At 36.3% G+C, this 288,358-nt stretch overlaps 1 protein-coding gene and 1 non-coding gene across 2 annotated transcripts; one reads left to right on the top strand and one right to left on the bottom strand.

The window, feature by feature from the left end:
* Positions 1-99,208: 99,208 nt before the first annotated feature.
* Positions 99,209-99,315, bottom strand: LOC131400616 (U6 spliceosomal RNA). The gene has a single exon (XR_009217383.1). It is a non-coding gene; the product is annotated as a U6 spliceosomal RNA (small nuclear RNA).
* Positions 99,316-118,267: 18,952 nt separating this feature from the next.
* SKAP2 (src kinase associated phosphoprotein 2) lies at positions 118,268-286,013 on the top strand. Its single transcript, XM_058527499.1, has 12 exons — positions 118,268-118,492; positions 127,967-128,072; positions 128,685-128,710; positions 136,752-136,859; positions 219,613-219,690; positions 220,733-220,816; positions 233,832-233,956; positions 234,828-234,891; positions 235,245-235,382; positions 266,567-266,644; positions 272,189-272,301; positions 285,912-286,013. The coding sequence occupies exons 1-12, from the start codon at positions 118,426-118,428 to the stop codon at positions 286,002-286,004; spliced, it is 1,080 nt and encodes a 359-aa protein (XP_058383482.1). The 5' UTR covers positions 118,268-118,425; the 3' UTR covers positions 286,005-286,013.
* Positions 286,014-288,358: the final 2,345 nt, after the last annotated feature.

The following is a 288,358-nucleotide window of genomic DNA, read 5'->3' as shown; positions in this document are numbered from 1 at the left end:
CAAAGAAACGGTGCATTTTGACAGAATAGGAGTTGGTCTAGCTTCATTGCATTTTGCTTCCTCTTAAAATAGCATCACTAGCAGCTGTTGTCCTTGACCTGATTTGGGCACTTGATAAGGCATTTGGGTCAGGTAGATGTGAGAGGACAAATTCGGTGAAAAAGCATGTTAATGAAATTAACTTGTGAGAGAGCAAAGGCATGGTCAAATAAAGTAGTTTACTTATTCAAGTCCTCTAAAAGGAAGAGTTAGGTTTCCAATAAATTCAAAGGTTAAGTTTATTTTTATTTAAGAAAATGACCAATCCCAGAGCCTATATACAATAATGAAGTAATATAATCTAAGGATGTAATATTAATAGCTTGCATTTATGTAGCTTTTTAACTACTGTTCAAAGTTTATTTTTCTTTTTACTTTCAAAGTAATATGCACTTATTATATAATATTTGGAAAGTACAAAATAATATAAAGAAGAAAAGATACTCATTTATCCTCTTACTCCCAAATAACCATTTTTAGTATTTTGGTGTACTTCCTTCTAATCAAATTTTTTGAGTAGATGTTTCTTTTTTGCATACTTGTCAAGTTATATGTACAGTTTTGGTACCTATTTTTTTCTTTTAATGCTACATCTTAAGGATCACATGTTGTTTGTTATTACATCATCTTTTGAAATAATTTTATGATTTAAAAATGGTGTATAATGTTTTATTGAGTCATTGTGCAGTAATATACTTAGCCATTCTCCTTTGTTGGATGTTTAAATTATTTCATATTTTTTATTATTATAAATAATATTTGAACAGCATTTAAAATATTATTCCATGTTTACAGGTTTTCCTTAGGATTGATGACTAGAAGTATAACTAGTGAATAAGAAAAAATGAACAAATTTAAGCTCTTGATAAATACTGTCAAATTGCTTTCAAAAAAATGTATAGTACTTTAAAAAAATACTTTCACATTATTATCTAATTTGATAGCATGACAAACTCCAATTAGGCAGGACAGATATTATTATGCCCATACGCTAGATGAGGAAATTGAGATACATAAAGTGTGAATGTCTTACCAAGACTCACTCACCTGATCAGCAACAGATTTAAATTAGGCACTCTGAGAAGTACAAAATGAATAAACTCAAAGTTGAGTTGAAGAGAGAGATATAGACACCAATAGCTATTGTGGGGGGAGAGGGAGAATCCCCCTCTGCCCTTTCCCTTAAGGTTCTTATGGCTGGCCAAATAATTAACAAGACAGGTTAGCAGGAGAAAATAATAGCAAGTTTAATAACATGTATACATGGGAGAAACCAGGGACCCTATGTTTCTCAACACAATAGCAGAAATTCTCATCCTAAATACCATCTTCAGCTAAAGACAAAGGAGGATGTTGGGGGTGGGGGGAGTCAGTTACAGGAGATTACCAGTAAAGCACAGTAAACAAGAGTAAGGTTATTATGTAGACTTAAGGCCTCATCTTCCACATTGATAAGTTTCTAGAAATGAGGTCATCCCCCCTCTTCCCAATACAGAGAGGGAGATACCTTTACAAATGGAGATTTCCCTTATAAATGTTTGTCTGGCAACTCCTTGCAGGGCCACCTAGAGAATGTGGCCAGAGAGACAGAATTTTTGATAAGATGGGCTTGTTGGTGCCTTTCCTATTGTAACATCTATTTTACATTACATTACAGCCATCAGATGGAAGATCTGTTCCAGGAAGGAGCCACCATGTCAAATTCTTTAGGCAGTTAGTGGGGGAGGTCAAATGTCCTTCAGAGAAAACAATCAAGGTAAAGAGATATATTTCAGGGTGGCCAAATTTTGATCTCCCATAGTCCCGCCTTTGAAACTAAAATTTTCAGTCCTTTTGAAACTTAAAGAAGTTTCATAGTCCAGAAGCTGAGTTGGTAGACTGCTCCATCTTACTGAACACATTTCTTAGTCCTGATAATAGATCAGTTTAATTAAGTTTATTTTAGAAGGTGGTGATGCAGGTGGGCTCTCAAGGTTAGGCTTTATATATTGTGGAAGCAAACAATCAAGTATTTAATAGAAGCATTTCTATGGAAACAAAAAAAAACAAGGTTAATGGTTGGAGCAAATTGTAAACCAGTTTCTGAGTTCAGAGGACAGCCAGTTAAGAAGATTTTTAGAAGTCAGCGTCAAAGCATCTTTTGCAGTTTAAAATGTCTCTGATGATGTCATCAGGTAATCTCTTAAATTTATATTAAGTCCATCGGCTTCAGTTTGTAAGGCTTCAGGATAAACGGCAGGTTCAGTTCTCAGCGATTCCAAATGAAAATGATGAGAAAAAATCAAAAACGTTAGTTTGGACATCTGTAGCCAGATATTTCAGGAGACTAGAAGAATTCAGGATCCAGTCCAGTCAACAGATATAAAACAAAAACCTCAAAAGACAATTAACAAAACTAGGATCTAATATCCACAAATGTATACTATAGTTTTTACTGAAATATAATTTTTCTCTCTAAAATCACCCTCATTTTTATCAAAGATAGCCAAATTAAAACTAACTAGTTTGCAAAATAAGTCTAGTTTTAATAAATTTGGCCCAATTATTTACATAAGTACAGCAAGAATAGCAACTGATCATATAGGCTCTTTTAAATCTGCTTTGCTGGAACTTTTCATAAGGAATCTCAGATTGAACTTAAAAGGCCTCTCAAGGCCAGGAAAGCCAAGCCAAGGATTTTGTCATCAGACTTCGCCTGTAATACCTACAGATTTGGGTGAATTCTTCTCTTTCGAGGTTCCCCCAAAATATTTCGAGGTTCCTTGTACCTGCCAGATAAGTGACATTCTTTACTTATCCTGGTAAGTGTTGTTTGGAACATAAGGTACCAGGCCAATATTTCCATGTGGCTTTATTCCATAAAGTCCAATCTTTATTTCTCAAAAGCTGTATGGTTATATCGCAAATATGATGTTCCAGTCACAACCTTGGTAATATAACCAGTGTTTCCAATTGTGTCCTGTTATAAGGAGAACAGATTCTTATTGAACTTATGCAAATAACTATATTGCCATGAAAACAACAATACTCACTTACTAAGAGTTTCCAAATTCTAGAGGTATCAGGTAGAGAGAAAAAGATAAATATTTCAATTTTGCTTACAAAAGTATCATTTACCAAATTGCTATAAGTCATAGCTAGCTCAGGAGAAAAGAACAAAGGTTTTCCTTAAATCTGAAAAAACAAAACATTAAAAAATCAGCAATATTTCAAATGAAAAATCATGAAAATTATAATCATCTTTATCAGTTCATTTAGTCCTGTGTAATCCATTCTTGATCCCAGTCTTTTTGTTAGCAGCTTCATGAAGTCATCAGTCTCTCCATCAGAGTTCTGTAATTTCTTACCAAGTTCAGGTTTATAATCAGAAAATTTGTCAGAAACCTGTACTCCAGAGTAAATGTTAGAGTCCTTTCCATGAACTTCTCTGAAGATGAAACATATTTTGTAAAAGCATTAGAGCAAAGATATGACTGTGAACAAGACCCCAAAATGGCAATTGGCAAAGAAATTTGGTTAATTTTGTGACATACAACACTTTAAATAATAATAACCAGAACCAGACTGATAACCAGGATGGATCAGAATTTCAGTAATGTTATACAATTTTAAAACACCTATATCAATAACATTCACCCACATAATACCACCTAAGCAGGCTTATCATCATTTGTCTGACAATGCTTCCCATGTAATTTAACATACTGAATAAGCCTAATAAGTTTAGTATCTTCCTCCTTATAGGAAGAGAGCAAATTTCTTTGAGAAGTTCCAGTCCCCTTTGAAAATTCTCAAAGAAAAAAAGTCAAAGAAAGACTTTATTTTAAGACATGAATTTTGGGGAGCTTGTCAAAAATATAAAAAGTCAAGGCAAATAGTCTAAAAAGCCTTAATAGAGAGACCTCAGTCTTTTGAATATAGGAAATTATTTTTAACGATTTTTTTTCTGTCTTTTAGGTAGACTTACTCAAAGGTAAAGAAAAATCTTTTATAACCTCTTTGTCAAGTTCAAGAAAATTATCCTTTTAAGAGAAAGAAGACCAAATTTTAATTTTGTACCAGCTTACTTTTGACATTAAAACTCATTTATTTAATTGGATTTAGTTTAATCCCAGCCAACTTGACCATGCATAAAACTCTTTTTCCAGAATTCCTCTTCCACAAACCTTCTATAACTTTTTTTTTTTTACACTCAGAATTTGTCCCATATCTTCCTTTCTTCCCTTCTGGTACTTTGGGACAAATTTACCTTTCTTAACTAACCAAGCAAAATATTTCCATTCTTTGTACCTTCTTTATACATCTTTCTTTCCTTGTACATAGACATATTTTTCTTAATTTTAGTAGCTTTAATCACATATACTAATTAGAAATTTTAACCCTTAGAAATCTTAATTTCTAAGTAAAAACTAAGTAAGCAATTATAAACTTTCTTTTTTACATTATTATCTTGTGGCTTGGAAAATTTATAAACATTTCATAATTTCTGGAAACATGTTTCTTTATAGTACAATCTTTTAATAAAACACGTTTACAATAGACCCAAAACACCTTTTAGTTTTCCTGTAATAAAAAAAAGCCAAAAGTAGACAAACCTATATTTAGCAATTAATGTTTAATATCTTATTTGGAGATGGTCTAGATACGCAATGAATTTTTATCATAAAATTTGGCAAAACTCTAAAGTTTTTTTTTTTTTTTTAAGATTTTATTTATTTTTATTTTTCCCCCCAAAGCCCCAGTGGATAGTTGTGTGTCGTAGCTGCACATCCTTCTAGTTGCTGTATGTGGGACTCGGCCTCAGGATGAACGGAGAAGTGGTGCCTCGATGCGCACCCGGGATCCGAACCCGGGCCACCAGCAGCGCAGCGCGCGCACTTAACCACCAAGCCACAGGGCCGGCCAAAACTCTAAAGTTTTAAGTCACCGAAAAGAGTTTGGAAGCTGTAACCACCATAATACATAATTATTGTTAAAAGCTTACCCAACACTCATCTTTTTCACATCTATTTAGTTACTTGTTCCCAATAATTATTTAGATTGCCTACAAGACTTCCTAAGACATTAGATAAAATTAGCCATCATTTAAGTTACCGTTTTTGTTAACCAGTTCTGTAATAGAAATAACAGTTTTTCTACAAATTTTCATGTAAATTTCATCACCTCTTGTACCTCTTAAACACAGTTTTCATTAGGACTTTTATCAGTAGGTCTTGGTCTTATAATTTTGGACAAGGGAAGCATTCCCAGTCAGACATTTTAAAACATACTCAGGCAAAGTTGATGTAACCTCTTTATATAAAATTAGCTCAAACATTCCAACCTTTATAATCTTATCAACATTTACACTTTTCCATGTTCTCAATTCAACTGTAACCTGAGTCAGGGTCTTATGGCTAGTCAAATTTTTATTTTTTTTTCTGGTCTTTTCTTAGGTACCAATTAAATAATTATGTGAGAGCTCTCAAAACATTTTTTTTTCTTTTTCCCCCCCAAGTTAGAAGTTTTCCCGATTCAAAGGATCCATCGTCTGGCCATTGACAAGTAAGATCTTCATTTGTATATTTATTCCAATGGTGACTGGATCCAATAAGCCTTTTTAAGGAAAGACCCAGAGGTAACTTTCCACGCTTAGAATACATCTTTACCATGGACACAAGAGGCATCCCTGATGAGGGCACAGATGATGTAGCCCCCAGGATCCACAAAATTCACTCCCAAAGATATTCAGAGAAAGTAAAGACCTTCATTGCACAGGCGGTAAGGATGGGGTAGTGAAAATGGTGTCTCCAGTCTCCCACAATAGTGTGGGATGCCTCCAGTGACAGACCCGCTAATCTGTGACACTGGGTAGGCACTACTGGAATGGGATTTTTCCAGCACTAACAAGCAACGAAGGCTAAGACAACAAAAGCCCTTATGTATTGGGCCCTTTATGACAAACTCCCCTGAGAGCTTGGCACAGCCAGACAAAGACAGTTCGGAACCCCAGTCTACTTGACTGGCCACCAAGGTGCACTCCGGTAAATGCACCTTCCGTATGGTGGAGACCAAGGAGAATATTCTCACTGGTCACAAAGGCAAGTTCTCAGGACACAGAATAAGACAGAAGGAAAAACCTCATCCAGTTTTTTTCTTATATGCACAATGACAGCTTTAGCCATGCCTTAGGTCTCTTGGAGCCAGAATAATCGGTCTTTTTGGCTTCCAAGATGCCCTTGGCAATGGCCTTCACTACATGTGCATATTAACCCACAGCAAAGTTTGTCTAAATAGGTGCCAGTCTGGTGAGACCCACAAACTCACCAGTCTGTGGGGCCAGCCCAGACAGCAGGCTTATAGGGCCCATGCCTGCGTCCTACCCTATGACATTTCCTTCTTATGACACATGACACAAAAGACAAAGACAAAAGAGAAAAACAGAGACTACTCTGGGAGGGAAAGGGATCAAGATCAAAACCAGGAGTACTCTACCAAATTTACCAGAGTCACTAAAAGCACAAGAAACTAGTTTCCCAAATATTTTCTCCTGCCAATTTAAATTTAGAAAGAGAAAAACATTCTCACCATTTGCTTCCACTGGACCCCACAGATAGAGATTCTGGGAGGCTGACATGGTAAGAAGTCTTACCTTTTGCTGGCTTTCGTCAGGCGTTCCCGTATCTCATCATCTACAGTAGTCCAGGGAGAAGGCAGTTCTTCCAGCCAGAGAAGGCAACTTGCCAGCCAGTGGGGATCCTGCCGGCTACGCCAAAACTGTGGGGGGAAGAGAGAGAATCCCCCTTTGCCCTTTCCCTTAAGGTTCTTATGGCTAGCCAAATAATTAACAAGACAGGTTAGCAGGAGAAAATAATAGCAAGTTTAATAACATGTATACATGGGAGAAACCAGGGACACTGCGTTTCTCAACACAATAGCAGAGATTCTCTTCTTAAATACCATCTTCAGCTAAAGACAAAGGAGGATGTTGGGGGTGGGGAGAGTCAGTTACAGGAGATTACAGTAAGGCACAGTAAACAAGAGTAAGATTATTATGCAGATTCAAGGCCTCACCTTCCACATTGATAAGTTTCTAGAAATGAGGTCATCCCCCCCACTTCCCAATACAGAGAGGGAGATACCTTTACAAATGGAGATTTCCCTTATAAATGTAAATGTTTGTCTGGCAGCTCCTTGCAGGGCCATCTAGAGAATGTGGCCAGAGAGACAGAATTTTTGATAAGATGGGCTTGTTGGTGCCTTTCCTATTGTAACATCTATTTTACATTATATTACAGCCATCAGATAGTAACTCCTTCCTGGAACAGATCTTCTATGTCAAATTCTTTAAGCAGTTAGTGGGGGAGGTCAAATGTCCATCAGAGAAAACAATCAAGGTAAAGAGATATATTTCAGGGTGGCCAAATTTTGATCTCCCACCCTATAAAACAAAGTGACCCGGGAGAAGCTGAAAAAGACGTCAGAAGAGCAATGAATGGGCGCCCAGAGTGTGCTCAGGTTTCTTCCAGCCACAGCCATGTGAAAATACCCTGGGGCGGTATTTATGGGTGGATAGGTGGGGCGGGGGTACCTCTGAGTCAGCTGTACAAGGCTGGAAAGGATTTTCACAAGGCACTGTGTGGAGAGAGAGTGGGAGGTGGAAGGATGAGGCAGGCTGTTCCGGATAGAGCAAGTGAATGGATGTGGGGAGACTGTAAGAGGTGATATTTGAAGAATAATTTTTAGGTAAATAAACAATGATTTTTGTGTTTGAAAAATATACTTTTCTTCTTCTTAGGCTCTATTGGAAGGATTTTGCTAAAAGTATTGTTTCATCCTATCCTGCTGTTGGCTTTTAGTAAAGCACAAAGCATTAGTTTGTGATGATACTTTTCTTTAAAAAGAAACATCCTGGGATAGTTTTCATCATTATTTTATTAGTTTATTAATTAATTCCTAAGCATGGTGCTAAAATACTGGGTTCATTTTGGGTACTGAATGACGAAACTCATATGTTTGAGTCACTTAAAGACTTTTCTTGAGGCAACTGAAAGGCAGACCATCACCAGTACAGCGTGTGCTCCCAGTAGCTCGTGGCCTAACAAGCGCTGTCAGGCAGCGGTGCACTTCAGCTGTTCGTTTTGCTGAAGGCAGATAATTTATGCTGCACCCCACAGCACAGATCGAGTACATAAAACCAGAGAGGAATGTTAATGGAAAATGTTACAAATTCTTAAAGTGACAGAGTTTTTAATATTTAACTGAGTAAATCATGTTGCAATATTATCAGATCAGGTGGAAATTTGAATGAAATGTAGATAAAAGAATTTTGTAAGAATGAATACAATATATTTGATTTAAAACAGAGGGCACGCAGTAGGCATTCAGGAATATTTATTGACTGAATAAATGAATGAGTATATTTATATTTTCTGGTGTGCTTAATATACATTTTTATTTTGGTATTACTGAATTTTACTGAACTGGCAAACTTTTACAATATGCACAATAATTATTGTAAGGTTGATAAAGCTTTAAGCAAGTGTGTTTTGTTTTATTTTTGTTAGCATTTATGAGATATTTGCCTTATTGCTTTTATGACTATGACTTGATTATAAAATACAATACATAAGTATGGGCAGAATATTAATCATAGCTCTCAGAGATAATTCAAATTTTTCAATTACTTCAGATAGATTTTCTGCTTAGTTTAGTTAAAGCACAATAATGAGAGTCAGACTGTATGGTGGACCAATATAAAAGTATTCTGATAGGAAGGTCAATGACTTCTTCCTAGGAAAGACGGATAAATTTTCTTAAAAGAGAAAGTTACTTCTGATGAGAGCAAGAACTGATTCCCAATAGACAGTATATTTTGCTTTTTCAGAGAAGTGGTTTTAAATGTAATTAACAAACAACTCTCTGATTCTATTTTTTGCAGTGAAGGAAACAATGATACTTAATTATGAAGCTAAAAGCTGTACTAAGACCTGTGTTGTCGGGTTTTATCCTCACTCCAACATTGTGAGGTAGGTACTATGGTTATCACCCTCATTTTACAAACGTGGAACAGAAGCAGAAAGCTTGTATGACTTGTCCATGGTCACAGAGCTAGTGAGGGGTGGAGCCGGAATCCAAGCCCAGCTCTGATTCTAGGTCACTGGGATCTGCTGCCTTTCTACACAGATGTTCAACCTGTTACCTAAAATAGCTCATAAAACAACAACACTTGAAACTTTTCTCGGTTGCCAGTGAGTATGCAAGGTCTGTTCTTGTGTTTGATGCTACAGGAAAGTTTTCACTTTCTTCCACTCTAACTTCCTGTTCTCTAGGCCTTAGGAACCGAAGTAAACTAGTAAACTCGCCTTTTGAAGCAATGCCATAATAGCCAGCATTCATTGGCTGCTTACTCTGTGCCAGCAACTTTCTAATTGCTTTATAAACATTATTTTATTTCCTCATCGCAGCATCCTGAGGAAGGTACTAATATTAGCACCTATTTTATAGGCAGGAAACAGAAACTTAGCACAGTTAAGCAACTTTGTTACCAAAGTTAAGCAACTCAAAATCACATAGGTTAAGTACATAAGCAGAGGAGTTGGGATTTGAACCCAGGTAGTTTGACTGACAATCAGCTTACTTAACTGCCTCGCTCTACTGCCTTCCTAAATCATAAGCAGAGGGCCTGTCTCTGAGCAGGTTCAGACAGCACTTCTCCCCTGTGAAGCATGCCTCCTGCTGACGTTCCCAGTACAAATGAGAAGGCTGCAAGAGTCAGACTCCCACAGGACATTGCTCTGAGCTCTATCAGGCCTCCACATGTTGGAATGTTCTATATAGATTTTTTGTTTTCTCATGGCTAGAACATTGACAACCTTCATGATTCCCCTGAGGGAGGACAAACTTTTTTTCTGACATGTGAGCCTCTCTCTGATTACAGATGGAGGGTGTGGATTGCATCTGTCTTGGGGCAGCTTCTCTCTCTCTCACTTACCAGCTGAAATGCCGCGAGCACTTCCCTGCTTCTTTCATTCTCCTACTATTTCCCACAGTTTTTTTTTTTTTTTTTTAAGGTAAAACATAGATCTTTCAGTTTCATGTCGCACCAGCTGTCTGGTTTGCCCCCCTTCACCTCCTACCACCAACTGGAGCAAATGGAAAGGATACATTTGCTGGAATGGGACTGACCCATGCGGCCTGCCCCTGTTGGCTCAGTGGGTACCCTCTGCAGGGGAGACAGTGTGAGTTTTTGTAATCTTGCTACTCTCCCTGGGAGGTCTTTTAAGGGCTGGGGACCTAGGGATGTTTTTCTATCAGGCCTTCTTTTTTTCTTTTTCACCTAGGCTTGATCTTGCCTTCCACTGTTAAATCAGATAACAACAATAACTAATACCTGCTATGGAACTTTACAGTTTACAAGCTTCTTTTATATTCGTTCTCTCATTTAACTCTTACAACCACCTGGTGGTAAGTATTATTCACACATTTAGGGATGAGAACACTGGCATAGAGAGGTTAAGTTGTTTTCCTAGGATCAGGAGGCCCAAGATCTTTGCCAGGGAATCCCCGGGCCTTTCTACTCTATGATGCTACAGTAGCTTGTAAGTAGCTTGATCACCAGGTTGAGTGGAACTCTGAGAGATGCTTTATACCGGAGAAACTCTTTGTAGAGGGGAGGGTTTTGGAATGTGGGGGTCGGCGCAGCACCCAGGCTCTAGCAGGTGTTCAATAAATTGTTGTTGAGCTGAGCCAGTCAGGCGTTGTCACTAACTCATAACATGCAGTGTACCCTCAGGCAACCCTTTTAACCTCCTTTGCCCTTTATCCTTTGTCTGCCCTGATGGTCTCAGACGGTTGTTCTGAGGATCAAATGAGGTAACATATAGCTTTACAGGGTGATATAGAAATGTAAGGAATTAACTTTTTGCCACTGTTTTTAATCTGAATTTCCCTGGCAAACACCATCCTTTCTATTTCCTTTATGAATATCTTTCTTTGGGGTCATCTCGTCTCAGAAACTCTGTGGGAGTATTTTAGTGACTGACTGCATCCGTTTATTAAAAAGAAAGGAGGAAGGAAAGGGGAGAAAAAAAGAACGAGGGTTGATGGGAAGGGTAAGTATTAGGCCAGAGAGGTAGCACTTTTAAAGAAAGCTAAACAGCAAAACAGTTGAAGAGCAGGCAAAATAGCAAACATTTACACAGTTCTTACTGTAAGCCAGGCGCTGTTCTATGTGCTTTTCCTTTATTAATTAATCCTCACAGTGACCTTATGAGGTGGACACTATTCTTATCCCCACTATCCAGATGAGGAAGCAAAGTTAAAAAGTAATAGGACCTTCACACTTCACCTTCTGCCTTTGGAATCAGAGGTCACGTGAAGGAGGCAGCACACAAGACGTCTTGTAGAAAACTGAAGAAAATGCTTAAGGAGAGAGCATTTGATCCTACTAGAATGGAGTTCCTCTTCAAAATACTTTTTGCTCACTTTTAAGACATAGATGCAAATCAATGAAGCCATAGGATTAGTAGATAGTATTTTGGAGGTCTTTTAGCCTGCAAAACCTATCCGAGCTTCTTTCACTGATGAACTTTTTAAAATTTTATTTTCTTTATTTCCTGACAAATTATTTTCTTTATTTCCTGACAAATCCAAACTACAGTGCCAATAGCCCAAGAATGAGAATTCCTTAGTATTTTCTTTCTTTCTTTTAGCTTCCTTGCACTAAATAAAGCTACTATTTCTTTCTTTTTAATTTAAATTTTTGAATAGGCAATATAACCACATAGTTCAAAAATAAATGAAAAAGTATAAGAAGATATATCATGAAAATTGTCCTTCCCACTCTCCTGTCTCTTACCATGCCTAGTTCCCACACACCCTTAACCCCAATAACCGGTGTTATTAGTTTTTAATGTCTCTTTTCAGAGTTTCGTTATAAATATAGAAGCAATTATGAACATTTTTCTCCTTTTTTAATGAAAAAGGTAATACTATTCTGTATATTCCTTTTTTACTTAATATACCTTGGAAATCTCTCCATGTTTTTTTTTAATAATGCATAGTAATTCATTTTATGGAGTACCATAATTCATTTAACCAGTCTATTGTTGATGGACATTTGAGTTGTTTCAGTCTTTTTAAAGCTGCCATTTTAAATGCCTTAGTGAGGGGATGTGGAGGGGCAAAGGTAAAACTAGGACAAGAAGCAAAATCTAGAAAATCTCCAGGTAAGAAGTTTGACCTGGGAGGCAGGAATAAAAAAGTTCTGGCTTTGCACTGTGATGAGCACATCTGGAGTGCCAGAGGCTTGCATTTTGCTACACCTGTCCTGTAGCTGGAGAAAGAAGGAAAACAGTTTATTCTTGCAAAGCTTCAACACACCTGAGCTTGGTTTGCTGCAGTCTCGGGGTGAGGACAGATTGACAGCTGTTGTATGAGCTGCCCAAAGGTAAACTCCTGCAATAAAGAAATTGATAGCATGGTAGATACAGGTGAGATAAGGACTATTATCCACAAAAAAATTTCTTTCAACAAGCTGCTACCAATTCTCATATATAACTTGCAATAGAAAAAAGAATAGTTCAACAGCTCTGTTCTTAAACCTTTAAGTAAGCTCTGACTCCTTATCAAAGAGCAGGAGAGAAGATTTATCTTTGTACCTTGGACACATGTCAAATAAAAAACTTTAGTAAAGGGTAAAGTATTTAAAATAGAAATGACATATCTTAAACATATAATATTTAGCAGTTTATTCCATACTTATTTTGATGACAAGATCAAGAAGCAGTTTAATCTTAGTCTTTCTAAGGTCAATAATCGTATATGTGGGATTTTATGTCCATGGTTTTCCTCTGTTAATAAATAAGGAATAGTTTATAAGCTGATATCACAGATTATCACCGTACTTAAAAAATTCAATATATCTAAAAATGCAAATGTATAATTTATGTCAGTGTTACACAAACACTGTTTTATGGATTGATAGTGAAATGGAAGATATTTTTAACGTATTATTGTGGGAAAGAATTTCCTGATTTGCATGGTTAAAGAAGAAAACTTAATATGACTACTGACGTTCAGATGTAAACTTGTGTTGTTTTCTTTTTCTTTCCTTTCTTCTTTCTTTTTTTTTTTTAGGTTTATTCTGTTTTGTTTTTAAAGAATCAGGTGAAAGGAGAGAGAAATGTCAAGGAAACACTGGTTTGAGTTTTATAAATATGGTCCTGAGTGAGGATGATAAGGCAGATACAAAAAAGGAGCTTAAGTATGACCGAGGCGTGCAATCACATTTCTCTAGCCTTGATTTTCCATAGAAGCCTTCCCAAAAGTACATTTTGTGGGTATAATTATTAGAAATAGCAAGGTTCCTTAACACTTAGAGTTAATTAAATTGTAAGGAGCTTATTGGGACCCATTTTGTGTTCTTTGTTACTTTGGGAAACTTTACTGAGGTTCGTTCAGCAAAAACATTTTTAAACTCTAAATAACTGTGAAATCCAAATAACTCTGAAGGAAAAGTAAATTGAGTAACTTGTTTTTTCCTCTATGAAGATTGATAGGGTGTAAAAATATTATTTAACCAGAGCAAGTTTTTTTCCTTTAAAAAATTTTGACCAATAACCTTGGAAAAGTTTTTTTTTTAATTCAGTTCAGTTTAATAGTTTTATACTTTTGAAAAATATTTTTTGAAGATGTGAAGGTGACCAATTTCAGAAAAATAACTGAATATCTTGCTTATTCTTGAACCAAAAGATTTTTAATCTATAAGGAAATAAATCAAGTTTTGTCTTCCTAAGCAATCCCTTTAGACACTGACTTATTACCCTCTTCCACAGGCTGATAGTACAGTTTCTCTGAAAATGTGAACCATATTAGGATCACTTCGGATCTTTAGGTATGATTATTGAAGTCATGTTAAAAAAAAAATAAAGCTGTTTTCTTTTAGACATACCAAATGAGATATTAATGAATAAAATGTTAAGATATCTGGGATTATCTTCAAAATAAATTAGTGATGAAAGGTAAATGGATGGGGATATAGATGAAACAAGACTGGTTCTGTGTTGATTATTTATTAAAGCTGGGTAATGAGTATGTGGGTAATTTTATACTATTCTCTCTAATTTTGTATGGTTTAAAATTTCCATTGCAAACACTTAAAACAAGAATCTCTTGTGGTCTTGTTAAAAATTCAGATTCCTGGGTTCCACCCCAGATCTCCTGAGTCAGAAACTCAAGGGTGAGACATAGAAAATGGAATTTTATGTAGTGTAGTTGTGCTCACTGGTTTGAAGACTGCTGGTAAAAAGTTACCTTGTGCACCCAATTCAGTGTATTCATGTCATCCTTGCACGCATTTCTTGTTTTTCACACGTCAGACTATTTCAGACCCCCTCTTTACCTGGTGAATTTCTATACCTTTATCCCACCTCACCGCCAAGCCTGTCTCCTACTCAGGAAGACTTGATTGTATTAGTAAGGAGGGTTAGGTGCTGTTCCTTCGTGGTTCCATGGTCTTCTATAATACAGTGGTATTATAATGCTGAACATACGTCATCGCGCTTAAACCTTGTCATAAGGCTCTATTTACCTGACCTCTTCTCTCTCCTGCACTAGACTATAGATTTCTATTGGGTAAGGATTGTGTTTTGTTCATGATTGTATCTCCACTGCTGTGCACTGCTCCTGGCATGTAGGAAACACTTACTGAATAAGTGTTTGGTGCACAACTGAATAAGTTCAGAAAATATCTTGGTACTGTTTTCTAACATGCCAGAGGGTCTTAGGAAGTGTTGTCGTCATTCTTTAAGGGAAAAAAAGAAAGCGTTCTGGATCTAGAAAGCACTCCTTGGCCGTAAAGACAGATCTTGAAAAAACAGTTCTTTAAAAGGAGGCTAAGACTGTACCAAGAATTTCTGTCTTGGGTACAATAATGTTGATAATCACTTTGCTTCTATGCTTAGCTTTTTTCATACACATTTATTGATTAACCATAATTACATTATATCTCTTGACCCCATTTTTCCCAACATTTTGTTATGAAAATTTTCAAACATACAAAAGAATCGAAAGAATAGTATACCCAGATATATATGGGTATAGTATACCCTAGATTCTACAATTAAAACAGGATGTTCCAAAAGTCTTAGTGCATTTTTAAGTTTCAATAATTTCAGAAGTATAAATGCTACAAACTTATAAAAATATCATTTAAATATTTATTTGATTTTATACTTATTTAATTTTGTGAATTTTAAATAATATTTTCATTTTGGCTTTTTGTTTTGCATCTTCAGAGGGATTGAAAGAAATTAAAAATTTATTAGTCCACAATCTCATCAACACTTGTTATTTTTGGATTTTTTTTTTTTTTGTGAGGAAGATCGGCCCTGAGCTAACATCTGCCAATCCTCCTCTTTTTGCTGAGGAAGACTGGCCCTGGGCTAACATCCATGCCTATCTTCCTCCACTTTATATGGGACGCCGCCACAGCATAGCCTGCCAAGCGGTGCGTCGGTGCGCGCCCGGGATCCGAACTGGCTAACCCTGGGCCACCGCACGCACTTAACCGCTTGCACCACCGGACCGGCCCTGGATTTTTTTTTTATTAATAGCCATCCTAATAGGTGTGAAGTGGTATCTCATTGTGTTTTTGATTTGTATTTCCCTAATGATTAATGATGTACAAAACTAAACAAGTTTAAAAATTTAAATAATTAAACTTTCAAATGATTTTTTAATAATTTTGTAGCAAGAAATTATTAAAGCTTAAAATTGCAGTAAGGACACTATCAACAGAGTGAAATGGCAACCCGTGGAATGGGAGAAAATATTTGCAAATCATATATCTGACCAGAATATATAAAGAACTCTTACAACTCGACCAAAAACAACCAAACAACCCGATTAAAAAATGGGCAAAGGACTTGAATAGAGATCTCTCCAAAGAAAATAACAAATGGCCAATAAATGCATGAGGAGAAGCTCAACATCATTAATCATTAGGGAAATACAAGTCAAAACCACAATGAGATACCACTTCACACCTATTATGATGGCTATTATTAAAAAAAAAAACCAAAAATAACAAGTGTTGATGAGGTTGTGGAGAAATTGGAACGCTTGTGCATTGCTGATGGGAATGTAAAATGGTGCAGCCACTATGGAAAACAGTGTAGCATTTCCAAAAAAAATTAAACATGAATTATCATATGATCCATCGATTCCACTTCTGAGTATATGTACCCAAAAGACGTGAAAGCAGGGACTTGGATAGCTACTTTTATACCCATGTTCACAGCAGTTATTCACAATAGCCAAAGTAGAAGCATCCCAAGTGTTCATTGAGGGATGAACAGATAAACAAAGTGTGGTGTATACATACAATGGAATATTATTCAGCTTTTAAAAAGGAAGGGAATTCTGACATATACTGACAAATACTGTCTGATTGCACTTATATGAGATATCTAGAGTTGTCAAATTCGTAGAGACAGAAAATAGAACATTGGTTACCAGGGGCTGGGGAGGGCGGTGCGGATTGAAGAGTTACTGTTTAATGGATACAAAATTCAGTTTGGGAAGAAGAAAAGAGTTCTAGAGATGAATGGTGGTTCTGGTTGCACACCAATGTGAATGCACTTAAATGGCACTGAGCTGTATACTTGAAAGTGGTTAAAATGGTAAATTTTGTGTTAAATAGTTTTACTACAATAAAAAAGTTCTGTTTTAGAAATGTTGAGCAAATATTTATAATTGAGTAAAGCAAATTCATCTGTTGAAATATTAATATTAAAAATGGAAAAAACTCAATTTTTAATGCAAATTAAAAGAGAAAAAGATGTTGCTTCCTCTTAAGGAAGACGTTGCAACAGAAATGAAATTGTCAAACAAATGAGTCAGACAACAGTTTGGTTTAATCTGTGACCATTTGCTGTGGTGAAATGAATATATAAAGAGAGTAATGGGAAAAAATTGCTGACTCTGGTAAATTTTTCCTATGTATTCCCATTAATTTATTCTTCTCTCTCTTTTTTTTTACTTTCCTTTTTATCAATTAGAATGTCTTCAGATATAAATAACTTGTCCATGGATTGCAAATAACATAGCACTTCCCCAAAGGCAGAATTTGTGATGAGAACATGAGATTTTTATGGGGTTCTTGTTAACTCGCTCCAATCAGGCTAAATAATAAACTCAATGTTGAATCCTTTCAGATAAAGCTAATTCAGTAAGGCCAAAACTAGCGATTTCATAATAATCTCAGTCTTATCTGCCCCTAACTCCAGGAAGCATACCCATGGTAGTCATGGCAATTTACACTAGGGAGCTAAATTGTCTCTTTTCTAAATGACCATATGCACAAATTGCCATGACTACCATGGGTATGCTTCCTGGAGTTAGGGGCAGATAAGACTGAGATTATTATGAAATCGCTAGTTTTGGCCTTACTGAATTAGCTTTATCTGAAAGGATTCAACATTGAGTTTATTATTTAGCCTGATTGGAGCGAGTTAACAAGAACCCCATAAAAATCTCATGAAAGTCTTAGTTTTAGTGTGCAATAACCACTACAATGATGATGAGGTGAAAGGAAAACAAATTTGGATATTATAAATATAAGGATTTATAATGTTTGAGCTTTTTATAAATTAAATGTCCAGAAGACCGGAACGTAAATCGTGTGTATAGATAGTCTTAACGCTGACTCCATCACAGAATAAACACTGCTTTAGAGATCACTGTCTTGTTTCCTTCAGCTTCAAAACAAATTGATAGAATGTGATAGGCTGTCTTCCTGCCACTGGCAGCGCAAGAAATACAGATATTTTATACTACTTTGGCCTCCGAAAAGAAAGAGAAAATACCAAAGGAATAATGGTTAACTCTGCCTTCAGATTTGAATATTGCCCTTTCTTGATCCATTTTTTACCAAGTCCCAATAACCCAGTTCAAAAAAAAAATCAGGCTTTTATGGAGAAGGGAGTGAAGAAAGGGAATTGGGTGAGAATTGTTTTAAAAAGGGGGGTAGGGGAAAGAAAGGGGAATATGTTTTCTTGCCTGTGAAAAACCATAGGTAACAAATTCATGTTGTACAAAGTTTTAATTTTTATTTCAAAAATGCTTTGAAATTAGCCTTTAATGTATATCTGTAAACTCAGATGTATTCCCCTTGTTTTTATGTGTCTCTGAGTTGATCTGCCACCTGCCTTGGGCCCAGGACACACCAAATTGCTTGGGTTATCATATGTCCAACACGCTTCCTTCTTGAATTAGGGAGGTAAGCCATTTTCCTGCCTCCCAGAGAAACATTTGTGATTTTGTTCACATCTTTTTCCCTGTGAATCACAACAAAAATTTGAACTCAAATGTCCTTTTAAGTGCAAAATAAGAAGTATGGCTGTTGTGACTCTGTACACTAACACACACAAAATACATACACACACATGTAATTTTTAAAAGACTCTCACTATTTAAAAACAAAATCTGAAATAATGTGTCCTTCTAAATTTTATTTGGAGTTACTAACTAAGACCTCTTTCCTTTATGGGCTGTGGTTCCCGAATGTGTTGAACCCTCCTTGGAGAGCACAGTGGAAAGCTCCTCTGAGTGTCACTTCTCCTGTTATTGATGTTGGTGGCAGAGCCTTCTAATTCTATCCCCTGCTGAGTCTTTAGAAACCTGGTAGATTGTTAACATGGTTAGCAGGAGTTCATGAACTCTGCTCTGTATAAATGCAAAATCCCAAGAACTTTGATATGGGATTGGCATTAAAAGATTTCTTTTCACATTTCTTAAAATATTTTAATAGTTTAAATTAAAAAAACACAAATTTATAGAAGTTTGTTGGGTTTTAACATTATAGTTTCTACTGTATAAATATTGCATTTTCAAACATAATATGCTTAGAGAATTGTTATAAAGCTCATTTTTTGGCAATATGCTTATAACACCCCCAGCCATTTAAAATCAAATGGTAAATGTTTTTCTATATGCTAATGGAACAATTTAGAGATATTTAGTTATTTACATAAAGAAAATTTATGGTAGCAATGCAGTAAAAATCAGTCATTTGGAAATGATTAGACCCTATCGTCGTTAAAGGGTGTATTTATTACTCACATAAAATTAAGGAAATATCTAAAGGAACAATCATTACATTAGATTTACAGTTAAGAAACCCAGTTGTATATGCTGCGGTTGTAAATCAAGTATGTTTTTCCAGAGGGTATTTGAGTATAGAGGCTAGAAAAATTTCCTGGCAGCCACTTTAACTTTTCTCTGCTTGTTGGAAATGAACTGAGTTAAATCAAGAAGAGAGAAAAGGAGATGGAGGTACATAAAGAGAGAGAGAGAGAGAAACTGGAGAAAGAAAAGCCAAAGTGAGTGGGAAGCTGAGTTTTTTATTTCTAGTGCAAATTTCCCACCAACTAGGTAGCGTTTACCTGTAGATTAATTTATTCAAGTGCTTTTTAAGTTACCTACTAAATACAGAGCACTGTGGAAAGGTTCTGTTTAGTCCCCAACTTTGTAAACAAGGAATAAGGTCTCTTTTTCTATGTGGGAAAAGTACACTGAATCATCAAAAAAGTGGTCATCTAGCCCTCTTTCCCTCCCTCTCTCCCTCTCTCTCCTACCCCCTCTTAATCCCTCTTCTAAGCTGAAGAATCATACTCTGATCTTGTTCTAGCTATGGACTGATATACAGGGCAGGACTACATGGGCCTGAAGAGCTCTCTCTGGGAAAGGGCAGCACTCGCTGGAGGGTCCCGGGGTTCGTTCTTTGTATGAAAAGCTGCTTCTCTCGACATCCATTAGCGTTTATTGAGTGTTTAGTGAACAGCTGGAGGCACCAAAAGGAACAAGGGCTGATGCCTCTCTTTCAGGAGCTCACAGTCTTGGTCTCATTTATATAAACCTGCACTTGCAGTGCATCTTGAAAAGTGCACTGATAGAGGACCAAGGATCCCATAGGTAAGATGTAAGGCAGTGAGGGAAAGCTTTACAGAAGAGAGAATGGGTTTAAAGATGTGTATTTGGAAGCTATCATTATTTAAGAGACAGGAGAAGCCATAGAAATAAATAAAATTGTTCAGATAGAGCTTCCTGAGTGAGAGCTCCAAGGAGTAAACTCTGGGGACTAATCAGGGAGGGTGCAGGGGGAGGAATAGAATGGATATGTGTCGGGACAGCCAAGTGGTTGAGGAGTTCCAAGGAGGGAGCAGTCAGCAGTGCTGCCCCCTGTAGGCAAACCGCCCACAAAGTGCTTTTCTCCAGGCTGCCCCCTGAAGGAGTGCTCTCTCCAAGGCTAGGAAGAGAGAGAAACTACCTCCCCTGGAGTAGATGTTTCCTTCTCTCTCCTCCTTCCTCTTACTCACTCTCTCTTATCTCTTTACTCTTTTTTTAAAAAAATTGTGGTAGCTTCCTGAAATGAATTTGGGGTTCCTTCCAGCGTCCCCCTCCAAAAAAAAAGCAATGCACAGTACTTGCATTGCTAATTCAAAACTAACAAACGCTGGAATTTGATTTACAGCTCATTTCACTTTGAGCACAGAATTTATTCTTCTCTATGGGTGCAGTTCAGACTTACTTCTCTGCTCTTGAAACTTGTTTTTAATAAAGCAGTTCCCCAGAGCCCAGGTCTCATTGTTGCATAGAATGGGATACATGGCCTGTACCAGGGCTCAGGCTGGACTGAAGTCTGTTCAGGGCCTTGGAGTCTCTGCCTGACTGCTGTGTCGTTGTTCAAGAGGGAATCCAACTATAACACTCCGATTAAAAGGAGCCAGGCATTCGTCTTTTCTAGGTCTCAGATTCTCTGAAATGTCCTGTTATGAACATTGCTCTTCATCAGATCAACAGGAAATTTAGTCTTTTGGGATTCAGAGAACCATGAAGGCCATCAGCCCTTGTGACTGAACATCCCGATTAATCTGGGGATTCGGAAATCTTTCTATCCAAGGTCATTGACTCATAGAAAGTGAGTAATGAAGTAAAGGGCCCAAAGTTCTAGCAGATATAAAAGGAAGTTAAAAAGAAGACATATAGAGGGCCGGCCCCGTGGCTTAGCGGTTAGGTGCGCACGCTCTGCTGCTGGTGGCCCGGGTTCGGGTCCCAGGCGCGCACCGACGCACCGCTTCTCCGGCCATGCTGAGGCCGCGTCCCACGTACAGCAACTAGGAGGATGTGCAGCTGTGACATACAACTATCTACTGGGGCTTTGGGGAAAAATAAATAAATAAATAAAATTATTTAAAAAAAAAGACATATAGACAAAAAGAAGGCAGAGAGGAAAGGTGCTAACACATTTTTAAGCACCCACATGAGCCAGACACCTGCCACGTGTTTTATATGATCTTATTCCATCCTCACAGCAACTCCATGAGATAAGTATCATTCTGTCCGCTTTACGGATACGGAAGCTGAAGTTTAGAGATATTAGGTGAATTATCAAAACCACACAATCAGGTCATGGTGGGCTGAGATTCAAACCCTGACAATGGTTCTAAAGCCCATGTTCTCACCAGCAAAAAAAGAAGGGACAAAAGGACTAAAAAATGAGAAAGATATAAAAATGGATAAGAAGGGAAGAGCAGGATTTTTGGCCTTCTCAGCTTATGTTCCCCGCAGCTCCAGTTGCAGGCTTTCAATCTTTCCCTTCCTTCTCGTCAGCTGTCGGAATCTTCCCTTGTGGTTGCCCAAGAATCCCCAACAATCTGCCTTGTATCTTCTCTTACTGGTTCAGGCTGGAATTTACCTTTGCCTACATGTCCTCATCCCTCTTTGTGCCTGCTGGTTCAGAGGATTGTGCACATGTCTGAAAGAGAATTCCCCCGGGAAGAGGCAGGGCATGCATCTTACCACAGGAACACACATTCCTGCTATTTGCACAGCTGTATTTGTTGCTCTTAATGGTAGAGAAGGGAGGCTCAAAAGACACTTGGTTTTAGAAAACTTTTCATGGTCTAGCTAGAAGAAATTAAACTAAGGGCCAGAGGTTTCCCATTGCTTTTTCTAGAGGCCAAGATTCTTTTCTTTTTGAATTCTCTCTTGTCAGTGAGGAAGCATTATAGCAACTACTATATAAATGTTACCATTTATTTTTGAGATTTGCCTGAGGGAAGTTTCTCCCTAAAGAAATTATTTTTCTCCTTTTCTAAAAAATATTTAAGTTCTCTTTCTAAATGGAGTATTTGTGACTTTTCTTTGACCAGAACTAGGTCATTGTATTCAGTGAGCACATCGCTCACCAGTGCTGAACCATCCTCTTCCTTCTGCCTCCCTCAACAACTCGGGGTCTGTTTTTCAATTTAAAGCAACTGTTCATCTTGCCATGAAGGAAAATATTGTGAGTCAGTACACTTTGGGCCAAGTCCAACCCTCAGATAATGAAGTCAGTAGTACTTACGCAAGAAGTAGTTTGCCCCATGATAGTAATAAATCTGTTATTTGTATGCCATAAACAGAAATGGCTAAATGTACTCCAAGGTCTTGCTTGAAATTAGTTAAATGGATTTCCCTATGTATCTATAACTAATTTAGTGAGTATTCATAGAACTATTTTTACTTAGATCCTAATTACTAGTAAGTAGGCTTTATTTAAGGACTGAAATAGAGAAGAGATATTTATTTGTAGTAAATGTAGGGCCTCATCAGCATTTCCTTGTGTTGCTTGAGCGTTTATGCCTTTTAGGGCAGAGGTGGTGATACCTTACCTTAGGTAACTCAAGGGACAGGCTGAGTGATTAATAACGAAAATGTTGGATTATTTAGTAAAGGGATGTTAGTGTTGCAATGACTAGAAAATTGTTGGTGTCTCATGAAATGTTACTGCAAAGGTTCTTTCAAGGTAGACGAACTGTTTATGTGCTGTCTCCAAACTAAATGGATCCCAAATCAAATTCTGTGAAGTATAAACCACATTAAAAAACCAAAAGTCCCTTTTCCTTTCCACAGGAATTACAATTTTGATCAAATCAATGCTGAACAATATTACTTTTTCTTTCTAGCTATGGTGTGTCTAGAAATGGTTTGTGACAGAAAGTCTTTTTATAGCTTTGCTTTCAACATACATTTACGTTTTAATGATGCATTCTCCACCAGTAAAAATGTAATTGTAGCACACAGAAAATCAACACATTTTAAGCTTTCCGAGTATATTTAAACTGTCAACAGCGTGCTGTCTGACATACAACATTACTTTCCTTCCGCCTTTAATGGCTAGGTTGTTTTCTAAAGACAGTCTAATGACACAAGACTCCTAAATCCTGTCGGACCATGTGAACTAAGAATGACCTGAGTGGATAGGGATGCTTTGCCCATCTGTCATTGATAGCCATATTGATCTGGAGATGGGGGCTGAGGGCACTGTGTACTGAGGGTATAGCATTTTACTGAGGTGATGATAACCATCACTGATAACTTTGTGATGGGCTTGATTTCTCATTGTGTCTTCCCCAGCCATGGAACCCTTGGGCAGTAAGTAACCTGGTTTTAAAAGTCCACTTCTAGGTCAAAAGGGTATATCAGTCCTCATACATTATTCTCCTAGGTCACCCTTTAGCATGTCTAAGTAAAGTACAAAAAAGAGCTTCTCTTTAAGTTTCAAAGCATCCAGGAAGTTATACCTACCACCTAGATTCATTAATTGTTAACATTTTGCCTTATTACCTTTATCTACTTATCTATCTGAACCATTTCAAATCAAGTTTCCGATAGCACAACAGTTTAACTGTAAATACTTCTACAAACAGTTCCTAAAAATAAGGAAATTTTCCTGCCTATTCACTATATCATTATTATACCTAAGAAAATTAACAATAATTCCCAAATATCATCTAATAACCTATCCATATTCAAATTTTCCCATTTTTCCCCCAAATGCCTATAGTGTTTTTTTCAAACAAGGATCCATTCACGGTTAATGTATTACATCTGATTGTTATGTCTCTTAAGTCAAAAGAACTCCTTTTTGATGTTCAAAAAGCAAGGCAAAAGTGAAGAGAGAAATACTGATCTCAGATTCTATTATAGGTAGAAATAGATAATTAAAGTGTTTTATTCACATACACTCTATCCTCTAAAGGCAAAGCAATTTAGATTCTAGCTGATGAAATTTTCACCAAGTCTAAATGTTGCAGTAAGGCCTCTATGAACACTCTTTTAGGAAAGAATGATTTTTCTTTTTGGGACAAGCCTCTTTTTCAATCTGTGCATGGTGACAAGAAGTTAAACTCTTAAAAGATTGCCTTAGGTTTTTAAAAATTTATTTTTGACAAATAAAAATTGTATACATTTAAGATATACAACATGATGTTTTGATATATGTGTACATTATGAAACGATGACCACAATCAAACTAATTAACATCTTTCACCTCCCATAGTTACCTTTTTTTGTGTGTGGTGAGAAGACTTGAGATCTACTCTCTTAGCAAATTTCAACTATACAATACATTATTATTAACTGTAGCCATCATGCTGTACCTTAGGTCTCCAGAATTTATTCAACTTATAAGTAATAGAGGTATTTATATATTCCTAAGTAGTCAAGGAAAATTGAATGGCCACTTTGGTGCAGTGAATACTTTACGAATATGGTGAAAAGTCATAGTTGTGAATGAGAGATCATCTCAAAAGGAGTATTTAGTTCTAAAAGTTGATACACAGTGAGTTTAGTCAGTGCATTTGGTGTTGCCTATAGTGGCAGCAGGCTCATTTGGATAATGTAGTAAGCAAGTGATAACAAGTATAGTAGAATTATTAGAACATGTGGTAATAAATGCAAATGTGATGAAATGCATTTTCTATATATGGGAATGACCTTTGTTTTTCACCTGTGGTCTCCCTGTGGTTTCATAAAGATGTTTCTCAGTAGATAACACTCTATGCTATTGTCTCATATATTAAAAAGAGCCCAGTAGAGTGCTGCATGTTTACACAGTGGATACTCTGTAAATGTTAATCGTTGATGATATACAAGCCTCCTTTCACCCTTTGTGATCTCTAGATCACAAAAGAAGGCAGTATGGGTGAAGAATTATATAATGTATAAAGAAAACTAACACTAAAGGGATCCAGGAAGATAATATAATTTTTCAATGGTACAGTAATCTGCATTGGAATTCGAAAATGTTTCCACTTATTAATACACTTTATTCAGCATATGTTTGTTATGAATTTTTGACGTGCCAGGCACTGTGTAGAAGTATTACATTAAAAAAAAAACCTTTCATTATGGAAAAATTCAAACATACACGAAAGTAGAGAGAATAGTATAATGGATTCCTATATACCCCTCACTCAGCTTTGCTTAATCATAGCATTTTGCCAATCTTGCTTCATCTATCCTTCCCACTATTTGGGAGGGGTGGTGGAGGAGTATTTTAAAGCAAGTCCCAGATGTCATGACATTTATATATAAATACTTCTTTTTGGGAAAAAAATTCTTTGTGAGCCTATGAGGTTTTATGAGGACTACAAAGTTTGGATTTCTAAAACATTTTGACTTGAGATAGATTAGTAACTTTAAAAGATTCAAACCCTATAGTTAATACTTGATCATGGACCAATATTCATTTAATAAAGATATTTGTTCCATAGCAAAGTTGAATAGTTTGGAAAAGCATTATATGTTATTTGAGGTATAAAATGGTGAAATGTTAATAATAAGCATTTTCATAGAACTCAGATTACAAAATACTCATCAATATATTGATTTAAATAATGTAGGTTATGGTTTTTATGAGGGCATTTGTGTGTTTATGTCTGTGTATGAAGAGAACAGCATTAAATTTAAAATATATATGTATACACACACATACACACATATGCAATGGGGAAGCAGTCTATATGTCTTTCAATCACACACTATTCTCTGTAAAGTCTAGGAATAATAGTAATGCAGAATTCCTACACAGTTTATCACTTTATGATGAACTTACGACCCAGAAGAAAAATCAAGTATGGTTTGACTGGAGGCAATCAGGAAAAGGCAAAGAAGCAGAGGCTCAAGCAGGGTTCAACTCAATTAGATGACTTTCAAGGGTGAAGGTAGAAGAGGAACAGAGGCACCAGGAGGGCCATTTGCTCACCATCTGATATGCTTCCACTGTGTCCTGGGACAGGCCCATGGACGGGTCCAGTGCACATCGTGCTTACGTGCAAAGGGTATTTCTGAGTTTGCATTGCTCCTTGAATTCTAGTCCCTCATTTTATAATAGAATCATATAATAGTATCAAGCAGAAAAGGGCCTGAGAAAATGTCTGGTCCAACTAACTCCCTTATTTTAAAAAAGAATGCTGAAGCCCAAGTTTCAGTGACTTGCAAGCCTGCAGAGTTAGGACTATAATCCAGGTTTCTTGTTTGCTAAACTAGTGATTTTTCTATTTCACCATGTAGCTTCTCCATATTGTTTCATATTCAGAGGTAGTTCAGTCTTAAGGCAAATGAGATAACCCTCTTGGGCCTCAAATATGTAAAGATTTTTCTAGAATAGCACTTCAAAGTGAGTAGAATGAACATTCCCCCTGGCCTAATGTGAGGGGCAGAACACTCCATAATTTCAAGGAAAGATGTAGTTCACTTGCAGGAGTAATGTCTTTACTTTATAAATGTGCATATAATTTCATACATTTTAGAGAGTCAGCCTGACTTTACTCTCAGAATGGTTTATACAACCTGCACTTGTGTGCAACACTAATTATTACATGGACCAAGCAATTTATAAGTGAATTTAGCTAATCAGAATGGTGGGACACACAGACACACACACAAAGGGGACAAGCTCTATAATGGAGATTTTTGTGTGTGTGTGAGGAAGATTAGCCCTGAGCTAACATCCATGCCAATCCTCCTCTTTTTGCTGAGGAAGACTGGCCCTGAGCTAACATCCGTGCCGATTTTCTTCCACTTTATGTGGGATGCCACCACAGCATGGCCTGACAAGTGGTGCGTCGGTGCTCACCTAGGATCCGAACCCAGGCCACCAGCAGCGGAGCGCGTGCACTTAAACACTACGCCATGGGGCTGGCCCCTATAATGGAGATATTAACTACAAGTAATTCTGTTTGCCTGGGAGAGTCAGGGAAGGGATTGCCATGAATGCCTGATGTTTTAGCTGTCTTTTTTTTTTTTTTTTGGTGAAGAAGATTGGCCCTGAGCTAACATCTGTGCCCATCTTCCTCTATTTTGTATATGGGACGCTGCTACAGCATGGCTTGATGAGCGGTGTGTGGGTCCATGCCTGAGATCTGAACCTGTGAACCCCAGGCCGCCAAAGTGGAGCATGCAAACTTAACCACTATGCCACCAGGCTGGCCCCTTAGCTGAGTCTTGAAAGAATTAATTTGACAGAGATACATGGGGAAGAGTGTTCCAGGGAGAGGAAACAGCATGTCAAAGGCATAGAGACATATTTTGTTCAGAAAAGAGGGAATCTTTTGACCCTAAGAATGTCAGTTGGTTTGGGGCACCCTTGGAGTTAGGGTTGTTCTAGATAGAGTTGTGTATGGCTATTACCAAGACTCCTCTTCCTCACCACATCAGCCTGCCTGCGTTCTTCCCCACACTCTCACTTGGCTCTCTCAAAGAGCAGATAGGGATCTTGAGCAACTCTTACTAACTTAGCCTCTTGACATCCCTTCCTCTCAATGTCAGCTGGATTCTCTTCAGATCCATCTTCACTGTCTCATCCCTTTGCACTCAATCTAGCTCAGTGGTTTTCAAGTATTTTGGGTAGGACATAGAAGTAGTCTAAGTAGAATTTTCTTAACAATTACTAAGAATTCTCAAAAAAAATGTGCTTGATAACATTATTACAGTTTTCAGTGTTCTTACAAGTTACCATATAGTGTAGTGGTTAAGAGCATTGGAATCAGACAGACTTTGGTTTGAAACTTGATTATGTTACTTACTAGATTTATAACCTTGTTTGGGAAACATTTAAAATCTATAAATCTGTTTCTTCAAGTAAAGCGTTCAGTTTGGTAGACCAGCGTATTGTAAATACTCTCTCTCTCAGAAAAGTGGCGTTGCTGGACTATTCTGATGGGGCCCAAGTGAGATACTGAAGAAAGAGAAAAACTGCACAACATGGTATTTATTTGTACTTGGGCTGTTCTGTGAATGTTTTCTGAAGACATTTTCTTGTGTCTTTTCTGATTTTCTGCTGAAGTGTAAGCAGTTCGAGATTACGGACTGTTTTTTTCTTCTGTTTGTTTTTCTCTCTCTATAGCAGTTAGGACCGGCTATACAAAGGTATGAGTCATATACATATTTTTGATTAGCTGATGTCCTGGACTTCCCAGGGCATCCTGAAGGTGACTCTGACCTTTGCTTTCCCCCTGGAGCCATCCTGGTCCAGATTTAATCCCATGGCAGCTGCTGCCTTAGAATTCAACTATGTGCAGGTCTTGAGGCCTGAGTACGACATTTGGATTTTTGTGTGTGTGTGTGTGTACATATACATGCGTGTATATATACACATACATAAATACATATATATACCATATATGTATGTATGTTTGTATATATACACACACACACTTAGAATTTCCTACCTATGTAGGATGAGTTCAGCATTGGTGTTAGGTTAGTGAGAAAATGCTGAAATGTTTGTCTTTTGCTGAAGCCTTGGAAGCAGGGCTTACCAATTAAAATGACAGTCATTTTTCTGTTAAGTAAAATATTTCAAAAGTTCCACATTTATGTTTCTTACTCTAATATTAAGTATCCCAAATCAAATATTTTCTCAAATTAAATAATCCCCTTTATTTCTACAGGGCTTTGAAATTTACAAATCTCTTTAATATCCATTATCTGGCATAGGCACTAAGTACATGCTGATGACGAATGAGTTCCATTGACTCCCAAAAACAGACCTATAAGGTAGACAGAACCAGTATTAATATTGAATATCATTATTCCCATTTCACACATGAGAAAAGCAAGAGCTATTGAGTTAAACCATCTTTCTCAGAGTCATACAACTAATAAATGGCATAGCCAGGACTCAGCTTAGGTCTTCTAATTTCCAAATCAGTGCACTTTCTGCTACTATCACTGATTACAGGAAAGACATTTTAAAAAACTCCAGTACTTAGAGAGAGAGCTTATTACTGCAATTAATTCTTCTGTTTTCATATCAGATAATTAGTGCTTCTAATTATGGCTTATTTGTATATCTCCTCTGTAGGATAATCTTTAGACTAAATTTAGTCTTAACTGTGAAGTGCTTCATGCTCCAAGAAATATTATAAGAGTGGAACACAGCTATTGATCAAATCCAATGCCTACAAAGCAACACATTCAATATGTATTAAATCTATTATCCAGATAGATTAGTATACATGCTATCTTCTTAACTAACATCTGTCTCTCATACTTCACTGAAATTACCAGTGAAACTATGACTAATAAAATTGGTTTGGAACTGAAATTCAATAAAAGCAAAGTTAATTACGTGTTTGTAAGAGAATAAGCATACAGTTAGATCAATATGCAAATTGTGACCTTCAATGGTCTTTTCTGTCTTCTTTTAAGCCCTTAGTCTTGCAAAGACTAATTTACTACCTAGAACTTCATTTTATGAAGCCACTAGGACTTAGATTATTAGATTTTTAATTGTTTACATATCAATGATAAGTATTTATACCCGTCTCAATCTCTATATCTTTTGGGGGAGCCCTGTTCTAACAGCAGAAACAGTGGCTGAGGCAAATAAATATGTTCAACTTCATGTTAACAAAAGAACAGACCAATTTAGAAAATTAAGTTCACGTCAACATTTTTTAGGCACCATTGTTTGACACCATGGTTGACACTGTGGGAAATACAAAGTTCAGTAAGACATTTTCTGGCCCTTGAAGCGTTTACAGTCTAGTGGAAGAGAGTCGGGTTCACAAATAACTAAAATACAACTTAGTATTTGTTTTTAAATAGAGACACTTGTTACAGGCTGCCTGCACCTCTCCTTCCCCACAAATTCATATGCTGAAGTCCCTAGTACATCAGAATGTGCCTGTATTTGGAGAGAGGGTCTTTAAAGAGGTAAATAAGTTAAAATGAGGTCATTAGGGTGGACCCTAATCCAATATGACTGGTGTCCTTACAGAAAGAGAGAGTTTAGACATAGACACACACAGAGGGAAGTCTCTGTGAAGACACAGGGAGAAGCCTGTAACGTGTTCCTACTATTTGCCAGGCATTATTCTAGTTACATCAATGTGTAAAACAGACAACAATCTTTGCCTTATGGAGCTTATATTCTACAGAGATGTCCATGAGAGATGGACAATAAACAGTAAACATAATAAATAAATTATGTAGTATATTAGAAGGTGATGAACACTACAGAAAAAACTAAAAGCAGAGTAGTTTAAGGAGGATAAGGAATGCACCTGGCGGATTGCAATTTTAAACTAGGATAGTCAAGGTAGTCCTCGATGAGTAGATAAAATTTTAACAAAGATAGGCAAAAGAAGTGAACGGTAAATCACACATATTCAAAAGAATTAGAAATGCTCGATAAACATAGGGAAAATGTTTAGCTGCAACAAAGCATCATTTATAATCTGGTGAACTGATAAATAAGTGTTAAAAATAATACCAGGGCTGGCCCCGTGGCTTGGCGGTTAAGTGCGTGAGCTCCACTAGTGGCAGCCTGGGTTCGGATCCCAGGCGCGCACCAACGCACTGCTTCTCTGGCTATGCTGAAGCCGCGTCCCACATACAGCAACTAGAAGGATGTGCAACTATGGCATGCAGCTATCTACTGGGGCTTTGGGGAAAAAAAAAAGGAGGAGGATTGGTAATAGATGTCAGCTCAGAGCCGGTCTTCCTCACCAAAAAGAGGAGCATTAGCACGGATGTTAGCTCAGGGCTGATCTTCCTCACACACACACAAAAGATAATAATAATAATGCCAAATATTGGCCATGGTGCAGGATAAAGAATTAATGGGAATATAAATTGGTATAACCACAAAAAAAAAGAGGAGAGAAATTAAAAGAGAAAACATATGAAGAAAAAGTTCCCTATATTAGATCATAATCAAAGCTGAACTTCAGATGGTTTAAAGATCTAAATATGAAGGGCAAAAATAAAAATGAAAAACATAAAAATTATAATATAAAAAATACTAATAAATATCATATGAACTAATGATAAAGATTTCTTAAATAAGATTCAAAGAGCACAAATCATACATTTAAGAGAAAATGGTGGATTAGACTCTATTCAACAAAGAATACCACAGACAACAATAATTGACTGGGAGAAGATAATTGTAACATCTAAAACCAATAATGGATTAATATTTAGGATTTATGGAGAATATTTACACATCAAGAAGAAAAACTTATAAATGGGCAAAGAATAATAAGCAATTCCCTGAAAAGAGAGTCGGAATGGCTGACAAATAAATGAAGAGATTCTTAAACTCACTAGTAACCAGAGAAATGCAAATTCCAGTAATAAGATACCAATTTATACAATTAGATTTACAAAAATTTCAAAGGAGGCAAGTACCAAGTGCTGGCAAAGCTATTAGAAGAAGTAGAGGCCTCATGCACTGCTGATAGGTGTTACCCAAAAACAATCTGGCAGTATCTATTTGCCCTATGGCCCAGTAATTCCATGTCAGACTACATGTTGCAGATGAATTCTTGCTCACAAAGTTCCACGAAGGGACAAATACATGGTTGTTCATTGCAGTGTACTTTAGATGGCAGAAAATGGAGGCTGAGTATCACTAGCAGAGAAATGGAGGTGTAAAATGTGGTGGATGTATAAAATAAAATACTATCCATCAGTTAGAACTAGATGTTCTACAATCACTATGACAAACTAGATGTACCTATAGCAACATGGATAGATGCCAAAGGCATTGTCCTGAGTGAAAAAAGTAAGAAATATCTACAGTACAGTATTATTTATGTAAATTAAAAGCACATTAACAAATAGAGACATAAACAAAAGTAATATAATGGAAAACAGAGAGATTTATTCTATCCAGTCATGCACTGCATAACAACATTTTGGTTAATGATGGACTGCATATACAATGGTGGTTCCATAAGATTAGTACCATATAGCCTAGGTGCGTAGTAGGCTATACCATCTAGGTTGTTGTAAGTACACTCTATGATGTTCACACAAGGACAAAAGATGCATTTCTCAGAACGTATTCCCATGGTTAAACAACACATGACTGTACTTGGTAAAGCTTCACTGAGGAGATGGCATTTGATCAGATCTTGTGTAGGATTTTCATCAAGGAAGTGGGAAGGCAACAAGAGCAAAGGCACAGAGGACACAGTGCAAGCATAATTGGGGATCAGTGAGCAGTACCCTCCATCATACTATCCAATCATATGGCGAAACAACATCTGGCCCTGCACCTTCATATTGTGACAATGAGTTAGTTGGCACAATGGATGGTAGATGTATTCCTGAGAGTCATTCTTATGTTGAGAATAGCTGGTAATAACTTACTTAAACGTGGAAGTGACTGCAAACCACATAAATATCTCACTAAGCCCAAACTAAAGGTATCACCACCTTAGCGTCCCCTTGGATCTCAAAATGTTTGTGGCCATTCTCAGACACCTCCATATGATAGGAAATGTGATAGGGAGATCAGAGTGGAAAAAGACAGTGGTCTTACCTTACTGAGAATAAGTATCTTTGCAAATTTTACAAAAACATGTGACCAAACACATTGCTAGAAGCTTAAGCTTCCTTCAGTTTATGGTAAGTTAACTTGTTTATGACCCTGCTGCTAACCTCCTTTCTATAAATTCACGAAGTGCATTTTCCGGAAGTACTCCTTAAACACCTGCTAATAGATTAGAGGAGATTTCCCAAATGTTTCTGAAGATCTTAGAGCACACTTGTAAACAAATCATCTGAGCTTGTAGGTGATATGCAGGAATAAAGCAGGTGGTGAACTCTTAGCTCTTTGTTTGCACTCAAGCTACTGCAAGGTTCAAATGAAACCAGGGTAGAAAACTATTTATATATGTATATTCTTATTAATAGTGTACTGCTTGAGAGAAAAAAGGGGGCTGTTTCTGCTATTTCTTTTGCATTTTGTTTGTTCTTAGGCAGTCTGAAAAGTTGAAATAGCTTGTTTAATTCCCAGATAGTTTGAGATTCTTTTTCTTGGCTCCCTTCCTTAGTTTAGGTTTCTGCATCATTTTCTTTTTAAACAAAGGAAAACTTACATTTTTAGGTTAAGATTCTAAGGTCATTTTTCTTTTAATGCCAATTATGTGATATGGAATAAAGAACTTCTGTCTTTAAGGCCGTTAACTAACTGAGACCCTTTGTGTGATGGAGAAATGTTGCATTTTGAAAGAAACAAATTATTTTGTGAACTTCCTGCTCACTGACCAAGACAGACTTCCCACTAGTGTCCATTTAGGCCCCTTTGGCTTGTAAGGTCCTTCTATACCCTTCTGTGTGTAGCCATCAAATGACTTATGCTGAGTGATCTGGGACAGTTACATTGAAAAGAAATTCATTAATTCCATGAACATTTAGTGAGCCCCTATTTGAGGTAGGTGCTGTAGTTAGTTTCTGAAATATGAATATGAAGAAGACACAGTCCCTGCCATCAAGAAACCCAGACTCTAATAAACATATAAACTCAGAATAGTAAGATAAATCCTGTTGAGGAGAAAAACACAAAGCATGTAATAACTTTCCTTGCCTGGTGGTGATAGGGAAGGCTTCACTGTGGTGGTATCATCGAAGCTGGGCCTGGAAGGGTCCGGGAGTCTGCAAAAAACAGTAGGTAAGACATTCTAGGTAGAAGGAATAACGTGTGCTAAGCCCCCTCTTTCTGGAAAAGTGCCCCAGAAAGTGAGAAATATGGGATGACAGGCATATGTGGTGTGTTTGAGAGAATAGCTGGAGATACAACCAGGAAGTTAGATTGAGGCCTATTATAACTAAGAATATTTGATTTTATTCTGTATGAAATAATGCAATGTGAAAGGCAGAGAAAATATAAACTTGAGGACTATTTTTAAAGATTTGTTTGCAGATCATCCATTAAGTTCTGATCCACAGAACTAAAATTTGGTCACTTAATGTAACCTTTGCATGATGCTTTTGGATTAAAATAAATCATTTCATTGCATATTTTCAGATTATCTGCAGTTATTACAGTGTGAAACATATTGACTATAGGCTTTACAAACCATTGATACAAAATACAACAAATAATTACAAGTATGGATTGTTACAGTAACAAGGAGCAAGCTGAGGTGTTTTGAAAAAGTAGTAAGATTTTTTTTTTAAGGCAAAAACCTCACCCCATGACTTAACTGAAGTTCTATATTAGAGGAAGTGCCATTTATTGATGGAAACAGTGAAATTACACTTTAGCTTAGACAAAGTAAAGGGTGTATTTTCTTTTAACCATAGACAAATACTTATAAGGAGGTACAAATTACCAGTCTGAGAATTTTTTAAACTTGCCCTCTTTTCTCCAAGGCCACATAGTGAATATACAACTTAGAGAATAATATGAATAAAAGATACTAAAGTAGTTCTTACTAAGTACTGTAAATGGTTATTAATTATCAGTAAGTGGAAAATAGACCAGAAGCCATTCTGTATTCGTGAAAACTCTGAAGGTTGTAAAACAAAAATGTCGCTGCTTTTTACTTATTAAAAGACGGTAAATAAACATTTACATTGAATCTCACATTATTCTAAGCCTATTAAAATAAACTTGCAAGAATTATAGTTGTCACTCTTTATCACTAGTCTTATTAGACATAAAAGTATTCATCTAAATAGTATTCACTGAGTGCTTATTTTGAGCCTACTTGGTGCTATGGAGGGTTCCTCAAAGTACACTCAAATGAAAAATTAATAGTGCAAGACACTAGAAAACAAGTCACAAGATGATCCATGATTATGTGCCAAAGGTGAGAGCAGACATAGGTGCTGGGTTCCGTAAGAAGATTCCTGAAGATGAGTGTTAATATTGTTTTATATAAATTACATATTTTACATATATGATATCATAAGGTATATGTCATTTTGTAATTTGTTTTTTGACTCAGCAGTATGTCTTAGAGATCTTTCCATGTTAGTGCATAAAAAAAATCTGTCATTCTAAAGTTGCATAGTACTTCCTGGTATGTATATACCAGAGTCTGTTTAGCCATCCTCCTATGGTGATTGGCATTTAGATCATTTCTAATATGTAAATGAACTTGAAAAGGTCTGGAGCATCCAGAGGGTTGATAAATTTTAGCTTTACCTGTTATGTTTAATTTTTTTAGCAAGGAGAATATGTTAATGTATAATTAAAAGTTAAACATTTTAATAACACTTATTTTGGGGCAACCATTTAACATTTGTCCCCACTCCTATCATCCCCATGGCATGCTGGCCTACCTGGGCTACCTCTGATATGTATAGCTGTTCACCCAGCTTGGACAGGTGTCTTAGCTTTCCACTGGGCACTGGTATCTGCTGGGGTTGGAACTGTCCCTAAATCCCAGTCCCTTTGGCTGAAGCTTTGTTTCCCTTGCCTCTTTGCTGTCAGCCTCTGTTGCCTCCAGCAAACAGAAGGTAATGTATATTTTAATTTTCACTGTAGCTGGTTTTCTGAAAAGCAAGTCTTGATTTAATCCTGTCATGTGGTTATTTAGATTGAGCTTTCTATTTCATCTCCTTTTTCAAAAAACTAAAAGGTAGTTCTTATTTTATAAATTTTAGTTTTCAACATAAATTTCATCTTTGATGGCTTTAATTTAGAAAAATTCGGCTTTTAAAGACTATTTAGTATAAGTCTATATTTAATAGCATACTAAGGAAAGAACGCTACTAACACTATAAACTCAACAATAGAGTTGCAATTAAATCTTTTGGGCTGGTTTCTTTTCACACCGTATTTTCAAAGTCATCTATTTTTCTGTGATGTAAAGATGTAAAGAAACTAAAAGTAGTCATTTCAAACCAATTAAGCACATATAAATGTTTCTGGGCTTGTCAGATTTTTCAGGAAAAAAACTGTATATCTATTGTAATCCTTGTTAAAAAGAAACAACAGCCAATTCCTTTCATCTCAACTTCACTTTAGTAAATTGAAATTAGCTAATAAAATTTGGAATATTTTTTCCAAGTGCAAGATAAAACGATTGGTCTCTATAAATGGGATTTTAGAACAATGCCATTTAAAAATTACCTTCAGAGTATTTCTAAAAACTCAATTCTATTTAACAGAATAAATATTTGTATATTCAGGCAGAAGTTTAGTGGAAAAATTTTTAAATTAAATACTTAAGAGAATAATCTCATCTGCTCTTTGCTGTTTTAAGAGTTGCTTTGGAAATGCCCAGGTCACCACACAGTGATGGACTATCATACACGTTGCTAAAGGTCAAGCCGTAGTAATCCTGACAGTTTACTCCAGAGATTTGCTTCCAAATATGATCTTTAAAAACTGTGTTTGGTGTCTTTTTTCCGTAATAAGAACAGATTGTGAAAGACTTTTGAGACTTGAAAAATATCCTTTCCAGTTTATGGTTGTGGGAGCTTGCTGGGAATGTTTGTAACTTGCACATTTCTTAGTAGGATGAATTTCAGCCTTGCCTTCTCATTGCTGTGTTTATAGATGAAATAAAGAGGCAGGTAGAAAGGAGGGTACATGCAATAACTAACCTAAATGAGAAATACATGGTCACTGAAATCTAAAAGGCAGGGAGGGTTCGATCTTTGGGCTCACCTATAATTTGTGCACCATAAATGTAGAAGAAAATCAGCAGGGACTTTTTAATGACAGTGCTGTCTATAACAGTATCATCAAGCAAGACATTGGCATAAATCATTGGCACTTTGCAAAGTGTCACTTCTGTCAACCTTCTAGTGATGTGATCTTTAGTCTTTCAAATCCATAGACTGGCATTTGGATCAGCTAAGCATCTTACATCCTGTCTTGCATATTAAAGCTGTTTTAGCCAATACTGAAATGCTGAAGTAATGCTTGTTCTAAATATTTGTAAGCAACTGACATAATAACCAAGCTTTGCTCTCAGTATAGCTTACAAAGTTTCCTGTTTGCAAATGCAAATGAGGCTGTTATTCATTTTAGGAAGTTTCTCAGGAAAAAAAGATAATGAAGAAGTGGTGATTTTTATATCACTTTAAAGGACTTTTATTAGTAAAGCTTTTATTTTAAGTTCAAATGTGACTTTACTATTGGTCTTAGTTTAATTTACAAAATAAACTGCTCGTTAAAGTGATTAATATGCAGTTGGATGAATTTTATAAAAACAATAATAATAACATTGATAAACATAATAAATTACTCTTGCCTACATGAAATAAAATTAATCCACATCTGTACATAATAAGATGGAAAATCTGTATGCTTTACTCTAATTTAATTTGAATAACTGCTTCTACTCAGCAGGACTGCTATTTGCATCTATGGAGCTCAAGTGCTGTAGAACTTGCATTGGTGTTTAGTGATTCTGAAGTTAAACTGAAAAATATCTTGAGTGCATAAAGCTTATTCATACCTCATTATTAAGTTTTCATCACTGACTACAGTGTTTCGAGAAGACTAAAGTTGGGTTAGTAGAGCTCCAGTCATACTAGATCTAGTTATGGTAGATCAGCATTATGGTTTGGGGTTGCAACACTGCTGTTAATTTCATTTTAAATTCTTTCAGACACAGTACTTATCACCTCAGGAAGATACCTTTGAAAATGTAAAACATACTCCCTGTCTTCTCGGAGGTTATGTTCTTTCCACCACCACCATTATTCCCCATTCTCTGGTGTAGCAACCCGGAATCTAATGGCTTTTCTAACCTGTATTGTGAATTTACAGTGTCCCAGTGTCTTTGGAACAATCAAATTCCCCTTTGTCCAGCTTCCCAGGATCCCAAGCAGAGCAGGGAAGGATCCTGTATGAAATTTTCGGAGTGGCTGCAGACAAGAGCAGTAGTCCAGGACCTGCTGTTTCAACCCAAACTAAAGGAGCTTCCAAACTTTTCCTAGATTCTCAGAGTATCGCTAAGACAGCCAGAATGCAGTTGACCCAGTAACACAAGACACAGAATGAGAGGCTGTGGCAGTCCCTGACATCCACTCAATTTCTAGGTGACTTTTGGTAATAGAAATACTCTTTAAGATGCTACAAGACTCTAGAAAGACAAGACATATTCTCAAAAGTTGCTAAATGTTTCTTTTGTTCTACCTGCTTATTTGTGGCATCTTTCCATTTGAGTCTTGGCTGCCTGCCTCCAAAGTGACTGAACATTAGCAGAAACTACAAAATATTGGCTCCTCTGTGATTTTTGTTTGTTTTCTTGGAACGTGTGGATTTATTTCTTTGTTAGAGAAAATCCTGGCTTTGCTCTAAAACAATCAAACCACTCTTTTCCAAAGCTGTTTGGCAGAACAGTTTTATTGGACCAGGCTCTATGCTCTTAGTTTTAGTTTCAACTCTTTCAGTGACTTTGTGCATAGTTAAAATGGAGGAAAGGGGAAGCAACAGAAAATAGGCTGTAAATAAAACAGATCTTTAGTGCTTCCCCCAGCTCTGTGACTGACGTTCTTTGAGATCTTATACAAACAGCTCTGTCTATTTCAACCTTCCAGTTATAAAATAGGAATGATGGTTTATGTTTACCAGGGAAGGTGCTTATAAAAAAAGTTTTAAAAATTCCAAGTAAAAAAACTTCAGGAATCTGCTGGTTTTGCCCATACCTAATTGTGCATCATAGTTTTAAAGAGGTGGCTTATTGTGTAGACCCGATTTCCCCAGATTCATCCCCAGCCTTTCCCTGCTTGGCCTGTATTACAGGAGGGCAGACTTCTGCAGGCTTCATTTCCCTGGCTTCTGAATGGCAGTGGGGGACTAAAGGGCAAGAGAAAGGAAGAAGCCATCATGTTTCTCTCTTTCGCTCTGCCTCAGGAAGCAACTCTCTTCAGCTGTGGTTCTAGCTTCTAAGAGGTGACACCCCTCCCCAGGCTCCAGTAACTGCCTCCTCTCTTGGCCTTCTGGGGTAGGTGGTGGTAGTGCAGTGGTTTCCTGCTTTTGCTTATCTCTGGCTGCCTCACCATCTCCAGTTTGCGTTTTAGCTCTTCTATCACTTGTGTTACCAATTTCTTCCATTTCAAGTACTCTTAGTGGCTTGTTTACCTGATTAAACTAATTCACACATCTGCGATATTAAGCATAATAATTTTACTGTATTCTTCCCCAAGAGAAGATAAGGAAGGAGACAAGATGCAAGAAGGGAAGGAAGGAAGGAAAGAAAGTAAGAAGAAAGGAAAGGGCTTCAGGATATTTCTGCTGCTTCTTAACACTTTCCCCTTGTCCCCTTGCTCTGTCTCCACCATAGTGTGGCCTGTTTGTGAGTAGTGTCATCTCAGGACTGGGACCAGGACTAAGATGTAAGTTGGCTGAAGGTGAGGGTGGAATGAGGAGGAGCTCAAGAATCACTTATAGAAGGATTCCAGGTGAACCCAGGTTACTCCGGAACTAGGAACCCTCTGACTTCCAATAAGATTCAGGATCTTCCCTGATGTTTCCATCCTCTTATTTCTTTTCCATCCCACTGCCCATTCACCCCTCCAAACTCCTCACTACCCCACTATATTTTTTAAATAAAGTTTTAATTTGAGAATAGTTTAGATTTGTAGAAAAATGGCAAAGATAGTACAGAGTTCCCTTATACTCCACACCCAGCTTCCATTATTATTAGCATCTTACATTAGTATGGTACATTTGCCACAATTAATAAATAGATATTGGTGGATTATTATTAACTAAAGTCCATACTTTATTCAGATTTACTTTGTTTTCCATTATATCCTTTTGCTGTTCCAGGATCCCATCCAAGATACCATATTACACTCAGTCGTGTCTCCTCCTTAGACTCCTCTTGGCTGTGACTGTTTTTCAGACTTTCCTTGTTTTTCTTTGTTTTTGCTGATCTTGATGGTTTTGAGGAGGACCGGTGAAGTTTTTTGTAGAATGTCCCTCAATTGGGATTTGTCTGATGTTTTTCTCATGATTAGATTGAGGGTATGTGTTTTGGGAAGAAGATCACAGAGGAAAAGTGCCATTCTCATCACATTATATCCAGGGTATATACTATCAACATGACTTGTCACTGTTGATGATAGCCTTTATTACCTGGCTGAGGTAGTGTTCATCGGGTTTCTCCACTGTAAAGTTACTCTCTTTTTTCCCCCTTTCCGTGCTGTATTCCCTGGAAGTAAGTCACTATGCATAGGCCACACTTAACGAGTGGGGAGTTATCCTTCTTTGAGGGTGGAGTATTTGCATAAATTATTGAGAATTCTTCTAATCAGGAGACCTGTCTATTCTCATTTGGTTGTTTAATCATTTGTTTGTTAGTATGGACTCGTGGATATTTATTTTATTTTTTGAGTTACAATGCAATACTACTGTATTTATTTTGTTGCTCAAATTGTTCCAGCTTTGGCTATTGGGGACTCTTGCAATTGGCTCCTGTGGCCCTTTGACATAGCCAATCATTGTGGGTTTTTTTGAGCACTTCCTTACTGTCTGGCACTATGAGGTGCTCCAGGCTCATCTTGTCGATTTCCTGACCCAGTCCTATAATCAGCCATTTCTCCAATGAGTCCTGGTTCCTTGTATTGGAGAATAGTATTAGAAACCAAGATCTGGGATCTAGGTGTGCTCGTTGCAACCTGGGTGTCCCCTCTCCCCTTTAATTCCATCTGTTAGCATAGTTAACCAATAATTCTTCAACGCAAGGATCCAAGTTCCTTTTGCATTCTTTACTCCTGAAGATAATTTGCATGGCAATAAAGCTCAGGATGAAAAAGTAGAAAAAATAGGTGTTCAGGTCTAGGTTGGGTCACTTTTGGAAATATCATAGATTAGGAGATTAGACCAATTGATCTTAAAAATCACATCTAGTGTCAAGGTTCTGTGATTCTTATTCTAATGGTTTGATATAGGATGACATTCCATTTGTTTTCCAGGTGGCCTGAGAAAAGTGTGATGGGAATGTGCATGGGGATGGGGAGTATACTAGTCTGGCTGGAGTAGAGAGTTTTTATAAGCAAGTGCTGAGAGGTATGGTTGGAAAAGAAGATTGGGACTGTGTATGGGGGGCCTGGCCTTGAATACCAGGCTACATTCGATAAACTGTGGTGACCATTTTGTTTAAGAAACCAGGTTTATATGTCTAATGTTTTGTAATATATATAAGAGAAAGATTATTCAGTGTGAGGTTGGCCATGCAGGGGCAGGGAAATATTAATGATTTGCCATGCACATTGTTGACTCCACTAGGGGTCATGGCTGGGGAGAACAATTCCCTTTCTGTTCCTTAGTCACTATATATTAATCATTCTCTTCATTATCTAGTGGACATAGATATTTGAGTAAATTATAGGAGCATTTTAAATGTACCGTATGAAATTAAGTCTGAAATGGACTGTACGGACTCATTTTCCTTCATAACTTTCTGTTCCTATTAGATTTCAAGCAATGCTAGGAAGCCCTAGAGGAAGTAGGAAAATGGCATATGTAACCCAATTGTCTCACTAGATGATTGTATGTGTACCTATAATCTCATTGTCTGAGGCTAGAAGATTATAGGAGAGTGAGAACAATTTTGAAGCCTTGGGCAGGAAATATTAATAGGTCTTAGTCTTCAAACTGGTATAATAAATATTGTCTTGCTTACTTTTCCTTCTGAGTTTGCGTTACTTATTAATTCTCCCATCCCCTTGTGCCCTGAACTTTGACATTTTCATATATATTTTTTTATTTTCATATGTATATATATTTTTCCCCCTTATGATTCATACTTCTGTATCTGAGTTTGAGTTAGGTGGTTAACCTATTTAATAGGGTAATCACTCTTTGAAAGGATCGTAATTCATAGAAAAGGCAGTTTACTTTGCCCCAAACCTCCACTGAATTGTTAATCTTAAAGAGGTAACTCTAATCCTCACTTTTTAAATTCTTTAATATTTTATGACCTGATCTCCTCTTCCTTTTCATAGCTCTGTAGTTAACTATTTTCATCTAACCCTTAATCTGAATATTTGTATTGATCATCTGCCAGTGGTAGTTGTTCAGATAACAGGGAGTCATTATATTCACTACGAAGACCAGGTCTTAGGTTTTTGATCCACTCCGTAATTCTTGCTTATTGAGATGTGGATACTTAGATGTTTTCTTCAATGCCATTTAGAGGACAAAAACATTTTAGTAAGGGTAGAACTCCCAAAGGTAAATCACCCATTATTTACCCTGTTTGTTGATATAGATGCATATTTTATGCAGTTTTTATTTAATAGTTATAACTACCCCCTTTTTTATAGGTAGGGAATAGGTGCCATTTAACAGGTCAGTTAGTGGGAGAATAGAGAACAGACAGACCGATTCTAAAATTTGCCAGCAATGACTGGACTTCCCTTCAGATGGTGGTTTCCCTTTGTCATTTTTATTATTGTTTCTACTAGCTCAACAAACTGTTGGGAAGATAGCATTTTAAATGGGTGTATGATATGGCTGGAGAGAACTGCGTTTTCATCACTTCCCACCTTCCTAAGCATCAAAATGTAAGTCTTTGCCAAATGCTAGTGGAAAGGAAGGAGCCATGCGGACATTCTCCGGCTGGCCTTGGACAATGCTGACAGCACACATCAGCCACTCAGCACTTTTCCAAGTAGCAGCTAATGCCCGGCTACTCAACTTTAACCTGGGAAAAGAGGGTCAACTCAAGAAAGAAAGCATGTCAAAGATTGTGCTGGTGGTCTGCTGAGGATGGTCGTCTTCTGAGATTTCCTTCAGCTCACTGTCAGCACCCTCTTTGGGGGTAGTAAAGTAAGTGCTTATCTGGCAAGGAATGAACTAGATTCATCACTGCAAGCTAAGGGAAAGAAAATAGTTTTTATCTCAGGGTATTGGAAGAAATCATAATAATTAACATTTTTGAGCATTTACTAAGTGTTAGACACTACGCTTAATGTCTTACATAGATTGTCTCATTTAATCCCTAAATAATCAGAGCTACACCTCATTTTTCTCCTAAGATTAGCTTCTTCCTTTAGTAGACATTTTGATTAAAACACCACTTATTTAAAATTACATCCTGTCTCTGACCTATGCTTTACAATAATTGTACTACATTATAAAATATTTTGTCTCTGACCTGAGTTCATTTAAGCTCAAATATGCCTTGTTTTTCTGCACAGCTCCTCTCATCCCATTGTTTATTACCATGAATTATGAAGATAGAAAATGCCTATCCCAGTCTCTGCCACTTGCACACTCAGAACTGTGTATGTGTGGTTGATAGGGCTTTAGAGCTACAAATACGAGAGAGTCCAGCTCACATCCACAGCCTCATCATTAGTCCAGACATCCCAACTTAGTGTGGTAGGCTGAATAATTATCCCCACGTAAGTCTGTGCCCTAACCCCTGTGACTGTTACCTTATATGACAAAAGGGACTTTGTAGATGTGATTAAATTAAGGATTTTGAGATGAGATCATCCTGGATTATCAGTGTGGGCCCGATGTAATCACAACGGTACTTAGGAGAGTTGCAGGGGAGAGAGAGAGAGGGGGGTGCAGGGGGTTGGGGAAAAGGCCATGTGGTGATGACAGAAGCAGAAGTTGGAGTGATGAGCTTTGAAGATGGAGGAAGGGGTCACAAGCCAAGGAATACAGGTGGCCACTAGAAGCTGAAAATCAAGGCAACAGATTCCCCCTCAGAGTCTCCAGAAGGAACCAGCTCTGCTGACACCTTGACTTTAGCCCAGTGAAACTGGTTTAAGATTTATGACCTCCAGACCTATAAGAGAATAAATTTGTGTTGTTTTAACCCACGGAATTTGTGGTAATTTGTTACAGCTGTAGGAAACTAATATAGCTAGATAGTGTAGAATTTAAGTCTTGTGAGACAACAATTATATGGAGCAACTGCAGAAATTGATGTGCACGCAGTGCAAAGCACAGGACATCACAATTCTGAGTTCTCCAGAACAGATGTTGCTGGATAGCACTCCACCATAGGACCTCTTGTCCTCATCCTCCCTCACGGCTGCTGGCATGTGTCAGTCCTCATGAATGCATGCACACAGGAACAAAATAGCTTCTCTCTGGGTGATTAGTTAGTCTTCATTCTCAGAACAAAAATCATTCTAGGTTGTTTCCAAGGGAGGTCTTAGGGAGAAAAAATACCTCAGATTTAATCTCAACAGCTCTTAGAGCCAGCTTTGTCTTCACTGGTGGTGTGCCGAGGGATTCATTCAAAATAGAGAGCGGGGATGCCTAGGGTAAGCAGAAAGGAAGATCTATTTGTTTTGTCCTTTGTTATCTTAGGAGAGTAAAAGTAATTAATTTTCTTGTTCTTTGGTGCATTTTTATGTGTGAAACTGCAGAGTGCTTGATATTTAATACTATTTGGAATCGTTGCCATCAGGAGCTGCATAATAGGCTGTGGTAAATTCTCTGGTTAATCAGAGAAGAATCCCAGCCATTGTGGTACAAGGAGAGTGATAATCTTAATTAGGGGCCTGCCCGGTGGCGCAGGCGGTTATGTGCACGCACTCCGCTGCAGCGGGGCATCCCATATAAAGTGGAGGAAGATGGGCATGGATGTTAGCCCAGGGCCAGTCTTCCTCAGCAAAAAGAGGAGGATTGGCAAATGTTAGCTCAGGGCCGATCTTCCTCACACACACACAAAAATAATAAAATAAAATAAAATAAAATAAATAATCTTAATTAGAAGTAGCATCTCAAGAAATACATTAAAATGATAGAGGAAAAAGAGGAATTTTAGTGGAGTATTAACTACCAAATTTTAAGGGACATTTTATTACTAACATCAACTTTGATAGGCAGTTAGGAAATGGTTATTAAAATATCCATATGATTGAGAGTAGCTCTATATCAACAATTGATTTTCAAAGAATATAATAGATTAAAATTCGGTTAATGCTGAAGCTACATTGTACATAATTTATTCGAACTCCAGTGATTCAGATCTTGTATAGGGTTATATTATGCACTTAAAATATCACTGAACTGCAGAGCTGCGGAGAAAAAAGGATCTTTCTTTACATTTCTGCCGCTCACTGCCACTAGTAGCAAATTTAGTGCCTTATTTGGCCCTGAAGAATTCAAAATGGTGAAAAATATTTCCTTATCATCACTGTTATAAATTTAAATCGATGTAGTTACCCCTTTCCTCAGAGAAGAGTACATATGGGTTATAGCAAATTCCAAAAGAAAAGAGTAATTGGAGTAAAATTATTAGCCTTTTCAGAATCTGTGTATGACTTCTCTCCTCCCCTCCATCTTCCACGGAGGGCTAAAATAGTGACATTGAGCTAAGGAAACACACTTGTAAATTTTCAGTAGCATCTTAATTTGAAATTGCACTTTGAGAAGACTAACATTCACACTGCTTTTAAAGAATGTTCTGTGTCTATACGTACTCAATTAAAATGCCTGTATTTAGGCCAAATCACTTCATTGTGGTTATATTCCTGGAAGGGCTCTCATTTCCCTGACTGGCATTTCCAGGAATAATGTTACAGCTCTGGCCAATCAGAGAAAAATGAACAGAAATAATAAAAGTATTTCTACTAATTGCAATAAACAGTTAAAGGAAACATAAGGAAAGTAAATGACAAATGTTCACGCAGAAAGTGAGCTGCTAAATGAGTTCCTTTTGGACAGTTATTCTTCCTAAAAGCACAATTTAGTATCATTCAGTCACCAATCATTTAGTCATTAAGTGTTGGAAACTGAAAATCTGTAGGCATGAAATTGCACTGATTCAATCTCTTCAGGAAATATAAAATGAGAAATGTTAGAATAAGCAGTATATATTATATACAGGAAATATTAGAAAGTAAACTATCTAGGCAAAATTCTCTGTCACTTTTTATTATCTCCTGAATGGAATTAAATATTTCTGAGCATACTATTCAAAACAAAACAAAACAAGACTTGCATTTTAAAAAATTTTCTTTATGCTTTTTTTCTTTGGTAGTATTAATTTTTGAGATAACTTGATCTGGAGATAAAATATGGTAGAGCCATCATTATTACTGAATATTTTAAGGAGGAATATGGTCAATTTCTGTGAAAATCCTGCCAATTCTGAAGCTTGTGTGTATGGAGAATGTCATCCATTTCTAGGATCACTCTGGGGGGTATAGACTGTATGTGAACATCAGAGTCATTATAAAGTGTGAGTATTTTTGAGAGATGTTCGCGTAACCATCCTCTATAATAATTTTCATCTTTTATCATACAAACGAGGTTTTAAAAAATGGTTATTTAGAAAATCAAAGTGAATTTTGATTATTTTTGTAAATTATTAATTCAATTTTATTTTATAGAAATACAATAATAATATATAAAATAATATATTAATAAACGCATAAACTATAGAATGTCCTTGAACTTGTGATCTCCAATGCTGAAATAGCCGGTCTCTTTATTGAGTTGATTTAGAGATGTCTTTTCAGATGCTATCATTGGTGATTGAGTCATTCTGTAGTAAGACAGACAGATTTTAAAATGTGATTTAGAGCTCTTTCAGCTCATTGCTAATTTTAGGGATTAAATATACAGTAGTCTAATTTTACATATTATTTTTCAACGGTATTGGGATGATCAAAGTAAAGGCTGTTACTGAAAATTTCTTTGGAGACTTGAGTGATTTAAAATAATGTACCTACAATACCAGGTTTCTCACTTAGTTTGCCTCGGTTAGGATCCTCCAGGCAGGCTCTACATCCATCTTTCAGAGAAAAGATGTTGATGTTTTTATATGCCCTTTTAGCTTTGGCTAACAACTACACTTATATTTTAAGTGAACTGATGAGAAAAAATATTGTTCATGTTCACCGTTGAGTTTTAAGAAAACTTAAAATTAACATTATAGTTTTTCCCTCTGTGAAAACAAACCCCTGAGATTTCACCCTCAGGCTTTGACAGTGAACCATTAACAAGGGTTTGAAGAATGCTCTTACCACCATTTCCCCAGGAGAACTTTGTAAGCTTTGCATCTAAATGCAAACAGAAATTTTAAGGCTTTTTGATCTTGAGGATTTGATGAAATCTCCAAATCTCTAAACCAAATTTAAGGATTATGGGCTACAACAAGTACACATATGAAAGCATGACAAATTAACAGTAAATATGTAGTATTGATCCCAAACAGGAATATGATGGATTTATTTCTTATGACGACATTCTAGTCTGAGTCACTGAAAAAATAAATGTCACTAGGATGGGTGGGAGTGGGAGGAAGATGGCAAAAGTCTGTCTATTGACCTTATTCATATTCATTTATATGCAAAAGAAGGAACACAGCTCACTCAAAGTCTTCTTTTACTTTAATCCTTTTTCTTTCTTTCTTCTTTTTTTTTTAAAAACTTGTTCTAAGCAGAGTGAAATTCAATTCTGATCAGACCTGGGTCACCAGGGAGTTGATATCCCAAAGGCCTTTTTGTTTCCCTTGTGTCAAGATCTGAGTGAGCTGGTACTTAGCTGTGGGAGTACAGGAAGCCTCTTGCTAAGCAGGACAATGACTAGGGCTTGTGGAATTACCATAGCTCCACACAGTAATTGTCATTCTGAGAGGTGATCTTTGCAATCCCTCTCCCACTTGGTAGCAGTGGTAGCAAGTTGACCTGGTCATTCTAGGTTCAAGTGTCATTGATTGGCTGATGATGGACAAGGCAAGACATGAATCTACTTGACATTTCACTCCACAAGCATCTTGGACGTATTATCCAAATCAGTCTTTCTTTTTTCTTTACTTTGCTCACAGTTTAGCAACAGTAGCATGCAGGGACATAGCACCTTGTTTGCATCTGGTAGCAACTCTAGGAAACAAAAAAAGATTTCCCACAATCTGATGTAGACATTTCACATTCCACAACTGTTAGAGAAGTTGATTGAACCATAACAGGTGCTAAAATGATCAGAAATGGATGCAGTTGTCTCTAAAGAAGAGGAACAGAAAATGAACCCGATCCTGTTTCTTTTATACTAGGGACTATTGTTGCTTTCTTTCCTTGCATATTTTAAATACTGAGGAAAATGAAACTTAGTGAAATGATAGTTTCTCTTTGGAGTTCCCCATGGAATTTACACAAATCAGCATATGTGAAACTTGAGAAACTTCTTTGATTTCAATATAAAAACCTTGTACAAAGGAGCATATTTTGTTTATATGCTGGATGCATACATTTGTTACCTTCTATAAGCCTTGATGTCTACACTGAAGCGAAGACTTCGCTGGGCTCAGTGGTAGATAATAAAAATGACTAAAAATGTGGAAAATGAGATTTGTAAGGAGATGATAAGGCAATTAAGAATAATATTTGGGAAGAGGCCAGAAGCATAAACAGAGGGAAATTCTTGGTGAGATGGTAATCACACTCTTTGGCTTGGGCCTATAGGAGATGTCTATGAAACTGGAGAGACTTTGATCTCAAGTTCTGTACCCACTCTTCTGCATGACATGATTGATAACACTCACAGAGCAAAATAGATAGGATTCACGTATATATTTTTTAAATCTGCCCATCTGCACATGTATCTTCAATTTTCAAAAATGTACATATATTGGGGCTGGCCCCATGGCCTAGTAGTTAAGTTTGGCATCCTCCCCTTCCACGGCCTGGGTTCAGTTCCTGGGCACGGACCTACACCACTCATCAGCAGCCATGCTGTGGCGGTGACCCACACACAAAGTAGAGGAGGATTGACACAGATGTTAGCTCAGGGCAAATCTTCCTCAAGTAAAAAAAAGGGAAAATTAGCAACAGATGTTAGCTCAGGGCAAATCTTCCTCAGCAAAAAAAAAAAAAAGTACATATAAAGTCTTGAAATGTTGATTTACATTGTAAATAGTTTCTAAAAGAAAATTTCTTATAAATTTTTAAAAATACCATCTACAGTATTCAACAGGGTATAATTCCACATGGTATCAGATTGGAGAAAGGTCACAAGACAAAAAAACTTTCAACATAGACGTTCTCAGTTGAGAGTTGTTTTTGGTTTAATTTTCTTTTTTTTTTTTTTGTTAGACTGGCGCTGAGCTAACATCTATTGCCAATCCTCCTCCTTTTTTTTTTTTTCCCCAAAGCTCCAGTAGATAGTTGTATGTCATAGTTGCACATCCTTCTAGTTGCTTAATTTTCTTTTTAAACTTGGCTAAGACCATAGTTCAAAACTTTTTATCTTAAATAGGCATTCCCCCAAATTCCACCAATGTAATGCTGAAAACTTATAGAGAAGTCTATTATAAATATTAAAATTAGAAAATAGAGGTAGACAGATACCTAAGTTAGCAGTCAAAATTGAACACATAATAGTTTATGACTAAATAATAAGCCTCATGTTAATGCATTGTATATAGGATGAGGTTTATCACTTAAATGTCACTCTATGGATTTAATCCACTCTTTTTTTTTTTTTTTTTTTGTGAGATCAGCCCTGTGCTAACATCTGCCAATCTTTCTCTCTCTTTTTTTTTTTTTTGCTGAGGAAGACTGACCCTGGGCTAATATCCATGCCCATCTTCCTCTACTTTATATGGGACGCCACCACAGCATGGCTTGCCAAGCAGTGCATCAGTGCGGGCCAGGATCCGAACCGGCGAACCCTGGGGCTGCCGCAGCGGAGTGCACGCACTTAACTGCTTGCGCCAACCGGGCCGGCCCCTTTAATCCACTCTTAATCCATTCCAGTCATTTACTCTGACTGGGGAAGAACTTTTCTCTGGGGAAGGAACTTCTCATGCCAGCTTCCTTTGATACTGGCAGGACTGAATCACTCAGGAGTTTGAGGCCTTTGGCTCTCTATTGTATAGATGAAGACATGAAAATACCTAAGAAATACTCAGGTTATCGCCCAGAAATTGCAAAGGTATAATTAGGCAAGGGAGCAGAATAAAAATACCACTCACCTACAAGTCTTAATTTTTAGCATATAGAGAATGTCTGATGAGACTCTGTAATTCAAGAAACCCAGTGAATAAAGAGTGAATTGACAGCGATATAAACAAAAATAGGTTACAAATTATTAGTAAGTAACAGTTTTTGAGCAATAGCGTATTATGGTTGATTGTGTTACTTTTCCCAGTAACTTCTATTGTAAGTGAATGTCTTCCTGTAAGCAGAAGTGCTGTATGTCAGATCCTAGTTTAAGACACATCATATGTTTCTAACAGCTCTTGCTCTTTTCCCTTTGCCATGAGAATGAGATGACCCAGGGTGTGTACCAGAGAGGCGCCACCGCCTCAACCTTGGAATGAAGATCAGTGGGCCAAAACAACAAGCAATCTGCAGCTCACATGAAAAATGAGCAAGAAACCATCTTTTTTCTTGTAAGTCCTGAGATTTTTTGGAGTTGCTTGTTATTGCTGAATAATATAGTAAAAGCTGACTGGTATACTTATCAAAAATAAAATGTTTTAAATGTTTAAGTAAAGTTCCTTTGTAATCTTCAGTACTCATTCATTCATAAATTTTATTGAGTACCTTCTGTGTTCCAGGTACTTGCTCGGTCCAGGAAATACAATATCTCATGAAGCTTCCAGTGGGGAAGCTTTCAGTGGGGGAGAGAGACAAGAGATAAGAAAAAAAGCACACAATTAAAATAATTGTGTGGAAGGCTCTGTGTCTTCCAACTGGTCAACTTCCAGCTTGACCAGTGCCTAAAAGATAATAATAGCATTCTGAGATATTGTGCTGTAAGTCACGTCAGGAGTTAGACGTGAGTTTAATTCATCAGAAGTGCATGGGATTGCACTGCCTTCCTAAAATAGAGCAGAATCTAAAAAGCTTCTTTTCATTTGGTTATAGCATGCTGGGCATAGGAATGTAGAAGGAATAATGGTGGCAAGTATACAAACCAGAGTAAAGGGTAGTTTTACTTTTTCTCTCTGAGCAATACCCCAACCAGCCTCCCTGCTAGCCATTTCCTAGTTAGAAATTTCTTGTCCTCCCCAAAGTACTCTGGAGATAGGCCTCTCACAGTTGAAAATTGTATCCGTGAGAAAATACTTACAGAGTGTCAACTCTACCCAAAGGTCCCATACCAACGTGGACCTACACTTTCAGGGGTCGGCTCTGAACTTGTTTTAGAGGAATGGGCCACTATTTACTGGTATTCTGCTGGATATTAATAATTAAATCGTGTCACACAAATGCTTCCAATGGAATCATGTTTATCCTGTATCTGGACCGAAGCTGGAGAGCTGCCCTGATGTCTAGCCTGATTTCCAAATCCTAGGTTCTTCTTATGTTCACACCGACACGGATCAGTGGGGATGCAGAAGACTCTCACAGCCATCTGTCCAGGCAGAGAGTTACACAGGAAAAGCAATTAAGTTCATTTCATTTCAGATGACTTCTCCCCAGGCGCTATCCCCCACCCTTTTCTTCCCCCTAAGGCAAAAGGTGCAGGAAAACAATTCTTGACTTGGTGTCTTTAAACTCTAAATTCTGCATTTCTGTGATTCCTAACTCGACAAGTACATTTAGAAATCAAAACTCAAAGCCGGGTTGGGAAGACAGCCAGTTCTTTGCCCATTGCACCTGGTTCCTTAAAAGATAATTTATATATGAGGCAAAGAAGGCATTGGGAGTATTTTCTCTAAAAGGAGAAAAATGCTTTTATCTTTTACAGACATAATCTATAGACAGCAGCAGACAATTTATATGTATAATTCTCCAATTTGATGTAGTAGTTAAACTATTTTATCTGGCTTTTGCAGTACAGTGATAGAAAACACACTCCTGTATAACTCCCATATAACAACATAAAGCAGAAATAGAAAATAGATAGATAAAATTGCATAATGCTCTCATGATGGTGATTCGAGTAGCAATTGTTACTTTCATTTAGAACAGGGAGAGTGCCTGTAGAAACAGCCATTCCAGTCTAATTAGGGATGCAGGTAAATACTCCTAGGCATTCTGATTTTTCAGTTATTTTCTAAGTGAATTCAAGGCAGAATTTTAAAATACAGTTAGTATTAAACTAAATAGCAATTTTTTTTCTCTTTAGAGGGTGGATGAAAAGGGGAATAGTTTGTAAGCCATTTCCTTGGCTAAAATGCTAGTTGCCACAAACTAATCATCATTTGGATGAAGAGTGTTTTAACTGAAAAACAGAGAATACCAAAGTAAGCGTCTCAGGGAATAAAATTGCGAATTAAGTCAGCTTTAAATTGGTTGTCAAATATCAGTATAAATCCTCAAATAAAAGCCCTGTGTACAATTCATACAAAATCTAGGACATTTAAAAAAATATGTGGCAGTTTTGAGTGACTTTGAAAGATAATACTGAAAAACAAATTTAGGATGTACTGAATGTCTAATTACTAGCAATATTTTCATTGTTTTATTTATTTATAATTGTATCATTGTGTTCATTTTACATTTGTTTGTATTTTTTAGCTGGAATCCAGAAGTACTTAGTACATGCCCTTCTTTGGAAGACCTATTTAATAAGATACCTTATTTTTACATTAACTATCTTTTATGTTTCATAATATAAACACCATTCCATTATATCTTATAAGTAGTTTTATGTGATCAAGTGAAGTGGTTAGTATTTAGATAAGTTCTCAGTAGTAATGATCTAAACAGAGTAGAACAGTGTAAAGGAATTTTGAGTACTTTGAAAATAATCAGTTCTTAAAAATCTCTTCACTTTTACTTACTTACCCTATGTTGGTAAGTAAAATAAGATCTTTATTTCTTAAACAGTTTAAAATTCTCAAATCAGGTGTGTTCATAAACATTATTTGAAAAACTTACCTGGTAAAGCATGCCAAACAATCAGAAATTTATGTGAGAAATTTTATTTTTTGGGGTTATATATCAAATTTAGTTTTTATTTTAATCAAGGTTGTTTATGCACATAATTTAAAAAATTAAAAAGTTCTGCAAACCTTATTTTGATAAACAGCAGGTCTGTGCTTCCCTTTCCCTCACCATAACCCCATTTCTCAATTACTGGAGGAAACCACTTTTAACTCTTTTGGCTGTTTCTCGTGGTATTTACCTCTATGTCACTCAATATGCTTAGACTGATACTTTTTGACTTTTTATTTTTAGGCACTATCTATGGATGTCCCCCTTTGGAAAATAAGAATTTATCTTTCTTTCACTCTGTTGCCACCAGTATTCTCATTTCCGCCTGATATATTTCTTTCTAGTTTCCCCATTTCCTCTTGTAATTGTATTGTAATTTTGTTCAATATTCAGTGCTTTCATTATTATAACTACATAAATGCTATTCATGCTGAACCACGTAGTATACTATAATAATTTTTCTTCCTGTACCACTATGTTAAAAAATAATTTATTTTAATAATGCTCTTGTTTTTCATTTGTTTAATTTTCTGTGTACTTATAACCAATTTATCCCTCAATCTTTCCCAAGTCGTACAAATCTCCTTTCAGTACATTCAAACATTTCAGCAAGTATATTTTTTGGGCCATTTGCTGTGCTTGGTGGATAGTAGCTATTATTCTAGGATCTTCCTTCAGGGCAAGGCAAACTTTTTCTGTAAAGGGCCAAATAATAAGTATTTTGGGTTTTTCAGGCCTTATGGTCTTGGGTGTATTTACTCAACTTTGCTATTATAGCACAAAAGCAGCCATAGATAATACATGAATAAGTATGATAGTGTTCCAATAAAACTTTATTTACAGAACCAAAGTTTGAATTTCATATAATTTTCATGTGTCATGAAATATTCTTCTTTTGTTTTTTAAAAACACTTAAAAATGTAACAATCATTCTCGCGTCTTGGGCCATATTAAGATATGTGTCAGGATGGATTTGGCCTACGGGCTATAGCTATAGCTATACATAGCTGATCCTTGTTTCAGGGAATTCCTTTTGCTTCTCTTTTGTGTTGGATCCCCTGGTTTCCTGGATTTTATGTCTTTCTTTTTCCTATTTCACATTCTTATTTTGATAGATCACATCTTCTAACAGCTTCCTGAGAAAGTTTTGAGATCTTGAATTACCAAAATCCATTATTCTACCCTCACGTTTAATTGTCTAAAATTTAAAATTTTGAAGGCATTTCTCCCTTGTCTGCTAGCTTCCATTATTGTTACTGAGAAGTCTAATACCATTCTGATTCTTCATCTTGCGTGTATGTGTGTGTGTCTTTTTTTAATCTGAAATCTTTTAAAATCTTTTCTTTGTGCTAAGGCTCTAAAATTTCATATTGATATTTTTTATAAAAGTATGGGTCTATTTTTATCCATTATGCCAGCTACTCCATGGATCTTTATATTCTGGAAACTCGTGTCTTCTAGTGCTGAGAACTTTCTTGAATTTCTTCAATGATTTCCTCTAATCTCTTCTTGGAACTTTTTTTTTTTTTAATTTTTTTTAAATTTTATTTTATTTATTTTTTTTGTGAGGAAGATCAGCCCTGAGCTAACATCCACACGAATCTTCCTCTTTTTTCTGGGGAAGACTGGCCCTAGGCTAACATCTGTGCCCATCTTCCTCCACTTTATATGGGACGCCACCACAGCATGGCCTTAGCGGTACATTGGTGCACGCCCGGGATCCGAACCCCAGGCCACCAGCAGCGGAGCGCGCACACTTAACAGCTACGCCATGGGGCCGGCCCCTGTCTTCTTGGAACTTTTGCTAGCAGATTTTGGACTTCCTGGATTGATCCTCCTCAATTTTTCATCTTTTCTCACTTTTTAAAAATGTGTTCGTCTTTTATCTCTGTTTTCTTGGAGATGATTGCAACTCCTCTGTGGATTTTGATTTTTAATTTTCAAAATCTCTTTATCATTCTCTGATTTTTAAAAAAAATCATCCTATTCTTCTTTCATGGATGTAAAAACTTCTCATATCTTTCTGAGGTGTGATAAGAGAAGATACTTGTTTGTGTTTTGGAAGTTTTCTTCTCTATGCATAATCTCTGTTTTCTCCAACTTGCTTTTTGCTCTTTGTTTGTTTTGGTAGTTGACTTTCATGCTAGAAATTTTTTCATATGTCTTGGCTATCTGTTGGTGATTAAGAATGGTGAGATTAGAAAGCTGATTGGAAGCTCTGAGCACGTGAGTAGAGCTTGTGGACATCGAGCTTTACTATAGGTTGATATCTATGGGCTGTTTGTAGGGGAATACCCCAGAATCAGAATCTTTAGGTTTGTTATCTTGGGCTGGTCATATTCCCCCAAAAAGAATCATACAGGGGCTGGCCTGTGATATAGCCATTAAGTTTGGCACGCTCTACTTCGGTGGCCCAGGGTTCATGGGTTTGGATCCCAGGTGTGGACTTACACCACTCATCAAACCATGCTGTGGCGGTGACCCACGTACATAATAGGGAAAGATTGCCACAGAGGTTAGCTCAAGGCCAGTCTTCCTCAAGCGGAAAGAGGAGGATTGGCAACAGATGTTAGCTCAGGGCCAATCTTCCTCATGGGAAAAAAAAAAAGAATCATACAATTCCTTCTTATTTTTTTTTTTTGAGGAAGATTGGCCCTAAGCTATCATCTGTTGTATCTTCCTCTTTTTTTCTTTTTCTCCCCAAAGCCCCAGTAGATAGTTGTATGTCATAGTTGTACATCCTTCTAGTTGCTACACGTGGGATGCTGCCTCAGCATGGCTTGATGGGCAGTGCGTAGGTCCGTGCCCAGGACCTGAACTGGCGAACCCCAGGCCACTGAAGCAGAGTGCGTGAACCCAACCACTATGCCAGCAGGCCAGCCCCCCAATTCCTTCTTAGAAGATATAAATCTGGCTGCCAAATTCTAAGAGTAGAATAGGGCAAGAGGGCTAGGATTTTAAAGTTCTACCTATAAACTTTTATGTAATCTCCCTATTTTTAGTATGATACTTCTATTTCATTTGTGCCTGGATTCCTCCAGGCCAGAGTCCTTCTATTTTATCCTCTCCAGAGAATAAACCTCCTGTCTTCTGCTGAGACTGGGAAGGGGCAGTTGTCCAGCTGCACAGAACTGAGGAAGGAATAGCTCTACATTCCCTTCTTCACTTCCATAGTAATTAGTGATGTTAATTCCTGGGCCTTTTGGTGGTTCTTAGAAGCAAATTAGGTTGCTTCTTAGCTATCTCCACTGCCAGTTTAGGATTTAGCTTTTTGGAGTCTTACTGCTTGTTTATCTGCTTTCTAGCTTCCAAAATTTTGTGACTTCATCCCTTTTCTCATTTTTGTTTTCCTTATGGGTTTTAAAAACTCTCTGCCATCATTAGTGGATTTGGGGAGTGGAGATAAATGAAAATATTCAATTTGTTATTTTAAACTGGACCAATTTTATGTGAGAATTTCTCCCCTTATGAAAATATATTAACTTCTTTATATATTTTAGTCATATATCATTTGGTTTATAAATATATCTCCATGTGAGGGATAGGGTGTGAAGAAATAGGTTAATTCTCAAGGGGGTAATAGTGAGTGGTTGCGTATACTTCTGACAGGTGTCTGGAGTTATGTGTCCTAAGTTTTTACATATTTTATTTATTCATTTATTTTTGGTGAGGAAGATCGGCCCTGAGCTGATATCTGTTGCCAATCTTCCTCTTTTTGCTTGAGGAAGATTGTCCCTGAGCTAATGTCTGTGCAAATCTTCCTCTATTTTTTGTATGTGGGACACTGCCACAGCATGGCTTGATGAGCCGTGTGTAGGTCAGCGTCCGGGATCTGAATCCATGGACTCCGGGCCACCGTAGCGGAGTGTGCGAACTTAACCACTACGCCACTGGGCCAGCCCTCAGTTTTTTCTTATTTTAAATGTATAAGAGTGTAAATCTATAGGAATTGTTTTAAAGTACATTATTTATTATTATGTTGTTATGAAGATAGTCTGTATTCATTTGTACTAGGTTTAGCTGGTCTTGACAAAAACCCTCCAATAACAGTGGCTTAAATAATATATGAATGTATTTCTTTCTTATATAAATGAAGTCCAGAGGTAAGCAGACTAGGATTTGTAAGGAGACCCAAGATCAACAGGAACCCAGATCCTTCTCTATTGTTTCTCCATCATCATCCATATGTGGCTTCCTCCTTATGGTCCAAGATGGCGGCTTGAACTCCAGTCATCATGTTCTCATATTAGCCAGCAAATAGAAGGAAGGGTGAAGAAGGGCACATCCCTTCTCTTTAAGGACACTTTCCAGAAATTGCATACATTCTTTCTACATATATCCCATTGACCAGAAACTAGTTATATGGCTATATCTATTTGCAATGGAGTCTGGAAAATGTAACCTTTATTGTAGATAGCCCAATAAAAAATTTTATGTTCTATTACAAGGAAGAAGGGAGGAATGAATACTGGGAGATAACTAGCAGCTTCCACCAAAATATCTAAGATCTTGTATGTAGGAACTAGGCCTAATAAGGGCATATGGTCCCTGGAAGTAGAATGCACGAAACAGAAAGAGGAGAAACAAAGAGGAAGAAAGTAATGTTTGAGGAGGAGTTGAAGAGGGCCTCTAGAAAAGGGAGTGAAGGAAACTGTGATGTGATGAAGCAGCCCTAGACACAAGACACGTCTGGAGACAAGGTGCTACTCTTGGTCCTATAATTAATTCTGCTCTTTTAGGCAAGTCACTTACCTCTTTGTGTCTTATTTCTTTATCAATATATATGTTGAAGACCATCTAGTAGTGAATGCAAAGACAGGAATGCCCTGGGAGGTAGTGCCATATCCTCAGGTTTACTCTGCAGCTTTAAGATCTGTGGAATCTAGTTAAATTTAAGAGCATGGGCTAAATTCTCAGTATTGTAAACATGACTTCTTGTTTTGACTTAGCTTATAATTAGCTTGATAATCTTGGGAAAATTCTTTAACTATTCTCTGCCTCACTTTGCTAATCCACGACATGGGCTGTTAGTCTAGACTCACAGTTCCCAAGCTGTGTGCTTAGGTGCCTTGCAGTGCTGTAGTGGGGGGTTGCGGGATATCTTAAATTTTCAAGGGAAATACGGTGATATGTGACATCTTTCAGAGACCAGGCTTGAGATAGTTCACACATTAGCTCATGCTACATTTCTTTTGATGTCATGTATTCGTAAAGCTGGGTTTCTGTCCATTGCTGTGATAAAAAGCAAGTACTATGTGAAAATCAGGGTAGAATAGGAAAAGAGGGTGGTGGTGTCCAGTTTGATTCCAAGGTTTGAGATGTGCAGGGCTGAACAGGCACATACAGCTCATTAGGAAGTAATTATGGTTGTTTAAGAATTGAATAAAAATACAATTTTCTTTTAATTTGTGCATTTAACAAAACAGCTACTAAGTTGTTAGGACATAAATACTTATTAAGTGTTTGGGTCTAACTACTTAATAACTAGGGCTGTTACTTATTTCTTTTGGCCTAGAGGTACCATGAAAAAAATTACTAAGACACTCATAATGCTATGTACCAGAAAAATTTGGGCATCTCTGGACTAGATAATCTTTGAGATATTCTCAAATTGTCTGATTCTATGACAACTTCCAGCCCTAGAACCATCCCTAGCATATGGTTAATAGGTTGATGTCCTGGGACCTAATGTTGTAGGGATGAGAAAGCTAGCGGTGACTCAGAGAAATAGGCAGGGCTGCCATATACTCCTAAAAGTAAGGACAGCCTGTTCTAACTACTCTCACACAGGACTGCATGGGAAGTCTGTCTCCAGAGCACTCTTGGCTCACACTTCATATTATCTTAGCGGAGTACGTGCTCTAAAGATTTTCCTTCCCCTTTTCAAATTTAGATTTAGTTTGCTGGCTCTTAAGGATATCTACCTCTTGCTGAGGGAGCTGCCTTGCTGGGTCATGCAATAGATTCTCAGCCAAGGAGCTGAGCAGAGGTTTCTTTCTGGCAAGCTAATCTGGAACTTGGAATACGTTTTTCATAAGGAACAATGTTATTAATATTTGATATAGTTTAACAGTCCAATTTTCAGCATTTATCAAATGTGTAAGAATATATATGTGACATTCAGATTTTTGGCAATCTGTAGATAAAACACCCAAGTGACTGACTGAAATATTTTCTTGGAAATACTTGGTAAACAAACTATTGTATCATCAGAAGCTTTCTTACAGCACCTTTCCTAAACTCTGTTAACTTTATAAAAGTGGATAAACACCCCAGAGCAAACAACCAACCAAACTCTGGGAAAATCAAACAAGACTGACTAGAAAAAGGAAATTTTGTTTATGTCAAGAAAGCTTTGAATGGTTTAATGAAAATGCTAACAATAATGAGTTGCTAAGTTGCTGCAAGTTTAAGAAGCATTCCTTTGAATTAGTTTCGCAATCATGCAGAAACTCATCCTGAATGTAGAAGCTGTTCTCTTGTATACAGCAGTTTAATCAAAGAAGAAACAAGGAAATTAAGTGTCATTCTCCAGATTATCCAAACAGCGCCCAGCATATTTGGATGTTGCAACCTAAGGAGACACAAATGCTGGGCAAATGCTTTCCACATGACCATCCTGCTGGTTTTGATTCTGGATTGGAATTTTAGGTGTTATAAATGAAGCATTTTTTCTCACCTGAATCAATGTGGCTAAGAGTAATTTTTATTATACACAAATAGAGTTCAGATGATGTTTCTCACTTATAACTATGTTAGTTTTTTCTTGATGTTTGTGTTTTTCTGATACTTATTGTCAACCTGATATTTTCTTATGCTAAAGAGAATTACATGAAAGTTTAATTGATATATCTGCAAATATCTTGTTACATGTGTAACATGTTTATATACCCTATATTGAAAAAACAATTTTTTTAGGAGAAATATATTACAGTGAAAATACAAAGCACTAAATTTAAAAGATCAGATGTTTATGGTCCACTACATACTAGCTATGATCTTTGTCAAGTCATTTAACTTCTCTGTGCCTTAGTTTCCTCATCCGCAAAGCATTAAAAATTGGCTGTGTATAGTACATATGCCATCTACTGGGTCTCAAAATTTCACATTCCTAGTACTCAGGGATTCAATATGAAGCCAGATATTCATGATATTCATATATTTTACTCCCTGGGTGTGTGCTTTCTCAACACCTTTCTTCTTAGTTTATTTTTCTAGAAATTTCTTGCTTAGATTTAAAATGAGATTTAAAGTGCTACCAGTTATATAAAGGCCATATACAGGCATGATGGGGTTGAAGAAGGTGAAATGTGTGACTAGGGGTAGCAATCCTTCTGAACATGTCCCCCACACTGCCTTGCCACACTCATTGGTATGCCTTTAATTACAAGACTGAGTTTTTCAGAATTGCAGAAGAAATTACTTGCTCAGCAAGTTGCATGGGTAAAATGTTCCTGATGCTGCCACCCCTGCCTCCCCACCCCTCCCCCTTATGTTTCTAACCGCCTGTCACTACTGACCTTAGTAATAACCTCATATCCTTGACAGTTTGGCAACATGTAAGAACTAATGTTTTGGGAGGAAATCAGTGGATTCCAAAGCCTGAAAAATTTCTAGACGTAGTATAAGCTGGAATAAGTTGCATAGAGCTACTAGGTTTGAAAGAGAGTGCTGCAGAATAAGGAGCAAAATCTACCCTAATCCTGGCGGGAGTACTGCAGAACCCAGAAAAATATGGGTCTCAGTTTCCAACAAAGCAATAAACATGTATAAGGAAAGTTATGACTATCACCCAAGCATGCCTTACACTAAAGGAAAACATAGTGATACCTGCTGAAACTAAAAGTAATGTTTAAAAAACAGCTCCTTCTTTACAAATATTATGAATTGGATTCCGCCAGTATCTGTAAAAACTTGGATTACACATCCCAAGAGCCCTAAACATGAAAGCTTCAGCTATCTTGAGATTAATCAAGATCACACCATCAAATGTCCAGTCTTCTGCTGTGTATGCTTTTTCAGTGATTTGCTTTCTTGGCTTACCCACTGGGTTTTGCCTGTTTTTCCTCATTCTCTGCTGTGTCTTTAGACAGTGCCGTCTCTGACAGCAGGCTGGGTAAATCATCAATTGCATGCTGATGAGCTGGTTTGCCTTCTTTTGCCAGATTAAATCAGGACAGCCTTCAAGTTTGGAAAAGGAGACTGTGGTCTGTGCCATTACTTCTGACCTTTCCTTCCTTTTCTTTTATCTGGGACTTTTCCACTCCCAAACTCTCTTCTGTTATGTCCTCGATTTAGGATACTTTCTTTCCTTCATCTTTTCTGCCAGGAACATAACTGTTTCATTGTCCTACCAATTTGTTTTCTTGCTTGTTTTTACTGATTTTACTTTGTGTTCCTTTTTATAAATAAGTACACAGCCATATGAAAATTTTAAGGGAGTTCAAAAGTAAAGTAGAAAGTCTGTTCATTGACATTCTGAGCCAAGAAACAATATTTGCAAATTTAATTTTCATACAGGATTGTAATAAGGAAAAAAAGACCTATATACCAGTATTACCCAAAGTTGTATTGAAAAACACATTCCAGAACCTTTGATATGCTGCCATGCATTGTAAATCTATAAGAAGAGGATATTTATTGTATGCTGCATTTCTCAAACTTATTAGATGAGGAATTCTTGTTTACAAAGGATTTTCAATGAAGTAGTGTTCCTAGGAACACACTCGTGGAAATGTTGTCATATTCCATTTTCTTACAACTTATTTTGTAATTCAACTTTATATGTAATTTGATAACTAATCATAATTTCAAAGAATCACAGACTTGATATCTTATTAACAGTGATCTTTGTGGGGAAAGTTTGGCCTGAGAGTGGATAAGGATTTATTGTAATTTGAATGTGTTAAAAAATTTCAACGTCCTAGGAATCTTTAAATATTTATTTAGATAGGAAACCTTTTTGCTTCAATTTTATTTTCATGTTTACTTTGATAGAAAGTATAGAAAGAGATGTGGCTAGAGTTCAGGGTTTTTTTCCTAATGTTATTTATTTACTATTTTATGTACAATAGGATGAAGTAGCTGAAGCCTTGGATATAAATACTGAATTTTACCTGCCAATATGAGTCTTCTGATTTGTCAATACTTCAGAACATTGCTCTCGGGGCTCAGCACGTCCTATTAGCATACAAGCAAGCCTCCTTTCTCTCCCAAAATATGTTCTGTACCATGGCTATGCCCCAGTCAAGGCCCCAGTCATCAACTTTAAGCCCACAAGGTCACTTGGTCATCTTGTGATTACAACAGCAGCTTTACTGCTTGTAATTGTCCTACAGCTGTGGCAGGTCAATGGAAAAATGTTCTTTAAACACCATAAGTGTCTGATTGTGCAATACCTAAATGAGTGTCGTTGATTATTCACACTGCTGGCTGGTCAAAGCTGGGGAAGTAATTAGGGCTTTTTGTGTGGATTATCCACTGAGAAAAGGTCAAATAACTACAAACAGTGCCAGCAGAGAAGAGCCACCAAGGACCACAGCATCCGTGATCAGTTAAGAAATGCTAAAGCAGGACTTAATAATGATGTGCTTATGCCGGGTTCTACAGAATGTGATCATTCTGTCATAGAAATCCAATGAAGCATGAATGATGGCTACTTTTTCCCTGGAAGCTCTGCTTCAGGTCCCTGATGCCCATCAAACAGGTTTGTCAGGGAAACTAGACTGAGAAGAATTTAAAAACCAGGGCCTTTTCCCCTTCTCCTTTCTTTAAATCAAGAATAAAGGATGTCAGCTAGCAACCATTCTTTTCATCTCCCCTTTTGAAACATCATAGAAATGTTGTTTTTCATATTTTTTGGTAAAATATTCCATCAAGTTGTCTGAGTTATGGGGACTTGAAACCATTCATTTGCTAATTTAAATTAGGATCTTGGAAAAAATCCTTTGAGCCACAGTTCTATTTATAGTAATATGATGCTGAAAACATGTTTCAGTTTGCTGAGGGGTCTTTCATATTTTCCAAGCTTTAAGATAGTTCTTCTAAATCCACTTAGTTATACTTGGGACTAGCCTTCATCCTCAATAAGACCTGAAATTCTAAGGTTATGTCTTCATTATTTTAGTTTAAATTATTCATTTCTATTAAACTGAAGATATTCTGGGAAAGCCAATAATTTAGCCATTTTTCACCCAGTATAAATAAAGCATCTGAAAGTCAGGTTTGAGAAGGCATTAGGAAAATATCAGAAAGTAAAGTAAGTGGTTGGGGGTACCCCAAACAAAACATTCTTGGGTTACTTCCTAAGTCTGTTTGGAGTTGTATTAGCATAGTGGGGAAAAATACTGGGTAGTAATTAAGAACACCAACCTTGTGAGGGTTCAGATCCTGGTTCTACAACTTATTCTGTGATATTGGGCAAATCACTTAAACATTCTGAGCCTAGTAGGGGGTGGACAGAATTAAAAAAAAACAGTCTTTTATCAGAAGCCAGTGAAATAGCAGGTGGGAGATGAACTAGCCAAGAAAACAGGAATTCTGAAAACCACCCTGTCCTTGTAGAATGCAGACCTGCCAGGGTCTCCTAGGAAATAGCAGTAGTGACCAATGATCCTCACGTGGGGACAGCCTCTTGGGCCAAACTGCTGGATTTGGCATTGGGTTCTTTGGTCTCCCCTGCCTATCTTTATCCCACTTCTTTAAAGTTTGAGCTCCCACAATCTGTGAGATGGAGGTCATGTTTGATTATGGCTTAAAGATGATCCACTTTCTAAAACCAGACAGAACAGCCTTCAAAACCTAGTGGTGGAATTTCAGTCAGTGTAACAAACCAAAAGGAAGGTATTTTGGAGCAGACCCTCCTAACTGATTTCCCCAGTTGATCTCTCTCTGTTTCCACTCTTGGTCCTTGTCCCAGATTGGAAGCCTCCTGAATTGACAGAGAGAGGAACTGTAATGGGAATGAAATGAGATAATATACTGTGAAGTGCCTGCACAGTGCTTGGCATTCAGCAAAGCTCAACAATAGATATGTAGATGCCAGAACCCTAGGAGAGGCAGGAAAATTGCTGTTAAAATATTAACGTATTTCTGTTTCTGAAGTATTATTTTAAAAATTCTGCAAGTTCTGAATGATAGAGTTGTGAGAGTTTTCTGTTATTCTGTACTAATTCCCTTTCATTGATCAATTAAACAAGAGATTATCTTGTTTTCCTCTTTTGGACTGAGGATTAATTGTTGAAAAGCAAAGATGGAGTATATAGTGGCTCTGAAAGTTAGAATATCCAAGGAACATTGCAGTGACACTTATTTATATTTTGTAAGAAAGGAATTTTCACTGTTCAGCAATAAGGGGGGAAAAATGGAAGCAATATGGTTTAAATGATGAGAAAGTAAAAAATCCCTAATTCAGATTGCCATTATCTTTAAGAATATATTAAAGGTCAAATGAAAAAAATATTTTGTTTTAGTTCATAGACAAGATGAAAAATTTTGTATTTCTTATTCGTGTTACTGTAATTTATAAGGAGAAGGCTGTCCTAGGCAAAGCCAAGGCAGAGGCAGCAGTTCTGGGGGGCAGAGTTTGTTTCTGACTTTATTGGGCCGTGGTAGTGGAAACTTGGTAATGTGATTTTCTGTTGCCTTTATACCTGTTACTGTTTCTGTGGGCTGATGGAGCAGGTGAGTGCCTGGGGGCAGCAGTGACAGAGTGATTGAGTAGTGAGAAGACCACTGGGGGAGGAAGCAGAAGACCCAAGTTTTCGTCTCAGCCTCATTTTATATTAGTTTTCTAGCCCTTAAGACATTGTAAGGGAAAAGGTTTTTTTTCTTGTTGTTTTAATGTAACAGCTTTGTTGAGATATAATTTACATACCATAAAATTCATCCTTTTAAAGTGTACAGTTAGTGGTGTTTATTCACAGAGTTGTGCAACTATCACCAGTATCTAGTCTTAGAACATTTTCGTCACCCTAAAAAGAAACCTTGTACCCATTAGCAGACGTTCTCCATTCCTTCTCCCTCCACCCCCTGACAACCACTAATTTATTTTTCATCTTGATGGATTTTCCTATTCTGAACATCTCATATGAATGGAATCATGCAAGCTGTATTCTTTTGTGTCAGACTTTTTTCACTTAGCATAATGTTTTCAGGGTTCATCTATGTTGCAGTATTATGTATCAGTACTTCACTCCTTTTTACCCCTAATCTTTTTTATTTTGGTAAAATACACATAACATAAAATTTACCATCTTAACCATTTTTAAATGTACATTTCACTGGTATTAAGTACATTCGTATTGTGCAACCATCACCACCATCCATCTCCAAAACATTTTTCATCTTGCAAAACTGAAACTCTATACCCATTAAACAATAACTTCCTTGCCTCTTGCAGACAGCATACAGTTCGATCATGTTTTTAAAAAATCTGTTCTGTTGATCTCTGTCTTTTGATTGGATAGTTTAATCTATTTACATTTAAAGAAATTACTGATATGGAGGAACGTCTGTCATTTTGCTATTTGTTTTCTTATGTGCCTTATAGCTTTTCTATCACTCATTTCCTGTATTACTGCCTTCTTTTGTATTTAGTTGATTTTCTATAGTGAGATGTTTAAATTTCTTTCTCATTTCCTTTTGTATATATTCTTTAGTATTTTCTTGTGGCTACCATGGGGATTACATTTAACATCCTAAATTTATAACACTCTAATTTGAATTTATACCAGCTTAACTTCAATAACATGCAAAAACTCTGCTCCTTTAACAAGTCAATCCCTACCTCTGTCAGTTCTTGATGTCATAAAATTACATCTTTATACATTGTGTGGCCAAAAACATGAACTAGTAGATTTTTTAACGCATTAGTCTCCTAAATTATGTAGAAAACAAAAAATGGAGTTACACATCATGGTTACAGTAATACTACATTTTATAATTGCCCATGTGTTTACCTTTACTGAGATCTTTATTTTTTCATACAGCTTTGAGTTAGTGTCTTTTCAATTCAACCAACAGGACTCTCTTTAGCATTTCTTGCAGGGTAGATCTAGTGGTAACAAACTTCCTCATCCTTTGTTTATCTGGGAATGTCTTAATTTCTCCCTCACTTTTGAAGGACAGTTTTGCCAGATATAGGATTCTTCGTTGACAGTTTTTTCTTTTAGCACTTTGAATATATTAGCTTACTGCTTTCTGGCCTCCAAAGTTTCTGATGAGACATCTGCTGATAATCTTACTGAGGATCCCTTGTATGTGATGAGTTGCTTCTCTCGCTACTTTCAAAATTCTCTCTTTGTCTTTTGACAGTCTGATTATAATTTGTCTCAATGTGGGTTTCTTTGAATTCATCCTACTTGGCTTTATTGAGCTTCTCGTTTATATTCATGTCTTTCATCAAATTTGGGACATTTTTGGCCATTATTTTTTCAAGTATTCTCTCTGCCTCTTTCTCTTTCTCTTCTCCTTCTGGGACTCCCACAATATGTGTATTGCTCTGCTTGATGGTCTACCACAGGTCCCTTAGGCTCTGTTCACTTTTCTTTAATCTTTTTTCTTTCTGTTCCTCAGATTTTATAATTCCCATTGCCCTATCTTGAAGTTTGCTGATTTTTCTGCCTACTCAAATCTGCCTTTGAATCCGTCTAGTGAATTTTTCATTTCAATTATCGTACACTTCAGCTCCAAAATTTCTTTTTAGGTTTTCTACATCTTTATTGATATTTCCATTTTGTTCCTATGTCATTTTCTTGATTTTCTCCATGTCTTCCTTTAGTTCTTTGAGCATCTTTAAGACGGTTATTTTAAAGTCTTTGTCTAGCAGCTCCACCATCAAGTCTTTTTTCAGGGACAGTTTCTGCTGGTTTACTTTCTTCCTTTGAATGGGCCATACTTTCTTGTTTCTTTGTATGCCTTGTGATTTTTTTGTTGAAAACTGGACATTTACATCTAATAATGTGGTAACTCTGGAAATTAGGTTCTCTCCCACCCCCAGGGTTTGCTTTTATTTTTGATTGTCGTAGGCTGTCTCTGTGTCTGAGGTGTAAACTTAAGGTGTTCTGAGGTCTTTTCTGAACCTATGCCTTCCCCTGGGCATGCGTGGCGATTTTCTAATTTCCCCTGTAATATGCAGTTGCTTTTGAATGTCCTACTCTTCAATATTTGGTTCCCAAAAGGAGAAAAAGAGAAAAATTAAGGGGGTGAAAAAGGCACTGGCCTTTTAAATCTCCCCGAAAGTCAGTTCAGCCAGAGGGTGAGGGGCTTGCAACAGTGGGGGGAGGTGCAACAACAATGGTCACCACCTCTTTGTCTGTACCTCTGTGATCAGAAGCAGCAATTAGTGATCAGAGTACAAATCCCGGATATTTAGAGGACAGAGTCCTTTTTGCCAATTCTGAATCCTACAAGCTGTGGGCAAGCTACTGCAGTAACATATGCATAGCTGTCTGCCACCAGGCTGAGAGGTGGTGGATGGGTAGCTACTACTGTGCTAAGAGCTGAAATTGACTGGAATTAACTGCAATTTACCATCCAAATAATTCCAGTTTTCCCCTGGAAGTTGCTTGCTTTCAGTAGACTCCAGTGTTCTAAAATAGGTACATCAGACAGATTGTGCCTTGTAGTTGTTGTCTAGGTGGTGAGACAGATTTCTGGTGTTTCTTCCATCCTTCCAGAATCCTCCTTCCTTCCTTTTTATTGCTGAATAACATTCTATTTATGAGTATATCATATTTTGTTTATCCATTCATCAGTTGATGGACATTTGCATTGTTTTCCACATTTTGGCAATTATGAATAATGCTGCTAAAAACATTTGTGTAAAGTTTGCATGGACATATGTTTTCATTTCTCTTTAGTATATATCTAGGAGTGGAGTGGCTGGATCATATGGTAAGTCTATATTTAACATTTTGAGGAACTGCCAAACCATTGTCCAAAAACCATTTTACATTCCCATCAACAATGTTTGAGGGTTCCAATTTCTCCACTTCCTCATCAACACTTGTTATTTTTGGTCCTTTTGATTATGGTGATCCTAGTCGGTGTGAAGTGCTATCTTATTGTGGTCTTGATTTGCATTTTCTTGATAGCTAATGATGTAGATCATCTTTTTATGTGGCCTACTTTTTGGCTATTTGGAGAAATGAAAGGGACAAGGTTTATTTTCAGTGTTCTTTTGTTTTTTGAGGCCTTGTGCTCTTTTATGATATTATAATCTCTCTAAAGTCTTGTTTATCAGGTGAATTTTAGGAAGGCTTGGCTGAGAGCTCGGTGTCCTGAGACCTCACCTGCACTGCTAGTGGGGAAAATGAAGGAAGGTGGAATTAGGAGGCTGGTGTTGAGGGGATGTCCAGTAGTCCATATTGTGTCATTTAAAGAGGTAAGGAAACTATAAATGGGCCTAGGTGAATGTTAGTATCCAAAGGCTCTCTGATATGGTGATTAAGGCACAGTAGCAGAAATCTCTAGCTAGAGACAGTTCTCAGAGTCATGCATTCATGCAACAAATATTTGCGAAGCAGTTGCTCTGAACCAACTAGAATCTGTTTTATGTGCTAAGGATAGCTCAGCAAAATAGCAGTAAATTCCCTTGCTTCACATCATGTAGGTTCTAGTGGGGGATCAATCCAGTTTAGAACAGAAATTCAGTCCGTGGGGATGAGACCGATGAAGGCTGGGCAGTGGAACAGCCTGAGATTTGAATGGAACTCTTGTTCCAACATGGGATTCAGACATTACATCAGAAAACTGCAGCAGAGGCCTCATCACAAGGGGAAAAAAACTCCACACTAGGATGAAGGACCAGAGGGCCATAATGTGGGCATGTGAATTTTTACTTTGCTTTAGCCAGCAAGACTAATTCCACAACCCAGCAGCTTAGGGACTGGGCCTCTTGCTACTGGGTCATGATTGGTTCAGGAATGCAGTGCTGCTGAGTAGATAGCAGGAGGTCATTAGTGCCTGTAGCAGGGCTAGACTTAGCAGGGAAAGAAAATGACACCTCTCCTCTAACACAAGGATTCCCTCCCTCAGAGTCTCTGCAGTACTTTTTATGGGGATGATATACCTGGTAAGTGGCAGAATTGTGAACCTTCAGGGAGAGAATATACGTAAAAGCACTCTAAAATATTGTGAAACAGCATCCATTTGTAAGGCACTAAAATAACGGTGATGATTATTGTTTTTGGCAACTGATGTCTGAGAGGGCATCAGGTTAGGGTGGTGGCAGGTGACACAGAAGAGAAGAGACCATAGACACACAAGTGGCTCATCCCACTCCTGCTTGAAGAACCCAAATAGTTGCAAAATTTCAGCATACTTTTGGCATCACAAATGTGGTTCTGGCAAAAACGATGGAATGGTGTCCCTTTATGTCTCTTTGAAGCTAAATGCTGCAGAGGGAGAGATGAGAAGCAAGTAGGTAAGAGATCATTTAGTTTTTACCTTTCTGTTTAACCTGTGTTTTCAATTTATAATCCAGTTGATGCAAAATTTTTATTATAGGACATGATAGTTTTATATTACAGCAGCAGATCAACAGACTGGTTTCTTCTGGTTGATTATTAAAATAAAAAAATCTTTGTTTGAATAAAGCCAAGTAGGAAAAATGGCTTGAGTCCCATCTCTCAGGTGGTTCAGGCAGAGGTAAGAAATAAGCAGACAAGGCACTGTATTGGAATGCATTTGACTGTAAGAAATAGAAAAACCATCCTCAGAGGCCTAAACAAATGACATTTCATATTTCGTACACAACAGGAAGTCTGGAGGTAGGCAGTTGCCTGTGTTGATCTAATGATTTCAGGGCCAACATCTTTGTCATTTTCCTGGCCAGAATATAGCTGCTGTGGCTCTGGCCACCACATCCATGTTCAGGACAAAAAAAGGGAGGACAGGTGGAGACTTTCTCCATGTGAAGTCTTGTCTTTTTATTTAGGAAAAGAGCCTTCCCTAGGGGACTTACCCTGTGTCTCATTGGCCAGGATTGGGTCATGTGCCCGCACTTTGGCCAATCCCTAAAGAAAGGGAAGGAGATTACTATGATTGATTTAGACCAATTTCAGCTCATTCCTTGTGGCTGAGGTAGGGGCCTAACCTCCCTGAAATCAAAGGATCTCTGCCAACAACAGGAACACAGGTTGGAGTTTTGTCACCAGAGAAGAAGGAAACAGCTGTAGCTTAGACAAGTGTCTGGCCCATGTGCCAATGGATCCAAAAGTGGCTGCACACCCAGATTGAGAATGAGGGGACTCATGGAAACTTAGTGCAATAAGATCCACAGAACTTTGCCACATTAAACTAGAAGGATGTCCTTGGCTAATCTTGTGCTTTAGTGCTTCAGTCCTATATGGTTCTTTTTCTTTCACTGTTAGAGATAAAGAATTCTTCAGCAAGTACAAATTCACTGCCTTGGGTGGTCTCCTACCTCTTTTTTCATTCTTTCTCTCTGCTCCATAAGGACCTAAGGAAAAAAAAAATAGGTAACATCTGTCAGGCTCTTATTGTGTGCCAGGCATGTGCTGAGCACTTTATATTCTTTATCCCATTTAATCCTCCTAAAAGCCCTTTGAAGTAGGTACTATTAGCGTTATCCTTATTTTATAGTTGTGAAACTATAAGTTGACCTTCCTAGCCTGGGGCCAAAAATACCCAGAAACTGTGGACTGCACCAATTCCCAGCCCACCATTTTGTTCTTCCATTTCCAATAACTCAAATTCTGTGTCTGTCATTTTTACGTTTCTCATAGTGTCCTGGAGAAGGCTACTATGTATGTGTAAACTGACCAGAGTCACATAGCTAGTAAGTGGCAAGGCCAAGTTTTGACTGCAGAGTCTATGATCTGAAGAAATTCCTTTAGCTATCTAATTTCTCCAGATAGAAGGTAAGTAAAATAGAGACTGAGAGGGCTGCCCTAAATATCCAGTATTCGGTGTTAATCCTTATAGACAGCATATGTATATTTAACAAGAGCTTTCTGAAGACATAATGCCCCAACTTAATGCTAATGGGAGAGTCTTCATATCCCATGGAATGCTTGTGGGACAACTGTCTGGGGGACAAGTAGGTTCTTGTGACTTTCTCCAATAACAGCCACATTAGCTCTCAACAAAATGTTGATAATATGGGTAATCATTCATTTTCTAAATATCTTCTTTGTCTGAAGCCTTTGAATTTATCAGAACATTGCCTCTAGAGAGGAATCAGGACCTGGGAATCTCATGTTAGATTGAAAACTCTGCCTCGTACAAGTAGCATAAAATGAAACACACCTATTTGAATGTTATTTTTTGCCCTCATTTTGTTTCTTGGATACTTTTGTTGAAGCTGAAAAGCTTTTTCTGAAAAGTAAGTGACCTTGAAAAAAACTGACTTTACTCTACAGATGTTTTCAAGTTATAGCGGTCAGATGGACATACCTGATTAATATTTTTTTCACACCCAATTCTCTGCTGTTTATTTTAACTTGTGTAACTTGCTTGCATTAGCTTGTACTGGCTCTAACTGCCAGTAGAGCATTCTGTAGTAATTTTTTTTTATGACGGCCTTCATACAAACATCATTCATGGCATGGTTTGAGCCAAGTTAGTACATTGAAAACTAAAAGGACTGTTGTTTATTTAAGATTGAACTGGAAGAAGACTGCAGGGCACTGCCCTTCCAATGCCAAGCAAGGAACCAATCTAAACACTCAGTCATCGTCATATATAAACATCATTAATGAGTGCTCTCGTTATGCATAAAGAATATGGAAGAATTCTTTTTTCTTTTTCCTTTTTCACAGAATCTAAAAGCACAAGAGGTTTTGCCAGATCAAATATGGTCTTGTTTTTGCTGGCTTATTGATTTAGGAATAAACGAATAACCAGTTTTGTTTAGAGGGAATTTCTTAGCAAATAACCTGTTTTTTTGGAGGGAATTACTTAGCATTTTACCTTTGTTGAAGTACCATTCTTATTCCATCATGTTCAAGTACTGTGATCACTTTTTGTTAATGAGCGGATTGGGGTTGGGTGGGGTGAGGGACAGGACTGAGCAGTGTATCAGAGGGTATATGTTTGCCTTTTCTATACAATCTCAAATTAGACCCTTGTTCACAGATTAATCTTCTTTATGGAGGAAATACATTTGAGTTCCCAAATATATTTAAGCAACTTTTGTTCTGTATGCAAAGTATAGCACATAACTTAGAATAAAAATTTGCATTTTGCATGCTTATACATCCAAGTATGCAAAGACTCTTTCAATAGCTGACAGAACAAACAATAAATGCCTTTGTCAAAGGGTTACCTATTGGAGCTTGGCTATTAAAAGAACTGTGTTATTACTGCCAAGGATCTGAACTGGCCTAGACATGTTACACTAGTTATGAGTCATCTTAGTGATAATGATTTACAGCAGAAATTCATAATTATACATAATGTAAAGAGTTTTAATTTAAAGATTTTTTTCCTCCAAATGTTCTCAAATGTAATAAATTGGTCTACAACATAACCAATATTATTTTGTTGTTGTTAGTGCTGTCCAATCTATTCTGACTGTCAGTGACCCTGTGTACAGCAGAGGGAACCCTGCTTGGTCTTTCTTGCACCATTTTCTCGCCTTCCAGCTCTGTATCAGACAATGCTCCACTGCTGTTCACAGGGTTTTCATGGCCCATTTTTTTGAAAGTGGATGGCCAGGTCTTTTTTTCCTAGTCTGTCTAGTCTGGAAGCTCCACTGAAATCTGTCCACCACGGGTGACCCTGCTGGTATTTGACATACTGGTGGCATAGCTTTCAGCATCAGAGCAACACTCAACTGCCACAGTATGACAACCAACAAACAGGTGGTGTGGTTCCCTGACCAGGAAACGAACCTGGGTCGCGGAGGTGAGAGCACTGAATCTTAACCACTAGACCACCAGGGCTAGAGAATCAATATTATTAGAGAGGTATTAAAAGAGGAGACACAATGTATATATTCTTTCACAGGAAGCTAGCCACTCAAAGAGTAAAATATACTCACGTTTTAATCAGCCGCTTGATGATTGCTGGTTAGGATGTTTACTTCTGGAGAGAGGCTTCCAGTAATCTCTGGTAGAACAGAGACCCATTAAACTGGAAGCATTTAAATCATAGGTTAAAACTCCTGCATTCTCTGAAACTGTGCTAAAATTGGATTGTGGCGATGATTGTACAACTCTATAAATATATTAAAAACCACCAAATCGCACATTTTAAGTGGGTGAGTTGTTTGTTATGTTAATTGTATCTCAATAGATCTGTTTAAAAATCCTCCTTCATTTTCACAAAATGGAAGTCACTACTTTTTTATTGGTGCCCCGTATTCTCTTTTTCTCCTCAGATCTGTTTATTAATTTTGCTGCTGTGCAACATTGTAATTTTGTACTGACTGGTTTCACCTGGGAAGTTGATAATGTGCTAATTAGCTATTTTGGACATATATCTTTCTCTTCATCATTTCTTAGTATTTAAAACAATGTGCTTAATTCTTTTATTTCCTCAGTTCACATTCATTAGTATTGAGTTACTTTAAAATAATGTTCTAGTGCAGTGGTTCTCAACTGAGGGGGAGCACATTTGGCAATATCTGAAGATATTTTTGATTGTCACAGTTTGTGTGTGGGGGTATTACTGGCATCAGGTAGGTATATGTCAGGGATACTGCTAAACATCCTACAATGCACAGAATAGCTTCCCACAACAAAGAATTACTTGGCCCAAAATGTAAATAGTGCTGGGGTTGAGAAACCCTCCTGTAGGGAAGCTGGTTGATATGCAGTGAACCTGTATTATTTGTCCTGTGGATAAACTGAGACCTAATTCTGAACTCTGTCGTGAAGTAGCTTAGTTATCCAGAAAACTAAGCTCCCTGTCCTAATTTGACAACAGCTTATATATTGGGGTCACAGCTGACATCTCCACTAGTAAGTAAAAATGTTAACAAGTGAATGGATTGATTCTCTCCTATTAACCCAGCCATATACCTTCTTGCTTATAGAGACAGAAATGTCTCTTTGTACCCCACTGTTTCATTCTCTCGTTTTAGATATCCCCTACATTTGTAAAATACTTTAAAAAGAACTCTAATATCTATTATCTCATCTTACCCACACAATTATCCTGTGGGACAAACACGATGGAAATGATTCCTCTTTCTAGCATTAGGAAATTGAGAAGCAGAGAGGTGGTGACTTTCAAGACCATGTTTCAGGTTATTAATAAAGTTGGCACTAGAGCCCAAGCATCCTTTCCACAGAGTCACCATAGGCAATATTAGTAATTAAGGGCTTGGGCTTTGATTTCATACAGAGCTAGAGTTTTTATTAATTTCTGGCTCTTTTAGCTGTGTGACCTAGGGTGAGTTAAATAACCTCTCTAAGGCTCATGTTTCCTTCTTGGCAAAATGGGGAATTTTCTTACAATAGGCTTTCTTACTAGGACTGTTCTCACAGGATTGTTGTGAGGAAAGAAAGAAATAATACATGTAAAACAACTAGTGCCTCACCCATCGTAAATGTTCAATAGAAGTTTGCAGTTATGGGCCAGCCCTGTGGCTTAGCGGTTAAGTGCACGCGTTCCGCTACTGGTGGCCCGGGTTCGGATCCCCAGCGCGCACTGATGCACTGCTTCTCCAGGCATGCTGAGGCCGCGTCCCACATACAGCAACTAGAAGGATGTGCAACTATGACATACAACTATCTACTGGGGCTTTGGGGAAAAAAAGGAGGAGGATTGGCCATAGATGTTACTCAGAGCCAGTCTTCCTCAGCAAAAAGGAGGATTAGCATGGATGTTAGCTCAGGGCTGATCTTCCTCACACACACACACACACACACACACACACAAGTTTGCAGTTATTATCGTTCTCTTCTTTCTGAATTAAGACAGAAATGCCCTTACTATATCTGGCTGTTAAATACTGTCAAGTCAGTAATTGTTTAAAGGCCTTAGTTTTGTTAACTTTAAAATAAGGGGATTGGATTAAATTATTTGAGCTTCCATTTTAGCCCCAAAACTCCATGATTCTTTATTGCTCAGTGACCAAGAGAAGACATATTTTAAAAATAACATAACGTTGTTTTGGGTTTTTTAATCATAGTGGCTATTGCTGAGGAGACAGAGGAATTTTCTTAGTTGTATTACTACTGCTCTTACTATTAATGTTTTAAGGTAATGGTCACTTTCAGGCCATATATGGACTCTATTTTCAGCCACTTCCTATCCCATTATGTACAGAAAGAACACTTAAGTCACTCATTCAAAAAATGAATGAAAAGTAGCAAATATGAAAACCCTCTCAGAATCATGAGACATATTATGGAGCAATATCTGTCTCTGTTTCATGTCCAACAGTTTCCTTGTGGGAACCCAAATGAGAGAAAAGAGAATATGTTTCTACCAAACATCTTCAAAGGTCATTATTGGGCTATTTTGGATACTCTTTCTTAGTTAAGCTCTATTCATAATATTTTAGGAATTATTTAACAAAAAAGTGATAAATAAATGAAAAGCAATAGGATATATTGGAGTATATGAGGAAGCCATTTGGTTTAAAACTAATTTGGCCTGACCTTGTTTTTCCAAAAGAGCCTGATGTGGCCTGTTGAGCACGCATTGTACATCTGCTTTAAATATTTACTATGTCCCAAAGACATAGTAAATATCTTTAGGGGCATCGTTCTTTAAGGATAAGCATCTCTTCCTGGAAACTAAGGATTGATTACTGCACCTTGTGACCACTGACCTACTGACCATCAACCTGCTGTGCCAGCTAAGCAACTCATGACAGTAGTAAAAAAGATATTCCTGTCATATGCGATGTATGCTCTTTGTCCCAAGACAGTATATAACCACTCTGTACACCCCACTTCTTTGGTGCCCTTCCTTCCTTGGGGAAGGAAGGCCCCGGGCTATGGCCTCAAACCTGGCTCATAATAAACTCACCTCAATTTTGATTTATAGATTAATTATGGATTGTTTCTGTTGACAAAAGAATGCCCCCACTTAGCAAAATATGGATTGGACATATTGGAAAGATTATCTCTCACCTAGTGCTAGAGAGAGTACAGGACATATGTGTGGAGGACATATCCTTCTCTTCTTAAAGCTATTTCCCAAGAGAAGGGAACTCTCATACACTGCTGGTGGGAGTGCAAACTGGTGCAGCCACTATGGAAAACAGTATGGAGATTCCTCAAAAAATTAAGAATAGAACTACCTTACGATCCAGCTATTCGACTGCTGGATATTTATCCGAAGAATATGAAAACACCAATGTGTAAAGATACATGCATTCCTATGTTCATTGCAGCATTATTCACAGTAGCCAAGACTTGGAAGCATCCCAGATACCCATCAAGGGACGAATGGATAAAGAAGATGGGTTGTAATTAGTATTTGGGTGGTGAACATGATGTTATCTATGCAGAAATAGAAGTATAATGATGTACACCTGAAATTTATACAATGTTATAAACCAATGTTACTGCAATAAACAAAAAATTAAAAAAAAAAAGATGTGGTATATATACACAATGGAATACTACTTAGCCATAAGAAACGATGAAATCCAGTCGTTTGTGACAACATGGATGGAACTTGGGAGTATTATGCTAAGTGAAACAGAGGGAGAAAGTCAAATACCGTATGATCTCACTCATAAGTAGAAGATAAAAACAGCAACAAACAATCACATAGAGACAGAGTCTGGATTGTGGTTACCAGAGGGGAAAAGGAGGGGGGGTGGCGACAGGGATGATTAGGCACATATGTGTGGTGATGGATTGTAATTAGTCTTTGGGTGGTGAACATGATGTAATGTATACAGAAATTGAAATACAATGATGTCCACTTGAAATTTATATAATGTTATAAACCAATGTTACTGCAATATAAAAAAAGCTATTTTTCTCTGTTTTGTCCACTCTGACCGCTGCCCAAGCCCCGTTACCCCACCCCCACCAGTTCCATACTCTCCCTCTCTGTTTGGCCCCCTCCTTTTGGGCCAGTTTCCCCCTAATCCCCAAGATGCTAAATATCGTTTGCTGCCTTCTCCTCCCTTGAACTCTTTGCAGTCGGCTTTCTTCCCCATAGTGAAACTTAAGGGTATCTCACTCTTCACGGCCGCAATATCTCTATTTTATGAGAAGTCAGCCAGAAGTTTGATGTGGTTTAAAGTTTTCGGACCTCCTTCCAGCTTTGATCTTTACTATGGGTAATGTTTTTTGAGCATGTATGTCAAATTAATTCTCACAACAATAACCATAGGAGATTGTTAGAGTTGTAATTCCCATCTTAGTCCTGGGGAAACTGAGATCTAGAGGGATCATATAACTCTCCGAAGGCCACACAGCTAAGAAGTATCAGAGCTAAGATCTAAGCCGAGAAGTCTGATGGAGTCCATGCTCCTAACTTTTACATTGTACTAAGTACTTGAATACAGTTTCTCATTAAATTGTTAATACTACTCTATACTATTAATATTGATACTACTGATCAGTTTCCTTTTCTGTAAAATGAGGCTATGATACCAGTAACCCCATGTTGCCTCAGTACTTCATCATGTCTGCATTATAACATGTTAGAAGGATCTACATGGCTTACATCTTACTTTTTAACTAGAAAGTAAGCTTGCTGAGAATGTGTCTTATTCGTCTTAGTGTGTGCCCTAGTACAGAGTAAGATGCCTGGCACCTAGATGGCATTCATGAAATATTTGAGGAATGAATGAGTACATACCCTCCTTCACATGGCAAGTGAGACAGTGCATGTGACAGTGCCATGCAAATTAATTGTTCTACAAATGTGATATATGGTTAGTAATAATCACCTGTTTGACTCTGCTTACTAGGAGGTAAGAGGTTCTCCTTTTCCTGGTGACCATTTTTACAGCCGTTTCTTGAATCATTGCCCTTGCCTGTGCTGCCCAGCCAAAGACAGACCCTTTCCTGAATATTTCCAGGGAAAGAGATGATCGCTTTGTCTTGAAAATCTACACCCTATTTAAAAGGCATAGCTAATCTAATTTTTAAACATCTTAAGCCTCCCAGTTGTAAATACCAGTGACAGTAGGTCTTTATCTATAGAATAAGCATGCTGAATAAAGTGCAAGTGTATTTGTAGAGAGCTGGAAGAGCCTCGGGTGACAGGCAAGTAGATCAGAACAAAGTGTTGGTAGTGAGTCCCCCGAGGCCTTAAGAAGAGTGCAGAGAATCAATTGATCTACAGAGCACTAATCCCTCTTGAAAGTGTGAGCATCCTGGATTTTATTTATTTAAGATTGATACAATTGAGTTATATTTTTGAGAATCTAATGGAAGAGAATCACATCGTCTTTCAGAAAAGCAATCCTCTCAGCTGCACTGGCCAAGCTCCATCAGTTAATCCTTTTGACCAATGAAGTAGTTGGTATATTATTGTAAACTTTCTGGAGGCAGTTTGTCCATTATTAGGCCCGAACTTGAAATAGTTGGAGAAAGAAAGGAAAATTCAACGGCTCCTCTTGCATCAAAATAATATAACTGAGTCTCATTTTAATAAAACCCGAGAGCACAGTATCACCTAGCAAGTAACAGGTATTCAATAAATGCTCTTTGAATAAATGGATGAAAATCTAAATTTGTGAAATAGATCAATAAAGATGTGATCATTTACACTCCCAGAAGATTTATCTGCTCGTTTGCTTTAGAGTGTTGACTTTAAATATGGATCTTTTAAGCTAGTATTAAGGAATGAGAAGGTGAGATTTTTCTTTTGAAGTTACTTAGTCCTTTTTCCCGTCTACAGGGACATTGCTACCACCTCAGTGGCTTATCACTTTCCCTATCATATGTATGATGAAAGAGAGGGCTTCCAGTTCCTTCATTTTCATAAGTACCAATATCTAATTTTTTAAAAGTAAAAACCTGCTGGACCACCATGATATATAGATTTGAAATGTGCTGTAATGTATTATGACTTAGCATACATAGCTTTCCCCCCAACATCTGTATCCTGATTTGTAGTCTAATAAACCTTCCTGCTGCAGATGGCATGTGCATAGTTGTTCTGAGGTGTAATACATCAACACAGCATTTCTAAACACAGAGCAATAATGTATTCAATTAAAGGAGGAAATAAAACATCGAACCATTTCTTATAATAAATCTTTTACTAAGCTTCCCACATCACATGTTTGCTGAGGAAATAATACATGTCATTCAGACTAAGGGTTATTGTAGACTGCTTAGGGAAACATGAAATTCTGGAGGTTTCAGCAGTCCTGTGAAATCCTGAAACATGGAAAGTGTACAAATTAGAAAAGGATGTAATATGTGACTAATGATACCTCCTGGGATACCTTTGGAACCCATATTTACTGTTATGATCACTAGATTCATTTAAGCTATAGGAGTTGAAAAGCAATACCCTAGTAAGTGAAAAACATCTCTGGGTTCATTAGATGTGGTTGTAATTTAAGCTCTAAAGGCTTTTTTCCTCACTGTCATTCTTCATATTTCTGGAAATGTGGTACTTGAGCTCCTAATAAAAGTGGTCTACATCATGACCATATAATCTACAGTTCCTGGAAAGCACATTTACACCTCCACATCTGTAGCTAAAGCCGAGACTGAACAGAAACTTAATTCACCCCAGATGTCGCTCAAAAGAAAGTTCTGGAGAAAGACTGCTGTTCTTAGAATTTTCTAGCCACTGAATGTGTCTCAGGCAATGGTATAAATATGCAGCCCAGGTCCTCCAAGCCCAAATGTTGAAAACTCTTTTCATATACTATGCCAAGTGCAAAATTAACTGAATCTCACAAAGTAAATCCCCCATCCTACTCCTCCTTTTGTGGAGGGAAACAACAGCTCTTTTAACATTATTTAGACAGATGATTCCAGGTCTTTTTGTCTGAAGCATCTTAACATGAAATTTTACTCTTCTGGCTTGGTAAGACATCATTCCATAATGTTTTGAAGAAGCTTACATGACAGTTTCTTTGAAAAAAATGTATATGACTTGGGCTGCTAATCACCAGAATTTGGTGGCTCAATAGAATCAGGCAATCCATTTCTATCTAGTGATACCGTTCCTTTGCAATAATACTCTTCTTCCTTACCTTTGGGCTTCCCTGGCCAGTTCTTCTGTTCCTCAGTGATGGACTAGTTGGTATGAAATCAGTTCCCTCCCGTTCCCAGGTAATGTGCTTGACTGGAACAGCTTTATGGCTGAAAAAAGATCAATGCATAAACCATAGGGTTCTCCACAATGTGCAGAAATCAAGTTAGACAAGACTTCAGTCCCACTCTAAACTATTTAGAGCTTTTAGTTCTGCCTCTTAAACTCATGTATTTCTTGGTGCCTTGCTAAAGTCACCTTCTTTCCACATGAGGCCCACCAGGAGTGTGGGTTGGTGAGTCTGCACGATTTCCCAGGAGGCCCCGCTGATGCTGCAGCTTCTTAGTTGTGGTTCAGGGAAGGCCACTGCAGGCACATTGTGCCTTATGAATATTGGAGCTTTCTCTAGAGGAAAATCATTTGCTGCTATGTCAGGTCAGATATAGAAGCCTGATTACCTGGGCTCAGTTGGTGTAACTGCTCATAAAAATTACTATTTAATAAGGATATCTTCAGGATTTATTAAGAGAACAATGTAAAAATGGCCATGTGAAAAATAGTTTTGCACCTTTGCAAAACTGCTGTTAAAGACATTGTTCATTGAATATTTAATAATTAATCGGAGATTCATCCACCTGACAAATTCCTCTTAAAATGTGTCTCCTGAAAACCTGGTATGTGTTCCTCTACTAAACGTTGAGACCTATATAACCCATTGAATTCTCTGTTTTGCTTTGGTCACAAAGATTAGAGCTAAATTTCATGCTTAATTGTACTGATAATTTTATTCTAGTTTTCTGATATACATCTTCTTTCCCCTTCCTCTTTGGTGGTTTGTGAAATGATATTGGTCTCTGAACGCCTGAACTGGTATGCAAAAGTGTGTGTTGTGTGTGTATGTATAACTCACTTAAATTTTTTTGGAGAAAGAGCCCAAAGTTTTCATCAGATTCTTAAAGGGATGCATGCAGTATCCAGAAAAAGTTGAGAACCATAGTACAATATGGTGTTTTAGATCTTTGATCTCACCTTTAACTGTTCTAACAAATATATTTCAATTATAAACGATCTAAATCCTTTTTTGGGGGAGAGGGGAGGAAAAGCTAGATGGCAGTAAAAACTATATAAACATAAATACAATAGCACATTTTGTTGGCAGCCTGTTAGTAGGCATGATGTCAGAGGCCAATTTTTTTTGTTTGTCTGTGTTTTTCAGAAACAGTGCGCTGAAAAGAATAACCCTAGATGGCATACATCTGTATGAAAATGTAATCTGGTGTCTTTTCTCTTCTTCTTTTTCTACTATCTTGAAAAAACCCAACTATCTAGATGGGTCTATCTATAAAGCCCCCTATGTAAAGGGTCCCCTAAATACTGTAGGGAGATAACAATATACATAGAAAATTCCTTCACCATGTGAAATTGGTACATATTGACCTTGGGACTGGAAAACTCCACTGTGTTGTACATATTAATGAAAGATTTTTAAGACAACCCCACAGGAGCTAGCTTGCTAATTTGGAAACTATATAAGTCCAATAAAATGACAACTTATTCAGAGAAAAGCCTTGATGAGAAAAAAATCTCAGGAGATCAAACAGTAACACCAAACCATCGGAGGAACAGATATATTTCCCCCTAGAACAAAATATCTTCCATTCTGATTTTTCTAAAATGATTTTTCTAAAATAATTTTTTATGAACATATTGTGAATTACACAGGACACCAACCCTGCTGCTTTGGGAGCAAAAAGACAGAGCTGACAGATGTAGTTATTTGCCAGAAACAACCATGTGAATTTATAAATATTTTACAAGTGCAGCTTTCAGAAGAGTGACTTTTACTGCCATATTAATGCAACTTGCAAATTTATAGTCTGGGTATTTGTGGGTTATGAATGTCCAGTATTCGAGGCTAATGCCAAGAACATGGTTTATGTTTTAAAATTCTTTTTTTTCCTGAACACAGACTTCTTGGCTGTTAAGGTCTGTGTTATAATTCAGCTGCACATGAGGTGCAGAGCTACATAATACATCAGTTCCCACTCCCAATGGCTGGACTCATAAATATACTCATTATAACATACTCCATGTGACAGAATGACACACAAAGCATAAAAATATCTCTAAAGAATAGACAATTAGTAATAATAGAAGCAATAGTGGCACGATTCCACACCTCTGGACAGACCCATAATATGTGACCAAAAATTATAATTATGTGCCATAATATAAAAAAAACTGGAATCATATGTTTTGGGAAATAATATTTTAGTATATATTAGATCAACATACTTATGTGTTGTCGCATGCATTGAAAGGTACACTACTGAAAAGACATTAGTTACTCCACTCATCTTTCAGCAGCAGGATCACGGAAGAAGGAGCATCACTGCAACTCTTTCTCTGTAAATTTCTAAGTTGCTTTTCCCAGTGATCGTGCCCAAGGTGAAACAGCCTTTCTGGTGTTCCACTCTGGAGAAAGAGGAGCAGATTTCTCTGGGCTTGAGCAAACAAGGCCTGGAATGAAATCCTAAAGTGAGCAGCCTTTGGTCACATGTCAGAGCGTCCTCCTCTTTCAAGATGCTATGACCTAGACAGAATCGTTCATTGATGAAAGTCAGCACAATTGCCTGACCTTTCTGCCTTCCGCTAAGTAGCTCTATTATCTTGAACATGTCACTTCTCTTCTCGGGCTCTCATCTCCTCTTCTGTAAAACATTCAAGTTGTACTATATGATTGCAAAACCCTTTCCAGTTATGATTATTTTTTTCTAATGCATGTGTGCCAATATATGTAGATATTGATAAACAATATATTATAATTTGCAGTATTAATTGTTTATAAGGTGCACACTTTTCTTTCCCTAGAAACCTCAGGTGGCAAAATGCTTCACTGTTTCACACCCTTGTGTCCACCATCTCTTGCCCTGTATTAAAACTGTATATTATCCGTAAAAGAGTTAATTGGAAGTCTAACCTTAAATAATGGAGAATCTTATGTTCTTACAAAAATTTGTAATTAGTGAGTAAAGCTCCTCTGAATTATCAAAGCTAAATAAATGAATGAATGAATGAGTGAATGAGTGAATGAATAAATAAATAACAGACAGACAATCCCTGTTTATTCCAAGGCTTAATCCTACTGAGGCCCCCAACCTGATTAATCATGCAGCAGGCAGCAAACTGCCCCTTACTAGCTGACCTTACACATTTCAATGAAATGGACTACAGCCTGTAAAAAATGACACAAACCCCAAATCTCATGAAGTAATTATATTAGAAAATACTTTGTTAACAGGTTTTAAAGACAACCTTAGCCTTAAGAATAAGTTCCTGTCAAGAGCAAATCCTCTTTCTTTTATTTGCTTCTAACCTAAGGGATAGAAGTAGTCAAATGCTTGTTATGGTTACCCAGGAAAAATTCAGCTTTAAAATTGATTGAATCAGTTTCCTATATCTTATTATCTTAGCCATAGCAATTAAAAAAAAAACCAAATAGAATGATAGCAGTCCATGATCTGGACGGTCTCATATGTCCCTTGTTTGTTTGATTGTTTTCCTTTTCCCTTTATCTCTATCCTGACATTTCCTTTCTGTTCTCCAGTGAAGGTAAAAACCTAAAAGGAAAATAATTAGCTATTCATACTCTTTTAACACAGCCACATGTTCACATGATAAATGGAACATGACCATACAATACAACTAAAATGACATCCTTATTGCAGGCTCAATTTACTTAATTTTGTGTCTTCCAACTAATAAGACAAGGGTCACTCATTCTGCAAAATTAATGACTGATATAAATTTAGAATTAAAAAAGCACAAGGAAAATATTTCTTAACCTGGTGTATGGCCAACCTGTGGAATTTACTACCCTGGGAGGCCATAGATTTAGTTAATGGATGAATTAGAAAGGGCTAGATAATTTTATGACCAGTCATAATACTGTAGTTATGAATACTAAGATAAAGGTAATAGAATCTCATGCTTCAGGGCGCAAGCTGATCATCTTAGGAGCTTTGCAGTTCTCTTATTTCCTTATGATGCTCTGAGCAAGTGGTTCAATTGATATTGAAGTTTTACCTCTTTTTGGAAGTATTCACTATTGCTGTGAACAGGATGCCACATTTAGGTCACATTGTTTTTTGTTTTTGTTTTTTTGAGCAATGAAAACCACAAGTGTCCGCTAATACAATACCAAAGAACAATACAACAACAAAGAATTTATTCTTTCATTCAATGGATATTTATTGAGGGCCTACCATGATCCTGTCACTCTTTTGGGTGTTTGGGGTACAATGAGAAAAACAGACAAATCCCTGCTTTCAAGAAACTTACATTCTAGTGGGGACAGAGAGATAATAAGCCATCAAGTAAGTAAGTTGTAAGGTACATCAGAGGGTTTTAAGTATGCAGAAAAATAAAGCAGGGAAGGGAAATAGGAAACAGTTTACAATTTAAAAAGGGTGATCAGGAAGGGCATCATCAAAAGGTGACGTTTGAGGCTTGGAAATGCGTGGAAGAAGAGTGTTCCAGACACACAGAAGAGCAGGTAGAAAGGTCCTGAGGCCTGTTGAAAGTTATCTATTAATTAAAATATATTCTTGATTGATTGGAAGACTCAGGGGAATAAGATAATCTGATTAATTTTTTGTTGTTGTTGTTTAAAATGCTACAACCCGTTTTATTCCTACCCTTCTTGCTGAAGAAAATTTTTCTAAAAATGTGAGATAATTTTCCTGCCTTTGGACATACAGAACAATGCTCACAGCTTAATGATCTACTTGCCTTAGATTGGGGATGAAAATTCCCATTGTCCATTACTGTAGCTTGTAAAACTATTGATGCATGAAGGGAATCTGTATAGATTCCCAGATGGACTCTGGTTTTTACTTTAAAAATCAAATTCTGGGGGCCAGCTTGGTGGCATAGTGGTTAAGTTCGTGCACTCCACTGTGGCAGCCCAGGGTTCGCAGGTTCAGATCCTGGGCGTGGACCTATACACTGCTCATCAAGCCATGCTGTGGTGGCACCCCACATACAAAATAGAGGAAGATTGGCACAGATGTTAGCTCAGGGCCAATCTTCCTCACGAAAAAAAAATCAAATTCTGGATGTCAACTAATATTGTCTTTTGTTTTCCCCTCCTTTACTTTGTCTTTGCACTTTTCCCTTTACTTTACTCTTTCTATTTTCTTTTAGAAACTTTATGTGAAATCTTGCTCAGGTTTACACGTTCCTTTATCTTTTCTGCTGTTGCTGCAGTTTTCCTAAAGAACAAACTTCTGTAGGAAGAACCTCTTTTATCCACTGAATTTTTCTGGGTAAAAATCATACCCAAACTTAGTGGATTAGACAACATCTGCTATTTCTCATAGTCCTCTTGGGATTGGGAGATTCTTCGGCTCTGGACTGGCTTGGCCAAGCTGGATGTGTTCTAGGATAGCCTCCCTCACATGACTGGGGGTTGCTCTGTCTGCGGGGATGATAGCCATGTCTCTCTCATCATCCAGCAGGCTGGCCTAGGCTCCTGCACATGGTAGCAGAAAGATTGCAAGCAGCAACAGAGGGCAAGCCCCAGTGTACAAGCACTTTTTAAGCCTCTATTTATATCGTGCCTGCCAATGGGCTATTGGCTAAAGCAAGTCTCATGGTTAAGCTCAGGTATGAGGGGCAGAGAGACAGATTCCACCTCCTGATGAGCTGAGCTGTAAAGTCATATGGCAAAAGGGCTTGTGTTCCGGGATGGGAGGACTATGTGGCCATTTTGTACAGTTTACCAATCTGCCTCCTGGCCACAAATCATTCACATTTCTTCTATTTGTAAAATATACTCACTCATATCACAAGACATCCCCTCCCCCTGCCCATAATTTTATCCTAAGGTATCAGGATCTTGTGATATGCAACTGGTCTAGCTGTGGATGAGGCTCCCTGAGTGCAGCTTCTCAGGTGCAGTTCCTCTTGAAGTTATCTAGCCTCACACTCTACATCAAATAGTGAGACAGGGACAGGGTGACTGCAACAAATATTCCCATTTGAAGAAGGAAAGAATGGGAGGCAGTTACATAGCAATTCTGAAGTTTAGCCTGGCATGTGTTGCTAGGTTCCCTTCGCTCAAGAAGCAGATAACATTTCTTGATTAGGTCCCAGTTCTTCTTCCTAGCATTGACTCCCTGGCTCATTGTCCTTTGAGGGTCTTCTCAGAGGAAAGGGGTTTATTGCCCTCTGGGGTCTTACTCCCCTTTTGAGACATTCTTCCCTTTTGATTAAAAAAGTAGCTCATATTTGTAGCTGTGTTGCTTCCTAAGCCTGCTTCTTTCGTGTGGAAAATTGGGGGCCAGAGAAATCTTTTCACTTCGAATTCTTTCTGTTTTAGTCCAAGCTGGCTGGGATTCTATTAATACAACTCTCTTAAAAACTTGTGGGCTTCTTATGAATCTAATGTGGGCTACTCTATGCCCTAAAGCCACATCAGCAACTTTCTCAAGAAGGCCACTTTCAATTTTGGGTTGCACAAGCTGCTGCGCAACCTTGACACCCTCAAGAGTCTAGGCACTACCTTTCACTGCTCAGTGGTTTAACAAAGGGCGTATCAGCCACCATCTTGATCTGGATCTTTACCCTGAAGTCAGCTCTTACTTTGAGAATCTTTTTTTTTTTTCTTTTTTAATTTTTTGTTTATTGCAGTAACATTGGTTTATAACATTGTATAAATTTCAGGTGTACATCATTATACTTCTATTTCTGCATAGATTACATCATTTTAATGGCTAGAGAGACCAGAGAGATGAAATAGTTTTATTTTCCGAGCTCTGAAGTCTTGGCTTCTTTATATTGCCTATAAATTCTGCAGGAAAACTGCACAGTTCTCTCTTTAGGTCATCTCTTTTTTTTTTATACTTTATCATATGCAATTAAAAAACCAACAAACTAGTCCTTCAACATTTTGCCTGGAAATCTCCTTAGCCAGATCTACAAATTCATTAGATAAATTTTCTGTCTTCCAAATTATCATAGACAACAGTTTTCCATTGTTTCACTATGATATTACACAGATTGCCATTTTTCTAGCGTGCTGTAGCAGCTTCTTCACCAATTTTCTAGCCTCTGCTAACAATTTATTCACCATTTTCCCAATTTAGGCTAACAGTTTTCTTGCCACTTTTCTAGTCTCTGTCTACCACCTTGTCCCAAAGCTAATGCTATATATTTTAGGTTGCTGCTAGAGCAGCACTTCAGCACTAGTACCACTTTCTATATCAGTTAGCCTTTGTTACATAACAAACTGCCCAAAGCTTTGTGGATAAAAACAGAAATATCTAGGGGCCATCCCGGTGGCATAGTGGTTAAGTTTGCACACTCCTCTTCGGCAGCCCGGGGTTTGCAGGTTCAGATCCCAGGTGTGGACTTATGCAGCACTCATCAGGCCATGCTGTGGTGGTATCCCACAAACAAAATGGAGGAAGATGGGCACAGATGTTAGCTCAGAGCCAATCTCCCTGAGCAAAAAGAGGGAGGCAACAGATGTTAGCTCAGGGCCAATCTTCTTGAGCAAAAAGAGGAAGATTGACAACAGATGCTAGCTCAGGGCCAATTTTCCTCACCAAAAAAAAAAAAAAGTAACAATATCTATATTTATCACAGTTTTGTGGGATGGTTGGCTGTTTTTCTCATCAAAACTGGCTCAGCTAAGGTGAGATGGTCTAGGATGGCTCTATGCATGTCCAGTAGCTGCTCTGTCTGCTAGAGTGATAGCCACATGTCTGTCATCACCAGTAGGCTAGCCCAGGCTCATCCTCCTGAAACACAGTCATAGTGCACAGGGGTGCACATATAGGTGTGGAAAGAATTTGTGGGCCACATTTTGCAGTCTATCACATTCCTTCTCTTTTCACTTCAATTTCTCTGATCTTTATTCCAGTACTGAGAGGACTTGGCTTTGTTAGCAGCTTGGTTGGTTGCCTTACCAAGCATTGGCTTTTTTATTATGCTACCTGATCAAGAGTGCATGAAGATTTACTAAAACTACACATTTGGCACAATAGCTGTTTGATACTTAATTGAACTATGTTTCTTTGGATCTTCTTGACAAGTTTAACTCTTCCCAGTTTCTATTTGAGAATTTCATACTTGAAAATGTTCAGTTATTCCCCACTATTGGGGATGTAGTTGATTAAAACTGTCATACTGGGGGGGGCATGGTTTATGACTCATGAGCTTTTATACCCCTTTCTTCATCATTAGAGAACTGACGTTTTCCATGAAAATTACCTTGCCTTTAAGAAGATGAATATTGAATACAATTATGAATTTGTTTGAAGAATTGAATATTATACTGGTAGGTTATATGAAACTTTTTTTTTTTTTTTAATATTCTGTTTTTTTGTGCATCAGGATTAGTGATTCCAAAGGAGGAGGGAGTTTGAGAGAGATCAGATTTGGGAGTGAACAATGGAATTATGTTTTGAGGAAAGCATCTACTTAAGGCTTCTGCATTCTTAAATTCATCAAAGGAGTCATTTATTTCTCTCATAAATCTGCAATGACAGTACAGTTGCACGTAATGGTTTGTAATTTCCTTTGGTCAGCAAGGAGAAAAATGAAAGAAGTAAACAAGCACATGAACCTGGTAATGTCTACCCAATATTGCTTAATAGCCCCTGAGATAGCAAACCTAAATGATCTTGCTTGCTGAAAACCATGGTAATATTTGAGAGGATGAGTTTCCAGTCATAAACAGAACACAAATAATGAGATGATTTCTTCTGCTCTACATAACCTGAAATGTTACCCACAATTTCCTGCAACTGGTGAGCCTTCTGCATTTACACAGATCTATAATAGACTACTCAGTGTATTTCTATTCTTAGCCCATTTCCTATTCTAAATGCATAAAAACTTAACATGTTTATAGACCAAAAGCTTAAGCCAAAATTTTGGCTTTGTTTTACTGAACTCTCAAATTCACATCTTGTCCTTTCAACATAATTTTTCTATCTTCCTCCCTCAAAACCGAAGAGCTTGTGTTAGAATAAACAAATAAACTTTACTTAAAAGTGTCTGTTTTAAACCAAGATGCATTTCTATATACATGTTATTAAGAGCGATATGTAAAAAAATCAACTTAACTACCTGAAGGAATTATTTTGTGACGTGGTTATGGGACTAAAGTATGACAAACACACTATCATCTGAAGGGTAAACTCTTTACTCATCTTCTCTGAGAAGTTTATAGCTAGTAAGAGGTTTTTTAACTTCATATCAAGTCCATCAATACTACCATCATTACCTGAATGTTTGATGAGTTTGCTCTGGAATATTTAAATTGCCTCCTAACTGATCTTTCTTACTTCACTCTTTGACTACCACCATTTAATTCATGGCTGTCAGAGTAACTTTCCTTAAGCTGTCATTCACTAGTTTAGAAACATTAACCATTTCTTCATAGCCCAAAGAATAAAACCCAAATTCCCTAGTTGGCATTTAAGGCTTTCTATTAGCAAGTATCACATCTATTTTCCACCTTCATCTTAATACAATAATCTCAGAAAAGAGGTTAACTTTTCTTAACTTGAAGAAAAAGCACTTCATATACCATAAGGAAAAAATTGTCTCTTATTTTAAGTAGACAGAGACATCAGGTTTTTAATGGATCTGAGGATTATGCATCATTTTAATCTGGAAAGCCTAGCGCTGCTCTGGGCTTACTCTGCAATTTGGTTTCAACAAATTTTTATTGAGTCCTTTATGTGCCAGACATTTGCACATAACATTGTCTTGTGATCCTCAAAACAATCTTGTTGGGTATTACCACAGGCAGTTTTCAGACAAAGAAGTTGAGCTCAGAAAAGGTAAAAAAAAACTGCCCAAAGCTTCGTGACTGGTCAGAGTGGAGCCAGAATTTGAATAGCATTTTCCTGAACCCATAATCTGTATTCTTTCCCCTTTACCACAGCTCTAGCAGAAGTCCATCCTAGCGCTGTTTTGGTCCATCCCAGAACTTTCCTGTAGTTTTTTTAGGTGACCTCTACACCAGGATGACTTTTGGAGGTGACAGCATGATAAATGAACTTTTGAGAGTTAGAGCGTTGCAAAGATTTACTCTCATATAAGCTAGGCTCTGAACTGCTCTTTCTCTTTGAGTCAGAACTACATGTTGCATGATGGCAAAAAGGTGTTTTCTTCTTGATACTATGTTTTTTTCTGGGTATTTAAAGTGTGACGTGATGATGAAGATTAACTTGCAGTAATACTGAACATAGAGCACTTTACAAGGTCAAAATTCGCAGCCTTTAATGCATTCAATGGTGTTGCCAATGATGGCAAAAGCAGAAATGAACCACAGGCGTGTATTTCTTGGTATCATAGTTTAGCTCAAGTGAAGGATTTCTAAGATATTTGAGAGATTTTATTGTGTTTTGAGTCTACAGGTATAATCGCAATAGCCCTTGAAGGCTTTGGTTAATTGTAAAGGATCCTTCTTTCTGCTACCTTACAAATGGTCATATCTTAAACGATAAATATTTTGTGAAGAGCTTTGTGAAAATAGAGAATGCTTGATCATAGAAATATTGAACAGTAATAAGAAACACATAGGCACTTTAGGTGCATTGCAAAAATATTTAACTTTCTGATGCCACATTTCAAGTATATTTAATTTCTAGACTCCTAGACTGTGATTGGGTTTGAATATAGCATTTCCAAGCCAAAAAAAATTTTTAGAAGGAAACTCATTTTAATCCATATATCCCCCAAAATGTTTCTTCTGTATATTTTGGATATATCTCTTTCAAGAACTGAAAGGATCTGACATTTTATACTGCTTGCAAGCCAACAAGTTAGTCTCCCACAGTTTCACAGGTGCTGGCAGAAGACACAATACTCCTGGATCAGAAACCAAGGATAGTTTATTACTCACAGTAATAGCAGTAGCCAGAGTACAGTAGTGCCCCCTTATCCACAGCAGATATGTTCCAAGACCCTGAATGGATGCCTGAAACCACAGAAAGCACCATACCCTATATATACTATGTTTTTTCCTATACATACATACCTATGATAAATATTAATTTATAAATTAGGCACAGGTAAAGATTAATAACAATAACTAATAATCAAATAGAACAATTATAACAATATACTGTAATAAAAGTTACCATAGATCTTAGCAACCTCAGCAATTTTTTTTCTTTCCTTATTAAGTCGAGAACTTTCACTTTTTCCCTTAAAGGAAGGATTTTACAGCTTCTCTTTGGCATATTTGAATTGCCACCATCACTACTCTTGTATCGTGGGGCCATTATTAAGTAAAATAAGGGTTGCTTGAACACAATCACTGTGATACCGCAACAGTCAATCTGATAACTGAGAGGGCTACTAAGTGACTAAAGGGCAGGTAGTGTATACAGGGTGGATACGCTGGACAAATCATAGTATATGATTTACGTCCCAGGCAGGATGGAGCTGGATGGTGCAAGATTTCATCACGCTACTCAGAATGGTGTACAATTAAAAACACGAATTGTTTATTTCTAGAATTTTCCATTTGACATTTTTGGACTGTGCTTGACAGCAGGTAACTAAAACTGTAGAAAGTGAAACCACAGATAAGGGGGGACTACTGTATTGGCGTTTGTGCCAGTTTCCCGAGCCTCAACTCCTGCTGGGCAGTGTGAAGAGGATCAGGTGATTCCCATACATGCAATGGGGAGTATTGTAGGTGAGGAACCCATATTGTTTACAATGGGCAGTAAGCATGTCTGCCTTTTCCTCCAGAAGGAGACATTATCTCTATCTTCCAGGACTGAAAGCACACCTGCACTTTGCTCCAGAGCAAGATGTTATCTATATCCGCCATGGCTGTTCACTACACGTACATCCTAGAAAAGCTAGTTCAGAACAAAGACAGTCAGTGCTTCTGCTTGTAAAGCCTGCAGAAATGTGAGACACCCATGGAGAATTGTCTCCCAATACTCAATTTCTGGAGTCTCAAGAAACTTTAGGGCATACTACCAGCTTGACACATTGCGTAGAAATGGAAGTTATGCCCTGTGATTTGAAGGGGTCCTGTCTCTCAAATTAACTACATATAATTGATTATTTTACCATTGTAACTTCACTCCTTTGACTCAAGCTTTAGGTCTATAAATGAGCCCTTTATTTAATTGCAAACACTGCTGGAAGTAGTTCCATTTTATCCCTCCCTACTTTAGTAAATAGAGCCTGGGCATTATAGGGGAAGAATATTCCCGGGTTTGGAATTAGAGAGATGTGATCGTGAGGCCTGTTCTGCCACTGACTACACTGGCCCTGAGTTTCTCTATTAAATATTAGGAAGTAGAAAACAATGGAGAAATGCTATAAAAATTCTGAGAGAAAATGCTTATTAAACTAAAATTCTATATCTGTCTAAACATGAGGGTAAATGTGTTTTCACATATGTGATGTCTCAACAGAGTTACTGCGCCTCTACCCCTTTTCAAAAAGGATATGCTCAATGAAAACGAATAAGTAAAATAAGAAAGAGGAAGGCATGAATAAAAAAGATAAAGGATCTAACACAGGAGGGAGGCAAAGGGAAGCCCTACAATGGTAGGTATCCAGCAGCCTAGAAAACAATTAGTCCAGATTATAATGGAAAGACAGAGGAGTCCATAGGGAAGTCTCCAAGAAACAAATTAAACTGACAGATTACAAGAGGAATTTGACTACATTGAGAGGAGTTTTCAGTTCTAATGGAGAGTTTCAGAATGAGTTGATGATAGATATATAAAAAATCAAGTGACCAAAAAAATAGAGGAAAGTATAAACTCTTAGGAAATAAAAAGTTGTACAAGAGATATAATATAGTGCATGACTGAACTGTAAACAATATTAATAGATTCATAATTATGTAAACTTTGATTATGGATTTAACTTAAAAGTGTGCTATAGTTATGGAGAAGGGGAATATGGAGAAGGGGAAATATGTGTATGTTTTTGGGGGGTGTGCGTGGGGATGTATTAAGAGAGGTAATTCCATAGAAGAAAGTAAATAAATAATGTTTAAAATTCAAAAATCAAGAAATAACAGTGTAAGTACATTACTTATACAGTGGACGTAAACACCAAAAGAAACAGCTAAAAGAATTGAAAGTGGTTACCACAAGGAAACAGAAAACGGGTTGGGAGAGGGTGGGCTAGGAGACTGTTTTTTGTCATGTTTTACTTTTTAAATGATGTGCATTATTACTTTGATCAAAATTAAAATTAACTTTAAAATGTAATGCATTAATTGGCCCATTGCCAGTTAAATGTTTAGCAGAGGTTAGTTGAAATTAGAAATGGGATGAAGCCTAGTGGAATAAAGGGGGCACATACCAGAGAGCAAAAGGTGATGCTATTAGGAGAAGTGAGATTTATATTTCTAGCTCTTTTACAATTTTTTTCTAGGGTCAACCTTGGCTACATCTTTGATCTCACATCATAAACTATGTTAGTTAGAGCATTAATCACATTTAGAAGCTGTACTAACTTGTATGGGACACTAAGGTCTACATGGCAAGTCAGTACTCCAGCACACAAAATGCTATCATTTCAGCCTGAGTAAGTTAATGCATCTTTGCTGAGTGCCTAATTCAGTATCTAGGGGTACTTTGACTTACTGGAGGACTATTGCTGCCTTGCTTATTGAATGCATGTATGGGTGGGAGATGGAAGAGAGAAGGCCACTGTGTTTCTGTAGGTCTGCAGAATTTAAATTACCAGTCTCCTGGGTAAAGGTGATGTCCAATTCAACATTCTGAATTGCATCTAGCAATTGTTATTGCTCAATAAATATTATGGTAGTAATGCTTGGAGGGCTGGGATGCTTGCAGTTTAGACAAAATTGTCACCAGTTGTGTGGAAATTAGCTCGAACTGCTGTCGTATTTCTAGCTGACTCTCAAGTGATGAGCCTGTTTTAGGCTGCTCATCATATGGTACTTCCACCACTTCACTTCTCAGGACAGTTCAGCTAACACGGGCCTCGGAGCTCCGTGATAGCTGCAGCTTCTGCTTTAGGGATTACATGCAGTTTTTGTAATCTGTACTAATGAGCTGGGGAGGTGGATGGTAGGAAAGAAAGGAGTGGTGTAAGAAAACTATCCTCTATTAGAGTTGTCAAACTTCCACATCCTCTTTTCTGTTTATTCATTAAAGAATCTGAGCAGCTGTTATGCACAAAACACAGTGCTAGACACTGCAGGGATACAGAGCCACAGAGACACAACCCCACATCTCAAGGAGCTTACGGTTTCGATGGAGAGAGAGAGTTATGAATACTAATTATGGTATCAGGCAGAATGCTCTAAAAGAGCATTGCCTCTGGTGGAGGAGGATCTGGATTTCAATTTCCCACTTCCTAACTGCATGGCTTTAAATGAATTAATCTTCTAGAGGCCTCTATAAGATGGAATAATAGTGATGATGATTAAATGAGTTAATGCTTGCTTAGCAAAGTGTCTGGCACATAGTAAGATCTTAATAATAATTTAAAAATAAAATATTTAAAATTTTATTATAAACAAGCACAATGTCATGGGAGCAAGGTGGAAGGAGTTCCCACTGATGGTATTGGGATAAAGTTAACCAAGGTAGTGGTAACTGAGCTGAGCACTAGAAGATGAAGAGGAAGAATGAAAAGAAGGGGATAGTATTTCAGTATCTCAAACTCAGGGAATCGTATGAACAGTGACACAGAGACGTGAATGTTTGTAACTTATTTGGGAATCAGGTATGCTTGGGAGGTTTGCAGTGAGAGGTAATGCCAGAGAGTGAAATGAATCCAAATTGGGATGCACCTGGTGTGCCACAGGCAAGGAATTCAAATTTTATGCTGTTGGTAGAGAGAAAAGTTAGGAAGCTAATACTTGTTATCTAGTTGAGAGGAGATGAGCAGGGACTTGGGAGCTTCTCTGTGGACACTGGGAATGTGGGAAAAACAGTGGATACCACAAAGTGCCTGGGAGGATTGTGTCACCATTGACTAATGTGAAACACAAGAGGAAGGTCTGGTTTACAAGAAGATAATGACCTCTGTTTTGGAAACTGATGATTGTTTTGGTCCTCAAGCTTATTCAAAAATTATTTTTTCAAGGCAAGATTTCTTAAATCAATGATTATATTAAGTTTTGTGTAGCTTCAGAGGGAATAACATATGAATAATTTGACTTTCAAGTGGCATTCCATGTGCCATGCCAGGAAGTCATATAATGTGTAGTGAATTATGTTATATGCTTTCAGCACAAGAATCCATTAGCAATATTAACATGCCAGACACTCTCTACAACCCCTCAACATTCCCTCACACCTTAGCAGGAAGTGTGGTATCTAAGGTATGATTACTGATAATTTAGCAGGAAGAACATCTCTTCACATTTGTGTTTATCTAGCTTTGCATTTGCTAGAATTACCTCCCATGCATATTTAAAGAATTTGTTACTGGCTTATCTATAAGGCATGCATCAAAAGCTGTTATTGAACATTCACATAATCCTAAATTTGGTTGAAAAGTCAGCAAACAAGAATTTAGAACAAGATCTCCCTTTTGAATGGCAGTGCTTTTATTCTCCTCACCCACAGATTCACTCTGGGATGTACCCATGAATTCAGTAGCTATTGTACATGCCTCAGACTGGAAGGAAGGGAAATAACAATTCACTTACAATTCTTTTTGACATCATTATTACGGTTCCAGTTATGATGGTTTCTGTTAACACTGTGAGCTGTGACCTTGAACCCTGAAGGTTATAGGAAGATGAGCTGGCCAGGAATTTGGATGAAGGGGTTTAATGGAGCTGAGTGGTACACTATTCCTATTGAGAATATGCCTGCACCTTGAATCAGCCCTCCAAGATTAAATGAGTTTAGATAATAATCAGATATTTTCCCAGTAGTTTGCAAAACATCTCCCCCCACAACCCCCACCGATATTTCTATGGTGAATGAGAAAATGTCAGAGGCCTATATATGGTAATTATCAAGTATCTTTTATTCTTTCCTTGCTGTGCCCTTTCAGCACTAGAGTTACTGCAGGGTTGGTCATTCACTCATTCGTTCGTTTTTTGTCTTCTTCCTTTGTGTCTAGTACTGTACTTGGTGCTGTATACCAGGTGCTGAGGATACGGGAGGAACAAGGTCTCCGCTCTCATGGAACTTAAATTCCGTTGGGGAAGGCAAATTATAAAGACAAATAAATAATTTCAGATAATTATAGACTATTAAAAAAAATAAAACAAGGTAAGAGAAAGTGACAGGATGAGAGGATGCTTTAAATGGAGGAGTTCAGGAATGGCATATCTGCAGATTTGAGCAGAGACCTGAATGATAAGAAGGAGCCAGTCATATGAGCATCTGGGGAAATACAAAACTTAATCTGGTGACAAGAGCAGTAGTATGTGCTTGGTTAAGAGGTAGAGCATCATTGATTTATGGAACTAGTTACTAGAAAAGGATGGGTGGAGAGCTTGCAGTTAATATGGGTTTAAAAACATAAACAACTACCAACTGGTGTCCATGCCCTTAGAGATGGAAGGAGCAGTGAGGCCAAAAACTGCCGGCTGACTCTCAGCATCTCTGCTTCATGCTTAGCAACAGAATTGCTGGGTAGACACATAGTTTAGAACCACCACAACAGCTCTACATGGCTTATATTTGGACCGTAATATGAGAGAGAAATAAACTGCAATCTTGTTTAATTTGCCAATATGTTGGATTTCATTATGGCGCTGAATCTGTTTGGTAATATAGGTTAAAATTATGCATGGGGTAACACTAAGATTGAAAGAAATTTTGAGAAAAGGAAAAAAATCCACCTGTAATTCCACTCTTCTAATACAACTATCTTAAAATTTGTATATTATCTTCTAAGCCTCATCCAGATGCACATTTTTTTTTTATAATTTTATTTATTTATTTTCCCCCCCAAAGCCCCAGTAGATAGATGTACGTCATAGCTGCACATCCTTCTAGTTGCTGTACGTGGGACACGACCTCAGCATGGCCGGAGAAGTGGTGCGTTGGTGTGCGCCCGGGATGCGAACTCGGGCCGCCAGCAGTGGAGCGCGTGCACCCAACCGCTAAGCCACGGGGCCGGCCCCACGTTTTTACATAATTGTAGTGAGTTTACTTACATACCATTTGACAATCTGCTTTTTTAGATTTAATCTTATACGTTACATTTTCTTATATGTTTTAAAATAGTTGTCATAGTTATTTTTAGCAGCTTTATACCATTTATAAAGTGTTGCTGTACTACGATTTACAAATCCATTCAAGGGATACATTTTTAAAAATTAGGTTTATTAGTGATCTGGATGCTGATTTTCTGATGAATCTGGTTGGATCTATGAGTGCCTCTTAAATGCTTAGATTGCACCTGAAATATATACTTGGTACGAGATGAGTATAATATACAATCAATAATGTTGGCGGGCAGTATTATTATCGTTATCAAGATTGGGCTCCACCGTCTATCCCTAGAGATGGGAAAGTAAAGAACAAGATTTGGTTTGAAATGGCAGCTGGGGCAAGTTGGAGGGCAATCAAGCAAACAACCTTTAATGAGCTGTAACCAGTCAATACTCATGTGCCATTTGTAAGACATCTAGTTGCTGGCTGTAAGATTTGTAAGTTTGCTTATTCTTCAGATATTCTGGGCTGGAATGCCAACTCAGCCTTCTTCTGTTCTTCATCTTTAACTATGTTGCCCTTCCCTTTACTCTGATTGCTTTACCCCATCTTGGACATTCAGTGTTTCCTCTATGTGGTTTCAGGGTCGTTTGTGAGCTTGCTTAATGTTTTGGATGTCCTAATAGAATTAGATCACTAAGAAGAACATTCCACACAAAGGCTTTCAAATTTCTCATTTAGTACTGTTTTAACCAAAAGTCTAACATGGTGTTGGGTGGAGATGGTAGGGTTTCTCCTGTTGGTGGGTTCTTGATGGTAGAATAATCAACTAATTTGGGGGTACTTCTGGTAAAAAGCATATTTTAGAGGTTTTAAATTTATTTTTATTAAAGTGATACTTTAAGTAAAATTGTGTATATGTAATATAATCACATTATTTCAAAGACCAAAAAATATACAGAGATATGTCTTCCCCCAATATCCTCATCTGCCCAGTCCCCTCACTCCCCTTGAAATGAACCACTGTTCATAATTTCTTCCTTTCAGAGTTTCCTGATTTATATATAAGCACATATAGATTCTTATTTTTGCTTTTTTTTTTACACTCTTCTGTATCTTAAGAAGCATCTTTTTTTGTGTGTGTGTGAGGAAGATCAGCCCTGAGCTAACATCCATGCCAGTCCTCCTCTTTTTGCTGAGGAAGACCGGCTCTGAGCTAACATCAATTGCCAATCCTCCTCCGTTTTTTCCCCAAAGCCCCAGCAGATAGTTTTATGTCATAGTTGCACATCCTTCTAGTTGCTGTATGTCTAGGAATCGTCTAGGAATGAGAGAAGTTCAGTACTCTTAGGAAGAATAAAACGGAGAAGTCAAAATAGGATTAAGTTTTAATTCCTAGTGAAATAATATTGGCAGATGACAAAACTTGTCAAACATCCCACATTAAGTACTTAATTAACATAAAGCTAAAAATAGTCCATTATTCTAATGAAAATAAAGGCAGAATCAGACAGAACATACATTTTTATGATGATAAAAATAAGAAGCAAGAAATCCCTATACCACATTACCCTCCTTTCTTTACTAATTAACAGCATATTTGCTAATCTTTGTACATTCTAGTTCCTCCAACTCTTTTTTTTTTAATTTTTTGTTTATTGCAGTAACATTGGTTTATAACATTGTATAAATTTCAGGTGTACATCATTATACTTCTATTTCTGCATAGATTACATCATGTTCACCACCCAAATACTAATTACAACCCATTACCACACACATGTGCCGAATTATCCCTTTCACCATCCTCCCTCCCCACTTCCCCTCTGGTAATCACCAATCCAATCTCTGTCTCTATGTGTTTGTTTGTTGTTGTTATTATCTACTACTTAATGAGGGAAATCATACGGTATTTGACCTTCTCCCTCTGACTTACTTCACTTTGCATAATACCCTCAATGTCCACCCATGTTGTCACAAATGGCTGGATTTCATCGTTTCTTATGGCTGAGTAGTATTCCAAAAATATGGAACGCTTCACGAATTTGCGTGTCATCCTTGCGCAGGGGCCATGCTAATCTTCTCTGTATCGTTCCAATTTTAGTATATGTGCTGCCGAAGCGAGCACTAGTTCCTCCAACTCTTGAATCCACTCCTTCCCTCTAATTCCATTGCTCTTACCTTAAATCAGTACATCACAATCTTTCACCTTTCACTGTGCAATCTCCTAACTGGATTTGGTATTTCTTCCCTCTACTCTTTCTTTCACAAAGCTTCCAGATGAACTATCTCTTAGTAAAGCTATTATCATATCAATCATATTATCCCTTTGCTGAAAAATCTCAAATTCCTTAGCCTGGCCTTCTAATGCCTCTACAGTGTGGTCCAAATCTACCTTTTTCGTCTTATCTCACACTTTACCCTTTCATTCACTCCATGCTTTAGTCAAATTGAATTAGTCACTATATCATAAACACACTCTGCCTATTTACCCATTAACACCCTGCTTAAACTTACCTTTTCCATATAATATTTTCTGATAATTCAGCTGAAAGAAATATTTTCTTTCTCAAAGCTCCATAGCACTTTAACTCAATTTATGTTGTGGCACATATCTTGTTCTACTGTGCAATATGGTGATGTGTACATGACTCACCTTATAGACTAACATCTTTGTGTCCTCTTTGCTTATATTTGTTGAATCGATGAATGAACATTCTAATTTCTTCTCCTTGTGAACTTTAGACTAGTTCTGCATGTTTCTATGGTTCCAGACCACTTGAAAGAGTTTAATAGGATGGACCGCTGATAAAAATGTCTCATGTCTCAGCTGGCAGCTTGGTAATGTTTACTATTTTCTGACTAGTTCTATAGTTACTATTTATTGAATGCCTGCTGCATGCTGGGAATAAAAATGTAATCAAAGTTCCCAAAACAATCATCTCATCCTCATCTTTCAGACGAGTAAACTGGTACTGAGGGTGAGGAACTTGCCCAAGTTCCTTCACAAATTGACAGAGCTGAAGTTCCAGACTTGCTCTCTCTCTCCAAAGCCATACAGGACAGGGTTAAAGCTGAAAATAGAGATGGAGGATAGATATTAGCTACTGATTTTTTTTTTTCCAGCTCATCCAGACAAGGTCAGGTTCCCATCTGCTCATTCACACATCAGTCTATTCTGATTCTATTCCCAGCTCTACCAGGAAAGCTACTTCTCATCCAAATGCACAATTAAACAAAGAAAAGCCAAATCTGCATTAGATATCTTGAATCCAGCCCAATCCAATCCTGCAGACACCATCAGAAACCATTAGGATTTAATAATAGAGACTGAGAGGCATCAAAATGAGAGAATACAGAGCTGTTAATGAGAGACGGCATTTCGGGGGCCAAACAACATTGGTATGAAAGCTCAGCCTCTATATTCAGCCTCTTTCTTGCTTCTTACATATTCATAGACATAGAGGTTGTGTCTATAAGACCAGAAACTTTTAGCTTCAAAGTGAATTTGAATTTTTTACCTGAATATTCCCAAAATAACCAGATTTGTTTTTAGTCTTCAAGATGTCTACCTGACATTTTCACGTGTCATCCAGAGACAACCTTGCAGAAAACTATGAACATCAATTGAATAAATACAATTCCAGTCCTGTAGGTTTAGACCTAGAGAATTAAATTTAATGGGAATTTGACAACCTGGTTCTAAAGCTGTTACTAGAACAGGGTTATTATTTAGCCCAACATAGAGAGGACATCCATTTTTCTTAACTCAAAGGTGTCCCTGTCTCTCCTAATGTTATAGTTTTGGCCATCAGATTTTTATGGTAGAGCAGAGCTGTAATTTTAATCCTTATCATGTAAGCTTTATCTGGTTTCTGGATACTCTACAGTGTGACTGTCACAGTTGAGGTCAGGACTGAGCCTTCCAGAGTCAGAACTGCTCTACATCAGAGGTGCTTTTCTGTCTCTCAAGTAATGATACACAAATAGACACAGTGGCTACCCAGGTACCAGAGAGATTTTGTGATGAGATGTCAAACTCAAGATAAAGCATTTCCCAGAATTTCTAAAATATAGGAACTGCATTGTTTCCAGTGCACTATGCCTTTTATTAGTGGATACTTTTATTAGTCTCCATAACTGTTGGCTAATGAGTCCCAATTGACACATACATAGAAAGGATACCAAATTGGTCATAAATGTGACTTTAAGTCAGAAAAAAAATTAGGGGACCACAATAGTAGGCTGATATTTGATGCTTACCAGGTTCTCAGTATTCAAATCTTTTCTAATAATTTTCTGTAGGTTTTACCTTTTGTCTTTCCCAATTAGCCTGAGAGTATAGGTCAGTGGCTAGATAACGTTACCACAAGGTAGGAAGTTTAAGTTCAGTTCCTAGCACACCATGGAGGTACTGTTGAGCAACTTAAAGTCTCTTATTTTCATTTTTTGATTTATAAAATTGGGAGATTAATATCTTGATCTCATAGGAAGGCTGTGAAACTAAATTAGATTAATAACCAATAAATATGGAAAGGCTCTGAGCAAATGAATAACAAGTTATTAAGTACATTTGTTTATAACTATGTTTAACGAATACTGGAATGTAAATTAGTAACAAACCTTTTGGAAGGCATTTTGAAAATACCTATTAAAATTCAGAGTAATAATATTGGGGAAGGGGTACCTTAACTTTTCACTTTATGCCAGTTTGATTTTTTTTTTTTTGCATGAGAATGTTACATTATCCTTTTTAATTAAATAACTTAAAGAACACTGTGCCCTTTTTAAAAGTAGGAATGCTCTAAAGGGAAGTGAATTGTTTGTTTGTCTTTATTCCTTCAAGCAGCTGAAGACCAACCGGTTACATAGTTAAGGCTTAATTTTTATTTTAGAATGGTAACATTAACGGCTTAGTGTGCCATGATAACAGCTTCAACATATTCTGTATTCTGAGCATAGGACATAATAGCTCAAATAAAAATGCTTCAGGCCAGCCTAAAAGCACTTTCAAGAAACCCTCGAATGGCTGTCTTTCCATCTCAGATTTCTTCAAGTTGCACTCTAACTGCTAATGCCAAGGAGGGCAACAAGAACCAGAGCAAAAGCTGCTTCCAAATCTTCATTCATGCGCTGATAAGTAACCTTTCTAAAGCTCCTACAATTATGGGCATTGTTGGAAAATCTCGAGAGAAGAAGGAAAAAAAAATTAAAACCAACCTAAGAAAGGACTAGCCTTAGCAATATAGCAATAATAAAATGTTTTAAATCTCTGCTTCGATTTTGTTCTCTGAAAATACTTGACGCTGGAACATTCTGCTTTAACTCTGAGTATAATGAAGGCCTAAATCATCTTTCATTAGTGAGCACTGAATTAATTTTTCATATAAAAAACTTTATAACTTTTTCCTATTTTATTTTTTAATTATCTAAAGTTCAGGTGTACATCATTATATTTCTACTTCTGTGTAGACTACATCATGTTTACCACCCAAAGTCTGGTTGCCATCCGTCACCTTACAAATGTGCCCTTTTATCCTTTTCGCCTTTCTATTTTATTTTATTTATTATTTTTTTTGAGGAAGATCAGTCCTGAGCTAACATTCATGCTAATCCTCCTCTTTTTGCTGAGGAAGACCGGCCCTGAGCTAACATCTCTTGCCAATCCTCCTCCTGTTTTTTTTTCCCCCAAAGACCCAGTAGATAGTTGTATGTCATAGTTGCACAGCCTTCTAGTTGCTGTATGTGGGACGTGGTCTCAGCATGGCCGGACAAGTGGTGCATCGGTGTGCGCCCGGGATCCGAACCCAGGCCGCCAGCAGCAGAGCGAGCGCACTTAACCGCTAAGCCACGGGGCCGGCCCTCGCCTTTCTATTTTAAAATAAGCTATTTTTACAAACACTCTCATCCAGTTATTTTGCATAATACCTTCAAAATTAAGAATATGTAAAAGTTCAATTCAACTGCAGTTAAGTTTATGATTAATACACTTTCTTTGGTTAGTCAGTTGATCAGATAATGCTCTGATTTTAGCTAACAGAGAGTGGATTCTACGCCTAAGCCCCTCTAACAAATGCAATAATAACAATTACTATTTGGTTTTTTAAATATTGTGAAGCTATTTCTGAGCCTCTTGGCATACATGAAAAAAAAACAGATGTAGATAACTCTCCCATTATCTGGAGCTTGGAACAGATTGCTGATCTTCCAAGTTCGGGAAATGCCACAATTATGAAGAAAGGTTTCATCAAACCAGAACAGTGAAACAAAGGGATAGACTTTGTAACACACAAGAACATTCAACCAGGAGAGATGAGCAAAGGTGCTGGCAGCATGTGATAAACAGAAAGCAGAACTATTTCCTAAATTTTTTTTTTAAACAAATTCTCTAGGATTTCAGGACTTAGTGCTGGCATAGATTCTGTCCTGTTGTTATTTAGCAAGAAGAAACATAACATCTGTGGCAGACTGCTAGTCATTCTCTAGTATCTGTTCTCCTTTTCCCCCAGACTAAGAGAATTTTTAGCTGAGCATGGGACCACACTGAATAAATACTTCCCAGACTCCTTTGAGCTAGTGTTGTCATTTAACTAAGTTCTGACCAATGAGATCTAAGTGGAACTGTCCTGTGGCAGCTTGAGAACCTTCCTGAAGAGAAGGCTAGGACATGCTTTTTGTCACTCTTCTTTGGCACTCCTCCATCTTTCTGCCTGGAACACAGATGCTGCCATCTTGGACAATGAAGTTGAAACTTCACATTATAAAGGAACCAGACAAAAAGAGCCAGGATCTCTGCACATGGAGAACCATATACCCCGGGGCTGCCTGCGTGGACTTTAAAACAAGAGAGAAATAAACATTTACCCTGCTTAAGCCACCGTACTTGGGGCTTTCTGTCATTCTCAGTCAAACCTAACCCTAATGAACACACCAGCTTTAAGGTTCTGAGTCCACGTGGGGAGCAAACTATTATCTATTTAAAATCCAATTAAAAAGAGAAAGACTGGTTTTTTTGTTGTTGTTGTTGTGGATAACATGGATAAAAAAGCAAAACAAAAATAGACATCATAGTGGAAAACATTTTCTACAATATAGTTGAAACGTAAAGTGAGGCCTGAGTTCTTATCCCAGTTGTAGTACTAATTTCTACCATTGTGTAATGGAATAAAATAAATATATAAATCATAATAGATACAAATTAGCACATGATTTGTCCCCAAGATTATGTGAATAGTCATTTTGTTTGTGATGTCATAAGAACACATTTACTTTTATTTATACAGATATAAAAATATTCCCATTTCAGATTCCTTAATCGAATTGAGTGCTGGCCGAAAACCAGCTGAGGAGAACGGTATTGCTGCTGCTAGACTAATCTTTATTATACATTAAAAAAAATCAAACCTGCAATTCCTCCTCTTTTCTACCACTTACTCGCCACCCCCTCAATACATACACACGGTAGATGATCTCACCTCTTACCTCTCAGAGAAAATAGAAGCCTTCAGGTGGGAAGCCCCTCAGCTTTCTCATACCACATCTCCAAACCCATCTGTGTCTATACTCATCCTTCTCTCATGTTACAGTAGAAGGGATGTCTGTCTTCCCACCCAAGGTCAGTTTCTCCACCCGTATTTTGAGTCTCAATACTCCCTGCCTTCTCAGGAAACATATGCTACAGATTATCACCTCCCTCTCCTATATCTTAAATATTTTAAATGTCTTCTCAACTGGATTATTTTCATCCACTTACAAACAAGCTTGTTTCATCCATTAAATGAAAAGTTTCTTGGTAAAGGCTCTCTTCTCCCTAGATAGTGTTTAGGTGAACACTGTCACTTCTTGTCTCTGTGATTCTTTCTTTTCTGTACTTTCATAGCTCACCACAAGGCTGAGAAATAAGTCCCCATATTTAATCAGATTACAGCCAAGTTTTCTGGACCACAGAGACAGATATTCTCTTTGAAGTGGTTGCATATATCTCCTCCTGCCCCTTTTATGTGTTGATTTCTTGATTTAGTTCTCAGTGGGGAATTTTATTTTCCCAACTTCCTTGTTCCTAGAGAGTACCTCACCATGGCTACAAAATATACAGTGCTAATTTTCACAGTATTTTTCTAAATAAAGGATTTCTCAAAATCAGTGTATATGCTTGCATTACACAGATAATAGCAAATTTTGTCTCCTAGTCTTCATATATAAATTTCATATATAAAACACTAAGAAGTGCAATGTTAATTGAGTAGTTCCACTGAAAAAAGTGAAGTTACTTCTAACAGACTTTATTGAAATAATTTGCATTTACATCAAGAGTTTACCAAGGTTTCCTATTTTACAAATTAGTATTTAGCTACTTACATTGCCATGGAAATTAACAATACAATTTAATAAAACTGCAGTGAATATTTGTAGAGAAATAAGTGTTTCACATTTTTTGCAGTGTTTTACGATTATGTGCATCAGTGAAAAGAAACAGAATGTTTGACCCACATAGAAAAGATGTTAAAGCAATGAGAAAAAAGATATACATCTGATTCAAGCTAACCGGAAGATTATTCATGTATTTTAAGAGCACATTTTCATTTTCATGTTCCCAAATACCAGTGTTGAACCCAGGCAGTCAAGAATGGCTGCTTCATCTGAATTTTATGATGGCTTTCTGATTTGTTGCTACTTAAAGCAATCACATAATGGCAGCAAATCCCCAAAACATCAGAAAATGTAGTATTGAAAAATTCCAGTATTAGGTACCTTCGACGAACCTTCATGAGTAACAGAAATAATAAAAGATGGTCCTATGAGTGTGGGATGAGGTAGTAAGGTCACTATGTTAAACTGGATGACTTTCATTTGACTCACACGTGGTAATTTTTAAGTGGCATTTTTTCAGAGAATCAGCACAGCATAGGCACTGCATTCAAAGGCTCTCGTTATAAAAAACAAATAATTGAAAATAATTTTCAATGAAAATTCATTCTAAAAAAAGCTAAGCCTTCAAAGACTGAAGCTTGGGTTGCTTTCATACATTTTATAGAACCACAACATAATTTAAAAAGTTTCCCAAACAAGCATTGTGCAATTCAATTTTTTATAAATTATATATTTTTACTTGGGATGTTTCTGAATTCCACCTACAGAAATTTTGCTCTAAGCATAAATAAGGAAAAAGTAATCATCTTGGCAATCACGAAGAACTTTAGAGATTTCTAGACCAATAGTAAACGAAAATGATGCCCTCTGACCTCACAGTCTCAGTGAGGGGATGAATATGAGTACTACATCAGAAAAAGTTTAATGAGTGGATGGTGAGATCTGAAAAGCAGATTGGAAGGCAGACTGGCATGAATTTGAAGATGGGAAGAAACTCAGGAAAGTTCATAAGGCTAGACTGCCATAGTTATAGTTACAGTTATCTGATGTCAAACTACACTCATTATTCAAGCCTGGAGTTTAGGGATGAGGGGCTCAGCAGTCTTTGTGGAGGGAATATGTGTTTGATGTATGAAAAATCTGTTTAACAATTACGTACAACAATAAGGAAATAAAGTCACAGGCATTAATATATTTTCTGCAAAGTCCTATTAACTAAAATGATATTTAGTTGGTAGTATGATTACATATATTGGTTCTATTGATTATTTATAAATCTCTTATTCAGTTTATAGATTTTGTACGTGTGTGTATTAGTTTCCAATTGCTGCTGTAACAAATTACCACAAACTTAGAGGCTTGAAACAACACAAATGTATTATCTTACAGTTCTGGAAGTCAGAAGTCCACAATGGCTTTCATTGGGCTAAAATCAAGGTGTCAGCAGGGCTGCGTTCCTTCTGAAGGCTCCAGGAGAGAATCCTTTTCCTTGCCTTTTCTAGCTTCTAGAGGCCACCTGCATTCCTTGGTTTGTGGCCCTTTCCTCCAAATTCAAAGCCAGTAGCATAGCATCTTAAAATCTTTCTATGCTTCTGTTGTCACATCCCTTTCCCTTACCCTGACCCTCCTGCCTCCCTCTTATAGGGACTCTTAAGATTACATTGGGCCCACCTGGATAATCCAGGATGATCTCCCTATATCAAGATCCTTAACTTAATGACCTCTACAAAGTCTCTTTTGCCATGTAAGATAACATATACAGGTTCCAGGGATTAGTATGTGGACATCTTTGGGGGAGGGTCATTATTCTGCCTACCGCAGTGTGGTGGACTGGGTTATTGTTCCAACTCTTCATTCCTTCCTCAGAAATAGGATTATACATCTATATCCTTTGCAGTAATTTTGCAGTGTCCTCTCACTGTGGTTACAGAGTATTTCCCCAGCCCCCTGGCTCTGGGATTGACCATCTGACTTTCTTTGGCCAATGACATTTTAGCAGTTGTGATGCAATCAAAGGCTTGAAAAGTGCTTATGTGACTGGGCATGCTCTCTTGCACTTCTGTTAGTGCCATGAGAAGAACATGCCCAAGAAAAGAGTCACATGGAGTAGAGCTGAATAGCCCTAGCTGAGCCCAGCCTGGATTAGTTAACCTTCAGCTGACCATTGGCCACTCCAAAGATCTCTGAGAATAAACTATTGTTGCTTTAAGTCAGTGAATTTTGACATAGTTTATGCTTCATTTCTGTGGCAATAGCTAACTGATACAGTTCTTGGATTTTCCTCTTTCCTGATCTTATTCTCCACTTACGGTTATTTTACTGCTAGATAGCATTTATTCATCATTCATTCAACAACTATTTAACTACTAGGTGCCAGGTATTGTGCAAAGTTCTGGGCAGACAATTGGAAGCAAAACCTCCATGCTCCCTTCATATGGAGCTCACAGACATTCCTAAAAGAATGGAAGGGCATAGAGAAGACAGAACTTGAGGTCATTCTGTGGTTGAGTTGGATAGCAAAAATTTGATTGACCTGACCATCATGGCCAGTCTATGTTGATGTGCCATAATTGAACACATTTTTATTTAGTAGCTAGTTTGTGAGTGTGGTAGGTCTTAGGGATACATACAAGACGATACACACTTTGTTTAAAATAGTATTTAGAAATTATACTACTGATTATAGTGTTGTAAAAAAATGACACTAGGTTAATGAAATCTTTCTGTTCTAAATTTGATTACGTATTTATAACAAGTATTGCAGCTCTGATTAGAAAAACAAAATTAATAGGAAAAAGGTTTAAAACAATTAGTTTAAGCTTGGGTAATTATTGGTTTTAGTTATTTTTATCAGTGCTTCTCGACTCTCTATGGTGAAGGACTATTTATTTTTTGTTGTTAAATTCCCAATCCATGCTGACTGATACATTAATAAAATACAATAAGAGATACTATGGCAGAGTCAAATTTCTATAAAACTTTCTAAATACTCTCACTTTTTATGCTTATCTTTTCTTGCACTGGTAAGTTTGTGGATTGGCACCTGTCCACAGACTATACTTTGAGCAACACTATACTGTTTCATATTATGAAAATGAAGGAATGTGAATATATTTGACGCATAAAATTTGAGGACTTTTACTAATAATTTATGTGTCAAATTTATTGTTTTTTACATTAGCTTTTACTTTTAAAATTAAGAAATGATATATGAAAATGAAAATAGGATATGCTTTCTATTAATTCATTCAGGTCCATCTTCTTATATTTTCATGTCATGTCTTTTGACTGAAACTGAAATGAATGAAAGACTGAAATAACTGAAAATTTCAAAATGACTGAAACTTTAAATTGTGAAAAACGGTTTTCAAGTATTTTCAACTGAGAAAACAAAACCAAAACCAAAACAATACCACAACAAAAAGGTGAACCACAAAAATGTGTAGAAAAGCAGAGGACACTTTGTTCTGTTATCTGGCAGAGGAAATTATTTCAAATATTATCTAAGATTGGCCCTTTGGCAGAGTATATGCTGAATCTATTTTGTCAAGTTTGTCTAATTAATATCGATTCTCTGTAAATACTTATCTTCTGCAATCACTGTGCTGCACAATTCTTTTACAAACTTAGTATAGTTTTACCTTTAAAAGTATAATATTTTGTTTTAGACAAGTAACTTTTTTTTATGTTATTCGAACAACTTTGAAAATGTTTAACCTTGCCACGTTGATGTATGGTCTAAATAGTGCTTAATTTATTTAGCTAATGGCATGGCAGTACAGGTATCACAGATGTATAAGGTATTTTTCTATACAGAAAAGCACAAACAAAAATATATTTTCATCAGGTCAGTTTCAATGTGGGCAGTATGCTTTTCCACTTTTGAAAAAACAAATATTTCCTTGAAAATGTCCCATATAAACATTGATCCCCAGCAAGTACATGGCTATATTTTCTTTGAAAATATAAAAATAAGGAACATCCTCTTCTAATGTGTGGTAGTTAAGTACAATAAAAGAAAGCATGTAATTTGGGGATTCCTTTTTTGTGCTCCAGCAAGTTAAAGTAATTTTTCTAGATTTTAAAAAGTATATGTTTTGACAGCACTGCATAAAAATATAAAAATACTTTTTCTCCCTCTCTCAAAAAAATTAAGATGGCTATTAAAAAAATAAAACCAATTTCTCAGAGAAATATAAAGCAAGCTGGCTGGAGAGGAATCAGGTTTGTCAGTCCTTCTCCCTCTTATGCATGCTTCTTGGGGGAGGCACAATGTCTGAAGTGATAGTGTAGTCTCGGGGCCAAAGCAACCAACTAAAACCAGGAAGAAGCAAGTTCCCGAGAGGCAGCAGTGTGTCTTCAGATGTTGAACAAATGGACTGAGGGGCAGCAAAGCCCATCAGTACGGTAAACTGCATAATTCCTGATGTCCTTCATTGTGCCGCAGTCATGTCTGCTGCAGTCCACAAGTTGTGAAGACAGGGTAGATGTCAACGGTACTGACTTTCTTTGCTTACCAAAATTTTGTCCATAAATCACATTAAAGTAGTCATCCCACAGGGAAAAAATAAAAGGGGAAGAACTATCAAGTAAAAATGTCATAAAATTATGCTGTTGGGGATAAGGGGAAAAAATTGTTTTGTATTACAAAATGGGATTGAACATGGATTTGATGGATGTATATTTCTATATATAATACTGTCTCTCTATATTTTTATACATGTAAATATAAATAATACTCTCTATATATTATGGTCATATCTTCTCAATCTTTCCTATTTAATCTTTTGAGTTAATATTTGCCTTTTCTTAATCATGCATTGAATTACTCCATGTCCAGGCTCCTCGTTTGGTCCTGGCTGAATTACCTGTACTCTACCAGCAATTATTAACAGACCATATTCACAATATTGAAAAAAATCTTATCGTAATACAGTTTTTGAAAATGTTTCCTTCCATTTTCAAAAAGCAAATGCCATAGCTTCAGTGTTGTATTTATGTTTTCTAAAACATAATAAATAACAGATCAAGTTTATTTCCTCAGGTGAGGAAATAAAATTAAATAATTTTAATATAAGAGCTAGAGTTCTTATTTAATTCTTGAAGAGTAAGGCATCAGCACAGAATCTAAGACTTTATTTGTGTCCACTGCTTTTTTGGTGTGCCTAGACCATTAATATAACATGCCTTGATATGTTAACTAACCTTATTGTGGTAAACATTTTGCATTATATATGCATATCAAATCACAACGTTGTACACCTTAAACTTACACAATGTTATATGTCAATTATATCTCATTAAAGCTGGAAAAATAAATAAATAAAAATAATTGTTAAAAAAGCACATGGTTCACCTGCTTGTAGGAGAATGAGGACAAATGACTTAATCTTTTTGTCACTACAGTTAATGTGGTTTATACTTAAGCAGACCTACCCAGTAGTTTTCCAGATTAGTTTCTTTTCCAACCAAAACAGAGATACATGAAAAAAGAACAAAACTTAAGTGGGGGATGGGCTGAGGAAGGAATGGAAGAATTTCTGAGAATAGTAATATTCTAATGATGCAAATCATAGGCAAATATACAAGGCAGTGCTTAAAGTTCTGTAAAAATGTGTTTTATTTTTGTTTGCTTAGTAGTGGGACACTTTAGAAAAAGAGGAGAATTTGGTTGAGCCTTTTAAATTTTATTTTACTCTTATTGGCCTTAAAGTAGTCATTTGTAAAACATTACTGTTTAATATTGACAACTTTGAAAGTCACTGAAAAAAATTAAATGGCAATTTAATGTTAACAGCTGCTTATGGTTATCAAATCCATCAAAGCCCTTCATGAATATATTAGGCACAAACCCACTGAATTACTGTTGCTGAAGACAGCTTGGTATTTTAAAATTGCCTAGTGAGAATAGATGTACTATAACAAGAGGAAGGACTCTGATCACAATTTACTATTTTGCCTTCACATACAGAAAGAAACCTAGACCTCCTTCTAATTATTTAATGTTCTAAAACCTCTGCCAACTTAGCTATAGAATGATCCTAGGAGTATATTATAAAATTATGTTTTATCTAAATTCATGTTTTTTTAATAGCTACAATAACAAAACTAAAATAAAATTCCTGTAATAAAAACCATTAATATGGGTAAGGGTAGAGAAAATTGAGTAAATAGTTCCTATTGAACCAGTTATGATTCAGAGCCCAAAGGTAAGTCCTCCAAAGTTTAATTAATAGGGCAGTCATGCTCTTCAGTTTCATGCTTCTGGAAGACTATCTTCTCACTAAATGTTAGTAAGGATGTGGTGGGGACCAGAGCTACCCTAAAGAAAGAGCAGGGCACACAGCATAAACATGCCCATGAACACCTTGCTTGCTTTACATGACTGGTCCTGAAACCATTCCTTGGAAGGTCCATGCAGCCTGCCTTCTCTCAGGATGTTTAAACTCCAAAATACTGTCTCAGTTATCTTTCATCCAAAGCCACAATGTGCTTAATCTGGGTATTAGAAAACCTGACTTCTCAAACCAATCTAGACTGAGGTGCAAAGAGAGACAGTTACCCATCCACTCTCCTGAATCGCTGGGTGGTAGAATTTTAGGGAGTGCAGGTTAGGGTTATCCTTGGGAGTGGGGTGGACTGGCGGAGGCTTAAATTACACCAGTGACCTTGCGCATTACCTCTTAGGTTAAGCTCAAAGATAACTCTCCCTTGGTTCTTGTTATGAGCCAAGAATAAAATGGAATCTTTAAGGTCACTCATTTGGGCCTCTGAAGTAGAAAGTGAAGATTTTGATGAAAAGAATTAAGGGGGAGAAAGAAAAGTTCTTGTCTTTTTATGCACCTGCTCACAGTTCAAGGTAATCTCACCAAACCACAGAGGAGTAAAACAGTTTACATGGAGAGAAGGGGGTCTGCATTCATCTTTATATAGTAACAAAGAATCAGCATTTTCTTGGCTTATTCCTAGTGCACATACTCTGGGGACCAAGCCTGACTAGCAGAAGGCAAGGCAGGGATTTGGGTACATCTCTTCTCTTGAGGCCCACCTAGAATATAACATCAGGCTATAAATCGAGACTCGAAGGGGCCGGCCCAGTTGCGTAGCGGTTAAGTTCCCGCGTTCTGCTTTGGCAGCCCAGTGTTTGCCGGTTCGGATCCTAGGCGCAGGCTTACTCACTGCTCATCAAGCCACGCTGAGGCGGCTTCCCACAGAGAAGAGCTACAACTCTACAACTATGATACGCAACTATGTACTGGGGCTTTGGGAAGAAAAAAAGAAAGAGGAAGATTGGCAACAGATGTTAGAGCAGGGCCAATCTTCCTCAAAAAACAAAAACAAAAATAAAAACTCTAAGAGTGAGGCAGAGCCATAGTCCAAGAGGGCTGGAAGTAATTACAACAAATACGCCCTTTACTGAAAGCAGGCAAGGTAAAAGACTTGGTCTCAGAACCCAGGCAGGAGAAACTCAGTTACTAGAACTAAGATATAAGGTCAGAGCCAGATTATCATTAGGCTCTGGGCACTGAAGAGTCTGGATAGGGAAAATCAATCTCAGTTAAAGGGAGAAGAGGGCTGTTACCTGGGCAGAGAACCAGGTAGCCTCTGACAAGTCTGGAACGGGATGGACAGTTCTCTCAACTTATTCCTAATTTGTGGAACCCTACAGACATCATCTTGTTAAGAGCTATATTAAATTAATATTCTATATTAAATTGCTTATTATTCTTACATTAAAATGATTGGCCAGGGCAGCAAAGTGCTTGAGCATATGTTTGTGTGTATGCAAATAAGATGGAGAGCAAAAGAGAATAGTTAATAAATTATACTAATAGGATTAATAATATTTATGACCTAAAAACTCAAAAGACAAGTTAGTGAGCTGCATCTATCAGAACCTGTTGGTTCTGGTAGGGTTGTGTCACATCCTTTGAGAGTAAATGACTTCATATGAATTCCAATGAGAATATAATTTTTTTTTCCTGCTGACTGCCACACAACGATAAACTCATACCTACCAGCCCTAGAAGATTCAAAGGAAGAGAGGAACAAGAATTTAGAAAATAAAAACAAATCTTCATTTCTAAACACTCTTAAAAGAGCCCTTACTAGATGACTTGACACAATAAGTTTTAAAAGGTTTAAAAATGTATTAGGCTGCAAAATAAATGCAAACTGCTCTTTTTATCTAATCCACTTTTTACTTATGATAGTACAAGGGTATGCTTGGTGGCTTTGCAATCTGTCAACTTATATTTCCTGAAATTCCCTTTTCTGTCTGTTTCTGGTTAGGGTGAGCCACAATAGATTCTTCTGTGAGATTTGCAGAAGTGAAGCAGCTGTCATTTTGTAGCTCACATAAATTGTTGCTTAGTTGCTGGCTCATCTCATTGGCAGCAGCCAGGCCTGCAACTGCTCTATCTTCTGCTGGATCCCCCTTTCAGCTCTCTGACTCCTGAGTCAAGTGTGTGTTTAACTCTGTAATCAAAGACCCTAGCTTCTACAGGACATCCACACTATCAAAGTTAGAGGCAGTGAGAGCTAACTTTGGTTTCAGGATGTCCTCATCAACTATGGCTCATGCTTCTGCATTCCAGCTTGTCACGAATCTCCTCCATCTTCCCTTCCTGACTCCCTGCCCTGTCGACTTCAAGCTCCAGCAAAGATAACAGCCCTAGAGAGACAGTTTAACCACCTTTCACAATTGTGTAGGGTCAAATCTCTGTAACAAATTCCTTTATATTATCTCTATCTCTATCTCTACTCTAGTGGTTTTGCTTCTTTGATTGAATCCTGACAGAGATTGGGACAGTGACAGTACAAAATGAAAAGAGGTCTTTTGACCCCCAAAAGGCCACTGGCAGGAAGCAGATTGAGAAAACTATGCAATTGAAAACACAAGCTACCTTTCGTGGAAAAGGAAAGATGGCTCAGAGCACAGGACTGAGATACATGGAGCAGTTATTCCAGGTAGAAGTAGAACAGTGTTCTAATCAAAGAACTTTCCACATTTTCCTGGTTGGTTTTCAGAATTGCTATGAACCAGTGATCTATGCATACTTCTTATTGTCCCCACCCCTTTTGAACAGGAATGTTTATAGTTGTTACCTATCCCACTGTTGTGGAGAGCAGATAACTTTTTTACTTCATAGGTCTTTAGATTGAGGGAACTGTATTTAAGGAGCATAATCTACCCCTGGACTTGATTTAGATGATGAGATTGTGGACTTGCAGCTGATGCTGTAATGGGATGAGACTTTTTGAGTGGTTTGGGAAGGGATGGGTGTATCTTCCATGTGGGAGAGATGTGAACCACTGGAGGCAGAGGGCTGACTTTGGTAGCCAGCTTCCAGTATGGCCCCAATAATTCTCACCTCCTGGTGTTCACAGCTTTGTACAGTCTCTTCCTTCTATATACTAGGCTTGGTTTGTGTGACCAATAGAATATGGCAGCAGTAAAGTTATGTCACTTCTGAGATTAAGTCATAAAGACATTGCAGCTTTGTCTTGGTTGCACTATCTTTTGGATCACTTGCTCTCAGGGAAGCCAGTTGCCATGTCAAGAGGACACTCAAGCAGCCCTGTGAAGAAGTCCATGTAGGAGGAAGTCAGGCCTTTTTTCCAGCAGCCAAAGAATGGAGAACTCCAGCCAACAGTCTTGTGCGTCAGCTTTCTTCAAAGCTGATCCTTTAGCTATGCTCAAGTCTTTAGATTACTGCAACCCAGTCTACAGCTTGACTGGAACCTCATGAGAGACTGAGCCAGAGCTATCCAGCTAAACTGCTCATGGGTTCCAGACCATCACAAACTGTGAGAGATACTAAGTGTTATGTGAGATACTAAGTTTAAGCTAAGTTTTGTCATGCAGCAACAGACAACTAATACAATGCCTAAGTATAAATATAATCTTTCTTCCACGTGCCTATGAAAGCCAAACAAAAGAAAGATAAGAGAGGCAGAGAAAAGTAAATGGTGTTTTAGCTCACTGTTTTTCTTCAATGCTCATTTAGATTCATTTAAACCTAGGCCTGTGGGAAAATACTTATTTAACTAAGCTAAATTTGAAAGACGTAAGGAAGGGGGTTAGCTTTAGTTACAGGGATATCTATATGTCTATCTATATATATTCCTTGAACTGGAGAATCTATTTTTGAGAAGACAAATCATGAGATATTCCCAGAGTCTAGTGTCTTCTTTGCAGAATTGTGGGGAAGCAGCTACTTCTCTCAGATTGAGATTTAAAGTTTCATTTATTACTTTTTTTTACCTAAAAGACTAGTTTAAAGAATTTGAAGTGTGTTTGATTTCCATCCTATGTTTTTTTTCTATTTATTTATTTATTTTTCATTGAGGTAACAGGGTTTATATCCTTCCTAATTTTTGTTATGGAAACATTTTGAAATGAGAGAAATAAGAATATATTTCTTCTAGCCTCTCTTTGTTTTGCTTTCTCTCTTATAATCAATTTCAGTAACTAACAATAAACAGTAAAAATGATAGAGTATACAAAGCATTGCCCAAGTGAATCCATCACAAACCTGTCTGAGAATGGTTTCCTAAATAGGGGAAATGTGTTTCATACAAAAAGTCCATTTTCTGTTATTGCCTTTTTTATTTGGACTACTAGATGCTATATATTTTAAGGCAATCTTAATAGTTTCCTGTCTCTCACTAACAAGAATGACTTGTCATAATGAGCAGTGGAGATACTGTCCATTTGATCCATTCCAGAAAGCTGTCTATTTGATACAAAAGTAAATTACCTCAATTCCTTTGTGGAATGAGTCGAGTATAAATAAATAAAATGAGACACAAGAAGAAAAAAAAATCTGGTTAGTTCTATCAGAAGGAAACAAAGAATAGGAACATTTGGAGAGCTGGTTTAATAAAAAATGTGACAAGACAAAGAATTATATGTGATTACTGTAAAGGGAGAAAGAATCCTCACTAATATAAAATATCCATGAAATAGTTTCTTCCTTCTTTAGGAAGATAATTTTGTAGTTTAAGAATAATAATTCTCAATTCTTTGAAGTTGGAGGACCTATGTTGTAAAATAACTCTTTATTCACTTTTACTTTCACCAAAAAGAACTCTGATTTTCAGCCCTCTTCCTATAATTCATCACATTTCTAAATCTGAGAGGGAATGTCAGATTCCGTTCTAGGCAATGGGTTTATTTTGAGGGTGTCTTTTTTGTTGTTATTTTGCATGTTTTACATCAATTGTAAATTTTTTGCCTTGATTTTTGTTTTGTTTTGAGAGGACTCCAAAATGTACTAATTTTTTCTTTTACAATTAGTGTTTCATGTAGCTCTTAGAAAATTATACAAAACGTCATTGCATTTGAGTACTTAATTTTTTACTATTACTGAGATTTTTTTTGCATGAAATATTAATAGAATCATTATTCTCTGTAAGGTTTAGGGTTCCAGGTAGGGATGAAAGATAAGTTATGACGAATTCCGTGTCCTGTAGGAGCTGGAAAGTAAGAAAGTGATTCTCAAAATCAAATCTCAGAGTGTCTAGCATCAGAACCACCTAGGGGGCTTGTTTAAAATGCAAATAATCCGATCCCACCCCAAAGAGACTGAATGAGAATCTCTGTAAGTGGGACTTGAGAATCTTTACTGTAATAGGTCCTCTCTGTGATTCTAATGCACACTAAAGTTTAAGGACCACTGATCTAGTGAGGGTTGGAGGGTAGAGGAATAAACAATTTACATTGCGGTTGGAGCCACAAAATAATCTTCAAAATATAATAGCAGCATCTAGGAAAAAGCTTTGGCACGGCAGTTCCTCCTGAAGAAGGAAAAAAAAATTATATACTTTTTTTTTTTTCTACACACACATTAAAGACACCAGAACGTGTCTTTCTGGGTTTTAGAGAAAACTTGTAAGGAGATTTGCAGATAGAAGATCCTTGAATAAGTATTTGTTGACTAAATGATCAGGTTGGAGTGAACAGATTTTATAATTCCATTCTACTGATCACTAGCAATTTTCTTTCGGTGCTTATAGATGGACAGTGGTATCTATGTCTATTTAGCTTTTTTTTTTTTTTAATTCAAAAGAACAGTGATTAGAACTCCTCGCACTTCCTTCGTAATGGGGGAAATCAGTCACCCCAAGAATCCGAATTAGGTAGAAAAGTAATGTAGGAGCCAATCAGAGCGCTCCCAGGAACAGCTCCAGACTGGCTTTTCAGGGAGGACTGGCGGAAGACGGGATTTGTTACCTTCACTCAACCGGACAAAGAAGGCCATAATAGTTTAGGGCGGTGGAAAATACCTTGTGGGTTACTAGGCGAAGTGTTACACCTCGGCAGGGCTGACCGTTGACTAGAAGATCCCTTATTCGGAAAAGCTGGAGGCACTACCGATACCTTCTTTTCCGAGATCCTGGAGAAATGGTCAGCAGTTGTCCCGGTACCAGTACCCAAAATGGCAGCAAGGCGCTTCAAGCGTGGGATCAGGTGATGCAGCCCCAGTCGGCTCCCTTCCCACCAGCCGCTCCTCCTCCAGCTCCCTTACGTAATGTGGGCGTGGCTTGTCCAGGGGTTCTCTTCGGAGGCTAGGAAAATCGAAGGATACACATGCGCAGTTGGGCCTCTCAGGCCCTTGGGTCTTTCTCCCCGCCCATCGCCCCGCCCCTATCTGCCGGGCGGGGCTGGGTCGAGAGTCCAGCAGCTGCTGGCTGCGGCTTCAGTGACTTCCTTGTTGTGAGCCCTGGCCCGGCAGTGTTCGGACTCTTAGTCCCGCTGTCCTCACCGGGACCGCTATTCCGAGTCTAGGTGGTAGCCGCAACCCCAGCCTGTCGGTTCCCCCTTCAGCACAGGTCCTTTCCCCGCACCCCTGCGCTCCCTAACATGCCCAACCCCAGCATCACCTCCTCTCCCTACCCCCTCCCTGAGGAAATTAGGAACCTGTTGGCAGGTAAAGAGCGGGAAGGGGGCGGGTAACGCCGCCGGGGCAGGGGCGGGAGCGAGGGGACGGCGAGCTGGTGGGGACAGAAGTATTCAGAGTCTCTACCTTCCCTGTCCGCGCTCCCCAAGTCCTGTGGCGCGTGGGAGCGGGACTGGGAGTGGGGAAGAGGGGTCTGAGAAAGGGAGTGGGCATTTGTTGAAATTTGGTGCGAGGATGGCGGGGAAACCCTTCTTGATGGGCTACGCTGATGGGATCAGGGCAATTCAGTACGCATCGTGAAGACGGGGTGTGTGTGTGTGTGTGTGTGTGTGTGTGTGTGAGAGAGAGAGAGAGAGAGGGAGGGAGGGAGGGAGGGAGGGAGGGAGGGAGAGAGGGGAAGAAAGAGAGAAGAGAGAAAGAGAACGATAATGAATGTTTGTGTGAGAACTGGGAAAGGATCAGAAGTCAAAGTAGTTCTTTGGTGGCCTGGCCAATGGAGGAGAAGGGTGTGAAGATGCAAAGAGATGTCTGAGCTACAGATGTTAGGGGTTGGGGTTAGGAGTTAGGGGATGGAAGGGTTTATCATTTCTAAAACTCCCAGTTTTCTTGAACATTCATTCCACTCGTATTTAAGACTTTCAAAGAGGGCCTGATTCTCAAATGGGCACTTGTCTTCAGCCTGAGTGACATTTTAAAACAAAAAAGGAAGGATGTGTTAAAAGTCCAACTTCCTGTGTCACACGATGATGAAAGTACTTCATCTTTGCACCCTCATCTTCCCCTTTTCAGTTTTAAGTTACCATTTATAGGAACTTATTTTAGGAGTTAAAGATGCAGTTCTTCAAGGCTATTATGAATCCACTCTTAGTTCATTAATGTACTAGATATGGAGATGTGTATTTTCACTAAGGGCCAATGAAAAATTTATTTCTGCACAAGGTAGAAAATATGTCTTTTTAGGGTAGCACAAGGCTTACCTTTCCTGATGCGCTGGAATTCTTACCATCATTCATGCATACGTCAGAATTCTGGAAACTGGATTTTGATTGTTTTACTTTAGTTGTCTCAAGTATTTATCTTTCAATATTGGTTGTGAATAACTGGATTAAAAGAGTTTCCCTTAGATGACTGTATTACAGGTTGCTTATTTTAACTCTTAAAAAGCAGTATCTAAAATGTGACATTTTAAATAGTAAGTTACTGTTACAGCAGGGTGAGACCAAATCTCCTAATACTCTTACACTGTTTTGGTGGTTAGCATCATGAATATGATAGAGAAAATAAAACCAATACTATGTGAATACAGACTTATGTTTGTGTGAACATAATTACAGTGTGATGAATGCATTTGTGGTGGGATAGTATTTTACTCTAAGAAATGCTTGTTGTCATTAGTGGGTACTATTAAGGGAAATATTCAAAGAACTGTAAAGACTGATTTAAGGCGGCTTTTATTTCATTATATGAGAGTTTCACATAAGTACTGGTTTTGTTTTACCACAGTTAACATTTTCATTGTTACAATGCTAGAATTGCTTGTTTGGAATATTATTTTAATAACCAGATCAGAGAAGTGTTTTTCATTACTTTGAAAATAGATGTCACCATTTTCAGGATATTCTAGGTCTGAATTTTTGAATTTAAGAAATAAAGACCTCTGGGTGCGTGTTTGTAAAGCTTGACAGCGCCCACAGTAGACCGTTAGCTGTTTGGATCCATAATCATACATTTGCAGGTGGTATGATATATAGGTAATGAGACCTTTTGTTCTCTGATTCCCATAGATTTCAAGTGTTTCGTGTGGCCCTTATTTGTGTAATTTAACTGAAAGCTCAGAATTACATAATATTTAAATTATCTGCCAATGCTAACTTCCTATATACTTTAGTCATCTGTCTCTCTTTAGTCAGATAATGTACTTGCATATTGTCTGAAATCAGTGTTTTAAAAGTCATTTTATTGACATTTTCAGTATTTCATATAATTAAAGCAAATCACATATTAAAACACATGAAGTATTAAGAACAAATATTAAAACATTAAAACTTTGGAGATTATAAATTTGGCTTATACTTTATTTGCAGAGGATATTTTCAAGAGAGATGGATATGAAAAAAATATGTATTTTAAAGAAATGAAACAAGTGAACCAATGTTTTTCGGTTTTCTTTTTTAATTTATCATTCAGAGAAAGTTAACATTTTATGTTTGGCTGTAATTAAAATCTTTTTCTGAGGTAGGAAAGGTTTCAAGAATAAATGTTCTCAGCAGTTTTTTCACATTTTTCATTCAAAAAATTCTGTTGGAATTGTGCATGATGATTTGCATCATTCGAGTGTGTTGGATAATAGTACATGGTTAGATTTAAAATTACTAAAACTATAGAGGAAAAGTTGGTATTAACTTGAATTTTAGGGATATTGCTGGCTTACCTCGTACTTTCTTTGAAACCAAGGCCATATTGGTAGTGGTTAACAGTTCAGGGCTCTTAGAATGCACGGCACTGTGCTGGAATTCTAAGGTAGAGAAGATAAGGAAATAAACTTTTCAGGTGTTTAAAATCGCTTGCCTTCACATAAAAAGAATATAAAATCAAAAGATAATGCCTATCAAAATAACATTGCTTGGATATTTTCCTTTGTGTTCCATGTGCCTTTTGTCCAAATCATTATATGTCATATGTGTTAAATATTTGACGTTTCAACTGCTTGATAGAGGTAGATCCTCAAATGTATTCTTATCAATTTATTATTTTCTTTTTGTTTTTCTGATTATAGCAGTTTTAGGCTTCCCTTTCAATGTTTGTTCCCCTCTCCTTCTCATTCCTTCCTCCTTTTAAAATAAGCATTCTATAGAAATGCAAAAACCCACAGAGGCTATCATTCTTAACTCACATTTAATGATACTCTTGAAAAAGTGGCTATATAGTTTGACTGTTAGTTCTTTATATTTCTGTGGAATCAGTTAATTAACTCTTGAAAGCCTATACTTTTAATAAAAGTGTTGAATTATTCTTTTGTTTCATGAATAGAAAAAAGTTTACAGATTTTGTTAAAGGTAAATTTTGAACTGCCATATGCATTACAGGCAACTTTTAATTTTTTTTTTCCCACAACAATGAAAGAACAGGTTTAGCCTGGCTAATTAGAATCAAAGGATAATCCCAAGTCTTGTCCATTTAATCTTCTCCCACATCCAAATATTTTGACTAGGACTAACAGCAAGAATAATCGTGATTTATGTGAGTTTTCGTCTCCAGGCGGGCAAGAAAGTGAGAACTGGAACCACTGGCTCCACCCCCACTTCATTGGTTTTAATCACCCTTTGAATACTGGAGCATTAGTGGTTTGCAATCAGATATTCTCATTTATTTGTTTTAGGACAACACATTTAAAAAGGAAAGCTGTAGGAGGATGTTAGTTTCTTTTTATTAAATTAGAAAATGAAACCAAGGTTAAAAGGAGAAAATAGTGCTTGTCAGTACTCTGAAAAATCAAAACCATACCAAACCAGCAATAAACAAAGTGGCTGTATGGTTTCTGCAAAGTGACCTTGAGATTGTGTTCACACCACAGTCCTGAGTAGAAATATTCCATTTTCCCCTATTGGGGGTTTCCAGAACATTTTTTTTTAAACCTTCACACAATATAATCTATATTTCCTTTAGGGGCACTAGGTAAAGAATGCAATTCAGTTGAAATTGAGGCAGAACTTTTTCAATGCTGAGAATAGTATGGTTTGATTTCCACCTTTCCAAAGTTCCATTTATAATTTGGTCAACATTTTGGTTTTATTTTTCCTATGAGAATTATTTATGGTATATCTAATGTCCCATAACTTCTTTCTGGGGCATTGAGTGAGTATGTAAAGGAAAGAGTGCCACCTACTGAGTCACCAGTAGTCACCTACTTCTTTAGCACCTGGATTTCCCTACAGAGCAAGAACAAGCCTGCCCCATTTTGGCAGTAATAACTAATGAGCATAAAGTCGATATGAGAACATTTGATCTCAAAATGAAGTCAGTTTATGACCTCTAAGATTTCCTCTTCTAGAACTAGGAATATGTGTTTGTAAATCAAGGGACCAGAAATTTATAGTTTCTTGTATGGGTCAGATAACACAGATGAATTAAGATATGATGTTATGAAAATTATTTGCCTATCTTAAGCACATAATATCCTGCTTTTTCTTGGGAGGGGATCTTTGGCTGGATTGCTTTCCACGTAACTTTTCATTGACAGTATTTTCATCTCAGATTACTAAATAAGGCTCTTGATAGTATGCGTAGTTTTTATAGTTACTTAGTCGAAATTATCACTGGTTTTCTTTTAGAAAAGGAATCTAAATATACTAAAAAATGAGAAGTATATAAAGAATTTCCAAATGGGTTTCTCTCTACATTATCAGCATTAAAGTATTACTAGAAGGAAGAGAGACACAACAGAGTGGGAAAAGCCTCTGGTGATTTGAAACACAGTTCAGTTTTCTCTCATAAATTTAAGATTAAGTGTCATATATGGGTGATAAAAGTGGCATAGGCTAGTTTTTATATACTCATTATTCACTTAGTTTGTCTTTTTCAATTAAAGCCAAGTCTATCTTTTTCATTCCACTGAGTTTACATTTCTTTTTCAATCATATACTGAACACATTACAATAGATGCTGCCCAACAGTGAATCTAGTATAAATCTCAGACTAATGTGTTATTCACTGTGGCTTCTTTGAAAATGCGTGGTAAAAAGATTTTGATCATCAAGAGTCATCTTTTAGAGGTGAAAGATATTCATCCCTATCCTTCAACAGCCCAGCTTTGTATCAAAATAAATCACTTAGCCTCCAAATCCAATTTCAAAAATTTTGTCAGATGATTGGATTGTGAGCCTCAGGTGTGTTACCCATTGTACTGTGAGAACTCCTTGTGCTCGTTCATGCCTGTTCCATGTTCGAAAAGTCCACAGTTTAACTATAACCTGTAGAAGTGCTAGGTAATCAAGAGAAAGACATTGATTAGAGCAATCAATAACTTTTCAATTAGCCATTTTCCAACTTTGGGCGTTTGGCCCCATTGATCTACATGTGCCCAGTATAATTGATTTTTGGGTTTTCGCCGGTAGGTGTTTGGTCAGACCATACCCCACTTTAACAGAGAAGAAAAGCTTGTCTTTTTGTTCTGATGCCAGTTTAAAGTTTGGCTGGGATCCTTACCACATTAAGTTTGGTGATTGCACCTCAATGAATACAAAGTGAAACCTGGCCTAATTCATAAAGTGGAGAATGATGTGGAATTAAGTAGTAAAGCCATTTGGGGTGTTGTGCGATTGGTTTTATTGATCTGAGGCTGAGCAAATGGTAGTGGATTCAGTTCAGTTCTTGTCCTCCCACCCCCATACAATTCAGCCATCACAGAGGCTGTGTGTGTGTGTGTGTGTGTGTGTGTGTGTGTGTGTGTGTGTGTGTGTGTATGCCCACTCAAGGAGGTATTGAGTGGCTGAGGGATGAGGCAGAAGACACCAGGTGTTACCTTTGTGACTTGCTTACAACCTGCAGCCTGGAAGTCCTATTCGAGGCTGTTTGCTGGTGGAGGATGGTGAGGGCAAAGGGTCTAACCTCTGCTTTCTTCAAGAGTGGGAACCTGTGCTATGTATTCAGCCTGGGGAAGTGGACAGTTTATTTTTATTATTTGCAAGAATTTAAAAACTGTTCTAACCTCGTGTAGTTTCACCTTTTCATTGTGTGATCCATATGGAAGTTGGTAGAAAGTAGTTAGCCTTTGTGTGTATGTTAGACACCTGTCCTAACCACTCAGGACTCTAGGGAAAGATGGAGTGGCAGTTTTTGTAGGGAGTCCATATGTACAGAAAAAAAAAAAAACCAAAGGAAAACTGGAGTACCATTCCGTGATTTGGTGTTTGCTAAGTGTTTGCCTTTTAGGGATTGCAATGGCTGTTGAGAGTTTTCTAACTTAAACTGCTTGAGGATTGCTGAGCCAAGACATGATGTCATCTTTTAATTTTTTTTTTTCAGACCTTCACGTTTATCCACAGAGCAGTTGTAAATCTGATCTTTTCAGCGGCCCTCTCCCCCAGATCTTTACAGTTGTACCGGGAGATAAGGTTTACTCTTGACAGTGTTAAGGTGTAACAGGAGCAGAAATCACATTTACATTCGCTGGGATAACTTTTTTCTCGGTGATGACTTGCGGGCAGAGGCTGATGGAGATGGCGCTAATTCTGGGGTTAAATGCGGGAGGCGCTGATCTGCAGTCTGTGTGGCCGAGGGCGGGGCGGCAGTGGGGGTTGGACCTGGTGTGTTGGGGGCACCCCCGAAGTGCGCTTTCTCCGCGCGGTCGGGGTGTGTCCCCACGCTTCTCCTCTCCCGCAGGGAGTGTGCATGTGAGTGGAGACTCCTCCCTCTGAGGAAGAGGAATTCTAACTCACCAGGCCAAGAGGCGAGCGAGGAGGCAGGCTGACCTTTTCTTGTAATCGAATTGCGGCTGTTCCCCGAATTCAGGCAGTCTGCAGTCAGTGAAATCTACATATTAACAGAGGGACACGACCTCTAAAGGAAGGTAGAAGAGGGCTAACGCGCTCGCTAGTTTACCGTTTGCAGGGCTATTCAGAGCACAATAAAAAGCTTCAAATCTCTTTTCCAACCACCCATAGGAGCGCTTGATTCGCTCAGGACTTTTATTGCTCGCTTTTGAAATATTACCCTGGCTCTGAGCTACAAAGCCGCAGATCAGTCCCATTTGTCTGGCGAGGGCGCTGCCTCAAACCCAGTGCTCCCTGCTCACGGCTCTGATGACGGGAACCCTGGGGTTTAACACTCCGAGAGTGTCGAATGTCGGGGACGGCAGAGCCGGCAGAGCCGAAGCATCTCCCAATAAAGCGGGAGTAACTTTTCAGCGCTCACGCTGTCTTTGCGTGGGGGGAGCAGGGTCCGTGTTTGCTCAGGGACCCAGCCGAAGGCCCCAGGCAGGTCTGCAGGGTCTCCTGTGCCTGGGAGGGGCTGGTTTCATCCCATTCGAAAATAAATGGGCACAGTGTGGATTTTAAGAAATAACCCAGATTTCAAAGATTTAAAAACCAGCCGAGTCTCTGGGCACCAGCAAACTAAGATTATTGCAGGAACCGCTTCCACTTTAAAGTTCTTAACTTGTTAAAAAAAAAAAAAAAGAAAAGAAAGCAGCAAAGCAGTTCCTACATTTTCCGCGTCTCCTTTGGGAAATAATTTTAAAAAATCAATGTTTGTTAAATCTTTTTAGTTGCCTTAAACCCTTTTTCTGGGATAAGTTTCAGAATAAATACATTAAGACTACTCTAAACATATAGATCTTTTCCCTTGCCCAATCTCTGAATCTCCTCTTCCTCAAAAAAGAAACAAACAACAGATTTTTCCTGCAGTCTCGTGCTCTTTCAACAAGTATTTCCTCATAGAATAGTAGCATGGCTCAGTATTTTAAAAATATTTTCTTGGGAGTGTTAGGAAACATTACATAGAGCATTGCAGCTTTTTATGTTTTCTGAGTTATTATGGAGCTGAAATGACCTTTTAAAGAAATAACTCTCGGGCTGTAATTCGTTCCGTTATTGCTTCCGGAGATAGAAAATAGATCCCTTTTGTTTAAACTTGGGTTGTATAATGAAAATGTAAAATAGGCAATTAAATACTCATGGATGAGGGAGTTAAGGACAAACAATGAGTGAAAGTAACATTAAGCAGGCTATTCACCAATCATTGTGCCGTGATTCTCCCAAGAATTAAGTCCGGTTGGAAGAAAGAATCAACAGTAGAGATGCTATTCCTTCTCTTTTTCCCCTTTCTTAGTAGATTTATTGTAACCGTCTCAGAGAAACCAATGATCTTTTCCATTTTAGCTAATATCTGAATGTCCAAAGGTTGCTTGCTCCTCTGGGTACAAAATTTAAAGAGTTTAGAGAAGAGCGCTTTTTCATAAGTTTTGTTATTTTGAACTCACTTTGGAAGTCTGGGTCTAATTTGCACTGGATTATGTCTTTCTGTCCTCCTCTTCAAAATATGGACAGCTCAAGGAAAGAGAAGCTGTGACTTGCTTTCATTTCGTTTTGATACTTGCTTTTAACATTAGTCGTTAATGGACTTCCAACCAGAAAGCTATTTTAAAAAATTATTCCAAGATTAAATTTTAATTTTCACTTGTCATATTGATTTAGTGAAAAATTACCTTTACACATTTATTATGAATGCGTAGAATAACAGTTTAATCAACTTTGCTCATTGGATCAAGATACTTTGTAATCAAGAATTTTAAATCGATTACAACATTCTATCTGAAATACTAGGTTTTAAATTGTTAATTACTAGTATAGTTGAAAGACTATTTATTATATGGCTTTAAATTAATTACATGTAATATTATTGTATGTTTTAATACCATCTTTTTATCAGTGTGAGTTAGGAGACAAAGTAGTTAAATAAAAAGAAAGCAAAACCTACACACATCTGTTCAATATGAAATATGGATGGTTTACAGTCATATCTACTTAAAAATTTTTAATGGTGTCCTTTATATTAGGTATCTCAAAGTGAGATTTGAAATTCTGAATATAAAATTAAAATTGTACAGTATTTCATGAACAATAAGAATGGGGCTATTATAAAATCAAACCAGTAAGGATTTGTGGGAATTTTATACTAGAGAGAACTAGAAAGCAGAATAATTTAGAAGTTTACCACATTTTTTAAAGAGAGGCTATGTGGAAATGTTGTATGAGGCCATAGAAATCTTATCTCTTGGTTACTATATTTTAAAATAGTGGATAAATCTATTTTTGCCACTTCTTCCTTTATTTAAAGAAATATTTCCAGGTGGTAATACCAACGCAGGAAGCACAGCATACAAAACCACACAACTAATTATCTTTTTTATTTGAGGGTGGCTGGCCAGAGTGGGTGGGGCCAGGAGGAAGGAGGAGGGTTTGATTTGGGAATCTTGGCTAGAAAAAGGGATTTATTTTTTCCTTTAAAGCATTAAACATTGCATATACATGAAAATGGATTACATTGGGAAAAACAGGCCTTTGCCAGAGACATTAGCTTGTATTGATATAATATTGTGAATGACCTGTTCATACAGGAACTTATAAAATACTGTAAGATGATAGTAACACATGCATAAAAGCTCTGTGCTTGCTTTTATATGAGAGAATTTGTTTTATGGGGCACCACAGTTTATTAAAACTTGTGTGCTTCTTCCTGGTTTAATGATGCCAAACATCCAAATAGCATTTGCTGTGCTAAGCATAAGTAGAGCATACAAATTTTATTAGCTAAGTGGTGAACAGATTTGTTCAACTTAGTATTTGAAACATACTTCAACTGTTATGCTTTGGATTGATAAATAACTGTAACAAATTGTACAGATATTAACACTTATGGGTAGAAACAATCATTGTCCTATTTGTCTTCACAAAACATGATTCTTTCCTATAATTTGTATCCTATTTCTTATATTTCATGGTTTAGATGTTGAAACATTTGTAGCAGACATACTGAGAGGGGAAAATTTATCCAAGAAAGCAAAGGAAAAGAGAGAATCCCTTATTAAGAAGATAAAAGATGTAAAGTCTACGTAAGTCACTTCCTTGCCTTTTATTACTAATTTCTTACTTAGAAGTAATTTTGTAGTTAACATTTTAATAAAGAATTGATTATTGTGGAATTAAATTTTTATGTTCTAATTTATTTGGTGTTAAGTATTTTTAAGGGTCAAAATATATTTCCACTCTAATAATTTTTAAAAAGACATGCTTGTCATAATACCCTTATTTTGTGAAGGTTTTTGATTATGTATATGTATTTTTATAAGCATTCTAGCAAAATCCAACTGTTTATTTTGATTATTTGAGGATATATTTGGTTTAAATAAGACATAGGTAGATTGAGAATTTGAATATAAATATGGAAAATACTTCCAGATACTAAATTGAATAAATGTAATATAAGTTGTAGGTATTAAAGATATATCCTGATTTTATCACTGTAATTTAGGTCTTTAAAAATTCTTTTATTATAAATCCATAAACCTTTGGAATTGTCATTTCAGGGTAGGAAGCAGTTTTTTCTCTAAATGTATATTTATAATACAGATTTTAAAATAGATTTGAATTATTGCCACTGATTAGACCTCCTTTTGATTTGTCAACACTCATTTTAAAATATAATGTTCTTGCTTATTTTGCAGCTATCTTCAGGAATTTCAAGACAAAGGTAAATTTTCAAGCTTGTCAAACTTATAATGTTTTTCCTTGTGGAGATTTTCAATAGAATAATCTAACACATACTGCAATTTGATAGTTGGAATCAAAATTTAAATTTCTGTATTGTATATTTAGACTTTCAAGATGAGGGTGCTAGCTCCCCCTGCTGAGAAAAAAATTAAAAAACATATCCAGAATCTACTCTGCACAATCTTCTGATGCAGAAATCTTCTATATTTAACTTTATTAGGTTTTATGTTTCTTAGAATACGTTTGGCAAAAATTTGTTAAGAACAGTATATACTTGCAGTTACACATGGAATAATTTGGTGAAGTGGAGATGAGATACCAACCCTACACCATTTGCAGAGATTATTTTTTGTAGTGATGGGAGCAGGAGTGTCTGTGGCTGGGTGCGCAGAGGTAATGTTTCTAAAGGGTAATTATTTTAAAAACAGGAACAATTTTTGTTTGAGAATATGAGTAAAATCTTTTTCAAATACTGGTTTTTATTAACCTTGTGATTCTTTTGATATGAATAAATGTATGTCATAGAAATGTTCAAAGAAGAGAATTCAGTTTAACTTTTTTGAAATATGTGAGAGTGCTGGTAACCTGATTGTCATCCTTTAGATTTGAGAGACAGCTGCCTAGCGTCCAGAAAACCAAATCAGGAAAGGCATAGGAAGTTCCTACTATTTCATGTTTTCAGTTCTGTGAGGGAAGCTGGGTATGGCCTTGCTTGCATGATGCTAATTCATGGGTCATGACCTAAAGCCTTGTGGATGCTGGTATGAGGGTCACAACATGAGGTTAGTTAACCTACCCAGAGCTAGGATCTGGGTTTAGGAGAAAACAGTGTGGCATCTTCTAACAGGAGTTAGCAGATACCACAGAGTAATTCATATCTCTGCCAGCTGATAAGTGAGAGAGTAATGACAGTTTCAATAAACCAAGTACTTAACCAGACAAACCTGAAATCAAACAGTTAAAGGGAAACCACAGTTTCTTTTTACATTAAATCATCAAGATCATTGTGATTGGAGGGAATGAGAAGAGATTTTTTTTTCCATATTAAATTTTTAAAATACTATTAAATAAAGAGAAGAGCAGGAAACTACTCTTCCCAACGAATACCCACTTCTTTGTAGTGTACAATGAATCCTAAGCTATGGGTTTAATCATATTGCATTTTGCTTAGTTGAATATAGAAATAATGAATTTGTGCATTTTAATTATGATAACTTTTATGCATTTTTTATAGAGGAACGTCAGATACCAAATTCTGCCTCTTTTCTTAAAAGGCATATTTTGTTCCAGGGACTACTTGTCGAACCCTCATTGTGACTCAATTTTTTGTACATTAAAAATTTTTAAGCTAAGAAAGCATCACAATATGAAGTCATTGTAGAATTGCATATAATTCAATAATAGGGTAGGAACTTTCCCTTTGGTATTCTGGTTTAGGACTTGTTCAGGTGTGTGGATATTAAAATCACATTACTGAGATACATTCTTTGTCTCTAAAGAGAATGGAAGTTTATATAGTATTTGATAGAAATTGAAAAATGAGCCTAGAATAAGAGTTCAAATAACACAGAATTCAGAGATTCCCCATCATCATTTTCCTCTGAATAAGTCATTTGTAGGTCAATGACTGTAGTACTGAGTTAACGAATCACCAAGAGTGTCTGCTCAAAAGTAGGCCTGTGGATAAATTAGATGTATACCTTGGAGAAATATGAGAAGCTGAGTAATTTTATGCCGTGTAGCCTCAAAGTATATTCAGCTTTGTTCTAAAAAGACTATTCTTGTAGCTTGTTAGGAGTAGTAAAGGGAAGTTGCTAGGGACTTAATAGTTGCAAAGTAACTATTCAAGATACTTCTTTTTTTAAAATAGGAATTTAGTAATTATTGGATCTCTACATTGAGTAAATTCAGTTCATTTAAGTATGTTTTGATTGTGCTGCTTTAATTTTTTTCCTTACATTTTCTGCTTGGGGTTTTGGATTGTCTTCATCCAAGAAGACCTGGGCAGAATTCCTTTTGGCTGTTCTCCTGCTCTCTCTCTCTCTCTCTCAGGTCAATATGGGGTCACAGTGAAGAGAACAGAGGCTGTTTTCCTCCTTTTTACCTTTGTACTCCTATTTGTTTCTCATACTTTATTTTTTTAAAATGACAATTAAGTACCATTTTAATATCATTATTGGGAGAAAAAGGACCAGGTAGAGATTTCTTAAATAAAATGGATTAATTCAGATTTATTCATTTCTAATAAGTGAGTTATTAGTTTCTCTAATGTACACAGATGAGAAACCTCCCTCCCACATCACCCCTCTCCCCTTATACTGTAGATACTACCCCTGATCCTGAGATTTAAAAATACAGAATTTACAGTTTGAAGTATTTCAATTCTTAAAATTATTTAATTGATACAGTTGTTGAAACACTAAGCTGCGTAGATATTAGAAGATTTTTAAAAAATATTTCCATTTTTTTGGTGAGAATAATTTGTATTGGTAGAGACTTATTTTATTACAGTGGCTTGTAGATATTGAAGCTTGTCCATTAAGTTAATTTTCTACTTGCTGTTTATATTCATTTCCATAGCAAGCTTAAAACTTTCCTTTTCGTTTCTTTAATTTATTAAGGCCCTCATTTTATCTCCTCATATACTCAAGTCTAGGTTCTCCATTGAAGAGGTCTGACAAATTGTGACTTTAGAATAAATTATCAGTTGGTTTTCTAAATTCCTTAATTTTTCTTGTATGTAAGAAAGATTTGAATCTAAGCAACTAGAACCCATCTTGCTTAGTTTAGGCCCTATTATTTATTCATTTGAAATATTGCCTATTCTATCTAGAGTAGAGAGTTCCTTCTTATATCCTGAAAATATTGTACATGATAGAACAACTATCTAACCCTAGTTTCCTATTCTTAGTTGCAGTATAGCCTAGTAATATAAAGTGTACTCCTGAATATAGACTTCATGTACTAGAATTATGCTCATTTTAGAATTATTTTAGAATAGAATTATGATTATTTTAGAATTTATTCTCTGTCACGTAACACATAAATCTCTTAAATATGACTTGAAATAATTATTTTTATAATGAAAATATATTACCAATTGAGTAAAGACTATTATTGACTGAGAATAAAATAGAATTTTCCAATATATATTAGGTACATGATAAAAAGGTTTTATTTGTAGCTGTATCTTGCTCTTATATTAGTCTTGTTTTACTCCAGTGATGACTTAGGAATGATTATTTTCCTTATAGAATGATTAAGATAATGTGAAGATACCTATTCATGACACATAGTAGGTATCCAGTAAATATTATAGTAATGTGTGTTTATCGAGGATTTAAGTAAATATTGATTTATAATTCAATTTTCAAATAATTTTTAAGTAAATTATAAATTATTGAAAGAAGGCCATACATATTAACATAAGACAAATATTTCAAGAGAATAGTTTTTAAATTTGTAAAATATTAGTGTCTATAGCTTTAAACAAGGTGAATACATTGTATTCAATTCTCTTTAGATACCATAGCTGAAAAGCTCTCATTTTCTTCTTTAAAATATTTTTCCTCTAGTTAAAAAAAAAATGTGTTTAATAGATTTTGTCCTTAAGACTCCATTGATGCTGTTAAATATGCATAGATTTACTTAGAAAGCAATTTCTTTGACTTCGTTTGTATTATTAAGTTTGTTAATGGACTTAGACTACTTTTTAAAATAGTAGACCTGTTAGGTAAGAAAGGAGACCCATTTTAGTTTGTTCTGATGGAATCCTTAAGAACAACAGAAAAGTCAGAAGTTTGGATGACGTATAATTTTCTTTCCTTTACTCTTTCTAACATGGTGTGCGTTCTCTTGAAAGTTAGTTCCCCAGTGAAATCTGAGCAAATAACTTGCAGCTCCCCCACCCCCACCTCTAGCCTTGTCCAAATGTGTTAAGCATGTTTGAGATTATGGGGCCTGCAGTAGTAGAAGTATGTTTCAGAGGTAGTGCTTGGAAATGGTATTCTTATTTTAAAACTGTCTCATATTTGCATGCTATAAATTAGCCCTCCTATGATAGAAGAGTTATGAGGAGAATCTTATTTGTGGTGGCCTACATCTTGCAAAGTTTTAAAAATTGAACTATAGATTCCCTTAAGAAATGACAAGTTAAATGTTTAATTCTTTCTATTTAGTTGTCTATTATTACTTGAGAAATTAGTTTGGACAAGTGAACTGAGTAGAGAATTAGAAATTAATTTGTTTTCACTCAAGTAATTTTCCCCTCCAAGTTTGTCTTTCATGTTCTGTACGAGGGAATGGTTATCATCTAATTTTTAGGTATATTATTTAGTTTAATTTTTACCTGATTGTGTTTAAAATAGGATTGTATTTGACAAACAAGCAGTAAATGGGTTAAATCACCTTCAATGGTAGTCGAGATCATGACTGTTATTTGCTGTAGGGTTTCATCTCTAGGTATTTAGGAAAGTGTTAATTGAGAATGAGCCATATAAAAAAGAAGGGATAATAGTGATTTGAACCCAACTATTATAAATTTAAAGATGTTTTTCATAGATATATGCTGCTATGGTACTATTAAGCCTTGATTTTGCTGTGATATTTTAAGTCGCCACTAAAATTATAGGAAGGGACGTCTTGGATCATTGTCTTTTAGACTGTTAACTTTGTATCGTTAATTAAACTTTTGAAAGTTGTGGGATAAATCAAATGCTTTTCTAGGGAAACAAGAAACAGTATTAATGAGCAACAACCCCATAATTATCCTTGTGAGTACATAACAGGGACACATTCATGTCTTTTCTTTGAGCAATAACTTTTACAAAGAAGTATTTTTAAACTGATCATTAATTTTATGGCCACAGAAATGAGATACAAAATTTATGCTGTTGTCATTGGCACAGGCTCAAGGCACCACTGACATTATGTGTGATTGTAATAGAATGGCTGCCAACTAATGATTCTGTAGCCATTTCATTTGAGCATGCTTTTTTTTTTAGATGTCTGATTAGGCTGTAATGCTTTCAATTATGTCTGTAAATTGTAGTGGATACGTTTACCTGATGCCCGTTGTTGCTTTGGAGTTCAGTTTTCTATTACATAAACACAAGTTGAACATTTTCCTTTTAATTTATAGAAGTCTTTGCAGGTATAACTGCAAATACTCAGCCCCTGGGGAGAAAAAGTGCTTTGCACTACTCAACAGCGACCCCTGTGTTCAATTAAAGCTCCTTATAATACAGCAGCTCTCAATTGGATTGAAAGAAAATAATTAGGGAGAGGGAAAAGGGATGGATCATCACTGGAACAATAGTAAATTGAAGAAGAACATTTTGAAAAATGATGTATCCTTTCAACTTAATGCAAGTTAAAAAGGGAATAACCCTGTACAGTTACCACAGAGATTCTTATTCTTCCCTTTTCTGAATTAATACAAAGGAAGCTTAAAAAAAGACAAAGGGAAGAAATGAGGCCAGTAGCAGTACTTAATTTTTTTTGTCTTAGATAAATATAAATATCACACTGATTTTAAAAAAAAAAACATTGGAAATGAGCTTCAGTTCTTAGAATGGATAAGTTGAAGACAATTTCACTTTAATATAATCCAAAAAGTGTTTTTTGTTAAAAAAAACAAAAGCCAGCAGAGGTCTTTAACATTTTAGTGACCAATTTGTCTGGAATATTCTTAACTCATATTAAATATTATTGAATTTATAGCTTTAATAATGACCTTTTTGCTGTGTGTGTATATATATATAAATATAGATTGGTATGTGCGTTTGTATATGTATGTGGATATACACATAAAAATATATAATGGATATTATCAAAGAATAATACACGAATTCTGATTTTCAAAACTTTTTAAATTTTAATTTTTTCTGTTTATTTCCGCATAGAGTTTCATAGGTTTACACCTGAGCATCAAAATCCTTTCCAAAATGTTCGTTGGTTTTATTGTTGTATTCTTATATTTGTAGTAGTGTAATATGCTAAGTGCTTAGTTATGGTGATGTATTTGAAGTATCCTAATACTTTTTTTTTTCACAGCAAGATTTATTTTACAGTTCATGATATGAAATATTTTTAGAAAATTCGTACCATGAAAATTCTTACTTTATTAAGAATATAAGGATACTTTAGCAACTGAGTAACTGAGAATTTTGTGATTGTTACTACTATATATTCTGTGAGCTGTGATTCCATGTTCAAACATATTTTTACCAGCACTTTATGAGATTCTCTCTTACCTCATATTTGAAATCAGAGCACTCTTCTTTCCATAAAAGAAATATTGTAAGGGATCACTGAATGTTCTGAAAAGTATTTTGAACATCTCAAAAGAAAGAGAAATTAAGATCTGAAGAATGAGTAGTATTTGTATGTGTTCCTTGGAATTTTAATTGGGGAAGAAACATCACCATGTATGGTGCACCTAGTGGTGGAATCACTAAGGACAATAAGATAGTCTATATTCTGCTCTATATTCTGCTCTTATTGTCTTGATGGGAGATATCCCTATTTTTACTTTCAGGGTGAGGATGACGAATGCTGATGAAATATCAAAATTACAGGGAAATAGAGATGAATATTGATTTTTTTTATTACTTTGACCATGTTATCTTGAAAGAGGCTATTTCCTCTGCCAAAAAGGTGGTGAAAAATAGGATTCTACCCAACAAATGGATGTCAGAGGATACAGATATCCTTTTGGAGAGACTAGTAGCTTTAATTTGGATCTGCTCAGCAGCTATTTTCTAAAAGTCATACTGTAGGTACTCTAGGGTTCCTATAGAGATTCTCAGCATGCTGAGGTGGCTTGTTTTCTGTTGAATTGTTAACGGGTAACTTGAATTGTTAACAGTTAGATAATTGATATAGTATTAAGCATACAGTTTTCTTTGTTGTTAAATATGTATGAAAAATGAGTGCTTATATATAACTGGGCTAGCAAATATCTGATTCATTCTTTTTTTAAAAAAAATTATTCTAGGGGCTGGCCCAGTGATGTAGTGGTTGAGTTCACGCACTCTGCTTTGGTGGCCCGGGGTTCGCAGTTTAGGACCCCGGGCGCAGACCTACGCACCGCTTATCAAGCTGTGCTGTGGCAGGCGTCCCACATATAAAGTAGAGGAAGATGGGCATGGATGTTAGCCCAGGGCCAATCTTCCTCAGCAAAAAGAGGAGGATTGGCAACAGATGTTAGCTCAGGGCTAATCTTGCTCACCAAAAAAAAAAAAACAATTACTCTAAGTGAATATGTGGGAAAAACCCAACCCACAGATTTTATTGTGGGAATTAAATTACTTCAAACCAAGCAAGCAAGCAAGCAACCAACCTAGGATTTGGAAATCATGTAGAAAACTGACTAGAACCTTAAAAGAATGGTAACATATCATTGAATGAAAATTGAAAATGTCTAGTTTATCAGTCACCTTGTTTGCATTTAAAAGGTTTGTATAAGTTTTAAAGCAGATTTTCCTGTAAAGGATGGCTGCTCTTGAAAATCCAACTGAGTATTTTTAATCTATTCTAGTGCAATCCTGTGATTTTTAATGAGAACATAAACTGTTCATATAGCTTTGAATTATCAATTTCTCATCATAATTTTTCAAATTATTGAGTAGGTAAAGGGGATTAACTTGAATTATTTTCTCTGTTGTGCTTTCCATGTTTTTTTTGTCATTGTTATCCTTATTTTGGGTTTTGTTCACTTTGGATGCACACCCTGCTTCTACTTTTTTGTATTCATCTTTGTAGAGACCATCATAATTTTGGAACCTGTATCCTTTCATATCGGAAATAAGCAGTTGTATACTGACCTTCAAAAACCCTTGCTTTATCTAAATTACAGTGGATATACATTAAAATAGGACCTGTTTTTACCTAGTTCCAAAGGTTTCCTTTGCTTTTCTATGACAGTGACTTAATTTAATAGTCAAATTTACCTCTTCTGACAAAGTAACATTTTTTAAGATAGCAAAATTATAAAAGAATTATCTCTGATTCTTTTACAGGTGATGCAGAAGATGGGGAAGAATATGATGACCCTTTTACTGGGCCTCCAGACAGTATTTCATTAGCCTCAGAAAGATATGATAAAGATGATGAAGTCCCCTCTGATGGTATGTGACATTTTCCCATAGAATATACCTCTTAACACTAACACAGAACAATGCAATGTGTAGAGGTGGTCTTGTGAGAAAGCAGATAAACACAGAGGCTTCAGTTACCTTTACCAGAACCAATTCAGGAACAGAAGAGCTCTCTCTAGTGGTTTTCCTAAGTATGTAGTTCCTTCTTTTCTTAGGAAATTTTCTTTACTGGAATTTTTAGGAGAGTGCTTGCATCATCATATGAATATTATTAGTAAGTTTGTTGGTTAATTTAATATTATCAGATTCTTGCTTAATTTTATTGTGCTACTTAATGGCTTGTTGTATTATTTATTTTATAAATAATGAAAAAGGTTTTTGATCTCTTTTTCTGAAAACTTTATACAAAATGAGTTCATAAAATGTTAAATTAATTATTCCTACACTGCCTTCTCACATTGAGACAAGTTTTTATCAAATGCTTCTTTGAATACACATTTTCGTTTTTCTGACTGTCACCTAAAAATGCCCCACCTTATGCAGTAATATTATAGTGTTTCAATTTAATTGAATTGGTATAAAGTTAATTGTTTATCTCTTAGTAATTTTTAAAAACTTGCCAAAGTCGTGAAACTTGTTTTTAGTGTAGCGTGTGCTTTCTCTGTTATAGCCAGTTGAGTACATCTGCATTATAGAGACCTTATAAGGGTGATATATAGTTATAAATTAAGAATGTATATCGATAAATTGGCCATGCATATTAATTTGTGGTACTCAAAGTTTCACATAGACGTAGAAATGAATAATGCCTTCTGCTACTATATGATGATCAAACTGTGCAGTTCCATCTCTAAATACAATTGCTGAATGAAAATATGCTTCCTGCAACAGAGCACTCCACATTTTATGTTACCCAGATTATTCCCTTTGGAAACATAAATTGCTTTTATGAGGTATAAAATTATGTCTATCGCAGAACAGGGATAAGTCAAGTACATGCATAAGTGATAAACATTCTAACCACTGATTCAGAACAACACAATCTTTTTTTTATATTCAGAACTTTGTACAATGTGTAGCAATAATAATCATGTCCATTTTATGTTGAATTATACATTTTGGCAAACATTTAATTTCTATTTTTAAAGGAAGAAATTTCTTTCTCTTATATTCCCTATTTTTTAAAAAGATGCACATTTCCCTTCAGTCACTACCTGAAACAGCATTACCCTTTCTAATATGATCTTCAAAAGCATTTCTACTAGAAAATGTTTTATAATTGATGAAATAATATTTTTAGGCGAAACAATGAATTATTATTTGAGTTGAACTATTTTTCAGACACCTTACAATAATTTTTTTTGCTTCTCTGTAAAGTGTTGGTAGATAGAAATGAGTATGTGTGTGTGTGTATACATATACAGAGACAGAATATTTATACTCAAGAGAATATATATATATACGCATACACATGTACACACACAGAATATATTTATAGAATATGTATACTCAGAGCTTCTCAAAATAGCATAAATATTTTGATGTGCAAGGGAGCATTATGTACATTCTTAAAAAAATTGCAACGTAAAAAATCCAACAATTAAATATCTCTGAGAGCCAGTGATTTGTTAAAAAAAGCAAATTGTTTTTAAATTATAGTGCATTTACATAATTATTGTGTTTTCTTTCTTATGAGTAAATAATTTATCATATGTTTGTTTTTCATAACCAAATGTACAGGACATATATTAATAGCATGAAAAAGATTTATTGTTAAAAAGTTACATTATCAATATTTGAATATTATCTGATAACTTGCATTTGTGTATAACATTAATTTTTTGTTAAATATTGGTGCATTTTCATTAGTGTTTTAGTAATTCTTAAGCAGATTGAAAATTTAACTTTTAGTATCGTTCATTTTTGGTATATAAATAATACCATTTTTGATAGTTTTATACTTTCTATGAATATTATAAATTAATTTTAAAGCTATCATTTGGACTTTTAATTTCCACTCTAAAATACTATCTAGTCATATCAGTTTTTCTCCCTGCAACTTAGATTTTGTATGTGTTCTCTTTCCTTGGCTGAATAAATTTTCCTTCATTATGTGACCTGAGTCTAATGATATATTAATTATAAAGAGATAATGCATTTAACAATAAGTATAACCAAATTAGCACAGGTCACCAAAAGGCCTTTTGTCAAATCAGATTGTTGTTTTGTCCTTTTGACTTTTACCTTATGGTAGGCACTAACAAAGTACTTGAACTTTGATGGATTATAAACTCTAAACATGATATGTATTTTTCATAATGCTAATGTAATTTTCAAGGTACTGAAAAGGTCAAACCTGAACATCTCTGTGTGCATTCTAAGTCCGTCTTTCCCTTTAATATTTCTTTTTCTCTGTTCCTCTGGTTCAAAAGTTCACTCAGTTCCCAAATGGGTACCTAATTTTCCAGTTATTCCCTCAAGCCATATGTGTTTTGGTTTCTTTATGGTTTATTAGGTACTGTAGGAAAGTAGCATAAGTTATATCTTCTAATGAAATTCAAGCACACTTCAGTGATGCTTCGACTTGATTGCTGATAGCAATTAAATCACAGCCAAGGAGAATAATGCATAATCTCACAAGGTCCAGACACCCTATAGAAATTGAAAGGAGATGAAAACAGAAAACAAAAACAAAGTCTCTAAACCCTGCCAGACACACTGTTTCCAGCCTGCCTTTTTTTTTTTTTTTATTGGCTAACTGCCTGATTGATAGCAAAATCATAACTTGCTGCATACTAACAGGCAGAGTTCACTTGTAGGTTATTGTGAGCTGATAAAGGGTTAGATGGAGTTTTGATTTTCGCATTGGACCTTGGTACACCAGATTAATGGATTTTCAATGAGAGACTAGAGTAGCCACAGCTTTGTCAGAGAAACAGATGGAGATTCTATAGTCATGTCTACTCATTAATACTAGTTGCCTGAAAGGTGTGCTGCTTCTCTATACAAAAGAGTTGATATAATTGATTTTTGAGTGGTGCATTGAAAAAAAGTACCCTATTGATGACTAGAATTGTAACATAGATGGTGACAGATTTTTGTATAGCTTGTAGCGTAAAAACATTGTACTTTGTAATTTTTTCCTTCTCTCTCTTTGGAAACATTTTTTATTTTTATTTTTTTGAGGGGAAATACATTTTAAGATCAATTGCAAAAAAGGAGAGAATGACATGCTAAATTACCTTTTAAGAAAAAGAGGAAGAGCCTGTATTTTATTTATAAATAATTGCATGACTGTTGTTAGTTTCATTTTGGTATGGTAATATTTATAAAAAATCATACTTATTAGAAATTTCATTTTATTAGCTTTGTGCTTCATTTTTTTCTGGAAAATTTAAAACAAATCATAATGGTTTCTAGACTATTATAGATCACTGTTAGAAGTTTTATGCTATTGTGTGATTGGGTATATTGAAGTGTTAATATAAATGGTGCATGTCAGTAATCAGATAAAATTAGAGATAATGAAACTCAAACCTTAAAGAAGAATATCCCTTATACACATGTTAGAATGTTTGTTTGGGCACTAAGGTGGTAGATGCAGAGTAGCCTTAAGACACTATATGTAATGACTTAGGTTTTCATTTTTCTATTTTGAAATCATTTCTCATTCATTTTCATCATTTGTGAAAGAAAGCTTCTAACCATATAGCTTTGTGGAAAGTCCCTGAGGTAAGGTGAAAGGATTCAGTGAGCTAGAAGACATATATTGGCTCTTCCCGTCGATGATGGGTCAAAGGATCCCAGTGGACATTTGTTACAAATCTGATTCAGTCCTAGACCATAATCACTTTGTGGATAAGAATCTGGAACCTCTAGGGTGTGAATACAGGAAGGCTAAAATGAAGCTAAGGATATAAAACAGTCATTTATTGTCCCAGTATCTTCCTAACTAAAAATTTCCAAGTAACATAGTTTGCTGAAAACTGTGGACATTGCAAGGACATAGGTTTATATGAAACAATATTGGTTTAGGAATGAAACTATTTTTTAAAGCTTGGGGATTAAGAAAAAAGGCTAAACTGTTTTGATCATAATTAATAATATTAAATAATGATTTTTTTTCTTTTGTCGTATAGTTCTCTTTAAGAAAATCTAGTGTATGAAAATTTGGATTTTTAAAACTTATAAATCACTTATTCCAAAGGATTGCTTTAAAAAGGATCTCCAGGATGCCTATAAATAATAAACTTTCACAATGCATCTAAAACGGGCTTACATATAAACCCATCCACATGCATAAACGTAAATTTAATGTGCAAATTTTTACACATTACACATTAAACTTTTGAGAAAGATAGTTTTTTGTGTAGAATTAGGTATAGCACTAATCAGTCCTTATAAAAGCCAGGCGATAGATGCTTTACTTTCCTTTGGGTTCCAGTAGAATATGAAACAATGTTTAAAACCAGAAAAAAAAACAAAGATTCTTTCAGTAACTTGCCATTTAGGGTAGGTGTTTTTCCTCCCATGGTATCATGTGGTTTTTGATACTTAAAATCATATTTTTGTATTTTATTCTGAGAATTTAGATGAGTTTGCAACTTGCATATTTCTTTGTGTACATAAGATATATTATTATTGCACTTGTGAGTTTTTTTTACTTTTTTGATTATTTCAATGTACCATATTGTTAGCTTGTATGTATTATAACAGTATAAGAACAGTGATTATTTTAGTCCTTCTGTAATGTGTCTAGCATAGCTTCAAGTACTTTGGTAGAAGTGAGGGGTTATAGTTTGGGGAAATAATAAAAAGTAGAAGACATATTTTTAACACTCCAGGTACGTATTGTGTGATTGGAGATATAAAGTACACAAATGTGAAATATTTTTATGATCCAAAGGTGTATATAAATAAATAAAAACACGTAGCCACTGAGAATCTTCTTTCTCAGTTTTATGCCATTGAATGGGAAAATAGATCACCATACTAGAAAGTGGGCAAAAAAGACTATACCAAAGTGGGCTAGATAAGAAAGATTGCAAAGGTTAATTCAACGTTATGAAAAATAATGCATCTTTAATACAGTGAGTTAGCAGTATTTACACAGTACATGAAGAAGGGAGTAAGTTACCTTGACAGGACAGTAGGGAATTCAAAGATGAATAAGACAAAGTTCCTATTTTCAAGAGACATATAATCTAGATGGAAACAGAAGACAAATACCTAAAATAAGGTAATTAGCAATCTAAGTTATAGTAAGGCAGATTCTGAAAATAGTAGCTAGTGTGTGTTACAATATTCAGTTGATTTGGTCTATACCAAAGCAAATAATTGGTTTCATTGATTTTCCTCCCTAATTTGTTGACTGAACCAGTCATATGTTTTGGCATCATATTGAATAAACCAAAGCATAAACTTTATGCCTACGTTCTGAGAGGTTGTGGAAGGAAAGGGTCTTTTATTTAAGTGAGTTTTGCATGTTTCCTGAGGTTTGCTTGAGAGAAAGTGGGAAAAGATGCTGAAAAGAACATTTGGATAAAGTCCCCAAACTGAGTTTTCATACTGATTGATAATAATTTTGTTGTCAAGGCCAGGTCACTTAGCCTCTCTGGATTTTTATTTTCTGCTCTGTGAAATGAAGAGTTTGGACCAGGTAGTTGCTTAGAAGTTCCCTAGATCTCCAAATGCTTGTGCCCACGTTTCAGAATTAGTAAATTTAATGGTGGTGCAGAGGTGATTTGCCTGGAGAAGATAGGTTTTATGGGTAAAAGCCGGAGGTGATGTAGAATAGGAAGGAGTAGAATTGGTCTTGGAGGTAGGTGGATGGTGGACAGTAGGAGCTGAATACCAAGTTAAGGAGTGTACCTTTGATTTGGTGGTCATTAAGAGATCCCTGAAGCAATATACTGATGTGATGAATGCAAATTTGAGCGAGATTGTCCTGGCAGTTAACTGTAGGATGCATTAAGGCAAAGAGACTGTCTAGTGGAGGCAGCAAGCTAAATGCTTTGCTGCATTATTTATTTTTAATCTTGACAGCCTCTCTGTGGGGTAGATATTATCACTATTTGACAATTGAGGAAACTCAGGGATAGAGAGATTAAATGACTTGCCCAAGGTCATATAGCTACTAAGTGGCGGAACTGAAGTTTGAATTCATGTCTGTCTGACTCAAAGGACCATGCTTTGCTCTCAAAACCACTGTGTTTTGCCCCTTCCCCAGCTGGGATACTGTTGCTTTTGGTTCAGGAGGTGTTGATGAGAGCCAGGGTTAGAGTAGTGGACATTGCACTGAAAAGGAAGAGATTTTCTAGCCCCTTCCTACCCAAAATATGCTCTGTAGACCAACAGCATCATTATCACCTAGGACGTTGTTAGAAATGCTGTATCTCTGTCCCCACCCAAGACCTACTGAATCTGAATTAGCATTTTAACAAGATCCCCAGATACACATTCAAGTTTGAGAAGCTCTGTTCTAGAGATGTTTATCATATTGGCCCTTGCGGCTGAAAGAAGGGTGAGCAAGACTATGCCTTTGCACTTGGGCTGCATGTGCAAATGTGTGAAGAGGCGTGGTGCTAGGCAACGCCTTGAAGTAGGTAAAAAATATCCTTCTGTGTATGCACCTACCTTCACTTCCAGCACTTTTCTGTGGTCCCTCAGCACCCTAATGCTGTGGCTTCCTTGGCTGCACAGGGCCTCTTCCTGAGACTCCTGTCTGTGGGTACTTGTCCCATTTTTGAACCTGTTTCCAGAGCCTCTTCCCTTTCAAATCAAACTCTCAGTTAAGTACGTTGAAAGGCTCTGATAAGTTACTCCTAGGAATATTTGCATTTTAATAGGGGCGATGCCTTAACCCAAAGGAGTTCATTGAAGCTCCACTCACAGATCTTCAGGTATCAGCACCAGGCCAGTGGTAAAGATGTTTTTGGCTGTTGCAGAACATCACATCTCATAAACAGGCTTATCTTTCTTGCTGTGTATACGTGGATTTGGCCTGCAGTCTTTGAGTTTAGAGAAGTTGCAATGTATGGCTTCCTGTTTTCAGTTGTGTCTCCTGAAAAAGGGTGAATTTACAGTTTAGAAATCGAAAAGCAAAAGTTCTTTAGGACAGTGGGCTGACCAATGTGATTGTAAAGGAAGGTGTGCTAACCTGGCGCAGGATTCCAAAGAAAGCTTTCTTCTTCTGAGACAAACACCTTAGAGGTGACTGTGCTGGTGGTTGGGGTAGTGTCTTCAAGGAAGGAAAAGGGATTGAACAATCTTTAGTTAATATTTATCGAGAAATAAGTCTGGCACCAAACCAGATTCTTTCATGTACATTATTTCCTGTAATTGGCTCAAAACTACCCTGTGAGGGAGACAATGTCCATATTTTGCTGTTGTGGAAACCGAGACTCGGAAAGGTTTAGGTCTCTTGACCAGAACATCCAACTCATAAGTAGCAAACTTTAACTCTTTTGGTCCTTCTATGCCATGCTAGTTAAAAAATTAGCTGATTACAGGAGACATGCATGTGGCTGAAAATAAAAAAGAATAGAAGGGTATACAAATTCCGCCCCACCCTTACCCTTAAGTCTGCTCTCCAGAGGCAGCCACTTGTTGCAGTTTCTTCTGTAGTTACCATAATAACTTTGGATACTGTACTTTTATAGTATAGAAGTATACTTGTTTGATCTACCTTGAGCAGTATCTTTTGACTCCCTCTATGATGGATGATTCTTCAAACCTCTCCCTCTTCTGCCTACTGATTTTTTATTTTATTTTTAGTTCTTTTTGTGTTTGCTTTTGACTTTAATAATGTTCTTCTTGTTTTGTAATGTGCCAAGCTCAGACAGTGCCTATTGACTCTTTGTTAATAAAATATGAGTGGGGCCGGCTCGGTGGCATATCGATTGAGTTTGCACGTTCAGCTTTGGTGGCCCTGGGGTTCGCTGGTTCGGATCTTGGGCACGGAACTACTCATTGCTCATCAAGCCATGCTGGGGCGGCTTCCTACATAGAGGAACTGGAAGGACTTACAACTAGGACATACAGCTATGTGCTGGAACTTTGGGGAGAAAAAAGAGAAAGAGGAAGATTGGCAACAGATGTTAGCTCTGGGCCAATCTTCCTCAAAAAAAAAAAAAACATGAAGAAATTAGTACACCAGCTTTCCTTCCATTTCTCTTCCCACTCTTCAATTCCAGTTTGTTAGGGTCTATAACATTTATATTTGATTCTCTAACTCTGAGTCTCTGAGTTGACTGTGCTTTGTCTACAAGTTGGTTTTTAAACATTAGTCTTTTTCCTTCGTGTTATTGGTTTTCCTCAAATGTGTGGAGAGCCTTGGTTATCGATTCATGTTTATGAGTGGAGGACCTGGTGGAATAGTGTAGGTAGCTTGTGTGGGGTTCCTTTGCTTTTGCACATCTGTTACCCTTAAGGCTTTTCCTTTGAATGGGAGGTCTGACTGGGGGTTGTGAGTAAAGTGGGTGAGGCTTGTCTACAGGCACCTTGCCTACAAGGCATCTTAGTGAGGAGCAAAGAGGCAGACTGGGACCCCACAGTTGTCAAAATAAGTAGGACATTCTCAGGGGGAAGTTGAATGCTTTTATTTCATTATAAATATTTCAATAAATATTTTATATTTATTTCATTTCATTCATTTCTATTCATTTTATTTCACTCCTAGTTACAGGTTTTTAATCCTTCTGTCCTTTTTTGGTGTTGGGGTGGGGGCAGTCTGGAACAATCTGAAGCTCTGCTCAGCTTCTCTCTGTTTTAGTTCCCTCCCTGGGAGCCCTCATCAGTGAGCTAGTGCACTTTGTTTAGAGAGTGGAATTCAGGATTTAGTCTGAACACAAATGCCTTTACTGCCAGCTGCTTTTGAGGATGGACCCCATGGTTCTAGCTGCTTTGACTACAAGTTGTTTAATGAGTGACCCTCCTCATCCTCCTGTAACTCTGCTTATACCATCTCTGAGGCTCCTTTGGGAAAACCAGCACTTACTCCTCTTGGTGTCCTCCTGGGCTCTGGTGTCCTCTGCTATGTCTTCATCACTCCAGTCTCATCTGCCTTCCAGCTTGTAGGAATTACTCAAAATTTTTGATCCACTGAAGATACTCTTTCTTGATTACCAGGGTTATTAAGGTTCTATTCTTTAAAAATAAACAAAAAGAATTTCAGGGGAATTTTAGGAGGAAAGGTTGGTGCTCAGTCTATATTCCTTATTTGATGATACCAAGAGGCTGCCTTATCCTAAAATCTTTTCACAACTCATCTATTGGAATCATTCTTTCAGGAAGAAGTATGCTCCTGGCTGCAGGTCAGAGGTAGTCCAGGTAAGTATGTCAATCAGGCCTTAGATATAGTCACTTAGAGTGAGTGCTAGCTTTCTAGAAGAACCTATATGCTTATAAGTAACAGAAAATAACTATCCCTTCCCCTAAAAGAATTGCAGTCTTATTGTGGGTATAAGATATGAATACCTAATAGTTGGAAACCTTATCAGCTTGGTTCAAATATAGAAATGTGTGGCATTGACGCTAAATACTCTAGGAGGTCAGAAAAGGAAGAGGCTTTTGCAAACTGATGTCAGTGAATGTATTATGGAAGAAATTGGAGTTTGAACTAGAACTTAACAAGGATGGGTAGAATTTTAATTAGTAGAGAATGGAAGGGAGAATGCTTTTCAGATAAGCTGAGGGAATGGAGACTGAGGAAATGGAGCTGGAAATGGGCGTAGTTTGAGGAACTGTGAGAAGACTAACATGACTGAGAAAGATTGAAGATTGGGAGATGAGGATTAACAAGGGTGGGTGTGAAAAGCATTGGCTTTGGCCTCACGCCCTAATTTGGCTACTAACTGAGTTGCTCTGGCTGAAGTGCTACCTTTATGAATTGGTTTCTACTTCTTTAAAAAGAATTCCATTATTTTAGGCAGGGTAGAATTTAAGTATCGAGGACTTTAAATGGTGTCATGAGTTGATTCAGTAAGCAAAATGAGTGTTCATTTTAGACTTCTGAGCAAAAGAATGTTATGATGACAAGTATTTTAGAAATATTTAGCTAGTTGTGGAATATAGATGGATTGAATGGGATAAAAACCTGTAGTCTATGAGATAAGAGACCATTCCATTAAGCCAGATGTGATCAGAGACTAGACCAGGATGGGAACAATGAAACTGGAAAGGAAAGGATACATCTGAGGAAGAATGGTCAGGACTTGGTAAGTGGATATGTGTAGAATTTAAAAAAGAGAAAAACATAAATGATGAAAAAATTCTAAATTAGATGACTGGGAGAATTGACTGAAATTTGAAAATTGGGAGAACAGGTTTGGCAAAAGATGAGAATGAGTTTGGGTTTGAAAAGTTGAGTTTGAGGTAACAGTGGACATCCAAACTGCCTAGTAATTATCTAGAAATATGGGAATTGAGCTTAAGTGAGCCTTAGCTTGCCCTTCTCTTTCTAGTTTCATGCCTTTTGGAGCAGATATGGGATAAGACCTACCTAAGTCACCCTAAAAATGAAACACAGTGGTTGAGAATAGGTCTACGATTATACTGCCTGGGTTCAAATACTGGCCTCTTCATCACTTATCTCTGTGACCTCCAGCAAAATTGCTTAACCTATTCGTGTTTCCTCATTTATCAAATGAGGATAATAACACCACCCATATCCTCTGGCTATTATGAAGATTAAGCAAGATAAAGCACGTGCAGAGCTTAGAATACTTCCTGCCGATAGTGAGGGTATATTAAATGCAAGGTATTATTATCCAGCGTATTTTAGGGATTGCCTTGGTTCCTTTCTGTGTGTGACACAGCTGTGTGCCGGAGGTGTTGTCTATCTTCTGTACTATATAACTCATATGTTTCACTGGCTAAGTTGGATTTTGTAGGATTTGCAGTTGGAAGTTTTAGAGATTCACAATACATGATTATTTTTTAAATTGAGTATTCTGTGTTGAAAACTGTTAGTGGTTAAATTTTCTGTAGTAAGTTTATCGTGCCTTTGCCCAGAACCATTCTACCTCTCTGTGCCTTAGCTTTTGCCTATTGAAAATATGAGAATAAAGAAATTTTATACCTGGAAAAATTTTGTGGATGGGTATCATGAGCCCATGGAAGGAGTTATTCATTTTATACAGGAGCTTAATGGCCAAGGACTAAAAAGTTTGTGAACTTTACAGAGTATTTGAATGAGTTTGAACTATATTAGAAGATTCATAAAACTATACATGAAAAAAAAGTGGGGAAAAAAGTGGCCTGAAATTATTAGGAAACAAGGATACCAATCAATGTCTCATTATTCTCATTCAAGAGCCAAGTGGGATAACGTTAAAGACAATAACAGGTCCGAACAGAAAGGGCAGTACACACAACTCAAATGCAGGGCTGGAAAGGCATTAGTAGCAAATAAATGCTCTGTTAATAAATAAATCCAGAGTGGATTAAGGCAAAAATTGTTTTTTATGTTTACAAAGATTAAACATGGAATTCAGTCTTTGGTATCTGCTCACCAAAGTATTTTTTCAAAACCGAGAGTTGATATCAGGGTCCTTGTTTCAATATTTGAGGAAAAATTGGATGCATATGCTATAGATTTAAAAATAATACAGATGCCATTGAAGAAAATGTCTCTGCAAGGAAGGTGTAAGAATCTACTTTAATAAATTATTTTCTTGAGGAGCTTTTTCTCTACATATGAGTGATACCTTGCAGTATAGAATTGGGGGTAAGAGTAAAGCAATTCCTTTATTAAACTTCTAAAAATTATGGCTTTTGAGAACATATGCACTTGTTGAATTAAAAGGGATGACTGATTTTACAGAGTCCATCAATAGTTTGGGTGTAGAGTCTAGGATTCTTAAAATATAATTTTTTTAATAGCCTTATAACGTAAAAATAGAATTTACCCTTTTAAAGTATGCAATTCAGTAGTTTTTAATATATTCACAGGGTTGTGCAAGCCTCACCCCAATCAATTTTAGAACATTTTCATTGCCACTAAAAAACAATGAAATGTACCATGAGCAGTCACTCCCCATTTTCCCCGACTCTGCCCCTCCCTCGTGGGCCTAGGCAACACTGAATCTACTTTCTGTCTCTATCGAGATTTGCCTAATGTGGGCATTTCATATAAATGGAATCATAAAATATGTGGCCTTTTGTGTCTGGCTTCTTTTACTTAGCATAATGTTTTCAAAGTTCATCCATATGGTAGCGTATATCAGTACTTCATTCCCTTTATAGCCTAATAATGCTTCAGTTGTATGGATATACCACATTTGTCCATTCCTCAGTTGATGGATTTTTGAGTTGTTTCTTCTTTTTGGCTATTATTAATAATGGTGCTATGAACATGTGTGTATAAGTTTTTGTGTGAATATGTTTTCATTTCTCTTGGGTATATACCTAGGAGTGGAATTGCTGGGTCATATGGTATCTCTAAGTTTAACTTTTTGAGGAATTGTCAAACTGTTTTCCAAGCACTCTACCATTTAATGTTCCCCTCAGCAGTGCGTGAGGGTTTCCATTTCTCCACATCCTCTTCAACACTTGTTATCGTCTGTCTTTATTTTAGTCATCCTGGTGGGTGTTAAGTGGTATCTCATTATGGTGTTTTTTTTTGTTTTTTTTTTTTATAATTTTATTTATTTTTCCCCCAAAGCCCCAGTAGATAGTTTATGTCATAGTTGCACATCCTTCTAGTTGCTGTATGTGGGACGCGGCCTCAGCATGGCTGGAGAAGCGGTACGTCGGTGCGCGCCCGAGATCCGAACCCCGGGCCGCCAGCAGCGGAGCGCGTGCACTTAACCGCTAAGCCACGGGGCCGGCCCTCATTATGGTTTTGATTTGCATTTCTCTAATGACTAATGATGTTGATCATCTTTTCATGTGCTTGATGGCTATTTGTATATCTTCTTCAGAGAATGCCTACTCAAATCCTTTTCCCATTTTTCAATTGGGCTGTCTTTTTGTTGTTAAGTTCTAAGAGTTCTTTATATATCCTAGTTACCTGTGTCTGGTATATCAGATATATGATTTGTGAATATTTTCTCCAGTTCTGTGGGTTTTCATTTCACTTTCTTGATAGTGTCTTTTGAAGCACAAAAGTTTTTAATTTTGATGAAGTCTGTTTTGTTGATTTTTTTTCTTTTGTTATGCGTGCTTTTGGTGTCATGTCTAAGAAGTCTTTACCTAACTAAAGATTCTTAAGGTGTTCTTAACTCAAGGCTAAGTTATTTCTCAAAATACTGAGTTCTTTTGCTCTAAAGAATTGTGAGATTAATATACTAATTAAAACAGGGATATATTCTGGCCCACCTTTAATATTGCTGCTTAGTGTGTATTTAAAATCTTGTGCAAATGGCAAAAAGTAAATTTCTTGCTGTGCCTTTTCAGCTCAGTGAACTCTTGATTTCTGTAGCCTTTAACATCATTAAAAGTTCTTGCTTTGTGTTGTTGCATGTGATATCACTCCTCTCACTTCTAGCAATATGCCTTTTGAAATGTAAATGCAGTAAGGTTTGTTACATTACAAATATAAATGTATAATCACATGGCTCTTCTTTCATGTCAGTTTTAGTTTAACAAATTATTTCAGAGAACATATAGTCCAAGTAGATGATCTTGTTGTTTTTCTGGCTTTTGGGGCTAGGCTTTTCAGTGTGTGGTTATGGTGGTGGGATCTAAGGGGCGCTGGGATCATCATCTTAGGAAAATTGTTACTGTTTTTAGCTTCCAAAAGGAAAGTTGGTTTGTTTGAATTTGTCTCTTCTCCTTTTTAAGGACATTTTTTTTTCCCTTGTGTCACTCACCAAACTGAGCACTTGCCAGATAGGGGAACTGAGACACAAGCTATGTGAATTGTCTAAGCAGGGCTACTCAGTGTGTGATCTGAAGACTGCTCTGAGTCTGTGATCTATTTGTTACTGGTCTGCAACAACATAAGTACAGCAACTGAGAGTAAGCACTTAGAAATCTTTATAGCATTTTGACATTCCTGCATTATCCAAATATGTGATCATTATTTTTTCAAGTAATTCATATTTATATGTGTATATATATTTTAACCAGAGTATTAATTTCTGATATCTTGGGGGGAAAAAAACTCCTTTACCACAACTAGAAGCATTGATCTAGGGTCAGAGAGAGAATTAATTACAGTAGTCTCGGAACTCTTACCTTCTGATTTTTGGTTGTTTTTTTTGGGGAGTCTTATCTTTCTCTATATCTTCATCCATAGTCATGTTTTAAATATTAGATTCATTTTCACTATGGAGAAATTTTATGGATTCTAATTCCATATTTCTTGTCAAATATGCTTTCAGGTTTCAATGGCATAATCAGATATTTAGTTATATTTTCATGTGAAAGTCCTGAGAGCAGTCTCCAAGTTTGAGTGTTATGAAGCAATGGTGCAGCTTCAAAGCTTTTCATTTGGAATATCTAGAGAAAAGGTTAATGTAATCTGAATACCATCTAGTTCTTTTCCATGCCAAAAAAGCAAAAACAGATGGTGTAATAATTAAAGATTTTATCAGAAAGTAATTTCATCTCAGAGATGTGCTTTTGTGTTGTTTTGTTTAAATGTCTCTAAAAGCTCATCCTTACTTTTTAATACCACCTGTAAGCTTTGCTATTTTGAACATACCCATCACTTCCTTTAACACTAAAGGAGGTTAATAGAAATAATATTTAATATTAAAAAATAGTGAAATTATTACCATGGGGAAAAAGAAATACATATATATTTCTTTCATTGAATGGGACCTGTTTTGGTATTGGTATCCTGGGATCTGTGTCCTGGGATCTATGTATGCTATAAACCTCTAATATGCTTAGAATAAGATTTCTTTGCTAAAAGAAAATGTGTCTTATAGGAGATAAAGAATGGATTTTTTAAATATAAGTAGTAAGAAAGGGTAACAATGTTGTATGTCTTAGGCAGAGTGCTAGATGGAATAAAAGTTTAATTCAACAGATTTTACTGTTTGTTTTGTTAGACTGGGGGGAATAAAATGATTAATAAGACATGTCACTTCTCTAAGGATCTTATAGATTAGTAGAGGAAAGAGACATGTAAATATCAACTCTAATTCAAGGCAGATTGGTGTGATCACTACTGCAAGACATATAGAGGGAGAAAGAAGATGATGATTATAATTGGAATGAAGATAGCCTTGATAATAGTGGAGGTGGCATTTCAGCCTGGTGTGGAAGAAGAATGCTTCTGATCTGTGGAACATGGAGGTAATAGCATTTCAGATTTGGGAAACATCTTGGTTAGAACTGTTTCAGTGCATGGAACAGAAAAGAAACCCAGCTCAAACTGGTTTAAGCAAAAAGCAGAAAGAGGAATTTATTGGTTTGCCTATGCGAGAAGGGTAGAGTTGGAGCCTTGCTTCATGCCTACCTGGATCCAGGTGGATGTTCAAACTGTAATGAGTATTCTCACTCACATCCTGCTTTCCTATGCGTAGCTTCCTTTAAGAAGGCCACCAGCCATCAGCTACTTCTTAGGTATTTTCTTTTCTTTCCTTTTTTTTTTTTTTTGTGAGGAAGATCAGCCCTGAGCTAACATCCATGCTAATCCTCCTCTTTTTTTTTTTTTTTTTTTTTTTGCTGAGGAGGACTGGCTCTGAGCTAACATCTATTGCCAATCCTCCTCCTTTTTTTTCCCCAAAGCCCCAGTAGATAGTTGTATGTCATAGTTGCACATCCTTCTAGTTGCTATATGTGGGACGCAGCCTCAGCATGGCCGGAGAAGCAATGCGTCGGTGCGTGCCCGGGATCCAAACTGGGGCCGCCAGTAGTGGAGCGCGAGCACTTAACCGCTAAGCCAGGGGGCCAGCCCTTAGGTATTTTCTAGCAGCTCAGCAACTCCAATGGGAAGAGAGATCTCTTAATAGTTGTAGCAAAAGTCCTTGGCTTGGGTCATGTGCTTGTTCTGAATCAATCACTTATGGTCTGGGTGGGGGCTGGGGAGTGGGGGATTGTGAGGGTGGGGATGGTGGTCCGGTTGGCCAGGACTGGGTCATATGAGGAAAAAAGAGTGTGTGTGTGGGGGGTGGTCAGCTCCACCTGAACCACTTGGAGATTGGGAGAGGTGTCATTCTCCAAAGGAAAATGAGGGTACTCTTACTGAAAGAAAGAAGCAATTCAGGGCAGGCAAAAACAGGTATCTACTACAAGGTAGGATATTATAAAAGTATGACTAAACTTAGACTTTGTAAAAGCATGTGTAGGGAGATAGGAAAATAAAGGGCTGGAGTAGACAGTATTCTTAGATACACAGTCAGCAGTGGGTATTTCAAGCTGATTAGAGGAGAGTAATGTCATTAAAGCAGTAGGTTAAAATCATTATTTAGCTTGCTAAATTTTGAATTGATTTATATAGAGAAGAGCTGGAGGTAAAAAAAATGTTGTTAAGAAGGCTAACTGTCTAGACTCGTCAACTTTTTTTTTTTTTTTTTTATCTCCAAACCTTTCTTAAGGGCTGATTTTCCAGTTAGTGAAGTTCTGTTTTTATTTTTTTTAAGACCTGTTTGCTGTTTGGCTATCCTATTCTTTATCTCTTTTCAGTAGTGTATGTGTAGAAAGGATTAAATAGATGAAACAAATATAAAAAGTTTAAAATATTGCAAATATAAAGGATTAAATAGAGGAAACAATCACCTACTTTTTAGCATCTATATAAAAAGGTAGAGTTGTATAGATTAGAGCTAAACAAAAATTAGGTTATTTGAATTTAATTTGTCCTTAGCAAACCTGACTTTTAATTTTTTTTCTAATTTATATTGTTTTTTTTAAAAATGGAGTTAACAAAGATAATATATTGCACCAAGGTTAAAAAAATGAGTTAGGTGGGGGCGGGCCCCGTGGCGTAGCGGTTGAGTGCCCGTGCTCCGCTGCTGGCGGCCCGGGTTCGGATCCCAGGCGTACACCGAGGCACTGCTTGTCAGGCCGTGCTATGGCGGTGTCCCATATAAAATGGAGGAAGAGGGGCACAGATGTTAGCTCAGGGCCAGTCTTCCTCAGCAAAATGAGGAGGATTGGCATGGATGTTAGCTCAGGGCTGATCTTCCTCACAAAAAAAAAATGAGTTAGGAAATCAAGGATGGGGAGAAGCATGGTAGAGAGGAAAACTAAAGTGAAGCTAGGATTAATATTTGTGTCTCAAATGCATACCGTAAGTACTCTAAACTTTTACTGGAGATCAAACACTTATTTGGCCCTGAGCTTTTCATCAGCCAGGCAAAGAGGGAAGACTGATAGGTGCATGAATTATAGTGTCTTTGATATACAAATCAATAAGATACTCAAGAGAAGCATAACTCTTAGTAGTACTAGAACTTGGTAAAATTTCTTTCAAGGAGACTCAAAAACGGATACTGTGTGATGTGATAAATAAAACCCTTAAGAATACATTCAGTAATGCTCTGGAGTTCTTCCTTAAAAGATCCATCAACATAGGTATGTACATAATGCCAAAACAGGTTAGGACAAGTCTTTTAATGCAGGGCCAAAATAACATTCTAGATCAGGGATTGGCAATCTATGGCCCATTCGCCAAATCTGGCCTGCTGTCATTTTTATAAATAATTTTTTACTGAAACACAGCCACACCTGTTTGTTTATACATTGTCTATGGCTGCTTTTTGCTACAACAGCAGCAATAAGTAGCTATGACAGAGATCAAATGTCCTGCAAAGACTAGAGTATTTCCTATCTGACCCTTTATTGGAAAGGTTTTGCCAACCCCGGGTTTAGATAGGTAATTCTCTGATAGATTGGTTTAAAATTAAAATAACATATAAAGTATGGAGAGCAGAGGTCTCAAGTTACAAATTTGGCCTATGGATGTATTGTTTGACCAAATCAGTATTTGGTTTTTGAAAATTTACACCAACCCAGAAAAAGTGAGATTTCTGCCTTCCCTGGAAAAATTAGATGATCTGGCAACACGGGCCTGCATTGTGTTTGTCATGACCTTTAGATGCACCATCTCTTTCCAGTGTACATTCCATGCTACTCTGTTACCTCCCAGTCCTGGTCTCCTTCACATACTTTTTTTTTTGGTAACTGTAGAGATTTAGTTTTTGGCCCCTGAATTTGAGGAATAGCCAACATGTACATTCTTCAACTATGTTCAAATATATTATTTCTCTGTTGCTACTCATAGTCATATTTTTTTAGCCAGCAGAATTGGAGGTAGGGTTGATATTCTCTTAAGAAGATGAGGAGCTTGTCAAGGATATGTGCCTATGTAGAAGACCAAGACATCTGTGTGTGTAAGTGGGCTAAGGGATTTGGCCCAAAGGGAGACCAAATTTTCCTCAGAAAATAATTCTAGTTCTATCCCAATACAAAGACAATTGGGTAGTTGGGGACCAAATGACATATCTCTTACATTTACTACTTTGGTTCATCAATTGTCATATTTAACAAAAGTGATAATGGGTAAAGCTATCACCATAGAAATGAAGAATAAAGATTGGATTTGGCAAAGGAAATATTTATCAGACTAATTATTATTATTAATTACCTGATAAATGTTAATTTATCAGATTAAGCAAATAGAGATAAGGGTTGTAAGGAATGTATCATAAAAGAAGTAAAAATTTAGTTTGTTGTAGGAGGGGGGCTGGAAGTGGAGAAAAGAGATTGGTGCACTTCAAGGGAGTACAGGCCTGAGAAGGACCTGACTGAAGGCTCATTGGTCACCTTTATGGGTAGAGACAAGGAAAAGTAAGTACCCAGAGGGAACATGGGGAGGAACCAATGGTAGACTTCATGATTAGGCCTAAAGTAAACCCTGACATTTAGATTCTTTTCTTGAGAAAGTGATACCATCTATAAAGAAAATGGGAAAGTGGATAAGAAAGATCAAGTCTGTTGAACTTGAAGGAGTATTGAGAAATTCTGTCACAGATATTTAAGAGGGAGTCTGAGATATGGAATAGAGATATGGAGAATCATTGATTTATTTTACTAAACATGTTGAATGTCATGAGAAAGATAAGACTTGCCAGAGATTGTAGAAGGAGATAGATTAGGAGGTTCAGAATAGAGACATCTGCCCCAACTTTCCTCACAGGTAAATGAGGAGAATTGCTGCTTTTGCTTCTAAACATATGATCCTAATTTAGAGAATTTTAGAAGCCATTAATTACTGTCATTCCTTTGTATGATTATACAGATATGGGGATACATTTTATCTTGATAGTTTTCTTTGGCATTCATTTGAATCTTGGTATGTTCTTAGGCTTTTCTTTTCTCTTTGTTTTTATTGTCTAATTATTTTCCTCCTTGTAATTCAGGCATCATGTTTATTAACCATGTTTTGCCCTGGCAGCTTAAACAATATTAAGCAATGTTCAAGGCAGACCAGATATACTTCTGGTATCTGAAAACTGATTTTTGAAGGGCTTTAAAGAGGATAACTTATGTACTTCATCATATCAAGGATCAAATTGTATTCTTGTGGTTAAGTGCACAGATTATGGTATCACATATACTTAGGTTCAATCCTAGTTTGACATTATGACTTTGGAAAAATTATTTTCTCTCTAAGCCTTAGTTTCTTTTTTTTTGTTTTGATTTTATTTATTTTTCCCCCCAAAGCCCCAGTAGATAGTTGTATGTCATAGCTGCACATCCTTCTAGTTGCTGTATGTGGGACACGGCCTCAGCATGGCGGGAGAAGCGGTGCGTCGGTGCATGCCCGAGATCTGAACCCGGGCCACCAGCAGCGGAGTGCTCGCACTTAACCGCTAAGGCACGGGGCCGGCCCTAAGCCTTAGTTTCTTAATTTTTAAAAATAGGGATAATTGTAGTATCTCATAGGATTGTTGTAAGGATAAGTACCTGACATATAGGACTTGCCTATTGTTAGCTCTTGGCTATTATAGTGTTTTAAGATGACTAAGGGATTGAATGATTAACTTGGTTTTATTATGTATTTTCTCTGGAATTTTAACCCACGTTTGAACCTACGTAGTTTAAGTTGTGTTAGATGATATTTCATTTAATCATGTCATATTGTGAGTAGCTAAAAGATGAGTTGATAACACTAGGATTGTTTTTATGATTTAATATTCAACTTTTTACTTTAAATATGGCAGACAGTTTAATGTCGTGGCTCACACATGTCACAACCTATGTTAAATTTCAGTGATTCGTTTCTTTTTTATTTGGGTGAATTGTATTTAGCTTCCTGTCCCTGTCACACAATAGGAAAGTAATAAAGAATAGCACATGAATTTGATCAAAATGAGTCTTATCCTTGAGAACCGTTAACTGGATTATTTTGTTAGAAAGATGCCAATGAAAATGTGGATAATTTTGAAATTCCAGATGGCTCTTTTCTTTGATTGGATATTTACATACTTAGTGACCAAAAAACCAAGATACATAGTTATTATAGAGTTATATTAAGACAAATTTTATAAATTGTTACATTTTAAATGCACTAGGAGATAACTTTTAAGAGAACTTGTTAGTGGATCCTGTTTTATAAAAGGAAGAGTTATTTTTTGTGACAGTCATTCCTTATTTTTAAAATTAGGTTCTTAAATATTTGATTTTTTCCTAAGGATATAAACCTGTATCATGTAACTATATGTTTCATAATTAAATAAAATTGAAGTCTTAATAATGTCTTGAATTTTATCAACTGGAATTTTTCACAGTTGTCCTTTGGATGATAAAAATATACGAAATATAAGTTAGTGTTGTTCTTTATATGCATAATATTTGGATTTTATATAATAGTAGCTCCTTTAGCTTAAAATTTTTCCCCAGTATATTTTTTCTTGCTCTGTTTTACTTCCCATTGAGCTTTTATAAGGTGTCTGTTATCATGAACTATGTCTTCTCTGTTGACATTGTTTTACATCCTCTATTCTTTCTGTTCTGTCTGATCTTCATCTAACATTAAAATGTATTTAATGTATTTTTATGAATCCTTATAGATACAGGAACCCATTGACCTGTATAAATACAGACACTTCTGTGAACTAGCTATATTCCTCTGAGACTATAAAAACATTGCTAGTCTGTTATTTAGTCTAGAAATATGAAGGTTGAACAGATATTTATCCCAAAATTATGATGAGGAAATGTGTCCTAAGAAGGTGAGGTGCTGATGTCCATTTTAAACTTTATAACAGTTTTTCAAAAAAGCTATTTGAAGTATACATACACAGTTTTAGTCAGATAAGGAAAGTGAGTTAGGTATAGTTTAGATAAAGCATATCCTCTGAGATTGATTTTTCCATCACTGTGGCTGTCAGTGCTCACAACAGGGATTCAGATTGTGCATTGAGCAACTCATGTTAGCAATTCATTTCCTATCCTGTAATCTACATGCTAGAAAATGTATTAGAAAGGTTTCAATGAACATCGATCAAATTAGTGTGTACCTGTGATTTGACTAAGCCTTGTAAATTCAGTCCTTGCTTTTATACTTACAAATTAATTACCAAAAACTTTTTCACCTTACCAAATTTATTTATTAATGAAATCTAATTGATCTGTCGCTGATTGGTTTTTGAGACTAAATCCAAAGGCCATCTGTCAGTGTAGTTGCTGATATATTAAGTGAATCACACATATTTGTATTGTGAAATTATGTAGTCTTAGGATTTAAAAAATCAATAGTCTGAAGTTTTTATCTTTAATACCTTAATATGCTTGATTTTCTTATCTTATTATGTGACTTACTTAAGCTAGATTAATATAAAACAGATGTTATTCATAGGTGATGGTAGGCCAAGGAAAAGTGGTAATAAAAAAAAAAAAAAAAACTCCCTCAACATAGGCTTTGCCAGTAGTTGCTAAGTGTATAACCATCTTACATTTCAAAAGTATGACTAAAACTGATATTAAATTTCTCATAATTGCATAAATTAACAATGTATATTATCTTTTTCCCACTGTGGTTTGACTTAGAACATATCTTGAGACGTTACTGTTTCTTTAGCATTCTTTAGATTTCACAAAGTGGGAAGTACTTTTTTTTGTGAAAAAAATAAATGAAATTTTTTTTTAGAAAACATGAAAGTCAATTATTTACTCATGAGACCATCATATGTAACCATTATCTACCCATAATTCTCTTTTTGGAAAATATACAGAATTTTAACAAATGCCATCATTGAATGTAAAGCAAAAGAAAAAATTGAAAAAAAATATAGCTTTATTTTTCACAACAAAGCTATAACTAAAATAGTATTTTTTGCACATGGATCTTACGCAATTAGGTCAGGTTATCAATGTACTTTGTTAGTGCCTATGATGAAAAGCTGAGATTTCTTTTACTTTTTACTATATATTGGTTCATCATTCTCAACTAATGTTGGAACCTTAAACCTCGAACAATTCGCTGGTATGGTGTTTAGAATCCATTATTAGGGTATGATAGGAAGGATGTAGCGAGTTGGTGGTAATTGATTTATCCCCATCATACTGAACCTCCCGCTCTTCTTCCACTTTGTCCTCCCTTGGGCAATAATCACAGGGTCGAGCTGCCAATCTGTAGACTTAATTTTTTCCAGCAGTACCATCTGGCTCCTTGGCACCAGAAGTTATATTGGTTCTTTGTGGTTGCTGCTGAATTTGTCATATTGTTAGACAGCCGATGGGATGTTTCTTGCTATTTGATCTTATTTTCTTTTAACTAATTATCGATTTTTATTTAGAGAGTCTTCTTTAGCCATTTCTGAGAGCAGGGCAGAATTTTATTGTGAAAAGAATAGAATGCACCTAAACAAATGCTACGTGTCAGCCTTGAGATTCTCCTCTCTGTATTGTATTCTATCTAGTTCTTTAGTAGCCCTCCCTTTCAAGAGAGATTAATTGAACGTTAATTGTTCAGGTTTTCTGTTTCATTCAAAGCCTTGTATCTCTGTTTAAAAATTATTTGAATGTGTATTTAAAGTCCTGTTATGACTGCTGTCATCTCCCAATAAACGAATACTTAGAAATCCCTATCAGTGGCACAGATAACCTTCTAACATCCAGCAATACTTTATCCTCTTTAAAAATGGCCATTTGTTTATATCTTGTGTTTTATTTTGTAGATGAGGTAGTTTTACTGTCATGCCTAGTAATGTCCATAAACAATTTAAGAGAATAGTTGTGAGATGCACATTTTAGTTTCAGTAAATTAAAAAAAATTGCCTAGGCACACATTTCTACACACTTAAGTATTTTTTTCATATTACATGGTCAACGAGACATTTTTGATGAAGGCAAAGAATTATTTGACCTATTTGTTTCTGAAGTAAAGATCATAAACAAAAATAAATTATTGCTTAAATTCTTAAAGAATCTGCATATAAAGCAGTTTATTTTGACAAATATTTACTTTATCATGTTAGATTGCGTTCATTTTGAATGGAATAAGATATATCTTTTAGAATGTTTTTAGAGGTGTTCATTCATATAGAAATGTTTTTCCTGAGTTGAAACTTTTAATTAGATGTTATGTAATCTATGTTGGTTATAATAATGTCAGGATACTGATATGTTAGAAATATTTACTTCAAATCCTTATTGTTGCTGGTCTGTGGGTGTTTGAAGTTCTTAAATGGTGATTTAGCTGGGATTATTTTAATACCACTCTATTAGAAGCCTACCACCTGAAAACTGGACTTTGCAGAACATTTTCATTTTATGTTATATAAAATATACAGCTCAGTTGCTGTAATTTGGTCATGTTGTGACGTTAAATCCAGTTGTTTATAATTGTTTGGGTTTAAAGTATCTAGAGAAAAGGAGCAATAAATGTCACTCTGTAAGAAGAGCTAAATCAGATGTCAGTGAAATGATTCATGTGCTAACTGGAATAGTTAACATGCATTTTATTCTACTGTCTAGCAGGAGGAGGTGGGCTATAGAAAAATGAATTCTTCACTAAATAATTTACAACAATTATATCAAATTTTAATAACTTCAGCTAAGAAGGCATACATATGATTCATGTTCTCACAATCACATACATTAGAGATTAATTGTGCTTTCTTTAAACAAAAATGTACTCTTATAAATGTTTTTTATTGGTAAATCATGATTAGTTTTATCTTTACAGAGTAGCATCATTTGACCAGTTTTTAGCTATAACTTAATGTGAAGCTAAAATATTGCAGCTAATCTGTTGTTTCAAATGCCAGCTCATTAGAATTTGCCCCTAATACCAAAAAATGCCCTGAAATTGTTTGTTGGCTTTATCTTAACTCAAATATGTAAAGGGGACAGTAGAGCATTTTTCTTTGGAATCACAGAGAGTTCAGTGACCTTTCTGTGGCAAATTATGTAGAAAGAAAATATTTATATTCATTTAAAATAACCTCTGTGAAGAAATAGTCTCATTACCCTGTTTGATCAATTTCTTGTAGCCTGAGCTGTAGCATGCTGCTATTGCCATTGGTTGATGGAATACACTGAGTAGTGGCTAATGGTGATGGTGCTCATCAGGAAGGGTTCAGCCAGCGGTCAGCAACAAATAATTCAAGACTGTTTCTAAGTTTGTGGCTGGTGGAATTTGCTTCTTGCCCCAAGCCAGCGGCATTGCTGAGCTGGGCTATTTGATTAGAAGAGAGGCATATTTGCTTCTTAGCAACTGCACATTTGCACAACCCATAGTCCTCTACTGCCTCCAAAGGTTTTCCTTTTGTGATGGTAGAATAATACTTTATTGTTGATTGACGGACAAAAGAGGTTCTAATACAAGGCAGGCTTATAACCATTTTTGTTGTGTTGGCTTTAAAATTTTTCACCTATACGTAGCGTTTTTTGAAAAAGTATAGAATCAATGTATGTATAGTGTAAATAAGCATAGAATACCCCAATGTGTTAGAATTTTAATATGCATATTAGCAAGGAGGTTTGCACAGCGTGAATACAATTGCATACTGTTACTTTTTTGCCCAGCAGGTTCAATGATAGGAAATCAATTCTGACCCTAGTGTATGTACATATATCTATACTTTGGGTGTTTGCATCTTCCAACAAGAATTAATGCTAGAGAAAATTTAACTAATAATGTTGAAAAAATTTAATGTTAGTTGGGTTTTTATATGGCTTTGTCAAATTTAAGAACTAGTCTTTATATAAGATTAGAAGACAAATTTTAAATTCTAATACAATGTGGGTATAGAATTTGGAACATATTTCTCACAGGAATGAATCTGCAGAAGAAAACATGTGTGTTTAATAGAAGACAAAGGTATTTATAACCCAGCAGTTAAGAAACAAGTGAGAAAAGATAAATTTGAGAAAGACAGTCTGAGTTTTATGATCCTAGGAAGCCAGGACTGGAAAAAACAGGTTTTTCTTCATGGTTTTATGGCTTTTCTCACTTAAACTATATGGCTAGGATTTGAGTTTCAAGATTTTAAGGAAGATAGTATAAAAAAGTGATATGACCGTAGATGATGTTAATTTTATTCTTGTATTATTTTTTGATAATTAAAAAAAACATACCTACTATACCTTAAAGAAATAATACAAAAACTATTCGAGCCTACATATTTTGATAGACATAATTTGAATCCATTATTTTGTATAAATTGTTGACACAGTTCATAATAAAATGAAATTGCATATGTAAAATTAATGTAAGGTTAATTTTTTATATTCTTCTATGATATATTTAGAATGTATGACTTTTTTTTCCAGTTTAAAGGATGTTTTTTCTATTTTTGTCTCCTAAGGTTTATGACAGATATGAGGGTTTCCATAATTTAAATTGAACAACCAAAAAGTGCATTGGTATGAAATTTCCAGTTAACAAATCTTGAAACATGTTTTGGGATTTAGGAAAAGTTAAAGCAAGTGCAGACATTAACATAAGACATAAAGTGTATATGGGCAAATACTCTCATTTCCCAATAAAAGGACCTTAGGGCATATCAGTATGCATAATATGACCATCACTGTATTTACTTTCTAAATAGCCACTTTAGTGGCAACCTAGAGCCCAAAAAGGGAAAAGGAGTGAAGTTGACTGATTTGATATTGAAAGGCAGTAATATGCCATATCGTATCAAGCAGCTGTCCCTTTGCAATTTCAGTTAGTATCTTTGAAACAGTTCCTTTAAAAACCAGTTGGAGCTCTAGGAGGAAATAGGAAATACTATTAAGAATGGTTTTAAGTTGTTTAAAAATTAACATGCCTGCAAGTAAATTGCCAAAGTTAGGATGTGAGTTTGATGTTATATAAATTAAGATTATAGTTTTTATGAATGTTTTATTTATAAGGTAAATTATGGGAGTTTGATATAATAAGGAAAATGTTATTTAAATTGCTAAACTGTCTTGCAAATAGTTGTAAAAATGGTATTTTAAAAACTCTAATCTGCTCCATTAAAATTATTTGTATTTATTAGTCTATATCATAAGGTGGCATTTACTGCTAAGTGTTCTTTCTCCCATTAATGATTTCTTATTTTGGGGTACACAGTAAAAGGCAGTTTTCTTAGTGAGACTTTGTCACAATTATCACTTGCACATAGGCAATCTATTTTATTATTAACTAGAGTCCTCCCTCCATCTCCCATTGTGAATATAAGAAGTACAAAGTGATGTACAAAGTGATGTCCTTTTGGACTTCAGTTTTTACACATAGGTCCATTTGTTGGGCAAAAAGATAAACAGGGATAAATAGAGGTTTCTGGTTCTCTTCTTCTATGTAAGGAGGTTATAGGAGTAGGGAAATAGCAAGGTGGTAGGGTTGAGGGAGGTGATGGAATTATATTATCTGTCCATCAGAAACTTCAGTGTTCAGGTGGCTTCCTTGGGTTTTTAAGGTAAAATCGCTAGAGAAATATATCAGAATAAATTTCGGTTGCATGCATGGTGAATTATTGTTTTATTATTGGTGAAGCTGTAGGTGGCTCAGAGAGATTAGATGATTTGTCCAAAGCCACACAGCAAGTAATGGTGGAGCTGAGGTGGAAATTTAGGTCTTTTTTTTCTCCAAAGCCCGTGGTCTTTCTCCTGTAGAGCAAGCTTGTAGTGTTTAGGAGTATGTGCTTTGGATGCTGACAAACAGGAGATGAAATCTCTGATACTAACTTTGTGACCTGGCCAAACTACTTGGCTTCTTAAAAGTTCATTTTCTAGTTAGATTAACATAAGGGTAATAATATCTATTCCGTGGAGTTATTTGAGGCCCAAATGACGTAACCTATGCAAATTTTCTTTGTGAATCTGAAAATACTTTACAGTAAGGGATTATTGTTTGCCTAATTGAATGATGTATCTGAGGTGCAGATGGTTTGAAGAAGTTGAATTCATGTTTCTTAATTTCTAACCATAGAAATTATATAGTCTTTTTAGTTCTGGAAGGGACTTAGAAAGTCATTTAGCATGCTTCCTCATCTTACAGGTGAACACTTAAGACTTAGAATGGTTAGTTGGCTTCTCAAGGTCACTTATCTAATTAATGGCGTCACCACCTCTACTGGCACCATTTCTTGGGCTTTTATGTACCAAGCACTGTGCTGGTTATTGCTCATGTATTATTTCGAATCCTGGTAACATTCTTAAATAGGAAGTATTATATCTATTTTGCTGATAAAGAAACTGAAATTTCAGATGATCACACTGCTAGGAAGTGGGAAAACCAGGATTCAAACCAGAATCTACCTCCAGTGTCTGTGTTCCTAGTATAATGTAATCAGCCTCCCTGACACGAGGTCCCAAACTTCAACTTCCTGACTCCAATTAGTGAAACATTGTCTCCTCACACTACATCTGTATTTTCTTTAAAGAATCTGTTAGTATTAGCAAATGTAAAATTTGAATCATTTAAGTAGCCTTTTATTCATCTACTTCAAAGAAAATGAATCTTTTTTTTTTTTTTTTTTTGGCTATGTGAGAGAATTCTAAGATGATAGGAATCCTATGTTGGCTTTTTTTGACGGAATCCTTTTGCAAGGATACATATGAAAACATATTAGTTGACGTAGATATTCGTAAAATAAATTTCGTTTTAAAGCTATAATCACCTAATTATTATTTTCCTTAAAGAAGGGAAGTAATGGCAATCTATGCAGTGGACTATTCCAAAACTAGTAGTATGTTCTTTTGAAGTAGATGATTTTTATTTTCTCCATGGAAGATTTCTCTTCTTAATATAATTTTGCTTGGATTAATAATGAAACCAGTTTGTGCAACAAAAGTGCAAAATCCTTGGGAAATAGGTGGTAGCAACTTCATAATATTCAGTGCACTGGGGGAAACTGGTCAGGATAAAATGTAAAAAGAAATGGATAAGACAATAAAAACTTAATTGTGGGTTGATTCATTTTTTCAAAATGGCTTTGTAATTTCTCCTTCAAAAATAGTAAAGTGGGGTGGAGGCTAGGGCTGGCTTGGTAGTGTAGTGGTTCAGTTCATGTACTCTGCTTTGGCGGCCTGGGGTTCATAGGTTCGGATCCCAGGCACGGACCTAGACACTGCTGATCAAGCCAAGCTGTGGCAGCGTCCCACATACAAAATAGAGGAAGATTGGTACAGATGTTAGCTCAGCAACAATCTTCCTCAAGCAAAAAGAGGAAGATTGGCAACAGATGTTAGGTCAGGGTGGATCTTCCTCACACTCACAAAAAAGGTAAAGTAGTATCGTGTGATAAGGCATCTTTAGGGGCCCAAACAATGGGACTGCCTTATAGTGAGATCACTTTATAAGGATGTTCTTTTGTTACTTCAATTACTAAATCTCTTTTTCTGATGTCTAACATCATCTGTCTTCTAATGAATGAGTTTTGTTTTATAGCTAATAGTGTTTTAATAAGAGTGGAGTATTATATAATTGGTGTGTAAAAGAGTACTTTTATAATAGACATTTTATTTTATTATTTTATAGTGTAATTTTTTTAAGTAATAAAATTTTGAGATAAATTAAGGAAAATATAAGGAAGCCTAGAATATGTGAATATTTTGAGGAAAACGCTCCCAGAATATATAAGGATACTAATAAGAATTAATGATTATCCTGTTAGGGAAACGAGCAGTAAGATGAGGTCCCTGCCTGGGGTCATATACATTAAAAACTGTAGAACAAAAGCTAATGGTGATGTAATATAAACTATAACGTATATGGTGAGACTTTGTTTAACCAGAAGTCCATTAACCAGTTTCTCTTTTCAAAACCGCTTATTGGTGAAAAAACAAATTTATATTAAGTATATTTTTAAAAAAGTTCTTTCTTGGGTCTAACCTAGAATTTGTGTATACTCAGCTCAATAGCTAAGACCTTTTATCTTGAAAGCATAATTTAATATAATATTTGTATTTGTAATCAGGATTTGGAGGCACTGAAAGATCTTAGAAAGAACTAGAAATGTAAAAATTCAGTGTGCCAGTAGACTTTGTATGGAGATACAACAGCATGAGCAAAAGCTTGGAGTTATCCATGAGTATGATGGGGTTGCAGTAAAGGGGTTCATGAGAGTTTAAGATATAAGGTGCTACCAATGTGGATTAGCTAGTTGTCAATGGATGACTTCAAATTCTAGCCCTGTTTAGGTTACACTTAGAGGAGAGGATAAAAATTGTGGTGTGGGAAGATAATCTGGTATTTTTATGAAAAATGGACTGTTCACAAGCAACAAAATAAAAAATAAACAAGTGGGACTACATCAAACTAAAAAGCTTCTGCACAGCAAAGGAAACCATCAACAAAATGAAAAGGCAACCAATGGAATGGGAGAAAATATTTTTAAATTATATGTCTGAAAAGGGGTTAATATCCCCAATACATAAAGAATTCATACAGCTCAATAGCAAAAAAAGAAATAATCCAAGTGAAAATGGGCGAAGGACCTGAATAGACATTTTTCCAAAGATATTCAGATGGCCAGCAGGTACATGAAAAGGTGCTCAACAACACTAATCGTTAGGGAAATGCAAATCAAAACCACAACGAGATATCACCTCATGCCTGTTAGAATATCTATCATCAAAAAGACAAGAGAAAACAAATGCTGGCAAGGATGAGGAGCAAAGGGAACTCTTGTGCACTGTTGGTGGGAATGTAAATTGGTGCAGCCACTATGGAAAACAGTATGGAGGTTCCTCAAAAAATTAAAAATAGAACTACCATATGATCTAGCAGTTCTGCTTCTGGGTATGTATCTGAAAGAAACGAAGTCACTATGTTGAAGAGATATCTGCACTCCCATGTTCGCTGCAGCATTATTTATAATAGCCAAGACATGGAAACAACTTAAGTGTCCATTGACAAATGAATGCATAAAGAAAATGTGGTATATATATACAATGGAATGCTATTCAGTAATAAAAAAAGAAGGAAATCCTGCCATTTGCAACAACATAGATGGACCTTGAGGGCATTATGCTCAGTGAAATAAGCCAGACAGAGGAAGACAAATACTGTATGATCTTACTTTTATGTGGAATCCAAAAAAGCAAAAAACAAAAAATTCATTGAAAAAGAGATCATATTTGTGGTTACCAGAGGCGGGGGTGGGGGATGGGGGAATTGGATGAAGATGGTCAAAAGGTACAAACTTCCAGTTATAAGATAAATAAGTACTGGGGATGTAATGTACAACATGATAACTATAGTTAACACTGCTGTATAGTATATTTAAAAGTTGCTAAGAGAGTAGATCCTAAAAGTTCTCATCACAAGGAAGAAAAGCCCATTTTTTTTGGTAACTATATGAGGTGATGGATGTTAACTAAACTTATTGTGGTAATCATTTTGCATTATATGTATGTCAAGTCATTATGCTGTATACCTTAATCTTATACAGTGCTAAATACAAATTATATCTCAATAAAACTGAAAAGAAAAAAAAGAAAGAAAAGTGCACTGTTGTGGGAAAAACATAAAAGTAATCTGGTCATTAATTGGGAGGCTCTTGAAATAAGAACCAAGATGAAAAGGGCCTAATTTTTGCCTTTTGATTTTGGAGGGCAGAGTGTCAAATCTTAGAAATGGCATAGAAGAAGATGAATGGACTAGGTAACCAACACAGAAAAAGGAGGGATCAGAGAGAACTCAATTTATCAGTCTAGTGACAAGGAAATCAATTTTGGCATTTATTCATTCAACAAATATTTAGGGAGCACCTACTCTGCTCAATAATTCCTATTATAAGTGCTGGAGACACAACTTTGAAAGGATAAACAGTTATTGAAAGTAATGGGGATGTTAGGAAGAATTATTAGATCATGGGAAAGGTAGTTAAAATGTTAGTAGTGTAGCCACGTAAAGATGTCCATTAGAGTTCTGGAACTGTGGTATGAGGTTAGAGAGAAGATGAGAAGACAGAAGTAGAGATATAAAATGTGAAGCCATCTGTATAAAATTGGAGATTACCCTGTGAACTCTGAAAAAATGGGAATGGAAGAGCAAGGGATCTTGGTTAAGTGAGAGGAGGAAAGAAAAAGCTACAAAAGAGGTAAGGGTGGTTGGGGGGGATTAGGATGGCAGAATGTCCTAGAGAAGAAAGAGACAGCTTCAGTTTAGAGAATAACAGTCAGAAGTAACAGAGAGGTCACTGAATATGAGAATGAAAAAATTATTATATTCGACAAGGAGGATATTGTTGATCTTAAAGCAATTTAAATTATTTTTTGATACATTATTATTAACCAAAGTCCATACTTAATTCAGATTTCCTTAGTTTTTACCTAATGTCCTTCTACTGTTCCAGGACCCCATCCAGGATACCACATTACATTTAGTCAATATGTCTCCTTAGTCTCCTCTTGGTTGCAACAGTTTCTCGGGCTTTCTTTGTTTTTAATGGTGTTAACAGTTTTGAGGAGTATGAGTCAGCTATTTTGTAGAATGTCCTTCAATTGGGATTTGTCTGATATTTTTCTCGTGATGAGTCTAGATTGTGGGCTTTGGGGAGGAAGACCACACGAGTAAAGTGCCGTTTTCATCATTCCTATCAAGGGTACATACCACCGTTACAATGATCACTGTTGTTAACTTTGATCGCCTGTCTGAGGTAGTGTGTGTCGTTTCTGCACTGTAAAGTACTCCTTTCTTCCCTGTTTTAATTATTTTTTAACTTTTAAGTTTTGATATAATTTACATTTATAGAAAAGTTCCAATAATAGTACAAGGGATTCCTGTATACCCTATACTCAGAGTGTTTATCTCTCTCTCCATATATATATATTTTTCTTTTCCTTTTGTTCTGATCTATTTGAAAACAAGTTGGACACATTGTGCCCTGTTGCTCCTAAATAGTAAAGTATGTATTTCCTAAGAACAAGAACATTCTCTTACATAATCATTGTACAATTATCAACATTAGAAAATTTCACATTGATTATTACCATATCCATAGTCCTTAACCAAATTTTATTATTTATCATAATAATGTCCTTTATAGTTATTTTTAATTGAGTCCAGGATCCAGTCCAGGATCACAGATTGTATTTAGTTATCATGTTTCTTTGGTCTCTTTTACTCTGAGACAGTTCCTCAGCTTTCCTTTGTCTTACTTGACCTTGACAGAGTACAGGCCCATTATTTTATTGAATATCCCTCAATTTGGTTTGTCTGATGTTCCCTTATGGTAAGATTTGGGTTGTGCATTTTTGGCAGGACTTCCACAAATGTGATGTTCTGTTTTTCTCGTGCATTATATCAGGAGGCAGATGATGTCTGTTTGTTCCCATGTTGGTGATGTTAACTTTGGTACTTGGCTGAGCTGTTGTCTTATGGGTTTCTCTACTCTAAACTTACTATTTTTCCTTTGTAATTAATAAGTAATTAAGGAGATACTTTAAGACTATCTAAATAGCCTGTTCCTCATTGAATTTTCACATGCTAGTTTCAGCATCCATTAATGCTTTTCTAATTATATGTTTAATACTTGGCATTCCACTAAGAAAAAAATTTCCTGTCGCCATTTGTTTGTTTATATCAGTACAGACTTATAGAGTCTTATTTTATTCAATGTAGTCTATTCCTTTACGATCATTATTTTGATGCCGAAATTATCCCAGATCTGGCCAGTGGAAACCCTTTCAAGTTGATTCCTGTGTCCTTATAATATGTTCCCATTATTTTTTGAGCAGTTCGTATAAAAGATATTCCAGGCTCATTTGTACCCAAGTCCTGGAATCAGCCTTTCCTCTAAGAAGCTTTGGTTCCTTTTAGTGGAGAATGATATTTAGAAAGCAAGATCTAAGTGCTTGATGTGCTCATGCTACTGGTGTATCATTGCTCCTAGGTTCTTGTAGTGGACAGAGCTGGGAAATGTGTATATATAATATATATAAATATTTAAACATATTTTTGCATATCTAGATTTATTTCTCTATGTATTGTGGTAACTAGTCTCCAAGATGGCCCCCCAATGAGCCTCACCTCTTAGTGTTCACACCCTTGTGTAGTCCTCTCGTCTTGAATCTGGGCTGGCCCTGTGACTTGCTTCTGACCAGTAGTGTGTGGTGGAAGTGATGCTGTGTGACTTCTAAAGCTAAGTCATAAGAAGCTATGTAGCTTTGTTCCAGGCCTCTCAGAATTCTCACCCTTGGGATGCTTTCTCTTGAGACGTAGCTACTATGCTGTGAGAAGGCCAGGCCACATGAAGAGACTGTGTGTGTGCTCTGATTGGCAGCCCCGGAAGAGTTCCCAGCCTACAGTAGGCATCAAATGTTAGCCATGTGAATAAGCCTTCTTGGATGTTCTAGCCCATTTGAGTCTGCAGATGACTTCAACTCAGCCAGCATCACGTGACAGAGAAAATCAGCCTAACCAGTTAACCTGCTAGATTATTATTTTTTTGTGTGTGTGTGTGGAGGACCAGCCCTGAGCTAACATCCAATGCCAATCCTCCTCTTTTTTTGCTGAGGAAGACTGGCCCTGGGCTAACATCCATGCCCATCTTCCTCCACTTTATATGGGACGCCGCCACAGCATGGCTTAACAAGCGGTGCGTCGGTGCACACCCGGGATCCGAACCGGTGAACCCCGGGCCGCCACAGCGGAATGTGTGCACTTAACCGCTTGCGCCACTGGGCCGGCCCCTAGATTATTTTTAAATGTAGGTTTTATTATTGTTCAGGTATGGTGAGGCCAACAGATCAGGAGATGACTGCCGTTGAAAAGATAGTTTGTTACTCACAGTTTCCAAGAGGAGGAGGCACACCATGCTACGCAGGGCCACATGGGAAGGCACCAGGATCAGTCAGGAGGCAGAGCGAGTAAGGGGGAAATGTGGGCAAGAGCCTCTATTGTGGTTTTTGTCAAAAAGGCAAGGCAGGATAAGCAGGTTTAGAATTGGCTAGTTTGAGTAATTTCAACAGGGGCATAGGGGCTGTCCCTATTTGTCTAGTAGCCCTGGAGTGATTAAGGCAGGTGGCTAGTGGCCTGGAGTGTTAGAGCTAGGTAAAAGAGGTCATTGGGGGTATGGGCTTTGCATTGGTTGGTTTGCATATGAAAGGCACACATGCAGTAGAGTCCTGTACTATCTCTAGGAATTGGCTAGCCCTGGGAGGGGCACTCTCTCCAGGATTAGCAAGGTCCCAGATGTCAAAACATCAGAAAATAAAAAGGTATGATGAACACAATTATGAAAGATAATGAAATGATTGTTGCTTTAAGCTACGAAGTTTGGGGATAGTTTGTTGTGCACAGTAGGTAACTAAAACATCCATTTATCTATCTATCCACCTTCCCATCTACCTACCTACCTACCAGTAACCGTCAATTCACTCTGGTAACCCCAATTCCTATCAAACAACACAGGCTGCTTTTCTGGTCTTCTTCTTCTCCAATAGTGAGAAACTTGTCTCTCATCATTCTCAATGTATTTACTCATTTGCTCAAGCCTATAATTCAAAAAAAGTAGTTTAAGAATTGCTAACCTATACCACTATGAAAAGCAAATTTATAACTAGAGTTCAGTATTTGTTTAGAGTTTTTTTTTGAGGTAAATATTATAAACAATGAAATGCATATATCCTAAGCGTGCAATTCAGTGAGTTTTAAAAAATGCACACACCGATGTAACCTATACCCCTATCAAAAGATAGAATATTTCTATTGCCCCAGAAAATTTCTTCATGCTTTTTCCCAGTCAGTGCCCAGCCCCGGTGCCATCTCACCCTAGGCTGACCCTACCACTTTTCTGATTTTTCTTCACCATAGGTTAGTTTTACCTGTTTTAGAATATTCTTAATACTTTTTACCTCCTCCACTGGTACCACCCTATTCTAAGATACCATCATTTTTCATTCAAAACACTGCAATAGCCTTCTAGGATCTCTCTGCTTACTCTTTAATTCATTGGTTCCCATACTTTTCTGCACATTGGTATCACCTACCTCCAGATACTCTGATTTAGTTGGTATGAGTGTGACCTTGGCATTGGAACTTTTAAAAGCTCCCTGGGCGGGCCGGCCCAGTGGCTTAGCGGTTAAGTGCGTGCGCTCCACTGCTGGCGGCCCGGGTTCGGATCCCGGGCGCGCACCGACGCACCGCTTCTCCGGCCATGCTGAGGCTGCATCCCACATACAGCAACTAGAAGGATGTGCGGCTGTGACATACAACTATCTACTGGGGCTTTGGGGGAAAAAATAAATAAATAAAATTATTAAAAAAAAAGCTCCCTGGGCAATTCTAATATGCAGCCAAATTTGGGAACTACTTGTCTTATCTATTTCAGAACTGGAAAAGACCCTAATTCTAGGAGCTTTCCTCATAGTGGTCTTCTCTATTTTATTGCCCCGCTAGTTCAATAAACACAGAGAATGTGCTTTGGATTGGCTTTAATCAAACATAGAAAAAAAGCTAAATGACGTTGGGGATATGTGGTCTATTGTCAATAATGTCATTTCTTTTTCTAGAGTGAAATGTTGAGTCTACCCTTTCTGCTCTTTTCCTGTAGTCTTGGCCTAGGCCTTACATGTCTTGTGCTTGAACTGCTTTCATAGTCTCTAACCAACCTGCCTGCCTCTTCTTCCACCTCTTCTAATTTATCCCATATTTTGCAGCAACAATTATGCTCCTCAAGTGTGCTATTTGAATCTCTGTCAGAAACGTACAATAGCCTACCTGTTTCAAATGTGAGATGTTTGAAAGACTTCTATAATTGTCACACTAATAACTTAACTATCATTATTTCACAGGGCTTTAATGCATGTTTATTTTTCTCTAAATATGCTTACTCATAATTTTCCCAATTTTACGTTTAAGTCATAAATATTTTTTGCCTACCTCTTTCTTTGAAATCAAGTTCCTTTCCTCTCTGAAAATTCTGTCAGAACTTAGCTTTTCCATACTTCTTTTGTAGACCCAAATCCCCTGGTTCTAAATACTTCAAACTCTTCATTCCTTTTAGTGGTTTTATATATTGCTGTATATGACATGATGTTTGTCTGTCACTATTTGTAATAAAAAAATTAACATTTTTCAGATATCAGAAGCAAAACATGCTCATCGTACTATGATGATAATTGATATTTTTTGAGCACTTGCTGTATGCTAGGTGCAGGGCTAAATGGATTTGTTGTTTAATCCTTATAACCACCTTATGCAATAGGCATTGTTGTTATGCCCACTTTACACATGAAGAAGTTAAGATATAGAGAGGCTAGGTCACATGGGTAGTAAGTGTTGGAACCAAGATTCAGACCGGAGCAGTCTTACTCCAGGACCTGCCCTGCCTTTTTTTGTTATGATAAAATACACATGACATAAAATTTACTGTTTTAACCACTTTTTTTTTTTTTTTTTTTGTGAGGAGATCAGCCCTGAGCTAACATCCGCCAATCCTCCTCCTTTTTTGCTGAGGAAGACGGCCCTGGGCTAACATCGGTGCCTATCTTCCTCCACTTTATGTGGGACGCCGCCACAGCATGGCTTGCCAAGCAGTGCGTCGGTGCGCGCCCGGGATCCGAACCAGCGAACCCCGGGCCGCCGCAGCGGAGCGCGCGCACTTAACCGCTTGCGCCACCGGGCCGGCCCCAATGTTTTAACCACTTTTAAGTGTATAATTCAGTGATATTGAGTATATTCACAGTGCTGAGTAAGCATCATTGCTATCTATTTCTAGAACTTTTTCATCATCTCAGATAGAAACTCTGTATCCATTTAACAATAACTCCCCATTTCCCCTCCCCCAGCCCCTGGTAACCTCTAGTCTACTTTCTGTCTCTATGAATTTGCCTATTTTACGTACCTCATTTGAGTAAAATCATGCAATATTTGTGTTTTTATATCTGGCTTATTTCACTTAGCATAATGTCTTCAAGGTTTCATCCATGTTGTAGCATGTATAAGAATTTCATTCTTTTTTAAGGCTGAATAATATCCCATTGTGTATATATATATATATGTCACAATTTGTTTATCCATTTATTTGTTGATTAACACTTGAGTTCTTTCTACCTTTTGGCTATTTATGAATAATACATAGCCTGCATTTTTAACCACAACCCCACACAGATGTAGTTATTTATTGCTGCATAGCAAATTACCTAAAACTATATATTATTTTATTATTATTTATTTATTATTCTCACATTTTCTGTGCATCAGGCATTTGGGAAGAGTTTAGCAGTGTGATTTTGGCTTAGGGTCTCTCATGAGATTGCAGTCAATATGTTACCTGAGACCACAGTCGTCTCAAAGTTTGAGTGGAGGTAGAGACTTCTCTTTCACAGTGACTCACTCACATGGCTACAAGTTGGTGTTGACTATTGTCAGGAAGCCTCAGTTCCTCCTCACGTGGGCCCTTCCATGGCTGCTTGAGTGTCCTCATGACATGGTGGCCTGCTTCCGCCACAGCTGGTGATCCAAGAAAGAGCCATGTGGAAACTATATCCTTTTATCCTTTATATCCTTTTATCTTGTTATGACCTATCCTCAGAAGTCACATAATATGACTTCATGTACATTCTATTCATTAGAAAGAAATCATTGAAGTTGACTCACATTCAAGGGGAAAGAGATTAGTCTCTACCTTTTAAAGGGAGAAGTATCAAGGAATTTGTGAACATATTTTAAAATCTCCACAACTGGTAAGCAGAAGAAAATAATCATTGGTAACGGAAATAATTCCTGCTAAAATTGTGGTATATATCAGTCTGGAGGCATTTTCTGTGCATATCTGACCTCATATTGTATATACTGTTTTATAATCTGATTTTTCCATATTATATACTGGAAACATCGTTCCATGATATTGTGTTTTTCTATACACCGGGTGTTAATTTTTCAAGTATTTGCTAAAAATGGTGTTCCATTGTTGTTTTAATTTGCATTTCTTTTTTCCTGGTTTTGTTGATATATAATTGACATATAACATTTTTGCTTTTCTTTTATTACTAGTGATGGTGAATTCTTGAAATATTTTTATATTATTTGTATTTTTTATGAATTGCCTTTTGCCTATGAATTGCCTCATAAATTTGCTCTTTTTTAAAATTGGCACATTCTTTCTCTTTATTAAACTTCCATTATACGTTAAGGAGTTTAAAACATTATCATGTAGGTTGTATATATTTCTTCCTTGCTTATCATTTAAGAAAAATAAATTATAGAATTTTAGAGTTAGGATAACAAAGGAAATCAAGTCCAACACTTCTGACTTATAGATGAAAATACCTTATTTTCTCTCCCTCCCTTCAGATCTCCTTCTACTCTTTTCCCACCAAATCTTAACCTATTATACTCACTTGCCCAGATATTTTGTGCGCTACTCATGGTAAAGGAGTAAAGGATATGATTGATTACTTGCTATTTGCATTTAACAAAGACGTCTTCCTTAATAACCCCAAACAATTAACCACTGATGATGTAGTAGGTAAGAGACACCAGGTAATGGGGGAGATTTTGGTTTTTTAAGAGTTAAGCAACTTCCTAGGTTACTCCAATGGTACTTGATAGGTGACTCTTCCTTTGTCTTTTTATAAGACCACATTTTGATCATGCAGTTGTTGCCCAGTAAATCTAAACAAAACGTGGGGGCTTAAATGACACACCATTGTTTATATTTCATCTCTTTCCAAAATGGATTTGAGGTGACTAAAATTTTGTTAGTGCTGAGAATTGTACCTTGCTAATAAATGTTGGTTGAATTAAATTCACACTACTTCTAAAGTTATCAAAATGAGGTACTTATTAGTAAGAGGAAAAATTCAAAAATCTACTTATGAGTTTATCCATCCTATGATCCAAGGTAAAATTAAAATATTTAATACGTAGATAATTTAATCTTTAGATAATTTAATCTTATTAAAAAGCTTAGAGCTTTCTTGTGGGAAAAGTGGTATGACTTAATATTAGGATATTCATCAAAAGGAATAAATTATTTACTAGAAAGGGCCAATATTTGAATCTTTTACATTCTTCCTTTTTGGCTGTGTATAATTACTGAAGTGTATCTATCACAAGTGATAAGGAACTTGGCCCAAGTTTCAAAGATGGGGGAATTTGATTGTATAAACTGAAGAAAATACTGTGTAGCAAGAGTAATATTGAATTTCTGTGGCTCTTATATACCTTTAAGACTAATTCTGTTTATATCATAAAATATCTTTAATTTAGACTAAAACATTTATCTACTTGTGATCAATCTTGTTTTGTCTACTCCTTTGCCCACTTCTCCCTACCCCTAGGATTATGTGAGGCAAATTATTATAGATGATATATATTGGCTTTGTAATTTCTGTAAGTGAAGATTTAAATTTTACTAATCCCTATATTAAAAAATATAAAAGAACATGAATTATACCATTTCCAAAAAATAAAGGGTCAACTTGGGCTCCTATTGGGGGATAGCATCTCAATTGATTATAGAATCAGATGACTTTAGGGAATTTTCTTCTTTGTTTCAACTTATTATGACTATTGGATGCAGAAGCTTCAGCTAATATGTCAAATTCTTCCTAGATACTTAACCATTCTGTTACTCTGGTCTTGGTTTCCTTTGAGCTCTAATTTCCCAGGGCAGGCACATTTCCTGACAGCTAGGCAAATTAATTCTTTTTAAAACCTGAATCTTGATGCTGTAAAAAGTTTGTCAATATTAGCAAGTGTTAAACCTGGCTCATTTAATAGTAGCTCTGTATTTCATTCATCTGCTTTTAAAAATGAATCATTTTTATTCTTATATGTAAGAGAATCATCAACTGTGAGAGTTGAAAGTGATCTTAGAGGTTATTTTACAAATGAGAAAACTGAAGTACTGACGTGTTAATGACTCATCCAAGGTCACACAGCCTGTTAGTGGCCAAAATGCTTCTATAACTTAGATTAGATGTCTCTCATTTAGGGTTAAGAATTTCTATCTCTTGCCCTTATTGGTCTAACTTCCTTATCAGGTCATACACGATAGTAGTCACTGTGTTTATACTGTTAAATGAAAAATAATTTTGAGGCCAGCCCGGTGGCTTAGTGGTTGGGTTCGTGCAGAGTGCTTTGGTGGCCCTGGGTTCGCAGGTTCCGATCCTGGGTGTGGACCTGCACCCGGCTTATCAAGCCATGCTGTGGCAGGTGTCCCACATATAAAGTAGAGGAAGATGGGCACGGTTCTTAGCCCAGGGCCGATCTTACTCAGCAAAAAGAGAAGGATTGGCAATGGATGTTAGCTCAGGACTAATCTTTCTTACCAAAAAAAAAAAATAATAATAAATAATAAATAAATAAAATAATTTTAAAACTCAGAATTAGGAAAAAGAAGGCTTTCTTAGGAAATTTGGTGTAATTTCATCTGTGTGATTTGAGAGTTGTCAGTCTTCTCCCCAGGCTGTGGTGGTAGAGCAGCTTCTCTTGTCTGGATACTGAGCTGTGCGAATTTTTATGTAAGGATAGTCCACTTAAGACTTTCAATTTCTGGTTTCTAGGGCACAGGGTTAAGGAAAGAGCCCTCTGGAGGATTCCTGCAACTATTTCTCATCTTGGAGAAGTAACAGTTTAATTTCTGGTCAACCTGGTTTAGTTAAGGATAGTTGGCAGTTATGTTTTTGCCTGTTTCACATGCAGAAGTTTTAAAGTTAGGTAAAAGTAAGCCTGTAAGACCTGGGGAGGGTTATCCTAGAAACAGCAGGTAGGTAAAGAAGTTTAGCAATTCAGAAATAAGATCCTAATTTCTAGCAAACTCTGTGTCACTGCTAGTCTGGAGTAGCCTAATTGCCATTAGGAGAGAATTGGTTTCTTAAAAGGGAAAAATAATGGGGAAAACTTCATAAGAGCTTTATTATATTCTTTTTCATGAAATTATTTCTGCAACGTATTGATTAATATCTAACTTTAAGAATTTTATGTAGGCATTTCACCATTATGATTTTGAAATATGGAAAGTCCTTGCAAATATTCTTAGATTGCCTTCTGTCTGTCTGCCTTGTAGAAGATCCTTTTAGTTAAATGGACCATCCTCCTTAAATGATGTCATTAGCTCAGATTGAAAAGACATTGCCTGCAGGGAAATCATGTAATTGAACTAAAGTGCCTTATTTCTGTAGATCTTGGAGCAGCTCACTCACTCTTATCTTCAGATTAGATAATTTATATCAGATAATTTTTTCAACTCTATGAATGATAAAATGTTAAGAAAAGTAATCTCCCTTTTGAGGTATTTTGGTTTTTCATAGTTTTCCATTTATATCAGAGTTAGAATTGATGGTTCTTAAGATGTAGACTGAAGTCTTATTTTCAGATAAAAAGCGTTTTAGTTCATTAGACTAAGTTATTAATGCATTTGGGTTATACAGGTCAGTGGTTCCACAATAAATGTTTGTGACTTCTATAGAAATGAGTCAACTAATTTTGCCCTTGAAATCTCTTTCCACTTGTAGTGTCTTTTTTTGTTTTGTGTTTCAGTCATGTTTATTGAGGTATAATTTACATATAGTAAAATTCATCCTTTTTGGTGTAAAGTTTGATAAGTTTTGACAGATGTATGTGTGCAGCTGGGTAGCCACTACCACAATCACAATCGAGATAAGATACGGAGCATTTCCATCATTGCAAAGAGTTCCCTCATGCCCCCTTGCAGTCAATCCCTTACCTCCATTTCCAGCTCCTGGCAACCACTGATCTAATTTCTGCCTCTATAGGTTTGCCTTTACCAGAAGGTCATATAAATGGAATGATACAGCATGTAGCCAGGAAAGTTTGGCTTCTTAGCGTAATAATTTTATGATTTATCCATGTTGTTACATGTAGCTGTAGTTCGTTCCTTCTTGTTGTTGAGTAGTAGTCCATTGTATGGATGTACCACAACTTGTTTATCCATTCACTAATGATAGATATTTTGGTTCTTTTCAGTTTTGACTAATATGGATAAAACTACTATAAATGTTTGCGACAGGTCTTTTTGAGGGCATATGTTTTCATTTCTCATAGGAGGGGGATTTCTGGGTCATATGATAAGTGTATGTTAACTTTGTAAGAAGCTCCCAAACTGTTTTCCAAAGTTGCCATACCATTTTGCATTCCCACCAGCAATGAGAGTAGCAGTAGCTTTGCTTCCTTACCAGTGCTTGGTATTGTCTGTCTTTTCATTTTTAGGCCTTCAAGTAGGTGTGTTAATGATTGTACTACCTTTTAATTCTATTACCTACTTATCTTTATTTTATTTTAAGTTGAATCCTAAGAACTTAAAATAGGAAACGACCAAAACATAGCATCTACCTGCTCATTAGTTGAATCTTTTAAAGTTTTAAAACTAAAACTTTTAAATCTTTTTAGTTTTAATGATATTAGATTAGGTTTGGTTCATACTTCTAAAACTGACTATAATCATCCCAGTTTAAAAAAAATTTGTATTAAATTCAGTGCATTCTAATCACTTTTGTTATTATAGGACTAAAGCCATTTTCATCAAGTATATTGGTCATGTTCCTAAACATGCAACATGATAATGCTCGTTAAAGGAACACATGACTCTTCATCTCTTGGAATTTGCCCTAAGAAAAATTTTATTGAATTTTCTTGGCAACTGTATATATGCTGAAATTTAAAAAAGACAAAAATTTTTAAAGTCTCAAAGTGATGTTCAAGAGTTATACCACTCCATTGTTTAAATGTGTTTCTTTAAGGGTGACAATTCGTCATATTTGACTATTAAAATCTTGATAGTTCACTACTTTGAAGTCCTCTGATGTGCATAATAGAAAGTGTTGCTATGCTCAGAGCTCTTTATATAGCATGACTATTTAGTCATAATTTTAAGTTCCTGCTGATATGTGGTTCCTGCTTTTCTACTTGGATTAGCACTGTTTTGAAAGGGGGATGATGATTTACATAAAAATTAAGGGTGAGTGAATGCTGTCCTAAGATTGCTTTAGAATCTCCAAAGCATTCATTGTTTTATCCTGGATACTTTAAAAAAACTTAGAAATGCTAAGATGTTAGTATCAAAAGCAAATGTGAAATATAAAATGTTTTATTAAAATAACTAGTATGTGAAGGCTCTTATTGAGGTAGAAGATAGTACCAAATAGGCAGTATATTAAATCACATCGTAGTTGAATTGTAACTGGTAAAACCTTTTCTTAGTATTTCTTCTGAAAACCGGTTTGCTCTTAAATAAGTGTACCTCATAGTGTCCTGTATCAAAATGTTTCATAACTCATGTTGTAAAAGACACATGTAAGATTTCTAAAAGTTCACCTTGTTAAATTTAGATGATTGCATGTTACATAGCTCTTCGGTCAGTCATTTGATGTGAACCTCACCAAAATCAGTCGTAACAACATCCAATTTTCTCCTAGTCTCTAGTTCACTGCTAGGTCAGCAAACTTTTATGGGGAAGAGAATGAAAGGGCAAACTGGTCTGAAACAGGTAATAGGCAGCTTTTTGTATCCAGGTGAGAAGGCTCTTCGCTTCCAGACCTAAGTAATTAGGGGGGTAAGAATCCTCCGATAATTCAGCCAATAAAGGTGTTTAATGATAGAATGAACAGTTAGAGGTGATGATTAATTAGCCCGGGCACTTTGGGCTGGCCAGTGTGCATGCAGTAGTGCATACTGGCCATCAGCTGGTAAGCATGCAGTCTTGTAAAGGGCTTTCTGCTCTGACACCGGTCATATATCATTGCAGCTGTGCCCTTTGATTACTGGGAGGGCTTGCAGAGTGATTAATAGCCAGGATCAATGTTTCTGCCCAGCACATGACATTTGGTCACAGAGCAACCATATACTTATTCCCCTTTGGCACAACGCTTAGGAAGAATGAAGGATGAGACCTGCCAATTTATAGCTGAGGAGCTTCCAGTTTATAAAATGAGTCAACTTTGACTGTACAAAATTATTCCCCATTGAAATAATTAGTGCAGCATTAAACACAATTAGAACTAAAACTACAGGAGCATGCTTGCTGAATTCAAGCCAGTTGACAGATGGTTAAGGCCTGATATTTGGCTGCCTGTGATGACCAAGAGTTATTATTTTGCTGAGAAAATGAAAAAGCTTGAAGCTTAAAGTGGCTACTTTAAAAACAAAAAAAAGATAGGAAATATGAGGCGAAATGCACATTTAAAATAGACCGGAATGTTAGAATATTCAGTCTGACAACTCTATAAATGTAACACAAACAATCAAATGTCTTTGTGTGAATAATGCTTATTATTAATACAATGTACATCCATTTGAAGCAGATCCTGTTTAAAACAAAATTGGTTACATGAGGGCTACTTTAATATGATATGGTCTTATTTTATGACATACGTGGGGCCTCAGCTTACTTTTAGTGCCTTTTATAAACACCGCTAGAAGAGAAGATTTGTCGGACATTAAGTATTAAGTATTAAGAATGTAACTATATAGTAAAAATGTTTGAGTTAAAAAAATTTTTTAATCTAAAACCCTTTCCTTGAAATCTCTAGTTATGTAAATTAAGCTCCCTTATGTTAATGTCAGCACAATGGAAAAAAGATTATTTCCCAATTTTCTAGCTCTTTTATAAATTAAAGTCTACATACTCTAATACAGTAGAATGTATATATTGTAGTCTTTGGTTTTGATAATACTTGAATAGTGGTTCATATTGCTTTTGTAGTGCTGGTATTAGTTCACAGTGTATCTTACTATTTCTACACCAGAGCTGGATGTGCAGAGTCATTTTATATTCTGTTCATAATTACTCTAAAGAGGCTACATTCAGAAAGTTGTCAAGATCTGTTGAGTATACCATATAACTTTATAATTATTTCTAAGATATCTGCATATATGTGTGTATATATATATGTATAGTATTAAGCATATGCTTTGGGAGGTGTGAGAATTTAGAATTTGGACAAAATTCCAAGAAATTTATATGAATAGAATTTGCTTTCCAACATACACACTTCATTAGAGCTAGAGTTGTACTCATGCTAACAAAAAGTCAGTTTTCTTACCTGATTTCTTTTTTACTTCTAAATCATTAAAAAAGGATCTAAGACTAATATGCTGTTTGGTATTGATATGCCCCTTCCTTTACAGTTCGAAACAGGTAGGACCAATTTAAATTCTGGTGGTTTTGGGTTAATCACTTAATTTATGACATGTCTACATTTCTTAATTTGTAGTGTAAGAGAGTTATGTTAATTATATACTAGATTTTTTTCTTAAGAATTCTAAGTGTTTTCTGATTTCTCCTATAAGGTCTATTTTTTTGTTTCTCTTAACCACTGGGAAGACTGAGGGATACAAAGTTTCTGTGGCTTATTCAAGGTCACAGCCAGTAATACAGTTGTTATAAGAAAGCAAGACTTGCTTCTAATTATCTACCTACACCTCTGTTACTGTTACTTTGTAACAATATAAAATGGTCACGGTCAACTTTCATGAAATCTAATAAAACATCTTTAATAGTATTTTATAAATATTCAGACCCATTTTGGTTTTTTTTTGTTTCTTGAAGCTATGGTAATTCTGTTATTATCTATCCACACATAATATTCTCTTTTGACAATATAAATTTCTGAGTTGGTGTGAGTTTAAAAAGAGGTGATTAAAAGTCGTTTATGGCTGTGAATTAGAGTAAAATTCTGAGCTCAAACCGAGGAACTTGGCTTCTTTCTTAAGTATGTGCTAATCTAAGATGGCTGGACATCGAGTACATGAAAACTAAAAATGAGCTTAATTGGTTACTTGAAGGCCTTGGATTTCTACTTTTGCTTCATTTCCTGTCCCATGTGGATATGTAATAAGTGTTCACCTGATTAAAAATTAATTAGTTATGGGGAAAAGACATGCAAAGTTTGAGTTAACTACATATTATATAATGGCTCTCTAAAAAAGAATGATCTATAGAAGGAGGAGAGAGAAGATTTTCTTAACCTTAAAAAAAACTAAAGACCTCCATAGGAAGAATAAAGTCAAAGAATTATATGCTCGGAGAAACAACGTATTCTAGAACTGTCACTTTGGGGAGAAAGTATTTGTTTAGATAGAGACAAATAATTTATATACTAAAGAGGCCATAACCCTACTCTAGCTGCAGCACTTGTTTATTATAGTTAAGGACTTTTTTTACACATGCATGTGCACGTACACCCACTCTGAAGGTTCCAGGTTCACTTCTGCCTTGGGTCCCATGCCCTGCCCAGTACTCTGTCTGCAGTGCTCTCCTGCACTCCCTTCCACTTCCCTGCATCTTGACATGACTGACTTTTTATATCCCTCAATTCAGTGGTCACTTCTTTAGAGAGGTCTTCCTGGACCACCCTTTCTAAAGTAGTCCCCCTATCTCTGCCATCGTTCTCTATCCTGCTAGTCTGTTTTACATTCTCCATAGCACCCTCCGTTATCTGAAATGATCTTATTTATATGTTTTTCTACTTATTTGTTTCTTCTCACTAGAATGTAATTTCTGTGTGGAGAGAGGCCCTTGTTTGTCTTGTTCAACACTATGTCCTCAGTTCTAGAATAGTGGGTCTTTAAAAAAATTGGTTGAATGAATGAATTTAACTTTTTTACATTTTATGTCTTTTTTACTTGTAGATGGGAATGACATGGAATTAAAGCAGTAGTTTTTGTGTTATTTCTCTCTTGGAGGAAGTTGGATTCTAATCTTAGTTAAAAAGAATTTTTTTTCCTGTGTCCTAGTCTCTTCTGTCATGATTACTAAATGGTTTGTATGGTATTGCCAGTACAGCCTTCAGACCCAGGCAAGAGGGGACCCTGCTTTGGATCCTATACTTTAGATGGTCCTAAATGCGCCCTTCTCTAGTTGTACCCACTCCCACAGGTCTAGTCGTTGGGGTCAAGGGGAGGTGCCCAACTCATGTATACACCTCACTTCACCTCACCTAATCTTCTATACCGTGCTGTGGGTACCCAAGGTCCCTAAAATTCCTGCCCAGGTGGTCCTAAGTTTGCTCCCAGGGCCTGTGTGGGCCTCTTCTCTGTGTCATCCTCTGGTAGGTGGACCATATTACTGATATGTACACCTATAGGCACAGGGAGAAGCTATGGGTTTTGTGCAGGGTAGTGCCGACAGAGCATGGAAAGGTGGGCATGTGCACAAGCCTCCTTGGGCGGGTGTGGGATGGAGCCAAGAGTGGGAAGAAAAGAGATGTGGGACTCTTAGAAATCGAGATTCTGAATTCGACCCGGGTCTTTCACATTATCATGATGGTGTATATTTGTCAAGTTTGAAGGATAGACCATGTTTTAGTTAATAGTTTTATTAGCTTGATATATAACTTCTTAATATTTAGACATATGCTATGTTGGTCTCCATTTATACTCTTGTTCCAGGCCCATAGATATCAGGGGAAGGTTTGAGTATTGTATCTAAAACTTATCTTCCTCAGGATCCTAAAGGCCTGGTCCTTTTTCCAGAACTTGGGTATATTGAAAAAGTTTAGCAGATTTTTAATGAAGTTGAAAACCATTTGTATACCTTGTGAGCAAAAAAAAATGACAATTCAATTTTGCTCCAACATTTTATTATGAAAATTTTCAAATATACTGTAGAGAATTAAAAGAATTTTACAGTGAATGCCTATATATCCACCACTTAGAGTGTATCATTAACATTTCCCTGTCACATACCAGCTTCCTTTATCACATGTCAGCTTTCTAGCCCTCTATTCATTCATTCAACTCATCTTGTTTTTTTTTCTGAGGAAGATTCACCCTGAGCTAACATCTGTGCCGATCTTCCTCTATTTTATATTTGGGACACTGCCACAGCATGGCTGCCGATAAGTGGTGTAGGTCCATGCCCAGGAATCAAACCTGGGCTGCCATAGCAGAGCACGCCAAACTTAACCACTAGGCCATGGGGCTGGCCCCTCATCTTGTTGTTTGATGCATTTCAAAGTAAATTGCAGTCACCAATATACTTCCCTCTGAATACTTAAGAATGGGAATTCATTTTTAACAGGAGACTAAAAAACCTCACTGTAGATGCTTAATGTTTTTAAAATAAATTTTCCTATAATTTGATAAGCTTTATTGTGTTCACTCTTCAACAGTAAGTTTGAGCTCCCACCATATGTCAATCTTCTGCAAAAGATGTGTGTGTTGGTAACTATTGTAACTCGATGCAGCACATGGTAGTTTACATCTGATTTTGTTCAGATAAATCAGACTTTGAGAGTACAAAGATGAATAGGAATGGCTCATATCTTTCAGAAACAAATTCTACTGGGGGACCACAGACGGCAACATGGAGAATTATAATGCAGAGTGATAAGTATTGGTATTCTGGTAAATGTCTAATTGCTTGCTCTTGGTGGGAAGAAACTCTGATTTGTAGCATTTGCTGATTTCCATTGTAAAAATACTCCCACCATGGCCGTGGTGGGAGGAAAAATTTTTCGTCTATCAACTTAGGTCTGAATGGTGGTGGTAGTGGGGGGATTGTGAATTAACTGCCAATTTCAAGCAACCAAGGTGATGTGACTGCAGAGTTGGGAAGAGATGCTACTGATTGTCTCATGATTCAGCTCCTGCCAGAAGCGTTATTATAGAGGGGAGTTCATAGAAGGGATTTCCAATCCAAAGGGAGACATCCTGGAAGAGATGGTATTTAAGCTGACTCTTGAATGATGAGTATGAATTAAATGATGAAGAGTAGGAGAATGGGCTAGTTTATGCTGGATTAGTAGCATGCTTGTTTAGATCCTGGAGGATCTTGTATATATTGGTAAGGAGTTTAGAGGTAATGAGGGAAATATTGGAGAATATCAGCTTAGGGGAGTGGCATTTTTTCCCCCCCGAAAACATCAACCTAGTAACAACATAGATTGGAGGAAGACCAGAATAAAGGCGGGAAGGGTGGAGAAGAGAGGACAAACGAGATATTTAGGAATGTGAGTAGATGGGACTTGGTGACCGACTTGGAGAGTACAGAGTGGATGATAACTCCTCGATGCCTACCTTTGGCAAATGAGTGGGGAATGGTACATTTTTCCAGGGTAATTCAAAGAGGAGGAATGATTTAGGAAGATTTAAAAAATATTAAGTTGGAACTGCTTTGGGGACATGCAGGTGGCAATGTTGGCAGTTAGATATGGGTCTGGAGCTCAGGAGAGGAATCTGGAATAATCATATGTATTTCAGGAAAAGCAGAAAGAATTTGGTACATTCTGGTGTTCTTTTTGTGCATGTTTCTAAAATGCGTTGTTTAATACCATCTTTTCTAGTTGACTTTTTTTTGTAAAAACATAGACAAACTTGAACCAATCTCTTCAGAGGATGCTTAAGATAATGTTTACTTATTATAATTTGATGTAGCATATGGCGATTTACATCTGACTTTGTTCTGGTAAATCAGAATTTATGGCTGATTGAGGCTTAGCTCTACCTTATGTTAATTATCAGTTACACAGCTACCGGGTTAAGATGATTCTTCAGTGCCAACAAAAAATTCCTCAACATGTATACAAATGATATAATGTCTTATAGCATATATAGTAGTCAGTAAAATTGTCAAACTCGTGTTATGTGCTAGGATTGTGCCAGGTATTGAGACTCCATCAACCCTGCCCCGGTGAAGCTTAGAGTCTAGTGGGAAAAATAGACATTAATCACACAAGCGTAGAAACATATAAAATAAATAATATCTACAAGTTCACATGCTATAAAGAAGAGGTACATGATGCTAACAGGGGCATCTGACCTAGTCAGGGAGGTCAGGAAGGCTTCCCTGAGAAGGAAACAATTGGGCTGAGGTTTGAGGAGTGGGTGTAGTGTGAAGAACAGTGTGCAGGAGAGTGGTCAGAGTGGTTGCTGCTAAGAGGCTGTTTCAGAAGTCTGGGGAAGAGATGACAGTAGCTTGACCTAGAGAAGTGATGGAGGTGATGACCAAGACAGAAGTGACAGAGATCCTTAGGAGGTCAAATCATGGGACTTGGTGATGGTTGGGCAGAGAAGGAGGTGTCAAATGTTGTCTTAGCTTTTGATTTAAAGTTCTCTGTTTTATTTAGGAGTTGTCACTGATTCAGTATTTAAATGAAACAAAAATGGCAGGTACACAAAGCCTGGGGATAATAGCTAGTTCGTTTTAAAAGGTTCCCATTAATAAGTCTCCTTTTGATCTAAGGATTTGTTGCAAAATTGATTCATTGACTATCTTAGTAGCAGGTAAATATGCAAATATTTCTGCAAGAGGCAGTAGCACCCAGGTTGGCATTTCCAGTTCCATCTTCTTTTGACAGATATATGGAATTTTTACTGATATCAATTGTAATTATATGCAAAGTAAGCAAATATGCCTTTATTTTTTTCAGAAAGACTTCATCTTTTTTACTAGGGAAAAATCCCACAAGACATTATTTTTCTACTGGGTTTTAGACCACCTGCTCTGTTCAGAGCTAATGTTATATAAGACACACTATTTTGCACACTGTAAGAGGATCACATTTGTATTGATTGTATATTGCTGAAGGATAAGCTTCCATCTTCCTTTTTTATTAAAAATATGTCTGTTGGCAGGGATTTAGTGAGACTGGATAAATATCTTCTTCTGTTGTGTCAGTGAATACTGGCAACAGCTCTAGTTATAAGAATAAGCATTGATAAATAGTTAACATCATAATAGAAATTTTTATGTTACGGTGATCTCTGTAAGCTTTCAATTGTGGAACCGTATCTTTAATACAATACAGCTTCAGACCCAAAAGAAACTTAGTATAATAGCCTCTTGCACTGTTTTAGCCATGATTTTTTATGTGATATATTGCACTAGAGCAAATTGGAGAAAAGATTGAGCCGATGAGCTGGATATTATTCCTCATGTGAAAATAAATTTTGCTATTTGAACATTTAGAAGGTAGGAAAGCTGATTACATTCATTTTGGTTTTATATATGGAGAAATTATCACTGAAAGGGTCATATATTTAAATTATAAGTGTCTAATTTGGCAAACTATGGCCTGCCACCTGTTTTTATATAGTTTGTAAGCTAAGTGTAGTTTTTATATTTTTAAATAGTTGAAAAAAAATCAAAGGAGTAATATTTCATGAAAATAATATGAAATTCGAATTTCAGTGCCCAGTTTGTGCGACACAACCATGCTCATTAATTTACATATTATCTTTGTCTACTTTTGAGCTATAGTGGTATATGGAGTAGTTGTGACAGAGTCTTTCTGTCCTGAAAAGCCAAAAATATTTACTACCCACCTCTGGTCTAGATTGCCCCTATGCAAGAATGGAAGTTATTTAGGTCATTCAAAACCAATCACATGGTTTTGAAAGAGGAATGACTGAAGTATGAATTGAACTAAGCAGAATAAAACATCTCTACCACAGTAATAATAGCAGCAGCTAACATTTATTGAGCATTTGCTTTGTGTCAAATACTCTTCTAAGTACTTTATACATTTGACTCATTTAATCCACGCAACAACTCTATGAGCTACTGGTTTGTCTCATTTTATGGGAAATAGCACAGAGAGGTTAAGCAACTTGTCCAAAGTCAGTCAGTGCTGAAAACAGGCTAGTTGAGCTGACTTTCAGATTTACCTCAGTGGTTTTCTCACAAGTGTGTATCTTATAAGTACTTTCTGTTGAGTATATTATATTTCTTGAGTGAGAGGTAAGGCTGTTTTCCTTTGGTTGATGCCAATTGCTTCTTCTCACTTAGGGCACTCCTGGGTTGTAATAGGTTTGTACTAGTAAGAGCTTAATCAGTGCAGTTCATCTAACTTTAAATTGAAATTATTTCAATCTATTTTTAGTGATGACTTTAGTGGATTGGATTATTGTACAACAGATTCTCCAGTCTTAAAACACACATTACTTGTTTTTTTTTTAAATGGAGTTCGTGTTTTTTCCATTGTTTATATCTAATGTATGACCAATCCAATTGTTTTTCCCTCTCTCTCTTTTTTTTTAATTTTATGTTACGTCCCTGATCAGAATCCTCCAGTGGTTACCCACTGCACTTAAAATCAAGTTTCAGTTTCTTAACAAAGCTGATGCAATGTCTTGCATGATCGGTCTGTGCCTACTCTCCAGTCTCATCTTATGTTAGGCTTCTCTTCCCTCACTGTGCTCTAGCTATACTAGACTTACTTAAGTTTCCTTGAACAAACCAAACTTTTTCCTGCTTTTACATATGCTGTTTTTCATGTCAAAAAACATTCTTACTTTTGCCCTTTGTTCCTTTACATTGTTTAGGTCTCAGCTTAAAAATCATCTCTTCAGGGAGGCCTCCTTAAGCATCCTTTCTAAAATGAGTCTCCCTCTCTGCCTCCTGCATTATTCTCCATCCCTCTTTGTTTCCTAGGAGCACTTATCACAATTTGTAATGTTTGTGTTTATTTAATACTTGTTTTTGCGTCCACCTCCCTCACTATATTGTAAGCTCCATAAAAGAAGGGACCATAAGTCTAGTTTCCCATTGTAATCTTCATGCTTAGTACAGTACTCAACGTATAACAGGCTGTTTCTGTAAAAGGAATGAATGAAAGAGATCCTCTTCCAGAGCTACTATTTAGTCTGAGACCTCATCACAAAGTATTACTGTGGCTGCTTCCTAAACTAAAAGATCTCTTATATTACTTTTATGTTCCCAATTCCATCCTGCCAGATTGATTTTATAAAATAGTACCTTGATAGGATCATTCCCTTCCTCAAGATCCTACAACAGTTGCAGATTGCCTACTGAATCAAGTGCCAATTCCTCTGCTTGTGTTTTAAGGCTTTCCATAATCATAACCTTCTACTTCTCTTTCGCATAACCCTTTATTTTTATTAGGCTGGCCTCTTTCCCAAGCCATCAGCGTTTGTCCTTTATGCTTGCTATCTTCCAACACTCATAAGAACCCCCACAGCTTCTATGCCTTCTCCAATAAATCCAACCCTTCATCCCTGAATTCCCATTGTAACTATTGCCTGACCCACACTTAGAACTTAGATCTTGATCATGTACTTGAATAGATTCTCCAATATAAATCTTATTTGTACAACGATATTGAATATCCATTGTGAAAGTTTTACCTCAGAATCCAATAAGAAGCTAATCCTAACTTCAGCAGAGTATATTTTATAGAACAGTATGAATGGAAGTGCTTTGTCATATGGTTGTCAATTTTGGGATTAGAGAAAGATTAAAATGATACCATTTCTGTCTTGGATATTAATTGGGATATTTGATGTCAATGAACAAAGTTGCATTTTACTTTATTAAATTTCATTGAGTATAGTTAGGCTTCAGATTTTTCTGACCTATGGCATATAGAGAACTGCTTATAAAATTAATGGAATTCTATTCCATTAATTCAGAGTTTGTGATAATAAGAGCAGGAGGTTATATTCTCTCTGTGAGAAAAAGAGGGTTTATTCACGGTGCAAAAAAGATTGTAGAGAAAATATCTTATTAGAATCATTCTTGTATTTTATAAACAGATATTTAATGACAACAATTACAAGTAACCTTTAATAAGTTTTTAAAAGGAGGATGCCCCCCACCAGAACTTTATTTGGAATTATTGATACATTCAAATTTCTATTCATAATAAAATTAAAAACACTTAACATCACTATGTTTTATTAAAAAATTTTTTAAATTCAGTTTTGTCACCTATTCAAATTTATTGCCTCCTAGTTAATTTTATATTTAGCTTCCTGAGTCCTTTGAAATTCTAGACTGAAGTTTAGAATGTCTCAGCTATTAAGGCAGACATTACATAGCCTGAAAAAATTTTCTTTTTAGCTGCTTTGATGTTGACAAGGCAGATCACTGTAATTCATTTATTTACTTTTTGTGTTGTATCAGATACTTGAAGGAGAGGAAATAAATCTATTTTTGCTTTAAATTTATTTATATATACTGTAGTATATATGCAATACCTGAATTTTTACATTACTTAATCACAAAATATATTCTTTTTAGATCTATTAAGAAATATACGTGTTTGATATAAGGTGTTACCTGCTTTGCCAGAAAAGTAAGTTACCTGAGATCATCCCACTGTTGAGTGGGAAAACTTAAACTGGGCCCATGACTTTGGCCAATGTGCTGTGCTCTTCACAGACATACAGATGATCACAGCGCAAAATAGTGAATACAGTGATAGAAATATGCCCATCAACTCAAAGTTCTTTGCTGTTCTTAATGTCCTTTTAATGAGTGTAAAAGTCTGAGTGTGTGTGTAGCACTGATTGTCAGCAGTACCATGGAATATGGAATTAGAAAGTCATGGAAAACTGTCAAATATTGTTCTAAGTGCTTTACATAAATTATTTCATTTAATCTTCAAAACAGTTCTATGAGATCTGTGCTCTTACTATTTACTTCTGCAGTTGGGGAAACCAAGGCTACATAGAGGTTAAGTAACTTATGTTCTCAAGGGAGCCTACGCTAACCTCCCCTGTACTTTTTTAAACACTATGAATTCTGCCTCCCTGAAATGTTTTTTCCCAGCCCTAAAAGTAAGGGTTTTCCTATTCACCTGTAATGATTTTCCTATAACAAACAACTTTTAGACTTGTTACTATGATTCTTATAGCATGGCAGTGTTCTGACTTAGGTCTCAGTGGTCAGAAATCGGTTTAGGGTCATCAAAAGGATTCTGTACTACCTTTCCTTATGGTAGAACTTATGTAAAATGTAACTAATAGGATTGCCATGTCAAAACTTACAGCTCATAAAGTTATATATTTCCAGGATTTTATTAGTTTAAATACATAACAAATCAGTTCATTTATAGATTTTGAGTTGTAAAATAATGGGTATGTAATATTTTACCAGGAACTTAGTCTATTTTCCTGTTTTTAACTCAAAATACCATTCATGCTTCTCTATGTTATGGTTTCCTATTACTCCTCCCTACAAGTATTTGTTGTTTGTTAGTCTCGACACCACACTCTGGACTTTTGTGACAGCCTCTTATCCTCATTATTAGTATTCTTAAGTTTATGGGTGTACAAAAAAGGAACAGCTGCTTTCTGCAGACATCTTGGGTACTCGTTTATATTCCCACAGTGGTGACTTCTTTTGAAACACACTGCTACCCTGTGGATAAGCAGAAGAATACACTGCTGGGGGTGTGGATCGATTGGTCTGTTATCAATGATTAAAGGCATAGCAAGAATAATAAAAGAAGATTAAAACTAAATCATTGGGAGTCCTGCACATCTGAGGAAATGTGAAATATTCAAAGAACTATTAAGTGTACTATTTAATATTTAGCAAATTTCATCAGAAGCAAATTTTATTTCCTTTTTTTCTTTTTTTACCATCATTTAGTTTCTTTGGAGAGCAAAAGATCTCACAATATCCCTTAAAAATCGATAATTTAGACTTGATTTTGTGCTATATTCAAGTGTCTAGAAAGATTATATCAACCACCTCCCTTCTTTTTCTGGCCTGTTTAGGAGGGTATTTGAATTTCATCCTTTGGAGTTTAGGGGGAACCAAATGGCTACCGTCTCCAGATGGTATATATTTTATGTTAAATGTTTGAAATATTCTTTAAATTATTTTCTTTAAATTTAGAATATTTTTATTTTTATTTATTTATTTATTTATTTTTTGTGAGGAAGATCAGCCCTGAGCTAACATCCATGCCAATCCTCCTCTTTTTCCTGAGGAAAACCGACCCTGAGCTTACATCTATTGCCAGTCCTCCTCCTTTTTCTCCCCAAAGCCCCAGTAGATAGTTGTATGTCATAGTTGCACAGCCTTTAGTTGCTGTATGTGGGACACCGCCTCAGCATGGCCGGACAAGCGGTGTGTCGGTGCGCGCCTGGGATCTGAACCCGGGCCACCAGCAGCAGAGCACACGCACTTAACTGCTAAGCCACGGGGCTGGCCCCCTAGAATATTTTTAAACATTTAAAATTTCTTTCCCTCCGAATATCAAATCAATTAGTGATTTCAACTCTTTCGACCTACTAGAAGTCCCAGCTACCATTTTGGTTCCCTCATAGAGCATTCCAGATTTCACATGTGGCGACCTGAATCACTGGTGTGTGAGACAGAACACTTGGGAATTGCAAGTAGTTTGGAATAATGAGAGCGTAGGATACAGACTCATGAAAGGTGAAAGAAGGTGGAGAGGTGGGCAAGGGATAGATTTTTAAAGGCCTTGTGTATTTTGCTGGGAAGTTAGGCTTTTTCATAGAGATGACAGGGAGCCGTTGTAAGATCTTAGTGCAGAAATGACATATGAGAAGTATCAAGGTAAGAGCACTTAGCAGAAGTTTGGAGAATGGCTGGAAATACCAGAAGTAGGGAGAAGCTATTGTGATGATACAAATGAGAAATGATAAGAGCTTAAACTAAAGAAATAGTAGAGAGAAGTAAGAGGAAGGAATAAACTCGAGAAATATTTCAGGGATAGAGTTGGTGGGACTTGGATGTGAAAGTGAAAGAATAAAGTTGAGATGAGTCTGAAGTTTGGGGATGACTAAATAGATGTGGTAGTGTTCACTGAGACAGGGGTTACAGGAAGGAGAGGAAATGGTTGAATTAGGTCAGTCATAGTGAAGAGAAAAGGGGGAATGTGTTAGTTCGGTTTTGGACACATTAATTTTAGGAAGGGAAACAGTCATTTGATAATATGGATTTGGAGGTTAGGAGAAAGGTCTTGGCTGGAGTCTTCAGCATATAAGGGGCAGTGGAAGTTATGTGTGTGGGTAAAATTATGCTGGGAGGGTGTGTAGAATTTTAAAAGTGAAAACACTGAAGATGGAATGCTGGGAGGATATCAACATTAAGGACTGTGATAAGGAGGATTAGAGTCTACAAAAGTAGACTGAAAATGAACAGTGTAAGAGGACCAAGAGAGAATGGTCTGATGAGAAGCCAAAGAAGAGATTTTTAGGAGAGGGATGAGTGGTCAGTAGTGTCAGTTGCTTCAGAAAGATCAAGAAAGATAAATACCAAAAATTGCCTATTGAATATGGAAATTAGGAAGTTGTGGTGATTTTACGAGATATCTATGGAGCAATATGGGCAGAAGTCAAATTGCAGTGGATTGAAGAATGAGAAGTTATAAGTAGGGAAGCAAACTACTTTTAATAAAAGCTGTGTAGTAACAAACTGTGCTATACATATGCGTTGGAATACTACTCAGCAATACAAAGGAAGAACTACTGATACACGTGACAACTCAGATGAATCTCCAGGCAATTACGCTGAGTGAAAAAAGCCAATTCCTAAAGGTTACATACTGTATGATTCCATTTATATAACATTTTTGAAATGACAAAGTTATAGAAAGAGGGCAGAGTAGTGGCTACCAGAATTTAGGGAAGGGGGTGGGTGTAGTTATAAAAGGCCACACAAGGGATCCTTGTGGTGTTGGAACTGTTCAGTGTCTTGACTGTAGTAACATATATTAACCTACACAAGTGATAAAATTGTATAGAATTTATAGCCACACACACTCAAATGGGCACAAGTAAAACTGGGAAAATCTGAATGATTGGTAGTTGTAGGAATGTCAGTATCGTGGTTGAGATATTATACTACAGTTTTGTAAAATGTTACCATTGGGGGAAACTGGGCAAAGTGTACAAGGGACTTTCTGTATTATTTCTTATAACTGCATGTGAATCTGTAATTATCTCAATAAAAATTTAAAAAAAAATTCATGTAGTGAAGGGGAGGAAAGAGAGCACAATAGCCAGATCGAGATGCAAAGTTAAAGGAGGGACTTGATCATGTTTGTGTGTTGCAGAGCAGGCAACAGTGGAGAGGGAGCAATTCAGGATGCAAGAGAGAGAGAACTTTCTCTGAATCCGGAGAAAAAGTATAAGGATGGGTATGAATATATATACGTGCGTGTGTGTCTCTGTCTCTGTCTGTCTGTATCTGACTCTCTCTATGATTCATAAAAATTGACCCTAATCATTGCAAATTAATTTTTAAATCAATTCTGACAGACTTGGGTGTGCTGACTTTAACAAGTCCCTTTAGAATAAGATTTAGCAACTCCTTATTTCAAATCAGCATGTGTGATGTGATGCTCTTTATCCTCCAGAGGCAGTAACAAATAAGGTGTTTGTTAGCTTATCTGAGCAGTACCCTGCTCTTTTTTATTGCAATTACGGTCTAATCTAACTCAAAACATTTTCGACAAGGTTAAAAAATCTGTGCAGATCCTTGGTGCTGTCCTTGTTCTTTCTGAGCTATAATTTGAATCAGCCCCACAATACATGTTTTACTGTTTATAGCATATCTTGAAACCCTAAGTTTTAGAATGGTGTTGCTTGCTTATTAGGCTTTGGCAAAAGAAGTGGTGGTGTGATTCACATTCATTCAGGGAAAGAGTAAATAAGGATGGTCACTGCAAACTTGGGGGGCTTTGAACTGCTAAGGCATTGGCTGCTCACTGAGAGAGATCATTTTGACTGGTAGCATATATAGGCATCTACTACATATATATAACTTGATCGTGTCCTTTCCTCCACCAACACTCATTTCAGCAAGGCAAAGAAGCTGGAATTATTTCTCCCCTCCTTTCTGCCTTTCAAGATGCATATTGCTCCTTATGAAGCCTTTCTTTCTTCAAAGTTGTCCTTGATGTGCTTTTAAAATCTGATTTTACGTGTAAGAAAGATTGGCGTGTGGGAGAAAGAGAAGTGTACTGAGTGATAATTTTCCAACCCTGCCTTTCCTGATGGCACTGGGCTTCGCATGTCATACCTTAACAATGGCCTTACCCCAGGTATTACTGTTTCGGTTGCATCTGATTCGGTTCATGTATTAAGCTTGTGTAACATTTATAGTTATTGTTTCATCACATGTTGTTGCTTTTCAGATCTTGCTTTTCATGTAAGATATCAGCCCCTTAAAGACAGATCCTGTGTTGTCTTTGTCTTTATGTCTCCCCAGGGCCTAGCGTGGTTCTCGACATATGCCGGGTTCATAAAAAACGTTTATTGCTCATTGAATAGTGACTATCATGTCTTGTTGACATAGGATAAAGAAGACGTGAAAATATTATGTTTTATTCAGAAATAAAGTTCATAATTGCAGTTACGAGGTTTCGATGGAGAAGGAAAAGGGAGAAATTGTTGGGAGGTGCCCAGCAGTTTGTCGTGCTATCCAACTGCAGAGTCACTGTATTAAACTGGTGTTTGTTTATGCTCTTTTGGAACTGTATTAGCTAGAAGATGCAGAGTAAATGTAACTGAGGAAAACCTGTAGCATGCCAAGAAATACCTAAGGAGACTGCTAACTTAATACAAATTACCTTGCCTTCATCCTCAAGAGGGCAATAAACCTCAATTCATATTACCTGAAATGGAAAAAAGGAAGGTTTTCACCTTTATGTTCTTAATGGGGAGACAGGAAGAGAAAAATGTAAAATGGCATCTCATTCCATTCTTCTGGTGCCCTCAGCCAGTCTGTAAGTTACAGCCATAGTAAGGGGGCAGGAGGCCAAGCTTGTGGCTGCTGGTTGTGGGCCTACATAATTACATACCTGAATTAGCCTCTTTGTTTTGGGGAGTTTAAAGTGAGTCTAAACTCCAAATTATATGAAGTGTATTGCTGGAGAATATCATCCTCATCCCACATGGGGATGTGTTTTATAGATGACAGGCTGAGTCGTCAGGACCATAAATGGATTTATCTAATAAAACTGCATAAAAGGCGAGTAGAACAGGCTAAGCGTTATCACTGGACCCAGCATTATCATAAGAATGCAGAATTTCCCATTAGTGTTAAAAGTTTATTAATTAAATATTCTAGACTCTATGCATAAGTAAATGAACATGTAGTGTAACTATAAAGTGATTTTAAGTCTGCCACCAATTAAAGTTACATGCCATAAAAATAATTGGCTCCCGCAAAACAAACACACACATGGGTTGAGTTTCACTTGGAATTTCCTCTGGCTGGCTGAATGTTTGCCAAGTGCTTTGTAAAGTGCTGCATACAAAAAATTCAAGAGGCTTTGGTTTTCTTGATATTTACATAGTGCTTCTTAACTTAAACGAGAGTTTTATTTCCTTTGGAGGGCATAATTTGACTTTATGGCCCACCATGGTTACTATAATTTAACGTAAAAAGTAAAGCTAATCTTTTGGTGTAGAGGATGATCCCTATAATACATATCTTTATTTAATAATCCTATTTATTCAACATGCATTTATTAAATGATTGTGTTCCAGGCACTATGCAGTGGGAATAGGAAGATAAATACACTTGAGTGATCCAGCCCTCAAGTAACTTATGCCCAACTTGCATCTCCCCAAACCTGTTTGTCATCCAATATAACTTTCTCCTTGCTGCTTTTCTGGTGTCATCTTTTAGCCACATATTAAAAGAATGGCCTGCATAAAAGTGCTTCAGATTTTAGTTTGATCACTTAAATTATTTTTATAAAAATATTGATTTTTGCTTTATACACAGTACTTATTTATTGTTTTCAGAATCTACTAAATCTGTGGTACTTTGTCAGGTTTGTACATTAATTGATAGCCATTTTATAGATGTAAATTGTAAATTCCCATTTTATAGATGAAGAAAGTAAATATTAAGTCACAAATATAAAGAAAGCTGGCTATATAGGTATTTATTCTATTTTAGTAAATATGTAAATATTTATTCTATAAATATCTATGCATTTTTCTAATTATACACACAAGCATGCATGTTCCTATATATTTTATATAAAATATACATATGCACAGCTGACTCCAGCCTAGATTTTGTACCTATCATTGGTATTCCAATTTCACTATAACTTTGTGAATATCAGTTACATCGCCTGTTTATCATTAGATGTACAGTAGGTCTGTTTTGCTCTAGAACTCTACTTGTTGACTTTCCCTCCCTTTAAACCATCAACGCAAGTTTGGGCAAGAGTTCAGATTTGTTTTCTCTGTCGAGTCTGGGAGAAGAGCTTTAGAAACCAGGCTGTTTGATTAGAATAGGCTACTGTACCTTTTGGTTTGAGTCCTCAGGTTCCAGACTGATTATCATTTAAAACCCTTATTATCACTAGCTATACCTAGGGGTAAATTGCATATTAACAAATTGTAACACTTATCTTGCAGAAACAATTCCTTCTTTCTCTTTGTTGGAGGAAATTTATATATCTAATATAAATAATATAATAATGGCTGCTGTGTTCTAAATCATAACCAGAAGGTTCCTGAGAGGAATTATGATTTTATTTCCTTTGCAATGTTATTAGGTAAGGCTTACCTAAACATTTATTATACTTTCCTTCAGTTTTAGTGTTATTTTATTTTTTTCTGATGGGTATAAAAGGAATGTGGTAAAGATAAGATTTTAAAAAACATCTTTGCATAAATCAATATATTTTAGTATTATTAGAATGTAGCATACTAGAGTTGGAAGGAGCTTACAAATTATCTAGTCTATGCCTCTCATTTTACAAGTGAAGTCCAGAAATATTGACTCATCTAGGTACGCACAATGAAGTTTAGACTGACAGGAGTAGTCTTCTGACTTGTAATCTATTTTTTTTTCTTCTTCTTCTACCAAGGATGACTATGCCATTGCTATATTTTGTTGCACAATTGTGCTCAATATATGCATTATGAGGTCATGTACCTGGTTGCTATGTGGCTAAAAAATGTTAATACACACATACACACACATACATATACACACTCAGATACACACACACACACACACACACACAGAGTCATGTTTGCAGTCTACCAGGGCAAGAATTAGCTATTTCGCTTTCCCAAATATTCAATTCCCAAATTGTAATCTTTTGTGTAGCTTTCCGCTTTCTCATATAAAGAGTATTCGACATTTTCACTTATTAAAAAGAGAAAGTTAGAAACATCACCATTTGCAGTCATGATGGAAATGATTAACTCAGGCAAGAGTCATAAATGAATGCTAAAACTAGTGAGTGAACGTATGAGGAAGAACAGGATAGTTACATCATCTCAAAGAATCTCCCCATAAGATAGTTATTAACTATAAAGTGAAAAATAGTAATGTGACAGTGGAGAAATGTGGCAGATACCACCTTAAATAGGTGGTGAAAATTCACATCATTTGTGATGGGACAAGTCAACATCATGTGTCTCCTGATATGGTGTACTGAGCCATATTAATGGGATGTGTTTTGAAAAAAATATTTTTTTGCCTTTCTATTTTTGAAATTCCTTAGAATAAAAAATTTAGACTTTATATCTTTTATGTCTGAATCTACAGAGAAATTTATGGTGTTATTAGATCACTTTCAGTGTGACCACTAATTTTCTTTGTTTGAGATTTTCTTATGTGGAAAATCTTGGTAATTTCGGATTTATTAATGTCACTAAAAAAAACAAGAAATATGGCTTTATTGATACTGCAGCAGAAAAATTTTTGGCATTATTACAAAATAAATGAAAATATTTATAGAAATCTGAAGTCTCAGACTTGAAGATAACGTTTTCTTCAGAACGTGTAACTACAATTGGTCAATGACCCATAGTGCTGCTTCCTCTTTATATCCTAAAGAAGAAACTATTGCTTGACTAACAAGTTAGTTCAGTTAAAATTTGTTGTTAAGGAGCCAGTGTTACATGTTTGATCTTATGTGGGTGTTATTTTGTTCTCTGGCTATGCATGTAACATTGGCAAATTGCTTGCAAGTTTATGATTTTGGTTACTTGGATGTCTGAAGTAAGAGTATGAAAGGTTTTTGAAAGAAGTTATAAATTGCCTTCCTTTGAAACATTCAGTTTTCACCTTAAAAAAAATTTACTATTTCTTAGAAAATGATTTTAGTTGTATTTAAAAGTATAAGCTGTTTGTGAACATTACTATGATTTGAAAGAGAAGTCAAACATTCGCTTCTCTAGGGTATATTGGGCAGCATTGCCCAAAGTGTATGTGTGTTTCACACACATACATATATACACATATTTTTATGTGTTTATATATGTGTTTGTATGAGAGAACATTAAAATAATCACATGTCCGGAGTCTTAAGGAATTTCATTAGGAGGTTCAAAGACAACTAACAGTAGACCTAAAAGATTTCAATATGAGTAAATATATAGTTTGCATAATAGATGTTTTTTAAAAAGTTATGCATAAATTGAACTTTGCAAAATCATAATTTATGTGTACTAGAGAAATATCACTATTTCAAGATGGTATGAAATAGCATTGGTGACTGTGGCTTCTAAGTAATTTTTATGGTTCGAAAGAGTTTTGAAATTTATTTTTCTTAACTGTTAGCAAACTTCTCTACTTATTTAATGTGCCATATTCTTGACATCGACAGATCACCTATAATATTGAATCAGTATTTCTGTCTTTTTATTCCCTCTATACATCAGCTTCTTTCAGTAAGGCTAGTTAGAACCAGTTGTCTTGTAATATTTGGTGATGTATATAATTCTTCTTAGCAAATTCAACTAACTAGCGAATTATTTTGCTTAATATCTGAAATGCTATTAGATTTTAAGATTGCATTCTTAAAATATGCTACATACCATATAAGACATTTTTGCATTACATTACAGATGTCATCCTAAATTTTCAAATGCTAGTTATCATTTTTAATCTATGATTATTTATTTTTTAACATTACATATGAATGTATTATTACTAAATAAGATTAAAAATTATCAGATTTTAAAAATTGCAGTATGGGCCTTTGGTTATTTTGAAGACTAGGTGTTGCGTTCAAGTGGAATTTGGTACGGAAAAGGGAATCTTGCTACTAATATTGAATTAGAAAGTAAACTGGAAATGCTTTTCTTCCTGGCTGTTGTTTCTTCTCTTTTCCTCCTTCACTACTGAGTTTTTTTAAAAGACCAATGATCTTTTCCTGGTTCTACTTTCTCCCATTTTATTCTTTAATTACTGCTGGCTTCTGCCCACCTGCCTCTTCCCTGAAATCTCACCGAATCGCTGTAGCTTCCTAATTTCCATATTCAGTGAACAATTTCTAATACTTTTCTTTCTTGGCCTTTCTGAAATAGCTGATATTACTGATTATTCGTTCATTCCTCTCCTAAAATTCTATGCTCTTTTGGCTTCTGGTCAGACCTTTCTCTCCTGGTCTCATAGTGTTTCTCCTCAGCCTTTCTGTGTCCTCATCTTCCTCTCAGGAGGAATGAAAAGTGTAAGACTTAATAGTTTGGTTAATATTCCTTATTGGACTTTGCTAACCAGAAGTAGTACATGTAAAGGAGTTGTTCATGTTGTCTTTAAAAAAATTAATTTCATTCTATATATTGGGTTAGGAAATCATTTTTTTCTCTATGCCTATTCTATACACTTAATTTGACATGAATTTACATTTTCTTTTCCTTCAAGGAGTCTCAATTAAGGATGCATAGATTATCTAAATTGCAATAACTTTGTTAAATTTATGTTGACTCTTTAAATAAAATTTAATATATTCTTGAAGAGGAATCTGTCATATCATCTATTGTTAAGGATGATTAAACATTTTTATTTTATAACTTTAGAATATCTGTTTCTATTAGCACAGAGCATAATATTCTCAATTACTTTTCAGTATGAAAATGCATCTTTTTTTCATTTAAAGCTTTAAGTATGTAAGTGCTTTTTTAAGATTTTCTTCAAGTGTAGAACTTTGAGGTATCATTATCTGAGAACAGGGACTTTTACTTCACACATAAGAATTCTCCAAGTGGTTCTGTACATATCAGCTTCTTTTCTTGGCCAGAAAACTTCTATTTACCTTGACTTGAAAAATTAATGACAAAATATGCTTTATGAATAAGCATTCTAGAATTGGCTAGAAGACTTTTCAAACCAAAAATCGGGATATATTTCCTGAGGAGTGTGAGCTCAGTAAGTCAGGTGACTGGAGTTGGGAAGGGATAGTGGTGAGCCTATTTGTAAACTTTGGTTTCTGAATGTTAATTTTAAGCTTCCTTTTAAAAAAGCCAGTGTTTGTAGAGCTTATCCTGTCAGCAATATCCTGTGTCAATTGTCAGGTCCTGTTTAATGTGTGGAGATGTATTAATCTGCCATGGCTAGCACTATAAGAGGCTGGGATAAACAGTGGGCTCAAGCAGATGAAGAGGGATTAACTGTGTGGATTGAGCAAACTCTTCAATCACTGAACCAGTGATTTTACAAAGGATTAGCTGCTGCTTTTACAAATATTGATTACTGATTTGCTACTCAGAATGGAGATGACATAACTTGTGCAGTTGCTGTGAGTGCGCTATGTGAAGTGTACATCATTCATATTAATGGATTTGTCATAGGCATTATAGAAACTGACAGATTTATTATAGCAGCAGTTGCTAGAACTGTTATGGTTAAGGTTGTGTCAGCATATCTATTAAAACTTCAGGATTTTAGACGTTTATAGTATAGCCATAAAATTCATTTCCCAGGTGGAATTTGGAATACCAGTTATAGCCTGGCACAATTATTTTTATGCATATTTTTACATGAATCAATTTGAAGGCATTTAAGTTGAAATAGAACAAAAAATACATTATTGTGTTATATTTGTGGTATCAAAAAATATAGATTTATGTCATTTTGAAAAAATTTTAATTTCATCATAAATACTTGCTTTCCAACCAAGAACATGTCTAGACCATGTGGACTTCTAAAAATCCATCAATATTTTTCCCAGAACAGGGTTTGTCTTGAAGCCTTTGGTTGTTTCTATAATAAGGTGGAGAGTTTTAGAAAATATAGAAATATCTAGATAATTAAAAATCAATGACTATTTTGTTTCATTTAAGTGACTTTTTTAGAACACTAAAAAATCAGTAGTAAGAATTAGAATTACCTATGTCAGAGAAAATATCTTCCTTTAATCTTTTTTAGAAGTCAGTTTTCTTGTAAATATTTTCATTGTGTCACAACAGGAAGGCTTTTCAGAGAGTTGAGCTGTCTTGAAGTCATGATGAGCTAGAAGCTTCTAGGCAGTGAGGGTGGGAGGGCTGGTAAAGTAAGAAAAGGTAAGGGGTAGCACAGTCGAGGCAGAGGGAGCGCTTGTGTGGATGCGTGTGACTTGGCCTGTTTGGAGACTACCAGGTCTGGGAACATTCTCAAAGTAATACCTTCATATGAGTTGAGAAGATTGTTTTCGAGTTGTGTTATTTTATCATAAAACTACCCTCGTGTTGATTAAATTAAATCTTCTAGATTAGTTAAAGTTTTTCTAGCTATGATTTAAATAATATAAATTGATTTAATTTAAATTATTTAAAAACCTGTAAACATTCTTTTTTGCTTTTCAGTTAAAAATTCTATTGCATAAAATTTTAAATGTAATACCTATTAGTAACAAAGAAAAAGTAGTTTCCCCCACAAAAAAAAAAACTCCCTAGAAGTAAGAACTGTTAACAGTTCTGAATGTGTCCTTCCTGACTTTTTTTCTCTGGATTGTACAAATGTATTTTTCTATAATATATATGGAATCAGATTTTTTTAAATTAAAAAATGGGATATCGCCATACTTACTATTTTGCAACTTGTTTTTTTACCTAAGTATCATGAACATCTTTATAACTTTAGTACATATCTTTCCACGTTAACACACATAGATCTACATATTCATATTTAAATAATATGCATTATTTAAAATGGTTTCATAATGTCCCTCTTGCTGGACATTTTCCATTTTTCTGCAATCACAAATAGTGTTTCAGTGACTATTCTGGCACATATACCATTATGAACCTGTGCTTTATTTTTGTAGGATAGATTCTTAGGAGTTGAATCTTAGAGCATTATCAAATTCTTATCCACGCAGCTATAGGAAGTTACACTCCTGAAAGCAGTGCATGAGAGTACCATCTCTTCCTGCCATCCCTGCTGTTCAGTGTTACTAATCTTTTTTAGTTTTTGCCAGTCTCATAAGTTAAAAAGTAGTATCCTGTTTTAGTTTGTTTTCTTTAGTTTTTAGTGAGAATTTTTTATTCCTTCAGCAAAATTTGATGAGTACTTACTGTGTCCCAGGCACTAATCTAGGCACTGAGGATACACAATGGACAAGACAATGGTGATCTCTGAGCTCATGGGACTTACATTTTAGTGAATGTGAGGAAAGCTGGGCAAAAGACAGTTAATCAGTAAACACTCATCTTTTCTTGTGTTTATTGGCCTTTGTACTTATTCCAAGAATTGCCTGGTTCATATTCTCTACCTGCTTTTGTGTTAAACTGTTTGTCTTTTTCTTATTGATTTGCAGGAGTTCATTGTGTATTGTGACATCTATGCAAATATTTTTTCCCATCCACCCCTTGAAAAAGTCATCATTTGAGAAATAAATGATTGTACTAATTCTTATCCATGTATGGATAATCCATACCTGATTTCTTTGGTTGGTAAGAGATCTTTGGACCAAGTGTTAAATTTCCATAATTTTCCATCCTCTGAATAATTTATAAGAGTTACTTCTTTTCTCTAATTTAACGTACCTTGATATTTTACAAAATACATTAGAACTTTGACTCTTGCATGAGACTATCCAGATAAAGGGAACTTAATTGAATTAATCAATTTAATTAATAACTTATCTCATTAGGAAGATAGATATAACATATATGTAAAAAATTTTTTTTTTTAGTGAGAATATACATCATGATCTATTCAGACATAATTTAATTACAGGTTGAATTTGTAGGAAAACATGTAATGGAATATCTTATCGTAAAAGCTTACCGTATCTGAATTGACTTTGAATAAGTTGTATCTCATTTATTCATATGGAATTTAAGTGGGATATATATCTTTTGGATTTTAAGCCTTTACTTGTTTTTAAGAGATCATTGTGTATTTCAAATATTCATGAGCAAACTACAGATTCAGAGTTCAGACTGTTTTACTGCCTTAAACTCCCCTGAGGTAACTGCCAGCACCTTACATTGCAATGAGAGCACACAGCTGAACTGCCTTTAGTGTGATGTTCATGTGTGGCTGAATAGCACTGTGTGTTTACACATAGTTGCATCAGTTCTTGCATGTTGCCAGCAAACATTTTATGAGCTTCTTTTTCGAAGTTTTAATTTTGACATTTTTAATTTGAATCAAAAACTTAAACTTCAGTGGTGAAATTGTTCTGGTAATGACAACTCTTAACTGGGACAAAAGAAGACCATGGGCAATTGGGCTGTGTCAGCTCTGTGAACCCGGGGCTGGGATAGTCCACACAGTGAACAATTTACTGCATTGCCTTATCATGTCTAACTCATAGTAAATCTCAGTTTCTATATTTGGCAGTTGATTTTTTATATCATGGATACTAATTTTTAAAAATATGCTAAAATCACGTGGTTAAAAATGGGCACTTTTTATGCTATATGTTTGGTCCCAATTTCTTTTTTTCCTTTTTATTGTATTTCTTACTTTATGTTTGTTGTTATGAAGTTTAGAACTGAATTGGAGTGTTACTAACTGTGAAAGTAGGTCTTAAGGTGGGAAAGAAATAGAAGGATGACCTCTGCTCTTCAGTTGTGCTTGCCCTTTTCTGCTGTCTTGCATCTCACTCTTGTGTTTCCTCATGAGTATCGTCTTCCCCTACTCTTTATCAGTGGGGACCACACCAGCTACGGTGAAAGATGAAAATTACATTAATGATTAAAAAGTTAGATACTCTATAAATAAAAATTGTCACCTTCATGAATACTTATGTCTGGCATTTTCCTTATTTGCAGTGTTGTGCTGATTGTATTTTATCTACTTGTTGACATTCTTTTGATTTTGTATTAAACATTATCTTAGAGCATATTTTATAAATACTGTAAAGTATTAAATGAGGCTTTTAAAATATACCATTAGGAGCAATGTAGATAGTTTACTTCAAAGTTGTACTTCTACATTTTGAATAAGTGCCCTTTTGATTTTGATGCTTACTCAAGTTTGAGAATCACTGTCCTATCATCCCTTGCTCAAAGTCTACTGAATAAGACAAACTCGTGGGCACATTATTTTAACCTACTATTGTAGGTACCACACATATGTCTCTTTCCCTGGCCCGTTTCACGTATGGCTGTTAACAGTTATTCCCTCTGAGCTAAAGATCAGAAAGAGGATTAAGCATGTAGTATGCTTTTATTTTCAGGTATTGGGGAAAAAATGCTATGCATTAACTCTTCTAATATTGAAATTTTAATATGTATTCTCTAGTAATTTACTCAGTTACATAGAGAGCAATGCTTTCTAATTTGTTCAGTTACCCAGGTATCCGTATTATTAGCAGTTCATACTGAAGAGGAGACTCGGGCATTTTATCACTCTCAGTAACATGTTCTGTGGATGTTTTGTTTATGTGAAGTAGGCATATGCTTAAATTTTTTGCAAGCTAGGATTATTCTGGCACTGAGTTAAAACTTTATGGGCAGTCGCTGATTTGTTTTTGTGTTAAGGTGATCTTCATCCAGGCATATGTCCCTGCTAAGCTTTTAAACTTTATAAATTTATAATAAGGTTTATCCCCAGCTTGCCTGCTTGTTAAGTGATGTGGCTCTTTAACGGTAACGTAAAAGAGCTGGGTTAGCTTCTTGCAGGGATCATATGTCCTGCTTGGGATTTAATATTTACCAAAAATTTGATTAAGATAACTACTATTGGAAGGATTGTCTGAAAAATGCAGAGTGTCTGCAGGGTGCCTATTCACATAGTATTCTATGGTCTTATCCTTGACAAAGCTGTTTGGGAGCTGTTTGCTTGGGCTGCCTGGTTCTGTACTCTATAAAATTGCTTTTACTGAATTTTGCTTTGGCATTATGCTGTTGGCTCGATGTGAGTGATGTTATACAAAGCAGGCCTATGTAACTTTTATTTTACTTACTGTAAAACTGTTATTGAGGACGTTGAGAACACATGGGAGAAATTTCTTCTCATTTCAGTACCAGGAACCAGAAATAGTTGTTGTATGTTTCTCCCTGAGCAATGATCTGTATTTATCTTAGGGGCAATGAATCACATAATTTATTATTTCTTGCTTCATATTGGTTGTTACAAAGCTTATAACTGAATTTTTGGCCCACTTCTGCTAAGTGTAAATGACGTTGTAGTTCCAACTTGTTTTGCGTTCTAGCCTGACTCCTAGTTTGCCTTGATTTTTTACTTATATATGTATTTTTAATTTGAAATAATTTCATTTATAGAAAAGTTGCAAGAATAGTACAAAGAATTCCCATTATACCCTTCACTCAGGTTCCCTTAACATTAACATTTTTTTATACAGGTATTTGCTTTCTCTCCCTCTGTATATTCACAATTTTCTCCTATTTGCTTTTAATTTCCTTACTAAATGTATCTGTACAAATACCTGTGAAGTATTTTGGGGGGAAGAATGAAGCAGTGTATTACTAAATTAACAATAATAATAATAGGTGAGAATTTGTTAATTTCATGCTTATATTGAAAAAAGAGATGTGTGGAAAGACCTGTTTCAGATGGTACAAAGATAAATTGTGTGTGTATGAAAGAGAGAAAGAGAGAGAGAGAAAGGAGAGACAGAGCATGCATGTGTTTTAAGAGGACACTTATAACACTTTGAATGACAGGAGAGGGGAAATAACAAAGGCTTTTTCACTTAAATAAAAGTTAGGGAGTTGTCTTCTTATGTAGAAACAGATAATAAATACTAAAGCATGAAGAATGTTTGGGAATGTATTTGCGTTAGTAATCAAGCCCAATTTAGTAATCAGGTAATCAGAGTAGGACCGTTAAGTAGAGAGTCTTAATTCAGAAATGTTTACTTTTTATTAATTTCAGTTAGTCACAAAATAAACACATTTGATAGTTTTCATACTAAATATTTTTCATTTATTTTAACCACCCCTCAATAGGAGATTCCTTTGGGAGATGGGAATAGAATGACAATTGTTTGTATACCTATTCTCTTTCTTCAAGGCGAAAACAAAAACATACGCTTTACTGTATCATATAATATAGAAGACATTTTAACTCTGCATTTTCCTATTTCAGGTATTTCAGATATGATCTTAGGTTATTAATAGGTCTAAACTTTTAGTATACAGAAGAGGAAAAATAAATGACTAAAAATGAACTTGAGGGGGCTTTCCCTGTGGCCTAGTGGTTAAGTTTGGGGCACTCTGCTTCGGCAGCCCAGGTTCGGTTCCTGGGTGCAGACCCACACCACTCATTGGCAGCCATGCTGTGGTGGTGACCCACATACAAAATAGAGGAAGATTAGCACACATGTTAGCTCAGGGTGATTCTTCCTTAGCAAACAAACAAGAAAAAAGAACTTGAATATTACAAATCATATTCTGAAAATGATTGTAAAATTTATGGCTTAAAACTCACAACAAAAAACAGTTGCAAAAGATAAAAATATAAAAGATTGCCCTATAGCCTATGTGAAAATAAAACTTAGTTGAATGGAAGGGAGCTAAAGAATTCAGTCTAAGTTATATTCATTTCTTATTTTTATGCCATTTGCTAGAGGAATCTGCATACAAAAAGAGCTTCCTTTTCCTTCCATAAATAGCAGTTTTCCCATTACTAATTTGTCCCATGTTTGTGTGTATGTGTTTTTAAACCAAAATGGAAGTCTTTTAAAAAGACATTTTTAGGAAGCAAAATTGACTTCTCTGAAATCTTGTAGAAAATGAAAAAACCTTTCTAGAATGCATAATATTTTAAAATATATTATTCTGCTGTTAAGGAATTAATTTTAAATAATCGTGATTACTTTAATGCCATAGAACAGTCATTCAATGATGTTGTCTTATACAGTTTCTGTAGAGGGCATTCACTTATTCCATCAATAGTAGAACATAGCATTTCAGAGAATGGACTTTGTTGGACAGATCTAGGGTCCTGGCTTCACCAGTTACACAGTGACCTTGATTTCACATGGAGCTAATAATGCCTCCCTTTTGGGGCTGTGGGAGAATGAATGAGATGAAGGCTGTATCATGCTTAACTGGTGGTAAAGGCTTAATAAATGTTAGCTGTTGCATTATTATTACCTCACTGACCCATGCTGATATTTGTTTATGTATATTTGACAGTGCTTTTAAAAAAGAGATGCTTATAACAGTCTGGCAATACAGAAAGTGTTGTGTTTGATATAGAGGTAGCATGGGATAAGGAAGGAGTAAGACCAATTATTAATTATTTTTAAAATTTTATACATAAATTATTTGATTTTTCTTTTAAAATGCTTTCAACAAGTTTTCAATGAGGTTGAGTTTATTTTTCCTAGTTGCCTACTTTAGGTAATATGTAGAAAAGGGCCTGGCACATAATATATACACTAGTAAATATTTGTTTAATAGATGAGTTAAGAGTGTTCCTTTTCATTTATACAATCTTTACTACGTACAATACCATAAAATACGTTTTCATGCCTCAGATTTTTTTTGCCAAATATCTATAGCTGGAAAGGAATTTGTATTGTTAAAAGGTATTTGGCTTTCAAATTTTATTGTAGTGGCTTATCTTTTCAGCTTTCTTGTGTAAGGAACAATGAAGAATGGAAATCTGAATTGCCATTTTAAAATAATAGTAATAGTAATAAGAACTAGCATTTCTTAGAGCTATCTTCGGTGCTATCCTACTAAATCTCCACAGTAATTCTTTGTAGTGTGCCCTCTTATTACCTACATTAAAAAATTTGAAAACTAAAGTTAATGAAATCAAGTAACTTGTCTAAGTCACAGAGCTAGTGGTCAAGCTGCAATTTGAATCCAGGACCCAGGGTTTTAACTACAATTCTAAGATGCAAAATCAGATCGAGTCACCTCTTTGTGTTAAAGAAAAACATTAAAATCTAGTTCATAATTGTATATATTTAATTTTGTATCATTTAGAGTATCAGTGAAGATTTTGATATATTTAGAATTTTATTTTTATCTCAAGGAGAAGACTGGCTTCCTTTTCAGCTTGTATCTCAATTTCTCAAAATGTTTGTGTATCATAGGCTTTTAAAAGGGTCTGTTGTTTTTCTGAATTCAATTAATTTTTTCTTGCCTCAGAGAAGATGATTAAGATATAGCAGACACATACATACATATGTATACAAAAATCAGTAGCCAATTAATATGTATAATGAGGGGTACAATACACACAATAATAGTCCCTGAAGAAGTCCAAATCCTAATCCTTGGAACCTGTGAATATGTACTTACATGGCAAGGGGATTTAAGGTTGCAGATGGAATAAGTTTGCTAATCAGCTGACCTTAAAATAAGGACATTATCTAGATGGTCCCAATGAAAATACAAGAATCCTTAGATGGAGAAGAAGAAGGCAGAAGAATCAGAACCAGAGAGAAGGCGTTGTAAGATCGACTCAACTGGCCATTACTGGCTTTGAAGATGGAAGGAGGCCGATAACCAATGAAATAGTTCAGCCTCCAGGAGCTGGAAACACAAGGAAATATATTCTCCCCTAAAGCCTCCAGAAGGAACACAGCCCTGTTGACATCTTGATTTTAGTCCAGTGAGATGCTTTTTGGACTTCTGACCTTCAGAGCTGTAAGAAAATAAATTTGTGTTGTTTTAAGCCACTAAAAAAAAAAAAGAAAGAAAGATATAGGCAGATACAAAGTAGCTGAGAAGTTACTCTATATGGGAGATAAAATTTGATTTAAATTCTTTCTGTCAAATATAATGATATTTTATTAATAAGTAGCCTTTACCAAAATATAAAAGAATAAAGGGTGCCCTGTGTTATAAATATATGAAATAGTAGTCTTGTTTTGAGAGTGAAATTTCTCACATTGAATCTTATTTTTAAATGGCTGATTCAGTATATTGATATGTTTTCATCCCTGTAAATGAGGGAGTCTTATAGGGGTTTCCACAAATCAATAACTCTGGAATTTTTAGATAAAACACATTTTTTAATTCTATAAGGAATCATTTTAATGTATTATAAAAATGTGATACCTCATAGTCTGTCATTAGACCAAAGAATGAGAAATCTTAAAGAGATTTTTTTTCATCTACTTTTATGAGTTAGGGACAGCAGTTCTATATTAAAAATTTATTTAAAAAAGCAATCTTCAGATATGTAATTAGGTAGTTCAGTTCTGGTCACATGCTTAAGCATACTCTAAAGTACAAGAAACAATTTTAAGTGAGTGAGAAGGATGATATAACTCTGGATAATATAATCCATACATACTTTTTTTGTGTGTGTGAGGAAGATCAGCCCTGAGCTAACATCTATGCTAATCCTCCTCTCTTTGCTGAGGAAGACCCGCTCTGAGCTAACATCTATTGCCAATCCTCCTCCTTTTTTTTTTTCCCCAAAGCCCCAGTAGATGGTTGCATGTAATAGTTGCACATCTTTCTAGTTGCTGTATGTGGGACGCAGCCTCAGCATGGCCCGAGAAGCGGTGTGTCGGTGCGCGCCCAGGATTCAAACCCAGGCCGCCAGTAGCGGAGCACGCGCACTTAACCACCAAGCCATGGGGCCGGCCCTCCACACATACTTGTGATCCATGGCTTTTTGACTATTATTTTAGTGGATATTGATGAACACACTTGATTTCAGATTTCTCTCAATTTTGATTATTAATTATTCTCTCTCTCTCTTTTTTTTTTTTTGTGAGGGAGATAGGCCCTGAGCTAACATCTGCCAATCCTCCTCTTTTTCCTGAGGAAGACTGGCCTTGGGCTAACATCTGTGCCCATCTTCCTCTACTTCATATGGGACGCCTCCACAGCATGGCTTGACAAGTGGTGCGTCAGTGCGTGCCCAGGATCTGAACCTGCGAACCCCGGGCCGCCGCAGTGGAGTGCTCGCACTTAACCGCTTGCACCACCGGGTCAGCCCCCTAATTATTCTCTTAATTATTCTCTTATTGCCACTTGAACTTTATGTATTTTAGTAGATTTCCATGAAAATTAGTAGCAGCCATAATTATATATGTATATATATTTTGATATAAAATAAAAGCTTTTGATTGGACTCTGAATAGACCCTTAATATATTTTTTGGATCATATTCATGAAGCATTTTCTGCATGCATATAGCTATAATATGAATAGCTATTGTCTTCTTTGGTTTCAAATAGACCTATTGAAGACATATTGGAACTTTCATGAGGCTATTGGAATTTCCATTTCAAGAAATAAAGTTAATAAAGGCATACTTGAATTACTCTAATGGTTGTTCAGTTTTTCTTGGTAGCTTTCAAAGTGACTTACCACTTTATGGGGGAGGGACTAAAAGATGGCAAACCTGTGAGTTACAACCTCTTCTTTTGCCCCTATTGTTGTCACGTGGGCCCCTTTATCTGTCTTTAAAGCCTTTTCCCCAAGGCTTAACCTCCTTGGGAATTCTGTGGTCCTACTAATTGGAAGTTAACCATCTTTGTGTCCAAGCATGACATGAACAATTTTTTTTAAAAGGAAATATCATGATAGAGGTCACCAGTACTAGTATATTCATTGGCTCATCCTTTCAGAAGAGAGAATAGTGATAAATGAGAAAATGAGCTCTGTGAAAGGACTATGCTAAAGAAACATAATTACATAATTTTATCTATGTAAAATATAATTACATAACTATCTTTTAGTTACTGTAGTGATTATTTTCTTAAAGTTTATTATTGTTTGATATGTCCATTGAATACATAATAATTTTCTTCTTCTCACTAGAAGAACTGATAAGATTTGAAATTCCAAATTTTCCATGTAGAGGGGAGAATTATTAGAATATGAAAAATATTTCATTTATATATTTATTTTATTTCACAGATATTCCAGGCCAAAATTCTAGCTAGAAATTAAACCTTTGAAATGGCATAAAACAATTCTATGCTAGATCTAAAGGAAGTTATCAGTTGCTCCATGAAAAATATGGTGTGAACAGTTTCCACATTTGATATTTTTGAAAGTTGAATCCATCTTGGACCTTGTCCATTTGTTACTGAAAATACAAGAAAAATATTAGTGTGGCTGTATTACATGGAATCCTAGAATTGGGAGGGCCTTGAAGATGATCTGATCTAATTTTTTCATGTTTTAGATGAGGAAACTGATACCTAGAGAGGCTCAGTGACCTGCTGAAGGTCACAGATTTGCAGAACTGGGATTTGATTACAGACCTCTTTAACCTATACCATGCATCTTGGAGTCAGTATTAAAGTAAAACTAAGCTTCTAGGTATCTGCTATATCACAAAACCATTTTATTTAATATTTATATCCACGTTAACTTTAGGTTTCTCTCCCTTGTTAGGGCATAGTCTTTTTTGTTTTGTTTTGCAAGTGTACTAGTGAAGTTTTGTATTTAAAACCTTTTAGAATAATAAGAAAAAAAAGTGTCAGCAACTCTGTGTCACTGTACCTGCTATATATTCTCTAGAAACAGGGAAAATGGCATCTAAGTTTGTGTGTGCACATGTGAAGTAAAGTGTGGTTAAATTGTACTTGTGGAGTATTGAGTTCTGATCCAGTAATAGCTCTGGGAACTGAAGCTCATTTATAGACTGTTTCCTAAAGCTGAGTACTCAATATATACCCTTTGCCAGAAATGTCTGGACATTATCTGGAAAGATATAGAAAACAAAGCAGAAAGCATTTTTCTACCTTTATACAAAATTATAATACATGGAATATTGGCATCTGAAAATATACTTCAATTCTGATGACCGCTTTTTAAGAAAAATGAACTTGAGCTGGAGAAGTTAACACAGACAGTAAAATAACCACTGAGATGACCAAGGTAGGAGAAGTATTGCCAACATGAAATGAGAAACTAAAATGATCAGTATTCTTGGAAAAATTGAAGCCTAATACATGTTTTATATATAAAGCAATCATCAAGTGGGTGGATACTGTAAAAAAAAAAAAAAGGGTCTATTTATCAAATTCAGGAATGCTAGAATGACCAAGAATTTTAAAAAGTTTATCACATAAAAGTTTTAGAAAAGATGAAAGGAAGCACTGTCTTCCCCCAGGAGGTGGCCGGTTTATGGAACTCAATATTCCAACTATCAGGTGAAAATGAAGAATTTAAAAAGATTTAGATAAACTCATGGATGTTTTATTCATATGAATTGAGAGAAAAAAAGATAATGTTGAGGGACTTACCATTTACTTTTTGCAGTTCAAGGAAAGCAGTTACAATGTGTGGTGACAGAATATTTGACTAAACCAAGATCCCAACTTGGAAAATTCTTATGAACAAAAACAATCTTTTTTTTTTAATATACGTCTCCATTCTTTTCCAATCTTAGGGTAAAGGAATCTTCAGTTGTGTAAAGGTAGAGGGAAAAATTATACTAACTGAAAGTTTAGTGTTCATGTTGAAAACTATACAAATGCCAAGCGATAAAGAGAAAAGCCAGTAAAAGATGAGTAAATTGAAGCCAGTAAAAGGTGAGACTCAGAAACGTAGCAGGAATTTTTGTGCTAAGTCTAGATCAACCAACCACAAAACTGTGAACATATTAATGCAGTGAAGCTCATAATATTGTTATAGTTTACTAATGATAAAATAGTAAAAATGAGGCTTTCTGTTCCTTAGAAGTCTAGCATTTAAGTCAGTCACCAAAGTTGCATATCAAAAAATAAAAAGGATAGTGAAAAACAGACATCTGTTTTGAAAATGTCTCTGAATCACTCACATCCTTTGACACCTATTCATAGTCCCACATGAAGAGCCAAGAAGGTAGAAAGGAAACTGAATGAAAAGTTAATTCCAGAACTCAGCAGTTAGAACTTACATAGATTTAAAAAAAAAGAAAATCTTCACTTTAAGTTGCACTTTGAAAGTGATGCCTCACTATAAGTCTTAGAAAAATAAATGCATTTAAAGAGGTGTCAGATTGGAATACGGTTAATGTAAGTGTTTGTGTGTGTGTGTGTGAGGGAGGAGTGGATTAGGAGACATGTCAATGTTGGAGGTCAGGAATAGTGTGTTGACACACGCAGTGCTGGATAAAATTGTAAATTAAACAAAGTTTGTTTATTTAGAGTATTTTGAGGAAAGAGATACAAAAAAGAAAGGATGATTTGTTCTCTCTCTCCCCTCAACTCAACTCTTTCTCCCCCTAACTCTTAACTCTCTCTCCCTTTATTGCCCTTACTCCCCTTTCCTATTCTAGGAATTTTCATGCTGTTCTAGGCCTTTTCTTCTGAGTAAAGTATTCTGTGATATGGACCTATTTTTCCACCTTTCCCTATCGTACATACAGTAATGCAACTGTCTGCCTTGCTAATGCCAAGACTAGTTTTATACCCAACCAACCTAACATCTGAAATATGCCTAAATGATACTGCCTGCCAAAGAAAATTCATATCTTTCTCTGAAATTGAAATAATTATTTTTCATTTTGAAATAATTATTTTTAATAGTTAAAACTTTTTAAAAAGTAAAACTTATTTCTTAAATACATTACAGATATTTAAGCATTCCAGTGTGTTTCATCTTAGATTCAAGGAAAAAAGTTAAAAAAATAGTTTAATAAAATTGCCAAGATTGAGTAATACCTTAGTTTTTAGGTAATTTGTTTTTGATTTTCATACTTTGCTACTCTTTTCTATTTTTCAGATTCTAGAATCCATTCTTTTAGCTTGCTAGTAGACTACGTCCACTATATACACAGTTTGTTTTTAAGGCAAAAGTTTCAAGACACATCCTAGAACTCTTTGAGTTATCTTTTAAACAGTGGCCTTGTGAATAAAATACCAACCTAAGTATAAGAAAATTTGGATTCCACTGCTGCCTTTTTCCTATTGAGTTGCTAGGAGTTGATACTTGTTTATTTGAATTCATTGTGACCTTGTAACCATTTTGCATATTTCAGATTCAGAAATTGCAAGTTGGAGAAGACCCATTCCTTGCCCGCTTTTGTAGGGTTGTAGTTTTAATGTCTAATATTTTGATGTGCTTTGGAAGTGTAGGACTATTATATAAGAAATACATGCTCATTTTATAAAAAGAAAACTAGTCTTTGTCAGTATATGCTTATTTCCTCAGGGTAGTGAAAACTTGTTGCCACGTAAGCAAGCCCCTGTAGTAATCATCTGCAGTGTAAATAGGCTGCCCTAGAGTATAGGTTAATTTTTTTTCTGCCCTTAGTTAGGATATAATTTCATCAACCACTTTCACCTAACCAAAAGGAAATCTTTGAACTGCTTTTAAAATAACTACAATGCTTAACTTTTACAGTTACCAAATCATGCTTTTTTTCCATCTTTCTGATTAAAATTGTCTAAACAACATTAGTCTTACATGTACATTGGCATCCATTCATTTGAATTAATAGTTACAGTTATACTAACGTATAATAATAATGATATTTAATTATAACAATTAATAAAAGCCAACATTTACTGAGTGCCTGCTATTGTGCCAAAGGATTAAGGCTCAGTGCTAAACTTACTGGGACAAGGGCGTGAATTTTGATAGTGAAACAGAGCTGATAATGTATTGTGAATTTGTTGAAATGTTTGTATTGGCTATGTTGCATGGTTTCCCATGGTGAGATAATGTAATTGTGCTGTTTGGGAAACGTTTTGAAGCTCAAATAGGTTTGTAATGAGCCTTACCTTCCTCTTTTTCATGTATCATTATACCTGCATTTGTATAGTCTTAATTCTTTAGATCAACGTGAATCTTCTTCAATGGTGACATACTATTGATAATTGTGGATATAGTGGTATGAGGTCTAAATGGTGTGAGAATTCATATTTTTTAAAGAGAAATTGCCACTTTTTATATCTTGTTACAAGTTTTCAATTTCTACCATCAAAAAGTGTTAAGTGTTGGGGCCAATCCTGTGACGTAGTGGTTACGTTCGTGGGCTCTGCTTCGGCGGCCCAGGGTTTGCTAGTTCGGATCCCAGGCCCGGGCCTATGCACTGCTCATCAAGCCATGCTGTAATGGCATCCCATATCCAAAGTAGAGGAAGGTTGGCACAGATGTCAGCTCAGGGCCAATCTTCCTCACCTAAAAAAAAAAATGTATCAAGTGTTTATATGTTTATGGTACTATACAAATCAAATGGTTCTTCTAAGAACTTAAAATCTAAAGTATCTAAAGGGATTACTATTAATAAACCGGTTTTTTAAAAAAATTTGTGTGCATATTAAACAAATCCTAGGTATTGAGCAAATAGCAAAAAAGGTTTAGAAAAATGAAATCTCAGTCAGAAAACTTGCTTTTTTTTCCCCTTTAGGAATGAAATAAAGTATTATATATTAGAAACATGAATTTAGAATTCAGAATAAGTATTGCTTGTGACATCAAATTTTATTGTGATTTATCAGGTGGAAATTTAATCAACATTTTTCTTAAAGCAGAAGCCTCAGGTTATAGTTATATTGACCCTAGTAAATTCTACTTCGCCTCCTGCTCCTCCTCCTTCTCTTATTTTTCTCCCCATCCTTTTTTTTTTGACGAATAACTTTTTAAAGTTGAAAGCTATGTTAAAGGTACCCGTTTCTCTTCAGAATAATTTAAAGGTTCTTCTTAAGATCTAGAGGGTTAATTTTATATGTAAAGAACATTTATTATGCCCAGTGGAAGTGAGAGGGTCATGGGACTACTTCTCAACGAGCTTTCTCTAGCCAAGTGGAGGTAATTAATTCCTCCCCATGTCCAATTAAAGCAGGACATCAAACCTTAAGATTGAAAAGTTGCCTCTTCCTTCTGTAGTTTAATTTCATCCAAAATGGACAGTGCTTAGGAGTTTATTTCCATCATCTTAAAGATATAAAATTATTTATGGGATATTTGCAGTGAATATTCTTGTTTTTTTGCCACTATGGACAAACTACTTGTAAATTTTAATATGATAATCATATTAAAATACATAATGAATACGTTTGCTTTCTCATCCTTAAATGATATGATATGATGCTTCTCGCAAAGAGATTTTGTGTGGTTGATTTAAGAACTGTACAGGCCAGTTTAAAAAAAGCCTGAGCATAAGCAGACTTCCACAGAAATTAAACTTTGGTCTTGCTTAGTTGGAGAAGTAAGTACTTTATTTTCAGGAATTTTGTTTAGAGAGAAAATTTTCCTAAATGTTTTTATATTAGCTAGAATTTCACATTCTTATGTGATACAATATTTCTGTGTTTAGTTTTTTGTCAGTAACCTAGCTTAATAAAAAAGTGCTATTAGTCATTATTTTTTCTTGTCTTTTTAAAAAAACAAATCAAACCACAGTCACCCTCTTTAATTTAGTGGTTGACTAGGACTTGTTCGCATAGATAAGATTTCCATATGTGATTTTGATTTTATGTACAAAAATATTATAGTAAATAGCTTCTTCCTTTGTATAGATCAAGTTGATTCTGAAAAATAGAAACATGGATCCATTTACTGAACAACTATTCAAATATTTACACTGGCTTTCCCTAAAATTTTATATACATTTCAAAATCGGTGCTCTATTTTAAATATATTTTAATGATATTGATTTGTGTTTACTGAGTAAAATTGATCTACCAGGGAACTGAAATCAGTGCTTTAATTTTAAGCTTTATTTCTTAAGGAAAAATACCTATGACTTTATAAAAACTACTGTGATACTAATGTTTAAAAAAAACCTAGCTGGTAATTCTGTGATGAATTTGTATTTAATAAACTTCCTATCAAAACACTTTTTTTACTCATAAACTATATTGAAACTGTTTCCATTGTGTGTATTCCATAGAAACTTTCATTAGATTGATTGTTTTCACTTGTTAGACTTCTAGTAAAATGCTGAGATAAGTGTGTTATATTTCTAATGAAGTTTATATAAAAATATTGAACACTTGTGAAATTATTGAGTAACCTATGATCCGTGACCATGAATATATGATTTCTAATTGACTTAACTTTTGGTTTAATCTTTAAATTTTTTGTAGGCATCTATTAGTTGTTTATGTTCTATCGGATCGATCTACCTAGTTTTAGACTCTCAAATGCCCTAGAAAAACCTAAAGCATACTCATTCAGTTGAATGTTTACAAGATTTCTCTGTGAGTACAATCAGGAAAAGAGAATATTTGCTTTAGACTCAGAGAAACCAATTTTACCATTTGATTTTGGGGAAAAATCATTTCGTTTTCACTTGGTAGGCGTAGGGATATCTAGGTAAGAGTCGATATGCAAAATTGTTAAAGAGTTAATCCAATATAAATGTTAAGAAGCTTATGTGATTTATTTGAAATTCATAACTTCTCTTTCTCTTTGCACTTATTTTTAATAGTTTCCTAGTCCTTTCCTTACAGACTGTAGGTCGAGAAGTATTGCCCTTTAGAGATCATTCAGTTTCATAATATTACTGTATTTGGGGGAGCATAATATGTATGTATAGAATATTTTTTTGCTCTTGAGATGTACAGGAGGAAGAGAGGGACTAGTCTATGGAATGGATCTAGAACAAAGCTAATATACTTGGATTTAATTAATTTGGGTAATTAAAAGTACACTGAGTCTAATGAGATCTGGTACTTGGCTTTTCTGAAATGGATTACTGACTACTTTTTTCTTCTTTCCTATTTCCCACAGGAAACCAGTTTCCTCCAATTGCAGCACAGGACCTTCCTTTTGTTTTAAAGGCTGGCTACCTTGAAAAACGCAGAAAAGGTAAACTGTAAAATTCTAATGAAAAAACTAAAAATGGTTTTATCCTCAGATAAAACGTGCTTGTAGTATACATGTGGAGCCAATATTATCTTTAGGTGATTGAAGACTTTTAAGACTCTAAGAAAAATCTGGATGACATTATCCAAACCACAAAATACAACTTTCAGTTCTAAATAATTTTTAATAACAAAACATTTGGTCAGATTTTTACTGTCAACCTCGGTTATTTGTAGATGATTCAGGAGCTGTTTCCTGCCTCTTAGTGGAAGGCTGCAGGCCATGACCGTATTCTCAAGGATGGGATTTCTCACCGTTATCCCACCCAGCTGAGCAGCAGGTTATCCTGCACCTGACCTGGCATATACCTTGTCTGCTATGGTTCAGGTCAAGCCTGGCATATTGTCTGCCATTTTCTGTTATTCATTCAGTGTTCTCTCCATTGGCTATGATAAGTGGGAGTTGACCATATGGTCTCACTCTTTCAACACCAATATTTAATGGAAAGGAAATGTGGAGGTGGTGTTATGAAATGGGAAATGAAAAGCAGAAAGTCTCTTTATCACCGTTCTACTGGTCTCTCAGGTAGTCCCTTTGGGCCTTTCTGTTTATAGTCCATTTGCTTTTCTTAGCTTTCCTAGCTGAATTATAAAGCTAAAAGAGATAGTAGAAATAATCTAGGTCAACTTCAACCCGCTCCCTTTTATAACGGATAAGAAAATAAGACCCAGATGAATCAGTTATCTCAAGGCTGTATAGTCAAATGCCTTTTTGACTGTCCCTGTCAGGACAGTTTGTTAGCCATGCAGTTGATCCCAGGAATGTAGCAGCCCCATCTCTGCTTCACTTTATTCCTTTTAGCTTTGTTTTTTTGTTTGTCTTTTGGAAAAGAAGATACAAATTTAATTAGTCATAGAATTTTAGAGCTAAAAGGAACCCTAGAAATCATATTAAGTTACTTTTCCTTTTACAATGAGGAAATGGCATTATATTAACATATGTAATGTATATTATCTAAACTCTTCCTTTTTCCCCTTTATTGTAGATCACAGCTTTCTGGGATTTGAATGGCAGAAACGGTGGTGTGCTCTCAGTAAAACAGTGTTCTATTATTATGGAAGTGATAAAGGTAGTATTGGTGTTCAATTATATCAACTTTTATTGCATGAGGGTTTGGGGGGCCATTTTACCCTTTTTTTGCTACAGATTAAGCTGAAGACAAATGGGGAAAGAATAACTGAGAATTTTAATAATTATAGTCTGGCTAATTTATAATTCTATTTCATTATTTGACAAATGCTCCATATTCCAGAATGCCCTAAAAGTCAACACAATTGTGTTTTATTGAATTAGGAAAGAGAGTATAATAACTTTCATCTATGTGGCCTTTCACCTTAGGAAATATTTATCATCCAGGCTATAGTTGTAGATTTTCTGGCAGAGTTAAGACCATTTGGATTGTGAGAATTTTGAAGGGAGGAAAGATATTTTTTTCTTCAAATATTAGAAAAGTTTAGATAAAATGAAATATGTGCAATACCCTTCTCAGCTTCTTTTATAAATTTAAATAACAGCAGCAAACAGCTGTATAGAGGTTACTATTCTAAGCACCTTAGCTGTCTAAGCACTTTAGCTATTTTAACTCATCTAACTACCACTCTGTGAGGTAGGTACTACTATTAGCCCCATTTATTTTACTGTTTGGGAAACTAAGGACAGAGAGGTAAAGTAACTTGTTCAAGGTCACAGAGCTGGTAAATGGCAGATCTGGGATTTGAACCTAGGCATAATGGTTAGAGTCCACACTCTTAACCACTATTGTCACTATATTAATTTAGAAACAATAAGATATATTTTGTAACTTTATTTGCTAATTAATAAATCTCTTAGTCATAGTTCACATAATTTTAAGTACATTATTTGAACAAATAAAGCCATAAAATATTGAAATTTAAAGAATATAAGCTTTCTTAGTTTTGCTTTTTTCTTGGAAAAGCAGGTCAGAAGATGAATATTATAAAGGAAGGGTCATATAGAAATAGCTAACATTCATTTCCAGAAAGGACATTTAAGGAGAAAAAAGTCATAAAAGTCCAGTGTCACTGAATATAAGCTTTTCCGTGGAATTGTTACTCATCAGTGTTGTTTGGGATCTATGTTTCATTTGGCATTATTTGCAGTTTTTAGGATTCTTTTCCTTATTATAAAACCAAGAAGATATGATTATTGTATTTCAGATAAATTTGAAATATGTGCATGATGCTAGAAGTTGGTCTTACCTTTTGGCTAATGGGATTAAAAAGTTGAGAATTAATTTAGTGGCTAGTTTACATTCTGTCACTAATTTACAGTATGTTCAAATGTAATAATGGTGTCAATGAAATGTAAACTATAAACAACTACCAACAGACAGCCTTCTTTCTTCTGCTAAGGGTAAATAGGTGATTTGTCAGGAAATTTAGAGTCCAGGTTCAGTTACGATTATCATAGGTTGTAAACATGCGTTACTATTATAGAAATACAATTTTGTGCAGCATTATGAATTGAGATCAAGATCTTACATTTCTACAAAGAAATATCCCCTCTTTTGCAAGACCAGGGGAGGGAGGTTTTGAATCCTTGCGACTTTGATTCAGTTAGGCTTCTCATTTCTAATTTTTTTAAGAATCAATGAGTACTAATGCCTGTTTCCTCCACTCCTAGTCCTAACTGGTGTATACCAACTGTTAGGTCAAAGATTACTAAGAGTTTTCCCAAAACGTGAGGAGTGTTTATGTTTATTTCAAAAACTAATATTCAATAAATAAATTCTAGTTATTTTGGGGAGGTATTAGTTAGATTCCCATTTCTATTCCTAATTGATGAGACCTTGTGGTAATAACATTCTTTTTAATTTGTATTTTAACTACGTTGTGATCCATTTAGCCACCTTGACCACCACTGCTTTTTGAAAATTACTATTTGAGCATTCCTTTTTTGTGTGGCTATTTGAAGATCTGCTTTATATTTCCTTAAACTCTTCCCTATCTGTTACTGTGAAGGCTTCTGTTTCCATTGAGGTTTCAGATCTGTTTTTAGTGGTTCTTTTCTCTTTTGGCTGCTTCCTTTGGAATTCTTGGCCAGTTATTCTCCTTTTAGGAACCCAGAAAAAAAAAATCTATCTTTAGACAGTTTTTAATTGCTTGTTTGGCATGATATTAATTTCCTTCCTTTGTATCTTTTTCTTTTCAGGAAAATGTACATGTCACATGAAATTTTTATTTTCTTTTGTGAAATCAGATAGCTGATTTGTACCGTCTCGTTTACTGTATGTGTGAACCGTTTACCTAAACTTTGGAAAGAGCTATTTATATATGAGTACTATAATCCTCCAACTAAGTAGGATTTAGATAAATGGATTATAGAGGCACAGAAGGAGTTGAATAGCACTTACTAGATTAACTGTACTTTGTTACTGTTTGACAGATACATAGTTCACATTTTCTCACTCACTGTGTGTGCCAAAAAACATTTTGACCCATCAAGATAGTAATGGCTTAGAAAGAGTAGTTCCAGCCTCTAGGGTGAATAATGCATTTACCTTTGTACCCATAAATATTATTTGTATTTATTATTCATGGCCATTTGGGGCCCTTAAGTAATAAATAAATAGATAGATAGATAGATAGATAGATAGTATGTATTTTGTCACTTTATGAAATCGCATCTGTCCTTTCATCTCTTTCCTCTTCCTTTGATTGTCACAAATCTCATTCATCAAACTTCTTAAGTCCTAGATGTTCAGACTGCCGTGAAGGTAGTCATTCATTCCCTCATTCATTCATTTTTTTTATTTGATAAACACTTATTGGATACTTAACGGATACTAGGCACTGGGGATCCAAAGATAATCGTGCCTTAGAAATAGTCACTGTTTGAGTTGTGTGGATATAATTGAGGAAGAGAGCAAGTCTCAGGATCAGAGGCGGGGGCTGGGTGGGTAAACTGGTCATTTCAATGCAGTATAGTACATGATGTAAATAAAATATCTTTGAATCACAAAGGAGGGATGGCTAACAAACTAGGAGAGTTAGGGAATACTTCTAGTTATTCCCTAGAATAGTTAATACCTCCCCAAAATAACTAGAATACCTAGTGGAGAGTACCTGTCATTGAGCCTTCGAAAGTGCGTAGGAGTTTGTTGGATGAAGAAGGGTGAAATGGGCATTCCAGGCAGGGGAATAGCAGAGATTCTGAGTTGCAATAGACCTTGGATGAAATTAAAGTTGGAATCAAGGTAGAGTAGTGAGGGAGTGAGAGGAGGAGGCACATAAGGCTGAAGAAGTTGGTTAGGATCAGATTGACAAGAGCCTTGTGAGAATAAGGGCCTTGCTAAGTATTTTATCTTGAGTGTGGCCTTTAAGCATAGGGCTCTATAACCAGGTTTGGTGTTTAGGAAGTAATTGTGATGTTATTGTGGAGTATGGATTGGAACGGATAGGGCCTGGGCCAACAGGATCATGTAGGAGGACAGTGAACCAGTCAGGAGAGGTTATCACAAGGCTGCTGAGAGGCAGGTTGAGGATTTAGTGCAGTCCTCTCTGGCCCCAAAGCCACGCTCTTTCCACAACTTAGTTGTTATCAGCCCCTCCAACATGCCTGTAAATGATAGCCCATTTAGGAACCTGTTCCAAACTCATGGCTTTTTTTTTTTTTCCTTTTTCTGTTTAATCTCCATATGCTCTTGAATCAGCATTGTGAACCTTATCTTTTCCCACTGTTGAGGGGGGAGTAGTTAGTTTGTAGTATCTCTTTTCTTCCCATTTAAGGAGTTTTCCTGCCCCTACTCCCACTCCGTAGTTCAAGAGAATCCTAGCGCCATCCAGTATGTGACAGCTGTAGGTAGCCTTGGTCCTACCAAGTCATTCTAAATATATATCAAAAGTTATTTGTTACATGTGGTTGTAATTTTTTCATTGTAATATCTTTTCAGTGTATAATAAAAATCATTGGAAAATTGGGCATAATACAGATAATTTAAAATAACAAAACTTTTAGATTGGCAGGGAAATAAAGTTTTTCTTTGAAATTGACCTCTCTGCTCTGTCACTTCCCCCACAACTTCAATAATAGGAAAAAAAGGACATATCTGTTCAGTTTGGCTGAAAATTATAAAGTGTGTTTTGATGTTGAAATAGCATAATAATTCTCTTTTAATATTTTTAAAATGTTGTTAAAGTGACAGAGTGTTTGTATAGTTGGAAGTTCTGTTGTTTTGTAACAACAACTTTAGTAACAGCCATAAGAGCTTACCTTTTTTCTTTATTCATTTATGATAGAGGCAAATTCCTCGGTCAAGGCATCAGCATTTTATAATTATATCGTGAATATATGTATAAAATGTGTAAATGAACTCTATTTTAAAAATTTCTATTGTAACTTTGTGTAAAGAAAGATAATATCGGGCCGGCCCTGTGGGTTAGCAGTTAAGTGCGTGTGCTCCGCTACTGGCGGCCCAGGTTCGGATCCCAGGCGCGCACTGACACACCACTTCTCCGGCCATGCTGAGGCCGCATCCCACATACAGCAACTAGAGGATGTGCACCTATGACATACAACTATCTACTGGGGCTTTGGGGGAAAAAAAAGGGAGGAGGATTGGCTATAGATGTTAGTTCAGAGCCGGTCTTTCCCAACAAAAAGAGGATTAGCATGGATGTTAGCTCAGGGCTGATCTTCCTCACAAAAAAAAAAAAAAAAAAGAAGAAGGATAATATCTTTGTAATTCCTTAAAAATAGGAATAATTCTATTTTTTATCAGAATTATTGCTATTTTGTAGACTTTGGGCCTTTTAATATGCAAGTGTTAACTTTAAAGTTTATCACAATAAATGTTAAATAAAAGGCCTTTATTTTCTGCCTTTATAGTTGAGACTCTGTTACAGTATAGAGAAGTTAAAATGTACATCTGATATTTAGTGGGATTTCATCAACATGCAGAAATATTCAGGTACAAACTAAGTCTTATTAAGGGTCTGATGATCAATCATGTTGGTTTGCAATAAAGTAGGACACAGTTTGATTTAAAATATATCTATACATCAATAAGTAGATTGAAGATATATATGGATTGAAGGTAGATATATTTTAAATCAAACTGTGCAGTGCTATATATCTATATCTATATCTATAGATACATCTATATAAATATATAGATGTATAGATAGAATCTATAGATACATCTATATAAAAATACAGATGTATAGATAGAATCTATAGATATATAGATGTTGCTGTTTCTATCTATATACAGATAGATAGAAACAGCAACAGCTATACCAATAGATTTTCTTTGGACATCTATGTGTCAGGTATTATTAATGCAAAGCAGCATAATATGTAGGCTCAGAGGAGTAGGCACAGAGGACCTGTGAAACAGTCTGATACACAGGAGTCGGCTCACTGTGGGGCAGTAGGTGAGTGAGGGCTGGTGAGCCGGGAAGGAGTGGGGGTCAAGTTGTTACTGCCCTAGTCAGGAGTTTGGCCTTTCCTGTGTAAGGGACAGTTAATGTTTCTAAGCATTGATGACAAACTTTGATTGGATGTTGGAAAGATCACGTTGACAGCTTTCAGGAGAAGGTGAGACTGGAGGCAAAATGTCTTCTGAATCTGAGAGTGGCCAAGAATCCAGAGAGGTTGTTTACCACCTTAAGTGCATGAATGAGCTGCAGGTTATCTTAGATGTTTTTATCCACTCTCATGTTGCATAAGTAGAGCAGTGTCATTTATTCTCAATTATCGTGGGAGGCTCTAAGAGGATAGTGTATATAGGGTATTAAGATATTCACTGTGTAATGTTTATCTTAACAATAGCTGTATGTTATGATAGTCTAATGGAACATATCATAATTATTATCTGAATTTCAGTTGTAGAGGAAAACAGTATAAAAAAAGTAGAAACAGGGCTTTAAATTCCCATTCTACAAAAATGCCTGTAATTTATTTATTCTTCATTCACAGCTACCTTGTACTACTTTGTTTTTTAGTCAAGTTTATACCTATGATTGAAAATGTGTGGCTGTATTAAAAAAACCACTTGATTTTTATGCTTGCAGTGTACTTTTATTTTTTTTTTAAAAAGGGGGAGTTGGGAATTATCTAAAATTTCCTACCACCAGACCATATGAGCCAAACTTTTAATTCTAACTAAAATGCTTCCCTTTGGACCCATAAATATTGCCTATGTTTGTTGTTCAAAGCCATTTGGGGCTCTTAAGTAACAAATATATATAGTATATAGTATTTTTCACTTAAAATAGTAATAATTTGATATTTCCTCAACAGTATAACTCAACACACCAGAAGTATATTTCAAGTGGCTGAATTAGCATTGGCAGCTGTATTTCTGTGAGCTGTATAAACAAGGAAAATGTTCATATATCTTTCACTGTTAACTGAGGGCCTAGAACAACTAGCTAAACAGCTTGATAAAGTTTAGTGGAAGGGTTTAGTATTAAAAGGCATGTTTCTTTTCCTCTTTTATTAATGAGCATTAATACTTCTGGAAATAATATGAGTTATTCACTAAGGGGGAAAGGCCTTCTTAAATATATGAAGCAGATATTATCAAAAATTTCTGAACATGTTGGGTATTTTTCTGTTTGCTAACCATCTGTACCAAGTTAGCATTCTTGGTGTAAATAATAGAAACCAACTTTAACTATGCAGGAAAGGAAATTATTGAGAGAATATCGGTTCTCAGACAGAATTGATGGGAAGGCTAAACAACCAGGCTCAGAAAGCAGGCAAGGACTAAGGGAGACAAAGTGGCTAGAACTTCAGCCCAATCCATACCCCCAGAGAGAGTCTAGTTGGGGCACACTGCTGGCCCTGCCAAGCCAGGACTCATGATGTTGCCATTTTGCCCTGCCACAAATCAGTGAATCCCACTACCACAGGAATGCATTCTGAGCTCTCCCCTGATTCTTCCGTTACTCAGTTCAGATTTAGGTCCTAGGCTGGAGCATCTGCTTGACTGATCTGGAACAGGGAAAATCTGCCTTCCTCCAGCTTCTGTGTTCACTCCGCCCCTCAACAATCTCAGGACTAAAATAGGAAAGCTACTTGGATGCTAGGGATCCTCAAATGACATATGCCCACAACTTAATAGGGATGCTAAATTATTTGGAATTATTTAGTTGCTATGTTTATACTATATTTAAAATGGTAGCAGAGTGGTTGGTATTTTAAGCATGGTTTCTGAGAGCCAGCAAAGAAGAGAAAAGGCAAGCATATTTGCATAAAAAATAGGACTGTTTGGATTTTGGTAGGTGGCAGTGAGGTGGAGGGAGGGAACATGGGGACAGTTGATGAAAGAAAGGGAGAAATCAAGAATGGTGCTCAGTTTTCTGGTTTGGAGGCTTCAGTTAGTGGAGGTGCCATTTATTGAGAAGGAGGACATACCAAAAGATCACAGGTGTTGGGGGAGTGGGGGTAAGATGATCTCCATTGTGGGCGTATTATAGTCATTGCACCTGGAGGACATTCAAAAGATGAAACGTGTATAGTGAGCAGATGAAGATTGGGATATACAATTCTGAAGCTGGACTGAAAATTATGAGTCACAACATATTGATAGGAACTTAATCCTTGGAATTGGGTGAGGTTGCTCATGGAAGAATGTCAAGTGGGAAAAGAGCAGGATTTAGAACATACCCCATCATAGCTGTTTAAGAGATAGGCAAAGGAGAGGAGCCCATAAAGCAGGCTGTGAAAGTTGGACCCAGGTTGTAGGAGGAAATGCAAGATAATGTTTATCTTCTCTACTGAGGCTTCATAAATTACATGTTCTGGAAGAGTGGTTTTGCAAACATTAGTGTATATCAAAATCACTTGGAGTGCTTGCTAAAAATTTGGTATCCTGGACCCACCCTCAGAGATTCCTGTACAGCAAGTGCAGAGTGGTAGCCATTTCTGCTTTTTGTTTATTTTATTTATTTATTTATTTTTTGTGTGTGTGAGGAAGATCAGCCCTGAGCTAATATCCATGTTAATCCTCCTTTGTTTGCTGAGGAAGACCGGCTCTGAGCTAACATCTATTGCCAATCCACCTCCTTTTTTTTTTCCCCCAAAGCCCCAGTAGATGGTTGTATGTCATAGTTGCACATCCTTCTAGTTGCTGTATGTGTGACGCAGCCTCAGCATGGCCGGAGAAGCGGTGCGTCGGTGTTCGCCCGGGATCCGAACCCGGGCCGCCAGTAGCGGAGCGTGCGCACTTAACCGCTAAGCCACGGGGTCGGCCCCTCTGCTTTTTACACTGTCATCGAAGATGATTCTAACATAGGTGATTCTTGAAATGTACTTTGAGAAACGCCTTTCTAGGAGACAGTGTGAAATGGTTGGAAAGCAAGGGTTTGGAATCAGACTTACATTAGGGTCCTGGCTTTTATCCTTTATTGGTTGTATGGCCATAAGCAAGTTGGTTATTTTAAGGTTTGTTTTCCTATCAGTGCTGGGGATATAATAAACACTTTCTCTCTCTTAGAATCATTACAAGGTATATATGATATATACTATATTAAATTCCTGGCATATAGAGAGAGCTCAGTAAATGTGAGTTGTCGTCTTAGCACTTAAAACACCCAGAACACAGCTGTAAACCTAAAAGCCAGTGAAAAAGTGGAAGGAAATAGCTATCATTAACCTCATGCATTTTGTTTTGTAAGAGATCAGAGCTAACTGCTTTTTACTTTGAACCTACTGAATTAGAATTGTGTAAAATTAAGTTACTGATTTAATAGATTTCATTATCTAGTTTCTCCTGGCAGCCTTCAGTTCTGTAGACATTAAATTTGAACAGCATAATATAGGCAAGGTTAAAAGTGTGAAAATAGAAGCTGGGGGGAATTTAATAGAGAGACAAACACTTGAAAAATCCTGAGCGCATCAATGTGTTATAATGTAAAAGGTAATACACAATACTACTAGATCATCAAGAAAATGTTAAATTATGTTTAAAAGAATTGTTTGAGAAGTCAGGGAAGTATATATTTTAGAAAAATTTCTGTTATAATGACTAACATTTTAAAGAGTTTTGGCACTTAAAGGAATAAGCTTCTGCTATTTGAGAAGTTCACTTAGATAAAATATTTTATTAGTATTTTACAGTTCTGGGTAAATGAACTTAAATGACCTTATTTCCCATTTAATTGGCATGTTACTTTTTTTTTTTTTTTTGGTGAGGAAGATTAGCCCTGAGCTAACATCTGTTGCCAGTCCTCCTCTTTTTGCTGAGGAAGATCGACCCTAGGCTAACATCCGTGCCCATCTTCCTCTACTTTTTTATATGTGGGACACGTGCCACAGCATGGCTTGATAAGCAGTGTACCCAGGATCCGAACCTGCGAACCCTGGGCCACCGAAGCGGAGTGCAAGAACTTAATCCTTAGGCCACCGGGCCAGACCTAGCATGTTACTATGTTACTAAAATCTTTATGTTTTAGATTACTGTGAGACTAAAATCTCTCTCAGGTCAGCAAATGTCCTTGAAACTATCCCAGAAAGCCCTGTGAACTAACCTATATATAAATTAGCATGGGTGCTAAGGTTTTCTCCTTTTTCTCTGTCTAGAAGAGGTGCTAATGTGAAGGGAGACAAGTGGAGTCTTATCATAATGTCTGCCCATTTCATGTCTTGAACTTCCTATCCCACATTGGCTAATTGGAAATATGTCTACTTTATGATTGTGGATTTGCAAAAGCTATTGAGAAAGAGTTACCAATTCCCCTGCATTCTCTTCAGTCTTTCTGGTTCCATACCTCTACCCTCATTTGGATGTTTATGCAATTATTTATCCTCAAATACTCAACAATCAGCTGATTAGGTATAGGTATTAGATTCTTTTTATTATTCTTAGTTAAACAACAACACCTTTCATTCTGTAGACTTAGGTCTTTCTTTGGCAGAATAAGGTTTTCTTCTGTTATATCTTTGATTATCGGCTCTATTTTATTTGTTACTCTTCTTTCGGAACACCCGTTTTTCTTCTTATGTTGTATTTTTCTCAGTCTTCCATATCTATCATATTCCCTCTTGTCCTCTCTCCCCCTTATTCTTTTTTTTCTACCTACTGAGGAAGTTTTTAAAGGTATATCTGATCCGATTTTTCAAGAATGTTCAAAATTTTCAACTTTTTATCACTGTAATACATCATTTGTTTTACTGCTGCATTTTCTATTTACTTATTTTAAGTATTTTCCCCTTATTTTACCAGCTTTATTCCAATTTCTTCCTGTCTCAGCCGTTTCTCTTTTTATTTTATATTGCATTGTCCCATCTTTCATCTCTTTCAGAATCTTTTTTTTTTTTGCTTTATAAAAGACGCAAAGCAGTTGTCCAGAGTTTATTCCTGTTTCTCGTAATGTGCTCTTGCTTTCTACATCTTGAGTGCTATGTTATGTTTATGTATTATATAATATTTTTATGGCACCTGTGTTCATTTGTTTTGTTTGCTTTTCCTTTTTTACTTATCCTTAGACAAGGATACAAACTGTATCCTTGTCTCTATCATCTGGGATGCTTAGCTCTAGATTGGATTATTGGTTTCTCTTTGCTTCATCTGACTAGAGGCTGCTCAAGTTATCCTCTTAGACTCTCACAAAAGATCTCATACGTGGCCCCATAGCATATTTCTGGGGGTTTTGCTTAAAATGGATCTGCTAGTCTAAGGAGGGGTTGCCTAATTGGGCTGCCTGGTCATCTCATTCCTAGTTAATTTAGCACAAGAAGGTTTCCAGCTCCTGGCAGCTCTTCCAAACTCAGTCTTTGTAGAGCTGATTTTACATCCCCAGATGTAAACTCCCACTCGTTATGCATTTCTGTCCCACTCATGTTACATTGCCAAGAATTTTAGACCCAGATTGGAGGTAGAAAGCATGAGCTTTAGATCAGATGGAGCAGTTGAGCCATTGCAGGGAGCCACTTTCCTCAATCTGGTCCTTGAAAATCCTCTTTTTCCTGGGGAGTTTAAGGAAATCTCTCAAAATTGTCCTAGATGGCTTGTGATATTTTGCCTCCGACTACTTCCATTTTTTATAGTGAAAATTAAATCCTATTGCAATCTAGAGGATCATTGATTAATATTCCTGGAGTACTTAAAGTTTGTGTCGTGTGTGTGTATATGTGTGTATTTCAGTGGGAATGTGGGAAAGGTCTGGTTAAGATGTTACTAGCTTTTGTCTCACCATATCTATAAAGCTCCCTCACTTGTTGTAAGTGCTTTGTATAAATTTGTTGAATGAGTGAATGAATGACATAGTCTTATTTGAGAATTTAGAAGAACCAACTGTGCTTAACCATTTATTATTTTAATACTTTTGTCCTAATGTTATTTTCCTAGTTAGGTATTTTGCAAAATACGTCTTGGGAGTACCAGTTCCATGAAATGTTCTGTGAAAAAAGGGTTCCATGGACAAATAATTTTGGGAAATGCTGCGTACTCAGTCTTTCTCATAGAATCTCAATCAATGTGTAAATATATTAAGCGTCCCAAGAAGGCCTGGACTAACAAAACCTGTTTAACTTTGTTGAATTCAGCATTTCCCAAACCTATTTGATTGTAAAAACCTATTGATATCCCATAAAACACACTTTGGGAAATGCTGCTCTAATTTTTATAGTTTTCCTGAACCTCTTAGAGTTTGTTGTAGGCTTTTTCCACAAAGCAAACTTCAAATTTTTGAATTTGAATTGTTTTTTCAATCATCCAAAGAGATGTAAATTATGACTAAATATGTTAGAATGTCCACATTTAAGTCAGGAATTTCTAACTCAGATTTTTTTCTCATTTGATGTTTTGAACAAGATATGATCTCAATGATCTTTTAAAAATGTATGTAACTTAAGGCATTAAATTAGTAGATTTAAGAAAAGGAGATGAATATTTTATTGGTGGACTGAACTGAGAGAGCCCCTCACCCCACGATGTGGAAGCATTTCTGTATTTTCCCTGAGCTCAGTAAAAGACTCGTGATTTTCACATTGTGTGTTAATCTAGGAAATAAACCTGTAGCTGTGCAGCTTTTCTATGAAAACGGTATAACTGGGTAAAGTAGGAAGGCTGGCTGATTTTATTTTCAGTTTCAGAGTATTAAATCCTTTGTGGTATTTCTATTTTATTTGTCTTTAAAATAATATCAGACTAAAGCTTAAATCATCTTTTGACTCCTTGTCATAGGGGATTCAAATGTCCTTTACTAGTTTAGCTGTTCACTGACGGGTTAAGAAACCTTACTCTTTTTGGTTTTGTTTTGGTAACTAATGCTTCTGTACTTGCTTTACCGCTTCTCTCCACCCAAACACTCTGCCCCACACATGTCTTTTTATAATTAGTAGTTTTGTTCTGCTTTGCTTTTTAAATTTAGAGTTCAATTCATACCAACTTAGGAGATTATTTTTTTAGAGAAAAGTTGTGTTTTAGAGGCTTTTTGAAGGTGAGGGTCGTGAGATGGTGGTGATGATAGGAGATAGTGGTTAATAAAGCCCAGCAAGTTTTCAACGAGACAGGTTTCCCCACTGGCTTACTAAATATGAAAGAGCCACAGATTTGTAGTGGGTTTGTCTAGCAAGTTCTAAGTTCTAGTTCTTGGATTTTCCATACATGAAAGTGTCATATTTCCCCACTTCCTTCTGAATAAGACCACTATCTGCAGACCTCTTCCTCTGGTTCCCTAAGATATCCTTTTTAAACCCAATCATCCCAAATATTTCTATAATTTTAGAATTAAAAGTGGTGTCTAGAAACATTATTATTATTATTATTATTATTATTATTATTATTATTATTTGCTGAGGGAGATTCACCCTGAGCTAACATTCACTGCCAATCTTCCTCTTTTTGTATGTGAGCTGCCACCACAGCATGCCCACTGATAGACAAGTTGTGTAGGTCTGCACCTGGGAACCGAACCCAGGCTGCCGGAGCGAACTGTGCTGCACTTAACCACTAGGCCACCGGGGCTGGCCCTAGAAACATTTAAACATTATACGATGAAAGCAATATGACCAAAACATACTCTTTCTAAGAAAATCTAAATAAAAGATAATTGACTGGGTATTTATATTCACTGTAGTAAATGAAATTCTAACTTTCGTTTTATCTTCAACAGACAAACAACAGAAAGGTGAATTTGCAATAGATGGCTACAATGTCAGAATGAATAACACTCTTAGGAAGGATGGAAAGAAAGATTGCTGTTTTGAAATCTCTGCTCCTGATAAACGTGTCTATCAGGTTGGAGTTTTTATGTTGCTTTGAATTAAGTTGATAAAATGTTCCAATTTCGTTTATGAAGACATTAACATTTTGTTAAAACAACTCTTCCTGACATGTTAATAATAATACAAAATACTGGTTTTTGTAAATTGAATGTTCATATGAGAGGAAATACATTTTAAAAAATTTCAGATTAGTTCAAGTGATATCTTCTTGAAAGAGAACAAGTGAATATGTAATTTATCAATTACTTCACATATTGCATTTTATATCTATTTTAATAGAACTGTGTGATTTCTTGAAAGAGTTACATAGCAGAAAGAGTAAAATTATCAAAAGAAAAATATCAGAGTGTTAAGGCATATTGTATTGCTTAGGACTGTGGGAGAAAATGAAGGTAAAGACACGTATCAGCTCTGCAATTCAAGAGCTATCGGCTAGCGTCAATATGGAATGTATGTTTAATAAGTTTTAAATATCTGAGATTGCAGTTGAAAGCCAGTTAATTAAGTTGTCAGGTAGTGTGTTGGAATCTGACAAGAACATTTTTAAGAAAACTGTACCCAGCAGTCTAAAGAAATTCATGGGTGTCTTCTAATTGTCAAGGGCAAATTTTGTTCATCAGTTCTGTCTTTGACATTGATGAAGAGAAGCAGCTTTTTTTCCTGCACAGCTGCCAGCTGCTGATCAGAGTTTCAAATCCATCATCCTCTGCTTCAATTACGTAAATTTGTCAAAATTAACTGTACATTATAAGAAGCATCCTTGCAAGAAAAGTAGTCTTAGACATGAATAGAATTGCTAATGGTCTTAAAGAAATGATAAGAATGCGACATACCTTTCATTTCTACTGTGGTGATTTTTCTTGTTATTGTTTGTTTTTTATTAGTTCACAGCAGCTTCTCCCAAAGATGCTGAAGAATGGGTTCAGCAGCTGAGATTTGTATTACAAGGTAAGAGCAATCAATTGAACAAGCTCTTGCAGTCTTTAAATACTGAAGAACTGAATGATTTAGATTTTCACATATAAAAGGTTATTGACTTCTGTGGGAATGACCAAGAGAACATGACTGGTATTAATACAGACCATTCACTTCAGATTTACAAAATTATCTTTTCTGTAAGTACCAATTGGCAACTTTGAAATTCACATATTTATGCAACAATCAATTTAAAATGTTTTAAGTTAAGGATATAGCATATAATAATATTGTGACTTTGTAGGGCTGCATTAATTGAGGAAATAGGGCTTTGAAAATCTCTTTTGCATTCCTTAAAATCTTACTTCATGAAACGTGTTTTGTAGATCTGGGATCTGATATTATTCCTGAGGATGATGATGAAAGAGGGGAATTATATGATGATGTTGATCATCCTCTACCAATCAGCAGTCCACCAGGAAGCAGTCGACCAATTGATGATGAAATTTATGAAGAACTTCCAGGTATTTATTATCTGGTGATTCATTTAAGTATTTTAGGGCTTCTTTTTTTTTTTGGTCATATATCATCAAGTTGACAACTTGAGTAGAAAATGGTGAGCTATTAAACAAGGACAAAGAAAATCTTCAAAACGCTATTTTACGAAAAGGGTTCTGCTTGACGTATTTCAAGTGAGTGGATGTATGCTTATGAAAAGTGAAAGGAATGTTAAAATGAAGCAGATACAGTCCTAATCTCATGGGACTTTTGGCTCATTAGCATTGTTTATGCTACATAATTTTTTAATTAAAAAATTGACTTGCCTTACAGTTTTTTCCACCAACTCACACATCATTTTTTATTTATACATCTTGAAACTTCCATTAACCAGAAGTTCTGTGCACACCCCATATGTCAACAACTTCTGCCTCATAGATTCCTCCTTGCTGGAGTGTATTGCATTGTCTTGGAGGAATACTGTTGAACTATAAACAAAGGCCTTTTGAGGCTTCAAGTTTTCTAACTTGATATTTTATCATTGATAGAGATGAATAAATTTTCTTATTCTACATTTTCAGTCATGGTTTAGTGTTTATATGCCTCAGTGTCTGTTATGTATCGTAAAATTGTCTATTAGCTATTTGACTTGTAAGTTTTGAGGGTCAACCTAAAACAGAAAGATAGGCATCTGGAACTTGAGTTACTTAGAATATGAAAACATTCAGGGAATTTTTGCGTTACTAATACTCTAGGTTGAAATGAGCCTTTTTCTGGCTATTAAAAAATTGGTAGAGAAGAAAAAGGGATTATAAGCAATGAAAGTGAGATTTAACTAACATGTCATGTAGAGAGGCTATTTTTCTCTGAATAGAACAATTTAACGGCATAGTATAAACCTTTAAAATTCATTTTGAAATTACTTAAAATGTTCCAAATTAACGTACACTTGTCATTTTCAGTGAAGTCAGTAGAGCATGATACCTAGCATGGACTTTAGAGTTAAAAAGTTTAAATTCTGGCTGTACCGTTTACTAGCTCAGTGACCTTAAAAGTCAATTTCTTCATCTATGAAATGGGATAATCACGGGAGGGTGGTAAATGAGGTAATGTATCTAAAGCTCTCAGCACAGTGCTTGGATCATAGCAAGCCCACGGTAAATTGTAACATCATCATCATTGTTTTCATTGTTGTATCTGGTAGATTCTTGCAAGTGCTTTTATGAAGGTATAGTAATGGTTTTCTGACTAAGTAAGAATTAATGATTGTAATGGTATTATAAATTCAAGATATTACAAAAACTACTAAAATATGTATCTACATATTGTCTTTTATTACCCTAGAGGAAGATGATTAGTATGACAGCGTAATTTTGTGGGAAATAGTAATCTGTATATTTCTATTATTTTAATGGAACTATAGTTCATAGCTCTTTTCTTTCTGATTTATCCTAAGGAAATGGCATCTGCCATAGCATCAGTTATCCTCAATTAGGGAAGAATATTCTCTGGCTGCTTGTTTTTAGTTGCCACATACCATTAATACAATTATTTTAATCTTTAAAATGTTCACAAGAGCTTGTGAGAATGTATACTGATGTAAAATGGAAGAGTGAGCACTTTTAAACATAATAATACTGTCATATACATTTTATTCCTTTAAAACCCCTGCAACGAATAGGTTACATTACAATTGTTGAATTGACTGTTAATTAAGTTCTATGTTTCTTCAACTTGACTATCCTCTCTCTGCCCCCAAACAAAAAATTGGTCAGGAATCAAGATCAAATATTCATAATCATTTTTATAACAGAGATCTAAGGAAGATCTCCTGGAAGTAGCTTGAAATCTTAAAAACATGAAATGTCTTTTATTTTCCCTCACCACAGATGTTCTTCTTCATCCCTTTTTTTGGCCTAGGGCCACTTAGTGGTTGGAAGGAACTGGTTGCTCTTTAAGTAGTCTTAGTTCTTGCTGTGGTACTGGAAGAAACCTAAGCTGCACTGGGATTCCTTGCCCCAGCCTGGGATCCCAGTTGCTGTACAGAGTGATTGAGCTTGACGGAGCCTGCGACTGCGCCCCTGGGAAGGAAGCTGGTGGAGGCAGCTGTGGAATGTCTAGCTCTTCTTTCTTCCCCAGCGTAGCCGAGAGCCACTTCAACATCTGCACGGTTCCAGCTTGTTGAGTTTGAGTCAGCCACTACAGAGGGGATTTTTCTTAGTGAAAGCCCTAAAGTTGTCTCTTAGAGTTAGAGGTTTTGTTTGATTAAATATCTAAAACTAGAAAGGTAACTTTTTTTCTTTGAAAAATGATCTCTCTTGCAGGATAAGAATTGAGCTAATTGCTTTCACTTCTGTGAAACATGAATATAATTTTGAGAGGAGGTGAAAACAGTGGAAAAGTAGTGAACACATTTACAGACTATTGGTGTTTTTCCAGTTCTGTGCAAAAAACTGTGTATCTCTGAAATCTAACTGGTTAAATTCCCAGAATTAATTAATACTACCATTTTAACGCAATTTTCTTTCAATTTCATATAGTTGAAAACTAATCCTCTTAGTTGAAAGATGAAGCATACAGATGTGTTTGAAGAAAAATCAAAGCATTCAACATGTTACTTTAAATCACAAAGTTCTTTTTTTTTGAGAAAGTAAAGCTCTTACTTTAATAATTGTATTTTTTAATGTAAAATAAACCTGCAGTGTTTGTCTCAAGAATAATAAGAAAACATTCTTTAAAAAATTGTATTGCAAAATATGGCTTGAAAAATATTTATAATTCTGTGGGAGTGCAAATAGTCTCATTGTAATTGTTTTTCAGTTAGAATATTCTAACTTTATTACAGCAGCTTCTCTTTAATTTCTTGTTCATTAATTTTTAACTAACTTCACAAAAGAGTAAGAATAAATTTGTAAGATTTCTTTGCATTTAGAGGATTTATACATATGTACAGAAGAGTTGAGAGACTGCCATTTCTGGGGAATATTAAAGGCATTTGGCTTTTCTTCAAATGCCCTAATGCCTTGACATCTTTCATGTCTTAGTACCAATTATTAGCATAGGCTAATATACAGAATGTTTTTGTTTGGTTTTGAATCTTGAAAGGGGAAAACAATACTTGGGAAATTGCTGCAGAAATCAACCCAGCCTCCTCTTCTCTTCTAGTTACCACGTCACTTGATGTTTTTTTCTTTGATGTCAGGAAATTGTACAGAAACAACAACAACAAAAAGATTTTTTTAGATATAGACTAATAGAATCAGTCCAGCAACAAGATGGTAACCTCCTGTTAACGCCTATTAAATCTGTAGCTTTCAGGGGAATGGCACTTGAAATTCTTCTGGCAACTGGACTGGAGGAGAGAGGGCAACATAAAACAGGAAGATGAATTTCTAATTCCATTAACCTATTTTTTTAAAGTGTTAATTCATTCTTTTTTTCCTATTGTAATGACAGATTGAAGTATTCCAAGTCAGAAAAGGATGTTTTTATCCTTTGGTCATTCAATTACATATTAAATTTATTCAGTCCAACTATCTGCATCTAAAATGGAATATAAAATAAAATGCAGCTATAAATTTTTTTCAATGAAACTGTTATGTATATACATAAAAAAGAAGTGTTTGAGTGCTTAAATTTGAAGCACTCTCCAGCAAGTGGACATGAATGCTAACTTAATAAGTGCTAACAACCCCTCAAAATACATTTTAGCTTTATTTTCTTGCTGAATAATTATCGCTCATATTACCAAGTTAATATCAAGATGATAGGGGAACCTGGAGTCTCTGGTATTAACATCATTGTAAGTGATAGTATGTCCTGGTTTCACCAAAGAATTTTTCTCATTCCTTCTTTGGAATGCAATGGAAAGATGCCAGTTGACTTTCATAGAACCACATATATTCAGCATTTTAATATTATTAGTCCAGACAGCCTGCTGGCATTCTTTTTTCTTAAACTATGGTACTGAATTATAAAGTTGTTAAGTGTGGTGGTATGGTGTCTAATATATGGTATAATAAATATTTTTTCCCAAGTGGATAACTACATTAGAATCAACTTTTTGGATGGTTTGAGCTCTGAACTCTGCTGAGAGGGTATAGAATATAAGGAAAATATCCATAAATTAAGGGCACTGCACACATCTGATTGTTTATATTTTTATCTTTGCTGAATATAAATGTGACTTGAGTGTGCTTTATGTTGCCTATTTCATAATATGGCATGAAGCTTTGGAATACAATTGTGCCTGTCATGTAGCTTTTCTCTACTTTGCTGTTGGCATTGCAAATGAATTCTTTTCATTACGAGAGATGGTTTAACACATGTTAAAACCCAAAATACCTGTGTGTAAGCTAATCCGTTTTTGCAACTTGGAGGTACATCAGTGGTTCTCAACTAGGGCAGATTTTGGTCCCCACCGTACATTTAATGATTTAATGCCTGGAGGCATTTGTGGTTGCCACAACTGGGGTGTGTGTGTGTGTGTGTGTGTGTGTGTGTGTGTGTGTATGTGTGTTACAGGCATCTAGAGTGTAGAGCCCAGGGATGCTGCTAAACATCCTATAATGCACAGGACAGCCCCCACAACAAAGCATTATCTGGCCCCAAATGCCAATAGTGCTAAGGTTGAGAAACCTTGGTGCAGGGATGTAATAGACAGGGTTTGGTTTATCACCTTTTTATCTATATCTCTTGAGTTATAAAAACCCATAACCCATGCTCTGTGTAAGAGTTCATTTTTTTAAATTTTTAAATTTTTTGTGAGGAAGATTGGCCCTGAGCTAACCTTTGTCAATCTTCCTCTTTTTGCTGAGGGAGATTATCTGTGAGCTAACATCTGTGCCCATCTTCCTCTATTTTGTATGTGGGATGCCGCCACAGCAGGGCTTGATGAGTTGTGCGTTGGTGCACGCCCAGGAGCTGAACCTGTGAACCCCAGGCTGCCGAAGCGGAGTGCTCGAATTTAACCGCTACACCACCGGGCCGGCCCCAAGAGTTTATTTTTATGGACACAACATAGGTTTTCTTACATCCATAAAACTAGGATTACATAGAATGGTTCTAGGTCATAAGGGACCGGCTGGACGTGTCTGTCAGTTTCCTTCAAGGGATCAAATTTCTATCAGTCTTAGAGAAATGAGAAAACCATGAAAGATAAAAAAGGAAGGAAGCATTTTCTCTATTTTCATGAGCTACAATCTGTGAAGGAAGAGTTTTTTTTGATGCTGTAAATATGTGTCTTTCTTGTATGAGTACTTGGCTTATAATATTCTGATAGGGTTATTCTTTTGAGGCTGAAATGAAAGACCTGTGGGTGAGGGATTAGATCTTCTTAAAGGGAGTCAGGCATCCTGGGAGAATGCAGGGCTGCGCAATTCCAGGGCCACTTGGAAGGTGGCTTTAAGAGGAGAAGAAGCCCTCTTATAGGACTTTTCTCCTTTCTTGGGCCTGGACTTTGAAGAGATTAGTGAGCTTGAGATGGCAGGAAAATGGCCTCTGCCCCTGGAGGTTGACAGGGAGTGACTGAGGCAGCCCTGAGAGGGGTCCGTGAAGATGGGCTCACCTGAGTGTACTTCACAACAAGCCACATCAGGTGTTCTTTATTATTCTCTGTTCCTTTTGCTATTGCTAAGTCTTAATTTTTAAATCTTTATTTACAAACAATATGTGCTCACTGGAAAAACCTTAAATATTGCTGATGTGCATAAAATAAAAAAACAGAAGTCATTCACCTTCCACCCTAAGTAAACATTGGTAACAGTTTGATATGAATGTGTTGTCTTTTTTTGCGCATTTACAAATATACAAACGCATATAAAATTTTTTAAAAATGAGATCCTTTGTTTCATTCACTTTCTTCTGCCCTTTCTTTTCTTTCCTTTTCTTCCTACTTCCTTATTACCTTCTTCCTATTGCTTATACCTTCTTCCTTCTTCTTATTACCTTTTCTCATTCTTTTTTTCCCCTCCCTTCCCTTTTCCGTTTCTATCCTTCCTTTTCTTCCTTGCTTTCATTTCTTTGATTCCATAAATATTCTTGAGCACCTCTTATGTGGCAGGCACTGTACCGAGGTGCTGGAATCCCTCTGCCATTCTTACACAGTCCTTAAAGGGGTGCAGCTACCCCTTCCCTGCCTGGCCCAAGCCTGGACCCACTACTACACCCTTAATTCCCTGTGTGTTTTTATGTCTTATGTATGTATATGCTAGCCCTGGTGGTCCAGTGGTTAAGATTTGGCGCTCTCACTGCCACGGCCCAGGTTCGTTTCCTAGTCAGAGAACCACACCACCCATCTCTCGGTTGTCATACTGTGGCAGCTGCATGTTGCTGTGATGCTGAAAGCTATGCCACCGGTATTGTAAATATCAGCAGGGTCACCCATGGTGGACAGGTTTCAGCAGAGCTTCCAGACTAAGACAGACTAGGAAGAAGGACCTGGCCACCTACTTCCGAAAAAACTGGCCAGGAAAACCCTATGAATAGCAGTGGAGCGTTGTCTGATACAGCACCAGAAGGTGAGAGGATGGTGCAGAAAGACCAGACATGGTTCTACTCTGCTGTGCACAGAGTCCCTAGAAGTTGGAATCAACTCGACAGCACTAACAACAACAACAAAAAAGTACGTATGCTATGTTCACGTCTCATGAATTTGTTGTTTTTGCTTTTCTGATATAGGAATCCTGTCTTCCAGCAGATAGTGTCAAAACTATCATGACACCTTCTCTCAAGCCATCCTCCACTTTCCCTCTTCCTCTCCATCTGCCTCTTATCTACCAGCTCCACCCCCTGTCCATACACACAGAATACCTTTCTCTATATTTGTGACTAGTAAATTGTTATGGATGAGAGCAAGGACTTTGGAGGCAAACACACATTGCTTTGCATCCCAACTCTGCCTCTTACTGTGAACTTTAGCCAAAGGAAAAGTGAATACAGAGGAAAGGTGGAGAATACAAGAAACAATACTGAACACAGAAATGGGTAAAATATGTTAGTAACTTTTACTAATTATTGATTATTTTTAAATGAGTTTTTTTTTTAATTTAAAAAAGAGGTAAAACTAAATTTAACTAACAAGTAAAAAAATTAGCTGGGCAAGATGAAGATGTGGGGTACTGAAAACATACTAAGTATTGTTCTGTTTAGGAGGAGGGAGAAATACTGAGTAATACTGGTCTTTGTTAGGAAATGCATGTTAAAATTTCAGAATAAGTACTAAATAAATAGGAATGCAATCTTGGGGTTCCCAAAGCAGCAGAGGGGAACTAAAAGGTGATCACAGAAAAAACTTTAAATCTAAAAGAAGGCAGGAAAAAAGAAAAAGGAGCAAAGAGAAAATATGGTAAAAATAAGCCCAAATATAAAAGTAATTACAATAAATGTAACTTGATTAGATTTATCTATCAAAAGACAAAAATTATCATATTGGATATTTTTTTAAAATCTAGTAACATTCTTCTTAGGGGAGATATTTCTGAAATAAAGCCACATAGACATTTTCAAAATAAGGGAATGAAAATAAATATACCAGGTAATCCTGTTCAAAGAAAGATGCTATAGCAATGGTAACGTCAGACAATATAGAATTTAAGGCATAAAGCAATAATAGGACTACAGAATGATATTGCATAATAATAGTAAAAGAAGATAAAGCTTAAATGCATCTAAGTACATAACCTTGAAATGTATAAAGCAAAAACTTATAAGACAAATTTGACAAATCCTTAATCATAGTGGGAGATTTTAATTGGTAGACCAAGGGGGCAAAAAATTAGTAACTATAAGGAAGATTTGAACCCCAAAATTAATACACTTGATCTAATCTATCTAAAAAGATGTATATTCTTTTCAGTACATGTAGAATATTCATGGAAATTGACTGTATGTAAGTTCACAATTGAATCTCAACAAGTTTCAATGAATCTGTATCATACAGACTATATTCTTTAAATACAATGAAATTTAATTAGGAACCAACACCAAAAAGATAGTTAAAAATACCCAAGCCCCTGTGTTTGGAGGCTGAAAAATAAATTTCTGAATAGCTCATGAGTTAAAAGAGGAAATCACAATGGAAATTACAAAATATGTAGTTCTGAAAGACAATGAGAATAGTACAGATAAAAACTTGTGGCATGGTGCTTTAAACCATACTTAGAGGGATATGTTGATGAATAAGACAAATGAGAGAATTAATCTCTAACATACTGGAGATGAGAGAACGATCTGAAAAAAGACTATAAAATAAGTGCATTGAAAATAATTAAAGAGGGCCAGCCCCATGGCTTAGCGGTTAAGTGCGCTCGCTCTGCTGCTGGCGGCCCGGGGTTCGGATCCCGGGCATGCACCGAGGAACCGCTTCTCTGGCCATGCTGAGGCCGCGTCCCACATACAGCAACTAGAAGGATGTGCAGCTATGACATACAACTATCTACTGGGGCTTTGGGGGGAAAATAAATAAATAAATAAAATTAAGAAAATAATTAAAGAGGCAAAAGAAGGAATAGAAAGTTTAACAAGAGGAATAGACTCTGTGAAAAAAGATCAGATTTCTTTTTTGGAGAACCAAATAGAATCACTAGAAGTTATTGATGGCTTGGATTATTTAGCCACCAAATTCTAAATTTTCAGACTCGCATATTTATGTTTATGTTGCCTAGAGAACCATTAGAATACATATTAAAAATTCTGAACCATAGGGTAAGCAAATGTCAACCACTCTCATCAGACTAAAATGCTAGCATTTATAAAGCAAGAAGAAAAATTTCTCGGCTATTAAGATATTTCTGTGAACCTTAGATGAAGAATCCTAAAACTGTGCCAGAAGGTCAGATATTCACACTGCAGGCTTTGTATCTATACATAACTGAATACTTTATCTTTTAGCACCAAGAAATCTCACCAATTAGTTTCAAGGCATAGCTTCTAATCACCTTTGTATCAGACTTTTTAACTGGAGTCTTCATTCTGCAGATATGATTTGCCTCCCATGTAGGGTATAAACAGATCAGAGCCTGCTTTTGCTTTTAATTCCTCCATGCTTTCAGAAGATAGAATATGATAAAGTTTGTAGTAGCTTCACAAAAATTTATTTGCTTCTTTCAGTCCTAGGAAAAAAATACACACACACATGCACACATCTCAAGACAGGCTGCAGCAGGAGAACGTCAAGCTTCACTATTTTTGCAGATAGGTCAGCTGGGAATATCAACTTCCTAAGAGTACTCAGCTGCTTACTTTAAAGCAGTGATTAATAAGAATGGACAAGTTCAACAAAATGTCAGTGGTAAATATAAGCGCTCTTCATATCTGGCCTCAGCAAGTGCTGCAGTCGAGTAAATGCAAAGCCTTCAACCAAGTCAGAAAAAATCCAGTCTAACTTAATTAAGCTCAAGTGAAATTTTACCTTGATTTTGTTTCAAATAAAACATTCTTTTATAGATTTGTCCCTCTTTATTAGAACTTCATTAGAATTCTTACAAAAATGTGACAACTCCTTATGCCTACTTATTCCTTAGCCTCTTTGTTCGTTATTACAGGAGTTGAGATGGGGCCGAAAATTTTTCTCGTAGATGAATAAGGAAATTCAGATACTGAGTGGCATTTTGGAGCTCTCTTTGGAACCAGATCCCAAATCTCCTGCCTCCCTGTCAGGGCATCTTTCCACATTCCTCATCCAGTTCAGGGAGCTGCAACCTAACTCTGCTTCTCTAGCATAAAAATTCTTGCAGAGCTCTCTTTGGTCCCTGTCTCCATTGTCTCTTCACCTGCTCTGCTCCTTAACCCCTGGCAATATGATTTTCTCTCTTTATCCTTTAACTAAAACAGCTTCCTCGAAGTCACCAGTACTCTCCCAATCATCTGTTTCTGTTCTCAAATTCACCTTTGGAAATTTTATTTTACTGGCCACCCCTTTCTTCTAGAAACTGTCTCCTCCTTTGGCCTTTCCCATTTTTTTTTTTTGTTACATATAATATTCATAAATACGCTTCTCAGCACTGTTTTAGATTTCTTCATTTCCTGATGGTTTCTGATTGTTTCAAATTATTTTCCTATTTATCCTTTATTTCTTTAATAGTGGAGGTTTTTGTTTCTACTTTGCCTTTTCTTCTTATCATATGTTATTATGCATTTAATTAGTTGATTCAACAAATATTTGTTGAAAGCCCATTGCATGCTAGGTTCTGTTCTAGCTGTTGGGGATTTAGGCATAGAAAAGGCAGACCTGATCTCTGGTAAGATAATTACAGATTATAGTAAGTGATACGAAGATAAGAGGATGATGTGAAAGAAGTAACTGCTTTATATTCTGTGGTCAAGAAAGAGGTGACATTTAAACTGAAACGTCTTGGATAAAACTAGTAAATGCAAAAAGCCAAATGAAGCACCTCCTAGGCACAGGGAATGCCAAGTGCAAAGGCCCTGAGGCTGGAAAATGCTTAGGTGTTGAAGAACCAGTCAAGCACTAGGTGCCTTGTACTAAATTAATATGTCAAGTTAATGAAGTAAGAACAAAAATTCACTCAAATAGCATATAGATAAAACTTTTGGTTAAGTTTTTCATTTTTCTATCCACACAGTCTACATTCAACTCTACCATATTTTCTAATATATCTGACTGTCTACGAGATACAAAGTGGATGCTAAGATGATGAATAAACAGCCCCGTCCTGAAATATGCTATAATTTAATCAGACAAACAGGTATATAAATATCTGTAGAAAAAAACAATAAAACTAATCATATATAGATAGATAAATCTATTACTATATCTTTTATCTATCTACATCACACTCTTACCAATTACAAAGTCCTGTAGTATTACTATACCCCTTGGCCATATTTTCCCTATCTACACCTATCTAGAACCTTTATAGTCACCCATCAGAAACAGTGACAGTACCCTTGTTGACTCTGTAAATTTATTACACCATTGTATGTTATTGGTACAAATATAGTGTTTTCTCTAAACCCACTTAGGTGGAACCTTTGTGGTCATGCCATTAAAAACAATTAAAATTCCCTTGAAGATTCGGTATATTTATTGGGCACAGTACAGTATTTTTGTAAGTATAGAGCGGTATAATACTAAACACAGTAAAGTATTATGGTATAATACTAAATACAGTATTATCATATCCTCTGCCATTCTGACCATTAACACTTTTATCAAGAATGTCTCATCTGATGCTAGGAGACAATATATATGAGAGAATTCAAAACCTCCTTTACAAACTGATTAATAATTTTTCATTTAATGGGGTAAATATTTTCAAGAAAAACAGAATTGAGAAGTTTCTTAGGTCATATCTTTCTACTGCTCCAGAATGTTGAATGGCTCTCCACCGCCCATATGATAAATCCCATCTCCCCAGAAGAGCCTCTTTTGCCCATCCCAGCATGAAGTGACCTCTGCTGCTTTGAACTTCTATAGTGCCATTCATTTGAAAATTAATCACACACAACTTTGTGATATTTTTGTTGTTATGTACTATTCTATAAATCTTATATTAATATTTTACTTTTCATGTGGTTATTCAGAAAACAAGCAAATGAATGGATCTTTATAACTTACATTTATTATATTTATAAGCTCTTCAAGGGCAGGGATCAAACTTATATTTCTTAGCATCCCCCAGAGTACTTAGATAAGTGCCTTCCTCATAAGAAGTCAATAAATAATACCTGAATAAAGTAGTCTTTAGTTAGAAGGGCCCATTAGTTAAATTAAGAGAAACTCTGTCTCTCTCTGTGATGATTGTTTTCCTGATAACACCAATTACTGCAGGATCCTTGAAGAATGATTATACTAAACAGTATATTATCAGTGGTATATTGAAGTATGGCTAATCTCCCAAAACCTCATTAAAATCTAACATTACTATTCCAGTGAGCATAGTCTCAAATAAATAAACTTGTGAAATGTAATACATTGAGTGATGAAAAGCTCTAATATCATCAATCTTTTGTACCATTAAAGACAGATCATCTACTGTGAGAACAGGACCAACTTGAGTTACCAGTTCCCTATGGTAGGTTACTCATCTCAAGCGAGACATTTCCCAGGAAATGACATTCTCCTTTGCTTCCATTCATTAAAGACCACAAATAAAGTAGGTCTAAAGAGCACAGGATCATAACTGTGATTTTTAAAAGCTGACATCTGTAGGGACAAAAATCAGAAGACTTAATGTAACTAGTAAGAAAATGATGAGCTTCATGTGTAAAAATAAACTCAAATATGGAAAGTTGCAGAAGCAGCTTAAAGGATGGCGAAACAAAGGTTAAGATTAAATGATTAGATAGATGCTCTGGGAAAGTGTTTAAGCCTCTACTTTGATTTAGTGGGTATGGAGGAGTCATTGGAGGGGCTGGAAAAGAGAAGGCTGTGGTCAAGATTCAGTTTGTTCGCTCTTAGTGCCAGCTGCGGCTTACATTAAGCTCTGTTTCCCTTCTCCACTCCACACCCTTTCCTTCAATTAAGCAAGCTCCTTTCCTCAACCCACTGTTTACATGTCCTGCTCCTGATTTCACATTGCCTATTACACACTCTCATCCACCAGATAACCTCATTTCAATTCCCTAGTCAGCCTATGTTTTCTTTCAAAAATTACCTTACATCTCAGTTCTTCCTGGAAACCTAGCTTAATTAGGTGGGTCAAGGTGAAGGTCATCTATACTCATAATAAAATATAATCTCTCCCTATATTGCTTAAGACATAACTGTAAAAGACAGTAACCCCAAAACATGTAGCTATACATGTCTAGACACTCTAAAATATGTGAGTTTTGAGCCTAGTTGTTTATTTAATATTTCCTGAGAGCCTAGCATTAATTTAAAGGTATTCTGAAGCAATCATTTAAAATTCTAATAAATGAACTGAAAAGGAAGAAAATGAAACGTGAAATGAGAAAAGAAAAAAGAAAAAAACCCAACTTTTATGTAAGCATTTCAATTATTCCTGCAACAAATTATTTATTATCAATTATTCATGCAACAAATATTTATTAGGCAGCTATTATATGTCAGGCACTGTGCTAGGCACTGAGGATACAGTGTTGACCAATGTAACTCAGAGTTTGTTAAATAGAAATATAAAATATAACAAATGCTCGATAAGAAATAGTTTTGAAAAAGTCATCAGAGACTGAAGAGAAACTGATAAGAAACATAGATCAAAGCCAAGCCTGTGCCAGTAGATGAGATATCTGCAGGGACCTATTCATTCAATGCTACTCACACCCAATGAGCAAGATGTGGTTCTGAACACCAGCTAAAGAGCGTTCTGAAGATGAAAGTAAAATGATTAAGGTCAGAGAGTTTATTAAAGGAAAACCTTTTTTTAAAAATGTTTAGATGGGGTAACTATTGGTATATTTGGAAGAGGCCGGATTGTAGCATATTCATGTCATAGGGAAAGAGGGCAATTTATATTCATGAAAGGACTTAAGAAAGAGTTAACAAGAAAGAAAAAGTTTTAAAAACAACCACTAAGTCCCCTCAACATTTAAACCTATTTTTTTTTTTGGTCCCAACAACCCAAAAAAAAAAAAAAAAACCAGACATTGCAAAGGAAGTGGTGGAAGAAACCCCATTGCTTGAGACATTAAAAACCAGATGGTCCAAAGCCCCAGAAAATATTCACGTGGGATCAATCCTTCACTGGGTGAAAGCAAAGGGACCAGACTAGTGCAATTCATGTTTTGAATCTACAGCTTAGAAATGCTGGGAAAATAAAGATTTACATTTTCTTGGACTTTTCCTTAATTTCTTAGCTCTCCTCTGTGCTCTCACAGCATTCTATCTTAACTTCTGTTAGAGCCGGCCACACGGTGATTGCCTGTTTACTTGGCTGTCTCTTCTGCTGGCTCCAAGTATTTCAAGCTCATCAGGTTTTCTCCCTGCCTCTGCAGGGGTGCCGTGTGCTCTGGGTTCTGGAAATGCTCCTGCACAATGGTTTTGCATTTGCTTCTGCTAGAGCCCCGGAAGTTTCACAATCTTCGTGTTGAGTGTCTTAGTTTGGGAATACCACACTTGAGGGTAGTATAGATTTGGATCTCACACTGTACAGGCTCACAGTTTTGATTTCTCACAGGAAACCCTTTCCCTCCCACTCTGACTGCCACCATCGAGAGCCCTGGAAAGACAGAAAGCTTCCTTGTGCCTTCCCTGGACTGGTCGGGGTCTTACTTCCAGCTCTCTGCTTCTCCTGGGCTCAAGGCCATGTCTCTTGTATCTGTGAAGATGTTAAAACTCCAGCCTCAACCCCACCCTGCAAATGATCAGTATTTCCCGTTGAGCAAGTAGGGAGAGAGGTCTGTTTCAGCTTGGTTGACCATGTTGCCAGAGGTTGACTTCCTAGTCATAAGTAATTGATTATTGCAAAAACACTACAATAGAGGCTTAGCTTAATTATAAGTGCTTTGTTTATAAACTTTAATTCAAGTCAAATAAACAAAAATTTGAGCATATACTATAGGCAAGGCTCTATGCTAGGTGTCTAATATTCTGTCTCCTGTGTATTAATGGACTTTATACTCTTAATATTAGTTACTTCTTGACAAGAACAAATTTTTGTTGAATTTATGAAGGAAGAGGTCTTAAATGGCTGCTGAATTTATGAAGTAAATGATCCTAAATAGCTGCTTATTACTATTTAGGGAAAAATGACATTTGTATATACAAAGAATTACTCAAAAGTTATATCAAGGTAGAGATCCATCCAGATCCAAATGTATACTTTAGTTGTATAAGCTAATAATGATACATGTTTGCGTTTAAGGTCATGCCAAATAAGGTTAATGTTACATGAGAATGTATCTTAAAAATGGGGTTGGCATTCTAATCAAATGAAGTCCTTCTAATTTAAATAACTTATTTTATTCTCTATGCTGATCAATCATTTTCTCTCCCAGAAAGTCAAATCAGTTTTTGCACTATTGATTTGCAAAACTTACATGACATAAACATTATGTGACAGAAGTTTGTTATTAAGAGAGAGAAAATATCATCTCAAAGAAACTTGTCACCTGGAAATAGGAAAAATCACACGAAGTAATTTTATTTGTATCATGGCTTTTTCACTGTTGGCTACATTTGTGACAGCCAATTTCATATTAAACATTAACAGTATATTGTTTATGCTTAAATGTGCTACAGTAGGATGTAGATTTTACTCAGAACCTTCCTGGTTAGAAGATGTGTCATTTCAGTTAAATGATACACGTGGGCCGGTTGTGAAGAACACAGACATTATATATCTAAGAAAATTAGGCTACCACTTTAGTGTCAAAATTTTGAAGTTTTACTTTACCCTTGAATTTTATAAAGTTATTGTTTTTGGAGATCAAAAGTGGCAAGATACTTACCACTTAGTGGGATACTTAGTGGGAATTTCATTTGGTTCAAACTATGATAGAAACTGCTGTGAGAATAGGTATGGCTTTTAGGAAATCATGGATATTAATATAAATTGTATGATTATAGAGAAGGAGCTATGGAAACAGTTAATCTATTGCTAGAAAGAGTGATTGTTGGACTTTTGATATAGGAACAAAATTAGAGTTTATATTTCTCATTTTCAAGAACACTAATACAATAAAAAACATGGATATGTTTTATTTGAGTTTCTTGCAGTGGTATATCAAGTCTTATGTGTAAATTTTTATGTAATTTCGGTGACATCTACTTTAAAAAGGTCCAAATGAATTGTGTTGAATCTTTTGGGTTGTGAAGTGTGTCTATGATTTGTTTTGTTTTGATATTACTTTTCAATATATGAAAATACCCATGAGACAGACTCCTGCTGACTTTTTGGTCACTATGTCATCAGTGCTATGAGTACACATTGTCACTTGTTTAAACATTGTTGAATCCACTGTGGGCTGGCAAGAAGCATCTGGGAGCCAGACTTTTCCTGTGGACACATGCCAAGTAGTATATTGTATTTCCTCACTAAAGCAAACTATATTGAGATAATTTTTCTTCTTGAGTTTTTTTAATCCAGAAATTATTTTTGAAAGCTAAGTGAGGATCATGTAATAAAATTGTTTATAACTACCTGAATTCTGTAATAGCTGGTTGAGAATTACCTTTATTTAGCTAGAGTGTGTGTAAATAAGTCATGCAATTAAACTACATTCACATAGTTACCATTATTCTCCTAATTAGACTGTTCAGGAAAGTTCATGTGTCATTTCATGTATTCTCTTTAAATCAATGATTTACTCTGAGGAAGGACAGTAAACATTGAATGACCCTTTAGTTAAGTACTATGGTTGGGCATGCCATTAAATTTACATGTTTGATTGCATTATTTAATTAGATGGAAATAAGACCTAAACTGCCTTTTAATAAACACAATTAGAGCATAACATTAACTAAAAATGCCAGGAAAAGTTTGTAAAATGTCATATGTAACTTGTTAAAAAAAAATATGAACAGTTGTGGTTTTGGGATGAGAAAACAAGAATGCTTTGTCATACTAGAAAATAGAGTAGGGAGGAGTTTTAGAGCACTGACACTACCTAGACTCTAGGCCCCTAAGGTGGCAGGGATCTGTCATGGATACGGTTACTCCATCTGCTACCCTGGGACACTGTTGGGTGAGACCTTAAAAAAATAGGAACTGGTTTGCCTGCCATGTACATTGAAAATACCCTGGCTCTTATACAGACATTTTGTTTTGAGCAGACATTTTGTTTATGTTGGCCTTATTTCTGGAATCCAAGTAAGAGACACTTTGCAAATGAGAGTTCAACTTAGCCCTTTAGGGGGCCAAAACTGAGCAAGTGTGTTATTTCTTAAGCTCAAATTTTTATTCTTATGTACTCTGAAGAACATCAAGTACTATTTTGTGGGAATGAACACCAAGACCTCCATCAAATGAGCTGTGGGTGCCTAACCTCTCCTTCTTCCTCCTGTAGGTTCTACCTTGCTTATTTTGGCAACTCCTTTCTACAGAAACACCCTAGTTCTAAAAGATCTTTCATTTTCTAGGTACTGTAACATACTTTATCATAAATTTGTTTGTGTGTCAAAAAAATGCCTCTTACCTTAGAATTGAATATGCCTTAAAACATAATTCTGAATGTCAACACACAGCCCCTCATAGGTACATGGAAATTTGTATTTTGAGAGTGCCATTCTTTTGTATTAGGTAAAGTGCTTTAATTTGCTGCATTTTTCATGTCTTACCGCAGTCAAATCTGGTGAGGAACCATAGCCGTCTTATTCAGGATTAGTCAGTCTTCTTAGGCTCCTGGCTGGGACGGAAGCTGCTCTCTGCTCTGCTCGCGTCAGGGCTCGGCCTCACGCTGTGTTTTCATCACATTCAGTCTCTGAGAGGGAGGTGATGGGAGACGAGTTTCCCATTTACAAGCTGCCTTCCAACTGAAAGAAAAATGGAGGGGGCAAGTGCCAAGCTTTTCGCTTTCTGTGGCCATTACAAACACGACTCTTCTCCTGTTTTTCAGCAATGTACACTATTTTTCAAGGGAGCTATGTTTTTTTAGACTGTCAGAGTTAGCCAATTTATTTTGTCATTGAAGTGTTAAAAATAAGAATATATGTCAATATGACATCATGAATATTAACTTTCTCATAAGTTGCGTGTTATGGCAATAGGTGAAAGTGCTGTCTAATTAACAAATACAAGGAACAAGTGATCTATGTAAGATCTTACATCGAAAGGGAAGAAAAAGCATAATGCTTCAGAACCTGAGCTCTGGAGGCAGACGCCTGGCTTCAAATCCTGACGCTACTTCTTATAGCTGTGTTATGTTGAGCATGTTACTTACATGTTTCTTTGCCTCTGTTTCTTCATCTGTAAAATGGGAATAACAACAATATATTCCTCATAGAGTTTTGAGGATTGAATGAGATTTACGTGGTGCTTGGTACACAGTCAATCCTCAGATGATTATTATAATCTCTGTTATATATAAATATTCTATGTACTGCACACTGTATTGGTCACTATAGTCTCTGTTATATATAAATCTTCTATGTACTGCACATTGTATTGGTCACTTTACCACATTTTATCCTCACAATAATTCTCTGAAGTAGATTTTGTATTTCTGTTTTCCAGATTGAAAATTGAGGTTCAGAGCATTTAATTAGCTTGTCTAAGCTTGTGCAGCTAGTAAAAGAAGGGATTATATGAACTTCTGGAATACGAATTTTATTTGCACTTCTGTAGTTCCATTGTATCTTTTGGGATTAATATGGAATTAATTTGTTTTACTAATTCCATTATAATTAATTTTACATTAGTATTATTTAGTGAAGTATACCTATATTTTGAAGCTTAAAAGGCAAGTGACGTTTGAAGATACAATGTTCTAATTATCTTACATTCAAATAATGGTAGAACACAAACCATTTGAAATTTTATGTAAAAGAGAGCCTCAGAAGATATGGCTCTAGGTCAGTGGTTCTCAAAGTGTGGTCCCAGGACCAGCAGCATGGGCTGGGAACTGGTTAGAAATGCACATTCTTGAGGCCACCCCAAATCTACTGAATCAGAAACTCTATGGGTGGAGCCCAGCAATCTGAGTTGTAACAAGTCCTCCAGGTGATTCCGAGGCCTGCTGAAGTTTGAAAACCACTATTCTAGGTAAACAACGTGTCATGGTGATATACCAGGGATATTGATGTAGCTCATAACATCTAGTCCCAAACTGGAATTTACATATCACAGATGGAGCATGTGGTAGTAATAGAAAAATACAAATGGGGCTGTGTTTTGATAATTGTCCTATAAATATTACTAAATATTCAATACTGCATGCTCGATCCCTTCCATGCCTTGGCTTCTAAGCAGGTGGCAGCTATTACTTTCAGGCACAGCCAATTGAGCACAAAGGACTAAGAACCGAGAGTGATTCTCTCCCCACCCTCAGCTTATGGCTCTGTGGGACACACAGAGCCAGGGGCCAGGAGGGTTAGCTTTTTTAGTATTTAGCAACTAGAAATCTTCAACTAAGAGGAACTGACACTAAGAATATGGAAGGGGGGAAAAGCAATAAACAGTCATTACCATTGCATCTTTTTCTTTCTCCAGATATGGTTTTAAATGTGGAAGTAGCATATTAAAAAATGACTGAGGCTGAAGGACATATTAAATAAATAGGGAAACTGCTGCTATATCCAGATTTTTTTTTTCTGAGGAAGATCAGCCCTGAGCTAACGACGGTGCTAATCCTCCTCTTTTTGCTGAGGAAGACCGGCTCTGAGCTAACATCTATTGCCAATCCTCCTCCTTTTTTTTTCCCCCCCGAAGCCCCAGTAGATAGTTGTACATCATAGTTGCACATCCTTCTAGTTGCCATATGTGGGACGTGGCCTCAGTATGGCCGGAGAAGCGGTGCGTCGGTGCACGCCCAGGATCCGAACCCAGGCCGCCAGTAGCGGAGTGCGTGCACTTAACCGCTAAGCCATGGGGCCGGCCCTATATCCAGATTTACTTGTGGAAAAAATTAGACAAAGACAGTTGTTATCTTAGAATCCATCGTTGCCAATGAGGAAAAAACTGGCCATCAACCAGACGTATTTGCTTAGACTTTAGGCAGGCAGATTTCAGAAAATTCAGAGAAAGAATAGGCACAAATGTATGGTATTAAAGACAAACAAGTATTTTTAAGTACCATTTAATCTCAGATGATCCCAATGAGGGAAAAATGGAAGCTAAAATATCTCAATGTCTTCATGCTAGAATCTATCTAATGAATGCAACTTTTAAAGGGACATATATTAACCATTGAAATGGCCAAATAACCAAAGAAAATGTGAAAATAACTGAAATTTGTAAATTATGCTAAGTTCAACAAAAAGTGTACAATTGCTATGTGTTTTTGAAATTTATTAGGGGCAATAATTCAAAGAAAAGAAATCAGTTTCTATTCTGTCCTCTTCTGTCAAGAATTATCCTCCAACTGATAAGATTGGTAAGAGGTAATAGAAGCCCAGGATGGGCAAACACATTCTAACAGAATGCCTAGCTAACCAAAATCTATTTAGTTTTCATTCAACAAACATTCATGGAAAACGTTTTTTGTTCCAGCTCCTGTGTTAGGCTATGGTAATATAAATATACCCTTGGGGAGTTCACACTTGGAAGAAGTAGACTAGTAGACAGATGTTTATAGTACTCTGAGAGGAATGATAATTGAGGCCTGTACCAAGGCTGTGGGAGCACAAAGGGGAGAGTAGCCAGCTGCCTGGAGGGGTTTGGGAAAAGCATCTACATTGGGGGCCATTTGAGCCATGTCTTAATAATGAGTAGGAATTAAGTTTGTCTTCTGGCCCAGATAAGACTACATCACAAGACAACTTGTGAATGAAGGCATTGAACTACTGTCACTGATTTTGAGGGAAACCTACAGGATGAAAGAGATGTTAGAAGTATGGAGTTGAGCAATTAAACTGTGAACTCTTCAAAAAGAGTAGAAAGTTGTGGCATCTTAAGTTGGGTTCCCTGAAACAGACTCAGACAGTTGCACATAGATGATTTATTGGTGTGTGATCTTGGGAGATACCCTCATATGAAAATGAGGAAGGCGGAATTGGGCAGGAGAAGCTAACTCACAATGCAGCTGCAACTGAGGCCTCAGCTGAACTTTTGGGGAGCTCTGGGGCTGGGATGACTCTTCAAGGTTGTGCCAAATTGAGGCCAAGGAGGCTGTCTTTATATCCCTACATCGGCTAATCATTGGCTCCAGACTGTCCTCTGGGAGGGGTGTAACCTTGAGTGAGGCAATTCCCTGCAGCTGAGGGCAGTTCCTAGTGAGGGACACAGCTGTGAGCCAGCAGCAATCTGAGTCCCAGCAGTTGGAGGCTGGCTGTGTTGGCCCATGGCATTCTGGGAGGAACACTACATTATCCACTACAGATGGATTCTGCAAATTCTAGACAGTTTAGGGACTTTGAAGTGGACTCCAAAGAAGCTACTAAATTAAGGCATCAAAGAGAGTCTTTTATGCTGTCTAGAAGATGAAATAATGATTACTAGAACCCAATATAGGTTCAGGGAAATGACAGACATATAACTAGACTTCAGTAAGGCACTTGGCCAGGATTCTCATGAAATCTTTATAGATATAAAGACCACTGCATAACTGACTGTACAGCTGAGCCCAAAGGGTGTTGATTAATTGATTTTTTGAATGCCTTAGGGCTTAATTCTCAATATTGTCATACCATCATATTCATATCATATTCATCAATGCCTTGGATGAAGATATACAGGCTGTATTCTCGGTAGACCAAAATCATGGATCAAATCTAACAAGATGAAATATGATAGGATATCACACTTGCTCCAAAAATCTAGTTGCACAAGTATGAGAAAGGAAAGACTTGGCTCTCCAGCAAATATGAAAACACATGGGGATTTTGGCCAGCAGCTCAGTATGAGTCAACAGTGTAATGTGATTCAGTCTGAGATGATGTGCTTCAGGAATATAAAATAATTATCAAACAGTGTTCTGGGTTAGCAGGATATCAATTTTTTCATGATATGGATCAACAATGTGTGGATATTTAACTAAAACTACCCTAGAAAGTACAGGACAGCGTTTCTCACACTTTTTGGTCTCAGGAGCCTTTTACAATCTTAAAAATTATTGAGGACCCCCAAAAGCTTTTGTTTATGTGGGTTATGCTTCTCAATATTTACTGTATTAGAAATTAAAACTGAGAAATATAAAAGTGTTTATTGATGAATTAAAAAACTCACAATAGTAAACCCATTACATGTGAACATAAATAACATATTTTTAGGAAAAAGAGCTATATTTTCCCAAAATATCAGAGAGAAGAGTGGCATGGTTTACATTTTTGCAGATCTCTTGAATGTCTGACTTAATAAAAGATGTTTAAACTCTCGTATCTGCTTCTACATTCACTCTGTTGTGATATGTTGTTTTAGTTTAAGTGCAGTCAGCATAAGAAGAAAATCCAGCCTCATACAGATATGTAGTAGGAAAGGGAAGTATTTTAATTGCCCTTGCAGGTGATCGTAGATATCCTCCTTTTTTTTGGTGAGGAAGATTAGCCCTGAGCTAACATCTGTTGCCAATCCTCCTCTTTTTGCTGAGGAAGATTGGCCCTGGGCTAACATCTGTGCCCATCTTCTTCTACTTTATATGTGGGACGCCTGCCACAGCATGGCTTGATGAGCAGTGCATAGGTCCACGCCCAGGATCCGAACCTGCAAAGCCCAGACTGCCGAAGCGGAGCGTGTGAACTTAACCACTACGCCACCAGGCTGGCCCATAGATATCCTTCTTTGGTACTTCACCCAAACTTGACAAGTGGTAGTTAAAGGTTAGTTGCAATGTGGAATCCAAAACCATATCAATGAGCTTTTCATACTCTGTTACATTAAAATTTATGGTCTGGGGCCAGCCCCGTGGCCTAGCGGTTAAGTGCTGGCGCTCCACTGCTGGCGACCCGGGTTCGGATCCCGGGCGCGCACCGAGGCACCGCTTGTCTGGCCGTGCTGAGGCCGTGTCCCACATACAGCAACTAGAAGGATGTGCAGCTGTGACATACAACTATCTACTGGGGCTTTGGGAGGAAAAAATAAATAAAATCTTAAAAAAAAAAAAAAAAAATTTATGGTCTGTCTTGTACTCTGAATGGATTTTTTACCCATGCATGCTTTTGTAACATCATGCATTGGTCAGTTGGAAAATATTGGTTCACATTATGCAGAACTTCCGTGGCCTAGTGGTTAAGTTCAGCATACTGCACTTTGGCGGCCCAGGTTTGGTTCCCGGGTGTGAACCTACACCACTCGTTGGCGGCCATGCTGTGGCAGCCACCCACATACAAAATAGAGGAAGATTGGCACAGATGTGAGCTCAGAGCGAGTCTTCCTCAGCAAAAAAAAAAGAGCTTTCAAATATTGACACAGTTATGATACAATATAAAAAAGTGCATTAATATCACCACCAATCCCATTAGAAAAATCTTTAAATACTGGAGCGCTGTCAAGCTCACAGTGGCAGATATGTTTCTAAAATTCCAGTTCTTGCTTGGAAGCTCAAATTTTGTCATTGGCAATAAATGTCAGTTGTTTTCTTTGAAATACCAAGCTCACTTAGTTCATTTTTGAGAAAATGTCTGCCAAATTCCCAAGTCTGAGTAACCAGAGTTTGTCTGTCAGTCATTCTTTCAAGTAAGAATGGTGTTCCATGAAAAAAGCCACTAGTTCAGCTGGCCACTCAGTCTCTTGCACATCTGAAGATACAGCAGCAGTGCTTATGCATTCTTCTGATTTTGTCACACAATATTAAAGACATGAACTCAAGGTTGATATTAAATGAAAATAATTTTTACTGCCTCATCAAGGACGTTCTTAGGTGAGGGTGGCTTGTTTGTTTTTAATGCCGGTGCAAGGCAGTGTGGAATATGGTGACAGTTGGGTGCCACTGCGTTGATTTATGCTCAGGTGTCAGCACTTTAACCATCATTGCCTTGCAGCATCAGTGCAAATGTTAACACAATGAAAAAGGCAAACATCTTGATTTTGTTATGAAAATAGTTTTGACCTCATAGAACTTCCACCCCCCGAAAGAGTCTTGGAAACCACTGCTGGGGCAAGGGATGTGGAACCAATGAGTCTAATGGGTGATGGCTCCTTTTATGGGCCTGTGCTTTTTTTTTCCTTGGATTCTTGAAAATGAGGTCAAGGTGCACTGCCCATGGAGAGAAAGAGTGCATTTGCATAAGCAAACAGAGGAAACAGCCAAAGCCTGTAGCAAATGAGCTCTGCATCTGTGTATCTGCTTTTTTCCTAAGGTTCTGGTAGACAGTTGTAGATCCCTTATAAAACAGCCATGTCACAATTAGCTGATCTTAACACCAACCTGTTTATCATAAGATAGTATTTTTTTTACAGAATAAAATTTGAAACAAACCAAAAGCTAAGTTGAGATGAAATATTTTACTTTCTACAAAGGGTTTCAAAACAGTTTATAATGAAATACATAATACATTTGGATAAGAAATGGATGGGGATAGTGAAATACATATACATTTGAGATATTCTTATTAAAAATGAGAATAAAGAAAAACCAGAAACTGAATAAATGTGGTCTAGAAGGAGATGTTAACAGTGTTCTTAATTGTGGTTATAGATAGGTATTGGATGATTTAAAATAATTTTTCTTTTTTGCTTTTCTCTATTTTCTGACTTCCAGCAATGAACAGATATTGCTTTTGTAACAAGAATAATAATAAAAAAAGTTAATTTAAATTTAAAAAAAAGAACTTATATGTAGCAAACTATAATTGTACCAAAAATCCAGAGCTGGATAGAGGTTACTATAACTGAGAAATACTTTAATTTGGACCTTCTTGGGATAAACGAATTTAAATATTGTAGAATTTATTATAAATTTTAATTAAAAAGCTAAGAATTTGAGCTTGATAGAATAGTTCGAAGAATTTTGTGTTATAACATATAGTGAATATAATATACTGGGACAAGAAGGAGACACATTTCATAATTTCCCCGTGTCTGGTGTTCTTTAGAAGTAGGATCATTTTCTGACTCAGTCGCTTCTGACTGACAGAATCTGGCTTCTTAAAACCTTATTTTTAACTTATGTGCTTTCTTTGCCTGTCATAGTTGACTGTAAATGATCAAGTCTATATAAGACTGCCCCTGAGTAGAGAAGTGCATCTAGAGCAGCAGAAGATTTTTTCAGAAATGTCTGCAGTGCGTGTTGCATAAAAGGCAGTGCAGGGAGAGAACAGCAGGGTACAAGTTGCATGACCTTGGTCCAGTCATTCAGCACGCCCGTCCGGTTTCCCTTTAATGAAAGAAGGAAGTTGAACTAGATTATATCTAAAGTTTCTTTCCCTTCTAAGATTTCCCCTGATTCTGTCAAACGAGATCCTCGTTTGAATTTGAGTTTTTTCCCAACATCTCAACCATGATGTTAACAAGTTTAATATCTGTGAAAAATCATTATTTTTGCATTTTCAGATTTGTGTTTAAATTATTAAATTTAATATCATAGTACAGAAATTTACTGTAATCTAATGGCATTCCTTTTTGCTTTTTAAGTGCAATGATAACCTTTTCATATCAAACTATAAGAATAGAAGATCAAGGTTGAAAATTAAATTGTATGATTGAACAACTATTGCTTATTTAGTTGCCTTTTATATCATATTAACCTTCTTGGTTGCTAAATTAATAAATGGTTGCAAAACACCTAGCTCCTAAGATAATGAACTTGATACTGCATGCTAGTTGTGTATTTTTTTTTCCCTGAGAAATCTGATTATCTCATTGTCCTCCCCAAACGCTGTTCAAAGTGCTATGGGATAGACATTATTCTTTCTACTTTGCAGAGCTGACACTGAGAATTAGAAACAGTGTCAAGGTTACATGAGTAACTAGAACTTTAACAATAGGCCCCAGTTTGCCTAATTTCCAGGAGAGTAAACATGACTCTAAATAGGCCATTTCAGTCATATTTATCTTTCTGTTCATTTTGAAGTTTGTATAATACTAAAAGGCACATGCTTCTGTCTTTATAAAAATATATCTTTTATTGCTGTAAAATGTATGTCAGTCTATTAAATAGGTATAAAAATTCTTTAGTAGTGTCATTTTTAAGTTACCAGTAGTCCAGGATTTATAGGCCCTTAAAGAGCTCACTTTCCTCATTGTCATAATTTTGAATTCCCTGGCCCATGCCCCTTGACTCTACTCTTCCACTTTTCTAACCCTTCTACCAGCTTCGTAGCTTGCCCCAGGTCTTGAGAGAGAAGAAGGGGTGAGGTGCCATTTGTGTAAATCCTTCCCATTTCTCCCTCTTTTACATTGTACTGCTAGGACTGGCCAGAGGTATCTTTGGTTCCCTGTCCCCTCTGTACCATCTTCTCCCACTTGGGCATCTTGCTTGCAGCACCCTGGAGCCTGAACCCTTGATGAAATGTGCAGGATAGCCTGGTGCTCTGAAATGTAGGTGAACTTCTTTCAGATCTTTGTGTGTGGCAAGACTCACCTTTATGGTATACGTTTAAACATGTTTTTCTTATTGAAATTAAGTTAGAAAGAAAAGCTGGCTGGCCTAGAAATAAATCCATTTTCAATTGTGAGTTTCATTAGCGACCTTTACAAAGTATCAAATGCTGTGTGCAGGCTGTAGGGGCAGTTGAGTGTGTGGAACCTTAGAGTGGGGAAGAAGAGCTGGGAGAATAGAAGATGAATGTTTCCTGCATCCCAACTTGAAATTCTGTTTCTAAACCATCACTAAAAGGGTTACTTAACCTGGGATGTGTTGCAAATACAACGCTATGGTAGCATAGAACCTACCCACTTATGTGAATGTTTTCCAAGTCCACAAACAGGCAATATTCAAATGAAATTTTAGAAAACAGTCCATCTGTAAACTGAAGATTTTAATGAAAATGAAGAAAGGTCTATGGCTTAGAGCTGGGGCTTTAGTGGCACATGGGAAAGTTTAAATCCCAGCTCTTGTTTGGACTGGATGTGTGAACCTGGACAAGTTATTCAAGCTCTGTAAATTTTATTTTTGCATCCATAAAATGATGATAAAAGTACCTATTATTACCATATAGAATTGTTATGAGGATTTGGTTATAAATGGATATAAATGCATATAGTATGAACATTTAAGCAAGAAATATTAACTTTTCTTGAGAAAAATAAATAGTCACATAATCAAATGAAGCTTGGGCAGGTAGAGATCTAAACCCAACCATTTTCTCAGAGCATGACTTTTGATTCTGTGATTATGTCTTTTAAAATACATTGTAATAGTAGAGCTGTTTCCCGAAGGTGTTTAGTGAGAAAGGTAATCATTGTGTGAGTCAAAGATTTTCTTATGTTGTCTTCCCCTTCACTCTGGAAGACATGACAAAATCAGTCCTCAGCCCTGATGTGCACATCACACACCCCATTTTGGTGCTAACAAATTAGCCTTTTTCAAATAATGTCAGCTGCACGTGTCATTTGCTTATCACTTTTCTTTTTTGGTTATTTATCCTTAAAAAAAGAACATTAGTAAGCCAGAGATAGCCGTTTTGCAAAAACTGCATAGCTAGACAGATTTGTGATCCTTATTAGGGTAATAATCCATCTGTTATGGAACTGAATCAATTTGTAAATTAAATTGATTAATCTAGCAGGAAAAAAAAAAGGGTCTTGCCTTTTCCCACAGTAAGCATTTCCTCAAATGCTAGTCATCCTAAAAGATTTGGGAAGACTCAGTTCCCTGCTATTCTTCCTCTTTTTGCTCAACTCGGAAAGAATGCTAAATATCTATTAAAAAGAAGAGTGAGAGTGGAGTTCAAGGTTTCAGATTCTATGGGGTCTGATGGCTCCTGGAAGTTTCGTATTTTTGACAGGGTTTAATGTTAAAGCCTTTTGATGACTACCAGAACATTTCTAATATTCATTGGTTAGTTTAGTAAATATATAACTATGTTTGAATTATCTTCTGCAATTAGTTCACTTCACTGTGATTTTCATCTTGTCTGATCAAAAAACTCTCCTGATGATTCTCTAACAATGTGTGATTGGAATAACAACTTCACATGTTGAAGAGTTTTGTGCTGTAGCTGAGAGGCATGTAAATACAAGCTGCTTATTTGCAAGAAGCTTCCAGATTTGCAATATGATTGCTATGGAAACCACATAATGAAAACCTTATAACCATCTGTGTGGTTTGATGGATTTTACTGCATAGCTGAGCTGTTTTTGTTTACTGTTATTAAAATGTTGAATGGAATATATTAACCCACAAACATTGACTATTTGAGGTATTAATTAGTGTTGTATAATGACATCGTGCCTCAACACCAAAGTAAAATATGTTTAATAATAAACCTAAATAAAACAACATGTGTGTATGTTTCTAATATATTGTGAAGGTGATTATTGCCTAGAATTTCGATCACTTGTCCTTATATATTTTTTGAGTGGTGTGGAGAGGTCTGCTCTGTTAATAAATGAATATAGCAGGATTTATTTTCATGATTTTTGAATCCATTTGTTCACCCAGTATTTATTGAACATCTCCCTTGTACCAGATTCTATTCAAGATTCAGTCTGAGGTTTTTTTCCCTAAAATTAAAAAAAAAAAAAACACCAAATTTGATTTTGTTGTCTTTTATGTGGAAGCTGTTTGTATTGTTAGCCCAAGATAAAATGAGTTGTTTGAATATTGTTAACAAAAATTGATGTATGAAACATAGAAGGCTTTGACCTAAAAATATCGGTACTAGGTTTGAAAAGGAGAAAGGAAGAGTTTTTAATGAGCATCTCAGCCTCTAAAATACTGCTTATTAAGAATCTCACGCGGATTTCAGTTTGGATACTTCATAGTAAATATTGATACTTATGTAAATATTCTTAATATTGTTATTCTGGTAATTTAAGAATCTATTGCGCCAGTTATAGGCACTTAAATTTTAATAAAATAAGAATAAATTCATAGTACTAAATTCTTCTTAATTCATTGTTGACTTTGCCAAGAACAGAGTTTTCCCATCTCATTATTGTAATTAGTTTTTATGATATATCAACACTGACTTTGTGAGTCTAAATCGCATAGTCTCTTCTTCAGAGCCGAGAATAGTGCTTCCTATGTTGATGTGGCTGTGGCTTTTGACTTGAGGACAAGTGCCCTTAACTATTTTTGAATTTACTCCTTACTATTGAATTTGTGACCAAATGGAAAGAGAGGGAGTGCTGGGGAAAGAGAAAGTATGAAAAGTAAGGAAATCTTTCTCCTTCACCTTTTAAAAAATTAGCTATCTGTAAAATGAGAAGCTTGGACTAAATAACTGTAAATGTCCCTAATACCTTTAAAATTTGTATGAAAACACTCTATTAACCCATTTATGATAAGTAGTCCTTGAGGTTTGGCATAAGTGAGATAACTGCCGTTGAAGAGAAAAGAGACAGGATTTAGTATTAGACTTTTTATTAGTTTTTCTATGTATTACTTACTATTTGATTGAACCATATCAAATTGCCAACATTAGGTTCAACTTAATATGTATAAAGTGCCAAATATTTCCAGCTGTTTCTTATATTGGAGCTTTCATTATTTGTTTGAATTGAGTTACAAAAATTCGAAACAGTTATATTTGTCTTGTAAGTACAGTAACTCTCAAGCTTGATTTAAATGCTGATTTTTATTAATCACCACTTTAAAATTTGCCTGAGACTTCTAAATTTACGTCTGCAGTTCTGACCTCTCTAACAAACTCTCCAGTTAGACCCTGGACATTTCCTATGGGTTGCCCCACCAGTATATTAAATCTCTCATGTCAGAAACACAACTCCTTGTGTTCCCTCAGCAAGATAGCTTATCTTGGCTATTCTCTTTTTGGTAATGATGTTCCCATTTCCCAGTTAACTTAGCTCAAAACCTGAGTCATCTTTGATTGCTCTTTTTTTTTCCTTTAGCCCTCCACATCCAGTGAGGCACAAAGTTTATCGATTCTAGTTCCTTGACCTCTCATGACCATCTCCTTTCCATTTCCTCTGCCCCTTCAGTTCAGGACTTCCTTCCCCTTTAGCTAGGCTCCCAGTGGTCTCTCTCCCGACGCCCCTCCTCCAGGCTATCTGGGACAATGAGATCAGATGACCATTCCTCAGCATGGTTTTAGTCCTGCCCTTACTCCGCTCAAAAATCTTCAAAAATTGGTGGGCTCTTATTGCCCACCAAATTAAAGTCTGAAGTCCATAGCAGGATGTCCCTTCAACAACTGGCCCAAACTACTAGCATTATCTTCCATCTTGCTCTTCCCTGAGGAGGACCACATTCTTTAGCCAAAATGAATGAACTGGACCTTGTTCTTTTGTTCATGCCTCTCCCTCTGCCTGGAAATTTCCTCCTTCTATCTCGCCTTATTCAAATTCTCTCCATCCCTCACAGCCTTCATGATGTTCCCCAGTTGATGGTTTCTCCTCTGCACTCCTGCAGTACCTTGTGCCTCACATGGCAGGTTTTATGCCCCTTTTCCCATTTTTCTTTAGATCCTGTCTTCTATCCCACCTGAAGGCAGAAGCTCCCTACTATCCTTGCCTCCCTGGTAGAACCTCTCTCTCTTACAGGTAGTTAATACTCAATGAAGATTTATTGGTTGAATTATTTAATAGTCATAACAGCTATACTTATATATTTTGCATATTTTTCTTTAAAGTTTTAGATTTTTCTTGAAATTATGATTCTTTTTGAACACAGTTTTTCTTTGGCATGCCATTTCATTTGTATGTCCAGCTTTAAATATTTCTAAATTGTATATGAATCCATAGGTGAGGAAAGTGGTAATGTAATAAATATTTCTTTGATTTAAAAGAATTAAATAGTCTCTTGACTCTGTTTAAAACTCTTCTCATTTAATTTTATCATATGTCTTCTATAACTTGAAGGAATGTGATGGGAGAGTATGGAAATAATATAGGTGAGGCACTGAATATATGCAGGATGGAGAACATAGACTATAATCACAAACCTAAGTTTGAAGAACAAACATTGGAAATTCTCAATTTCCAATGAATCTCAATTTACTCGTCTGTAAAATGAGGAATTAAAAATTATTTACCTGTGATTCTTAACATCTGCTATAGTGTATGACACATAGTAGGTCCTCAGTATGATTTGGGGGAATCACCTTGAAGGGTGAGGGTCCTTCTAGTGTCCTCCTGTGAAGAACAAGTGAGAAAACATATGAAGTCTCTGATACCCAATAAATTACTTATAGATTAACTGTATTTTTATATCACATTTGCTATATTGGTGTTTTAGGGACCATGATTTTATCTTTGGTTCTCCTGCCACACTATAAATGTGGTCTATCCACATAGTGCTGGGTGTCATTTTACTGGATTTAAGGGCTTTTCTGAATTTAAGATTATTCCAGATGAATCTCTCTAAGCATTGAAAACAAAATATGTGAAGCGTTAGTACATATCACAAATTTTATCAAGCCAGCAAGTAAGGTTGCTGTTTGGAAATAGCTAGAGGTTTATTTGTTCAGCTTTAGATTATTGAAAAAGGAATGCGCATGTTAAGTGGTTTCATTCTTTGAAAAGGAATATTGATGTGTTATAAACTTCTAGTTTTGCTCTTAAAATGGGTTGAGTACTGTATTGTTATCCCTGAGGAAAACCTTCAGCGTGCTGTTTATGTTGTTTATTTACAGAAGAGGAAGAGGACAGTGCTCCGGTGAAAGCAGAGGAACAAAGGAAGATGAGTCAGGACACTGTTCATCCTCCCACAGGTAATGGATTGTGTAGCTCCCTGGGAAGGCTTATTTTGGTTTTGTTCACTTCCCTTTTAGCCACTTTCTTACTGCTCTAAAGACGTTTCCACAGGTCTCTGAAGTTGAATCGTTGGGTCTGGATACGTTGTGGCTGATAAGCTGCTTAGTCCCATTTAGGATGCATGAAAACCACTTGAGAAGGATTTATAAAGTAAGCCAATTTATACAAGGTATTCCTTCCTGAATTACTTTGTAATGACTCAATTAGCTTTCATTTCTGCACAAAGGAGATTTAGTTGCATAAATTAGCTTATCATCATTGAGGAAGTGTCACAGCTAAAGGACAGTTTATAGATACAACATGCAGTTGCTGTCAAACCTATAAGAATGTAATATAGACATCTGTGTATACTTTGTGCTTGAGCAGAACAGACTTCTGCCATTCAGAGACTAACAGGGGACAACAAGTTGCCCAGGGGACTGGCAATGTAGACATCTCTGAAAAGGTCAACTTGACACAGGCTCTGACAATCGACCCACAGCTCTGTCTTCTTTGATAAAAATCAGATAAACTTAAGACCGCTAATTGATCTGCAGCCTGTTTAAATGTTGGCCATGCATATCTTCATTGCATATGATTAATACAGAAAGCAAATGAATTGGGTAAGAAATGCCAGAGTCCAGTGACAGCAGCTTAAAAATTGGAAAAGGACACTGGTGGCCTAGAAGGCTAGGAAGGATATTCCCCTTATCCATTTCCACTTGGCACATGGCCCCAAGTACTAATTATGACTGAGACTGGAAAAATAACTACACATGCTATGTACAAAATCACGTGATATGGCCAACTTTTCTGCTGGTTGTTATTTCCAAATAGCAGGAGATAAACCGTATCTGTAGAGCAAGCATGAGGTTAGTTTTGATAAACTAGCAATTATTTTACACGGAAAGAAGAGAGAGACTGCCTTCTTATCAGGACTTTACACCTCTTCACAGCCACATGTCAGCTGGGGCAAGGTCTGCCATATCATCCCCATGTCCTGCAAAGAGCTGTAGTTGGGGGTCACCTTCCCCTCTCTGATATGTCCATACATCACTCTTTCAAGCTGTCAGAGGCAGGGTGGACAAGAAGTGTGTGTTCAGGAAGTAGCTTTCCAGAGTCCTTCCTACTGTGACATGTGGAAAGGAAACAGAGGCCTAATTTCCGGACCTCGACAGGAAAGCAGGAGCAGGTTGCTGCAAAAGGTTTTGATTTGCTTTTTTCAGAAAGGAAGTGAGGACGAAGTCATTAGATGGTAGCACTACAGTCTTTTAAAATGAAGCTATAAAACACTAAGGCTGAGAGAAACCTTGAGGACGATGTTCGACAGTAATTTACATATATATGTTTTATTATGTATCGTAAAGCTTCTGCCAAAAGCATGTAGTTTTCTTTTTTTAAATTTCAATGCAGGTGTAGAAGGTAGACACATACAGATATTCTTTCCACAAATATAAGTATTTTGGCTTAAAGCAATTGTATATTTCAAAAACCCTGTTAAGGTAACTGTCTCCCAAATTTTTGCCTTTGAGGGAAGGGAAAAAAATCAGTTTTTCCCCCAAGGAATGCAATGAGTAGATCTAGCTTTTCATGCAATAGCTATAAAGCACTGCAATAATTCTTATCTTTAGTGACATGAAATTCTTTTCAAGCAACAGTTTTAATGCTTTTGCATAGCAGTGACCTTTGCTCTCCCTAGGCTGTCAAAGATGTAACACTAGAAGTTTGTTTGCTGTGAGGGCAGTGAGTTGACAAGGGTATTACTATCTTGCTGAGCATCACATGACATGAACTTCTAACCTTACTCAAGAATGTTATATATTTTTCACACTGACTGATTTTACTTAAAAAAAAAATTCAGACTACTTTAATGTAAAATACATAAGCAAAAACAAAATTAATCTTATATTTCTACAAGTTCTTTCGTGTTCAAGCTTATATATCTTGCATGTCTATATTTTATATATAATAAAGATTCCGTTTGATTTTTTTGGACCTATTAGAATGTGCTTACCTTTCTAAAATAGTTTTTAAACCCGTAACACTAATGAAGGAGAGATTCTCCATTCTTATTTTTGTATGTTTCATCCATTGTCATCATATTTTTAAATCTTTTCATTTTTATAAAAGTAATTATCTCCAATGTTTAGTTTATACTTTCATAACAATTCTGTTATTGTTGCCCAATGATCTGTTTTTGTATGTTTTAAAAACAGGAGCAAGTACATCATTTAAATCCTTCACAGTCTGGCTAATTTGGAATGTTTTTTTCTTTCTTTCTTCCTTTCTTTCTTTCCCTTCTTTTTTAACCATTCATGCCTCTCAGGACAAGAAACATAATGAGGTGATTTTTTTTTTTTTGTAATTTTGAAACAATAGATCATGATGTGCATAGAATAGGAAAATTAATCCATGCAGTAAAGACAACTAAACGGACTTAATTTGTATTCAGAATGTATGCTTATCTATGGTTTATGACATTATGTTCCATCCTATTTTGTTGTTTTTAAAAAACGTATCTCACATGGATTATTTTTCAGCGGATAGGTGAACAATGTTAACTTTTGTGAGCCCACTGTCCTTCTGAGGCTTTTTCTTTGTTTAATGTTTTGTGTATGTTTAGCCAGACTTAAAATTTTTTGAAGTAAACTCGAGGAGCTTGCTGCGCTCTAAGGAACGAGATAATTCCTAATTTTTATGTCTAGAATTCATACCAAGAATTTTAGCATTACTTTCCTGAGGAGACTCAGGCTAATAAACACATACTGCCAGGTTCTCTCTCTCTTGTGATTCTTCTACTTTATAACTGGTATTGCATGCTGAAATAGATAGAATAGTAAATTGTATGTACATGTAGCTGTGTGACATAAACTACTTATTATTCTTAACAGAGCTCACATATGGGACACAGAAATGAGGTTGGTCTTTTGGTAACATCATCATCAAGATTATAGAAAGCACAGTAGAAAATGCGTCTTTTCCCCAGTATTGCCAAATCGCTAGTTCTGTTGCCTCCTTACAGCAGTGAGATGTAATGAAATGCTCATGATGCACATCTAGGGAGAGATGCATCTTGACACGGTGGGGGTCTCTCTCCCCCTCGTGTGCTCCTGTAACTCCCATTAGTGTTAATGGGAGTTTCACTAAGTGCATTGAGGGGCAGAGAGACCCCAAAGTGATAAGGATTATGTGTTCAAAATCACCATGTACTTTTCTTTTCCTTCCTTTTCCCACCTCCCCATCTCTTGAAAATCTATTGAATGAAAAACTGTTGTGAGAAAATCTGAAAAAGGAAAGAGCAGGCAGCCGGCTGGACAGCTGGGGAACCCACTGGAATGCTCTAGCTAAGCCAAAACTTCTACTCTAGTTTTTAGCCCAAGTTTTGTTTCCTCAACCTTTTTGGATCGAGCCTAGGGCTGAGCAGGTTGGGGAACACACAGGAGCCTCAACTGGGGAAAGCAGCTAGTTAGCTCCTTTGACCCCACCCCTACCCACATCCCCTGAGAGTGACAGTGAGGGAGGCCTTGCCTGTGAAGTGACATCATCCTCTCTTTGCTCTAATTCCTTGACTTTTAAACTGACACTGACGGACTGCATGGGGCACCACATTTGACCTATTTAGCAGTTGATTTAATCTGACTAGAATGTTTCAACTTCTAAATCTCTATTTGTCTAAATAAGTGGTTTTTAAAGGAAATCAGTCACTTTATTATTAAGTAATTTTTTCCAAAAAAAAATTTGATAACGTTTGGAGTGATCTGTCCAGCCAGAGTGCCCTCTAGTGTCCATTTATAGAATTTACTTAATAGATGCTGTGGGGGGAAAAAGGTCTTGAAGGGTGGCAACAAGCATTGTTAGTTCTTGGTTGGATTCCCAGGCCTGTATACATCCGTGCTGGTGTCAGTGATGAGTGCTCCAATGCCAGAGTGCAGGAGTCAATGAGGTGTCTGTCTGTCTTTATCCCCCTCCCTTCCTCTCTCCTTCCTTTCCTCCCCCCTCCTGTTTTCCTTACCTCCCTCTCTCTCTTTTTTTTAATTCTTGGAAAACAAGAGAAAAAAAAATATATTAGGAGGGTTTAGCTAGGTTGTGTATTTTAGTCCTTGTTTATTTTCTTAAAAGTATAATTGTAAAGTAGCATCTTACTTCCTAAATATTCAGACTGCGTATTATTCAGATTTTCTTTTTGACTTTAAAAAAATGTTTCAGAGATTAAAGAGAATTTTAAAAATTTCTAATAAACTTAGCACTTTGTATAAATCACAAACTGTGTGTAATAAGATGAACACCCTAATGACACGCTAATGTGACTAGTTGTGTTGGAATTGCCAAGGAGCCTGCTGTTTGAGGGCCATATAACAAAACTGAGATGACAACCCTGATCCAGCATGTGTCTCCACAGTTATCCCCTCAGAATTCAAAGATGACATTCCAGTGATGGAAGTTGTCAGCACGTATATGTTCTGCCTGGTTAGTGAATTCACGGACATCTTATTGATATTACTTGCATTCTTTTTGCGTTAACTCATCAAAACTCAATTATCGTGAAATTAAAAACAGGAAACCGTTCTCAGTGTAACAAAAGCATCCAGTGTATTTAACTCTGTGCTGTGTTTCAGGAGACCCACATTGTATAAGTGACAAAGCATTTATTACCCGGTTTATTGTGGTATTACGGAGTGGAGAGCGCTAAATGATCAATCAGTTAATGGTCTGTATGGCAGTTTGAGCACATCACATCCATTGTGCTTATGCTGTTAGAAGGATGAGCTGATAACGCCAGTGTATGTTGCATGTTTATTCAGAGCCTAATGTCCTAAACTAGGGCTGACAGAACTCTTGAAAAATGCAGCTTCCACGTTGGCAATTTCAAAGTTGCTGAAACATTTTAGAAATAACTTTGAGAGGCTTTGGGTACAAAAGTCCCCAAAAATAAGAGTTAGAATTACCCTTTATATTATTTCCACTTTATCTTCTTCCTTTTACCAGATTTAGGTTTTAGAATTTTTTTTTTAAATTTTGTTGCCTAGTTTGGGTTGTATTTGTACTTTAGCTCCTTTATTATTATTATTTTTACGAAGTGTCCCAAATTTTGTAAGCTGGTTATTTCACAATGTGTTTGTCACATCTCGTGGATGTTGCTCATTATGCATTGTGGCTAACTCATCTTCAAAACATGTTGCAAGTGGGCTTAGGTTCGTTGTATAAAATAAGTGGGAAGTAACTTTTAGGTGCTGGTTGGATGAGAACACGTTGCAATTACAGGTTTTAGATGAAAACAAGAAAGGGAGAGAAAGAAAAAAGAGACATTCAAAATCAGATCTTTTTGAAAATGGTCCTTAATTAGGTGATAGTAAGAAGTAGGATTCTTGTGTGGATGTAACAAAATGTTCTTTGAATCAGGACAGAATGTTTTTAGACTATTTTGTTGGTTTGGGGTGACCATTTAATTTCTATTGGTTCATTTTTAAATGAGGGCCCGTTATAAAAAACTCTAACCCATATTTTCTCTTTCTTCTTCCTAGGAGATAAAAGCACTGATTATGCTAATTTTTACCAGGGTTTGTGGGACTGCACAGGAGATTTTTCTGATGAGTTGTCGTTTAAACGTGGCGATGTGATTTACATTCTTAGCAAGGTAAGCAGATATCCCAAAATGACAACTGTAAAGGGTGAATACAAAGCTAGATTCTTATGCCTTTGGATTTACAACACTGGGGAAAAATGCCAATTGGAATTCTTCTAGGTCCTTGTTAACAATCGGGAGTTCACAATAATTAATTATTTTGTCAAGTGAAATATAATCAAATTTTAAACAGAATCAGATAACAGGATTCAACTTAACAGTGTGTTTACCTATCACTTCAGCCTTTGGCTTACATCCACACACTGCCTTCTCCAGAAACAATATCCTTATGTGAAAGTTAACATTGTAAGGTATTGGGTTATTTATTATGTTTTTCTTTCCTCTTCCTTTTTATTCTTCTGTGTGCTTATTCTGATTTTGTCTGCCATTCACCACTGGAAACACTGTGTTTATAGAAGAAGTTTTTCATCTTTATGTAAATATATCGGGTGTTCCGACAATTTAAAAGCAATGCTTTTCTATTCAGACAAGTTTAGGTAATTTTTTTAAGTTTAACATAATTGTATTTGTAAACATAATAGCAAAGTACGTTGCTATGAACTCATCTTTATATATACAAAAATCATGTCTCTGCCTCTTAAGATACTGGATTATTCAAAATCTTTCTGTCCTTAGATCTAAGTCAAGTCCCTTAATGTGATTACACTTCCGATGATGTGTGTGAGCACCCTTAATTTTCATATTTTAACTTTCCCTACTGTGTTACGGAGATTAAAAAAAATTAATAAAAATATGAGGCTATTTTAGAAACATGATGTATGGAAACTATTTAAATATAAGTAGGGAAATGTTATAAAAATCGTAAGTCTAAGAGTTTACTGTGGTTTCCTGATTAGAGAAATATTTTGGACTTTTAAGAAATGTCGTATGACTTGTTAGAAGAAAATTTTGAAGTAAAGTCACTTACTGAATTTTAACACTAATTGCCATAAAATCATATTTAACACTGGTGCATAAAATCATAACACAGAGAATCATAGAACATTTGAGTGAGGAGTCTTAGGGATCGTGTCTCTATTCTTAGTTTTACAGATAAGGGAACTTGGGTCAAGAAAGTGCCGAGCCAGTACTTAACCCGCACCGGGGCTTTCCACTCTATTTTTCTCTTGAGCTTGTATCTGTTTTCCTTCCTTCTTTCCTCTCTCCCTCCCTCCCTCCCTTCTTTCCTTCCTTCCTTGTGTTGAATTTGAAACCATCATAAAGTACCTACAATGTGCCAGGGCCCATTCTAGGCACCAGGAATCCAAAAGAAATAAGGTATAAGCACTTGTAGATGATCGGGGAAAAAATACTTAGTAAATAAGTATAGCCAGCTGTGCTAATTGCTAGTTGAGATGCCCAAAGCTAAGACTTGTCACTTATTTCTCTCAGTCTTCTGTTCATTAGTATGGGACTTTTTTTATAGAAAGAAGCTTTTAGTTCTTAGAAGCTATAGATAGTCATATCACAACTTGTGGATTAAGCCTATTATTGAGCATTTAATTGTCCTGAGTTAAGACAACAGCTTTTTGAGTAAATTACTTAATATAGAAAACAAACTGATTAGTTTCATTTCTTGACAAGAAATGTTCTTGGAATCATTCCTCAAATTTACTTAACTCACAGTTTCTTTCACCAATTTAGCTGCATTTAGCTGTATAAAATTAAGTCTGATTAGCTTCCATGTGGAATTTCAGATTATAGGGATAAATGGCATATAGCCATTATATTCCTATGGTAAAATATGAAACTTATGAAACCCATGTGGGTCTGTTCTTAAAGCCTTCTTTATGAATCAGGTTGTCTTTGTTGCTGAAAGCCTCTGAGTGCCAGCTTCCGGGAGAGGCTGTGAAGCAAGCAGTGTTCTCATAGGCGTGTCTCATTTCTACCAAAGCCTCAGAAAATCATTTGCTGTTAATATAAAATTAAAAGTACAATCATAGATGTGTATCATACTTCCGGGATTCTGGGGAAGGTCGTTCCTATTCTCCCAAACCTGTTTTGTGGAGACTGTAATTTTGTATGTGAAGCCTGGTCATAGAGCTAAGGTTAATGGTGGTCCAGCTCATAGGAAGAATATACTACCATCTAAAATTTCTAAATGCTATTATTTGGGTATGGGCTGATCAAAAATATTTCCCTGTCAGCCTTTCACAAGGCTTGAAGTTCCACCGTTAGCATCATTTCATGAGGGACCTTCTAGAGATGGGTATTTTATCTGGAGCTCATTTTGGTTTTTGAAAGAAGAGACAAGACATCTTAGCCAGCACATTATCACTATTGGCTGAATGATTAAATACTCATATTTACCCAGCTGTCAACCTAGTAAAATCAACCAGATAAATCTTGGTGAGGGTGAAAAGAAGGGGCACTTAGCTCCCCCTTGATGGAATTTGGACAGATTCTGGGCCACTGATGGGCATCTTGGCTGTTGGTTGTCGGGTTGCTTTGGGGCTCAGTATATGTTTGTGAAGACTCTTACTTCCCCACTTGGCTTTGTGCAAATTCAGATAGGAATCTCTGGAGACTCTCTAATTTTTTATTGGCTTGGTCTTCCATTTTTTATCAAGACTTTGGCAAACATAGACTATAAGTTAATATCGTAAATTTCTTTAATATGTGAATGATGACAGCAATTTGAATGCTTGGTATTATTCTAAATTCAGAACTCAAGGCCCTTAGTAAAAGAGAGTGAAAAATTGCTCAAAAGGGCTTGTTTCTAGATCAAGGTAGAGCTGATGTTGTATATAGATAGATTTTTTTAGAAAGTACAATTAGTATAGAAATCACTAGCATTGTTATGTGCCTAGAATGTGTTTGATCTTTCTCAGTTATATTTAGATTTTGTGGTGTTGAAATGAAATTTTACCATTTTAATTTATTTTTTACACCATCTAGTGGCTCAGAGTGAGTGGTGCAGGTAATTGCAGCTAATGCACATAATCAAAATGATGTCATAAATTCAACTTTAAATCTAGCTATGGGTTATTACTTTCCTATCTCATGTCAATAAAGTATTAACATTAATCATGAAAATTTTTTTAATCACTCTAAATTAAATGTAAAAATTGTATACATAAGGAAGAATACATTTTAAGGAATCTAACACAATATTTGTAGAGATATAGAAAATGTGTACTTTATAAAGAAATTAATGCTACAGCTTTTCTAATAAATAACACCATTTTAAAGATTTTAAAGAAATACAACTTGCTTTTCATACTTAACTGATCTATAATTTGCAATATTTAATTATCACTGTTTGATTTGATATACCTTCTAGAAGGTTGTCAGTTCTGAAAATACTCTTTAAAATAAAGGCAACACAAGATAGTTTAAGAAGAGATGCATTCTTTCAATATAAGTAAACATTTAAACAAATCAAGAAATAAATGGCACTCATTATAATAAAAAGTGTTTTAATTTTATAAATGTAATGACAGGAAAAGATTTAACTAGTTTGATAATTAGACTATCTTCATTAAAATTCACTGTAGAAATATAGTTTGATTTTAAAATTCAGTTTTCTTTTTCTGGTTTTTCAAGGCAGCCTTGATGGGGTGTCAGCTGTGCTTAGTCAGCCTGGGGGTGATTTATTTATCTGGGGCCTCTTTTGAGAGTTATACAGATCTTAGCTTTCTTTTTTAATTTTTAGTGAAAATCAAATGTTGCAATAAAGAAAGGAGTAGGCAGATACTCTGCCCTTCCTCCTTCCCTTTTTAACATTTTCAAATTAGCAACTATCATGTGACCCCTGGCTGAGCTAGGCCCTCCTTCAAAGTGTCTGGCATTTTCTTAGTTTTAACCTTTGAACTTCACTAATAATACATCTAAATACTGCTTGCCTAAAAAGGCAAGCCAGTAACTTTTTGCTTACAGTTCTTTTCATATGGGGTTGCTGCAGTTTTTTATGTGTTAAAATAAAACACTTTATATACTTCAATAGTTCAGTGGAGATTTAGAAATCCTCCCCCCCCACCCAAAAAAAGATGGAGCACATTTACAGGGGTGGATGAAAGTGAAATCTGTAATTTTAATGACAGCTGCGTTGTCAGTGAATTAACTCTGAAACATAAGGCCTGGTTTGAGATTCGATAGTGGAAAAGTCGTATTTGAGGTAGAAAATCTTTTATTTATTTATTTTTTAGGAATCAGGTTGTTTCAGGCTAAATTCTTTCACTAGTTTGCATTTCAGTTTTATTACCACCTTAAACATGGACATAATATTGTAGTTAATAGTCTTTTCCTAGAACCGTGTTTGTGAAATTTTATAATTTTAGTAGCAGGATCCAGGTTATATAGCCATAGGTGTTTTCCGTAGCTCTGCATACCTCTTTGGTTATGGTATTCTACTTGCTGTTCTGGATTTACATCTTCTATTAGTTTATCTTTCAATCTCTACTCATCGGTAAATTGCTAACTGCATTCCTATTCTTACTTTTAAAGCAATAAATTATTTTTAGAGACTTAATGACAGAAGAGCTCTGCTCCAGCAGGAAAGAGGCCCGCTACTGTGGCCGGTACTAACAGAAAAATGAGCGAGTTCAGAATCCCGGAATATTTTATCTAGTCTAGGGCACATGCGACCTGAGCTTTGCAGCTTTTTGAGAAATTTTTTATTAAGTCAAAAACAGAAAATGTAGGTTGACGGTACACGGTATTATATATACTAATATACAATAAAAGAGCATTTTTTAAGTGTGTATGGGTTGGGGTTCCAAGCATCGCCTCCTTTTATATTTATGTTGGTGACTGTTTCCGGTGACTGGTGGATTGTGGCTGTCACTGACCGTTTGCTTCTCATTGTGAAGATGTAAAGATTCAGTTACTAGGGCTTTTTTGGCCCCAAACCTACCAGAAAAATAAAATGAAATGCAAGTCTTGCTGAGCTCGACTGGCAGAGGGAAGCACAGAGTTACTTTTTAGCTCTTATAGTTTTTCCTTTGTGACCATCTGACCCAGTGTGCCACAAATAGCATAACCAACTGCCGAAGAGTATCTAGGACATCTCAATATAGGACACACGTTGTGGACGCTAAGCTAGTTCCCAAAATGTCATTCTGTCCTGTAGGCTTTTGGGAAGGAGGAGGAGTATTTGTACCTGTGATTGCGTTTGTTTGGGTCTGATGGCATTTAGTTTCTATGCTGTCAATGTGGGGATGCTGTGGACAGTGAAGCATGAACCAGGGCCTGCTACCTAGCACCCACCTCTCCCGAGTAGTGATAATCTGTTTATGGACACGGCAACACCTCGCAAGATGTTCTGGTTCCACTCGTGGGACTCCTCTTGTTATCTACGTGCGAACGACACGCTCGAGTCCTTCCCTGTTTTCTCTTACATAAAATGGAGGGAGCATTCCAGGAAAATGTTGACAGATGAAAAGTGAAGGTGCTGAGAGGAGGCAGGCTGGCAGGCTGGCAGGCTGAGCCCCTGCAATGACTTGAGAGGTAGAGGATGAGGCAGAAGGTGATGTCAGAGAGGCAAGGTGAGTGGAGGTGGCAGTGGAGGGGCTGCTACAGGCTGTAGGGCCTAGGTGGTTTAATTCCCCAGGGAATAAGCAAAGGTTTGCTGGAAGCAAAACAAAACAACCTTAAAGAAAGGCACTATGTTGCTAATTTTTTTAAAATCCTAAATTGAAAAATCCATGATCTCTTATACCCTTCTGTGCCTCCCTCCCCCCCAAAAAATCAGGAACCCCTTCAGTGTATGTATAGCATGTATAGCACACTTTCATTCTGAGATGTCTCCCTCTCATCCCTTTAAAGGTCAGATTCCTTTGGAAGAACAGGGTAGAGAACTGCTAATAATAATCAGATTGCCTTATGGTGTACTCCAAGATGCTCTATTTTTTGTTGCCCCAGTATTTTGCTACACCAATTAGTGGGAAGGGAGGGGGAGGGAATGAAAAAGTATTTGTTGCAGACCTACAATATCCTGGTTTAGGCACTCAATGTGCTCTCACTCATCTGATTCATAAGATAACCCTATGAAGTATATGGTGCTGTAATTTTGCAGATGAGGAAACTGATGCTCAGTAGGGTTATTATATAAATCCCCGAGGATACCTGCAAATAAGTACCTTCTCCTGGAATCTACGTAGATCTGACCCTAAAGCCTTTTCTCTTTCTGCTTTGCTACACCTAAGTGGGCCATGACTGGGATTTTCCATTTTTCTCTCTCTTAACCCTGAACTCCTTAAGGGGGACACTGTGTCTTAAGTATTTTTGTATCCCCAATACCTAACATTATGGCAGATAGATGTTTAATATGTGTTTATGAAAATACAGTTGAAAAGAGGAAATAATCCTGAACTTGCTAAAAGAATTTAGAATGATAGAATCATAGAGTTAGGGAAACCTTAGTGCTGGCCCTTCATTTTATAGGTGAGGAAATCTCAAGGCTTATCGTAATTGGGGAAAAATAAATAAAAGGCTAAAGGACAAAAGGATGACCCCTGTGGAGACCTTAAAAGACAGTGGAGTTTCTGCACTTGAGCTTCCAACTTGGCCCTGAGCTTCTTGGCAGCCCAACTGAAAGAGAGAGAGACAAGGAGCTAATAATTCCTTTTAATCATAGAGGAGGGATCTTGGCTTTTCCCAGCACTGGCTTCTAAAAAAAAAAAATTCTCACATGAATTTCTAGAATCTTCACTGATTATCTGACCTCAACAACTTTATATAATAAGTACAACAGTGGCAAATGATACCCTCTACAAAAAAATTTTATAGTAAATATAACAACAGATTTTATAAAGGTAATTCTGTGAAGGTCCAAATGTATAATTGTTAGCCTTTATTGATTTATGCTGAATCAATAAAGTAACTGGATTATTGTAGAGTCTCAAAGAGTAATATAAATATAAACAAACAAAATCATCCCTAAAGAACTTGGGGCTTGCCCAATGTCGCACACCTAGTTAGTAACAAAGCTGGGATGAGACTCTGGATCTTCTGAGAAAATAATCACAAGAATCTTGAGAAGGAGCTGAAAACTCAGCAGATTTTCCCTTGTGTCTGACACACTGTTTCTGCCTTTGCATGGTTCTGTCTTAACTTCTTCAATACTTACAATAAATTCAACTGAACTCATTTCTTGGAAGAACTGGAATTATTTGGTCCCAGTTCTGTAGGAGAGAGAGCTCTTTCTTTCTGCAGGTGGAATTTAGGCTCTTTAGACAAGGTACCCCATGTAGTGCATTGGAAAACACGGTGGGCAACAGCCACCTACTCCCACCGTGAGTAGGAGCAACACGCTGAGGACTGTGAAGCTAAATATACCTCAGAACAGATATTTGTTTAGTCATTACTAAAATTCTTCAAGTATGTCTGATATACACAGGGAAAGGATATTCCCGTTGGAAATTACACTTCTTAAGAAAATATTTAGGATAGTCAACTGGTGCATCATCCAGAATGAAGACAGAGTACGTTTCATCATCCAGGACACATTTATTGAACACCTTTTACACATCCTGCAGTGTGGGGCATACAGATTAAGTGTGACACATTGCCCTGATCTCTGTGAGTTTGTACTTTATTTTAGTTGAAGGGACAATACTAAAGTACATAAAATCCACTGAGGAATAAATGCTCAGCTTGAAATGAGAGATGTTAAGTATGGATTAGATAATTCAGGGAAAATTTCATGACAGCTGGGTAACTTGAGTTGGGTCTGAGTCGCTCTTGAGGTTGGGTGAGGGAGGGGAGAGGTTTCTTTGGGGAGGAAGCACCGCATGCAGAGGTAGGAATGAGTGCAGCGTAGAAGGTTGGACTGTGCAGTCCAGAGCAGCGAGAGAAGAATGTTGCTAGCAGGGTGGGAAAAAGCCAAGCAGGGGAGTTTGTAGTTAATGCGCTGGGGAGCTAGTACAAGTTCTTGAGCGGCAAATTGACATAGGCACTTTCTGGAAAGAACAGAGAGGCAGAGCTGATGATGCAACAGTCCAGGGTGAGGCGATGAAGGCCTGAACGAGAGTGGCAACTGTTGGAATAGAGAGGAGTGGGTGAACCTGAGTGGAATTAACTGAGTCGTGTATTGGTTGGTGAAATACACTGAGTACCAAGGCCACCCTCTGCTGAGCCTGACTTGATCTTTCTTTGCTTAATAGTATGTGCAAATCATCAGTCTGAACATCAGTTTTTACTATATGGTATTGTAAACATTGACTGTGTAGAAATTTGAATTAAATGTATCTTGACTCTGGAATATAAACTAAAATTTGTGATAAGAATTAAATTCTTACTATCAGCTTCCTTACTTATCCTTTGTCTTTCTTGCTTTAAAAATGGAGTGCACAGTGCAAGGAGAAAATAATAGTAATTTTTTTTTTTTTTTGTAAGGAAGACCAGCCCTGAGCTAACATCCGATGCCAATCCTCCTCTTTTTTGCTGAGGAAGACTGGCCTTGGGCTAACATCCATACCCATCTTCCTCTACTTTATATGGGACGCCGCCACAGCATGGCTTGCCAAGCAGTGTGTCAGTGCGTGCCCAGTATCCGAACCGGCGAACCCCGGGCTGCTGCAGTGGAGCACATGCACTTAACCGCTTGCACCACCAGGCTGGACCCAATGGTGATTTTTTCACTTAGAGTAGGTCCAAGTCACACCTGCATAGTAAATAATGAAGTAATGAGGTTGATTTCCATGAGCTGCTCAGAGACTTAGTGTCTTCAAGCAGGTCAGTGAATGGTGGTGTTCAGAGATTGTTAGTGTCAATTTCCTCATTTCACAGGTTAGGAGACTAAGATTCAAGCAGTTAATGTGTAGACAATAACAGTAAAATACTGAGGTTGTCAAGTTCCTATTGTGAGTTTTAAGAGAACCTTTTGAAACGATAGGTGGATGAGAAATGAAAGGGTTTTTATAAAGTTTCTGATTGGAGATAGTAAAAGGGAAGAGACTGAAGAGGTAGCCTTGAAGAAAGTATTTCTGTATTTTATTTTATTTATTTATTTTTTAATTTTTTTTTTTTAATTTTTTTTCCCCCCAAAGCCCCAGTAGATAGTTGTATGTCACTGCTGCACATCCTTCTAGTTGCTGTATGTGGGACGCGGCCTCAGCATGGCCAGAGAAGCGGTGCGTCGGTGAGCGCCTGGGATCCGAACCCTGGGCCGCCAGCAGCGGAGCGCGTCCACCTAACCACTAAGCCACGGGGCCGGCCCTATTTCTGTATTTTAAATAGTTATCTAGGGGCCGGCCCGGTGGCGCAAGCGGTTAGGGGCACGCACTCCGTTGCGGCGGCCTGGGGTTCGCTGGTTCGGATCCTGGGTGTGCACTGACGCACTGCTTGGTAAGCCATGCTGTGGCGGTGTCCCTTATAAAGTGGAGGAAGATGGGCACCGATGTTAGCCCAGGGCCAGTCTTCCTTGGCAGAAAAAAAAAAAAGAGGAGGATTGGCAGATGTTAGCACAGGGCTGATCTCCTCACAAAAAAATAAATAAACAAATAAGCAGTTATCTAGTTTTCATACTACTACAGTGTTTATGAATAATTTGAAAATACCACACTGAAGAGTTCAAAAACAATGGTAAAGTCCACTGGTTCTGAAGGTCAATGTAGTTTTATATTTTGTGAATAAAATTACCTTCATTTCCACAAAAGGCTAGCATGTTTTGAAGCACAGATGGATGTTTGGAGAAAGGACACATAGTCTTTTAACCTTTCTAACACCTGTTGATTTTAAACAGATTGGTAACTAACTTCTGAGAGGGGTTGTACATCACAGAATCTTATTAGTGTTTCAAGTTTCCGTTAAGGCACAGTTCTTTTACCATATGGTTTGCAGAAAGTGGATTCACATACTTGAGAAATGAAAATCATGGTGCTGACAAGGATTTTAGTAAATGTTGGGCCTTATTTAAGTGTAAAATAATACACCAGCAGAGAGAGAGGATTTAGTTAATGAGAAATGTGGACATATGTTTACTATTGTGTTGGATAAAGTCTCTGTTTCACTTTATCAAAACTCGTCCTTTTTTCCTGCCTTATTACATAATCACTTTAATTTATTGCTTAATAACTATTAATTGAGGCCTAAAATTTTATCTACAAAATAAAACAAAAACTGTTTTAGTGGTATGAAAATTGAAAACAGAAGAGTTAGATCACAGCCGTTCAGTGCTGCTTTACAATTATTTTTTCGGATTATTGGGCAAGTTTGGCTTTTTTGCTTCTTTGACTGCCATGTTACATTTTGCCTTGAAGCCATCCATTTTGCAGATATTGAATTTCTTTTGAGTACTATTTTTATACAGTAAGCATCACTACACCTCTGGATCTTGATAGCATTACGAAGGGAGGAGAAAGCAGCTTTGTGTTAGTAATTACCTAACATTGTCAGAAGCTGACTGCAGGCCTCTTTCTAGTGATAACAGAATAACCGCATAATGTAGCTTTATAGCACATGATTAATAGAAAATAATTACACGTCCTACAAAGGGATGCAATATTTCTTATAAATTGACTAGAATGGTTTCCTGTAGATTAAAGGACTCTTCATTATTTTATCAGTCCTCCTGAAGTACAGTCACTTGCCTATGTTAGCATTTCTGTTGATGTTAAGAGCCGAATAGGATGAAGGATCCCAGATGGCAGACCTTCTTGTACCTGAGATCGCATGTGCCATAAAGATGACATGATGCTTCCTAACCTTTCAGAGATTTAGATGGCAGCCTGGGATGGTTTTGTCTCTTTATTTTTTGTTTATTAACAAGGTAAGGTTTTTGTTTTGTTTTTTTTTTTTAATGACTCACCTGTGACTGTTAGAACAATACTATAATTAGTATGTGGACTGCAAGACAACATTGTATGGATTACATTACCTTCCACTGTAAGTAATATATCATTCATAATCACATTTGTTGAGGTGCGGCAGAGAAAGGCAGATTTTCTTCTTCAGAAGGAAACCTTGTATGATACTGAATCTTCAGGCTGAAGTTTAGAATACTGTGCTCCAAGAAGCATTTCATTCCAATTTATAGGTTGCAAATGGTTTAATTGGAATTCATGTTGCTCAGGAGGCTCATACAGAGGATGTAATGATAAAAGTAAAAGCTTCTGTGTTTGCAGTCTTGTCGACATACTCTCATGGCTGCAGTGTAAATCCATAAATTTGCCTACTAGATTTTTACCTCACCATATTCTATCTTACCTCTTAATTCCACACAGGAGTATTATATGGAATTCTTTGAGAATGTCAAGTAATAAACATTCTGGTTTTTATTTTTACCCTTTTCTGATTTAAATCTGTGATATTTTATGAAGTGTGTATTTCATTTGCTTTTCAATTATTTTAAATTAATTGAGTGAAGCACTTATTTCAGTCTAAAATTTTGTTTTTTCCTACAATGTTACTTGTAAGGGATTTGTTTACAGCTGAATAAGCTCCTCCCTGCTGTTTACTACTGTACTTTCTATTTAATGAATCTCGCCAGTTACCATCATGCAGAATTCTCTCAAGTGTGAAGTACATATGTCATTGGTCCATTGTTGAAGTGATTTGTTGGAAATCAATTTCTTATATTTGGATGTGAGTGAGCTTTTTGAGAGCAATAATATGCCCTTAATTAAGAGTACAGATTATAACCGAAGTGGACTATTATAAAGTGGTTTGTAATTTGAATCTAAGCACTGAAACACAGATTGAAGGCTATTCTCTGAAAGCAGGTTTAGGTCATAATATGCCTTCTCACTAAATGTGTTCTGTGTCTGCCATTTGGGGGGCTAGTGCCTTTACTCCTTCCAGATAATTGAAAAAATCTTAGATTGGCATTGGGTAAGAGCTTTCACCCTCAGCCTTACCCTCTTAACTATCCATTTTGCAATCTTACAGTGTAGGCCTTTGGCCTCTGAAAGGTTAAATACATTTGTTTTGTTAAGCATCAGACTCTAATTGTATTCATTGCCTTAAAAATTGAAAAGGGCAGTTTTATTAGGTACCTATTAGGATATAATGGTTGCTAATCATAGCTTTCAGTAAGTTGGTATTTCCTTCTGATAAATATATCCTACATAGATTATAGTCATCATCATTGAGTTCTGGGCATCAGACTATTTCTATTGCATAGATAGTTTTGTCCACTAAGTTCACACTATCAGTGAACTTTTAAAATCTTGAGTCCACTGCCTCAGAGCCAGAGCCGTGCCCTCATTAGAATAAGAAGGGCAGGATTAACCTTTCCCTCCTTTTCCTTCCACCTTATTCTTCTAATAAACCTAAATCTGATACATCCCACTATTAAAAAAGCATGCATAGATTTTAATCCTATAGTCTCTCTATTGATAGCTACATATCAATGTACACATGCTAATATTGCTACATTTGTATTGAAGAATTATATGATTTTTTTTCCTGATGGTCAGCAGCATACTAATCAATACAAATGTTAAGTCTGTGCCAGTATTAACATTCCCTCCCCACATGTAACTCAATATGCATATGCACATTTATCTACGACTCAGATGTTGGAATTGAATTACTTTGGGGATTGATTTTAAAAATTTATCTTATATGAAAAATTAAATTTGGGTCCTACAGTGCTTTTGCAGAGTATTGCTTTTGGAAGATATTATTCTTGAAACTTGTAATTCATTTTACTTTGTTTGTATCTCACTAAACATAAATAAATTTGAGATAAAAATACATTAGTCAATCTGGCAGACATATGAAACCGGTTACAGAGTGTTCGAGATGCCTAAAGCAGTGGTGTATCTGTCAATAGAGGCAAAGGGGAGAAATGGAGGTACAGGTTTATCTCACTTTGCAAAGTAAATGCCAAAGTGACTCATCAATCACTCGTTTTTACAGCTGGATTAATGTTTTGCCTTCATAACTTGAGATACTTTTGTTTCCTATTGATCTTCCAGTGCAAGGATGAATCTAACACCACCTTTACATTCCTTCTACCCATCCTTTATCTAATGGAGTTTATGATCAATAAAAGGAACGATAAATGCCTTAGGGAAGCTTTTTAAAAGAAGCCCTTTTGTGAATTGTTTTGAAAAGAAAAAAAAATTTTTTGCTGTTGTTAGTATTTCCTTATTCTCAAATTGATCTGTTTAAAATGTCTGTATTCATATATTAGATTTTCTTAAGAAGGGGCATACCTCAATATTCTAAATCATTTTGAGTCATATGAGTTTAACTAGGAATTAAGTAGTTTATTGTGGAAAAAAATAGTTCTATCCTTGCTAGATGATAAGCTTCTTGAAGGCAGAGATAGTATGCTAAGGATCCTGGCTGTAACCTTGTAGCTTCTGGCACTGGTGTTTGCATATACTAAACGGTGCCCCCAGGTTGTGTGTGGAGAGAGGCAGAGAGAGAGAGAGAAGGGAAAGGGGCCCAGAGAGCTGTACATAGTTTCATTTGCTAGGTTCTTATCGTTAAGTGACTGTTTCTGTGTTCTACACGGAGTAATAAACGGGCTTTGTTTTATACCTTAATTTAAATCTTTGCCTAGCAGCATTTTTAAAGTGTCCAGAAACAAAAAAGATTAAAATATTTCAATTTGCAGCTCAAGCTCTTGTAACTTTATAAAAAGAAATAACATTTCTAAGAAGTTGCATACAAACAACATTGTACTTACACCAGTCTAAAGGTTAATACTGCATATTGTTTTCAATTAGGAATACAATAGATATGGCTGGTGGGTAGGAGAAATGAAGGGAGCCATTGGCTTGGTGCCGAAATCCTACATAATGGAGATGTATGATATTTGAGAGTCCTGGGTAAGTACATTTTAATCCAATATTCTGTAATAGCTCATATGTTCTCTTGGTCTCTGTGTTAAGAGTCTTTGCTTTTTTAAAAGTCTTTGCAGTTTTCTGATAACACAAAGATTATGCTCCCAAATCATCTTCTTTTTTAAAAAAATCTGGTTTAATTTTAAAACTAAGTTCATAGAATTTACTTTGGAAATAAATAGATTATTTAGAGAAAGTCCCTTTGATACTGACCAGCTGTTTTCCCAGACTTCCTCTTCTTTAGTAAAATACCACTTTTATGGCCTTTCTGAGGAGCTGAATTGGCAAAATGTTGAGTAAACATTCATTTTTTCCTTGGCTAAAAATGTAATTTTTTTCCAAGCAGGGAAAAACCAACATTTCTACTGAAGAAAAAAATTAAACCACAACTTTCCCTTTCTGCCTGCAGAAAAAGAAGACTCTTCTGCTAGTCTGCAAATGCTTTGGATTGAGAGTCATCATGAAAGCATGAGTGACAGCTCATAACCTTTCTTTGTTTTGTTGACCATCGTTTGTCTTTGACTGTTATTTTATGCATTCATTATAATAGTAGTCTATTGTGAAATTAAATGAAGGATGTTAATGTAAATTAGATGCAAGCAGTAAAGTTATACCTGTTGCTATTTTGCAAAGAAATAATTGTAGTTTTTATTTTCTCATTTGATTTGTGTGAAGAATTCAGCACTATTTTATGTGCACCATATAGTCACTGGTACCTCTGGCATGAGTTATAATTTTTCTTAATATTGGACATCAGTTATTTTTTTAGAATGTAGTAAATTTCAATTGAATATATCATGCAAGTTTTTGGTAGATGCTGTCTAAAGAATGTGGCTTTGTTAAAACTTTGTATTTATTTATCACACAATAGTAACATGTTTTCATGAAAGAATTTTTATTGATTGGCAAATTTACTTTATGTTAAATATAGCCACAAAAAAGAAAAAATGATAGAATTGCAAATGGTAGTGTGCTGTCACCTTCTGCAACTCATGTGCAGACCAGAACCATGGTTTGTGCAAAGCCCTTTAGCAATAGCAAATATCCTTATTAGATGATGGGCTTGCTAACGTTTTCTACCGTAGTTTTGTTTAAATATAATAAAATAGAAAATTCACAAGAAATGCCATTCTGCCACTACTATAAAGACATAAAGAATCTCAAATGTATTCCCAAAGTAAGAGGGCATCGCTGAGCACTCTTTCATCTTGTCGGATCATTACTATGCTATTCAAGTCCCACCACAAAACAGTAGAACTCCAGATTCGAGTCTCCTCTACACATCTCAGAGCCATGAAAAGAAAAGGAAGGCTCAGAGAGGAGAGTGTAGAAATCACTGTGGGAACATGTACCAACAGGTGAGTGGAAGGGTAGTGTTAGCCTGACATTGGAAGTATATGTTGTGCTGCCTGAGCAAGATTTGTGCAATTATATCGTTACCTTTTCCTGTATACTTGAAATCAAGGGTATTTTAAATGCCTACAGGGTACCAGTATGGTCTTAATATATATCAGAATGTACTGCTGATTGGATAATTATTTGGGGTAGATGTAATCTCCTAATACTGAATCATTGATTAGTAGGGACTACCTTTGTTGAACTTTTCAGATCTTTGCATTATGAAGATTCTAACCATACAAATGATCTGATAATATTTAAAAACCTCCATTATTTATATAAAACTATTTACAAGCAATATTTCAGAGTTTATATTTTACCATTATCTCCTCAATACTGTGATTGTCTGATTTTAAATATAAAAAAATATATATTAACTTTAGAAATTGTAGGTAAACTCTAGTTTATATAAATTAGACATTGTCAAGTTAAAGCTTTCAGAAATTAATTTGTGCACTCGTTAATCTTTTCCTGATATAAAGCCTTTGGAATAGATTGAAATCATCCTGGCAAAAGTAAGACAACCGGAGATGAATTCAGTGGCCTGGTTTTCAAAGCCTGAGAGATTGAAAAGCAAAAAGCAGTTGTGAGTTTCCACTGAAAAGGTAGACTTGCTTGTGGAGACAGGTTTTGTGCTTCTGGTTTAAGGGAAAATTTTCGTCCTGGGCCAGTAGATGGCAGCAGCTTTTCATTGCATGCTGAACCACTCGGAACCCCTCCCCCCCACAGGCACAAACTCACACAGAATGTGAAGCACTTAGAAGATTTTTGCCACTTTTTACAGTTAATCCAGGAGAGGGAGTCCTTTGCCAACTGATGACCAACAATTCCAAGCCAGATAGTCTCTGTGAATGGTGACAACACAGAAATAAAATGTGACTTCTGTCCAGAGCTCCTCTGGCCTTTGTTCATTTTTAACCTGAATATAGGTG

Source organism: Diceros bicornis, chromosome 3 (genome assembly GCF_020826845.1).
Source record: "Diceros bicornis minor isolate mBicDic1 chromosome 3, mDicBic1.mat.cur, whole genome shotgun sequence".
In the NCBI taxonomy this organism is placed as follows: domain Eukaryota; kingdom Metazoa; phylum Chordata; class Mammalia; order Perissodactyla; family Rhinocerotidae; genus Diceros; species Diceros bicornis.
This window is presented reverse-complemented; position numbering and strand designations above follow the sequence as displayed.

Excerpts from the sequence above, each read along its gene's own strand:
- SKAP2 (XM_058527499.1), top strand. The coding sequence starts at position 118,426 with ATGCCCAACCCCAGCATCACCTCCTCTCCCTACCCCCTCCCTGAGGAA. Across the intron at positions 219,691-220,732 it reads CCTTGAAAAACGCAGAAAAG|ATCACAGCTTTCTGGGATTT; the intron begins GTAAACTGTAAA and ends CCTTTATTGTAG. Across the intron at positions 235,383-266,566 it reads AATTTATGAAGAACTTCCAG|AAGAGGAAGAGGACAGTGCT; the intron begins GTATTTATTATC and ends GTTTATTTACAG.